The 267871-nt window shown below is 39.2% G+C and overlaps 1 protein-coding gene across 11 annotated transcripts; it reads right to left on the reverse strand.

Moving 5' to 3' along the window:
* Positions 1-33634: 33634 nt before the first annotated feature.
* On the reverse strand, positions 33635-223935 carry RAPGEF2 (Rap guanine nucleotide exchange factor 2). Of its 11 annotated transcripts, none has more exons than XM_064449781.1 (30): positions 223533-223934; positions 163118-163188; positions 159478-159534; positions 145332-145415; positions 125612-125687; positions 123190-123357; positions 120484-120501; positions 82290-82421; positions 72959-73136; positions 70464-70600; positions 69735-69893; positions 67943-68095; positions 67428-67592; positions 64323-64430; positions 64032-64235; positions 63836-63944; positions 61394-61640; positions 56659-56816; positions 51705-51945; positions 51067-51450; positions 49223-49434; positions 49012-49135; positions 48374-48397; positions 47108-47331; positions 46077-46265; positions 44299-44451; positions 41687-41912; positions 39542-40101; positions 36796-37101; positions 33635-34298 (listed from the first exon to the last, which is right to left on the reverse strand). In XM_064449781.1, the coding sequence occupies exons 1-30, from the start codon at positions 223599-223601 to the stop codon at positions 34252-34254; spliced, it is 4983 nt and encodes a 1660-aa protein (XP_064305851.1). In that variant the 5' UTR covers positions 223602-223934; the 3' UTR covers positions 33635-34251. The 11 variants fall into 11 exon arrangements, with proteins under 11 accessions (XP_064305851.1, XP_064305854.1, XP_064305858.1 ...); XM_064449784.1 differs by having other exon boundaries at positions 33635-35636; XM_064449788.1 differs by lacking the exon at positions 44299-44451 and having other exon boundaries at positions 223533-223935.
* Positions 223936-267871: the final 43936 nt, after the last annotated feature.

Here is a 267871-nt window from a genome sequence, read left to right on the forward strand (position 1 = left end):
TAGCAGCTTTTTCTAGTATCTAAACCTGAAAATGACAGCTTTCAAACAAATCCCTCCTATAAAATTGTATATGTGAAAAAGAAGACAATGACATGTACTTTTATGCCTATGCTTTCGCCACAATTCAAAGATTGATTAATTAGCAGAGCAAACCCTGTGAGAAAGGCAAGGAACTGTTATCAAAACACAGGATTCATTCAGGCTCTGCTCTAGTCCCCGTCTTGCGATCTGGAGATTTTAACCTGGAATAGAGAAAAAGATAGAAGACGACAAATGCAAGATCTGACATAGGAAACAGTATACTGACTTATTTAAGACTTTTAAAACGCTGTCTGATTCAGCACTTGCCAGTCCAACTTATTAAATCATTTCTAGCGAAAACCTAATCTATTCATCTACCACTCCAGAGTGCAAAATGTCTGATTCATAAAGGTGTGAATCTTTTGAAAAGCCTGCTTTAAAAAAAAATATACTTACATTTTCTTATGGAAGCATTCAAAATGTTTGAATAATTGAAGCAGCCTTCTAAAAAGAAATCAAGTTTGGGTTTAAAGATGTGAGTATACTGGCTAAGTCAAGCTTCAGATTTTACATGTTTTCATGTTATTATGTGTGACATTACACCACTATAATCTAATATTCTGTTATGATGTCACAACACAGTAAAAAAAAATTGGAGCAATGTGACTATAGATCAGCAGGAGCACAGGAGCTGAAAAGGCTTTAAAGCATATATACATAAGTAATATTTTGGGAACTGAAAATGCTGGAGTCCTGAATTTGCTTAAAAATGGGAACAAGCATTACACAGATGTCTCAGTCCAACGTATAAAGATGAAGATATTCCAAAGCAGGCAAGCATACCAATACGAAGAAAAAAGAGAGATTTTCAGTTTTAATGTTAATGTATCTTTAGCAGCAGCTAGTCAAACTGGACTTGCAGAGCAACAAGATGGAACTAATGGTAAATATTTTAAATGGGAAATTGGGAGTGATTCATTCTTTTAGCAATAACAGAAATGAAAGTCACAGTGCTTTGATGCTTGGAGAGTAAAACACTGGTATCCAACTTGATGAAGTGCACATTTTGGAAGAACCACTGGAGAGCAATAAAGATCTGGAACAGAAGCACTATTTAAAGAAAGAAGATAGCAAGGCCCCAGAGCACCCGAGCATGGGCTTGGCATTCTCCACTTCTAACCACAATTTTGCCTGCAGTGCAGGTATTTATATTCTTGACAGTGCCTTTTAGCACTGCGATGACAGAAGTTTGGTGCTTCTGTGGATGGCGAGATGGGCATTGTCTTTGAAATAACTTAACTTACATTAACTAGGTTCCCTAAACCAAGCCCATCAGTATAACATATACAACCATTACCTGTCCCATCTGAAGGTGAACAAGGCTATATACACTAGAAAGACACCCTTCACCTTCCTCACACTACATTGAGACGCCTGTTTTGAAGACCCATCATAAAGTTGGCCTAGTAATAAGCAAATAAATACGTGCCCTCTTCCTTCTCAACAGTATGAGTATTAATGGGTATTTCTGCCCATCATATATATTAAAGGCGTACATTTATTCCGTAGGTGGCAAAATTTGATCCAATATGTGGTTACCCAGTTGAAGTACTTTAATGATACCCAAAGTAAATACTGAACACAGTACTGAAACACAATTTTGTCATCTGGGGTATAAGATTCTGTTATTCTGCAATGTTTGTATTACAATTTTAGATTAGCATTAGTAAAAACAGTATTACAGAGCAGGACATTTGCTGCACAAAAAAAGTACTTAGAAACAGAATATGCAAGAAAATATACTGACTTGTAGACTAGAAACAAACTCTAAGGGACTATCAGTATTACACAGCCATGGGAATAAAAGTCCATTCATATTCCTACTTGGCTAGTTTTGGACGACTTGAACAACTGTATGTCTATATTTGTAAACTGTTTGACATCAGTGCTTCATGTTAGCACATATTATTTATAAATAAGGATGTACATGACTGCATTCATTTTACCATTTTAGTGTGTGCTTTTTTCAATATTGTTCTGTTTACTAGGGATGTACAAAATCACAAGATATTATGAAACTATTTTGACCCTAGCAGAACAGGCTGTTCAGCTCAAAGAAAAGCGTAAATGAAAAGTAGCAGGTAAATTTTTAAAAAAAGTTAAAAAATTAAAATCTAAGTTCAACAACTTATAATAAAGAGCATGATAGGGAGCCACCAGAGCACTCTGTGTCCAAGTCCTAAGGAAACAAAGAATGCTTACCACCAGCTCTCCCTAAATTGCAGAAAGGATCACGTAGATGCTCTGCAATAGCAAGTGTGCATATTTGGACTATGACCTAAATTCCCTGTTTTCTTTCCCTCCCCCATGCCCCCCGCCCATTTTTTTTTCTAGGCTGAGAGTACCAAATATTCTTTCTGAAATTCACCATCCCTCTCTGTCCCCTCCATGCAGCAAGCAACTATTTATCACCCTTCTCCTCCACCTCTGTGGCCTAGTTCTCCCACCCTGCTCACAGAGCCAGCAAGATCTGCTGACTGCTTTACTTGACAGTTAGATTCAATTTACACCATTTATTTTTTAAAAAAGTTTAATATCTTTGTATCAAGTCAGCAGTGTTTCTGAATGTGAGAGAACCTCACAGCTTTGGAGGGTTCTGAAATAGTGCAGAGGAGCAATAAACCAAACTGGAAATATTACAGAGGAACGATAAACTAGACTGAGCAATTTTCTAAATTTCCTGTGACACTGTTAATGTTGGGGGGGGCAGAGAAGCAGAAGTTACACCTCTGTCTCAAAGCTCATATTGATAGATATCTATCACAACCTGTTTGACAGGAATGTGCGCTCGAATAGAGTAAAGGTACAGGAGTGATTTGAAAGCCAGGAATAGGCAAGTACTGAGGAAATCAAGCACATTTCCTCCCTTTATGTAACTCGTTCCCTCCCACCTTTAAAAAAAACAAACTAAACCAAAAAAAACCCCGCCCAAAGCACAAACCAAAAATCCCTGGTAAACCAAAACCAAACCTTCCCAGTTCTCCTAAACAGTGAAATAGCAGTCACTGGGGTTTCTGAAAGCAATCTGACACTCCCAAGTTATCCCTTCCTTTGTCCCCACAGTTCTTCCTTGCAACAGCAGAAGATAGCAGGGTGCACTTTTTTCAGTCTGGGAATCTTCCAGGTGTTTCCAAAACCATTGCCTGCTTCATTAATTTTTATGAAAAACTCATTGTGGTAATTGAAGCCAAACTAGTTTCTTTCACAATGGCTCAAGGAAGAGAAAGGAGCATAGCACCAACACCTGTATTATCTCCAGCACAACTCCAATAGATTTCCCTTCACTGGTGTTTGGTTCTACCACTACCTGTAACACTTATTATAATCTTCAAACCATCCTGTACAAATCCTGGCTCCATGCTTAGGTCACCAGCGATAACACAATCTGATCAAAAGCAGGAGTCTTGTGATGGCACTGCCTGCCTCAGACTGCCCTCCTTTGCATTTCCATGAACACTTTCCTCTTTCTCCCATGCTCCATTCAGAACAGAGCAGTGTGCTGCCAACCTCACGAACGAGTAGAGAGGGAGCTGGAAGGCTGTGTGTGGCACTGTGCAAACATTGACCAATATACCCACAGCCTGGCTGGAAAGAGGATGAAGAAGGCAACGCTCAAGGAAATTAACTCAGTCTGCCCAGCTGTGTAAGTGCCTGTCGATCAGGGTATGCTCCTCTACATGAATCACATTCTGTCCTTTCATTTTTGCTACTAACACTGATTAAAGTTCCTTTCCAACTCTTCTTCGCCCTTCCTCCAAATCAAAGTCATCTCATAATAACCTAAGCAAATGATACCACCACACTGCAGCTATTTTTTCTTCAGACAGAGCTATTTGCCCATTTCATTCCAAGTAGTTTCACAGTAATGGAAACGCCATTCAGAGATGAATAACTTAATCCTTCCTCTTAACAGCCATCCCTATCTCTTCCATTTGATTTGGTGTCTTTGCTGGCTCAGTATCTGTTTAACTGATATTTCTTGGAGCAAAGACCCTATTTTCTAAAATATTTGTACAGTGGCTAGGCAAACTCATGAATATGCTTTTATAACTGCCTTCATCTCAAAGGGACTGCTGTGGTCAAGATGCTAATTTAAGTCATTACAGCCTGTCAACAAAGATCAGTTAACTTTGACTTTTCAGGTAATTACCCTTTTTAATATTTATAATGTAAAATATATAAAGTAGTAAATGGAATTAACAGCACAATGCAATTGCTGATTTTCTAAGCTCTACAGCAAGGAGTACAGAGGACAAGGATGAGATTAGATTATTTGAAGAAAGACTGTCCAATTTCATTCTTTAAAATATAATAAGTATATTGCAAATTATTGGACAACCTCATTTAAATCACATTAAGCTTTTTAAGGAGCAATTTCTATGTTGGAATTCAGTCTCTCTGAAAAAAGGACTGTCTGGTATGATACTTTTTTTCAGTTGCATATGCATCTGTCTTGTGCACACTGTAGAATTTAGAAATCCAAGGCAGGGAGAGATCAGCTTCATTTAGTGTCGGACCTCTAACACAATGTTATTCAACATAAGTAGTCACACAACAACCAGCAGCTCGTTTGAGCACCTCCTAAGGGGACAGTTCACCATGTCTTACCTTCCCATGCAAATATAAAGGCAATTAACCACCAGCTTATATGTAATTCAGAAGGCCAGAAATATACATATATATGTAAACTTAATAGCAATGTTTAAGGGTCTTTGTGTATCCTTTCATTTTCTTGTGATCTCCCCATCACATGGGCATCATAGTTACCAGGTGATACTAAGATAATTAATTCCACAGATTAAAACTGCGCTCTCTGTTGTCTATCCCTTGGTCATGTCTGTCCCCTATCTTGTTTCCTTCTGGAACCTGTAGAAAATGTAACTTTAGAGTATGGGACTGTCTGGAATGACAACCTCGCTCATTCCAATGGCCATCTCTTGAGACAGTCCTGCTTCTCGTAGCCTTTATTTTCTATTGCAGGCACTTTCTATTCCAGCCTCACCATCTTTACAGGTTAAGGGTAGTTCCCAAGATCGCAGAGCATAACAAGGTTTGGTTTCATTTGCCTTAGTTGCCTCCATACACATCTGCCATTTGCTGCTGACACAGACATTGGGTTTTAATTCTGGAGCCCTTTTTTGTTTTCAGTTCCTATTTGAACAAACTGCCAAAGATGACAAACCACACTCACTGTCTCCATTATGTAATTTAGCAGAGCTAAGACGAGATCACAGGCTGAACCTACATACCCCTCCAGTAGACACTCAAGTATTGTGACATCCTTTTCTGCCAAATTATTATATATAAACTCATTATTTCACATGCCACACTAATACTTCACTGCAACCTCATAGCCACTTGACTAGTGCATTCTCTGATACTACTATAGCTCTTTCCCATCAGGGGCCTGATCTTTTGGAAACTACTTGCCCAACTTTAAAAGCTTCCTTAATGTCGTTCTTTAGCTGAAGAAAACATACAGCATCTATGATCCTTCTTTCATATTTTTTTCAGTCTTAAGGGTCCTTCTGCATTCTTTTTCACCTATTATTCTAATCCCTCAACATTACCAGATTTAGCAGTCATGAATACATTTTTCACATCAACACACTTTTTTGCTCACTTCTTAAACATTTCTGTCACGTGTTTCTTTTTATCATAGAGAAGCAGCTTCCATTAACACATTTGTACAGCTATTACTGCCAGAGTACATTAAGTGCTCCAAAACTAGTCACACATAAGACTACTGCCAGACAATCTTGTTTTTTCTTGGAATAGAATGTTTGCAGATATGTCAGAAAACAAAACACCACTTAAACTCTGTCCTCATTATTTTCCAGAGAGCTTTAACTCTGAATGGGGCTCTTCTTGCCTTCTTTCTCCTTCTCAGATTATTTTCTTAGTTTGTTTTATCCCTTTTCTGTGTATGGGCCAATAACCACTCAGTCAGAAACTGGCAGAGGGGGTCTATTTCATTCAGTATCTGATTTTAACCTCTTAGCTTTTCACCACCAGGTCCTTTGAAAGTCTATCCAGCTGGCTTATGGCAGAATGTCTTTATGGTACAGCTCTCAGTCACCTCAACCTGATTCACTAGCACCTGTCCCCTGCTGTCGCAGGTCTTTATGCACTGCTGTACCCAGTAGAAATAATGGATTAGCACTACTTCTGGTGACTTTTGGATCAGTTTAATCAGGCTAACCACCTGGGCCATTTCAGCTCTCTTTCCAAACCTGTAATAATTACCACTTTTGAATCAGTCATTGCCAGCCAGCTGCACTGAACTAGAGCTCTATGACTGGTTCATAATTAATTCTCTTTAAAATAATTGTCATTTCTGTGTAAATAACAACCAGGATCAGATGGATGAAAAGAATTTTCCCTTCCACCCCCAATTACCAGTACAGAAAATAACCCCTGGGTGTATCCTTGGCACATCTTGCTCAGAACAAATCAAGTTGGAACACATTATAACATCTATAAAAAATGGCACTTGTTTATATAGAGCAAAGCTTTCTGAACCCAGGACTGTGACTTGCTCTTGAGCAATAGCTACCTCCTGCACATCAATTAGCACAGGGTAATTTAATTTATGTTCATCCACATAACACACGGTCTTTTTACGAAGAGGAGGAGGAGAATCAGAAGGAAAAGCATTCTGAAGGCAATGCACTCTTGAGCATGCAAAGGTTGCAGGCAGGTTTTGAGACATCTTTGGTTTGCATCTTGCAGCATGTTCCTATTTCATTTAAAAAATACAAAAATCCACACAAAGCCCAAGAATGCTCATCAGCCTCTAAAGTAGTAGCTTATCTCTGCCAACAGTTGTCGTAAATTGTATAAAGTTTTATACTGAGGTTTGTCAGCTAGCCCCTTCCTGTTAGGTCCCAACTACCGCAATGTGTGGCATCTCCCGCACGGAGAGGCTGGGGCTGGGGTCCCCAGGCTGGGGTGGCTCTGCAGCACCCTGGCTGCAGCGGCACCCACCGCTCCCCTGCTCCCAGTCCCTGCACCCAGATTATACCCTCTGTGCTAAATTAACTTAAGGCAGAGCAGGGATTTGATTTCTTGTGGCGGGGGGGGGGGGGGGGGGCGGGGAATGGAACCCAATGAATTATATAATAAAAAACATTTTGAGCCATTTAAAAAAAAAAAAAGTCTATGTATATCTATGGTTTGATCCAGGTGCCCCAAGCAGCACCCCCAAACTGCGGGGAGGAGGGGCTACCTCGGCGATCCCTGCGGGCGGGGGCCACTGCTGAGGCCTTGCCAGGCCAGAGCTGAGGCCCCTTCCCCGCACCACCGCAGCCGCCTTTCCTGAAGGCACATTGCCACCTAGCAACGGCACAGCGTAATCTACAGCGCACCAGCAAAGCCTCCAAGAGAGGGTTTTTAAAAACAAATCCATCGAAACACAAGCACCCTGCCCCTCAGAAGGGCGACAGGCTATCTGCAGGCCCAGGCCGGGCAGAGGCAGGAGGAAGGCCAAGGTGGCGTGGGGCAGGCGGCTGCCCCCTTCAGATGGGGACACAGCCCTGTGTCTCACCTGACAGCAAACTGACTGTGCCTGAGATACCTCCACTGCTCAGAGAGGTCAGCACTGGCCCCATGGCACCCTCCTGGCTGGCACCTCTGGAGCAGGGAAGGCCCTGGGAGGTGTCAGGGCAGCGTCTTGTTTCCTGCCGGCCTTTGCCAAGTGCTCGGTGGCTCCCAGTCCATTGCTGCTGCTGCCTCCACCTCAGGGACAGATGCTTCCCTGAGACACCTCAGTGCCTGGGACTGACTGCCAGGGAAGGAGAAGAACAGACAAAAATAAACGTGAACAGTCTCAATTCATTTACCACAAATATAAATGTGGGTGAGTTGGTGGCATCAGGCTCCCTTTTTCACCACAACCCAGTTAGCACGCTCTCTCTGAAGTAATTTGGTGGCAACTCTTCTCCTGGACAAATCTCACTAATTCAAAATTCTTCTGATTCCTTTGTTGGTTTCTTCCTCATGCAGCTCACAGCGTAATGTCCTCGTGCATCAATCTTCTTGACACCACCTCAAACACCAGCCAGTCACTCCCCACAGAAAGACTCTGTCAGGGATATACATCTTCGGAGCAACACCCGTCTTGCGCCCATCTGCAAGGAGGGAGGGAGGGAGTTTGGGTGTTTGCATCCCATCTGATTGCAGTAGGTGCAGCAGGGACGGTGCAAAGCCACGAACTTGGGAAAGGGGGATGAAGGAATGAGCAGGAACTCAGCAGGCAGAGAAGAGAGACATTTTAAATGGCACATCAAGGTGAAATTATTATTTAACCCCTTTTACCGTCCTTTGTGGTCATCTTTTCCTATGAGCACGCAGGCAAGAGAGAAACTCACAAGAAGATTTTAAGAAGTGTCTTTGAGGTGGGATTAGGAATATTTTCTTCATGCACTTCCAGAGCAAAGAGTTTGGAGTTTTGCTATACAAATTACTTCTTATCTTTATCTTATACCTCGCAACGGGGTTTTTCCCATATTATGCACTATTAGTTTTAAATAGGAAGTGGGGACTTTTTGGGAGATCAGTACCACATTTGGTATTGCTGAAGGTAACTTGAGTTTAACTTTAACCTGCTAAAACTGCTACAAGTTTTCAGAACCAAACAATGATTTTACTAAGTAATAGTGTCATCTCTCATTACAAGAAGATACTAGATAAAGAAACGGGTTGTAATATGTTGAACCAACTGTATTTTCTCATAAAGCACACTGGAACTATTTGAAGGTTTTCAGTGGGGACACCGGCTCAGTAATTTATCCCGACAACACTGGAAGAAAGAAAAAAAATCAATAATATTGATGTTTTAATCAATAGCATCCTCTGTTGGCAAGGCATCTAGAGGTCCTAGAACAAAAAAACCCAATGAGAATGCATTCACCAGGAGACTAACACATCTCACAGCTGAGTGCTGAGACTGAAGTGAACAAATTCTTTTGTGAACCTGTGCAATCCTGAAGTCAAAATCACCTCTCATTGATTTAGTGCACAGCACGGTACATTGATACTAGCCATTGTTTGCCCTATAAACTACCTTGCAATAACACATGCTCTTACAGAGGCCTTACACACTGAACATTTTGATGAGTGATATGGTGGTGTTCAGAATTACCAGGCTGGATTGCAAATATTTATTTCAGTGTCTCCTCAGAAATACATTACAGAAAGAACCTCTATTTGAAATTGCACAGTGGCTTCATTGACCTTTCTCTAATATATTTCTGGAAAGGGTGACACTCAGCTAAAAATAAAATACCTTCAAATTACAGCTGTGGTTTTGCCCCAAAACTGTAGTTACAGTAGTCTAATCTCTTCCAACTCTAGAGAAAGTTATTTCATACCACATACAAATCCATTGCAGGTAATACTCTGGGGCTTTGTCTTTATGGTGCTATCTCACATTTTGGTACCACTTCACACTTCTTTAAATATATGGCCCAGAAAGCCGGAGTAAAGTATATTAATACGGTTGAGACAATTGCATGTCCATATGCAGATGAGAACACAAATGGATGGATACATGCAGCTATTTCAAAGATGGTATTAGAAGAAAGATAACTGTGAGACTAAACATATCTACAAATCTAAAAGGTAACTGTTGATAGACAAACCCCACTGGTCCAAAACTACATCATAGCTATAGCATTGCCTAAGGTTAAATTAATGCTTGCTGAATGTGACCAACAATTCAGCAGTCCTTACACAGGAGTTTTTGAATTATCCGAGAGATACATATCACCTCAAAATACAAATATACAGCAGGTTCAGCTGTCACAGCAGGGGTGGCTCCCCCAGACCTTGGCTGCAGCGTTCTCTGGTTCAGCAACTGAACCAGCTCTAATCTGTCCCTGTCAATGCTGCCCAGACAAAGGTGATGCCCTTCCAGGCAAAATGCCCAAGTCTGACCCACTTCCCGCCCTCCCTTCTTAAGTTTGATAAGCATTGCTTATTTCTCCAAAGCATGTAGCTATTTGGGATGGCAAAGTCATACAACTTGGAAGGTTATTTCTAGTGACAGCCCTGGCCTTTCTTCCCCAGCAGTTATGCAAAAGGCACGTCTATGCTGCACAAAACAGAGCAATGCACGCATTCCTGAACCAGCCCCAGCATCAGAAGCAATGCAGTATCATCCTCACAGCATGCTCCCGGACTAACTAGCTTTGTTGTGATGGATAAGTAGCACAGGAACTGCCACCATAATGCCACAGTTCCAGAAAATCAAGCAGGCATCTTTGCGTCATCAAGTAGACAATAGTTTACTCGGAGCTAGTTTAAGTCTTTCCAGATCCAGCCTGGCTGCAGAGAGGATGGGGTTGCAGACAGCCTCTGCAGTAACTGCTCCTTTCTCAGATAAATAGAGGACTCATAACCCTTTATTCTTACCTCTTTCTGGGAGGGTCAGTGAGAACACTGCATATTTCTCACCTGGGGATGCAAACTTTCGTAATTATGGGAGATTGTCTCTCTACAACTGTCCTGGTAATTACACAGTCCTTCATTGCACAGCATAGATTCATTCATATCATTATTTTCATGAAATGGGGAGAATTCCCTGCATACTAAATCATACAAAGCTCTGTTAGGTTCATGGGGCAAGGGGTTTTGGGGATATTTTTTCTCCTTATCTGGGTCTTCAAAGGTCTGCAAATCCCAACAGACATCCTTCTAAATAGCAACCAAATTATTAGCACATAACAACTTATGCTTCATTAACATTACTCTGCAATTTAACAATGTTAAATGTGGATCAGAGTGATTCTCTTGTCTCTTCTGGCATGACCTTAATTATCCTGAAACCGTTTCCCAGTACCCTGTTTTACTGGAGATAATTGGCTCTAGCAACCTCATGTCTAAACCTTCGCTCTTCCACCAATTTACTAAATTTACTACATCTAGTCTCAGCAAACTCTGTCCCATTGTCTAAAGATTGTTGCATCTGAAAAATAGGTAACATATGACAAGGGGGGAAAAAAAAATAAAGAACCACCCAAACACTTTACTAAGCATGATCACTTATTTAGCTATAACAGTCTCTGGTGAGTTCATCTAAAGGAAATAAAGACAGTATCAAAGCAAGTAAGTTATGTGTGGTCTTTTTTCCCTTCAGTGCAAAAAACAAATCCCTGCCTACCTCATTGCTGGCAACATTTTTTTCCTGTAGCATCAAACACGATGTATACTGCTTGATTTAGTTTGTATTTTTAGCCTGTGTGAAAGCCTTAAGAATTTTTACAATGCCATAGTTAGCTTGAGACTAATAGAATTCTGGCCTTTTGATTAGATTTTCTAAACCCCAGATAACCTTTCTGTACCATTCACCACGCTTTCCTTGGCAGGGGCAGACAGGCTGTACAGACACATGGCTGCCTCCTGCCAAACATGCAAGCAGGAACACATACATTCAACATTGTTTGATAGTAAAAACATGATGCCTTTACTGTCACTTGTAAATACATGCCTTATCTTGTGTTTCCCTAATAATTTCATGTAATTCCTCAGCTATCACAGGCCACCTGTGTGGGGGGGTTTTTTTGGTCAGATTCATAGGTACCTAATGGAGCTCTGAACCTTGTTCCAGTGGCCTTTCCTTAAGTCCTTGCAATGACCTACAAATCATATCCTCTAACTGGAGAAAATAATGTCTCTACACTGAGGGAAGTAAAGGTCACTTGCTCTTCAAAACATTTCTTATTCCTTCCTTTTTACATAACAAACAGGACTTTGGAGCCTTTGTAATTCACAGCTTCTTCTGACTAAATTTGATTGTTAACAGTTGGAAAGACTAAATGGCTTAAAACCAGCTGTTGTTAAAATAAAGCTATCTAACAATCTCCCTTTTTTTGCAGCTGCAACTACTTACAACTCTTCCTCCCATTGTCCCTCACCAGATTCTAGTGAATCTCAATAACAGCAGAAGTTTTGGCTGCCCCATTTTCCCATCCTTGGACTTGCCTTGTTTGTTCTCTTTATGTTCCAGTGCCACTCAGTGCTCGGGCAGTGGATATCAGCTTTCTCTGGTGATGTTAGAGAAACACTCCATGTCAGTGAGGGAGCTATGGGAAATAAAGTGAAAAAAAAAGTATGACTATAGGAAAATATGACGTTGATTAGTAAATATATGAAATAATTAACTTGAATGCAGCATTATCAGCAGAGACAATAGTCAATATTACCTCAGCTAAACTTTTAGTTTAGCTGATCTAAAGTCTTTCTGTAGTCAAGAGAAAGAAAGTCCTTCCTTGTGCAATTCAGAGCATTTAAATGAGGCACCATAAATCACCCACCAAATTAGCCTTTTTCTCCTCAGCGAAGGCAGAGAGAACAGTATTAGTCGCTGGTTAATTTAGCTGTCAACAGCTGGTAACAGTGAGACATCCTTCATTTCAACTCTAAGGATACGTGCTGAAGAGAAGGTGGATTATGGAACTTAATGGTGCAACAGGATTCACAGACTAAACGTGCTTGAGGTGATGCTACTGGATACTTAAAAGAATTCCTCATGGACATGTCTGTGAAGTATAGAGTCACAGCCTCATTAGTGGCACATACAGGGAACAGTCCCTAGCATTACTGTATTTTCGTATTATATGGGAGAACCCAAATGTATATGGCTGGTCTCTACTGATTTTGCAAGCACTGAAAGGTTGAGAACAGTTCTGGGTGTATTCCAGGTAGGTCCAGGGACCACAGAATAGCAGCAGCATTTAGGTACAATGAGTAATTGTTGACTTGCCTACCCGCATATCAACAAAGTACTGCTGTTCCCTGTCATCACTATAAGGTCCAAGAGCTGGATTTCACAGCAAATACAGATATCTAACATTTGATCTCATTGTCACTGTTATTGCAGAATTTGACAGCAGTAGCTCTTGTAAGCTTTCACTCTTATTTTTCTAGAATTGCAGCATGTTGGTCCTTCATTTTAGGCATCGGTGGAAATAAGTATTACACACTATACTGAAACACTGCAGGAAACCTTATGGTACTGTGAAGCTATGTGTCCTTACATTGTCATTTTATGTCAGTAACAACTATTAACCAAGAAGAAATAAAAAAGAATAGTCATCTTCCTTTTAATAAATGTCTTGTGAGCAGAAAATTTACACGGTAAGACCATGAAGTCTTCTCTAATATTACTGTTATTTTTGATGCAACATTAAACTTTAATAAGTGTAACATCTCTCAGATATTAATTTTTCCTATGATAACCAAACCCTTAGTAGATGTATGCCTTCAGTCTTAACTACAATTTCCTATTACACTAATTACATTCTTGCTAGTAACACAGAAGATACTATAATGCATTGTAATTGTGTCACAGAACATCATTCACATGCAAATCAACTCACTTGAACCCAGTGAAAATAGATTTAGGATTAGAATGTCACTAATTTAATGCTGAATGTGTATATAAGATTTCCCCCCCCCCAAAAAAATCAATGTCTAATTTGCTTGTGGAAAGAGCAGAGGCTGATTAACTGCAGACACTTGTTTCCTGAAAATATATTGCTCTAGCTCAGGAGAAAGAGTTCTTTTTTTCTTGCAGGCACTATTTCGGTTATTTATAAACTTCTTTTAGCTAACATGAGCTCCTGAGGGAAAGGTTCTGTCCAACTTGTATACACTACTTTGAACCCATGACACTGTTTTCACTTGGGATGAAAAGGCATTGCTGAATTAGAAAAGAGTTTTTGAAAAGGGTCCCCTCTCCCACTGTCTGTACCTCCCTGCCTTGCAGTCCAACTTCAAGCTTCAGGCTACTTACCCAAAACTAGTTTCAGATGAGTTCACACCTTACCAAGCATTGCTGTAATTCTCTATCAGCCATGACAACATTTTGTGGAGTTGCACCCTACCAATGGAGCGTGACAGCATGTGGCAGCACGACATCGTAGACTACCAGTAGGCACTGTGGAAAAATAGGAGCAGATTTATAATGAAAGCTATTTGACCCTGAGGACCCGACATCCAGACCAGACGTGGTTAGGGCTTGCCTGTTTATTCACTTTGGACTAGCTCTCTTCTTTGCCCCATGAACATAATGCTCATCTGTGGCTGGTGAATATTAGGTGACTCCTGGAGGCTTGTTGCCAACGATTCATCCAAGAGGAATCCAGTTCATTAACTTTGAGTCTGCTCCAGGATGCAAACCAACGTACAGTAGGTGGGAATAGTCAGCAGATTGACTTAAAAAGCACACCTGGGTACGCACTAACACACTAAAGTCAGCTTGGCCCTTGAGCACTGACCTCCCTCCTACTCAGATGCATTCATGCTTCTGCCCACTAACTTTTGTTTAAATCCAGAGCTTTAGCATGAGAATCCCTTTTAGTCAAGCATTGTCTTTTTATGTGTACATTTTTATAACAATAGAAGCTACTAAGGAGTCCGTTACGAATTGGATCTTTTGGATGCTGCCACGCAATAAATACTAAATAATAAGCATTTGGCAGTTTCACGCTAGAGATCCTTTTTCAAAAGGTAGTTCTTTTGGATGGAAAAATTTTAAGAACTTGGTTTAGTTGCCCCTACCTTGCATCCAAGAATAGTCTACATATGCTCACTGCAGTGCCTGCCCTTTTGGTGACCAATAAATACTGAGGGATGCACAACTGAACTGAGCTCCAGGAGTAAGAGCTCTTCCGGACAGAGGTCCTGAATATAGGTGTCTAAAAGCTAGTTGTCTAAGCTTACATCACAGAAAACTGGGGTTTGAATCAGATGTCTGAATGGAGAGCACACCCAGGCAATTACTCAGTAAACAAAAATGTTAATATTGAATAACCTAATCTCACTGGCTAACTATTTGGAGTTTCGTTATGTCATTATTTTTCAGTAAAACTGCACAATACATAGAAACCCCCTCTGTGTAGGGTGTGAACCTGTTATCACCCCATTAGATAATACAGATCGCAAAGAATCCAAAACTATATAAGGTTAGTTTTGAACTAGATGCAAAGGAGCTAGAGGTGGTACTAGCCACTATACCATGTTATCTAGAGCAGTTTACAGGTGTAAGCTTTTTAATCCGTGACTTTTCTATATTAACCGTGTGTCTGAAGTCTTACAGAAAGAGGTGAAGTTTAGACTGCATAAGAGTAATCTATAAAACAGTGCACTCCTTGAACATGCGTCCTTAAACTACACTTGGATGGTAGTGTTCTCTGCATGGGAATCTCTCAGATGTACCCGACTCCTAATGTAAGGAGCTAAGCTGCAGTTGCGGCAAGTCACCACTCCGGGGAGACTGTCAACCACCTGCAAGCTCAGGACGAAGCAGCTGTTTAACAGAGCAGCTAAAGAAAATTACTAAAGCCTTAGAGAAACTGAAACAAAAATAAACCAGCTTTCTAAATGATCATCGCATTACTATAACGTCATTATGCTTCAAATTCTGAAAGCAAAAAGCCACCCTCCCCGCCTTGGGATAGTAAAAAACAATAGAAAGCAATGAGCCAGAATTGTTTCCCAATAGAATTATTTTCAGACTTGCATTCTAGCTCTATGCTTATACTACAAACATTATTAAGCTTCATATTCCAAGAAGAATTGTTAACACTATATTAACGGGTTTTAAAAGTGAGCTTGTGTGTTGTGGTTCATTTGTGTTGCAGTAAAACAAAGCCTCATTCTGCCTAAAAGTATGTGTACTTATATAAAGATTAAAAAACCCAAACATCTTAGGGCTGAATGGATTTACCTGTAACATTAGAGAAGATGTGTTAAGATCAAACCTGGAACTCAGGCATGCGTATGTATGTATATACGTGTCTGCGCACACAAGCGAATGCAGACACAAAAAAGCGATTGCTACTTCAGCTTTTGAAAACTCAAAGGCCCCAGTGAAGGAGAATAAGTTTCAACCGTATACAACCCTAGCTTAAAAGCATTAAATTCTTCACCTCTCCTAGTTGAGGCAACCACTGTTATGTGTTAGAAAAGTAAAGTACCCTATTCTCACCACCGCACTTCTGTAAACTATTGAATCTAGTCACCACCTGCCTCTCTCTAGCATAACTGCAATACCATCCTCCAGCTGAACCTCCTTAGGTCCAACAAAAGAAAACACAGATTCTCCACTGCGGACTTGAAGGTACATAGGTGGCTGTCACCGCTGCGGCTTTCTGTGCAGGGCTAGATGGGCACCGACAACTACTGCATTTGTAATCAATCTGCTTGCAGAGCCGTCTTTAATATCTCCTATAAGACACACACAAAAAACCCCATGATCTCAGAAGGTATGAACTTGCCTTTGCAATTATCCCAAAAAATATTTACTTTCAGATAGGCACTGAGAAAACCCTATCGACCCCCTTGCCAGGTACCTACAGAATATTGCGTGCTAACTCTGCCCAAATGCAGCTCTCCTGAGCGAGGGGCAAAAAGCAAGTAGCATGGCTGTTGTACCGCCATTTCAGACCCTAGGTGGACGCTCTCTATGAACTATCCTGTAAAGACAAATAGTAACATATTACGTTAATATGCCCTGTTTGACAATAAGCATAATTTCACCTGAGTTAACTTCTTGCAATATCAAGTTTAGAAAGTCTGATGCAGAGCAGCAAATGTTTAAATGCCAGTGTCCCCTTTCACATTTCAGGGTCTTCACTAAAGATAGCCTTCACAGACCCCCATGTCCTTAGACTACATTTTATTTCTTTGCATTTCCTCATAACACTTTACTGATAAAAACTTGGGGTTTTATGTTATGTTGTGATTGTTGTGAATGTTATGATTGACTGCATGCTTCTACCTCCTTGGAAATCAGGATTTAACTCTTAATATCTGAGAAACTAAAGTGAAGTTAACCATTAAGAAACCAGCTACCTGAAACTGAGAACTGAATTACGCTGTAAACAGTTCAGAGTTCAAAGAAATCTTTAAACTCTCCAACCAGCACACTTCATCTCTAAATCAAGGGGGGAACAGGAGAATTTTACAACGTATTTCCTCTGTTAAAAATAAACCTGATCATTTTAATACACAGATCACAAACTTATTTAGACAACGGGTTGGGGTTTTTTTTTTGTTTTCTTTTGTTATTGTTTGGGGATTTTTTTGTGATAGACCAAGGAATCACTGGAGTTTGAGTTTTTTGGGTTTGGGGTTGGTTTTGTTGTTTCTTTGCGGGCTTTTCTGTGGTTTTGGTTGGGGTTTTTTTGGGGGTGTTAATTAAATTTGGCATTATTTTAATCACACAATCTGTATTGGAACTGTATCTTATTTTAAAGTGTAGAGAGTCACTTTTATGAGCCATTTGCTTAACCCCTTCAGATTCTTATGTAAGTTCTATCAGGAATTCCACTCTGCTGAAAGGAAGCTGAGCCACTTACCTTTGTATCAACAACATAACTTCAGTTTATGCCTAGAACAAACACCATAGACAGAATCATAAATTTGCTGAGGCTTTCTTGCTAAATACATACACAGAGTACAGATATGTTGTCCTGTGCACACACAGCTTAACTAAAATACAAGCAAGGAGCACAGCTAAAATATTAGGAAAATACCTAGACCAGTGTTAGCATACATCCTCTGAATTTGGATTTAATGTCGAAATGGAGAACATAAACATCCTGTTTAATCTTCTGGAGCCTCTGGCACCAAGTTATTCCCTCCCTTTCTCACTCTTCTTTGAAGATCCACTTGCATGTCACACCATTTACAGAAAAACTATTGTAATCAATGGTTTAGCTCCAGTATGAGAGTGGCATCATTGTCTAAAGCAGCATTTGACAAGACTTGGGAGCAAACATACAGACAGAAACCCTACACTCCCTGCAAACCTGGCTGCACTGACTGCCTCGGCCTGGGGACAGGGCAGAAGACTGCATGAGGTGGCAGGACCAGCAAAGTGCTGCACACTTCAATACATCAAGGAATCAGCCAGCAACATACACAGGTAACAGAGGCTGGGATGATAAAGAATTACAGGATGCGTGAAGGCTGCAGTTGCCAAAATGGGCTCATTCTGCTCCACGCCACTCCGCTTCCTGGCCACATGTTGCTTTTTCTTCTGTCACCACTCGCTGTGGGAAACTGATCCAGCTACATTTTTTTCCCCCTGAAGTTGTTTCCAGCCGTATCAGTTTCTGTATCTGGCATATCTAGTGTCTGTGTTAATGCAAAGTAGGAACAGCTTGCCAAAGATGGGGCTGCCTGTTTCAAAGGCAGCTGATGCTTGGATTGGCTTAAGTAACACTGTGAAGCTGCCCATTGCGGGGTGGGAAGGGGGACGCAGAGAGAAACAAGCAGAAAAAGATAATTTTGCTGATGAAAAAGAAAATCCGACTCCAGTGTTTTCCATTTAAAATGTCTAATAACTCTGCAGAAAGGGTGCACTCCATTAAGCCCTATTATGGATGTGTGAAACTTGAAATCTGAGATGTCTTTTCTTCTTAAAATAGACCACTTTAATTATTTAATACCCTCATATCTGAGGATTGAAAATGTAATATTACACTATCCAACATTAAGATGATGACTATAGGAAGAAATTTGTTTGAAGACAGAAGCTTTTTCAGGCTTGTGAATGAATCTCCTAATACGCATTACTTTGAAACAGAACTACAGCATGTTTTTTAAACCTTCATGTGACAGTTTTACTACTGCACACATTCTCAGCTTGCATGTATACATCACAAACTGTGCACATGAGGAGACGTACAATATGTACTGAAGGCACGTGAAATCTGGCTGATGTCATTCCACACATCTATTCCTTGGATATATTTCCAAACAATTATCAGATCACAACTCAAAGAAAAAAGTATGATAATAAAAATCTTGAATAAATTTCTGGGAATACCAACGAGGAGAAAAACCCAGGTTAAAGAATAAAACAAACAACCAAGTCTCATTTTCTTAGAACATTTTTTTATTGTCTTATTTTAGTAGATAGCTATCCCACTAAAAGGGACTATATTTTTCTATTCTTAAAGTAGGTTATAGTCAACTGATACAAGTACGTGAAGTTTCCTATTATACAATGAATCTGTTCAGATAATAAATACCAGCTGGATCTATCCCCAACAGCAATAACAGCATGTAGAGCATGATTATAATGTAACAGATTGTGCAACAGAAGAGATGGTTTCACTTGTAATAAGGCCCTTATGTTAATACAGTAACCGGAGAGAGAGTTTTGCTTGTACAGAATGCTTGTAGCAAGGCCCTTATGTTAATAAAGTAAATTATTTCAAAGGTAAATTATCTGAAAATATTGCCTATGAACATTTTTTAGGAGCTTGATTACACATGTACATATGGGAAAATGCGGGTCCACTGCTGAATGAAGCAGGGCCCCAGCTGACACAGGACATGGAAAAGGCTGAGGTACCAAATGCTTTCTTCATGTCAGCCTTTTCTAGCAAGTCTGGCCTTCAGGAACCCGAGATCCTAGAGACCAAGAGGAAAATCTGAAACAAAGATGTATCCTTGGTAGAAGAGGGTCAGGGAATAATTAGGCAAAATGGGTTTACATAAATCCCTGGGCCCTGACGGGATACACCCACTAAGTGCTGAGGTAGCAGGCAGATGTCATCGCAAGGCTACTTTTGATAATCTTCGATTGATCATAGCGATTGGGAGAAATGCCCAAAGACTGGAGGGGAGCAAACATCCCTCCTGTCTTCAGGAAGGACTCGGGGAACTACAGGCTACTCAGCCTCACATCAGTCTCTGGGAAGGCGATGGAGCAGCTATTCCGGGAAAACATTTCCAGGCACATGAAAGGCAAGAAAGTGAATGGGAGTAGTCAGCATGGCTTCACCCAGGGGAAATAATGCTTGAACAACTTTATAGACTTCTACAATAAAAATGACTAGTCTGATAGATGAGAAGAGAGCAGTGGATATTGTTTACCTGAACTTCAGTAAGGCTTTTGATGCCATCTTACATAAGATCTTCACAGGGAAGCTGCTGAAGCACGTCCTGGACAAGCAGTGAGGTGGATTGAAAACCTTTCTGAACAGCCTGGTGCAGAGGGTGGAAATCAGTGGATGTCTAGTTGAAGAGCAGTGTACCCCAGGGGTGAACACTGGGTCCAGTCCTGTTCACCATTTTCATTAATGGTCTGGATGATGAGGCAGGGTGTACCCTCAGCAAGTTTGCTGATGGCACAGAACTGGAAGGAGCGGCTGATACGTCAGCAGGTTGCACTGCCAATCAGAGCGACCTCAACAGGCTGGACAAATGGGCTGCCAGGAACCTCATGAAGTTCAATAAGGGTAAGTGCAAAGTCCTGCACCTGGGGAGGAACAACCCCATGCAGCAATGTGTGCTGGTGGCTACCCAGGTGGGAAGCAGCTTCACAGAAAAGGGCCTGGGGGTCCTGGTGGCCCCAAAGTTCATCATGAGGCAGCAATGTGCATTCACAGTGAAGAAGGATAACGGATCCCTGGGCTGTGCTAGAAGGAATGTTACCAGCAGGTTGAGGGACCTGATTCTTCCCATCTGCTCAGCACTGGTGAGGCCACATCTGGAGTGATCTGTCCAGCTCTGGGTTCCCTAGTACAAGAGAAAAATGGACGTAATGGAGAGAGTCCAGTGAAGGGCCACTAAGATGATTAAGGGGCTGGAGCATCTTTCCCATGAGGGAGGGCCGAAAGAGCTGTGGCTGTTTCTTTTTTGATTCTATGTTCAGCCTAGAGAAGAGAAGGTTCAGGGTGGCTCTTATTCATGCATAAACATACCTGGAGAGAGGGTGTAAAGATGGCAAAGCCAGGCTGTCTTCAGCGGTGCCCAGTGACAGGACCAGAGGCAACGGGCACAAACTGAAATGCAGGAGGCTACATCTGAACACGAGGAAATATTTTTTTACTTTAAGGGTGACTGAGCAGAGGTCACCCAGAGAGGTGGTAGAGTCTGTTTCCTTGGAGATATTCAAAAGCCATCCAGGCATGGTCCTGGACAACCTGCTGTAGGTGGCCCTGCTTGAGCAGGCAGATTTGACCAGATGACCTCCAAAAGTCACTTCCAACCTCAAGCATTCTGTGATTCTGAGAAAACTTAGACAAGCTACACCTTGCAAGTGCTACATACTTTTAGCAGGCAAGAGCGTGTATACATGCAAAACTAAACACCATGCACAAGGAGCTGGCAAGCAGAGCTGCAGAAAACCATTCCAAATGTCAAGTAGCTTACAGGCAGATCTATGTTCAGCAACGAGCGTAAATTCAAACAGTTTAAATTATTTGACAAGGAAAGTTTTTTAATAAATCCCTCATGAACTGAATTTGTTCCCTCTCTAGGCTTTCCAAAAGCCATTCTGCTGAGCAGCATTTAGACTTTATTTTAAGATCCTTAGAGTTATTCTAATTTTCTGACAATTTTGAAGCTATCTGTTTAGTCATAGCTGTTGGTACCTTCCAGAGCAAGGTATTTTTTGTCTTGCTATTGGCAACATTTAACAGGTCACCGTTCCTATGTGTCTCCCACTACTGAAAAGTATTTGCAAATTAAGTTTTTTCTTCTAAAGGCAATGAGTGAGTAGTCAAGTGGAAGACCAGCTTGGGAGGAAAGCTAGTGGGAACATTGGCCTCTCTGCCAAATGCCTGCATACCAGCCTTCATCCAAGATGGCCTGCTGACCGCCAAGAAACATTCAGTGGCACACTTGTTGCTGATAGAGCAAGTTGAAAACAGCCACCTGCTGTCAGCTTGCATGATTTTGTTTTTCTAAACAAGGCTCAGAGCATTTGGTGCATGTTTTTTCCAAAAAGCTCCAGTGCCCAGATTTTTGCTTCCCAGATCTGATATTATAATAAAGCAGCTTGAAACATGCTTCTTAATAGCATGTTTTGCAGGAGGCAACCCCTCCCCCAAGCATTTAGTTATTACTGAAGAAAATCCACAAATTTTGTAACTCGGGCAATGTGTTTAAGACGCTACTCTACATTCCTGGACAACCAAAAGTTTCTACACTATATTGGACTCACTTACAGCTCCCGTCTCTTTGAAACATGACAACATCCCTGGGATGTGTAGCAAGTGTTCTTCTGGTGCATAGGAAACTGTAGCAGAAAGGTTACTGGGCTTCAAATGTCAGAAAATCCGTGCAGGAAACAAGGATAAAAATCAAGTGCTGTTGTTTCCCACTCTTCAGTTGCTGTCCCATTTTTAGATTGTATCTTTTGATACTGGTGCATTAACAGCACCCAACATAGGTCCCTGACATGACCAAAAAATTCAAACTGCGCATAGCCTGCAGTTACTCATTAATGAATTTATGTCAGTTATATTGACTTTCCATTATAAGTTTGGAAAGACCAATATTCCATTCCAGAAGAAAGACCTCAGTTCTAGAGATTACTTGTTTGCTAGTGACTATCTTTTCCTGTGATACGAGTACATTTTCGATGCAATAAGGCTTGGATACACACACGGGTTCCTGTAAACCATCTCAAAGAGCAATTTCACTCACTCTTCTCAGGTCACAGGCTTCATCTTCAGAGTAACATTCTCCAAATGTAAACAAGATACATGCGCTTGCAGAACTTGGGCTTGAAAGCAGATTACTCAAAATGGAATAATAAAGATGTTGAAGCTGGACTCTCTATTTATAACAGCTTAAGGGGGATTACACAGTTTAGATCACCACATTCTCAGCTCTTCCATTCTCCTTGGACATGTTAACCATTGCCAACTCAGGGCTGGCTCACGATCGCCACATATTTTAAAAAAACAACCCAACAAGAGCAAATAAAAAACCCAAAACACCCAAACAAAAAAATCCCTGCAATCCCAGCATCTCTGAAATTTACAGTAAATGGCCCCTGTTCAATATACAAGTGGTTGCCATGTGTGGATAGCATACCAGTTTCTAAAATCCAGCTGCTCTTCTAGTCTTGTTCCTACCTTAGGAAGAGATTCAATTTTCTTTACAAAACTATTACATTAAAATCGAAGGATTTTGCAGCAGCATCTTTAGGGGGAAAAAAAGAAAATGAAAAAAAAGCTAAGAAATCATCTCAGGATTTCTAGGCTGAGACGTGCAACACCTTCACAAGCAAAACAAGCTTTCCGGGCACCCCCAGAAGTAGTGCAGTACCTCACAGTCAGCACACGAGGTCAGCACACGCAGAGACGAATTCCGCCGCGTTTCCTCATACATAGTTCACTAAAAATAGCATTTCACAGGTTAGCTTTGAAATCTGGGACCTCTCCCCGAAACAGCTAGGCTCACATAAGCATGGTGCCAAGCCCTTAAGCTGCAAGGTTTTATAGAAAAGAAATGGAGAGATTATATTTTTGTCAGTATAAAAACATGTGGGAAGTACCGCTGCACTTCAGCTGCAGGCACACAGGGACATCCTCACAGCAGTCATAGCCCTTGAGCTGCCTTCTTCCTCATCCTGCGTTTCCCTTACTTATTTCTACTCTGTACACAACTATACCACCTATTTGTAATACACTATTAGCGTGCTCCTCTCGCAGCACATTGCAACACTCAGGCACAAGCCAGTATTAGGAATTTTAGGACTACAGCCTTGATTTTCCCGCTCCTCTTTGACTTGTTCAAATACAATTTCTCTATGCTTTGTTATCCCATCCCTATTTTTCTCCAGATGTTTTCTAGATGTCTTTAAAAGGCAGCATACGTTTTGCATACAGTAAAAAACCTGATCTTCTGTCTCCATGTAGATTACAGTCAAAGGAAGCATCAAACATGCCAAACATACTGAGCTTGCCTTGAGCCTTGCTTGCCCCAGCACTTTACTCACCTGTAAATATGTTGTAGGCAGTAAGTAATAAAACATCTATGCATCTTAGACGAAAGGGAGACCCCAAGAGAGCTCAAAGTAATGATCAGCAAGCAGAATCAGCCTTATGAACAGAATTCATCTTTATAAACACAGATAATTTGATTTTAAAGCACAAAATTTCAGAATTGTTAACTTCAGGTATTAATTCCCATGACACATTTTAAGCTGTAATTCTCTCATATTGTTTTTGTACCTTATTCCTTGAGTTGTACTTTGTTCTTTGTACTAGGCTGGATTACTTTTATCAGTCATTTACGACAAGAAATGAGATCAGCAAACACAGACGTCTAATCTCATTTGATTGACATTTCTAACACTAAATGGCCACTGAAGGAACTGCTGCCACTCTGTCTTGCAGAACTAAGTGCATTCAAGATTTTTTTTGTGTGTATTACCCATGCTCTGCATGCTTGTGATTTGAGTTTACCTAAAAGATTACTGAAAGAAGGTCGGTTCAGCATGATGCCAGTTCTGTGGTTTTGACTAATTACCTTCCTTGTACATTTTTCTCCTTGGAATGAAACATGCCATTTTGTAGTGAAAAGTTACAAGCGCTAATGTCTTTGCTTGCAACAAGTAACAGGTGAAGACTGAAATTACTGTTTTATTTGTTCACATTCTCCAGACCATTATAATAGTAGCAGTCTAAGTCATTCCATCACTATTTTTCTTCCTTAAGTATGGATTAAGAGGTCAATAAATTTAACTGAACTCTCATCTTTGAAAAACCCAATTTATCGTAATAAGAATAAATGCTATGTCATCAACATGCAGTATTCTATTAAGTACATATTTTTAGCAGATTTGTGAAAGGTATTGATTGGGTACACCTGGCCAACTCCATGTTTCTACAATCCCAACACATTTCATTTATAAAATAATATTTCAGGTGAAAGAAGGTGACCTTCACTAAGGAAGCAGTGTTTTTTAAACTATTTATGTCTCCATCTATAATTGAAGAAATCTGCAGAGAAATAGGCGTTTGTGTTGTGTGGGTTTTTTTTTTAACCTTGGCAATGCAGAGCTAGCCTCAAGAAAGAAAAAAAATTTTGTTAGGGAAATCAGAGTTATCCACAGATATTATTTTATAAATGCATACTGCCCTTCTCAACAGGCCTCTAGTCTAAATTAAACATCCATATTTGATGTAGTAAGTGAAGGTAAACAGTGGGGAGGGACTGGAAGGAAGGGCAAATTGTGCTGTTACAATGCAGTGAAAGCTCATATGTTAAATAAATATTGGTATAGGATAAATTTACAAAGATTGCATGATATACAGCTGAAGGGAGAAAGAAAGCAGTAAAATAATATATAAAACATTAACCTACAACCCCTAAACTCCCGAACAGCAGCAACAAGGATTTATTTGGCAGTCCTAGGTGAATAATCAAAAGAACACCACAGATCACTGGGCCAAGTCAGCTTTATGCCCTTGTCTCCACAAGGACACAAAGTAGGCAAGGATCCCCAGTGCACTCAGAGTGGAACGGCCCACAAGAGAGCCTTCAGCCCATCATGCCACAGGAACCTGAACTACTGTCAAGCAGCTCATTCAGCATGAAGGGGGCACATGACTGCTTTCAGCAGGCCAGCGATTTGCATTTTTCCCCCATTTATGTACGTGTACCTTTTGTTCATGCACGCTTTCAGAGCATCAGAAATCTTCAGAAGCTCATGCTTCAACCACGATGCTGTTTTGTAGTGACCCACACCAGCAGGCAACCTTCATAAACGCCCACAGGGCCTGAGGGCAGGAACTTCTCAGAGCACAGATCACTCCAGAGTGAACTAAACTGGGACTTTCTGCTGCGGAAAAAGTATGTAGGAAATCGTGTAGCCATTGGGATGGCTCACTAGAATGAAATATGATTCAGGTCTTCATCCTAATGAAAGAGTGTTAGAACTGAAACATTGGATAATATAGCCACAACATTGGGCAGCAGGAGGGAGGAATTAAAGGCAGACCAACTAATTGAAAGAAGTATAAATTTTGCTTATAGAATTCTTGTTAAAAACAAGCATTATTGGTTTTCCACTGATAACAAATAAGCATGTTTCTTCACTCCACAATATAAGGTGTTGAGAACGCCAACTACATCCCTAGATAGTTACATACTTCTCCATTTGGCAAAGACTGGAAGTAAGGACTAAGGAAAACCTAGTAGCTATCTGCAGCAGAATCTGTGCTACTCTGCTTCCCATCCATAAAAATGATTCCTTTAGGAACATCTTGTCAGGACAACCAGTTTCATTATGCAGTAAAGAAGATAGTTTTAAGGAAATAATAGAAAACAAGACATTACAGTACAGGCTGCCATGAGAAACCGTAAGTTCCTTCAGGCATCTGTGAATTGCATGAAGAATTAAGAATTATAACAGTACAAGCCAGAACTTCTCAGGACACGGGACAAACAACATTTTCTTTCATAGCCATCTGTCTGCATGCTGAGATGCATCCTCAAGAGAAACTGTCCTGCTTGTTGGCCAAAGACACTAACTACTGCAAATGAAAGTATGCCCAGGAAAAGCTCATCTTAAGTGTCAAGTGTAGCTCGTGCACATAGCATTAGTGCACCTCAAAGCAAGAAAAGGAAATTGTTTGTGACACTTGGACTAGCACCAGATGCAAAGAGGAACAGAATATCAGCACATCAGCAGGCAGCAAATGCGTTCAGCTGCAATGCTTTCTTTAACAATATGCAAATGAAGAAAGCGAAAATTCAGCCAAAGTTATTCAAATTACGAGGGCACAACCATCAGGACAACTCTACAACCAAGGACAAGTTTATAACTAAGAACTGAATAAAGGCTGACACTGCAGGTACTACAAAACCACCACATGCTCCTGATTTCAGTTAAAACATGCAAATTCAGAAACCTCAATGACCCTAGGTCTGAAAAAAGAAATCATCCAAGAGTTAGGCAAGTAAAAAAAGCAAAACCCAAACCAAAAAAGTGCAAAGAGCAAAACAATGTAGTGTGACATCCCAGCAGCTTAGAGGTCTGCAAAGATTTAAAAAGATGCAGAGCATGCAACACCTACCTCAGGAAGAGCCCATTGCACTGAAATAAAAAACAAATCCTGGAAAACAAAGGCAAAATTGCTGAAATCAGACACTTAAACCCCAGACCAGTAGTTGTAACGACACCAAAACAATGTCTGCATCAGATCCAAGCAATTTAAAAACACTAAACCAACTCATCCCCAGTTAGTGATAATTATAGACAATATCACTTGACTGAATAAATGAGTAACTCCACTTTCTGCAAGCGAACAGAGATTTTGAAAATTGTATTTGTGCTCAGTGTATCAACCAGATGTGCAAATAGGCCTTTAAGGGAGCCTTGACCACAAGTGATGACATTTTTATGTCCCTAATGCAAAGATAACATAAAAGGAAGCTAGAGCCACAACCTTCAAATGCCTGCCAAAGTGAAATTAAAATTGGCTGCAATAGTACCTACAGGACACTTGCTGACCTCTGCAAGCCTTAGTCCAACCCCCTAAAGGAAAAGAGTGATACTAATTGCCTGAAGACCTGACTTCAGCTATTCGGAAATTATCAGAATTGTAAACTACTCCATACTGACTGAAAAGCCTGCATTTCATCCCACTTACACGTCACAAGAAAAGAATTAGGAAGTATTTGATTGGCTCCTTAACCCCAGTAGCCCTGCAGCATAAGCAACCAGGAACTGGAAATAATCTTCAATGAATTACAGAAGACAAAGGGAGGCTTCAAAAACATTAAATAAACCTGTGACATGCCAGTTTCCATAAAGAGAACGGAGAAGATCCAAACGTAAGGCTACACCAAATAACAGTGCCTATGCTCATCACTCCGGAAAGCCGGCCATTTGAAGAGCAAGCGCCAGAATGGAGACATCCCAACCAACCAAATATTGTAACACCCAGAGTGGAGGTAGCTCAGCCCTGGCCAGGTCACTAACAACGGGAGTTATTCAACGAAAATTTGGATAGAATCACGTTTTTTCTGGAGAGAACGTATATTGGTCAAACATGATTCAAAGCAGCAGCAATGTAATTAGTCAGATAGACTAGACCCCTGGAATTACACAGTCTCTTGTACATTGTAAGATGACTGAATTTAAGAAGTCTTGCCAGAAACACCACCTCCTCCCTTGTTTCCCTTCCTCCCCAGCTCCCTCCGCTGGTCCTAAGCCACACTCGAGTTGTACCCAAAGACTTCAGCAAATAAAAAAAAAGTTCAGTAGTCATCAGATCGTAACTATTTCAAGTGCAACAAAGTAAGCGTTATGCCACGAATATACATCGGGTACTACAGAGAAACCTGAACAAACCAGCTTTCAGCAAACAATTGAGAAAAGGGCTATGTATATGCAGACAAAGAACCGAGGTCTGAATTTGCCCTGCATGGGTACACGCCTTTCAAGCTTTTTGAGCACTGAAGTGCTGCCTCCTTCCATTGTTTCTGAAGGCTGCATACAAAACACACTTTGGGAGGAAGGAAATGGGTGGTACTATGTTCTACAAAGGAGCAAAGAGAAGCTGTGTGAGAAAGCAGCTAATACAAGCAACAGGAAGAGGTTAATAGGGAGGGAGAATTGTGCATTTAAAGAACAAGGAAGGCATGAGAAGGAGGAAAAGCATGTATGCACTGGGAAGAGAAGCAGCTAAGTACGCCCTTTCTTAGTCAACAAAGCAAAGCACTTAAAACATGAATGTTTTCTTGAATCATATTCAAGTGCAATAAATATATAAACCTTATGAATGTGAATTTCAGTGAAGTCTTTGATAGGACCTTTTCACAGATGTACCTGATTTGCCAAATGAACTTCATGTGGACCCTGACACCATTCAAAATTTCAGCAATCTTGGTGATTTTTTCAACATTATTATTTGAACATAAAATTCAAAATCCTTTAGAAACTTTTATGTTCAGCCTTAATCACAGAGGGACCTCCATCACTGTTCAGCTCAAACAGCTGCACTGTGCTAATACCTCCGTTCACAACATACAGCCTCAAAGGCATTAAAACCTGGGTAAAATTCTTCAGCCAATGTCTCAACTAACAATACACGGAGCGAAAGACTCACTTATTTTGTAGGTTACCCAAGATACAAAAGCTATGCAGAACGTGTGTCATCAGCAAGAGGAAGAAAAATGTAGGGCAAGACTCCGGGATAATAAAAAAAAAAACCAACCAACCAACCAGGTTTTTAGTGTAACCAGAAAAAAGACCCGATTCCTATCCTCTAACCCAAACCAAAATCAGCAAACAAAGATTAACAAGCTAGTGTTTTGGAGGATGGAGATGAAAAATGAAAATTGACAGAAGTCAAGCCAAATTACACTTTTTGTGTCAATGAAAGTGTAAGATTCTTCAACTGAATAAATACCTCAAAACCAAAATGAGTCACCAGGGCCAATATATGGCCAGGAAAGAACAGAGCTCAGGAATAATCCATCTATAGCTACCGAACAAAGTGAAGTATTCTTCAATATGGAAACTGTCGTTAAATACAGGAGCTAATGAAAACAGCGATGGTATCGAGCCCAGAGTTCTGAAAGAACTGGTATCAGATATCACAGTATGAGTAACAAAACTTGATGAAGCCCCGCCTATTACATGGGGGGCTATACCGGGTGACTGAAGAATAACGAACATATGAGAGAAGTGGGGGAACAAACAATCCACCAACCTGACCATAAAACCTTGAGAACAAGTCTAAAAAAAAGAAAATTGTTTCTAGTTCCTGAACTAAACACAGAAAGGAGGAAAATGCAAGGTAGAGATGAGGTCAAGCAAAAGAAACTACCGACCTGCATGGGAGGTGGGTATAAGCTGTGCTTAAGCTGTGCTGTAAGAAGAGAAAGTATCAGTTTGGAGAGGGACTACTGCTGGAGTTCTCGATGATCAGGTTGGGACGAAATTTAATAATTGATAATAATCACCATAGCATAAATAGAGCTGGCTGAGAACACAGTGTTGGAAGGCACTGACGACAGACAGATCTGAATGAGTAGGATGTGATAACATGATAACCACAGTGACAGAAATAGGATAAAATTCAGATCATGATGCAGATCACATTTCATTTCAAGCAGTAGTTTTGGACATCTACATTTTAAAAAAAAATCAAACTGCACAAGATGCAGAGTGGCTACGCAAGTTTCCACCTGTCCTACTTAAGTTTGGCTTATTCTGACAAGACAGAAAGGAAGAACGTACGACCATTGTAAGACGTAGATACAAGAAAAGAGAAAGGAAGAGAGCTTAAAGAATGCTTAATGCAAGAATTGTGCACTCGTAATCCAGCACATGGAGGCTCATTACCATTTGACTACTGGGGCTGTGAATCAGCCTTCCAATTAAGAAATACAGCAACGAAGGCTATCTCTTAAGAAGAGCGAGACACATGCATCAAGAAGGTTATATGAGGGTTCCCTGCACTGCCCAGTCAGAACAGCTCTTCCAGTTCTACACTGATGTTGAAAAGCGGGGCCTTGGTCTGGAAGGTTGCTTTTTATCAGTGCAATTCCCTATGTTTTACTTGGACTTTGACCACAGACACCAAGGAAGCAAAGCCATCCTGGGCCACATGGACTGCCTTCTGTTAGAAAAAGCCACGGTTCAGATGATCTTATTTGTTACAGAAAACTCAACATAAACTAGTTTTAAAAAACCCTCATATTTCTCTAGTGATGAGAAAAGCCTCAAAAAATATCGAGCACGCCACCTACGCAATTTATCTCTGCCACAGCTACTGACCCTGGGGCAAGGGGCAATTTTTCTTCTGGAACTGTATCAGAAGATAACAACTGCATGTCAAAATACTTTGGCAATGACTGAGAGGTATTTTAAACATCACTGCTCTGGTGGGAGTTTCAGGGAAAAAAAAAAAAAAAGATTTACAAACTTCACCCCTCAAATACCTTTACATAATGCTGTACTGGCTCCTTTTCCAGTGCACACAACCTAGCTAAAAAAAGTGAATGCTGCATGAGTATACCATGGTTTTTTTACACATATATATATGTACACAGTTCTCTTGCCAGCAAGGGCAAAAGTTCTGCAATGAAAGTGGTCCTACTTTCAGAGGCGAGACTACCTAGGATGAAACTACCCATTTAAGGATCCACCAAAAAAAAATAATATCCAAACAAATTCTCCAAACTGAAGGAAAAGAGTAAGCATGCCAAGCCATGACAGTGTCACCACATAAACAGCCAAGGTAGACAAGTCTACACTTAAGCAGAAGCGAGCACTTCTAATTAACACAAACTGAGTCTTGACACAGAGAGCAATTCACCCCCTGACAGTGCAGTTGTGAGTGTTGAATGTCACCGTACAGATTTAATCCCAGGCAAACCAAATAGGAATAATTTATATTATGCAGTTGACGGTTGCTAGTAGAGGAGTGCCTTCAAGGTTTATAGCTTCCAGTCTTGTTCCTGTGATAAAATTATGTCAATTTATTAATCTGAAGAACAGCTAATATCCTGGTACCTGGGACATATCTACTCATTCCTAAATAATCACTTCATATAAGCAAGATAGAGCTTTGAAGATTTTTGGATTCTAGTAAAAACTACGAATTTTCATTTATCATTTATTCAGTGTCGTGGAAAACAAAGAAATTTATTCTATTTTAGGTGAGTAATAAACCTACTTTCACTCCCAGCCTTCTCTCAAAGCACACCATTTTTAGATGCAAGACTGTAAAGCTTGCTTACAGCATGGCCTGGGAATAGGTGACCAAAATATACTAAACGTCTCAGATGGTTGCTTTCTCCTGAGTTGGTCAATTTTCAGAGTACTTTTAAGAATGTTCATATCTTCCTCAGGAGATCCGTGTTACTTAATGACCGTTTGGCTGTTGCTGCCAGATAAGCTTTGCCCACAAAAGTATTTTTGATGTTTTGTCACATACCAAGTAATACCACCAGTATTAATTACTTGCAATTAAGTCATCGCTTGCATTCCCCAAACCTGATTTTGTCTCAACTATTGCACAGTCCAAATGATACAGCAAATCTGGAACTTCGTTGCGCTTCCTACTAGTTTTGAAGCAACGAGTTTGTTTTAAAGTAGCAACACTGTTCCCCACTTCAGGTGGACCAAATATTTTAGTCTCAGATTTTAGATGTGAAACATGCATACTTCTCCAAATGAGCAAGGTTAATCCATTAAAGCAGTACCTGCAATACCTCACCTTTAAGACTTTTTATGGCTGACTGAGTGTGTAATGTACTGCATAAAGAAGTTGTCTCTGCCTCAATGACTTTCAGCAAAAAAAGTTATGAGAGCAGAGATAATTGAATGACATTTCTGCAGACAGGAAAATTTTCCTTAGATTTCAGTGTTCAGTGTGATTTTTTGTTGATGCAACACCAAAACCCAGCAATCAGCAGTTTCCTTGTCCGCATCGTGCTGCATCCATGCCGTAAGTGCAACATTCATATTGCACGGACTAGAACAACTATCATATCCATTTCATAAGGAGTCATACCATAGCAAGGGTTTTACTTCTACTGAATCGGTTGCTGCGTTAAGTGTTCTTTATCTCCCAGTCCATAATGAATTAAGCTATGTGTACAGGATGATGAGTATCAAGGACGTCTCTACATACTGTGTTCTTAAAATATTCATTACAAAAGGGAAGCACAAACAGGAGCATAGGGAATGCTGCCTAATTCAATACTATACCAAGCATATAGGAAAAAATTGACAAGCGTGCAAAATGGTTCACATACCTCACAAGGCCATAAGAGGAATTATTTCTCCAGCAATGTACCTCTTGTATTTACAAAAGACAAATTCACAGGTAAAATATGTAAAACCGTGCTTTCATTCTACTAATGTCAGAATCAACAGTAGTTCTCCAGCTTGTTGAAACATACCCAACAAGTATTAGCCACAAATTAGCAGAGCCTAGTTCCACCCACCCCCCACAAATCTAATAGTCTCCATAAATTATTTCCTTACAGTGCTAAAGACCCAGTGATAAAAAGAGAATGTTTACATGAGTCCTATATTTTCAATGACTTTTAACTTGCTTAAGTGTAGAATGTTTTTAGAGTTATGTTAGGAAGAATTAAGTCTATACAGACCATTTGGTTGCTTCTCTTTGCAATGAGCTCATTTGAGATTTGGAGGCAATGCCTGTCAAACATTTCAAAGCTAAATGGGATATAGCTGATAATGGCATTAGCAGTGACATTTTAACCCAGTCTTCCGCATACTACTGAAAATAATGGGAAAATCTAACGTCTGGAAAAGAACAAATCTACAGATTTGACATTGAATTAACATCAACTTTCATTACTGGGGATGCTATTGCTTTATTACTTGAAATATCTGCTTCGGTAAAAACTCAAATGGATCACTTTGCATACTTTTCCCTGCCCAAATGTTAAAACATGCATTCCTTATTTTTACAGCATACAGAATATCAAATCAACACGATCCCTCCTTTAAAACTCTTTACATGCTATATGTACCTAAGACCATACCGACAGGAACTTCTCGTTTTGGCATCTCAAATGCTTCAACTGGGGACACGCAACATCAGTCCTTCTCATTCAGCAGTACACACACCAGACTTTTCAAAAATTGTCAGCAACACAACTACACATTAAGAAAAACTCCACACCGATGGTTTGCCCACATCACTTGGCAATGTCCCTTTAATATTAATACACAGAGAAGTAAAATTTTTTCATAAATTTGTTCAAGTATGTGGAACATGTAAAATGCATAAGAATCAATATGGACTTCATTAATGTTATATTTATTTATTTTCCAGCTTCATACAAACTGGATGTAGAAGCATAAACATAGTACATTTCTACCATTTTCAACAAAAATATAACCAATATGTACAATTATTGTATTAAAAATACAAAAGGGATACAGACTCCACCAATGTCTTTCTAAAAGACATACAGGTACAAGTAGTATCAAAAGTATGAGGAAATCACCAGTTAATTGTACATTCTGCACTTGACATCACAGAGCGAACTGAGATTAGCAGTCCTATGGTCTACAATTACTTAATGCTTATATAACATTTGTGCAACTTGTGATAGCGCTAGGATTTTGTATTTCTATATGCACATGAGGTCCATAGCCTTGAGAATAAAACTGGCAAATAATGCATATTACGTGTAAAATTACAAATGCATAATTGACAATGTGATATATAAGCAAATAGACAAAAGCTATGATTACAGGAGAGAGAATTAAATAAAGCACTGACATTTGCTTGATACAGTGAAAAAACACTGCAATTTGATCTTTAAAAGTTGAAGCTATTTACGTTTATCTACTGATCAATATGATCAGCTGAGTTCAATGGAAAAAAAAAAAAATCCAAGACCAGCAGTTCCTCACATTTGAGTACTACTCGGATTGGCAGCCTTCACTTCTCCGGAGTCTGTGCAAAAACAACACAAAAATAGAGGGGAGGGTCATTTCAGTCATTATAGGGTTAATAGCAGCTGTGAGCAGGTGGTTGCTACACATTGGCCTTCTCTACACATGCAGTGTTCCATGAAGCCATTAACAGTTGTGACTATTTCTGCATTGCAAAGGCTGGCAAATCTAAACGTGTTATTTTTCATTACTTAAAGGCTCGTTTATCCCCTAATGCCGAAGTCAATAGATGGAGGTTATTAGATCAGTGTTAACAGCTGACACAAGCTGTGACATCCCAACTTGCCTTCACTGCAATGTTATCCAGTTAATTTTTCTTTTAATGTAACTACTGTAGTAAAAAAAAAAAAATAATAACTTAAAGGTGGGGTTGCCGTCTGTCTCATTAGAATGGGACACTTCCTTGTGTAGTATGCCATCCTGTATTCCACAAGGCACAGGTATGAGACACACAGTGTCCTCTTCCATCACCGGCCAGTTGTAAGCGCCTGTTTCTGCATTTACACTAGACCCGGCTGAGGATGCCAATAATGCTAACATTTGCACACTTTTGAAGATTCCAGGGTGGGGCACATTAAAAGTGAAGCGAGAAGGTCAAGGAAAGGCTGCATCCCCGTAATCTCTGCCTTCCCTTCTGCCCTGCTCAGCCACGTGACAGCAATATTCTTTCCAGGAGCTCAGGCTGGCAACCCTACTTACAGGTACGAAATAATACTGTAATTACTATGCAGATGCAGTATTTGCTTTCCAAAACGCAAACGTACAAAATCATAACAAAGGCATTGTAAACAAGCAAATAAGCACTGCCTCCTTGAAGGATTTCAATGCGTTTTTCTCTTTGTAGGTTAAAAGGCCAAATGTAATTTGACAACTAGCTTATCTCATTATCCCAATGAGACTAAGTGCTAGGACTGTGATTAAAATCTAAAAGGAAGATTTAAAAAAAACCCTTCCAGGCATTGGGAAGTGCAGCCAGAGTTAATCATCCTGATGTGATGATCTTGGAATTTGGAATGATACTGTGTGATGTGGCAGACAGCGACAGTGGTAGCTTGGAGATTGCTGCACTGTGCATTTCAAGCAACACAGTTTGAAAAGTGCCAGGGCGATTTCTTCACAGTATTTCACATGCAAGGGGAGAGGGGACAGAAGGGGGAGGGGCGGAGGAAGAAGCCCCATGCTGCTTTAAGGCAGGAAAGGAGGCAAATAGGTCCACCATCCTTTAACTATAGTTCCAAGGCTCCTATTCTAGGGACGTCTTCTTGTGCTCTCCTTTAAGGTGGCTCACTCTGGATCCAGAAAAGCCCCGAGTCTTAGACAGCAGAGACTTGTTCATCTTCTGCGAACACAACAGGATAGGGGAAAATAGAATTTAGTTCATATAGAACAAGACTGCTACTGAATGAAACAACCTGTACTGTGCTCATGTGTTTTCTGTTTTGTTGTACTAGGTACATATTATAAAACAATCCAAATATCTGTACATTTCAGGTCTCATGAGTAGTTTTCCTTTGTAATTCTGTTCTTGAAGACAATAACACAATTGCTGTAACTGAGCTAGGTGCAATCCTCAGCCTGAGGAACACAACAGCTACTCCTAGATATCCAAGAGCTATGTAAAGGTATCTTATATTTTTCCTTGAATACATCTGTGATTTATTTAACTTAAAATAGCATAAAAATTGAGGGCAGCTTTAGTCATCATTGGTAGAAAAAATTAAAATTCTCTGTCATGGTAATACTCAAAGTTTGAGGCAATTCAATTAAGGAAGACTTAATTTTTTTCCATCGTATTCAACTGCAGACTTCCTCCTGCACATAAAACCTTAGTAAGGAGTTAAGCCTTAAGGGTTAAACCACAGCAGCTAGGGAACACCTAGCCCTAAAGAGGCAATCCAGCTACACTTGCACTGTACAGAGAAACAGCTATGATTATAGTTGAGCTAAAGCATAAAGATACAGACACGCTTGGCCAAGCGAGGTAGCAAAAGCGTGGGCTTGTTATGTTAAGCAGTTGGTGTGGAAGACCCAGTATCCACAGTGTAAGTTTTAAGTAGAATGTGAGTGACTATCCAAATAAATCTGACCAACGATGCTCTAGGGAGCAGATGAGCAGCTATTCTATAGACCAGGATATTTTTTTCGACCATTAAATACATCGTAAGTGCCAAACACTAGGTATGCTGGAAACTTTCAGGGCAGTCAGGGCTGTACCTGGTGAACACAGGCACCTCCAGAGAAGTTGCCTAAGCCAACTGCTTTGTTTTCAAAGATTCAGGTGGACCTACATTACAAATTTAAAAATTTTATTTAGGATGACCTGAATTCCTCCCCTTCCAAAGAGTTAACAAACAGCAAGTTTTGAAAGATGGAAGAGAGCTCAAATTATGGCAAGAATTTCTATGGCAGAACAAATTTGTGTAATTTGCTTTGTGTCTGTGAAAGCATTAACCATTTTTGTATGCAGCACACTCAAAATCTAACAATTAGAAATTTACCGTCTTCCTCTGTGGAAAACCCTTGAGACGGGTAGTGAGCAAGTCGTGGATCTGACTCATTTGGTTTATGCCACTGAGGTTTGTTCACGGGCCTGCTAGCTGAATGGCCATGCGACTGCTGCTGAGGAGCTGATGTCCCATGGGTCTCACATGTCCGTGCCACCATTCTAGACCTCTGAAGTGCTATGTTGTAATCTGGAGGCTTTCTGGTTGGATGGGAACCACCTTCTGCAAACTCGGCAATAGGTATTCCTACGTAACCAGGAGGAGTTGGAGGTGGTTCCCGATATCGACCCTCTTTTCGTGCTGTAGGAAAAACAACAGATTATTATAAGAGATAGTGTTAGGAAAACTGCTCAAAGGAAAATAAACAGTGAAAGTTGAATGAACATCAGCAACTCCACATCGCAGGTCTGAAGGACAGTCGTTTACTACTGTATGGTAGACAACGAGGTCTTGAAAAATAAGCCATGCAAGAAAGTACAGAATACGCAACCTACACAGGATATAGCTATTACCACCACAGTGAAGTATTACCCTGATAAAATTTGCCACATTACATGGGGATTTTGTTCAAACTTAGCAACTGAAGCTCATCCATCTATTGTATAGAAGAAAACGTACAGTGATCAAAGTAACGTGGAAGACTTAAGAGTCCACAGAAGTGGCAACCATCATTAATATTGGCATCTCCCCAAACGCATGACTATCTATCTAAATCCTGAAGATGGGCATTCGAAAAGTTAAGGAAGAGAAGTAGGCTTCATCTTCATACTTTCTGTATGCATTACTGCCTGCTGCTTTTACAGTTGTATTAGCTGCAAAATTAAAACTTGAAAGTATGTCCGTAAGAACAATGATTGGATATGATTTTATATAGGAGATGGAAAGACCACCACACTTAGTTTGTGGATCTCATTGAGGTGCAACTGTTTACCTGAACAGGACTTAACTCTGGGCATACTTAGAAGTTGTCTCTTGCAGAGACTTCACAGGAAGAAACAGCAATTAAGAATTCTAAGCATCTGCAGGGACACACAGCAGATAGTCATGCCTATCTGTTTTGGAGTTATGTACTTAAAGAAGTCAGCTGGGCCTTTGATACTGAATGCTTTTTTTGGCTCCAGCCCTTTGTACTATAAGTGACGACGTGTTAAAGGCAAACGTGGCAGGAAAACACACTGACACAGACAATTTACTCCCTGTAGCTTGTCATACACTGTATATTCTTGCACAAGTGGAAATGACAACATCACCCCGCATTATGCGGCATGGAACTGACTGAAAGGGCAGTACAAGCTTAAAATGGACTGGTGCTACTTGGATGTGAGGTTTTATAGACTAAAAATAAAGTCTTCATATTTTAACAAAACCAAATAGTTGCCAGTATAATCTAAGTAATTTCTTGAACAAATTGTTTTAACTGAGCAAAGCAGCATGATGAAGTTTCTGAGAAATTTTGTTCAAAGATTTCTGAAAGTAACTCTGATGCAGAAGAAATTCTATAGAAAAACTCTATTGAAATACTGCAAGAAATCAATGCTTATTCAGTGCAGAACCACCATGTAAAAATTGTGGCTTCTGTTGGACAGTGATATGCAGAGTTACATTTGCAGCCTAATTAGGTAAGAGTACTGAGGTGTATCGAAATGTGTGGCTTGAATTTTCAGATCTCTTTCACGTTCTCTCAAGTCTCTCAATGTAGTAGAAAGCACTGCCTTGACAGGCAAGTTTGGACCTGCTTGTTCCACATTCTGGTGGAAACCAAGGGCATCAAAGAGTAAAATTAGAGAGTGGCATGAATCAGAACCTGGAGTCCTAAACTGAACAGCTTCTTCCTCTTTATAGGTCAGGGATTCTGATCTGCACCCAAGCTTTGAGGCAATGGGCCATTGCTAAGCAATATACTTGGGCAGAGAATGGAAAGACAGTTTATCACAGTGGTCTCAGCACGACCTCAATCTGGCAGACTTTTTCAGCTGTGTCAGTGCAAAATGGCTTTTAGATAGTCCTTCATATTAAACTGAAGAAAGGCAAGGCAAAGGGGAATGAAAGGCATGAAAGACAAGAATGCAGATGTCTTGGATGGCCCAAAGGCTGGGATGCGTTGAAGGAACAGTATGAGAAAAATGTAAAGCACTGCCAAAGACACCTCCATATTAATTTATATATTATCTGATCTTTCTTTTGTTGAATGATTACAAATGTATTTCAGCTCTAATTTCTTAGGAACCTCTTCAGTTTCTGCAGTCCAAAGAAACTTCTCAGTTGGTATTTAAGCACAAAGTGATTCCATTTTCAGAAGTAAGGAATATTGACAATTATCGGACAAGTCATACAGATGTACAAAGTAAAAGGCTTCTAAAAAAATCAGGCCACATTTATTAAGATATCTAAATATAGAAAGTGGAGCCTTACTGTGAAGAGAAATTCACTTTTCAGAACAGACACCTAAATACATCAACCTCTCAAAACACTGTCCAGCAGTTGAGCTAGTTTTTTTGATGTATGGCAGGCTCTCCTGAAACACAAAGGCACTGCCAGAGCTGAGAATCAACAATAAGTGATATCTTCCCTAGCAATGAATGCACAGTTAAAGGGGAAAATTTGAGAGAGACTGCAAAATGTTCTGTTTTGCTTTTAAAAAAAAAATCAGACCAGACAAAAAAAATGCAGTTTTAGAACAATACAAAGAACCATAAGCAAATGAACTAAAACACTTCATGGTAAACAAAACTTAACTTACCAATAAGCCCCTTTGTACTACTTGATGATACTGCTATATGAGCAGGCACGGGAGCTGGCTTTGACTCCTCTGCTGGTACAGATGTTATGCTACTGGTTTCAGCTTCAATTGAAACATCCTTCCCACCCCTCCGCTTAATGGTACCTGTATCGCCTTCTGAGTCCTCTCCCCAGCAACCTGTTGAGGATGCCCAGCTTGCTCTGGACTGTGCTTGATCAAGGCCCTCCCTACCTTGACTTTGCCTGCCATACTTTGTGCCATGATCGGGAAACATCAGCTGGTCCATATGACTGCTTGAGGCCCACAGTCCTGCCCCATCGCCTGAACTATCAAAATGAGCATGTCCAAAAGGCAGAGTCTCCCAGCTTCTCTGGTGCTGTATGGTTTGTATGTTGTCATGAGAACCACTCGAACAAGAAGTCCAGCTACCACGGCCGCTGTCAGCTGCATCAAGCGAAGCTCTGTCCCCCTGATCCTGTGACAGTTCTTCTGTACTAGGAGAAGAAAGCACAGTTGCTCCAGCATACAGGCCTCTGGTCTCTGACAGTGGTGCATATGAGCTAGATGCACATTGAAGAGGGGGGGAAAAAAAAAAATCATGTGTTGGAATTGAAGATCATTTACAAGACCCATGAAGAATTCAACAGTCAAGAGAAAACCAAGCATATTGGGGGATTGGACTAGATGACCTTTAAAAGGTCCCTTCCAACCCAAACCATTCTATGATTCTATTATTGAAGGTTTTGATGCCATTTATATTAAGAATTATTTGCATTAATGACTAATTCACTTTTGAGAACACGTTCAAATTCATCCTCAATAAAACAAACAAAAAAATTACTGGATAGATATCCTGACAAAACTTCAGTGGAGTAATTTCAAAAGGTAAAAATCTTAACTTTGCAGCAGCCTTTTAAGACAGGCAAACCACATTGACATATACAAAGGGCAACAGACTGACAGATAGTGTTTCTGCTGCTTTTCCAGCCATGCGAAGCAAAGGATCAGAAGTTAGAAACAGAGTTTTAACAGGAGGCGGCCGATACTCAGGTTTAGGTTTCAGCTTTTCGGATTTATTTTTCTGCTTAGGATACTCTACAAGCCAACTTTTCAACATTTCTTGCAAATGGAAACATATTTTAACCTTAATTTTGGAAAGTCATGGTACTTCATAGAGCAAGTGAGCTCTCTGTAGCCTTTCAGTGATTTAGTCTGACGCTATCAGTTGCATAGCAGCAGAGAAAACCAACAAAGTGTCGCTTTTGTTTAGCGGCTATCCAGGCCCCTGGGATTCATCCTTCTAGGACAGCTTGCTATGCAGACTGGAACTCTGCTCTTCCAAATATTTAAGATCTCTCATTAAAGAGTTCGCACAGCCTGGGATTTCCAAAGCTGAAGTTCACCAGTTTTGGAACAGGCCTGCCATCCACAGACCCCACCTGATTAAAAACCCCGAAACCATTCAGAGGACTGAAGCATCCAAATAATGGCTCAGGAAAGTAGAGAACAAATAGGAGCCAGAGTTCCAATTATTTTCAGAACAAGGCTCACTGCTAGAGATTTAGAGAAGTCCTCATAACACCAGCTTCCCCACCATTACAGAAGTTAATTACCTAGAAAATTACCTAGAAAACCAGCAGCCTAATGTGAATTTTAGCTTCCAATTATTGTTGACTAGAAGAGATATTTGGGGGAAAATATTTTTGAGTTAGATAAATATGCACTTTTCTATGAAACAGACTGGAAAATTATTAGCTACTTCTGTTTTCAGCTTGATCACTGAATAATTGTATGAATAATCTCTCATCTAACTCTACTAATTCCCCATCTAGAAAACAGGCTAGGATACTACTCTGCCATAAAGAGGATAATCTACAGCACTACGAAATGCTCAGGTGATAAAATCTACTGAGGTAAAGTCTTACTGCTGTAGACCTCATCACACACTCAGGAGTGCAAAACCTTTTCCTGTCAGAAACTGAAGCATTATCACAAAATGCAGCACTGAAATAGTTTTTAAGAGCAGGGGAGAAAAAGTGTATTTCAGAGAGATACAGGGGAAGTTACATGAACACATATACAAATACATGCCACATACATTATACTTTCATATAGATTGTAAGTAAGCACAAATAAAATTCCTACCCTAAGCTGTATTGATCTGGTTCAATCATGATTCTTCTATCAATCCTTCCCACACCGAGATTTGTCTCCACGATGCTGACAGAATGCCTCTGTCTCCTCTCATCATGCAGGGAGACTGGCATAGAGTCAAAAGATGAATTGCTGACAATACTAGATCTGGAAGAAATTTCGCTGTGACCAGAATCTGAAAAGTTATCCACCGTGCCACTAGGAGCCAAAGTATAGCCTGCAAAGGGAACATCACGTTAATCAGGCTCTCCGAGAAGCCTGCTCAGTTATTGCCAGGCAGCCGGCGATACTACTACCATAGTAAATCAAAACTACGATTACATTTACACAGCAGCAGCACTGCAAAAAGGTAAAGATACACAGCAGAACTGTGTAACACTGTGTATTCTGTCTCTTAATAAGAGGTCTAAGATTGTGGGAACATGCACTACTCATTCAGAAAGCAACCGCTCACCTTCCTCCTCCTCTGCCCTCCTCCCCCAAATTATTTTCAAATGCATTATTGTACTTGTCTCCCCGCATTATGAAACATCACTTCTCAAAAAAACTGCCTGTACATAAGCAATGTCTCCAAGATTGGACTGAAAGAGATGCCCTGGACTTCTTAAAGTAATCCAAGAGACCCTCTCAAACAGTTTTCCTGTTCTGCAAAGCTACACTTGAGAGATGAACAGCAGAAACAACGTGAAGCCCAGATGTCTGAGCTGACTGCTTATTGCGTATCTTGGCTGAGAGAGGGCCAGATTTTCAAGCTTTCTTTGTGGTACTTGGCTAACTAATTACATTTCAAACAGCATATATTACCAAAATTATGCTGTAATTTGGAGGTAGCATTGACACTGCCAGGCTGAGAAAAATTTGCAAACCATGTCACAGAGGCAAATTCATCAAATTCAGCTTTTGTTTTAGTATTAAACGAAATTGTGCTGAATGGTCTTGCCAGCTAAGATCATTAAACAACATACATCCACAAGTAACTGCAGTTTTCGTTTTTTGCTTTCGGTCTACACCTGCCAAGATGACTTCAACTGATCTAACCTAATTCACTTGCTGAGCGCACAGAATTAATGCTGCCATTTTTGTCTGAAAGAACATAGCATTAGCTTAATGTCACCACCAAACCAAGGTTTTTTCTTTCAAATTTATAATCATGTTTATTATTTGCTTTTTGCCCACTATGAGCCAAATACAAAATCCCAATTTCTTTTTCAAGAAATGCACAGGCCTGACCATGTTTACATAAATTCACTCTTTGCTATTGTAGTTTTTTTGAGAAATCTTGATGATAGCTTCCAAGGATTCAAGGTGATCATCTAAGTCTTCTCTGCTTAACATCCTCCTCCATCTGACCTTAGTAAATATCACTTCAATATATTTTGGACAGGCATTTGTACTTTCTTGCCATATTCACCTCTCCCCTTTTCAGATCTCTGCTGATCAACTTGGATTTATTTTTTCCCCTTTTGTTTCCATAAACCCCACCTATCCCAGAGGTCCTTGGTGAACTGTTAATCTTGTTACTGCTCTTGCTTCTGAGAGGAGGAACTGGTTAGGTCCATTAGTCTGGAGACATAAAGCCTCAACTGATGGGCACTGCCACCTACCACGTTAAGAAAATGGCCTAGCTATTCATTTGATAAGAAAGTAGAAAATGTGATAGTCCCACAAGTTTCAAATCCTTACCATCCCTGTGCAGTTTAGGGAAAGTTATTGCTGCAGAGAAGTCTCCAACACACTCATCTTATTAGCATTTTGAACTCCTATTATGAGGACCCAACCTCAGTATATGTTACCATAATGTTATATCATGTAACTGTTAAACTGAACTTTTATAATACTCTGAAAAGATAACAACTTAGAAGTTATGGTAGCCTGCTTGTATTGCCGATACTTCCAAAGGGATTTTTATTTGTTTAAACTGCAGGAAAATACCTCCATTCTCTGTTTTGTCAATTCATAACCAGAACTTGTACAATAAAAAAAAAAAAAAAGGCTTTAAAACAAATCCCTTTAACGTCCTAAATCCACTTTAAAAAAAACTCTGTGAAATCACTTAAAAAGAATTTAGTCAAGAAAGCTCCAATCTGTATACCATTCCTCAAATATCCATATTCATTGTTTGAATAATCAGGCTGCTAGTAAAACATTGTTTATTAGTGATTTGAATCCCAAATATCTTAAGCCTGCCTGCCTGTCATGCATAGGTCACATCGCATCCAGATGCGATTGGTATGCTCAATGTTGTACAAAGATTTTAAGTTTCAGTCTGCACATCCTTCCACTGGCAGGAAACACTGACAATGGGAATATTTTTGTCAGAAGCAGCTGCAGTGAGAGTGACCTACTGCATCAAATCCTGTATCAGACCAGGCTGCCTTTCCTGGGTTTTGCTAACCAATGGGCTTTCAGGCATCCCGAAATCAGTTTCCCAGGTATTCTTTCATGTATCCCACTCTGCACTACACTTCCTGCCCTCTTGCTGACCATTTGTGACAAAAATAGGAGCAGCAGTAGCTTATCCTCACTGTCCAAATTCTCTCTCTGAAGTTTCCAAAGTCTGCGAGCTTCAGGAAACAGGATGAGAAATACTGCACGCCTAATACCTTTCCTTGGAGAGCTCTGTGGTGAAGTGGGAGGAGAAGACAGCTGTGAAGATGCACTTGAGACTGTGTCTTCAGATTGTTTCTTGTGACGATCCAAACTTCCTTCTTCAGATAATGAAAGAATTTTCTTTAAAGCTTGTGGGGAGTTAATGCCTTTAAATAAGAATTAATGTAGGCAGATGTAAAGTTCAGTATAAATACATCTTTCTGTTTCACAATGCATTTACTGAGCAGACACCATAGGGGAAAAACCCTAAATTTTTTTCCTGTATATTTGTGAGTTTCTGACACCAGCTTAAATGAAAAAATGTTTAAACCTACTCTTGTTTAATATATAGTGCTTTATTTCTGCATATTAGTGCAGCCAATCTTTCATTCCGGCCACCATAAAAAGAAATACTTTGTCACAGAAAACTCAACGCAGATTTGGTGTTGCAGAATACTGCCTATATAAATCAAGGATATGCATAGTAATGGTTACTGAGAAACTTGAAATAAAATTACATTGAACACAAACATACACAAATCTCCCTGGCTAGTGAAAGGATATATAGTAAGAATTGAAACTATTCTGTTTCTTTTCTATTAAGAGTAGCCTAGAAGGTCAAAGAAAGGTGGAAAGGAGGTTAATAAGATTAGGTTTACAAAACAAGGTTATCCTGCAGCTGCCTTTCTCCCTTTCATTTCTGAGAACTATCTCTGCAGCAGCTTATTTTGGGAAACTAAAGAGTAAAAACATCCTGAAGATGATGTATGATGCAAAGATCTAGGGCATCAAGAATTCCTCTCTCAGGCAACATTTACCCACGTTTCTCTTCCCCTCCCCTCAAAAATCCACCCTGGGACAGTCTTAAAAGTGAAGACGGAGCTTCTCTGACAGTTTTGCCAACGTTTGACGTAGAGGTTATTTTCCAGCATTATATAGAATTTATCTTTGATCTGTTGATCACAATGCTGCTATCAATAATTTACAGCTGTTTCATCAACATAACCTAGTCAGTTTTCAGAAACTTTCCCTCCATGAGCAAAAATGCAGTCTATGACACCTCAAAGTTATTTTAAGATTAAAATTTAATGGTAAAAATCAACAAGAACAGGATGAATACTGAATTGTTTCTTACTCATTTTGCTGCTTCTAATGTTTCGCTAGCAGCTTAAGCAGTGCACAAATAAAATTAATATAAAGTGAAATCAGAATTAAGCTCTTGCTGGGGCACAAATTTGGAAATCAGATTAGAAGAATATGGTCCAGTATCTTCCTAAGCGACATGGCAGGCAGCAATGACTGAAGAACAACAATAAAAAAGCGCTAGGGAACAGAAGCCAAAGGGACAATTCTCAATGTGAAACTTCAGGCCTACATTTCTAACAGGACCACCAGTTTCAGCAGGCCTGAATTTCACATTAAATGTTCAGCCTTTGAAAAAACACCAAAACTTCTGAGGCATCTCAGATGGAGTTTTTGAGTGACCTAAGTCACTAATCCCTTTGGAGAAGTTAAGCCAAGATCCCGGGGCAGATAGTCAGAAACATTCATTCTTTCCAGCTACTAGTAACAGGTAAATACCTATACTGATTAAATTGACAGAATGTTTTCCTAGATTTCTTCCCTTCCATTTCTAGAGAAGAGAATTATGCATACACACTGCATGAGCTGGCAGAGCCTGCATTTAATACTACCAGAAATAAGTGTCTGAACCTTATTTGATTAATAATATCTCCCTGACATAAGCAAACAAACAAGAGTATTAAACGGAACTCTTTGTCATTCCACTTACCAAATGGTGGGAGGTCTTTGACTGGCACTTTCTTGCGAGAAGGATAGAGGGATACGGCAGGGACCTGCAATGCTTGGTTTACTTTATGTTGCTGCTGCTGCTGCTGCACCTTCTGCTGGATGCCTGCTCGGGGAGCCACTGGTGACGTTTCAGATTTTCCAGATCGTTTGTCTCCTGTATTCTTCGGCACTTTGCAAGAAATGGGAAAAAGCACAGAATGACTACTCGCTAAAAATATTGTGGGAGTTTTAATCTGAGCAGTGCAAAGCCATCTAATTAATAATTGAAAGGTGCTCAAATACTTGTACAATAAATTCAGGAGGATAAAAAGAAAGGATCAAGAGGAAAAGAGGGGGAGATTTAACTCAGTTTAAAATATGTACATTATCAAAGAACATTTATTCTCTTTCTCAAAATAAAACTCTCATAAGACTACTCCTACAGATATCAAAAACATGACCAGAAGTTATACTGGGCTATCATAAGGACTACAACTGGTTTAGAATGGATATATAATTTCTACTTTTTGCTACCCTGAAGGAAGGGAAGGGTGTAAGATACAGCATTCCCGCAGATAAAAATAAAACCAACATCCAGCATAATGTCTCCCTCTGCTGCAGCCGGGCACAGCCCTCCAGGCATCTCTGAAACACCTGGATGTTAAGGAAATCCCCTTTTCCCTCTCAGTGCCAAGATATCCAGGATGACCAACCCTATTCACACCAATAGTCTGAGTATAACAGAACTGTAGAGAAACTTCTGGCTCCTCCATATCCTCTGTACGGACAAATCTAAAGAACCCTTGTGCACTTCAGCATGACATCATCTGAAAGCCTTATGCCCCTACATAAACGCTATGTCTCTATATTGTCAATCCGTAAGATGATTTCCTTAAGATTCATACATATTCAGTACTTAGAAACTCATCGTTTTCCACCTCATTGTTTACTGTTCCCAATTACTTCCTTGGAGAAGAAGCAGAGGTATATTTAACAGTTTCTTTGAAATCCATAACAAATGACAACGCTCACATGTGTTGGTGGCTGGCTCACACTGCAGAGACAGTGTCTGAAGGCTCTCTTCATCCATTTCCAGATCCAAGTTTGAGAGATACTGCTTTACTTTCCGTGCCATCTGAGCATCTTCATACAGTTTTTTAGCATTAAGGAAGGAGCTCCGCCGGACCCGCTTTTTATGACCCCCCGTTTGCGCGACATCCAGCACGGCTGCATTCGTACTACCCTGGCTGAGAGACCTGGAGTGAAGGAGGGGCATGACGGGGAGGAAAGAGGGGAAAAGTATGACTTAGTCCAACACGATATCAGTTGATAAACATGAAACGTGCGAAAGATTGCATGAATGTCAGTCTACGGTCAAAGCTTACATGCCTCATTCCAGTAAGTCAAACAGCTATAAAAGATAGAAAGATGAGGGTCAGGAAATATTTTTACTTGCTCACAGGCACTATTTTAATTACACAAATATTTTAACCTATTCTGCTCCAACTAGGCAATATCACTTCACACATCTAGAAAAGCATTCAAGCTAGCTCTCTCACATAAGCCAGCTACTGAGAAGGCTGGAGCATTAGGAAAAGCTCATGCAGTAAGGCAATGCTGACAGAAGACTATAGTTGAAGTTCAAATTTCAATACATATACAGAAGGCATTTTGAAAGCTCTCTAATACTTTTTAAATCAGTCCATATACAAAATGTAGAGCTCAGCTTCACAGAATAGATCTTCCTTGTAACTTGCTAGGTTGAAGACAGCTTTACGTTAAATAAAATGATCAGCTAGTTTGTGATGAAATGTCATGCACGTTTCAATGTATGTGTGTCTATATGAAAGCTATGCATTGCTCCTGAATTGTTAGAGGTAAAAATGATGGCTGAATTATAATATGAAAATAAGTTAGTTTAGCAGATACTGTAGGTTTTAACTTTTGTATTTGATTGTGATAATTGCTTATTAGGCATTAAAAAGTTAACAGCAATTTTCAGCTTTTGCAACCTTGCCATTTTATAATTTCTCTTTTACTGAAAGTCACTTTCTTTGACAATTTAAATTGGAGGCGGGGGGGAAGAACACCCCATTCCTATCTACAACCACTTATAAATAATTCACAACTTTTGGGTTTTAACCTCAAAAGCACTCCTGGATTAAAAAGTATTGTCAGTATAAAAGGGTTAAAAGAAAAAAATGTCAAAGCACCAGAAAATTAAAGATAGCAAGTAAGAAACAATGCAAATGGTAAGGGAAGAATGAATGCCTGTGTGCGTTGTCTCCAGCCACTTACCCCAAACTCCTCCATTTCTTCTTCCTGCAAGTGAGAGCCAGGAAGAGTAAAGCATGGGTTTAAGAAGAGACAGAGAAAGATCACAAGCTCAGAAAGAAAAAGACCAGACCTCAGGACAAGCAGTTCTGGAAGCCCAAACACATTAAAGAGAGCCTTGACTCGGGCATACAGTCAGATATTACAAACTCTTCTCATTCAAATTAAGAAAAAGAGTATGCAATAAGCTGATCTAACATGAAGCCAAAGATCATTCACTCCACGTTTTCTAACACTACTAGCTGACACTATTTCAGATACATTCCCACTTCTACTAAATCAAAACGTTAAGGCTGGCACGCAACGCCGTTTCAGACAGAATAATGCATAGGTGTTCAAGACAGTATCTCCCCTCCCGCCCACTGATGGAATCTTATTTTTATGAGGAAACTGGCAGCTAAGGAATAATATAGAACATTCTAACACATACTGATAAACACAAAACGTAATGATTTCTCCAGAAACCACATAATTTTGCTAAATTGTTAACAACAAAGAACTCGTACTGCTCCAATTCAACAAGGGGCACTTGAAAAAGCACTTCTTGCTGATATCTAGCGTACTCTCAGCTGGGAAAGCTCTGTCTAATACAACACACTTACCTTGTTCTAAACATTAGAGCAGGATCCATGTTCACAGATGCCATGCGACCAACATGGCGTATCTCCTTCGCAATCATTCTCAGCTTCTCAAAATTGACCAAGCCCTCCACTTTTGAATCATTTCCTACAGTCAACAATTTACAACATCAGTTATTAGGTAGCAAAGTTAGTTTTCCCTAGCTGGTAAAAGATTACATACTTCTGCTTTTACCTTCGTGAAGGAATGTAAGGTCTTTTTTGATAACAGGAAACAGGGGGATAATGGGGGGCTGTAGGTTTTGGCTGTTAAGGACATTACGATATTTTGCCATATTCCTAGATGGATCAAACAAGTCCTGTAGATCTTGAAATAGTTTTTCATACTTGCTTGGAAGCTTTTCCCAAGTAGTTCGGAGCCTTGCAACTGGTGCCAAATTCAGGCCACTGGAAAAAAACCAAAAGTGTGAAAAAAAGTTCAAGAACAATAGAAAGAAACAAAAAGAACCCTAGAAAAAACCAAGTTAATTTTGTATAGGAGAAATACCATGTAGCCAGAATAGCATAGCACGACAATGTCAATAAAGAAACAGAAAGTGAAAACTCCTTTTGCCAGTGTATATTACAGAACAATTAAGATAATTTTTATAAAAGCTGTAAAAACTGGACATATCTGCGTGATGTAACCATAAACAGATAAAAGTTACACTTGGATAAGTAATTAAACCTTATTTGTATTACTTGGAACAGTGTCCAAATTTGATAACAATATCATAATCTAAGAGTACCTCAGGATCACCGCTTATTTCCAGATTACCAGACTGGAGGAAAAACCGTCTTCCGCTTACATAACGTTTAGGTGGTGACAGCACAGTGACCCACGTTCTTGCTGCAATAATCCACCTGACTGCGTTTAGATCAAATTGTTATAGCAGACTCTGTATATCTGAGGTTATTCTGAAGCTGTAGCTGGTACAAAACCCAGGGTTTTTTTCCCTTAATGGCATTTCCTGTCTTGCTATTAATTTTTACCTGTGGACCTATGGGAAAGTTTGGTATCTAGAACCTGTCCTTCACTCAAGTTTTTGCTAGCAGGCAGGCTGCTTTTATTTCTCATTGAGATCATCTGAAATAGCAGAGTTAAATCTTGAGATTTTCATGTGTCAGAGATGGAGACTGATTATTAGCATGGATCCTTGACTTTGGAACTTGACGCGTTTGATTGAATAGTATTCAAAACCAGTGATCTTCAGAAAAAGTGTCACATTCAATCTGTTGCTTGGATGTGACATGGGCTTTTGCCAAAGACACTGGTAAAACTGTCATTTTAATACATCTTACTCAAGCGTTTTTATGAAAGACAATATTTAGGGTTTGTGGGGTTTTTTTTTTGTCGTCATTGTTAGGTTCTTTCTGCCTAACTTGGGAGACTCTAAAGAAAATGTGAATGTTTTAAAAAAAGTGTATAAACACACACATTGGCGTTTCCTCTCCTCCTTTTCATTCCAAAACTAAGAAATGTTTTCTATCTGAGATTTTCAGTGCTTTTTTGAATTCTTATTAAAAGATCTTTATTTACGGCTTATTATATGGCATCGTAGTCTGCTACTGACTATTATCAGAGTTCCATCCAAGAAACCACTGATACAAAGAAAACCAAAGGCAACATATCATGGCTCAATGAATTCAAGCTACTGGGAACTATGTATAAAATGATGAGCTCCTTTTGGGAAATTAACCCATTCATTTAGGACAATGGTATAATTTTTCTTTATATAACTGCTGTTTCTTTTGGTCTTTGTTTTTAGCGAAAGGCAGTAGTTTCTCTAGTGCCATGCTCCCCAATGACTCCTGCCTCACTGTCTTGAGCAATAAGTACATAATATTATTTGGAATGCTACTATTTCAGCAAACGATTCAATGCCAAGTTCAGAATACTGGAAAATGCCCTCCTTATTGGATTGCCAAGTGTTGCTGTTAGCAGTATTAACTGGTTTACTCTGTTAAATACATTTTTTCAGACTGACATAAGTACGACTTTGCTTTTTACTTATAAGCAAGATTATTAAGGGGCAATACCTAATGATGGCAAACATCGAGTTGAAGTTCTTGCATTCTCTGCAGTGTAGTGCTATCTTAATGAAATGCTTAATGATCTTCATCCTTTTCAGCTGGTTGGTCTCTCTCAGAATCTCAGAAGCCACCCAGAATGTTTCTTGATTTATCACCTCTTCAAACTTTTTTAGATTAGTGCAACCTGTTTTTGATTTGAGTTTAAACAAGTCATCTATGTATTCCGTGGGTTCAATATTACGGAATAGCTCAAAGTTTCTCATAGAGAGTTGCGTAGCCACCTCAACAGTACTGAGCTGCAGTAGGGATATTTGACTTTCCCTTAGTAACTCTTGAGCATCTTCATCTGAACAAAGAGTTTCTGTTTCCATGTTGTTCTTCAGGTAATACCTGCAAAAACAAAAGTTAAAAAGACACTAGGTACAATATACTCAAATGCTAGTTGAAGTTACAGTAATGATCCAGTTGAAATCTTAGAATAAATCAAATTTCCCCAGGCCTACATATTAAGTAGAAGTTGCATAAGGAGAACTTTCTTGTAAAGAAACACAACATTAATAATTAAATAATACTCCTATTAACAGGATTTTTTTTTACTTAATAAACTGGCATCTTCAGCTTCAGCTCACAGTCTCCAATCTCACCTGCCGCTCAGCTGTATCCTGTCAGCAAGCTTGGATAACTGATCAGGAAGCCTCCTTTGCTTGATTACACCCTCAGGTGTGACAGAGACTTCGCATAGAGAATATGCATCAGGGGTTGCCGTGAGAGCAAATTCCCTGATAGCCTGGATGACCACTTCTTTTGCTGTTGTGTCCTTACTGATCATGATGTAGCGACTTTGCTGATCTGCCTTGAAGACCCTCAGAACTTGATCTGGTAAGTCTGGAAAAAAGTTACATGCAAGGTATGCAACTTATTAAAGCAAACAAAAAATTAATGGTACAAAACCAAGCAACAATATCAGTTACACCGAGTCTAATTACTAGTGCTACCAGTTTTTACTTAAGTATCATTGTTTCACCTCTCTCCTTCTTATAAAACAGCTGGGGTTTGTTGTTTGTTTGGTTTTGTTTGTTTGTTTGTTTGTTTGTTTGTTTGGGGGGGGGGGGGGGAGTTTTGGTGGTGTTTTTTTTTTGTTTGGGTTTGTGTTTGTTTTTAATGAAAGACTAGTTTTATTAACTACCAGAAAAAGAAGTTGGTTAGGCTATTGCTGGGGCAAGCCACAAAAATAGGTTAACTTTTCCAAAGTTTGGACAGACAAACTAATGAGCAGTCTGATTTTTACAGGTGTTGAGTCCTGGTAAATTCCATTTAAGTCTAACAAAAATCAATTACACTCAACAATACTATCCTATACACTGACATACAAATATAGTTAAAGCAAATTAGGTGATAGGAGTGTCAATCTTCCTACAGATATTTTTAAGAAAACAGATTAATTTACCCAAGTCTGACACTCAAACATAGTGCCACACGCAAAGATATGTCATGTCCATAGAGGTAGCTAGGAAGATGCATGTATAATGGCCAGCATGCATGTATACACAAATAAACTGCGGTAGTACTAATGCATCCGATTACTTAATTATGCAAAATACTCTATCCCTGACACATTTAAATCACAATAAATGTGTAAGTAACAGACTGAAAATTTGCTCTTTATTTCTCTGTGCCAATGTTTTAGTAATTAAGAACTAAAGCAGCCAGAGATAGAAAAACACTTCACAAATATTTGTGTTCTAAATATATTATTGTTTCAAGTGACTGATGACAGAAAACTTACAGTGAACACCTACAAGGCAGCTGTTTTCAGGAAATCTGCAAAATAACCAGCCTAACTCTGAATTTTGTATTTTGTATTTCCATAAGCTATATAGAAATACCAAATCCATATATATTTCCATATTTTCATTAATATATGAAATCTAGACCCGTTAATCAACTGAAGTTTGACTGTTACCATTGTATTATAAAAAGTTTAAAAAAAAAAAGCCAAAATTGTGGGGCTATCCACCTCTGGATATTTTTTAACATAAGGTATTTTTAACTGACAAATACTTTCAATTATTTTCATTTCTTCCCTCTGTTACGAATAATCTTTTCTAGTGTTGTGTGGCAGGGCATCTTGTCATTATACTTTCTTTAATGAACATGTTTTCCAAAAAATTTGGTGGTTTTTTTTTTATCATAAAGGTCATATGAACAAGAAAGCAGAAAAATAATAGAAAGCTTTCTGGATCTACAGCCAAAAAAATTATCATTATTTTAAAAACTGATAAAACAGCTGCCAGATGGAAACATTCACCTTCACACAACCACAATCTTTTTTGACAAGTACTGAGTGTGCATAACATGCATTTAAGTTACTACAGGAAGATCTATTCAGCAATAGAAATCTTGTGATGAAAGAACAAAAATTAACATCTTCCCACTGCTGCTGTATGTCTCCAAAATAATAATTCAGAAAGCATTGAGATAGTTCTCTCTGATATGATTGATTTACATGCCACAAAGGCTGTTTAGGCTTAAATATATTAGTTTACAAATTTCATGCAACTAAGCCCATAACTTTTAAGCTCACGGTGCTATTTCTGAAGCTTGAGAAACATTAATACTGAAACACATTGGAACCGAGTCATTACATCATCAGTTACACATAACAGGTGTCACTACATGCCAGTTTTTAGCCTTTTCTAAGTACTTGAGTCAAATGTACAAATACCTTATAACCAGCAAGCCAATTTTGCCTTTTTTCACCAACTCTGAAGGAGCTGTCTTCCTTCAGTAATTGTTTGAGGAGGGATACAGAGCAGTGCCCAAAATAATTTTTACATTTTTTGACATCTCGAGGAAGGTACATGCTAAGAGACAGCCTTCCAGAGATGTTATTAAAAACCAGACCATTCTCTAGATCTTGCTGCCTCTTGTTACAGAAATACTTGCCACTTGGAAAAATGCTATGAAGATGGGAAGCTACTGTAAACAATACCAAGGTGGGAACTTGCTTAACACTCCCGAGAAACAAGTGCTTTCTCCAAGGAGAAACTAACCTGCTCTGCTGGATCACTGAAGTCAATATGAAGAAATGCGGAGAACAGCAAATAGAATAGTATCATCTTTGCACTGTATTTTACCATGCAATTTCTCAGGCTCTACCTATCAGAGCAGGTAGCAAAAGAACTACACAAAATACAGAGAAGTCTGCCAGAAACCAAAATGATAACAGCTACAGCAATAGTAGCAAGTAATTCAGCACAATAATTTTTAAATACACAGCACTTGAAGAGAATTGCTATTGTATTTTCCCTTCACTCCTTTTCAAAAAAGGAAACTGGAGTGGCAGACTGAAGGATGCAATGCTATATGATAGGAATCTAGTGCCTTAAAAAGCTTGCATGGGAAAAATAAAATAGTACCAGTGATTGGCAGCTAATCATTGCTATATTATTTTGATTTCCAATCAAATAGCAAAGACAGCACAAGAGAAGATAAACCAAAGTCGTATTCACTATTTGAACATTTAAAAATAAATCTTAAAACGTATATTTGAAAAAGCCTGAGCAAATCAGCAGAGAAACTAAAATGTCTCCTTGCAGATTTCAAGCTGCTCTCATTTTCTCCTCGAAGACTACACTTCCAAAACAGCAAGTTGTTTTATTTTCTGTCCTGAGGGATATTCTCCAAAGCCTCAAAGGATGGCTGTTCTACCACTTTTCTCTTTCTTCTCCAGTGCATTCAATTTCTTGCAAGCTGCCTCCCTTTCCATGTTTAATTTAGTCCAAGGTAATAAAAGGAATTAAAATTGCAGGCTTTAATTTTTTTCAAAGTCTTAAAGTATAAGGAAGTATAATTCAACTCTTCAATATACAATGCAACCAATTGCAATTGAATCCCTAAAGCCCTTAAGGTATGTGTTTTTTATTTCAGTCCCCCTTTCCCCTTCTTTCCACACAGGGAAAAATTACACCTGCCAATTACTTAAAAAATATACAGTGTGTGGATGTCTGGGCAAATTTTAAGGAAAGGAAAAGAAAAAAAATAATTTTTATTTTGTTTTTTAAATGAGAAAGCCCTAATTACTTTATAGAAAAAGTATTAAGATAATGGAAATTTTCTAGAAAGGTAATGGAAAAGCTGCTATAACGCTGAAGCAATGGCATTACATCATTATTTATCTCCTTGCCTCAAAGCAAAAGGCAAGCAGTAGAACATTATTCATTTATTAAACTTCTTCAAACTCCATCTGTGATTGAAGGATCTTCAGATCTGTAATGGTTTTCCTTCTCAATTAATGGAGTTTGTTCGAGCTGTGTGAGACAGTGATGCCCACAGCGCTGGAAGTTAGCCAGTCACTCTGCCCAGCATTAGGAGCACAACAATTACCTAGAACCATCTGGTCTAGGTAAATGGCAAGCTGAAGAATGGAATCTTCACCCATTTATGATGAAGTGCTGATTAAAAGTTTGGCTTTTATTGATAAAGAATATCTTCAAAGTGTTGGGCACTAGTTGTTAGATACAATAAAATAAAAAAATCTTCCCACTCTCTCAGGAGCAATCCTAGACGCTGGGGGTGGGGGGCAGAAAATCACACACCACCTTCTTGTAGCCTTCTCTAGCCCTAAAAAACCTGAGATGAGATGATGCTCAGTATCACAGTTGCACCAAGTTGGCCAGTATGTAGGCTGATGTTTAAGAACTGTCCCTTTAGGTAAGGTTTGAAATCCCTCAGGCTTAGGAGGGCACTGAATTTTCAATTCTACTTTTGATAAATACAAGTTTAGACTAATATAACCAAGCGCCTGCTCAGCTACCATCACCATATTCTCCTCCAGCAGCAAAGATTTAGATACTTAACTCAGAGAAGGTTTCCCACTAGGAACCATCCTTCAGCCAGGTAAGAGCTCAAATCCCAACCTTGCCAGGAGCTCCAGCTAAACCCTTCGCATAAGGTAAGGCTCTCAAGCTTCTCATATCCTCACCTTTTCTCTCCCTCACTTGCCCTCATGCTTTGTTCCTCTCCGCTAAATGTGTTCATTTTTTATCTATTCCAGAATGGGATTTTAAATCACTTTTATATACAAAGAACTCAGCATACAGCTCTAGGGCAGGGTGACTAACAGGGAACTTTGAAACTCTGTCCCTTACCGATGTAGTACAAGATTATATAAGTCTGTTCCAAAAAAGACCGAAAAGCATGTCCTGTGTCCTAGTCCAATGCCCTTTTGCTTTACTGTAAGTTAATGATCTACTGTGCTATTTGAAAGTACTGCAGTCTTGTAAAGACTGACCTATTGGGGCAAATTATAAAATACCAAACAAAATATGTTCTCACTGGCCCAGAGCATTCAATCAGTAAGAGGCACTCTGTATACTACATACTTGAAAAATAGACATCTGATACATTCGGGTAAAGTATGTTGGATCAGATGTAATAAATCCTAATGAATTAATATGTGGCTAATGTGCAGGTGACAGCATACAGTTAATAAAAATTCACACGCATCTTCAGACCCTGGGAGTCCACAAAAACAAAAGAGAGATAAATGAAAGGAAATTATAAGGTCAAGAACAACAACAACAAAAGGTTCCTTACCTGGAGTAGTATTGAAGTCTAAGATGCGGTGATGAGACTGCAGTAGATCAGGATTACTGGATGACAGGGTTCCGCTGACAGGTAAAGCAGGAGGAATGTGCTTTGTTTGCCTCAGTCCCACAATGCTGTCATCCTGAGACTGGCCAATTCCAATGTCACTGCATCCAGAAAGAAATAAAATCAGGACTCTCAGACATTCAGAGCTTGGACTACACTAGAGGGATGCAGGGACATCTATATTGTTACATTTTCACATGTTCAATTGTTAGTACAGCGATCACCATTTAGAAGTTAAAATTCTCCCAACAACAGTGCTTGCTGTCTAGCTTTGTCAACAGCACCCAAACGGCCACTCAAAGTGATTAGATCTGCCTGCTCACACTGCCAGAAGATCCTCGTGTTCAGCACTAAGCTCTGAGGAGTTGCTAGGCTCGTTATTTTTTGACGAATTCTCACAGCAGCCAAGATCTTCATTCAAAAGGTGGCATCATACCTCATCATTCTTGCACCCACCATCACCCAGACTTTGACTAATACTGCTGTCCCCTCAGTGCTTTTATAAAACCTGAATTTCATAGATCTTTCAGGCCATCACAGATAGGATTTGCAATTGTACTCTGGCCTTATTCTAGCCATACAGTCTAAGACCTTTCAACAGACAGATAAGTGAGGATCGCTGAGATCATCCATTTCCCTACCCTGTATCACCTTCTCTGAGTTTCTCTTCACTTAATGTGACTGAAGCGATGCCAGCTAACTCGGAAGGCTAAAGTAAGCATCCGCACTTGGTGACATCAGTATCCCCTCCAAAGTGCCTGACAGGCGTAAATAAAGTGTTCTGTGATAAAGGTGAAGGATTTTGTGTTATTAAATTGTGAAAGGCAGGGTCCCAAAGGAGGTCAGTAGTGCTAGATGGATCAGAGACAGAGCTATCATCATAATATAGCAGGCACTAATTTGCTTATTGCTTTTGCATTCATAATAAGCAAGTGAAGCAGAAAAACTGCTACAGGATGTAGAGTTGGAGCAAGGCATTGAACTTTTCTATTAATATATAGGTGCAAATCCGTAATAAAACACTCTGAGGTGCAAAATGTTGCATATCAGCCATTACAGGAAATGAAAATAAATAAAAAATTTAGCTACCACAGACACAGCCTTTTTAAAAGCCAAGCACATCTACATCTGTATCTACACATGTAAATAAAGCATAAACCGGAACGTAGGTTTCATTGCAAACTGCTGCACCTCTAAAAAGTCAAGCTACTAAATTAAATGATGCCACACAAATGACCCTTTGTACTCTAATTTTGGGCACTTAAGCTTTTGTCTAGTGTTCTATCCCTCCTCAGAAAACCTAAACAAAGGTCATTAAGGGCCTGATAATTGCCCCCGTTGAGCTGTTAAGAGCACAAGCATCCTTTTGTGCTTACCATTGAATTATTTTACCCAGTACAGTCTTGTACCACTTCTTTAAGTGCTATGAATTGAACAGTACTCTGGGAAGCTAGGACAGTATCTCCGGGCATTTCAGACACGTTTTTAATTACACGGACACAGCAACTGCTTTTTAGAAGGCAAATCAACTCGGAGAAGGTTGAAGGGGTCTCTCTATACGATGTGTTTGGGTTTCCTCATTGTTTTGTTTTCACAAAACACCATAACCCTGTGTTACCAAAATATTTTACAAAGTAAACCCCAAGCCATGAGAGTGACAGAAATGCTCAAGGCCACTGAAAAAGAAGTGCTTGGATTATCTCTCAATCAGAAGTTAAGATGAATCTGAATGCCTGTATTTCTCTACCTCCACATAAAGCACAATATACTGTGACAAGCAGTGATGATCACCTCAGCACAGAGGACTTTTATGGTGAGCCACAAGCAAGAATGACTTTCACTACAACTAAAAGCAATCCCAGCAATCGACATCTTGTCTTTCAAGTAGGAACCACTACACAGACATAAAAAAAACACCACAATGCAAACAAGAAACCCCAAATCCCCCAAAACTCAAGAGTGCTTTCTGGTGGTTCTAAACAACCACGGAGTGTTTTTCATAAATGTGCCAACACCAGTATTTTCTCTAAATTCAACTCAAATTAAGTCAATGTGACCCTCCTAATATTAATAATTTCACTTGCATTATGTATTCCTTTTGTTGTTTGTCAGTTTTATACAATCTTACATCTATCCTGTACATCATGACCGAAGCAGCTTCAGTAAAGCGGATTAATTGACAAATGTTAGGTTTAAAAAAAAAAAACATAAGTAAAGTTCCTAAAATTCTTCTCAATTCTAAGTATTCATATACTAAACTGGAAAGTACTTACTCTGCACTCAGTTTACTCTGTTTTTAAAACTTAAATCAGAATCTGAGTGAGTTCTAATGTATGCAAACAAGAAATGAGCCCCAGAAATTTCAGATACAAATAGCAACACTAGAAAACTCCAGGTCCCATGAAGATCAACTGCCCCTGCTGTTAGATAAAATATTTTATTATGCTGGTGAAAAAAGATTGTGGTTTTAAAGGAAAGGCATTTCTATTGCTTTCTATATGCATTTGCCACGCAGGGAGATAGCATTAACTAAGAAATAACTTTCCTGCTGAATGTCAAATAGGGTAGAAGGGATAATGGAATGGCAGAGCCGTCTGAGTGCTTCTTCCTTCAAAGCACAGTATCCTGTACATCCCACTGCAGAGATGCAAACAGAGAGAGGAGAGAGGGGGGCTGCTTCTTTGTCTGGGATGCTGCACTATGGACTAGCAGAACTTTGCTAGAGATGGAGGTGGGGGTTGTGTTTAGTCCTTATTTGGACAATTGCGCCTACCGACCACAAAACCGCTCTGGATTAGAAGAGTAAAGAAAGCAAAATGCTTAAGCGGAGGCTGTAGCCAAAAGCACACTTCAAGAGATGCCTCATAGCTGGCGGAGAGAAGATTTCCCAGTAGATGCAGAGGAAATGGTGCTGTTTGCTCAGTTTGGGAAGTTACTTGACATTATTGGACTAAAAAGCAAGACTGAAGGAAGGCATTATCTCCTGCTGAAACTGATTCATCTTTAGTACTGATTCAATGTCTCACGAAGCAGACAAGCTCCCTCTGAGAGTGACCTCATTCTAGTTTAAAGATTAGTTTTATCTGGATACATTCTGGAGACACTGGAGACCTCGGCAGCACTCATGTTCCAAAAAGATGGACAGTTTCATGCCATAAGCTAGCTGACTCACGAAGTCTTTAAATACCTGCTTTAATTAATGAGTAAATCAGCTTTTTTTCATCCCTCTTGATTTTTGGTATTTAAAAACATGTCAGAATAGGTAAAGTCCCTTAATATATGCAACACGATTACTTATTAGGGAGAATGAGATAGAAGTTTCTATCCAACGGGGGAGGGGGAAAAAAGCACAAACAGGAAAGTCTACAGCTACACATCTCTATGCAGAAACCGTGCAGCCACAAACAACTGAATGTCAACAGGCTCTGCAGACAAATTGCTATATATAACACACGAAGTAAAGCTAGCAAAAGGAAAAGAAAATAGGTCAAGTGTACTGTTTTTCTGAGTCTTACCCAAAGAGGTCCCTGCACAGAAGTGCAAAAATGAAAGGAATCAAACAAAAAAAGAAAACCAAGAAGAAAAATTTATGGAAAAGCTCTGAATAATAGTGAACAATGCAAAATATCATGCCTAACAGTACGCATGGCTCACCAGAGGAACAAACATACAAGACCTGTGAAATAAAAGAAAGCCTTCTAAAGACATACAACATAGAAAGAGGATTTACAGATTCTCCTCTGCTGAGATGTATCTGTGTCTATTTAAGAAATATCCAGTATTTGGGTAAAATATTTTATATTCATTTAATCTTTACATTACTAACATTCTATTTGTAATGTTTCGGAACAGTATTCATTTAGTAGGAAATACCTAGCACTACTTAAGCAAACTTTGTTTTTAAAGTAACAGCAGGGAAAAAATCCTGGATTTTCAGCACAAGTGTCTTTTTCATGAATTTACATAGAATAGATTTATTCCTCAGTGGGACACAGAAAAGAAGAACGCAAGAGAAAACAGTGATTACACATCAACTACCCTCTACAATTCATTTTTCCCATCGATGCCATCTGTCTTGGCCAAGAACCACATTCCCATAAAAATCATATAAACCTCATTCTCCTATTGTTTCCAACAGTCCTTATCAGAACTCTATTTCTAAAATCTGTTCATAGAATAGAACCTATCTGATACCATATTTAGCTTTCGTTAAAAGAAATACTCATTTCTATCAAAGAATCCAAGTTAAAATTTTCACCTCTGTCTCCCTTATGGCAGTACACAGAAATTCTTGTAGACCACTGGAACGTGGATGAATTGAAATAATTGCTTCTATCAACCATTTGGAAGCAAACCTGTTTGCAGAGTTATTCTGAAATTAATTGCCTGGGATACTTCCAGTTAACAGTCCTCTTAAAAGAAATGAGTTAATGACATGAAAAAGTATTTGTGCCATCACTTCATCTATAAGAAATATGATACATCCATATTGATGTCAGGAGTGCATTGTTAGTAGTCTATGATCATTCAAATATTCAAACTACGATTTTCCAGTATAGTTTTTCAGATATAAGTGTGATTTGCATTAATAAGTTAAAAAGCATCATGAAAAATTGTAAGAATCATGAGAAATTATTAAAATTCAATACAAAGCAAATATTTAAGAGGAAATACTCACTTGTATGGTTTCTGAGGCAGAATACTGATTCGAGTCTTGTCAAGTATCTTCTTTAACTTATTTCTTCCCCCAACTGTGTTGGCTTTACTTTTCTTATTTACTTTTTCTAATCCTATTACCTGCTCCACATCAACAGCAAGGTCTGGGATGGAATAACGACTCGCCTTTTTAATATCACCAATTTTAGGCAGGTGGGGAGCACCGTTTCTTTTTTCCTCTGACAACCGTGTTAACAATTCTTTAAAAACTGCACAAGACAAGAAAAGGGAGGAAAGAAAAAGAACAAAAATGTAAAAGAAAGCCCTGTGCACCAGATCAATTTAATATTAATCATCACAAAAAACTGATTAGGATGTTCTGTCAATTCAAGTATTAAATTAGAGATACGACTTTAAAAAATTTTTAAATTTTTTAAAGGACATTCAATTTTCTGTAGGCGAATCAAAAAATCAGTAAATTGGCCCAGCTCACAATAGAAATACACTCAATGACCACATGTTTGCACAGATGGCGTCAACGGGACGACTTTGACTTTTCCACCTAAGGACACAGGCTTCTGCAGAACAGTAACACGCATAAAAAGAGCCCACTAGGCAAAAATGAGATAGGAAAACTAAAAAATGAGAAAGAAAGTTTTAGCCAGCAACAAAAGCTCTCATATGGACAAGAAAGTATTAGCAACAGGATCAGAAAATCAGAAATCAGAGGGGAAACTGCAAAGTCATAAGGAAAATGCAAGAAAGTATGAGACTACTGAGACACCTTCGATGTTTGATAGGGGTGTTGCATCCATCTGCCAGATATACACAAAAAACATCAGAAATACCTGACGAATTTGTGAATTAGTTCTTCTACTGCAACTTTTAGCTTCACAAAAATGTTGATAGACTTAAATAAATCAAACAAAACTGATCTGGAGATGAGGTCACATATTCTAAGCATGAGAGGAAGTCTCCATATATAACTGGAAAAGTCATCTGATGAGTTGATTTGTAATAATGAATTGAAATGAATGAAAACTAAATTAAAAGTGTTAATTAAAACCAAGGAACTGTAGAAAAAGTGGGACCAATTGTAGAAGTAGTAGAAATAAGCGCAAAAAGCTAAGGATGAGTATTATGGGCTAGGTTTTACTATTACATAATAATTTTGTCGTCCTTAATATTCATCCTTATCTCCAGAGGTACACAACAAATCACCAAGAGACTTCAAAAGCTTCAAGTAAGAAACACAAAGAAAAGCGGAGGGAGGTAATCCAAGCCAATAAGCATATTGTTGAAAAGGAGCTGGGGGCTGGAGAGACAAATTGGATACAGACAAAATGATGCTGTTTAAAAAAAGGAAACTCTCCTTTTGGGATTTGTTGACATGAAATACTGCATGCAATACACCAGAAAGTAACCATTCTGAGACTCTTCTGTGACGTGATTTCAGTATTTGCAGTGGAGCAACAAGATTAAAAACTCAGAGAAACACAACTTCTGAAGAAATTAAGAAATCGGGTTTAATCTTAAACATACTAAAGCAACATGAGATCCAAAAACCTAGTCTGTGAAGGATTGTTACACAGAACTTACACATAGAGAAACAAGCACATACTGCTAAACAAGCATATACAGATATATGAAGAAATGCCTTAATTATTAGGAACAAAATATTAGAATCTGTACTGCAAAACAAAAAAAAAATCCTCCCCCAGAAATAGATTTGACAAATTACTTCTGGAGATAACCTAAGCATATTTAATCAATTGTTTAGTGCAGTGACATCCTGTGGTAATATTCTGCCCTACTTATTTGCAACAAAGAACCTGATCCTGAAAAAAATATTTGGGGAACACATCACTAAATTATATAAATAATCCAAGTATCCAGTAGTAAAAATCAGACAAACACCACAAACTATTAATAACTTATGATGCTAGCTGAGGTCTTGAGCTGCTTAAGCTTCGTGACTGCTTTAGTACTTTTTAGAGGGAGAAATGAAGAGAATAGATTCGGAGGGCAGCAAGATTGTTTTCACGCAGCTGGCAAGAAAGTTTCTATTAACCTTGTTGCACTCATTGTGGGCACCGACCGGAAAACTATGAGCAAATTCAGCAGACAGATTAAGATCACTAATCAGATGAAATTCCAGAAGAGGCTTGCTTCTTGAAAAAGGACTAACGTTGCCTGTACAAACAAGTTTTATAAATTCAAGCTAAATGGTTGCAATAGTTCCTCTTAATCGAGAAACATGGACTTGTGAGAGTGAAGCCACTTAATGTAAGACCCTATTCATAAATTTTTCTCTGCAATTATGAACAAAAGTATTTTAGGACCTGCAAGCTTCCTTTTTCTATTCTCCCCAGCAAAAAAAGCATTTCAAACAAAAAATTTTAAACCATTAAAATAAAAATGAAGACTCCATATAAATTAGAACAGAAAGTGTACACAAACTTACCAAATAAATTGGTTTTCACAGTGATAGACAGATGAGTGTTATTTCTAAGGATTTCCATGGCTTTTGACAGCTGAATGTTTTCAAAGTTTTGACCATTCACTTCCAGTATCTAAAATTACAAACAGGTGGTGTTATTTTTATTTAGCAAAGAGAAAGGAAACAAAAGGGGGGGGGGAGACATTTTAAAATTACATACCTGGTCTCCACGTTTCAAGCCTGCTTCTGTAGCTTTGCTACCAAAATCTACACTGTCAACAAAGATTCCAAATCCCTTTTCTGACCCTCCCAGCAAGATAAAAGGCAAAGGGGCTTCTCGAGATGGCTTTGTTAAGGTTATCAATCTTCGTTTAGCTTTAGCAGCACAAGCAATATTTAACAGCCTCAAATGTCCACCCATTTTCTACAAAAGAAAAGCATAATGAGTTATACATAACAGCCTGACTACTCCCCGACATCCCAAACTGTCAGAAAAAACCCTCACTCTTACCTCCCTCTCCAAATTGTTCTCAAATTCTTCCAAAAATCGAGTCATAGCAGGATCTCCTTCAAAATCATTGAAGTGATTGTTCACCCACAACAATACTACCCGTGTAACCTGAAAATCAATCAATAATATAAATATTCTCCAGGAATATCTAGAACAGCACTACTGGTAAGTCCTTTAAAAATACCGCTCCTTAAAGCCCCTGTAAATTTCCATTGGGATCCTAAATATTATATTCTATATACACATCCAAACCTAACCTTACTAATACACAATCATTTACCAGGAGGATAGAAAGAATTAAGTATTAAAATTGCTTTCTTTTGTATAAGCTATTTTATGTTGTATCTCAGAAAGAATACCGTGAGTTAGAAAATTAACACTGGCCGTATCAAATTTGATTGAGTAGGGAATAGAGCACACAGGTATGAGGCAACAATTTCCTGTTCATGTACATTTCCAAATCTGCTTACTTCAAGCACATGATCATAAAGCTTCTGAAACTGCTTTATATTGGTTCTTGAATCTCACAAATTTTTAGATAAGCTACCATTAACTTCATTAGGCATTTACCTGTGTAAAAGAACTATTGTATGTTTAGAGAGGCAGGAAAAAAGGAGCTATTGTGAGAAGCAGGAAAGAGGTTTTAACAGCAAATACAGGCAATTCTTTCTCTTAGAGTCAATCTTTCAGTCTACTACTACTCCTTTCTCTCCACCCCTACTACCCTCAAGCAACTATGATTATCAAGTTCAGAAGGATCTTAGGTGGTATTTTACACTTTGTTAGGAAAAACCCTTAAAGAAATACTATCAGTTAATGTTATTGAAGGTAAAGCCACAAAATTAGAGCTGCATTTTTTAAAACTATATGCTTCCACTACATAATTTTATCTCAGTGCGCGATTTGACCTGGAACATCAGCAGCACTTGTTCTTACAAAATAAGAGAGTTTTGATGTCTTGAATTAATATTCATTGACACTATTTTTAAAAAGCTCCTGAACCCAAAATGGTTGTGCCACTCAAAGTTATCTCTAAAAATACTGCTGTGTTTCTTCTGTTATGTTGGGAAAGTAATTTAGTAGAGAAAAACCTCTAAACATTTCAAAAACTAGAGCTTAAGAACAAAATCTCATACAAATTTTCATCAGCTGAAGCTAACCCCTGTACATTCTTTGCATCTGCACAAAATCTAAACCTCTGCAGCCTCTTATGCTAAAGGTCTGACACCAGGCATCCAAAACCAAACCCTGCCACCCTCACATACAGTTTCCAAGCAGTTTGCCTTTTACCCCAGAAAAGCCAGTGAATTCAGAATAATTGCCAAAATTAATCACCAAACTAATCAAGTACTTCAGAACTCCTCAAGAGTTCAGATTTCTAACAGCAGGCAACTGCACAGCACTATGTGCTGCAGCCACAGGGGTGTAGGCTAGGGGTACCATTTCCAACATATTTGAGATTTTTCCACCTTTGAAATCCAAGATGAACTTCCTTTCTGTTAAACATCTGTGGTGTTTCTCGTTAATGTGGATGACATTGGAAGATCCAGACAATGTCTGGTTAAACTTAGGCTAATTGTAGATTTTCAAAATTGGCTGGGAAGTTGTAAGCCATACCACATAATATATTTCCAGTCACTGCAGTGATAGTTTCAATATCAACGCTGCTTTCAAAGCTGGGACTTACTAATGTACACGCAAACAACACTGTGCTGGAAAGGGTTGGACGGTGACTTCCAGAGGAATGCTATTACTTGTGTCACAACCAGGAACAGCGTTAAAAGAAGATTAAAGCTGTAAAGTCAAGTACCCTGCTCCTGGGCAAAATCACCAGCAAATGATCACCTCAAATGTCCCAGTGTGATTACTACTGAGTACTGATCATCCTCAGGAAGTTCTGCTCACCCCTTTCCCTCTCCTCACTGCCTATCAGCCCCTAACACAAAACAGCCAAAATCTTCCAGATCCCTTGTTCCCCACTTGCTTATCTCCACTTGTCCCAAGCTGTTCTCTGACTCCTGCCTTTCTGTCAGTGCTACTGGATGTCAGAAAGGGCTGGTTATTGAGACGGCAGAACAAAGAGCTGCTCTGTTTTCAGACCTGATACCACAAACTGTGCTGGCTCACGCTTTTACAGAGGCTGAGGGGATTATCCATTGGAGGACAAGAAAAATAAGTTTAAAGATTAACTCCAATATTATAGCTCTGAATCTGTAACAAGCCTATGCTAAACAATATTAGCTGCAAAGCCTATTGTCTCTCCCAAATGGAAGATCCTTCCTCCAATACACAGGCATAGTAGCATTTCTCAAAGCAATACCCAGATCTAAATAAGAGTTGAAAACCAAATTTCTTTTTAACCTTATTGATACAATTCCCTTGGTTTCATATTTGCAAAAAACATTTGGAAATTTTTACTAGGTTTTTTTTACCTATAAGAAATTTGTATACAAGTGAAAATAAAGCACTACAGTGTGAAGCACAGCATAGCCTCAACAGACAGTGTGCCAAAACTGGATATACAGGGCCTTACTCTTCCATCATGGTAGTTTTGTTTAGGGAAGATGATGTTTGATTGCTTTCTTGTATTTGGGTTGGGTATTTCTAAATGCTGTGTAAGGCTCATCAGATTCTTAACAATGGCTATATTTCTAGTCTCTTGATATAAAAAGAAATTATCACAAAATGTTTGCCAAGTTGTGTTAAGTAGTATTATGTATGTATGTATTATGTATGGAGAACACAGAACTTAGTTATATGCTCAAATTTCCAGACACAATTGAATTCTATTGAATTATATTAAATAAAAATACTAATTATTGGAAAAAAACTTTCCCTATACTTGCAAGCAACTCAGTTATGCAGTAAAACCACAGCAAGGTAAAACATGGCTAATTTGCCTTGCCTGAGCACATTAATACTTAAATAAAAGAAAATAAGGAAAAAATATTTTGTTAGTGTTATCCACATATTCTGCCATTAAAATGTAGCACCAGCTATTTCTGTCTTATTCAGTTTAGTCATTCTCTCTAAAATACATTTTATTCTTAATAGCTTATATTTCAATGGAAATGGTAACAGGTATGTAATTCAGGGGATTTTAACCTTATCCCTGAGGCTGGGGTCATTGAACCACTCCAACAACTTCTTGCCCACTTCCATTGGGCTGGAAAGAAAGGTCCGATATGTCAAGAGGAAGTCTTCTATAAATGTTGGGTCTACCACAGAGTGTTCTTCCACCAAATGCATTGTTAACCTTTCAGCTGTTCCCTATTAAAAAGAAAAAAAAATCTTAGTTATTAAACCAGATTTTTTAAAAAATGCAAAATTGTTGTCTTGTAACATACTGCAGATTTGTTAAACTAGAAAGAATACTGGCATCTACTGACTAATGAGCTAAGCAAACGCAACAGTATAACCACTGTGATTAGAAATGTAAAAAATTTATGTAATTTTTTATAGAAATCACCTGCACATAATAATAAAGAGAAAAACTAGAATTATTCTCTATTTTCAAATATATATTTTTATAATATATATCTCAACTAATCCTGGACCTAACTTGCCAAGTTGTTTATAGAACACAGACTTTTGCAAGGCACTCCCTCTTTTGCTTTTACCTTGATGACAATGTGACCTTTTCTTGTTCCAGTGCGATCAAGCTCCCTGTGCTCCTTCACCATCACAATCTCCCCTTCCTCTTCCACCTTCTGCATGTTCTTTTCCACTTGATTGAGGATGCGGCAGTAATCTTGCTGGGCTATGCAAACAAACTGGAAAGAATCGTTGTGCACCAGTATTAAAACATAAAAATCTTCAGAAAAGCAGACTTAAGATGCAAGTACTCTATTAATAGAAAAGATAAAGTAGCTTCTCAGCCTGCAGTGAGCCAAAGTTTCTCAACCTGCAGCGAGCCAAATTCGTCTTTCCAGCCGTTCAGCTGCAGTAAGCAGATGAATACACAAGGACAGTACTTCCACTACAATCTTGCAGTTAGAGGAGGCCAAGATTCGTCAGAGCAAGAAGATTTAGCATTATCAGCCATTTTTGTTTAGTTGCTTTCACCTCCCCTCTGCTGGAGATGAAGCTCAGTATCCTAGGTAGTATTTTTTCTCCCATGCAAGTTTTTGTGTGGTGTTTAGAGGGTTAAGAGATTGAAGGGAAAACCAAGCTTTTAGGTTTTTGTGCCTACTGCTGCCGTAAATAATTTTCATTTTTCATATTTATTATTAATGAAGTCAATCATAAAGAAAACTAACTTTTATTCAATTACACGAGTGTGGGCACACAGAAACAAATTACTTCTGGATTAAAGCATACAGCAGGAAAAAATATTTTCTACAGTCTTCTGCTCAGCCAAGAAAAAATGCAAGAATAAATATCTGAAGAATATTCCTAGCACCAACACTATGCAAACGTAATTAAGACCACCTACTACAACTTAGTAAAAAAAATACTGTATAGACTATGAATTGTTTTCTATAACTTGTTAACAGTTTCATACTTCTGTATCTTTTTGGGGGCAAATACTCAGAAATAAATTGTCATCTTATATTAACTTGGGTATTTAACTGAAAGGACGTGATACTGTCTTCTGATTGAAAAGTTGATAAATAAGCATGAGATCCAAAGAGACAGTCTTTTCTCCTGCATTCTTCAGAATTTATTTACATATCTTTTTTATTTCTAGCAGCTAATAGCAGCTGAAACAGAACTCCCACAGTTTAGATTTGTTGAAAAACATTATCCTAACAAGATACCATTTATGCACTTTTTGGAAGTTAGATGGGCAAACTAAACCAGGTGACTAACTTAAGATACATTTACACCTATTTCAAATGGCATCTACTAGAAGCTAATTAGCCATCAGGACCAAGCAAAATGCTTAATTCACCCAGAGTTTGGGTATTATCTTCTGGATGGGAATAAGTAAATAGCAACCACAGGTTAGTAGTTTTATGCTACAGCAAACATCAAGGCATTTTTCCTGAAAGGCTGGATTGGCTGAAACTAGAATGTCTACTCAAACTGTGGGACAAAGAGCTTGTACTACTTCAAGATTCAGTAGCTGAATTAAGGAAGAAGGTTATCACCTGTAGAAGTAAGAGCCTGTAATGGCCAATAGATCTTGAGATCCTAAGGGAAAGTTTGAAGCAATGGATTTATGCAACAGGCTGCTGGACCCCAAGTTCTGGAGGAAGCATGTAAACAAACCTCTTCACCCAAAATGATGATGCGAATTCAATTTCCCAGACTGTGGGTATGCAGGAACTGTATTTCCCAACCATTGTACAGGGTTACATGCTGGAGATTTTACATATATTCAGTGTAAAATAAAACCACGTCTGGTTATTAAGTTGCATTAAGCCTATATGTACATGATTTTGCGTGTATTACAGTCCAACACACTACCTGGCAGTCATCCACTTTGGTTCTCATCACTCCTTTCATATATTCCTTTTCCATGGTAGGGGAAACACCAAAACTGTTCCCCATGCAGAGTATCTCTGTTCTTCCATCAGGGTACGTCACCTCCACAGAGCCATTCAAAATGACTGACCAGGAATCCAGCTATAAATCAAATGTTGCAGGATACGTGAAAACAGAATCACTTGAAATTCTAATATCATACTCTATAGGTAAAACCCTTACCATTTTTCCAAAGAAAAAGTTATTTTTTAGCACCTATTGAAAACATTTATGAATGTTTTGAAAACATTTATGAAAACACGTGTAGCTATTTCCAGCTTAAGAAAACTGGAATCCTTCGTTTAATTATAATGTTAAGAATTTATGTAAGACTGTAAAAATAAACATATATTTTTTATTAAAAAAGGAAAAAATAAAAATAAAAATGGTGGTTTTAAACCACCACTTAAACACTGAAATAAACTCCCAAAATCCGCTCCAATAGGCAGGAAGCATTTTGTACATTATGAAGAGTATTCTCATATGCTTTTATTGCATAAATGTTGTGTGAGTGCTTAAACAAAAAACGGAATGCAGAACAAAAAGAGACATAATTTAACTGATCGATGTTACTTTTTCTTTTTTAATTTTTAAGCAACAAAAGAGGACCTTAACCCTGTTGAATCTGGGATGTCTGGTATAATAGGAGAGTCCAAAGTAACTTCTACTGACCTCTTCCCCATCGTTTAGTACAATAGTTCCTGCTCTCTCCACAACTGCAAACACCATTACAGCACAGAGCTCTCTCCTCACTGACATTGTCATGTTGGCAAAAGCAGGCAATTGATGCATGAATTCCAGTAGTTGTTCTGAAGGAGAAAAAGCCCACTGAATCGTGCATGTCAAAACAATAAAGCACAGCAAAGGCAGTTCTTCAGCAAGATGCCTAAGGCTACTTAAGCTAAAATGCTGCACAATCGTTTCTGTATACTAATAAATCATGTACAGTGGCCTGTTGTAATTACTGGGTATTTTGTAGACACAGACTGGCTGGTCATATCATCAATAGAAGCCCTGCAAAGTAAAAGTCAGTATAATGGAAGAATTGTAACGTAACCCGAGAGCTCTGAACACAACCGATGAAATTCTAATTCTCCAGCTAGACAGGGCAATAAGTCCATGAAGACTACGATAGGCCTACATAAAACACAGTCTCGTGGTTTAACTCTAGTCAGCAACCAAGCACCACACAGGACCTCGCTCACCCTCCCACCTGGTGGGATGGAATAGAGAATCTGAAGAACAAAAGAAAGAAAAATCATGGGTTGGGGTAAGAACAGTTTAATAACTGAAATAAAATGCAATAATAATAGTATTAATGAAAAGGAAAACAATAAGAGAGAGAGAGAGAGAAGAACAAAAAACAGGAAAAACAAGTGAGGCAACCACTCACCACCCATCAACCAATACCCAGCCAGTCCCCAAGCAGTGGATCGCTGCCCCCCAGCCAACTCCCCCCAGTTAATATGCTGAGCATGATACCATATGGTATGGAATATCCCTTTGGTCAGTCGGGGCCAGCTGCCCCGGCTGTGTCCCCTCCAAACTCCTTGTGCACCCGGCAGAGCATGGGAACTGAAAAGTCCTTGACCAGTGTAAGCACTACTGAGCAACAACTAAAACATCAGTGTGTCGTTGACATTATTCTCATACTAAATCCCAAACACAGCACTATACCAGCTACTAGGAAGAAAATTAACTCTATTCCAGCTGAAACCAGGACACACAGCAAGACATTAAGAACAGAAATTTCAAAAATTGAGCTAGGGCATTAGTAAAGCCATCCCTTCCTAGGCTAGGCCTAACAGTAAATTGTACATGATCACCACCTGGCATGTTCACAAAATTCCAGACAGAACAGTATTACTATCTCAAAGGTGACTATTGCTGGTCTGTCTTCTGTAGGCCCTGGAGTTATACTTGTACTCAGCTGTTAACTTCTCCCATATTTTCACTTTTTACATTGTTCATAACTAGAGTTCAATTTTTCTTAGTAGTCCTGCTGAGGAATTATGTAACCTAAATGCTAGACATTTTTTGCATTCAGTTTGATCTAAAAAACCTACTGAAAGTAGTCAGTAGGACCTCATCTTTTTCCTATATTTATATTCACCCTGAAACACAGAATGGTTGAGATTGGAAGGGACCTCTGGAGGCTGTCCAGTCAAGCCCTCCTGCTCAAGCAGGGCCACCTACAGCCAATTGCCCAGGACCAATTCCAGCTGGCTTCTGAATACCTCCAAGGAAGGGGACCTCTGTACCACCTCTCTGGGCAACCTATGCAGTGCTCAGTCACCCTCACAGGAAACAAACAAACAAAGCGTTTCCTGGTCATCAGACAGACCCTTCTGGATTTCAGTTTGTGCTCACTGCCTCTGGTCCTGTCACCAGGCACCACTAAGAAGAGCCTGGCTCTGTCATCTTTACACCCTCCCTCCAGGTATTTGCATGCATGAATAAGATCCACCCTGAGACTTTTCTTCTCCAGGCTGAACAGTCCCAGTTCTCTTAGACCTTCCTCATATGAGAGATGCTTCAGTCCCTTAATCATCTGATAATCAACCTTAATCATCATTTAGTCATACTTTGACAAAAGAAAAAAATTAAAACTCAGGCAGTGAAACAGATTAGATTAGAAATTTTAAGAATTTGAATCCTAGTTCTGCTTTGCTTTCAATGCATTAGCCTGTACACTAACATAGCAAATCAGTTTGATTAGATGCACATTTATGTAGAGGTCTTAAAGGCTCCAATGTTTAACACAGAACTGTATCTGTAGTTTAAAACAGACACATCACAACCTACAATTAAAAACTTTAATGTGATAAGCATCCAGTGCTGACATTAATGTTGACTTTCCCAAGGTTTTCCAGTACACAATGGTGTTTACTTTATAAACCAGTTCTGATGTCAATTAAAAGTTGATGTTCGAGATCTAAAGGGCCAGTAACTAATAGTTTTCACCCATGTGTGTTTTCCTCTTCTTCTTTGGTTGTACTCATTCAGTGGCTGAATTTATGACATTTCTGAATCACCTTACAGAATAAACACTAAACTTACCAACTACAAAAATGAATGATTAACATAAAACCTCAAGCTCAAAAGTTAATCCTTTTTTGGTGGACAAGAAGAAATTTGATAGTATTTTACTACATTGCAATACTTACCAATATCATCATCTGTCCTGTCTATTGGGTCTTTCTCCAAGCAGTCTCTAACAATATCCCTACTCATCAAAGGATCTGATGCCCTTTCAATGTCTTCTTCATCATCATCATCCTCAGAATCCACTGCTGTCTCTGGCAACCCACTGAGATCCATATCACCAGCCTCACTTTCTGTAGCCTAAATTCAGGTATAAACAATTAAAAAAAACAAAACAACCAACATTTAAATATGTTCTTCGCTTCTACAGTTTTCTAGGTAAATATACAGAAATTAATTCTGTCACCTAACAGATCATTCAAATTCACTCAATATGTTTTATATTGATTTTTTCTTTACATATCTTTTTAAAAGAACCAACCATTAATCAACACCAAACCATTTTTAAACAGGGCTTTTAACACTTTTTTCTATCAGCCACACAAACAGGATTCAACATACATTAAACAGTAGGTCTTGGGGAAATCAAAGGCAATTATATTTCAAGGAACAATTTCTTGGAATATTAGCTTAATATATATATTTTTTAAATAAACAGTTCATTTAAAACAGTTTGTTTCTGTTCCCACCCCAACTTCACATCTCCAGACACTTAGAAATGCAATGTAATTTTAAGTAGTCAGCTTTGGGAAATAAGTACAGCATCAAAACGCTACAGGAATTTTGCTATCTCCCAGTAATCTAGGACTTTTTACAATTCCAGTTGAACATAGTTAAATATGGCTTTCATTTGCTGATAAACAGTATAAGAATTTACAGATGCATAAAAAATGTGTAGTCACTGCTTAAACACCACAGATGGACTACATAGAATATCTGCCAAACTTAACCTCCATTAAATTGTATTAAAATGAAGGAAAACATAGTCCATATATATAGCCTGAGGTCATCAGTATAGCACCTAAAGTTAAAAACATTTTAATGATTCAGTTTTAAGACCAAACACTTAATAAATCCCACAAACCTTTGTCTGTCACAGCTGATAAAGCTGCTTTTTCCCAGAATCTGATTTAATACCATGGCAGCTGCCAAGGCTCAGCTATGACAATTTTTAAAGAAATGCAAGCTTCTAATGAGCAAGTTTTAAGCTATAGCTTGAGAAATCAAGCTTCACATGCCTTATAGGGATGGTTTGTTTCTGAGACTCTGGAAGCACACAGTGCATTCATGTCTACTTTAAAAACACTACATGGGGCAAACACATCTATACTAAAGCCTGCTTTATCGATCTGTCTCTCACACTGGTAAAAAAACCCACCCTAAAGTAGGTCAACCTCCAAACACAGAGAAGGTAAGACAAATTACGTTGGTATTTTTGTAGAATCATCTTCCCTATTCCTGCCTCACTAGCTGCAGCTGACATCTGTTACTTTAATGCCATTATATTCAGCCACCTTATGAATGATAGCATATGGCTGAAGACAGATCAGCGCAGCTAGTGTCATTCTTAAACACTTCTGTCCTACAGCACAACACAAGCTTTGTAACAGGGTTTGGTTAATATAAAAAGCACGATAACACCACCTATACAATATCCAAATTATTCTCACTTTGTGGTTTTTGGTTGTTTTCTTGGGGTTTTTTGGTTGGTTGGTTGGTTGGTTTAGGTTTTTTGGTTACTTTTAAGAAAAAAAATTGCTGACCATTTCTTAAGCAGGATAAAGAAGGATGTTATACCAGCATACAAACAAAAAAATGATAGCACTGATAGCAGTATTTTCATTAGCATTCCTACTGCGCTTAACATGCATGTTCCCTATGATATAGTTGAAACAGTTGCTCTAACTACTCTTACAAAATAGCCTTCATCAAAAGCGACTGGTGGAAAATTAGTGATGATGAGTCAGTAGATACACAGCTTATGACACCGATCTGTCAGAATCAGAAGTCTCCAACAGTGACAATCCCAGTGACAGTGGGACTGACTAATGCAGTCAATTTTGCAAACCTTCCCATTACTAACAAGCGCCCCTCCTCCCTGCCTAGATTAAGCTCTCTTAAAAGCATGTTAATAGAATGAATGCAGAACTAAATTTAGTCACGCAATGCTAACATACATGACAGAATTCCACATATTGTCTTTTAATAATCAGATTCTGTACAAGTTATTTGACTGTCTTAAAACAATAAACCAAAACTGGATAGAAGTTGAAGCTCTATTACCAAGAAAAGTTGATGCTATTTTAAAAAAATTCTCACGCTGAAATGAAATGTAACTTTGCATTCAGAAAATACATTAAAAATACTACTGAAGGCTACAAGCAATTCCCAAAGATCGTCACGTTCTACAGAGCTAATTAAATCTTTTTGACAACTTAAGTTATTGGTAGAAACCTGAATGATAAAGCGACTATTACTAATTATCAAAAAATACAAACCACTGCAATAAAGCAGCTCAGAATTGAATGCAACAATCCACAGAGTCATAAGAAAATGTATTATTTTACCTTAGGACACCTTTAAAAATAAACCTTATCTTTTGAGGAAAAAAAAAATACATTTTTTCAAGCAACTTTCTGAAAACGTTATGATTACACAAAAGTGTGCAAAAGAACACAAATGTAGCCTTTCCACATAGGCAATATACATTCATTCTAGTAAAGAATCAAACAACTCATCCCGCAAGAACTCTGTTTAAATATGCAAGAAGTTTTGTATGAGTTTTGTTACGTTATAAAGAATACTTGGATCTGTCTTCTTGTTAAAAGCATGCACCAATTTATCTAAAAAGAAACCATTGCAAACAGCTTCTTGAGGCTTAGTAGCATCAAGTCCGACATTAAAGATTCAAGGTCCTCTTGCTGACACGTTAAACTTCATAACCCACCTACTTTGAGGTCTTTTGTACTCCCTCGTATTAGAAAAATCAAGCACATCCACACAAGAACCCTTAGTTACGGAACAATAGCCATGCATTTGTATAAGACTAAAGAGAAAACCTTGATTAGCTCCTTTGAGGACTGAGGCTTCCTTATAAGACTCGGCAGTGGCAAATCCAGAACACAAGTTGAATACCATACAGAATTGGTGCTATGGTCAATCATGAGGCTTAGAGCTTCCCAGGACATTTAATCAAGGATGAAATGCACCTCAGAAGTCGGTGCTTTCATAGGTGCATACTGCCCTTTGCTTCTGGGGTAATAAGAGAAAGTAGCTTCACTTAAATAAATCTAAAGAGATTTCATGTAAGAAAAATGCTGCTTGCAGCTTAAAGTACAAAACAATGTCTCCTGGAAGTCTGAGCACCAGTTGCAGTAAAAATTTTCTTCACAGTTGGAAAGGTGGCATGAAAAATTTGATGAAGCTTCAAAGTAATCCCATGATGACAGCGTAATATTTTATTTGTCACACCACCAACAAGAAAGTCAGTAAACTTAAGACAGATATTTTCAAGCCTGAGGTGAAGAGTTATTTCACATTTGATACCTAAGGAGACCTGCTCAATTTTAAGCAGTTTCCGTAAAGGCTAACATTGTAGTAATGCAAAAATGGTTGTTCTAACTGCTAAGGACCTCCAAGACCAAAGTCACTTCTAGATTTGAGTAATAACAGCTAATTAAACAAATACCATGAAACAACTAGGAAAAGATGGAAAGTAAAGGAGCCTTGTGTAAGTTCTCAGTTAAACTTTGGTTCCTTGACTGATTCGAACAGGGAGAAAGAAAAAGAACTATCATTTATTCCCATTAGGTCAAACTGGGCAGACTGGGGAAATGGAAGACCCTGTTGGTCCCTTCAGACTGGTATGAGAGGAAATGGATTACGCCCAACTCTACTGGCCTTTCATCATTTGGAAGCATCATGAACATGGACATCACGAGAGAGATGATGGACTACATGAACATCTAAAGAAGATGACCTCCTTTACTGCCTCATTTCCTTCTCCACCCAATTTTTGTGTGTCTGTTGAGAAAAAGATCAGAAGAGGCCAAGAGGAATGCTGGCTTATCCAACAGATCTATACCTTTACTATCAAGTAACCCTCCCTCCCGTATTACAACTTCTTCATCACACATGCCTGCACACACATACCAGCTTTACTATGGGAGAAAAGTGGGAAGACTTGGGAAAACTGCTTACAATATGACTGTCTGTTTTACCTGGCCTTCACAGCTTTCTACACTGGTTTGGGGAAAATGCCTCCAGCGATGTTAACAATATAAAAAGAAAAAACTAGAAAATCATTAACCACACTATCATTTTCTTATTATTTTAAACAGAATATTTTAGCCTAGGCTTTTCTTTATTTTTATTTTAACCACTTACTTTAGGAAATGTTAAGAAAAAATGCACCATCTTGAATAACAAATCCCCTTTGTGATTAATGTCACCACCTAAATCGTCAATCCAAAATTTCCAAACATGCAAGAGAAAAGTACTGGGGGGGGGGGGAATTAAAAATGAAACAAGCGTAGAAGACACTTGTTCAAACCAGAAATATGTGCATTGTCTGCTGCAGTCCTACAAGACCATGAAGCTATCAAAGAAAGCAGTCAAGCTTAGCTTGCAAAAAACACCCCCACCTTATTTTTCTACCATTGTAGTTTAAGGGCTAAAAAATAAACTAAAAAATTAAATTAAGAATGTTTATTTCTGAAAACATTCAATTTTTACTTTAATTTATAAGCCGATACTGATAAAACATCAAGAACACCTTTTGTGAAATCACTTGCAAAAGTTCCATTATCTTGAAAGATTTCCTCCTGTCATTATATATGCACACTGGATCTAGCTTTTCCACAGAGAGAAAACATGGCTGGTGTTTTGTTTTGTATTAGGTTTTGACTCAATGGACAAAAGTTTATACTGTAAACTTCTGTGAAATTTCAGCCATGTAATTATAATATGTATTTGTTAAACAATTATCATATATATATAGCAATCAATTGTAACTATTACATACACACGAAACATACATAAATCTAAGGTAGTAAAATTATTTTTTCATACTCTACTAACATGAGTGCAAATGGCCATGAAATACCTTAGAACTCCTTCAGTCTAAGATTTTTACTGCTCTCTCTTTATATTTATTCTTTCATTATCTATTACAAAATTTACAGCACAGCAGCCCACATCTGTCACAGGAGTCAGCCTGAGCGCTATTCCTCCCTAGAGATGGAAAAATGTAATAATCCAGACATCGCACACCAGGAACGGCACCCTCCCCTATCACCAACTAATTGCCGTTTTTTTCAAAATGGAGCAACGTTTGCTGAGACCACAGACATGCAGAATTAGGACTCTGAAAGTTACTCCTAGGCTATCAATTGCAGAATAGATTGGAGGACCCAAACTCAAAAGAAGTGATAAGGTACTGCATAGGACTTAGCTGAAACTGGGTGGGGGAGTTCAGCAAGACTTAGTTTACCTGAGCCGTTTCAGCCATCCTTGCATTACCCAGAGCCCTGCACTGCAGAGGCTGACACAGTCAGAAAGACTGACAATCTTAAGGTAAGATCTTTTTATTTTGCATACAGCTACTTCGGGGCACGTTGCATGGACTCTCTGGTTTGAGAGATAAAGGTTTGGGCTCTCTCAGTGAGATGTTCTGGAGGGTGGACCTTTCTTCTAAGAGTTACTGTATCAGTCTCGTGAGAAAACAAAGTTGACATCTTGAAGATTTCCAAGCAATACACACATCCTGGGAGGGTCTCAGAAAGGATGTTCCTGGTTTCCTTTATGGCTGGGAGTATGTGGGCAGACACCAGAGGGCACGTAGGGCCGGCAGGAAGCCACCGGGCTGAGGACAGGATAAGGCAAAAAAAGGCTGGCAAAGGAAAGAGCTGAGGCAACACAACACCGCGTGCCTAAAACAGAGAGTGGGAATAACACGTATTCACAGGCTTAAATCTCCTCGCGCTCAAACCCGGCTCATCATCTGGTAATATACATGACAGCAATAGGAAGCGTTTAGGACCATGTAGGAACAGGTATACGCATCCATACAGGAAGCATTAACTAAGCATGAGCAACATGAGTGAGCGGCCATACATGAGAAGCGGCAGGGAACGATTTGCTTTGCCAGATCAACACAAGTATTGTTCTTGGCAAAGAGAAGCCAGCACACAATCTATTGACATTCAGCATCCCCTTCCTCTCCAGTCACATTGCAGTTAGTCACTGTATGAACTTACTTCCTAAAATAAAAGTAATAACATTTAAGGACCTTACTGATTGGCACCTGAAATATTTTTGACACTTGGGTGGGGTAAACACAAAGGATTAGTTATTTTATTTGGGTAAGTACTTCTTATCCTAAAAGAAGTTCTTTCATGTGCAACATTTGACAAACAAATTGAGTTACAGCATTAATATTTAAAAGGAAATAGTCTCAGCTCAGTGCTGAAAGCATCTGAAGATTCAGCTTCATGATTTATTAAAAAAAAATCTTAAAAGGCCATGAATGTATTTTCACTGCAAACAGCTGCTCTTAAGGCTACAGAACTAAAACTTACTAGGATGCAAAACTTGACAAATCATTAACTCGGATTTCAACAGTACAGATCTAATTAATAGAATAATTGAAAAAAGAAAGCATTTCTCTTGTTTATATACTGAAAGATAACATGGCAATCTTTCTAAATTATTCCTTTCTACTTAGACATAATGAACAGCAGTCCATTCTACTGAACAGAAAAATGACATTATATACAAAACATCAGAATCAGAGGAACAATGATACTGAGTAAAATTGAAGTAAAAAACCCAACATGTAGATGATTTGGTTTTGATTTATTGGTTTTGAATAAACACTTGGGAGAGAATTAAAAGGCAAATAATTGAGAGGAGTTTTAAAAAAGTATTTCTGTTTATTTAATTTTTGACTTGACCCCAGAGAACTGAAATTGCAGCCACTTTATTTTGCTGTGGCTTTTTCTTTTGGCAGTATTTTAACTGAACTTAACTTGCTAAATTACATTCCTTTACAACTGAAATTGAGGTAAGAAATTAAATCAAACAATACTTGGTATCCTAAATTCAATAATTTAAGAACCATATCAGTTTCCTCACCTGAACTTATCAATTCTTTTTTTTTTTTAAATAAATGTTTCTTCAAGTATGTGTATTAACACAAACACAGGGCTACAATCCACAACACATGCTTATATTTCTTGATGTTGATAAAGACATAGGTCATTTTAATAATTACTGTGACACTGTACAATTACACAGGTCAATAAATCTGTTCCAAGACATCTTTAAATGAGGTATTAACTGTAGATTTATTTAAGAAATGAGATAATATTTTTTAACATCACCAGGAATGACAAGGTATCCTCAATTATATTTTAATTAAATTGGAGAGAATATTAAAAAGTAAATGTTCCTCATATAAATACTTCACAAAACCATTAACTCTCTTCAAACACCAGCCATCCCATTGATTCCATTATTGCAAACTTATTATGGGACTCACACAACAGGTTGGTGAGTACAGAAAGATGTATTCCTCTGAAGCTTATGTACAGTATTTTTTTAGTTTCCCAGTTTAGTATTTTTTTAGTTTCCCAGAAATTCAGTGATCCTTTTCAGTTATAAAAGTTTTGCTGAAACTCTGCAAAAATTGACTTCCACTTTATCTAGAGAGTAACTGTACAACTATAACTAAAAGCCAACTATAACTAAAAGCCACCTACAACTCCGTCTCTAGAGGTACTTGTTCTTTTTATGTTAAATTGTAAAATATTTGGAATGAAAGGTATGAAAATCTACAGAGGAGTTGAAAATAAAAGCTGATTTCACATCTTCTTCACCCTCAAAGTATAAATCTAAATCCTGCCTCGAAGTACTCCTCTCTCAGAAGAAATTCTGACAAACATACTTGACTGGCATATGCTATGCCTAAAGTGTTCAGTTACTTTGACATTTTTCACAAAAATAAACATTTGCATTATTGCAATGACTGCCTAAATTGAACTGGGACCTTTTTATAGCCTATCTTCTCCCACAGAAAAAGCCAACAAGCTTATTCACCTGAAGCAGACTACATGCTACAACTATGCTCACAACGGAACTTGTATGTATTGGTATAGATTGTGCTTTTCCCATTGTTTAAAATGGCGACATGATGCCTTTTAAAATGCATCCCAAACAAACATTATTCCTCTTCTAGTAAACAGTACTTCATATAGAACTGGTCTCGTTAAATATTTTACAATTGCTTTGGTAGGACAACATTAATTAGATTTCATTCTCTTTTTTTTCAGAATAAGAAAATGCTATAGTTTCTGATCAGAAGGACAAATCCTCCTCTCTGACACCGCAAGAGCTGTAAAAATCAAATTAAGGATATAGACCTTTATTTCAATTTTTTTTTTCCTAATTTTTATTTAATGGAAGCATGCATAGCCCAAAGTGTTCTAGGGACCCTCTGGAGCAGTTTAACAGTAAATCTCCCCAAACTCAAGCTGCTCCAAACAAAGAGCATAGATCTTTATGACAAGAAGCACCCCTAGAAGTACAACAACTTAAAAAAATCTCACCAGTTCAACCTCTCCATGTTTCCCAGGACAGCCAGAAGAGAAAGCACCACCAAGATGCTGGCAGCAGGTCTCTACAGGGTGGGGAAACTGGAATATATCCCTCAAATCATGCCAGCACAGGCTGCTCGCTGCATATTTCTTTCTCCCTAACACTGAATATGTTCTAGATTTTGAAGCCAATACCTTTAAGAACTGCAAAACAGCATCCAGAAGAAGAAAAATCCCTCACTTTACAACATCCTTAATCTATAGTTTTGAAATTCTGATCCAGTTTTTAATCATAACACCCATCTCACATGCACTTTTCATCAGCAGATCTCAAAGTCTAGTCTTGTAGCACTGAACATCACAGCTGTTGTTTTTATGCATGGCAAATTGGACAGACAGAAAGACGAAGTGAAGCGCTGGAATCAGGAACAAAACCCCTTTACCTCCGAGGTCTCACCAGGGACCTCTGCTGGAGCGGTCACACTTGTTCCTGAACTTGAGCAAGGAGAACGTTTCCTCCCACAAAATCACAAATTACAAATAAAATTAGTGAAGCACAATCCTGAAATGTTGCCAAACACCACACCTCTACATTGTTGACTCGGATCCTGACAAGCTAAGGCAACACCTCATGGCACCGTGCTGCAGATTACTTGCCGAGTTTTCCCAAATATCAAATTTAGTACGCAGCAGATAAAACCCTGAAATTATTACGATTCAAACAGAAATACATTTTTTTGAAATCTATTGAGTGCTGCTTCAGACAAAAACTGACAAAGTGTGATAGTACAGGCGTTCAGCTATTAACGTCAAAACTGTTGGCAGTTGCACCTCCCGTCAGCATCCATTCCAGTCTTACCTGGTAGATATCAGAAAGGCTGCTGCTTCCTGAATCACTAGTGATGCTACATCCTGAGTGACTAGATGAAACGTGGGTCACCTGTGGGTGGAGACTGTCAGTAAGGTGCAGCTTTGTGAAATCTGCAGGAAGCTATAGGTGGAGCAGAAAAAGCATCATTACAATTTGAGGTAGATACAGAGCAAAATGAATTCAAATCATTTATGTCACACTTTACTCTCTGCCAGTACCAAGTATATTAAGAGAACCACTGGGGCTTGAGAATGCAGCATAGAAGTTTGAGTTTTGCCTTTTTGGTTTTTTATTCATGCAGAGGTCAGCAAAATACCACCAAATTGCTGCAAACGAGATTTTTAAAAAACCTGTATTTGAGGCTGAACACCAGCGAGCAATAACCCTTATGCCAAAAGCCTTCCATATGTTGCTATGGGGTTTGGGTGGAATTAAAGCGCATATGAATATTGTGCTAGTTTCAGTATTAACGGTTTCCTGTGGAATGGGGATTAACAGTGAGTAAAGTCACATACTTAAAAAAGCATTGCTCTGGATGTGGCTAGCTCTTTTGCTTCTGAAGTTGACAAAGTACATTAGGGACAAGTAAAATCCAAGCCACTGAGCTATCTGTTATATTTTGAGTCAAATAATATGATGGCAAATTGGAAATGTGGGAAGACCCACACAACTGAAAAGAGCTACAAGCCTGAAATTAGTTTGCTCACACACGGTGCTGAAGAACAATCGAGACAGTGTATTTGACAGTTTAACAATCATCCTGTCTCCTTCACTAGAAATATTCAAACCCTGCCTGGACACGTTCCTGTGCCCCCTGCTCTAGGTGTCCCTGCTCAAGCAGGGGGTTGGACGAGATGATCTTAAGAGGTCCCTTCCGATCCCTGTCATTCTGTGATCCACCAGGATTTGTGATGTATATTTTTAATATTGCTTTATGTGCATACTTTCCATGAAAATCTAAGAACTGTAAACACTGCCATACTGCAGAAAGAGAACTTTGATAAGGAAAATATATGTTGTCTGAAGAAATACTTAAATGCTATTTTGGGTGCAAATTACTCATCTCCCTAAGAAGCTTGCATCTTACTACTAAGTTAATAAAAGTATGTTAATATATCAATTTTGGTATGCAATAAATGCTTCAGTAATTTAAAAAACTTTGCCCACTTTTTCTTTTTGTGTGTGTGGTGTTGGTTTTTTTTCAAATCAGGCAAGGCAGGTACTGTCTATGGAGGTGTGTTTGTTCCAAGAACGTGTCCATCCATGTCAGTTATGAACGCTACCTTGGCGCTATTACCATTCTCCCTGGATGGAACTGAAAATAAGAGCTCACTAAGATATGTTAGGTCAAGCAGTATAAAAGGTTATGAAAAAAGTCATCTGCAAGTCACAAGAGTGTGATTGAGAAAATTATTAGCTCTATATAGTTAAAGGTACTGAATGGTTTTACTCCTGCTTGCCTGGTTTAAGTCTGTTCATGGAACATGCCCTGAAAGAACCTCAGCTTTAGGATTTGTGGTGAAAGCACACACAACTGGAAACCTTAGTCTTATTTAGACTGACTGGCATTTCCTATTCTAATACACCTGAAAAGGATTTCTTCCTTATTCCAGCATGACTGCATTGCTGATAGCAAAAAAGGCTACATTTTCCAGGTAAAATATTAAGGAAGTATTGTTTAAGAGGGGCTAAAAAACAGGAACCAGGCATTAATAATCCTAGAAAGCTTCAATAAAGCCTAGAGCTAGAGTTGATCTTCATATACCAATCAACAAAGAAAGGGCAATTACAAAAGCAATACTCTAATATATACAGACATGGATGCTGCCTCCAGAAAAATCTAATTATGCTCACCACTTTTGATAATATACCAGAAGGAGAAAATACAGTATGAAGGAGTGCATTAGTTATAGTATCTCTTGTCTCTGCCGCTTCCCTTTTTGATCTCTAAGTTTGAATTAGCACAAAACTGAACCGTATTTACTGACATCCAGGCCACTATATACATTTTTTAATCATGATTCAAGTCATTCCACAAGTATACATTCCATAGATAGAACGTAAACGAACCACCACAGCTTTTGCAATGTGTTGATAAATACTCCTAAAGGTACAATCTCTTAGAATTCAGGTAGTAGTCCAGGCTTATTTCCAAGTACAAATCTTATATATTTTTTTGAGGCACATGCACAAATCATCTAAGATTTGCACATTTGATAACTCACAAAGATACAATAGTGTGAGAGCTTTATATTTTATAAAGTAATAACTATTTCAATCACAAATAAATATTAACCCCACAGGGAGGTGCATATCCACACAGTCTTGAGCCCACCTAAACGAGTTCAATTTTTCATACTGCCCTTCAAATATCTCCATGCCATTAATGCTTGAATTTATTTTGTAACAATGCAATAAAAATTCTTAAGAACCTTACATCAAAGGAAATCCAGTTAGTATGTTAAAAAATTAAATCCAGCTATATTTAATATAATGCCTTCATTTGAAGTTTTAAATGAACAGTAAGGATTTAGGTTTTGTTACTACACAGGCAATAGGAAGAGGCAGGGAATTCCACAATAACTGATGATACACATTGCAAATAAAAGCAAGCCTTCTGACATTTTTTGACTGCAGACGATCAGCTGAATGTTTGGTGATTACTGGTTTCAGAATAACTCTTCAAGTCAAAGCCATGCTGGATGAGCTGGACTTGCCAAGTGGCGACAGCAGAAGATCAGAAGCGGGCATTTTACTTACGTCAACCTAACCATTCACTTTGATCCTACTCAAATAGGACTATTCACAAGCATAAAGCACATGCTCACATCTTTGCAGAATACTACATCTCTGTGCTACATGCCTGAAAGCAGCATCCACTTTGACTGCCCTACCCCCGATAAGTTAGGGTGAGAAGTTGTGTGAGGGAAAAAATACAAAAATTAAATAAGCTGAAACATTTAAATTGTGAGATGAATGAACAGTGTGTGTGAGAAATACATGCATTTCTACCTTAGTCATACACTGCGATTTAAGATATTTAATGTACAGAGTTGTACACAATGGGGGAAAAAACGTAAGGCACTGATGACAATGAAAAACCACATGTGCTTAAGTCTTCCATGTAAGAGGCGACGCCTGTCACTCCTGGAGCACGGTGTCTGGTAAATGGTTTTTGATAAGCAGAGCAGGAATAAAATGCAATGTTCAACAACCTTGGTAGTGCCGGCAACCAGCACAAAGTTGTCTGACCCACACCAGGGTATTTACATCTAATTTCTTACTTGCAGTAGAACATGATTAGAAAATAACATCATGAAACCATGCTATTATATCCAGTGGAGAAAATGGCTAGGAATATCAACCTCTGCTTTTGGGAAACACAACAGAACATCACTACAAAAGGTATCTTTGCTGTGCTACTGAATATCGCCTCATTATGAAATTTTTAAGCACTCTGTGCTTGTATTCAGCTATCATTCCGTTCAACAGTTTAGAACTGGCTTTATTATTTAGTATCCCAGTAAAAATTAAGGTTTTCTTGGAATGTTTTAAAGCAGGTACAGGCTATATCTAGCACATGCTTTATCTTCCAGACCATGCAACAATATGAGAACGTCTAAGGACATTCGCTTTGCCTCAGTAACATCATCTATCACAGACTGAAGACACCACAAATAGCAACGTAACTGAAGAGTAATTTTTATCTTGTTTTCCATTTTCATTAAACAATGGCTAGTTTAAGGAGTCATGCAAAGTAATAAGGATCAAAAGCAACTTGTATGTTTTGCATAACAAGCACTTATTTTTCTGCAACAGCCCTAAACTACAGCTTTGCTGAAGCCAGCAACTACAATGTTTCTTAACTGAACACTTGGAGTTGCAGCATCAGAAGGAACTAGCAGACAGTAAAAACATAGCAGGGTAATTTAGTGAGAAACATTTAAGCTGCATATGCATAGACCTAATGAAGTATAACAGGGGTACAAATTTTTTTTAATACAAAACATGAACTGCTAAAACAGCTAACACCAAAGCCCTAATCTTAATTTGACAGAGGTCAAAATAGCATTTTATAAATATACATGTAGCTTTTAATAAGTGAGCATGCGTGCGTACATATATACATTTAAACAGTCTACACACATGTTCAGAAACCAGAGGAAAAACAGTATATCTGGGAACTCCAAGCTTTTACTTCTTAAAAACCCTAAAACAAATGAAAACTTAAACAATTATGTGAAACTATCTTAAGGACAAAAAGGCATCTCCATTTTGAACTGTATAACAGCTCAAAGCCTATCACATCTTCCAATCTTAAAAGCAGCGTTTTATTACTTCCACCCTCAAAGTGAGTCACCACTTTATGTATGCAAAGCTAACAATTACTTTGCTCTGAATATGTTCCTCCTATTTTAAGAGCATAATGATTTTCTCCTACCCTACAGCGTGCCATTCTGTATAACAAAAGGCAACTTCTGTTGCAGTTTCTACTCAAGTGATCATTGGGTTCATCCTACTAATCCAGTATTTTAAAAAAAGAATATATTTTCAGATTATTTACTGGACAAGAAATTAAAATCTTTGGATATAGCAAAAAAGTATGAAAACAGCAAAACATGAGTGAAATGGTACCAAAACCTTTTCTTCATTTAAATAGTATTCCTCTATAGTTTTTTGTTGTGAGGGTTTTGTTTTGTTTTTTAAATGCAGTTGTATGTGAAAACAAGTATAAACGCAACAATGGGACAGACAGCCACAAGAACGAAATGTTAAAATACAAGAGGAATTCTGGGTGGAGAGCTCCAATACACTACTCATTTTAGAGCAAACATATCAGTAAGCATTTTATGCTTCGGCCAGTCAGCACTTTATGAAAGATTTATAAAGCCTGCAAAGTGGCTGAAGTACATCTGCAGGAAGACGGAGGAGAGCAAAGGTGTCACATTGTTATGCAATTCCCAGTGAACGGTTCTATAGGTAATTCGGTGCCACTGAGACAGGACAAGCAAGTACAGTAGACATAAGACAACACAAAATACCACCTTTAGACCCTCTATTTCCTCTTTCTAAAATTAGAGAAACACAAGCAAACACCGATTCTTCAGCCTCTAAGCACATGCACCTGAGTGCGTATTCTGTAGTATCTCTTTACTAATAAAGCAATAAAAGCCACCCTAATTAAAAATGTGGTTTATTTCTTTTATAGATGATGTACTTAGTCCCACAAATCTAAATACGGAAATCAAAAAGTTATTTTGGTGTTCTGTATCTTTTCTTAAGGGAAGAACAACAGCAGCCAAATAAAATAAACACTATGCCTTAGTGTTCCCCCTTTTTTCCCCACCAAGACAGAAATTTTAAAATGTTTATTGTGCTACAAGAGTGTAGATCACCAACCCAGTACTCTACAGTATCCTATGACTAACATTTTATTTCACTATTTTATGTAAATGTTCCTTTTTATATTAAATGTTTGTAAGTCTGTTTTATGTGTTTTAAGGATACACCCAGATTTATAATATTTAATGACTGAAGGAAGAAATGCTTCTAATAATGGTGGGTATTCATCAACATGCTATTTCAACATAATTTTTTCACTAACAGAGACATCAAGGAAAACATTTTTATGGTTCAGTGATTTAAAACACAGCAGTCAATGTAAGTAATTACAGAATAATAAAGTAATCTCTATCGATTCTGTCTACAGACATGATGCAGGCTGACATGTCCAGTGCAGAGTTAGATTTAAAATAAAAGTTTAAACCATATACAGGACATTAGGATACAATTCCCATAGAAGCAGTACTGCCTTGTACTTAGGGGTGGGATGGAAAACATTAAGAAGTTTCTCCACATTTTCTCTGAAAACTTCAGTAAGAGTTAAAAAAAATCTTCTGATTTGAATTATGTCTTCTGTATATCATTCACTTTATACAATAGTATCTCATGTATTTTGAATCTCCAAATTTTCCTCAAAAAAGCATCTTTATATGAAACTGTGGCTTAAACTTCATAAGGACCTACTCTTAAAAATGTTCTTAATTTTTGAGTACAACACAAGACACAACCCGTGTTCCAAAAATATTGCAGTTGGGTACTGTCCCTGTTAAGCAGGTTTTTTTTAATATAGACAGCCTACAGCAGAACGCATCTAACAACAACAAAAAACCATTATAAGGATCTTTTCTGGCAAGTTCTTCATATTTTCTTGCACTGACATTTTCCTATAGGTAGCCCCACAAAAAACTTTTCAGAGGTTTAAGCTAATGCAGTGTGACCTGCTGGTCTCGGGGAGACAGCAAGACAGAGCAAGTACATGGGAACTTCGTTTCACTTAGAAAACACACAATGACTACCACTTACTGTACATCTCATAGCTCTCAGCAGCTTAATCCTATGGGCATTTAACGTACTGAACATATTTATCCTTTGCCTGAAGGATTATTGACTTCTGCAGAGGGACAGAGGTGGTAAAATGTAAATGGGTATCTGGGGAGTGGAGAAAAGCTCTCAGGGACAACTCTTTTCAAAGGAAAGGTATGAAATGCATCATTGACACACGCCCATTCCTATTTAACGTAACTACCTTAACTGTTGTAGGACCAGATCTGTTAGCATTTGCTTTTTGTTCTGACAGCATTCGTGTCACAGATTCAATGCAGCACTTTATATTCCAGAGTGTCTTCTTCAGGAAATCTGGCATAAAAAATTTTCTTTCCACAAACACAAATGTCAATTTACTGGCAACAGGTCAAATTATTTTTTTTTTTTTAATTGTATCATACAGGTATTTACAGCGACTGTGAACCAAGAATAAAGAAAAAAATGTAGAATGGATTTGAACTAAATCATACTACACTAAATCGTGTTAAACAATTTTCCAAAGCTCTTCTCATGTTTTTCAAATTTTGAAATCAAACCATTACACTGTCATTTACAATGAACAACAACAGATCTGCAAGAGCAGAATATTTTTATTTAGAACCTTACTCAGAAGTCTGTCTCAGTCAGAAAATACCTGGTAAAAGCGTAACTTCTCCACTGGGCAATAAAGGATAATTTAGTACTTTTAAAATACGGAATCTGAGATGGAGCAGTTGGAGCAGTTCTGCTCCAGGGATCAAACTAAAAAGACCATTCTACAACAGTTTCGACTGTGGTTATACATTTCAGTACCAACAATTGTGACAACCTCAACCACACGGGGAAACATGGTCTGCTAGACTTTTTCCCAAACAGTGCAGTGGAAGTAAAACCCCTGTGGGGTAAGTACATTGGATTTTCAGGTCTTCCTCCTCTTTTTTGATTAAGTATCTGCTATTACGTTGATCAGTTTGTTTTGTTTCATAAGGTGTTTACAGTTAGGTCAGATCCCATTAGTAGTCACTTTGGACTACTGTGAAAAGCAGAATATTACGGCTGCACACGTACAAGGACATAACACATAACTCTCAGCAGCACCCCACCGCCTCACCAAGCACTCGCATTTAGAGCCCTAACAGCCCACACCAGCGTACAAACTAACAGCTTCCCAAAAACACTGAATAAAATTGGGAAGGGAATTCATATTGTGGAAATCTATTTAATGAGAACTGACAACTAGGGCCAGGCACTCAATGACGACTGCAGTTTAGGCTGAAGGAGTGACTGTTCTGAGGCATTTGAATTGACTTCTGAAAGTAGGAGCATAGGAAACTGAGCTTAACCACTCAACTTCAGGAAAAGTTCCCCATTATTAATAGCAATAGACGTGGAGGACAAAAAATGAATAAAGCCTGGCTTTGCAGAGACCTCTCTCTTGGGAATAACTGATTTTCATCTTAATATAATACATGTTCCAGTGGATGTTTTTCCCACAGTGAGATATTTCCAAATACTTCCTCTGTGGCTGTTTTAATATGCTGATAACTACTGCTGGACTGGAAACTAAATGGCCTACTTTCAGGATTTTTGGGGACCTGTAAGGTTAAATTTTGAACTCCCACAAGTAACTGTGGGAAAGGAAGGAACAGAGAACCTGGTCAAACTTTGCTTCCACAGGAAATCAGACAAAAGATTTATGCCTAAGGATGTAAAAGCAAAAAAAAAGTTCAAGAACACTTTATGCGGGCACATATGTTTTCAGGAAATGTGAATTCAAACTTTTCAAGCAAGATATTTTAAATCCTGCTGAACATTTTAAGTGAGGGGATGCTCATGTATACCTCGTATGCAGACTCATTTGGGGTTTCTTATACAGCAGTCTAACAAGTGGACATGGGGGATGCTAAAGAGCAATTACATCAGCAGGGGCAAAACTGGTGGCACCTGCAGCCAGAGTTTATCTTCAGCTTTAAAGCAGCACTCAGGATTGAAAACCCCTACAGACAAGTGGAGTCTAGCCCAAAGGTGAAAGCATCTATCCTGGGCACATTTTAAATGCTAAAGCAAAGACCTATGATATATATACAATTCCAAGTGTTGAAAGCCTCCATCAGCAAGGCACTCTTATACCACATGTTGCTTTCTTTTTTGGTGTATACCTGATCATGGAATATTTCGTTTCACCATTACAGCACTCTAGCCAATCTAACCAAGCTTGGTTAAGTTTTTCAAACACTCATGAGGGGACTTCTCCGTTTTGAACTGCAGCTGTTTAATCTGAACTACTGCAGTTTACTACTGAACTACGGCACTGAATTTTATTGCCCTGAACTAATTTATAATAGTAAAATAAATAAAAGTTAATTGATTCTAGAATAAAGAAAAATTAAATTAAGGGCTACCCAAGTAATTTTTAGTTTGTTTTTTTTTTAAAGGTAAGATATAAAAAAATCACAGATATGGGAAAGATCTTAGAATTCCCCTCTTTCCAAGTGGGGGGAAAAACAAACATGCTGGCAAAACCTGTTGGTAACACAGTGCAAAGAGACACCCCTGGTACAAGGGATGAACAGGACACTCTTCTGTGACAGTAGGATGACTCCTGCTTGGAGTAAGAGAAATAAAATGCAGTATGAGAAGATGCAAGATCATGCACTCAGAGTAAAAAAACCAAGAATCTAGGAACTTATCTGTGAGAAATGACTGTGAAGAGTTTCAGTGTATTCACTAATCAGAAGGTGACTGAACTGTTCAGGTGATGCAGCAGCAGAAAAACCCAGTGAGATCACAGCACACATCATCCAGAAATACAGAAGTTCTGGGCTCTCCTCCATGGTCCCAGCAGAGACCTTATTTGGAAATGCAGCACACATTCCCAGCTATATGTTTTCAATAAAGATGGACTTAAAGCTGTACACATACACAGATTCAGAGAAGAGCTATCAGAAGAAAAACTAGTATTTGAGAAAGCACAAAAGGAGCAGCGCAAGGTGAGAGAGGTATGATCACTATCTAGAAATAGGAAAGAAGAAAAAGAAATATTTCCAGTACAAGGCAATGCAGGTGCAAAGCCTAACGAGCAGGAAGTTTAAAGAAGGTTGCTATCTAATGAACCACAGAGATTCTCAAAACCAGGCTCAACAGGAGCTGTGGTAGAGAAGGCTTTCAAACTGAAGCTAGACAAAGTTATGAATGTGCTGTGCAACAGTGTATAATAGCAGTGACCCAGAAAATCCCTTCCAGATCTATGTCACTCCTCCAAGCAGAAAAATCTGAAGCAAGCTTGGTTTTTTTTATATACATATCATTCAGAAACACACTAACCAACAGAGGAAAATAGACAAAATCAATATGATTAACATCATAACATTTTACGTTTTCTTACTGGTAGCTTCTTAGTAGAGACTTAAGTATTTAGTACACTTCCAAAGAAAATATTTTTAAAAGATATAGATACATAGGAAATTGCTGTGCACAGATTCAAAATCTGGCAATTTCCATTTGTACACTGAGTCTTACCCCTATAAAATACCAAATTAACTGAAAATAATTTGATGAAAATTTACATAGAAACATGAGAATTCACAAAAAATTAAATGGAAATTTTTTTGTTTGATGGCTGCAGCCCGTCAATGCTACTGTTAAGAGTTTTAACTAAAGGATTATCTTTGCATTATAGTATTAAGGAATAGTTCATGAGAAAAGTGGGTTGGATTTTTATTTCCTAATGCAATGACTTTGCTTCTCAATAACTTAAGAAATAGGAGAGGAACATGCATCATTTCTTCTGCTAATGCCTGGCTCCAAATAAGAAATCATGCACTGCAACTGCTTGTTTTCCATGTGCTTGCTCTACAGTGGAAGCTTCCTCTATTTCCCTTGTCTGACAATGAAAGATGCACATTTTTGTTTCATCTCAAGCAAAAAAGTGAAGAAATGCAATACTGCAGGATGCATATTCTCAACACACAAGAGGCTATCAAAGTACTTGCTCAACCTTGGTTTTAAGAATATTCTGATTGTGGCATTCTTCCATATAAAGCAAAAAGGTGTATAAACAAAGTTTTGAGATTCTTAATTGAATAATATGCATATTGCATATGCACTGCTATGAATAGTGAGCATTTCAAAATGATGATATAAAAATTTAAAGAATAGCCAGTAAAAAGGCAAATTATTTTGCTTAAAAATGGAGATATTTTTAAAATAAGGTGATTTTTGAAAGAGGTTATAGATAATACTTCTGAGACTGATACACAGAGAGCAGAAAGGTTTCATATTTGCATTATAAAGTAATATACGTAATGTCTCGCTGTTTTTCTGGATAACAAAAATAGGACAGCAACAAGATAACACTCGAAATATTTTTAAACTACAAGCATTTCCCTTTATACATGACTAATGTTGCAAAATCTTAAAATAGTATGATTTTACCTTAACTATGATTTTTTAATGCTATACTACCATGCCTACTAGTTAAACAGCTTTATTACTGATGAGTTTTGAAAATGCAACTGTACTAATGCCACAGCAATATAACAGCAGTCAATGTTGCTATAACATCCCCAGCTTTGCTTGCTACATTATTTTATTTACATTGTCCTCATATGGTAGCTAAAGAAAATTAATGAAAATTTTTCACACTGACACAAACTCTTAAAACTATGCGTGGTATATGCATTCCCGATACACCCAGACCTTCCACGTTGTTGCACAGAACAAGATCCTGACTTCTTTGAACTACTACAAAAATATGCTAGTTTGGGCAAAAGACCTACTTGTGTGTGCTCACTGTGATCACAGGCAGGGAAAAAGTAAAGGACCATTTTTTCTTCTTTTCATCAGAGAGTCTTCAGGTAAGTGCAAAGATGTTCCCTAAATTCTGGAGCACCGTACAGCAACAACCATGCAGAGCCATTCAAAATTAGTTACACAAATCAACGAAGAACTATCTTTTACATTAGCAATATTTCCACTGAATTTTCAAACAACCTGCAGAGCTTTTCTTTGTAGTCTAAGTGTCAGTTATTCAAAACTGTAATATCAAATGCTAAGTTCAATTAGCTTTTTTTTTTTTAAATCACCTAGCTTTTCCAAATGTCCACAACAACATATTCAGAAGGTAATGATTTCCCATCTTTCTTCAACGACGAAGCAAAACAAGATGCCCCTACATGGTGCCTAATAAAACCAAGGCTGCTTTAGAGCAAGGACACATTGTGAGTCGAATTGAAGCACCATATTATTCTGCTTAAAATACTGACATTCAGATGTGACTTCCAGAAATTTATTTATGCATGTGCAGGTGTGTACACAGAGTTTAAATCATCCCTTATATTCCTGCCGTAGGTCAACGGCATACTAAAAAAACGTAATTCATGTAGCAACTTAAATATTCTCCTGACATCATGAAATATTTCAGCAATGCCTATTTAGGAAAACATTTTAACCCAGAGATTGCCAAGCTGCAGAAAAAATAAGTAGCACAGAAACCAATGGAAATACTAGGACCAATAAATGAAGCCCATTGTACAAATACAATTAGTGAAGTTCATCTTTTTTTCCTCCCACCTACCAGAAGACAAGTTCCAGAGACCCAGGGTGAGTGCAGGTACATTACCTACTGCATTAGGTCACCTTACAATAACCAGGAAATCTGAAAGTCTGATTTGCGGCGATGCTAGAATGGTCTTTGCTATAACACCCCATGGTGCAAGAGATAATTAACATTAGTTTCTTTCATAACAGTTGTAGACATTTTACTAATTTCCTACATCAAACATGTTATCTCTGCATGCTTAACTGAGTAAAACCCCAGCTGGAACACTGAACCTCCACTTAAAAAAAAATCATATTACTCTAACTCAGGAATTCCTAAATTTAGTTTTCCCTGGGTACCATCATCACAGAAAGAACAGTAATGTACAATGCTAATGGAAGTGGCAGGTGTAGGAGTGACATTTAACTGCCTAAACAACCTCTTCCTTCAACAGGAAAGAGGTAGATAACTAGATTTTTTGTATACTACTGCAGACATGCACGCCACTGTTTGTGAAACTACACTTTTGTACCCATTTATTTAGGAATAGCAGCTGTATTCAGGGACCTTGGAAACTCTCTACTAAACAGAAATCTCTGAAATCCTTTGCTCTGAAGTGCAAGAGATCTCTCATCTTCTCACAAAACGAAAAAATAATATATTAGCAACTAAAAGAATGACCTGTTTTGGAAAAGAGCAAGACTGAACAGGACAGAAACTCCTAGATTCAGATAACAGAAAAATGTTTGCAGAAGTCATATACCAACACCGAGGATAGGTACATCTAGCACACAGGCTTCTACAGTTATTAACAGAAACTAACACTGTTTACAGTTTATTCTGAACAGCTTCACTTTTTAAAGAATTAGTATAAGTCTTGTCTGTTGCCTTAAAAAATTCAGTGGACCACCATTTCCAGATGTGGTGTTAATTATTTAAATAAGACACTTTAGAAAGGCTCCAAAATCCATAAATTAATGCATTTTCCTTTTCCTTGTGGTTCCTAAAGTGAGGACAAGAAAAGAAAGATGCTTCTCCATTATTTATGGGTATTAAAAAGAAAAGCCCCCTATGGTCAACTTCTTAATCAAAGGCCAAAAAATCTAGCTAAAAATCCACTGGTGATGTGGGTCAAAACTGAAAAGGCAAGCGCGCCAGGGAGACACAACATCCAAGTCTGACATCTGGCTTTTTGCTGAGCAATCTATAAGAGTGAAGAGCTACTGCCTGCCAAGTAATTGGAAGGTTTTTTTTTCCTAGCTCATTATCAGGAATACATTAAGATTTAGAGGTCAAGCTGTATACTGATCAGTGAAGCAACAGAGGCAGACAGTGTACAATGCAAGGTTTGAAGTACCTTTAACTGCGTATGTATAAGAAAAAAGAATCAAGATCACAAAAATATGTAGTTGGGTTAAAATGAGAGCAGAGCTGATGGTTCAGCAAATCTAGGATATAGCTAGCTAAGAAGTAATTCCCACAATTCAGTTTAGATTTCCCAAAATTTAAACTATATTTTTTTTCCACCACAACCGAATACATCCAGTGTTCAGGTACAATATCCTTCATCACCCCATTTTCAAACCACTGAACCCACTACCAATATTAAATTTAATGGACCAGTTCTGCAGCCATAGTCTCTTTTTCAGGCTTTACCACACCCTTTCAAATCATCCCACGTTAGACTTTCCTGACACTCATGTAACTCCTACAGCACTCGGCAGGCTGGCAGGTGTGCAGCAGCAGATAGGCTTTTAGGGAACAATGGATGGATGGGAGTCCTAACAGCACAGCCCAGCTCCCATTCTCCGAGCTCTGCAGGACTAACAGCAGCACAGAACAGTAAAGGCCTATTTTTAACTATAAAGCAAGCCAACACAACTAAATACACAAAGGGAGCAGACCTACAAAATAGCACGTCATTTTAATGAAATCATTCTTCAGAGGAGGAGAAAAAACCTTTAATCCTTTTTTCTTACTTGCAAAGTCACAGTTTGGAGTCAAGCTATAAACTAATAAATCCTACCCAGTCAGTGTGTCCAAATGACCCAGCGCACAGCACCTACACTTGTAAGCAAGCAAGCTGAAAGGCTGCAGTTGGATAAAACAAGGCAATATATAGACTGAGTTAAAGAAATTACAGGTTGAGGAATTTGGACCACTGGATTATTGTCTGGCTTTACAGTGTGGTTCCTGGCTATCCATGTACCTCTGAAGATCAGGTAACTGCGGTTACCAAGAGGATGCGTTACTACGACCAAAAATAAGCATTCGGTCACTAGCCAACCCTAGAACAGTTGAAATAATTATCTACAGGTAGAAAGTTAAAAGTGCTACATGGAGATATATTTTACCATTGCTGTAGCATTTTTTAGCTTATTAACAGATACTAAATGCAGCTCTAATGTAATACTTTGCACTTCTTTGCAACCTAACTCACGAGCCTGCTTTTCCTCTGTTTTGAAAAGCAATTGGCTCTCAATTCAAGTCAAGAAGCTAGGGGTGAAAGAGAGTGTTGGTATTAAATCAGTTTTCATATTCCCAGTCCAAAGGAGAAAGGTCACCTCCATTACAGGCAGAAAATGCCACGGAGGTATGCATATATTTGAGCAGAGAGAGTTAAAACCATCATCATATTCACGTTTTGTCAAGCAGCTATGTGAGCAATAGGCTCACCTCCACCCCTATGTCTCAGATGTACTAGGGACTTAGTAGCAGCACTATTTGGGTCAGGTTCTATGTTAACATAAGGCTATTTACCTTCAACATCACCCACATAAATGCATTACAATCTGTTGTCCTTCATCTGTCCTTCTAGTATCCCCATACAAACACAGAGTTTAGGAAGGAATGACACACACTCCTATGAATTCCAGCTCCTGGGCACTGCATCAGCTTTCACAAGCAACCCACTGAGCAGAGACTCCCTTCAGTAGTTTATTCTTCCTGTGGTTCCCAGCTGAATCATCACCATCTCAAAATGAACAGCAAAAAAGACTACTGGCAAGCTGACAAAGTTGGAAGAACCACCGACCATCCACTACTGGGATACCACATGAGTCCCAGTGACAGTTCAGTAACAGATTGATGGGTTAAGCATGCAGAGGTTAGAACCCTAAAAAGCCTGCAGACCTGCTGGGGTCATCCCGCACTTCTCTTACACTACAGCTACCAGACTCCTTTAAATATAATATTGAAAATGAAGTGTGGCAGGTATGAGGTTCTTTGGTCAAGGGTAAATCTTGAAACATTAGTATTTCATTTTTCTCAAATCCTTAACATTAACTATACTTATTATGTAGGGTCTTCACAGTCACTAGTACTTCTCATCCGTTGGCAATGAAGAACACTGGAAATACTGCTTCAGTATTACCCTCACCTGCAAGAATTCCTGAAAAAGCCCACTATCAAGTCTTTTCTTCTTTCTAGTAGTATTAATTGAAGTAACTTTTAAATTTAGAGAATGTTAACAAGAATGCATCAATAATAGTGAAAAGAATAGCCTGGTTATACATCTGCTGTTCCAACTGAGATATCAAAAATCAAAATCAGACTTTAATAAAATAATCCTGAGATCCTGCCAATCTTGTATTTATTTCAGTCAGAGAAAAATCACACCACTGTGTATTCATGAAAGGGTTAGTAAAATTAGTTCAGCTTTTCAAAGATCAAGGATGCTGTTAAGGACTAATTTGTAGCAATCTAAAGCCTAGAATACACCAAGGAGTAAAAAAAATAGCTAAGACAGTTGAAGAAAAACAAACTTTAAATAAGCTTTAAAAAAATTATACTTAAAAAAATTATATATCCAACATCATTCATTATCCCAGAGAGCTGATGGTCTGAACACAGTTTAAATGTTTATCCAATTCTAGCTCAGAAATTAAAAATCATGGTTCCTAATGCTAGTAATGTTAAATCACATGCAGTTATCTTATGATATTTCATTGATTTTGCAGACAATCTGTAAAGCTGTCAAGTACAGAAGTATTTTGCAGATGAGCTTCAGGTCATATGAGACACCATTTTTGCACACTGGAGTAGTACCAGCAGCAGCAGCAATCACAAGTGCAAAAACAAGCAATGCAACTGTCAGCAGTTTCTAATCACTTTATAAGCTATGTATTTCTTTGCATCTGAGATTCCCTGGCTTAGATAACTAAAAATGAAATTTCCAAAAATCTAATTTAATTCATCTTGCTGGTATATTTTTAGATGTCCATTTGCTGAACTGGTAAGTTTACATCACTTGGAAATTGTATAAGTGCAAGCATAAGTACCACTGTTTAAAACTCCTGAGCCAGTATTCTGCAATGGAGTGCAAATATTTTGCAGGTGGAAGAATCAGCTTGAAATACTGAGGCACAGGATTTCCTTAGTTGACTGTGGCTGCTTCTAGTTAAAATGCACTTCATGCTATTCTATGTGCATATTGCTAATTTCCTGATATTTTTAACCTATGCTACTTAACATAACGCAGTCCATTATCTTTTGCTTTTTAGAGCTTCTATTAATTCCTGTGTCTTTGTTAACTTGTAGAATCAGGAGCAAATCAACAGTATCTTAAGGGATTTAGGATTTTTTTTTTCTTTTGACATTTTGCTTTTTGGCTGCTTGGGTTGTGGGTTGTTTTTGGTTTGTTTTTTTTTTAATTGTTGAGTATCAGCAACTCTCAAATTTCAACTGGATTTTCAGCATGGCTGAAGATCAGGCAGGATTGCCTACAATTCAGCAATGATAAACAGTATTAGTCTGTTGGTCTCCATATAGCATTTTGGAAGAAGCTGACTTGCCTTTTCAGGTTCACGTCTGTATTGTGACTATAAATGACACATTTCAGTGTGCGCCATCATAAATGTCACTTTGTAAGCACTCCAACACCACCACTAGATTTGGCCACTTTGGAATGTAAACCAGAACCAGTACTATTGATTAGGTCAGCTTCCCAATTCTCATCATGACGCCTGAACCTTTCCTACTTCATAAACTTGCTAAAAAAATGCCCTGCCGTGAGGTATTCTACACCAGCCATCCATGTTGATCTGAAGAAATTTCAGCGACTTCTTAGGAAGGTAGGGAAAGATTTGTGCACAAATGCACAATATACATATAGATGGTGGCTTTTTGGTATGGTTTTCTTTTTTTTTCCTTCTCTCAAATATGTCGTGCAATCCCCAGGCCTTGAAACAGTAACAGAAAGGTGGCAGGACATCTCATATGTGCCAAGGATCCTTTCGTTGCCATCTCTACAGGTCACTAATGCGTTCACCGTCATTCCTATGAAATGACCCAAATTTCACCATTTATAAGCTTTTGTGAAAATCTGCAGTTAAATACTGTCCTGGAGAACAAGAATTCAGTGAAACTCTACCACAGATCTCTGGCAGGATGCCAGGTGAATCACTTAAGCTCAACCTTTCAGATGATCATTAGGCCATGGGTACCTGAACTGGGCCAATACACAGAAAACCCAAATAAAAAATTCCATCCTTTGAGCACTTACTTAGGCCCAGCTATGCTGAGTTCTCAAAATTCTGTCCTTACTTTTTGCCAAAGATTTGCTTCAGCAGAGCTACCTGAAAAATTAAGCTAATCCCACCCCCCCATTACTTTAAGGAATCGCATGAACACTGTAGTTACACACACTTTTGAAAGCCACAGAAGGAAAAATAATTAATGCTTTCATCTTCTGAGCAGGACTTGAATAGTACGCCATAAACACAACATTGCCATTTGAGCAATGAAACTAGCCCAAAATATCCAACAGCTGCTCATTAAACCAGAGCTATCCATCTTGAGATGAATCTTGTGGAAGATATATGGTCATGTAATTAAAGACTGTACCATAATGCATCTATGAAGAGGTGAAACACTATTCTTAATCACATGAAAAATCCACAAATCCTTTATTGATCTTGAGAGAGGATTTTTTTCAAAATATACAAATTAAAAGGAAAGGAATCATGAGAAGGGGCCAAACCAGAAATCTATTTTTGTCACTTATTGAAACCAAAGGTGCCTAACATCCACAGAAAAAAGTCTGTATCAAGTCCCAGTGCAATCTAATTCATTAAGATGAACAAAATCACAACCAGCAGCAGCTACAGTAGCTAATAGGTTACTACCTAGTTGGAGTTCTTTTTCATACATCTATTTTTCGAGAGATATATATATCTGGAATATGTATATATATGGAATATATATCTCAAAAAAATCCGGGTATGATGCCACCTCAGATGGTTCAGCTTACCAAGTGCCACTGATCACATCATCACACCTCTCTCTCCCATGTCTTATTAGTACTGCGTGATGCTCACTCTAAAGACAAATAACTATCCCAGATTACTTTCATTGTTTAAGTTATAAAGCAATACTGATTATCTTTTCCAGAAAATTATGCTTCTTCTGTATAGTTCTGGCTTTCTTAGGAAAACATGCCAACCAACACCCTTACTACACACCAAACTAAACTAACTGTATTTGAACAATTACCACTCAGGTCTCCTCCTCAAAATACCACTCATTTCCTTCTCATTGCTGGGAGTGAGGGGGCCCCTGGCACAGGGCCACATATCTTTGTGAACTAAAATATGGCCAAAGGTTTGACTTACTGCTTTCAGTATTTTTCAGTAATTCAACACAGGTCAAACACATCAAAAGACTGCAGTACCTACATGATCACTAAAGGAGAGTCACAAATAAATATCCTTTATTAGTAGACTTTACTTCAGTAATACCCAAAGTAAAAATGTAACTTATCCTTTCTTACAGGTTGTGTATAAGTCACTCTAACGTACCCTGCAATTCGTGAGTTGTAAATCATTACACAGTCACGAAAGAACCATGCACCTCAAGTCACATTTTTAAAAGCCATTATTTTAAAAATTTAAAAACTTACAGGTATAAAGTTCCTACAAACAACACATACAAAAGAAAAGAAGAAATGAGATAGATAACATTTTAGAAGGCCCAAGTCTAACTTCATATGGGAACCTTCATATGCTAGATCTTCACGTGATTTTTCCACATAATAAAGCAGGTATATGCTACAATGTGTGAAACTTTTCAGGAGATGTTTCAACATCCACAAAATGACCATTTTTGGAAACACCACTCATCCTCCTAACATTTAAAATTAGGAAAATTATAATGAAAATACTACTAAGTTAGTTGAGAGGACTCTTAAAACCAGCAAGGATACAGCCAAATAGAATGAACCTACTGAACTACACAAAATCTGGTTAAGTACTTCAAATACAATAACTAAGCAGAATGCCTTTCAACAATTCAGCTTTCATTTCTCTGCTGTCTTTCACTCAGAGCATAATTTTACTCCCTGTTCAGCAAATTACAACAGTTGTGTATCAAGGATCAACACCTTCAGATAGGTGTCCATAGCACTATATCAAACTCTTGAGACTGATGAAATATGAGGCATGGAGGACCAGTACACTTGATTGATACTGCTGCTTTTATTTTTTATATAAGTAATCTAGGAAACAACACAATTTTTCACTTTTTCCTCCTTCCATTCCCACGATGATGAATGTAACAGTTGGTTTGCAAACCATTTTCACAGAACAGTAGTTTTAACCCATATCCCTCATTCCCTAACTAAACTAGTGTGAAATTAAGATTTAACAGCATTAACTAAAATTAATTCACATAATTTTGTGAAACCTTGCACAGGAGATTTTTGCATTCAACTCCGGATTGTCCCAGCAAATCAAGCAGTGAGACTCTAGGCAGGGATGTCACAGAAGCAGTTGTGGCACTCTCCTTGAAAATCAAGTCAGATATCAGTAAGAGATTTAGGATTCTGGGAACATACTAGCATGAAAATAACTCATCACCAGAAATTATTAATTCAGTAAGTTTTACTATTAAGGAAAGCAAGTCAAAGTTTGTATACTTTGAAACTCCAAGCTTGCCTTCCCTTTCTACCAAGAATCCACATCTTTCAGTCCCATTTTCCAAGCAAAATAACCTCTGCCTGGAGAGCAACCATGGACAACTTTCATTGCCGAAGTGGCATTTTTTGCTGAGCTACATTGTGTCCGAACAGTTTCATTTTAAACTTCTACATAAATGCTAAACTACGGCTTTTCTTAATGCAAAATCTGCAATTGCATGCCAGCCCTATGTCAAAGTATGATTTTTTTTCTCTTACATATATGTGGACATTCCTTAAGGTAAACTAATTTTCTTGTAAATCAATACCTCAACCTTCTCTGTTTTATTATTCCTTCATTTTGGTCCACAGTGTGAAACTTAACCCTGAGTTTTAATTACCTCGAAGTAATACAACTGTAATATGACAGAGCTTGTAACAGAGTCTCTAAAATGCCAGGTTATTTTTTTCCTTTATCTATAAGGAATTATTTTATATTACTTAGGCTTGCTGTGTTACCAGAATCAACCTAGAACTTTTCATCAACATTCTCTGGAGAGTAGGAAGAGCAGGAAAAACTAATATATATGCAGCTTTCTTATTTTATTCCTATTTGCAAATTCAAGGTATCCTATTCTATTTCAGCTTCTTCAGTACTCGAGTTTCAGGAGGAGAGGAGAATTTTTTTTAGATTAAGTTCTACATATTTCATGAACACCAAATGATTTGGTAACATGAACTCCTTTATACTTAGAATGTAATTAAGAAGAAGGGAAAGAAACAAAACAGTCTACAACAAGAAACTGTGATATGTCTGCTACATGCATAAGAAAAATCCACTAGTCACATTCTGAAATGTTTCTAGATTAGTTTCCGTATTTCTACACTATCAAAACTAAATTCCTGGAGAAAATGTTCTTCCTTTAAAAAGTTCCTATCTCATCTTCCCAATGTTTACGATTCTTAGCTGTGTATGCTGAGTATATGGTCCACATTCCCATGCAAATTCTAACATACACTGTGCACAGAACATATATATATATAAATATCTTTTCAAGAAACAAATTTTAAGATTGAAAATTATATTGAACCATGTAACATCTAGCATGAAAATTTAAATGTGTTAGCTGAGTAATAAGAATCTGTACCTCTAGGATCTTTTTGTCATGTAAAGCCTAAATTTCTAATTCCTGACACCTGAGGCCTTGTTAAATAATGTTTGCTCTTCTGCTTATGAATGCATTTTTCCCAAACAATAAACATAGGCAGCCTATGGGATTAAAGCATGACAAAGGTGTAGCTGACTCATGGGATCAATTAGAAAGCATCAGTACTTACACCTTTTGTTCATTCCATGTTTTACTAACAGTTTCTGCATTTTCAGCGTAAGTGTATCACAGATGTTAAACGCCATGCTACAAGGCAACAGCATGCTAGTACCATACACTAGACAGAATAAATCTATTCTTATCACCACCTACAATTCTATCACTTGTTATACAGCTTGAATATTTCTTTAAAGTTTTAACAAATGCATAACAGTTTTAACTGAATGCTCATAGCTTCTTGCCCAATGAAAATACGTCAGCATTTTTTCGGTAAATTTTTAACATTCAAAAAGAACCTACAGAGTTGCCTTTTCTAAGCTAAAAATGACCTTAAATACAGCCACTGACTCTAATGCCACCTCAGGTACAGCTTTCCCTCGAAACCCGCTATTAAATTCACAAGCAGGAAAGCCCGCGAGCAGGACGACAAGCAGTTTCAATCTCCATGCAGTTTGCCCGTGACAGGTTATTCATAGAACAAACAATTTGCAGTACTTACTGAGTGTTTCTCCTGCTGGCCCATAACTCCATGGTTAGCTGGGATTGCAAGTGGTTTCATAATGAAGAAACATAAGCCGAACTGAATTTACACATCATGTACCAATTTCTTATGGATGGCAAGTCACCCTCTACAGCATTAAATTAAAAAGAGGAGGAGGGGGGGAAGCCAAGCTGGAGCTGAAAGTGTCACTACTGGTAAGCTCAAAACCCCCCTCGCACTTGTAGTGCAGAGCAGCAATCCAAACGACAGTGTTAGTCTCCATTTTTGTAACACTGAAAGTCTAAGCATGTCAGGACGCACGGAGCCTGATGAAACCCTACATATCCAGCATTCATCCAAGGGAACAAAACCATTCCCTGAGCCTGAGGAATGGGAGGAAAAGAAAAAGGAGGAAAAAAAGCTAAAATGGCTGACTGCACAGAGACTCCCTCAAAACAGCTTAATACAGTATTATATTAGTCAGGGTGCAGGGAACCAGCCTCCAGCATTCAGCCAAGCATTGTTAATACTCCTGTTTCATTTGCCATCACACACACTCACACACGCAGCCTCCCCCCCTCCACCACTACCCTCCACTCCCCCAAAATCAGGGCAGAGCACACGAATAGGGACCTCCTCCCCTGGCTGCTAATGATGCTGACAGAGTAGTGACCAGTGATCTCTGTTCCACTCAGCTAACCAAGTTTGCACAATTAATCTTAGCAGCATGACATTGACGGACATTTAATTTTATGATGCCTGTTCCTCGCAATCAAGACAAGCATGTCTACTGCCCAAAGAGTCAGCAACAGAAATACAACACAGTTACACACACACAAAAACCCAGAGAATCATGAGTCTGAATGCAATACGCCAATATAATTACGTTATTGTGCTTACTTTGGAAGACCATGGCTGCAGGCAGTTGGCATAGCAACGCACAAGGAAAGCCATTTCCTGGGTAGAAAGAATGCTTCCTTTTCTAAATAAAAAATTCCTCTTAGGATACAAACGGCATTGCTGCTTCCTGCAGAAAGCAAAGACACTGTAGTCTGTCTCTTAACCTGCACACAGGCACACACTCAATGCAGTTCGAGTGATGTAAGTGGATTTCTCTCTCTCCTCTCCCTCCCTCTCCCTTTATCCACCGAAATATTCAAGTCAAATGGAAGACACGTTCCTTGAGGCTCGCCCCCTTGGATACTTAACCATTTCACTCATTAAGGTAGAGATGGACAATGCAGATAAAACAGCAAGCTCTTGCCTGTATCTGGTATCAGCCTCTGAAGATCAAGGCAGCCCCAGAGGGGGGGGAGATCCGTTCGCTGCTGGCTCCTAAGAATATCACTGAAGTCAGGGCGGGAATAAGGACCCACGTTTACCTCGCCAAATCCTGAACTGAACTCGACTTTTCATGAAGAGGAGGATAAAGCAGAGGGTTTGACATCACCTCCCTTTTTCCCCCCACCAAAAAGAGTGCTGCTGCAGAGCCGTAAACACTGTTATCAAGTATTTATAAACAGTGCACTTGACGAGCTCTCTCTCGGATTTTCAGCAGTTTCGCTGCTACGCAGGCCACAGATCTGCAGGGGCTGTGGCAGGTAAACGTCCAGAACCCTTCAACACATCACTTAAAGTCCTTCTGAATACAGCTCCTGCTTCTCCACACACACTGAAATCACAAGTTCCACTAAAAACAAAAGGGGATGCAAGATCTGGAAGAGATTCACATACATATGGCTTCTATAATTCTCTTCTCTGACTGCAATTATATCTTAAACTAAGAAATTTCCCCAGTCACTCCCATTTACGCTGTACCACTTCTCATGTTATACTAGCAACACCATACTGCAGAGGAGCTGAAATGCAATGGGGAACGTGCTCAAGCAATAAACTAATTGTCAGCCCTATGTGACATATATCTCAAGTGCCACAAATTCACACCACTTGACACAGGGGAGACCAAGCCAGGGCAAACAGGAACATGCCACTCTTCCATTAGGCTTCAAGTTTAGGACAGTTCTCTATAACACATTTACAACACATTCTTTAAAAATCAGAGAACATCTGTGCTTAAAGTAACTTCAAAGTTGGTGGTGTGGTTTTTTTTTTTAAAAAGAACAATAGAAAAAAGACTTAGCAGTTGTTACACAGGCGTAAACACACAGGAAAAAAATGAATATGACAGAATACTACATCATACAATCTGCAGCTGCCTTCCACCAAAATAGTATGTCCACTGAGAATGACTTGTTTGTTTCACAGTGATTTCTTTCGGTACTGACAAAGACTGCTAGTCAATGCAGCTATAAAATTAGTGGAAATTAATTCTAGTAAAGCAAGATCCTGAAATATCTGGGGTTTGTTCTTTTGGTGGGTTGTGTTTGGTTTTTTGTTTGGGGTTTTTTTGGGGTTTTGGTTGTTTTGGGGGTTGTGTTTGGTTTTTTTTTTTTTTACAGAGTTATTCTAAGGACACCATTTCATACAGAGCACATTTATTTTAAATGGAATATATTTACATTTATGAGAGTTTAATGACACTTGTGCCCTTGGTCTTCTAGTATATGCTAAAAGATAAGTTATTATTTAAATGATTGAATTACAGAAATTAGTTTAGAATTTTTAAAAGTCTTTGTAATGTGAGACAGAGCAACCAATAGATGATTTTAAAATGTCAAAATACGCTTAAGCCTTGTAAAACAGTCTAATGCTGAGCACAAACAATTTTATGATGAAGTGCTGACCAGAAAGAGCGGAAGTTATTCATTCTATGAAGTCTAGCACAAAATTAAAAATTACTACTTGTTGACAAAGCAATTAAAATCTTCTTCAGTCTGATTCGGTGGCCTTGCGGTTAACACCATAAGCAGAATTTGAGCACGGTGTGTTACACTCGTGTCAGGAAAAAATGAAGTTCTGCCAAGACAGAAATGCCTCCCCAGCTCAGGAAGGGAGGACACCACTTTCTGAACTCCTATTACATACATAACTATCAACACGCATCTTACTCTGCATTAGTTGTTATTTTCAGCCAAAATCTAGCCTAGGTTTCTGTGGCATAAGCCTTGAAGAGTAACATAAAAACATCAATAAAACCCATTAAAACAGTAGTGAAAGTCAAAACTTCCAGATGACCATGCCACTACTACGCACCTCTACTCACCTGTTAGAAAATTAAGTCTGCACTTCATACAGTAATAGAAAATTTAAGTCAGCCTAACAAAGTCTAACTGATGTTCCTGTGCATCTGACAGATAAAAACTTGGTTGTTTCCAAAGCAGAAAAAAAGACTCTTTATATTCAAAATGTGAAAAGTGATACTTATGTAATTAGGTGAATAAAACACCACTCTCAGGGAACTTGTAAGACAAAACAATTTCAAGAAATTTCATGGCATGGTCATCTGGAAGTTTAGGCTTAAGTAATAACCCTTTGCTTTATGTAAAAAATGGAGATAAATCAGTTAAACATCACAAAGTGACTTCACAAACATACAAACTAATAAATGGTAGATTCCATTTCCCTATTCCTTCCTCCTCAACTGCCACCACTTTCAAGGTACAGTGGTGCAGTGTAATCATATGTACTGTCCATTATCAGTTAATAATTACATATAAATTATATTTTATAAAAAATTAAAGCAGAAGTTCAGTGAATCAATATATGTTTCAGTGAAGAATGAATGAACAAGTATGAACAGTTCATCCAAAACCTAACTGCAACGTTGTGTTCACTTTGTGTTCGCTTTTAGGTGATTAAAGTAAGATGTTAATAAACGTGATGTGCAATAATCGGACATGACGGGCTATCCCCAGCTGCTTCCAAAATATTGTATAAGCAAGGTGGCATCTCTTTAGGAGTCACAGAAACCCTTTCAAAAGTAACTACAACCATTAGGACATCCTTAGACTACCCACAGGATTCAAGATTCATAAACACTAGTTCTGAATTCAAGGTAAAGATTGGCAGAGATCTCAGCAGCACGTACCATCTGACTGTAATGCCTCTCAACTATTTTACATTCTCGAATTTAATCTCACACGGATATTATTCTCCTAAGCAGTGTCAACAAGTGCTTGGACTATTAAACCGTTGTAGGTTAATGACAATTGCTGCAGCAACAGATCACCTCAAATCTTCAATTTCAAGCAGTCACCTTAACTCACAACTATTTACAGGAGTACTTAGAATTTTATACAGATTACGTATGCAGAAACCATTCTTCTGAAGTACCTCAAAAACAGAAGTTATCAGCACATTTTCCCCTTCCCTTTAAACACAATGTAAAGTATCATTTCCTTCATGTTCAAAAACTTAGGCAAAAAACAAAAGCACACTGTAAGGTCACCAAATCTTACTGCCGCTTCAGGACTGCAGTAGCTAGAAAACCAGCGGGGGAGTGGGGGGGGTGGGGGGAAGGAAGTCAAAGAAATAGAAAAAAAGACCAAGGAATAAGGCAAAAAACCCTACAATCACTGTGTCCCAAAAACGTTCACAGTGAAGGGACTATTACACAGATATTACACAGTTGTGTAGGTGGAATATAGACAGCTAAATTGAAGAGTGCAGGAATGGAGTACATAATTTCAAGGAAAATAAGGCAGAGGTACGTTCACTTCCCCCTGCCCTCCTCACTTGGAAAGAAATGGAGGTTTAAAACTTAAAGCTCAGGGCTATTGGACACAAAACTGTTAAACTCCCAGGAGCATGCTTCTGAATCTTATAATGCTGATGCTCTCTCCCTCCCACTAGCCTCATGAGAGAGATTGCTAAGTAACAATCTGATTCTCCCATCAGATTTAAGAACACCAACTGAAAACACTAAAACCACAGAACAATCATTCACTCCAAATGCTGCAACACATTTAAATGCCCCATACAACATGAAAGTCTTATTTGAATGTTTTTAGGCAAATATACTGCCAGTAATTTAAATCTCTGGCCATATGACCCAATTTCATGCAAGCAAATTCCTGTTTATCAGAATAACGCAGGCATGGGATGGTCCAGGCATACCTGTCCTACTTGCGTTTTCTCAAGAACTTTAAGAACTTCAAATAAAACTCTGTCGAACAAAGAAAATTGACAAATCTGTTCTCCAAGGTGAGTTTGTATGACTAAAATACCGCCTCGACCAAAACATATGGATAAAGTAATAGTATTTGCCAAATTAATTTTTTTATTCGTTAACTTCATTACAATGATGTTCCCCGCACCACTGGCAACACCAAAGCAACAGTTACAATGGAGCTATGCGTGCTGTTTCGATAACACATTTACTAATGTTACAGACCATTTGAACAAATGCTCTCCTGTTGAGCTGCTGCTGCAGATGAATCTATAATCCTATCTTTAAAATAATGACAAGCCCAGTGCAGTCAGGCTGGTGCCTCAGCTGGGTGGATGTGCTGTAGACTGCCAATCTTCCCTTTGACAGCAGAAGCATTTGCCACCACCTGTGCACAGCTTTGTTTTCAGCATAGCAAACTTTCTGTTTGCATGCCATCTTAAAATGGGAGCAAGTTACACTATTCATTTAAAATACTTGCCATTGAAAACTCTTACATATGACAATTACATTAGAACAGACATGAAGAAAATCTATAACTGATGGATACTCATCCCAAATGTGACAAGATGTCCCATTTCCAGAGTACCTACTTTAGCTTACAAAAGGCTTGTAAGCTTGAGGTTTGACTTGAGCAAAGGTTACCACAGTAAAAGAGCCACAAACTTTTTTCTAGGCACTATATTTATTTATGCGTTAAATCTAACAATGCTTTTAACAAAAAAAATTTTAAAATCAGCATATCTTTTGTGTTCCTCCAACACTTGTAAGGTCAGTCTTTTACTTGCAAGATCAAAATAATATTTAGTTTGTATGTTTGTGAAGTCACTTTATGTGATGTTTAACTGATTTATCTCCATTTTTTGCATAAAGCAAAGGGTTATTACTTAAGCCTAAACTTTAGTGCACATAACATGGATTTTAAAGTATATATTATAATTATTAAATGTTAAACATCAAAATTTAACATATTAATGACTTCAACTGTCAGAATGGTCACAGATTACCTTAATTTCCTTTTCAGGAGTGGAAAAAAATGCAGTCTGTCAGCAAAGACAAGTTTTTCCCAATGTTTGTAAAATTTTTCTCACTTTGGTGTAAGGACAAGAGTTTAGGATAACGTGTTAATTAAATCAGAGAACATGAGAATGTGCTTTCTGCTTTTAAACTGTGAAAAAAGCACGAAAGCAAAAAAGCAAACACTCTTTTAAGGTCAAGAGTTATGATATCGGGCATCTAGGACCAAGCAAGGCCTCTTTACCAGATCTAAACAATACCTTGACATCCATATCTGCTGGGGATGAGGTTCACTACCGAGATACAAATCGCCTTACTATCTTGGAGGAAAACAAGACAACAACAAAACAAACCACAAAACCCCATATCATTGTGTCTGTACCAATTTAACAACAGGAATCCAGGGACACAAGTTCTTCACTTACATGAGGCACCCCCAATAGTTCATGTTCTTCACTGTGTAATAATGCAGGAAAACTTTACAAAAGCTGGATAACTGCATACCTCTTTCATGCGTATTCTACTGCTGCACTGTTAAAAGGTGAGAACAAAAATCAGGGATTTTTCCAAGGTCAGTCAACTTCCCAAATTCTAGACCATTATTTGCCAGCCCCTTTGAATCCTGTTATCTGAAATACACTGACCACTGACACGTTTGGATCACAAGGATTGTTCCGGCCACGGAACCGAATGTGTCTGAGACCATCCAAGACAGGGGAACAATTATGTAAAGTTTCAGTATAAAATATGAATGGATTAAAAACAAATGAAAACCAGATTTTCCAATCTTCTCTAAATGCTAGCTGGTTTTCTGTCGGGTTTTGTTGTTGTTTATTCATTGGGACATTTTGGCAGTAGTGGAGGGGGAGTATTTTTGTTTTAGGCAAATATGACATGCTTTCTAACAGTTTTCCTTCAACTTACTGAGCAGCTTTAAGGGAGAAGCTGAAACTCTCATCGCTACGTTCAAGGTGCAGACGTAGAGGGGACTGACAGAAAAACTCCAGTCTGCTGTTAGGTTTCCAGGTTCCCCAAATAATGGTGGAAATTGTGTGTCATTTTTCCTACCATATGTGATGTTGAGTCCTTTCTGTCCATCTTCTTGAATGTTTATTTGGGTATCACCTGGGGTAACTAACTACTTATCTCTGGTATTTTGAGGAAGTTTAACTTTGAAAGGGCCGGTTGCTCTTACAGTAGAGTCCCATTCACTTCAGCTGGCTGTTGGAAGGACATAACTTTTGGTTTTGTCTCCAGTCTTATCCAAGGAGGCTCTCCAAAGAGCCTACTCCAGGGGTTCCCAATTAAAATCAACACTACAAAAACAGTTTACCAGCATAAGATAATTTTCCTTTTTGGAAAACTCTCTCCTTGTGCCGCTGCATATCCTCCCTTGTGTAATGCACCATGCGCTAACATATCTCGAGAGCTTTGTGCCCCGGCTCTAGCAACTGCACAGAAGTCATTTACCCAGACCTTTTGCTTTTATCAGTACTAAACTTATGCAACTTCAGTTGTCCCTTACTTTTAAAAATAGGTATCAAGCAAAATGAGCCAAATTGTTTTTCGACAGGAAAAAGTCAACAACAAAACAACCTTCAAATACAGAGACCTTAACATAAATTCTAAGAAATGCCCTTTCCTTCTCTTCTTCCCCAGCCAAATCAATCAGGGAGCCAACTACCATCAACTGATGGATGTCCCATTTTGCAAATTTAACGCTACATCTTTCCCTTGCAATTACAAGATTAGTTACCTAGATATAGAAGCGCTAAATAAAGTTAAGTAGAAGTGCACTCACCAGACTGAGTATCCCTAATAATTTGTTTCTACACTGTTTTGTATTCCAAAGTTACTATCAGAAAAGCTGTCAGCTGCTTACTTTTAAGACTCTTTTGTGCACCATGGATCATTTGCAGACTTTAAAACCAGCTCACTGCAGGCCTTTGTACTCACTACATTACAGCGATGAAGAGTCACATAGAGAATATAATTTAGTCAAGTGAAAGGAAGAAAAGGTAAAGTATTTTACAGTTTTGCACATGCATACGCACACACAAATAATGCAAAACAGAGCAAGAGCACAATCTTTGTAGTTTTTATGCCAGCCACATCAATACACATAGCACCTGCCAGCTGTGCCAGGTGCAGGCCAAAACTTTACTACCTGAAAATTAAAAGATAATTAATACTAGCCACTCAAAAATAAAGCCCAGCTCTTCCTACCCATTACTGATACAACAGACTACTAAGATTTGACTACACCTTACCTAAAACAAAATAAGTTTTCTTCATCATACACACACACAAAAAAAACACCCCACCCAAAACCAGAACACCAAACCTCTTTCCATCAGAGATGTGAAAATACCAGGAATTTAACAAGTCCTCAAGGGTGCTCAACCTCACATCTAAGCACAACTTTGTTTCACAGTGACCTGAGTATGGCTACATAACCATGTTAGCAAGGTGGTGAAGGAAAGGGAAAGAATTAACACACAAGCCTTGTGGTATACTCGGAGTAACCACCTTTCTTTACTACGGACTTCTTAGCTCCCCTGAACTGAGCTGTCACCTACCAGAAGACGCAAGCATGGGCAACAGCACTTTAGCAGGACTGCCAGGGCTCTGTAATATACGCATCTACCCAGTAAAGTAAAAAGGGTTTCCACATCAGAAAATTTTATCTCAGATTCATTAGTGTTTAAATAAAGCAACTTATTCCACCCTTTTTTTCCTAACCAGCACCTTTGGCCAAGACAAATCGTTACTTGAATTTTAGGATTAAGACTACCTGGAAAGTACGATGAGGACTGCTGCATCTTCATTAGCAGCTGTGACAGCACTTTGAGAGAAGCCTGCTATCTGTAACTTGGGCTACTGAGTCTCAACTAAAAGCTTAGAATTCTGTTGAATGGGCAATTGGCATTTTAACAACTGGATTTCCTTCACTTGAAACAAACACAGCTTTTAAATAAACCAAAGCACCACGATCTCTTTCACCCCAGAAAACTCACCAGCACTAAACTACCACTACAGACAACCTCAAAGATCTATCCTGAGACCTTGGTCAACTCCTTTAATCCTTAAGCATGTTGTCAATCTCTGACTCTGAAATATTTCATTTTAAAGGATTTTTGGCACTTTTTTTATATCTTGAAATAATTCACAAATAGAAATTACAGCATTCTTTCCACATAGCAGAAGTTACAAGTAGCACAAAGCTGCAAATACAGGAAAATCCAAGTTACATTAAACTAAATATATACAATTTACTTCTAATTTATTATCACCATTCTAATATATTTCCACAAATTACTGTAAGATCGTGACTCCAGACTAGAAGCCAGGAGTTGCAGGTTACAGTTCTTGGTTTATTACTAAATTATTGCATTGCCTTTAATTTCCTCCTTTCTCATCTCAAACTTGTTTGATACTCATGTACCAGAACTCGTCATGGAAGGCTCATGTGTAATGTGTTGGAATAGGTTCCAGTCTTTGGTGAAGCCGTTAGGCATGACTATAACATCAATATTTCAATATATGGAGAAACAGTCTTGTGCGTTTTTTATCCCCTCCCCTTCACAGTTGACAACTACAAGTCCAGTGAGGAACTAACATATGCCAGTTGTCCAAGAATAAAGAAATATTTGCAAATCCAAAACAGAAAGTGAAATAAAAACTCACCTTCTGGACTTAGAATCATTTAGGTTGGAAATGACCTTTAAGATCATGAAGTACAACCATTAACCCAACACTGCCAAGTCCACCACTAAACCATGTCCCTAAGCACCATGTCTACAACACCTCTTAAACACCTCCAGGGATGGAGACTCCACCACTTCCCTGGACTGCCTGTTTCAATACCTGACAAATCTTTCAGTGAAGAAACTTTTCCTAATATCCAATCTAAACCTCCCCTGATGTTAACTTGAAGCCATTTCCTCTCGTTCTGTCGCTAGTGACCTAGGAGAAGAGACCAACACCCACCTCACTACAGCCTCCTTTCAGGTAGTTGTAGAGAGCGATAAGGTCTCCCTCAGCCTCCTCTTCTCCACACTAAACCACCCCAGCTCCCTCAGGTGATCCTTGTAAGACTTGTCCTCCGGACCCTTCACCAACTTCGTTGCCCTTCTCTGGACACGCTCCAGCACCTCAATGTCCTTTGTGTAGTGAGAGGCCCAAAACTGAACACAGTACTCGAGGTGCGGCCTCACCAGTGCCGAGTACAGGGGGATGGATCACCTCCCTAGTCCTGCTGGCCACACTGTTCCTGATACAAACCAGGTTGCCATTGGCCTTCTTCAAATACCAATTCAATCCTTCCCATGTTTCAATTCTATACATATTTCCTTAGTTGCTCAGGATATGTAGACTACTACTTTTATTGGTTTTTTAGAGCTTTGAAATTCACTCAAAGTGATAGTTTTAAATTATTCAAATCAAATACAAAAGCACTATTAAAAGTGCTCAGAAACAGAAGCTTTTGTAGAAAGATTGATACCAAATACTAATAATTTTATCTTTAAGTCACTATGACCAGCACAGGTCATGTAACAGTGTCTCGGATGCCTGGGAAAAAATGAACTGACAGCTTCCTTCCATGCTTTAGTGGACATATGTCCACATTAGGACTATCACTCATGATGTTCATCTGTATAGAGATGCTTGTGTCGAAACAATCTGTACTGGTATTCTACAAATATAATGCATAGGCAGATCTCCCCTTTCCCCATGTGTTTCATACTTTGTATGAAAATGCTGTTTCTAAATGAACAACCTCACACTAATGGGGATATCCTATTTAAAAAATACTTAAGAACACATATATATGTTTGGATTTTTAATCTTCCTCAGCTCTAATCAAGTTTAAATACAAATATTGAATTTCCACCACTTAGTTACATTACGCAATGACCAGTTTAGAAAAGAGTTATGAAAAATCCTTTTTTTTCTGCTGCACAAACATCTTTCTGCTTTGAATACAAACCTCATATTTATTTAGTTTTATACCCTACATCCCAGAAAAGCAATCTTTTATGTAATATAAAAGACCACATCACAAGTCAGTAAAAGCAAAAACTCCTGCTACTCTGGAAAATCTGTGCTATTACTAACCAAGGTTTCACATATGTGTAGCCATAAAGTAGTGGCAACTCTACAAGCTGTAAACAGGACCCAGTGTCAGTAATATAACTAAAAAAAGGAAACTCAGTAATATTACTGACACTTCAGTTGCAGAAAATACTGCATAGCTTCAATGTTTCTCTTTGAATTTCCAAATCTAATCACAATTACAAATCCAGTTATGACATCAATGTGAGCCCTTCCAAAGGGAATGGAAGAACAGTAAATCCCAATGGATATACGAGTTCTGCAGCAAGGGTGATGTAATATATAAAAATAGACATCCTTTGACAGAAGCTGCAAGTTGAGTAAACAACACACTGCGTGTCATTAATTTTGCATTAGCTTGCCAGTAGACATTACTAAAAGGATGATGAACAAACAATTTTGTTTTGCTTCGGGTGCTACACGAAATGAGATGATAGCACTGCTCATATATTAACAATAATACATAACATAACGCAGAGCTTCTAACAGTAATAGTCCCTTACAACATGGATGAAGGAAGCCGTATGGCTAAAAAGGTTTTGTTTTGCTACAAAACACAGAACATAGGGATAGGAATTACGTATTGTCATTGTAACATTACCAGTGGATGTTCCCATGAAGAAACATCCGACTTCTATACAAAAAATGGCTAACAGGAACTGCCAAAATCATCTCAGGATTTTCGTATTTCAGATAAAGTTACCCTACAGTTTTTGTAGCATATCACTTCAAAAATACACCTGCATATATAACACAGTCACACACTTCAGGAATTAGCATTACTGCATGCGTTCAACCATTACATATACAGACTGTATATCAGTTTAGTATTTGATACTAAGCCCTAGTATGATGCACACATCAGTCGCATTCCACATCATGATTAGATTATAACCACCATGGAATAATAAAAACAGTTGCTTTTGAAATAGCACACTGAATTTTGTAAATGAACAAAAGCAACTAAATAAGTATCCTTCCTGGTAAAAGGACACTTGCACTTGGCAATGTTAAGAACTAGCCCCTTTATTAATGGATCAATACAGTATATTTTATTTTAAATATAAACACTAGAAATTTTAAATAAATTATTTTAAACTGAATATGTTATCACTAGAGAAATTCATTTATGCAAACATGTTTAATCACATGTGCAAACATGTGATCAAAACACCCTCACATACCATGCCACCTCCCATCAGCAATACACTGCAAATTTAGGTGTGTGTACAATTATGTTTTGAATACCGTTTCTGTGCTTACATTACTTAAATGAATTAGTTTCATAACCAAGAACAGAATGAGTCCAGTTCAATTTCTATTTATTTTAAGTGAAGTGACCTTTAGCTTTCATTTTGCATATGGCACATGACAGGACCGTCTCAGCTTCCTTTCTCCTTGCTCTTCCCATTTTTCCTCTATCTGGGGGAAAACTAAGTTAGCATGAAGTTCAAAAATTAAATCTATTTGAATAGGTTCAGCTGCAATAATTCATACAACTCTCTAAACCCTCAAACATCCTGCTTCCCTAAATATTTTTGACTACCAAGCATACCTGACACTAGAACCGCCAGCAGTTTTTTCTGTGCCTTTTCTCCTTTGTAAATAGACTTGTTTAACACTTCCAAGGTCAAGGATGTTTAAAAAATGTTTTTTCCCCACGATGTCTTCATATGCTTTATCTCTTTGCATAAAGCCAAACTTTCAGTGTCCACAGCTTGTCCGCTGCCCCCTCAAGCAATTTTCCTAGACTTGGCAAATTAATTCAGATGTGGTTCGTTCTTCTTAATGTGAATACTCACAACTGATTCTGTGGTTTGTTTTTTTTGTTTTATTAAGTGAACTTGTATTAAAATGAAAGTGCTAAATAATCCAAAAATCACAAGGAACATGAAAATCTACAGCTGTTTACAGGCTTGAAAGATTGACAGCATTCAACCAATTTCTTGTAGTTTTGGTATCTGATAATTGTTCCTTTTGATTTAAACAGAAATGACTGAAATTCTGTATGTAATACAGATGGCTAAATACACTACTATATTGGCATCTATTTACTGTTAGAACACAATGCACTAACAAGAATACATTATAGCAAGGTATATCACAATACTGTAGAAGTCCAAACTGTTGAGAAGCAAGCAGATACCAGGTATTTCATGATCATTTGTAGTGGCCCATAGAAAGACAACCATAATATGTATTTTACAACATAAACATAAATATACATGCAGAGAAACAATTGTATTATGCTGTTTTTTAACCTTAATTCTCATCCCAAATTATACTGGACATCTGTAAGAAAGTCCTAAAATAAAGCCAGCTTTTTTGAATTCTCATCTACTGTATTAACCACAAGAAAACACTGCTTGTCATCTTGTAAACTTCCACATTACTTCAGTAGCCACACGCACTGAAGAGAAGAAAACTACTATGATTTTGCATTAAGTTCAGGCAAAAAATTTTAATATTCATATTCTTTAAACCCTTGCTAAATATAGAAATATGTCAAACAGCAGCTTTGTTGATTTTTAAACTGTAATTTCGCAAACACATGAAAAGGTAAATTTGTTTCATAAAACAGAGCAATCTGAACGTGCATTTTTTTCAATCCAGGACTTTTTAGACTCTCAGCAGACAACGTGAATGCAAATGGTATCAGGGAAAAAGGCTACTTTCCCAATGCTTTGCAATAATTATTAATTACAAGAGAAGACAAGGGCAGGGAGCAAGGTTTCTGAAATTTGTTACTGACTTTCAAGGTGAGCAAATTCAAATACTTAAAAACCTATTTTAAATGCTAGAAAAAACCCTCATACTTTTTTTTTTTTCCAGGAAGTTGTGGCTGCAGATGAGACTTGACTCAGCCACATTAGACATGCTTTCATTTCCAACCCTCACTCAAATTTTCAGTCACCTCCTTCAAATAAAATCCAGAAGGACAATGCTTGTCTGCCCTTATCACATCAGCGTGATGCCTGCCTCCATAGCACAGTGTGCGAGGATAAAATTGTTACATGCTTGTAATTTGGGGAAGAAGCTGGGGTTATTGACGGCTCCATGCCCACCGCAATTTTCCTTCCAACACCGGGTAAACGGATTGTCACCTCACGTGAATCTCAAGCTAAATGGGATAAGAAAGGCTACTAAAGGCAGAGACCCCCTTTGCAGGGATTTCAGCAGCTAGCTTTAAAAAGCCTGGATGAGGATGCACTAGCTGCAGTTTTCATAAGCCTGTTAACTAATTCAAATCTGGACAGGTTCTCACAGCATAAAAAAAAAAAATCACACACCATAGTTTCTGTCTAGGGGTATTCACAGGTTCTTCAGCGTTTTATTTACAGGCCTACCTGCATCTCTCTAAATATTCCCCAGTAAGCCTTAATATATTGCCTTTAGCAAAGTAAAAACATAGTAACCACCGCAGCAACATCCAGATCAGGCATGACCAATTCTTCACAGATGCACTATAGCAGCCACAAAGTTTGCTGGTAATAAGGTATTTTAAGAAAAGTCTACACTTCTTAAAATTCACTCCATAGGTGACTATTCTACTTTAAAATTAAAGAAAAAAAATCCGCCTAAAGCAGAAGAAAGGCCATGTCAGTTCTCAGGAGAAAGGGTCCACACTCTTTCAGTCCAGTCTCTCAAAACAAGGGCTTTTCACAGAAAACATTAAGTAGCCTTAAGAATAGATACACACAAAAGAAAAACCCACTCTCAGAAGTTAAAATCCAATTTCTATTATTAAGTAAGAAGATGTTACACTAATCTAGCTAAAGACAGTTTCTGACACCTTAAAAGTACAAGCACAAATTTTCTATTACAAAAAAATCTGAACAAGGTTTTCCAGATTCAAGTAAGAAAAGCTCAGCCTGAACTTATCAGGATTTTTTTTCTTCCCTGAAAAAGAACAGATCCATTTTACCAAACTACAAATGGTGGCAAAAAGGAAACCATTTTATCAGTCTGATAAAACACATTCACTTTATCACCATTCACTCTGAAGTTTCTATTTTCCTCATCCTAGAAATCAGCAACACTTTCTCCAAAAGTAACATGCCTAAGTACGATATGCAAGATTAGATTTTACTTCAAATCATCTTTCAAGCATTAGGGTAAGTTATCAAAATATTATGAAGTATTTCAAATTCCTATCATAATCTGAGGAACACATTACCACTCTTAGCCATAATATTTTAGTAACCGTAGGTTTACTTGGGGCTCATTCCACTGAAGAACTGGTGAGCACTGACCTCAAGATAAGGAACTGGGTTCCTAAAAGAAACATAGGATATTTCTTGAAGAAAGAGAATTTCAGCACAGAAATAATTTGCCATACCGGAATTTAAAGAAATGAATTGAACAACGAGATTCAGAAGGAACTTCTAAAATAAATACATTTCCTGATACAAATATCAGAAGAATCGACCAAAGTAATATTTGAGGAAAGGAAGAATTTTGACTAAAGGAAAATACTTTTAAATTCTTTTCAGCTCTAACACAAGAGATTTCTCCATCATAAGAGTGGAGACATTTAGCAGTTTGACAAAACACATTCTTATCAATCAAATGTTGTATTTGCTGGATGCTCAGTATTTACTCACTTTGACATCTACAAAAGCAATTACAAATGCAATTTAACTTTAAAAGATGTCACTCAGATCTTCAGATTACTTTGACTGTATTTGAGACCCGATGTCAATCAAAACTTCTATGTCTTGTTTGGTTTGGTGCCGTTCCAAGATACTAGACCCACTCGGGCACGCTTTTCTCCCTAGCTTGACAAGCCTGTGTCCAACCCTTCAGCCTTTCAAATAACAGCCATTTACACATACTTTGATAAGAGTCTTTAAAACGCAACTGCTTTACACCTAATCAGTACACATCGTCAGAACGGAAAACAAGTAAGAAGCACTGCTACAAGTTTTCAGCTAACAGAAAACTTTCTGTTACATCTTTGGTGCTAACCTTGCCATATTCTATTTAGTGACTTACAGGTACTGAATAGCTACAGAGGGGCTACTTTTTAAATCAAAATCAAAGATGTACTCCTCTGTGTCATGGAAGAAATACTTGAGTAAAGCATCTGTCAAACACTAGACATTTTATAGATATCCTTTACTTATTGTTCTCCATTTTCTCTAAATTTCAGGACATCAGAGCAAGGAAGAAAAGTCAATCAAGCTGGGCAAGAGACATTGTGCTGTCACCAAATTCCACATTTACATTAGTATTTTAACATCATAATGAGATTTCTCAAGTACTAAAGCAAAGGCTAGGAGGCAGTTTTAGTCATAGCATTGCGTCAGTATTATGGTATCACACTGCAAACGCGCAAGTAAATTGTTAGTGGACCATACACAGTAAGTTACGATACCTGAGGTTTAGTGCATTCCTGTGAGCCAAAATGAAATGAATGCCATATAGGAGGAAAGGAAAAGATGAACATTATCAGACATGCCATAGTACATTCCACCACTATGAAGATAATGTTAAAATTATGTTAATGAGGGTCCACCATCCCCTACAAGTTGACTCTATTGCAGAATGCCATGCCACAACTGAGACCACTGCATTTAATTTTTAATTCTTGAAAAGCACAGCCATGCATCTTCATTTAAGCTCTGTATTTTGCTCTACATTTTCACAAAGATAGAGAAAACTTTCTTCAGAAAATACTATTTGAACTTTCTGAAGAATAGTATTCAGAGACTACTGCAAATAAAGTATTAATAATTTAACAAAAAATAATCATTCAACATGGTAACTACAGATTTAGAGTAAAACAAAATATAAGCAAATTACACATTCTGTGAAGATTGAGGATGCTATCAAAGCAGCTTTATTACTTTGAATCTCATGTACCTAACACCTAAACCAGAACACATCCACAAGGAAGAGCAAACTTGAAAACAAATGCATCATATTAATTTTTTCAGTTTGACTTGAAGACATCATTTGCTGCAATATCTGAACATCTGCATTTTTAATTTTGAATAAGTGAAAAAAAGCATTAAGAGTAGAACCAAAGATAAGACCCTGACAGACGCTGACAAAAGAATGGATATGTGCTATAAAATGCTTTTAATTCCTATGTGTTTAAAAAAAAAAAAAAAGAAAAAACCCCACCTGCTTTCTTCAGTCAATTTTTCCAGAAATTAAGACTAAAAAATTAGGTCAAGGGACATAAAATAGGAAGGGAGAAAAGACAATGCAGCCTTTAACATGTATGGTTAAAGCAATAGAAATAATATAAATAGAAGTGAATGAGAGAACAATGTATACAAGATCACCAAATACTGTAAAAATAGGAGGGAATGGTTCAGCATGGAGAGTCTTGACTACATTGTAAATCTCATTTGCGCTTAGCTGACTATTTGCTTGGGGCAGCAGGGAACACCCAACAACCAAAAAAACCCCACCAGTCATATGCCTCATGTTATACTTTTTAAAGCAACATTTGACTGTAATTATTGTAGATTTTACAGTTTATTTGGCAATCTCTTCCAACTCAATATGAAATCTTCCTTGCAATGAAGTTCCCAACACATATACAAAATCGTTATGAACTCGCACAACGGAATGACACACAATGGGCTTTTGCTCTTAGCAACAGTTAAGCTTACAAAAACTCATTAGGCATACCTAAAGTGAAATTTATACAACAGGCAAGGACCTACAAATGCAAATAGCACTGTAATCTAAATATTGCCCTTCTAGAGTTAGGCAAAAATCACAACAGAACTGTTTGCTAAGCACAACGTACACATCTAAATGATACGAACAGAAGTAATTCTTCCTGTAATTCCTACAAAGTACAATACCACACATTTAGTTTTTCCAAAAAGACTAGTAAAATGTTTCATCTTCAAACCAAGTGAACTGGCTCAATCCATATTAAATTTAGAGGCAATTAAAACTGCACTGAAAATTAAACCATTAAAAGCTGTTGTATAAACAAAAACAAATTGTTGGCATAAAATGTAATTATTCAACTCATGAGGAAAAGCCTGTATAATTAACAGATGTAATCAAACATCTACACTTACAGACACACACTGGGTATACAGGGAACTGGCAAACAAGTCAAGGAATAATGATAAAGAAGGAAAAATGGAAAAAACGTACAACTGCATTGGATCAAAGACATAATTTCAAAAACACTGAAGCTCTAATCCTGAAAATTTATATGCATGTGGCTTACATTGTGCAAAATTCAGCCCAAATAACTCAATGAGATTAAATATGCACAAAGTTATTTATGCCCATGCCTTTATAGCTCTAGCAGATTTGGGGGTTAAATAAATGAGAGCCAAAGACAAACAGAATTTCCAGTGTTTTGCTTATAGCTGAAATCAATACCAAGCAAACACATTAATAAAGCTTTTCTCAATTTAGAAGCCATATAAATATTTTGCAGAATAAGTTTTAATTATTAGTTTATTTTCATCTCAAGAGAATGCCTGGAAACTTTCAACATGTAAGATTACACACACACACACACCCCCACCCCAAAAAAAGAAATCAAGTGAAATGACCAAATTATCTCCCTGATGATGGGCAGGCTATGTAGCTCAAGTATAAAGGGCTCTTGAGGCAGACACCAGTAACAGTTAATTCGACATTTAAGTTCTGGATACCAAAAAATAATGACAGATTTAATCCAAGAATTTGGCCAACTGTAATACAGCACAAGCCTTTTCAGGCAATAACTGTTATCATATACGTGAACAAGTGCTTCACTAACTGACCTTTTAACGCTGTACACTAAACTATTTGTACTGTAATTTAATATCAAAAGGAAATGAAACACAGTTTCTTTCACAATTTCAAATAATCACTGGAACACTAAGACATAATACATGCCATTCACAGTTATAAGAAATAGGCTTTCAACTCTGAACCAAGACGCAAGCTGCATACATGTTCACATACTGATGGAGCCAATTTCACAGTATTCTAAGGGGAAGCCTCCCTACAGAAGCATGCTGCTTTAAAGATACCAGCAAGTCTTTTTTGATTGTTTTATTTTCATTAATTTTCCTGCTTATGTTTTTGTGAACCAAAAATACAGACAGCTTACCGTATGGTAGCCTCTAGGGAGAGGTGGCTTCCCCACAGGATAAGGGTCAACAGTATCAATAATGGTTTGTCGCTCCCCTTTTTGGTTGATTTTCCTAAATCTTCTTCGAGATTGCCTATGAGAAGCTTGACGCTGAAAATACTCCTCATTTTCATCCATGTAATCAACCTATGATAGATACAAGCAAGTGTCATTTCCCACAAGAAATAAAAATATTTCTTATTATTAGAAACACAACAAATTCTATCAAAAAACAGCAGTTAGCTGCGAATTTCCTGCCTTTTCAGCACTGAGTGAAGCCACTACTAAAAAAAAAAAAAACACCAACATTGGTATGAACAGCATCACTAAATATGACCAATATTCAAAAATGACAGGAGAAAAATTCTCCCTTCCTCCCCCCTTCTTACTCTTGTACAAATACAAATATTTCACCACTCAATACATTACAGAAAACTGGTGAGAGAGCACTTGATAGTTTTCCGTCTGACCTCTATTTGTTACTTGGTATCTTCTCTAACCAACCTATGGCAAAGGCTTCACTCTTCAATAGGCAGCACTGGTTTTATGATTTACTTCAAATATTTTGAGGGCATAAAAGAAGGATTTCTAATAGACTGGATTTACATAAAAACAAATCACTTCAAAACAACAACTGGGGGAATAAAAAATACCTATTTGGTATTTTTTCAGTTTCAGAGTCTTCAAAGAAATAGTCCTAAATTACTACACAACAGTATACTGCAATGAAAATATTTGAACTAGGAATTCTGGTTTTCCTGAAAGAGCATAATCTCCTTAGAGTAATTTGGCTGAAAATCAACATCTCTTCTGTGTTCACCCTACTAATAGAAGCCTTACTCAAGACTAACAGGGAAATGAGAAAAAAACCCCACCTTTCATGATTGGCTATTTATGGGGATTCAGTTAACTCATTCCATTCAATTCCACCCCCAGGGATAAGCAGTATTTCTGAAGATGTAGAGAAGAGCTTATGAGGCACCTTGCAAAGTTCCTCCGTATTTTTCAACAATGGAAAGAAATATTAGACAAAATACACCTGTCAGAAGTGTCACATACTAGTCAGCTCATGTCACTATGTACAACTTTCAGTGTACTTACACAAGGGGATGAGCACAGTTCCTGGTTCACCAGAAGAGCTGGTACCGCTTACCCCCTCACCGCAGGGTATCTATTTCACATGTGACACAGTCATACTCGTGCTCCACACCTCTCCCGCTTCTCCTCCCCATAAAGTGACCCCATCAGCCCTGAGACTGAAAGTTACTGTGCCTGACTAACTCTGGGGATGGCAGTCTTTCTTTTCAAGGCAAAATGATTCCTTTGAAAGGCTGGATTCAAGTTGAATGTTCAATTTCAGCTTTCCCAAAACTCTAGAGGCCGGGTTTTTTGGACTAAGACGATACATGTGGGAGCACCTGCCCCTGACCCAACACTGTCCATCAGTCCAGAAGATTTCTTCTGGATAAGATTTCTTCTGGACTCTTGTTGTTTAGTCATCTCCTTCCCTTATGCCTATCGTTGCATCACTCTTCCTTATAACTTATCAAGGAATTTACATGACGGTAAGTTAAAAAGCTACTTTTTTTTTTTTTTAAACGAATCAACTTTAAACAAGTAACCTAATCTCTCCTACAAGCCTAAAGCTATACCACAATTTCATGAGCTTCTGCAAGTTTTACAGAAACTGTCACTTTTTAGTAAAAACATGTTTAGTGTCAAAACCTATATTTGAACTATCATCTATATATGGCTTAGATAATTGTCATGCCTGTATTATGAACCTATCGCTATCTCAGTGACAGAGAAGAAAAAAATTTAGCCCGTTGATTGTGTATTTGTTCAGGTGATGCACTCTAAGGTGGCAACTAAAAACTTTTGAGCCTGTGACCCCTCAGAGACAATGCTGTTCTGCCACTAGAACATAGATACTAGGTACCAGCCTGTAGCAGATACTGCTGACGAAACAGCCTACACCCAGAAAAGCTGGTAGAATTTTTAAATGTTCAAATTGCTTCTTAAAACCTCAGACAGCTGCAAATAAATTTAATTCAAACAAACATTAATTACTGAAGCTAACCTGAGATTAATACTGTAAAGCATCTGTGCTTACCTATAATAATAAAGCAGCTTTAAAAAAACCCAAACTGTTCCACTATTCTGCTAGCACAAGAAAACTTCAATTTTACAAGAAATCTGCAAAAGCAAATGTAGCAACAATATATAAGACTCCTTTATCATTCAAACAATGCAAGTATGTGTGCAAAGAATGGCAAGAAAGTTATGTATGATATTAGATTTATAAAAAGATCATGTGCAAAACAGAAAAACCCTTCGAAGCTGAAGCGTTACCAAAGCTGATCTGTAAAACATGAAAGCAACTGAATGAAAATATTCTTACCACAATCATTTCAGATGGCTCTAAAACAATGCATTCACAGCCACGCCTGAAGCTTCCTGCAGAACGCTTGCCAAAACTGAAGAACAAAAATAATTCAATCAGAACTAAAATCAGAACTATTCTATAAGCACATTTACATCTTCTCCAGATATTATAAAGCATTAAAAAAATGTACATACCTCTGCACAATACAAGTTTCATGCATGTGTCCTTTGACAAGTAACTGATACCCAAGGACATCAAGAGCTGTATATTTTGTATTTACATAGTTTACTAAGAGTATTTGCTAAATAATGCTATCAACACTAAAATAAGTGTCAATCAAGTGCTACCTACTGAAGCTGCACGGCTGATTCTGAACTACGTTACAGAGTTTGATCTAGTATCTTCTGACATTACAGTACTACATTACCTGCGCTATCTGCATTTCTATGAAGAAAGCTAACTAACATACCAAGGAAAGAATGAAAAGGCTGATCAACTTCAGTTAGCTCTTTCTTTACTTAAATTAATAGAATAAGGACGCTGAACATGAGGGTATTCCCAGATTGAACAGATGAGGACAAAAGTTTGTTCTGCCTTTCATGACACGTTCCCACCTTAGTGCAATAATTATGCATGATACTATTTTGCTTCCTGTAGGATAAAATAGAAAGCTGTCTTTGTTTCAGTTTCTGAAGTGCTCTGCCTGTAGTAAATGAATGTGTGTGTCTGTGGGCTTAACTGCGAAGAATCCTCAAAATGCAGGGGTAAAGGTGGAGGGCAGGGAACCAGGACATAATCCAGTGAAATACAAGACCTTAACCATATGCTGTCAGGCTAGAGAGACAACCAGCTAAAGTTTGTTTCTGGGGTGTGTGCTTCCCCCACTGCATAGTTCATATTTAAGCCTGCCAGGTCAATGCCAGACCCTTCCCGTTGCAGAGAGGAAGGCAGGACAGATGACCAAATGGCTGGAACTTCAGGACCCTCCTTGCAGCCTGCTGTAACAAACCTGCCCTAAAATTTGCCAAGAGCCAACATGACTATTTAGCCTTTCCCTTTCTGCAACCCATCGCTGTGCAACAGGCATGGGAAATCTTCGTATCTGAAGCTCACAGGGCAATAGCTATTAAATAAGTTTCTGAAAAAACAAACCAGACTCAATGAAACTGTAACATCTGAATTTTAACCAATCCTGTAATACACAGTCACGGTGACTAAGTTTGTGGAAAGTAAGTTTTTAAAGCTTTATTTCATAACAAGCAAACTGAAGCAGCTCATATACCATTCGGAACAGCATATCTAACCAGTCTATACCTATTCTCCTGTCCCGCCTGGTGATTGGTAGAAATGAACAATTTAACTTGCTACCCCAAAGGCTAATCTCTTGACAACAGCGTGTTTATAGCTCAAAAAGAAGGCAGACAAATATTGAAAAGAAATGCCAGCTGTGCTTATTCATCAAAATAATAATCGCATTTAATGGTACATGGGACTTCTACAATAAAAAATTTTCCAGAATACTAAGCCTCTTGAAAAGAAACATTCAATAAAGAAGCCTTTTGACAAAATGCATATTTTCCTAGAGGCAAACACATGCTTCCTCCTATAGTCCAGCAACAAATCACAGGATTCTTTACTCTACAATGTCATCTTGAATTTTATACCATTTCAACTACTCTTAAAGATACCAGAAAATGAAGCCATTATCTTGATTCATTAGACTGTTGCAAAAGTGACAAACTTATTTTCTCGGTCATTAACCTGATCCACACACAGAGTTTCTCCTTAAAAAAAGGATAGAAGAGGGAGAGAAAGGAGAAAGTCAGTCAACTCATTGATTGCAAACAACAATGCAAAAATGGTGATTAGGAAGTCAACTTATTTGATATTCTAACTGAAAACAAACACAGAAACATTCCCTTTCCCCTTGCAGATCCTTGTCCCCCTCTTTGTAACCAATGGTTTTGGTCTAGCATACACTATTGCTGTTTTTTTGCCAGCCCATTTTCTAGCCTCACAGCAAACACTAATTTCAGCAGAAAACGCATATACACTTTTCCACTCCACCATGTTTTCTTCCTCTATTGCTGTCTGTAAGGATCAACTTTAAACTTCTGCCCATTGCTAATCAGTGCTGACATCCGAAAGTTTCAAGCTTTAGCAAACACAGTAAATAAATAAATAAATAAGAAGGGCTGTATTTTGGATGTCCTTTTCTATTCTTTAATAACTTGTTTGATTTTAGCCTTTAGCTCAAGGGAACAGGTAGTCAACATATTAAGACAGAAGGCATGCACTGAATTACTGCAAAGAAAATTCATGGTTTCTGTCCCCAGTAACACACTGGTTCTCACAGCAAAAAAACACGTCATTGCTGTACTGCTCAGATTCCTATGACAGCACAAAAATTATCAGAGCAGACAGTGCATCACACGTACATGTTATCTTTGACCAAAGATCACAAGGCATTTCAGGCTCCCAACTCTCTAATCTTTCTGAAATTTTGTAGGCAAGAAGACAAGTAAATCAAAGCAGGAGAAAGTTAAATGACCTTTCAAGTATTGCAGTTCTCAGATATTGCCATGCTAGCTAAACCTCCTGATTTCCAATCTGCTGCTGAAAATTCATCATCAGTGAGGGATTCACATCATCAGTGACAATTAGAAAACTCCCTTGTCACTTTCCACCACAACTTCAGAGGTTTCCAACTCTGTAGTAGAACACCCATTACTGTATTGCATATTATCTGTTGCAGTCACTTTGATACCTACATAGTCATGCAAATACCTGTGACATGCAACTTTGAGAAACAACTGGGATCTTATGGAACCACCAATCCCACCATTTCAGTTCAGAAGACTAGTATCAAAATGAGTAAGTCTTATCAGAATTAATTTCTCAGAGCTTCACACAAGGGTGAAGAGCAAAGACCAACAAAAAAGGACTTTGGTGACACTTCTTCACTCCAAATCCCTAGCGGCAGTAACCAGCCACTAGGCAGATGAAACCACCAAACAAGCTTGATTTAGCTGAAAGTAACTTACTTAAAATATCAGTAAGCAGTAAAAAGAAGCAAATACCCAACACATAATACAGTCTGTTTACTAAGCTGATCAAAAAGCCCAAGCTTTAAAGCCTTTTATAAAATACCAGAACAGCTTCATAGAAGGGACCACAAGCTGGCATGCAAGCTGGCTTGAGGGATCCCAGGTATCACAAAGAAACAGTAGCAGCAAATAAAGTTTCAGTGGAAGGGTTGACAGATTATCTTCATAATACCAGCTCTACTTTAGTACCTTCTGCTAGACACTGTTCTTCCCAAATTTGGATGCCAGACCAGACCTACCATAAAAAGTGAGTTTGGCTACCCAGATTTATCACAAACTATGCAGCCTACATGAGCACTGGCTAAAGTGAAATGTAAAAAACCTTTGGACCAGGGATTTGACAAATGTATTTCTTCCCTTATGAAGTGCAAAATAAGCATGTGGATATATGACTTCACCACTACGGAGTTTAAGGTTAAACCACAATTTTGTGTTTAAAACGCAGTAGCGAGTTTTACATCATATACACCTCACATTTGGTTATATCATATTATTCCTTAATAATTTCAATTGAAATTGTCTTATTACATAAAGATAAAATTCTTTCCTACCCAAGCCTTATTAATTTCAACCTCTAAAAATAGCAACTATTAAGTCAGTGATGTAGCTCAGACAATCCCAGCTTTGCAAGTATTTTCTCCAAATCAGTGATGTGCACGAGAGAATTTCACCAAAGGAAGCTCAAGCAGCTTAAAGTTATCTTCGTGATGGTGGCTGTCAATATGGGATCTAGAGGTTATAACAGTAATTTAGATAGCCAGAAGGCTGCCTGGTTAGGATATTGCTGCCTCATCTAAATTCCCCAAAGAACCTTGTTTTCCAGCAGTTTTTCCAACACTTTTCTTCTTGCTACCCCATAAGCTCTGACTTGAGGTTCCCCAAATATTAAACTTCAAAGATGCTCTCCTCAGTACCTGTCCTAGAGGCAATTTCACTTCTGGAGTCCTTTTCTATCCCAGTTAACTTTTACTCCCCACAAAGCTACTGAATGCATGATGTGAATACAAATCTACTTTAAAAAAAAACCCTTAAAGATATAAAAAAAAAATTTATTTGCAGGAATCACCTTACAGTAGCAATTTTGAAAGCAGATGGTAAAAAAACCCCACAAACCCAACTCTTACAAGGTTAAGTATTCTCCCCAAGCAACTGCTCCCTAACTATACTATTCCCTGAAGTAACTGACAAAAAGTTTAATTTCCTGCCTGACTATTCAAAAGCATTATTTCCAAATAAATTAATACTTTAAAAAAAAAACCCACACAAAAAAAAAAAAACAAACACCACAAAAAAAACCCCAAACAAACAACACCACACCTTTTGGTCACTATGTATTGAAAGCAGGTATTTCAATCCAAGTAATTTACAACTTCATTTCCATTCTAATGCTTTCTAAGATTGAGTTTACACTGACCATACATGACAGTTCCCTTCTCCGAAAGCGTACATTATCAGATATATATCTCATAACTTGTTATACTCAAAACATACACAGCTGGCTAAAGAACAGATGTATTACAGTTTACAATACGCTGGTCAATAGAAGTCAAGTTTTAAGTGAAAGCTGAGGGTTTCCATGTTTTCCAAGTTTATGCTTTGTTTTTGTTAAAAACACCCTTACAATTATAAAACTACAATTAGTGTAGTGGCTAACAAACAGCAACATGAGAATAATTTAAGACCACTGTCTGCACTTCTTTCCTTTCAAATTTATTACATTTACTAATAAACCAAAACAACAAAGTACCTCCATTAACTGAAACACCTAAGGATACAAGCAACACATTAGTTTTTATAAGCACTTACGCACAGAGACAGCAAAAAACTTCCAGGTACTGAGAGTGACTCGTTCTATCCTTTCTACTATCACCATGACACTGGGGGACAGAGCACTTTTCTCCCGACGTGACCCATCCATCTCCCCAGGTCCCCAGACATACTCATACACACACAGAGATGCTCTTTTCAAAGCTCACAGGAAAGGCGGCAGCTACTGAAGAGGGAACATTTCCCTATCAGCATTCAGGCCTGTCCCCTTGCCCGGGGCCTCCACATTCCTGTTTTCACGTCAGCCCAGCTCCCAAATGGAAAGTTATTTCTCAGCACTGGAATGTAAACGCATTCATCAAAAGTCATGCAGAATCTGAAGAAAACTCCACTGACAACGAACACCAAGGAAAGGTTTTTCAGTGAGAAGCCCTTTTCTTCCTCCCTCTTAAAGATCAAAGATCTCTCACAGAAAATTTCACTGGTGACAACTATTTTTTCAGAAGGACATATAAAACTTTAGTTTTTCCTCCTATCATGTAATCTTAACCTTTATTTCTTTTGATATTCACCACCTTGCACTAGCTTAAAGTAATAATTAATGCACACATGAATCACAAGTCTTAGTGAAATTAGCCTCACAAAAACACTCCACAAAGTATGCTCATCTACATCATACACATTCTTCAGCACATTTTAAAGTGCAAAATGTTGTTAGTTTTATATATTTGCAAATGCAGTATTTTGAATTAAGCTGCTGATTTAGGATAAAGGCTATTTAATTGGCATTTCCTTTAATTCAGAAAGTACACTCCATTTAGACGTATTCTAGAGCAAGGAAAAATACAAATAACACATTTTCTTGTTTCTCAATGTCTAAGTATTTTCTGTAGTATATTTATGCAAGCAAATAAATTCCACATAGAGTTTGCTTTTTTAAAAAAAGTTCTACCAGATACTAAAACTAGAAATCTAATGCATTATTGTTGAAATTATTTATGCCAAAACTCTAGCAATCAGATATTCAAAATCTTTCCTCTGAAGTTTTCAAATGGGATGTACAAATAAAAAAGCTTAAGATCACTACTGTGCAATATTTGCTAATACAGGATGTCTAAATATATGTGGAGGTTAAAGTAAATGTTTTCCCTCCCCCACTGTCCCTGAAATGAATCTTTTCTTTCTTCTAGACCGTACCTGTAAGCACAATCTGTAAGCACAAGGCTTGAGTTGAGTTCCATTCCCCAAGCTTTTAACATATTAATGATTAAAAAAGCAGATCTTAAGTTACATAAACCAAGTCCCTCCTAACTCTCTTCCTGAAAATTACATTGCTCCAGTTGACATCTACATTTGGGAGAATCACAGAAAACTACCAAAATTAAGTACAGATGTATTGTCTCAAGCATATTTAGAATTTGAAGTTGTGCAAGGCACAGTCTCCGTTTGCTTTTGGGTAGTACCCACCCTGCAAGTGCTACCACCATCGCTATTTAGATTCAAATGCTCTACTGCATTTCCCATCTCCCCTCTACCCTTGACTTCTCAAGCTCGGGGCAGAGAAGAGCCACCGTTCCTCTCGATGGATCACTTGCTGCAGGTCCCGCCTGCACATGTTGCATGGCACTGCTTCCTCATACCAGCGCCATGACCTCAGCCACGACCAGCAGCTGCTTTCCATCACTGCATCCATTATTCTCTGATGATACAGAAGCAAACATGAGCAGAATGTCTGGTCTCTGACAAATCCCAAAGTCAAGTCTTGATGTAATAATCAACATTAACTTGCAACAACGCCAAACCGCGTTAGATTTAGTTCTAAAGCAAACCAGTCACACCGAATTCCTGCACGAAATAGTGGTACAGCAGTAGTTACTTGAAGTCTAGATGGAAAAAAAAAGGAGGACTATTTTCTATCTGCCGCTTAGGAATATAGTAAAGGATTCAGTCACGTTCCTCCTGCTGTATCTTTTTTTAATTAAAAACACCACATTTCACTTTGGTATGTCCAGATTAGCATTAAAACATCAGCCCTGTTCATGGTCTATTCTAACCAAGGTTGGTTTCACATGAATGTGCTGTGAAACAGAGACTGTTCCTCAACTCAACTTGCCCTTTCCAGGGATGAAAAAAAGGAAAGTTACAATTTAGAAGTGTGTATACATGCGCAAGCCATCCCTAGGGGAACGCTTAAGTGTTCTGATGAAAACTAAATTTGGCATGGCCGTTTTCTGACCCCTCAGAAAAAAAAAAGACAGAGCCCTTCATGCATGCAGAGCAGCCCTAACGTGAAGAGCCCTCCACCGGGGATGATGCAAGGAGGGAAAGCAGCAGTGGGTTTCCCCATACTTAAGCTGCGCACTGGAAACTATGAAAGCAAGGGTTTGTCAGCTAAAAGACAGAGGATTGTTCTAATTCCATCTTCTGTGTAATACAGGCTGACTTTTCCGATTCTCGTTCGAATTAGTGCCTGCCTTTTAGAAAAAGTAAGCAAGTATGCGAGCGAATCCCCAAGCTGTTTGTGTTAAATACTATTTTTAATTAAAATGTGGCAGTCACTACATATCAAAATAATCAGTTGATTCACCTTTTTTGTTTTCCTTTAACTTCTTCAATTCTCACAATGTTATTATATTTACAGCACTTTTTCCAGCAAGAGAGATAGCTGCTTTACAGAAATGCTTTTCAGCTGAAAGGAAAAGAGAGATGCTAGCAACTGGAAGATGAGTTGAAGAGGCATTTGCAGACCTGTCACTGTTTGCAAATCCTGGAGACATGAGCTCACTACATAGCATGGATAAGGATGATTAGACTTATCCAGTGTCATATGATAGCTTAGATGTTTACAGCCTCTGATACAACAGCTCATGTGTCAGGGAAGGGACTTGCAACATCACAGCTAAGTACATGCCACTTAAAAATACTTTTCGGGGCTGTTTCACAAGAGGAAAAAGCCTCAAACATCAGTGCAGCTCCTTTGCTTGTTCTGGGACCCAAACCACCCACTGCCTGTGGGGGAAGAGGAATCGTCGTGTCAAGGGCAATAACCCCGGTGCTGCAGAAGGAAGGTGTAAAGAAGGGAAGAACCCAGACAGACAGAGAACACCTGACTACTAACCTGTCTGTGTGAAGGACACTAAAATTATAGGATAAGCACATTTATAGTATATTAATACTTTACATAATTCCTGCTACAAGTGTGTGAAAGTTAATTTGAACTCCAGCTGAAAGCTTTAGTAACCTTCTTCAGTATTTTGAACACGTTTAGTTAGCATCCTTACAGATGACAGACTATAGTACTTTACCTACATAATACTCATGAGGATCTATTTATTTCTTATGCAAATACAATCCAGATCAGAGGTTGTGTTAATCTGGGAATTTATAGCTGACTACTGAAAGCATGTCAAAAGATGCTTCAGAAAACCCACGGTAAATAATTTGGAATGAGCCAGCTTCGGGAGGTTTGCTTCCAGAGACTTTAGCCAACCCCTGAAACATGCCTTATAATCTTCACATAGTTTTTCTTTTAGTACAGACTATTGTTTTGAAAAGCGTGGTTAATGTTAAAATTTTACCTAGTTACAAGACTGAGTACGGTACCGACTTTGACTAGTTTATGTAGAAAAAAAAAAGCACATTTTCGCATTTATTGCTTATTTTAGATTTTTATAATGTTACTTTGAAACTAAAGTTAAGCTGAAAAATGGTTTAAAACCCGATCTGAAAAAGTGTTGTAAAGAATAACCAATTGTTTTGCAAATGAGGGTAGATGCTCAGGGCCTTCATAGCAGTAAGTGACCCTGAATACTTTTCAGACTAGAATACCACTCAAGGTTCTTTATGACACTTTCATATATACTAAACAAGAGAAACATGTTTATGAAAATTTTCCTGTGAAATTCAAGATCTGTATTTATAAACTAGATACACAAATATATAGGTAAACAAAACCGGAACAGAGTAGCAGTGGCAACAACAAAGTTCAGCTTGTTGCAGCAGTTGAACTTTGCAGTGTCTCTAGCAGAGAAAGTTAGAAGGCAGGTACCTCATCAGAACATCTGACAGAAAGATTGTTATTTGGAAAAAATCACCCTCATTTTGTTTTTAAATTTGTCCTTAAAGTTCTCATTTCATCTTGGAAAACATTCAAAGATGAAAGCTTTTTTCCTAACCTGCCTTTTTATTATTATTCCTTTTTTAAAAGAAAATATTTTAATAAATGGTTTGAATAAAGACAGCTTTGCTTATGCTTCATCTTAATGACATCTGTGTTGCCATGGAGATGACTGTGACATCATGAGATCTACATAATGGTCTCAAAGAATACGAAGTAGTAGGAAAACATTACTTAAGAGGCAAGACCTCGTCTGAACAGAGTTTGGCTTATTAACATTCATGAAATTCATTAAAACAGAGAAGTATTTTTCCAACCTCATACAAAGCCTTTAGATGTCAGATCCTAAATGAAGACTTTTTTTTACCTTGAAAAATATATAGTAAGCTTTTTTTAAGTCCCCCATAGACTTCAATAATTAACATATTGGAAATTTTCACCTTTTTAAAAAACTAAAACAAAAATTAATAATTTGATGTGTCATCTAGGTTTCTAGTAGCAAAATAAGACTATACATATTGGCAATTTCCGCTCCCACTTATATGCCTAACTCATCCAATATAACCATTCACATGGAGGGCTAAACACATGACCTCAATAACTCATTTCCATAAATTGTATTAGTATATTAGTGCAACATAGATGTATTCAAGATATCTTTGAAATAAGTGCCCTATAATTGTAGATGAATAAACAAACTGAAACAGTGAAGTAATAGTGAAAATTTTGTTTTAGCTGTTTAGATAATTTGAAAATAGATTATCCCTCACTTAGCATGTTATACTACGTCTAGTGTCCCTGAATTTATTTTTCAGAAACATTTGAAAATTTTAGCATCACCTGAATAAAAACTCTCAGACATTTTAAAGTCGCCTACATTATGGAATCACATTTTTTTAAAAACCTCATTTGTAGAAGAATTATAGTAGCTTTAGTAGATTATGCTAATAATCAAAACAATACTTTTGATTCCTTCCACCTTTCTACAGTCCTGCAAATACCTAGGTAAGTAAAAGTCATTACTTCAGCTTATCAAGATTGTCCTTCACCAAAGATAAATCTATAGAAGTTTAGATCACCTGAGTTCCATATAAGGCAAAGAAAAGGCTCTTCCCCACATATACCCCAAACCTAAATGCAGGGACAGCCATTCCATAACACATATATATACACTGAACTTCCCTCAAGAGTCTTCTCAGACATTGTGTAGTAAAAAGTACAAATATCAAGAGACACTTGCACTTGTAACCACAGAATGGACTCTAAGGTACCTTCTGACTTTTCTGTCAAGCATACAGATTTTGGTGAGCATGATCTTCCACTCTGTATATTCTTCTTTTAAATATAATTATTCAGCAGTAATAAATCATCTCCAATTTCAGGATTTGAGATGGACCTCTCTCTCTAGTTAATGTTGCTCCCCAGGCTGCATTCCACCACCCTGCTGAAGATGGTCTTTTTCCCCAGCATATCATACCTAGCCCAGCATCCTCACCTTCTTGCTCTGCAGTACACTCTGTCCCCTCTCCTGACACGGGTATAATTCTCCCTCTTTGCTTTTCTTTATGCTATTTTTGCACATAGTTCATTCTGTTGCTATTTGGGGGTAAGCAATGACCAGATCACTCATCAGTTCATTACACTTATAAAACTTGCCAAGAGACCTGAGAGCCTGTAAAACACACACTGCCTTTCTTTTGCCCTCAGCAGGAATCTCGTAATGCAGTTTTCCCAAGTGAGTGAGGGTTTTTTTTATGTTTGGCAGGTTTGTACTAAAACTCAAAACCTTAAATGCTAGAGTACTGAATCACAAGGAACCTTAAATCAGGAGAAACAGATTTCAGAACAGGTCATCTCACCAGCTGCAATATCAATTGTGAAAAAGCAACAGTTTTCTCCTGACAGACATCTTTAATTAGCAACTTAGGAAGTAGTGAATATCCAGGTATAACAGGTCTCACATTTAACTTTAATAGCCACATACTTTATTACACACAAAAAGTTCTCCCCCTCAACTTCTCAGAAAGAGCTCTCAATTTTTTCCACATCCCCATTTGTATGCAAGCAGTTTATTATAATTTCAGATAACAGCTTTTTAATATTACAATCAAGCCTGAAGTCTTACAAAGAAGATACCAGTGTAAGTGAGAACTGTTGAAATTAAATGAATATCACAATTATATTGTATGGAAGAACAATAAAAGTGAAAGCAAAGATGAACAACGTTTCCAAGATCAGTTAGATGTTGTTCTCAATTACTTCAAATTGTGACATGGTCCATTAGAAACCCTAATGTTGGGATTAAAAAGGTCTCTCTAACCAATGAGACACAAAATAAGCTAAAGAGTCAGCAATAAAAACCACACTGTTTCATGACCAGTTTTCACTGCAGCACATTTTAGAAACCAGGTATCAACTAAAAAGCACCAAAATTTTCAGCAATGAGAATGCATCAACATTTTCAGGAAAAAAAGTCTCCAGTGGAATTAATGTTTTTCCCCGCCCATCCTAGGGAACATTCTAAAACGTTCCCAGCAAAAACAAAAAGCCCACAATTTCAGCACATTTTCCAAACACTAAATAGCCATAATTTTAATCGTTTTCTAATATTCAGAAAAATGTTAGAAAGATGTCCAAGTTCATTCATAGATATCCAATTTTATATTTCCTTTATCTGCCACCTTCAAGGATTCTCTTCTTTCGTCTGCTTTCTTTCTGCTAAAAGATTATCCCCCATGAATCTAGTCTGTTAAACCCCTCTGCCTGCTTAATTTTAATTTTTCCTTTAGGTCCTTTCCAGTTACATTGAGCTATTAAGATTCATTCATGCTTACACAGAAAATTTCTGCTCTCCACGTTACCTCAGATTTTGCGGTTTTCCTTAGCATTGGCTATATCCCATACTATATTATACTGAAAAAATTCCATTATACTTATTCTATATAGCAAATGCAATTGGTTCACAGGCAGGACTTGCTATAAAAGCAGTGGTTTAGATTTGTATTGTTATACACTTTTTCTATGTTCCATATTACAGATTCCTAAGCATAATTCTGACATTAAAAAAGATACATTTAACTTTTCAGTATTTTTACATAATTGTGGTTTCAGTGGGGGAGATTAACACCATTGACCTGAATAAAGCACAACATAAGAAAAGACTACTTTTTTTTTTTAATTTATTTTTGATATAGCAGCAGTGGCAGGAAGCGCCATCTTGACTTACAATTACTGTGTGTGAAGCGATGAAAAACTGGATCAGAATGAGGACTCGAATCTACAAGCTCTAAGCCATCAGTTAATGGTGTCTCTCCTATAGAAAGTGCATGAAGTTGTTCTGACATTCCACCGATGCACCTGAGCATCAGCAGGTGATCCAGACTCTCTTGAGTCCATCATAGGGTCTTTCGTATGGAGAGAGACAAAAGCCTGTAGCTCTAGAATTTAAACCTAGAAACTAGTATAAGGCTTGCATTTGTCAGCTCGCGAGGGCTTCTTGGCTTCTCTCCTAGGATGAAGGATTTCCATCCCTGAAAACCTCCCCTGCCTTAAGAGGAATCAGAAATAATCAGGCTCACTTAAAAGTTACTCACATCATGTGACACTTTCTGCTTCTTTGCTACCTTCTCATCTCCTCACTTCAAACTTGGAAGAAAGCCTGGTAGCACTAGCCCCACTACGTTCGATTTCTATTTTTATTTTCAAAGGATGCCAGTGTAATAGATTAAGTCCCTTAACATTTCATCAGATGTGCAAGAACACAATTCCAGTAGCGCTGAAATAATTGTTTTGACAGGAACAACACCAGTCACCACCCAATCTCATCATTTAGGAACTGTGTCCTCTTCTATTTCCCAACACCTCAGATACTGGCAGCACACTTGGCAAATGACCAATTTCAAACCTCAATGAACTCTTAAATTATTCAGCAGAATACGAGATGGGTGGAATAAAGCAAAATGTATACAACATCAAATTCGCTTAGCTGTAAAAAACATTTTAAAGTATTAGCATTTAAAAAACTGTACACCAATTTCTACAAACAGTAAGGACAGTTTCAGATGATGTTACTCGTCCAAGTAGCATGTGCTCTGCATCATGAACTTTGCTTTAAGAGCAGGTGATATGACAAGAAAAGGCCCCCTTAATTTATGGCTCAGCTAATTCAGCTACATCTGGAGTTGACTGTGACTGCGTCTAAGTGAGGAAGCCAGATTCAGAGATCTTGAAACCCTAATGGCCAGCCCTCAGGGAGCTGAGCTCGGGGACAAACCCTGGCAGCTCTTGCAGTGCCAGCTTCTCCAGCACCTCGCACGAAAGAAGGTAAACGCTGCACATCAGCGAGCTCCAGGCTTCCCTGATCACACTGGCCATGATTCCAGATTCAAGGTAGATGGCCAGACCAGGCACTCCCAATAAAACGTTCCCTCTTGTAAGCAAGCTTTTATTTTCCCCAGGAGTTTGAGTCTCAACAAATAGTTATAGTCGCATGCACTGTGATAGTCTAATTTTGTGCTTGCGGGTCACAGTAAGCGTCTCCATCCAAAACGACATAGTGTCTTTTAGGTAGATGAAGATGGTACAAAGCAATTAGCATTACTTTCTTGATGTCTATTTGAAATCCATTGTGAAGAATTCATGGTAGACATATGGTCAGGCATAAATGGACTGACATCTCCACTACTTCTTCCAACTGTTCTTCAGCCTGTGATCTCAGTCTTTCCTAGATTAAATGGTAGGATCACTCTCCTCCATGCCTCAGTTTCAGCCGATGGACCGAAATGCTGAACCAAGGCATTAAAACCAGACAGAAGAATAGATGGCACTGGGAGTCAGCCCACAACACCATAATCTATACCTTCCCACCAGCCATGAGAGACAGTCCTGAGCGTGGCTTCAGAACGGCACTAGCCAGATACAGAAATAAGGAAGCAGCAAACAAGTTACGGGAAAATCCAGCCGCAGCAACTAGCCGCAAAAAAAATAAAGTTTAGTATTCAAGAGAGTTCTGGGGCAAACTAAATCCAAAGCACACATTTTCAAGTAATTTCTTAAATAGACTTGAAGCCATAACCTGGGGAGTTATTTTTCTTTACAAAGACCCAATGGATGGTCTTCGTGTTTCCACCATGACGCTGTAAATCCTTAGCCATGAGCAAAGCTGAGAAACAGAACAGCTCAATAAGCTCAGCACAGCTCTTGATCAACTCCCTCTGCAGCTTAAATAACTAAACCAGTAGCTCCCAAAAGTACAACCCTGAGCCTTCTGCAAATCCATTGCTCAGGGAAAAAATATCCCTTTTAAATCAAATTCAAAATTTATCTTGGTTTAAATATTTGTGTACATTGGTCACTCACTTTCAGTTAAAACACCAGTTTCGTTCTGTTATCTCATAAGTTTCAACCAGCATTAGCCATTGTTAATAAATGCTAGGTTCAAATAGAGTAGGGTCATATAGTAAGAGAAGGATTTTATCATTGTTACTAAAGCTATCAATGTAATTTTATTCACTGAAAGGATTAATCAAACAGTTCTCTATGCAAAATGTAAATGTATCATCAGACAAATATACACAAACCATACCAGAGAGCATACCCCAGGCATCAGAAGAATTAGAATGTATGTTTCAGGATACAAACAGCTCTGTAAATGCATGCACATAGCCAAGAGCTCTGCTCCAGCACTGTTATACTCACATGCCATTACCTGACAAAATTTTAAAAAACGGCCAAAACCCCTAACAAATTTTCTTCTGAGAGAGGTGACTAACTTAATCAGGACAGACTTGGATGAGGACAAATAATTTCTGCACAAATAGAGTTTTGTTATTGCTGTAAAAATATCCAAAACAAGTCCATAATTTCTTCAGTGGCTCTCCAGTAGAATTAGATATTCCGCTCTGTTTTTAAAGTTGTTTTAGTATAGGAAAAACCAGAGGGCTAAATCATCAATATTTAAATAGATAGATCCCTTTTCATTTTGAAGAAAGAAAAACACAGATGTTCTCTCAACTTCAAAACTTAATCTTTTAATTAGAGGGAAAATCTTAAATAATTGCTCTTGTATGTAAAATTTGTGAACTTGCCAAAAAGAGCACAGCTCTCCTTCACCATATGAAGTGGCGAGAGGAGACCTGGCTGTGCGTGGCAGTAAGGAAGGCAAAGAAGAGCCCACAGCAAGGAAAGACTGAGTGGTTTAAGACAAGAGCAAAGCCAGGTTTGCGCATGGCAAGTCGGCACCACAGCGTGCCGGAGCAGTGCAGCACACACCACACAGATGGCCAGAAGAATTCTAGGAGAAAGGCAGACAAACCCAAGGACTGGAGCTTACCAGTCCCATAAAAACTGCCCAGCAATTCCATACTTTGTTGCAGTTAAGAGTTAGTCATGTCCTCCGGTCACGGAGGCCATGTGCAAGCACGAGGTTAGCTGTGAGAGATCTAGGAGACGTTTTCGTAGTGCAGCTCCAAGTCAAATAAGATAAAAGACCATGGTAAAATTTACACTAGAAGCAAAGTCCTGGAAGAAAAACCACACAGGAAGTCTGAACAGCTGAGTAAATGTGATGGAGCACGGAGCAGACCTAGGGATGCTGGAGGCCATTCCAGAAGATATTTTGAGGGACTGTCAAATTACTGCTGTCAGTGACCACGTGAAAACATAGGAGAGCCAGGACAACCTTCAGGGATTGTATTTTCTGCTCATTTATCATAAACCTCATTCTACCATGCGAACTGCTTCAGGGTACAGATGTTCAAGGGCAGTGGTGAGGGGAAGTGTTAATTTGATCTAGTTTGGTGGTCATGATGGGAAGGAGGAATTAAGGTACATTTATTTTGACTATAACATGTGCTTGATGTTGAATTAAAGCAGTAAGTATGAAAATTTTTAACAGTAAAGTATGGGAGGGAATCTTCCTCACATTAAACTGTCAAAATAAATTATTGCAATTTACAGAAATTAAATAGGAGAACAAGATTAAGCTTTACTTTATTTCACACACAAAAAATATGGCAGCTTTAATTGTTTAGGTGAAAATTCTTTAAAACTCTGAATTTTAAGTTTTCCCAAAATAATCAATTAACTGAATAAAATCCAGCTTATGAACACTATTTGCTAGCTGATGGCTTGGCATTTCAACAAATACAAGCTTGACTATATTATAATATGCAAATAAAGTTATACTAATACTATTTTCACAAAATAGACATGGTTTAGAAGTTAGTTTCCAAAATGTTACTCTATTCCAATATTCCATCTTGAACTTTTTGTATTATTTTGAATTAAAGACTTGTCAAGTGGCTAGTTGCAAGTAGTTTTACAAGTCGCACAGTAAATTTCATAACTTTGGCAGTTACGCCACTCATCTCAAATTATTTCAAGTCACAGCTATTTGACCATATCTATTACATTAGAAAGCTGCTTATTTTTGAACTGCTATACTATTATTTATTTGTGGTTTGACTGGGAAAGCAGGGGGTGGTCATTTCCTATGCATTTAGACAGCTTGATTATTTTTTTATTATCATTCTTTAAGACATTCTTCTTCCCAACTCTATATTATCTGACTGCCAACTCTAGTTATCACTCCCTCTCCCCAAAGAATTTTAAATTGTATTTAATAGTAGGAATGAAAGACATGGAAAAAATTATTTCCATCCAGGAAAAAGAAAAAATATTACCTGACAGTACACAATAATACAGCATTTCCAGTGTTACCCACCAACCAGCCTGAGGACGCGACATCTGAAAATAATGCAACTAAATTAGCTAATAGAGGCCCCAAACAATATGCTGAGTATATTCAGTCAAATGCACTAAGGTGCTCCCAAGTTTCAGCTATAAATATGATAGCTCTCCATCCTATTTCTTATAGGCTCAAATGCCAACAGCCATGAAGTTAAGAGTAGGATGGAATCCACCACAGGACTGAGAAAACACCTCCAAGACTGCAAGCAGGTTGATTCAGTGGGGCTAGCTGAACTACCCTAACTATGTACTACTTTTACCCTGGTTTGTACAGACATGCATTTTAAAAGACTGGAATCCAATAAAGAATAGCAAATGCTCTTGAAACTCTCGGGGAAAACATGTATTTTACTTTAAATTTGGCCAGCTACTGTTCAGCCATCATTCGGTGAAGCCCAGCTTGATAAAGCCAGCAGGAGGGACAAGGGGAAGCCCGCAGTCTGAGCAGCACCAGCAGCTCCTGGTGTCCTGCTGGGAGGGCTGGATGCAAGCCAGGGAACCTGTGCAAGGGGATTTACTGCAGGTGCATGAGACACGCTGGGTTAAGATGTCAAAGGAGAGGGGATAATTTTCAGGTAGGGAAAAACGTGATGCTTTTGGATAGTAAGATTGGGGGGAACTAGGGGATAGCATGTACTGATCACACTGAGCTCTGGGAAAAAGAAAGTTAGGGAAACGTGAACTTTCTACATCACTCGGATTTGAGGACAGCAACATACTTCTTGCTTTCTGCTCCTACACAGACTTCTCAGCTCCATCATGCTCTCTTACACACAAGCTTCACATGTTGCAAAGGTATTTCCTAGTGGCTTTCTAGATAGGCAAAGATAAAATGGATGAAACTTGAAAACACCCACTAAAATAGTCTAAATATGAATTTACAATAAGTTTGCTCAAACAAGATCAAAAGTAGATGATCTCTACCTGGCAATGTTTAGGTCTCTTTCCATTACCTGACATCGGTGATGCATCAGGACATGCTCCATTTGCGAAAGCATAGCAAATTCATCTTAACAGCAATAAGGCATCAAGACTCCCAAATTATGCAATGCTCAAAAGGGCTCTTGAAATTACTCCCTGTGTGTGTAAATAGTCAGTTTACGCAGTTATCCAGTAACTGCCTTTTGCCCACTTTTGACACTACTCTTTAGATTTCAAACCACCGCCTTATCAATTCTTTTTAGATAGCAACCTTTTGATAAGGTCTCACTCCCCTTTTTCTAGAGCGCTGTAAAATTTTACTTTAGTATTGCTGGTAATCAGTCTCTTCCACCCAGTCTGTATATCTGAGCAGTTTACTATTTCCTTGTGAGCAATTTACTGGCAGCATAAGTAAAGATTAAAAACTTAGTTGTCTTCTCAAGTCTTTGCTTGAAATTAAAAAAAATTTTTTTTAAAAATCCCGTATTATCCACAGGTATTCCAATCAGAAGTTCAACCTGGGTGTCCTCTTACTTTTCCCAAGCTTCTTATTCAAGCCCAAGCAGCTTACACATTTAGAAAGTAAACATCCTGATTATCCTTGTCCTAAATTTAAATAAGGCCCTCCTCTGTCCTCCTAATAACTATAGCTTCTGAGGACAAAGCCTCTCACTAGAATGACTCTGGGTTTGCTCTCCTGAAATACTTTGTCTTATTAAAGTTTTTTCATTTTGCTTTCATGAACTTATGTTATCTTTGTTAATTAACAAACCATCTCTCTTGCATTTGCTTCCCAAGATACCAGCTTTGGCAGCTATTTGACTCTATCCAGAACTATGAAGCTTTTTCTGATTCCAAATTCCACACTTGAAATTCACCAAGATCTCAGACACTGTCCCAGATGTCATTTTTTATTTTCTCCAGGCGAACAGCCCTTAAATGTTCTACTTAGTCACAGGTCCTGTAATTTTCTGTTCATTCTTCCATTCTTCTTTATCCTATTAAATCTCACCTCTCATCAAGCACAAGCATTGCTGTAATTCAGAGGAACAGAAGATTCTTGCCACAGACTATATACAACCAGCCTACATTAATTCAGATATCATATATGCCTTCTCCTGGCATTTAGAGGTAGCACTTTCTGCCAGAATTTTTCTGGCATTGCCTGTTCATGGATGACATATGGGACAATTTTCTTCCATCTGCCAGCAGCAGGGATCCTATAATCTGTTGTTGTGTTACTTTTTACAATAACCAGTTTTGAACCTTTATCATAGACGGTACCGTTTGATGGCACATCAGATATATCACTTTATCAGCAGTGCCTGTCCTCTTACATATGCAAGACACTTGCTTACACCAAGAACATGCCACCGTCATCAAATGGAAGTCCCAAGCCCAGCATTGCTCTCCCACTGAAGGACAGCCCTGAACATCTAATTGTTTAAATGCCAACCAACACTAGCTTTCAACTAGTTCCCCACTGTTTAAAACTGTAAGGAAGTTTCTAGTGCTTTCATTCTCATCATACCATAGAGATAGGTCATTCTTTCATTGTGCCTTTCACAAATTTTATTACGTGCTATTTACTTCAAAGGAGCCTTTTATAATAGCATGAATTAATATGCATATAACCAGCATTTTAGAGTGATTCTGCTCTGCTTCCACTAAATAATCAAGCTCAGCCGCCTTAGTCTAAAATCCTTGCAGTCATTTGCATTTTTTCCATAGCTCAAAATAATTTAATTTTTACTGTAGCGATGTATATTTTGAGTGTCTCACACTCAAACTTATCTTTTTCCATGCAAAATATCACTTTTTATTGCAAATTCATTTACATGAAGCCCAGCTGACAGCATTTGCATGACACTTTGGCTGCTTACACTGTTCACGATGGGCTTTCAATTCTCTCTATGGGTATAAAACTACCACCACAGCTAGCAGAGGTAGGAAGAGTGTGCTTATGTGTGTACGTTTGTGTTTCAATAAGCATAAAACTTTGCCTTTTAATTCTGAACATTCTCTACGTCTCATGATTTCTGTTTGAAATACAGGACATTTATAACTGACATACCTGCTCCTTGGAAGAAACATAGATTCTTTAATGAAGACTGAACCAGACAGCAGGATATACCAACAGGTACCAATATCATCAGGGCTGGAATAAAAAAAAAAAAAAAGACATAGTTTAAGACACTTGATTTAAATTACTCATAGCACTATCAAATTTGCAGTAGAAAAAACATTGAAGAGGCAAAAATGCTCAAAATTAGGGAAGAAAGCCACAGTTCAATCATTTACAGGAGAATTCTGTCAAACTATTCTCATCTCCACCTGCAAATATATACATTATTAGAAGGCCCCATTTCATTTACTTCTTTTAAAAAACCCTATATTGATCCATTTGGTAACAGCACAAATCCAATTAAATATAATTAAAGTGATTAAAATTAAGTCAAGCTACAGTAAATATATTGTATTGTATTCTGTCAAATCCCTTAATTTCTTCTTGCTGAAGCTAACTGTAGTATCTTCCCCTCTATAAATAAGGCTTGCTTTCCCAATTCTAGACATCTTCTCCCTTTCTTCAAGACAGAAATTTGCCTTTCAGCAACAGTCTGCCCTCCCACAAGGTAAGACAGCATTGGATACATTTGCAGATGGTAAACCTACATCAGATTTGTTAATCAACTTTATCTACTGCTACTACTCATTGCCCCTTTCATGCCTCTTCCTGGCATGAGAATAAATTCTCAATAAAAGGGACAAAGAGGGCTTTTTTTCCCCTCTCTCTTCATCCTGTAGAGGAACTGGATGACTTTGTCATCCAGGCCCAGTTCATTCTACCATAGATTCAGATCTTCCTCCTTGAGTAATACAAAAATATTTCATAGGCTTACACTCTTCTTAGATAAGTTCAAATAATGCTTAGACTGGAAATAAAATAGTTTAAGGTTACTAAAAGTAGCTGCAGCAGAAGTCTTGTGCCCTTTTGACAAGTAACACAGAGTATCTGTACTTCAGTTTTTACCACTCCTGCGTCTTCCAAAGAAACTCATTAATTGGATTCAAGTACACCGTTAGGAACTGCACGAGTATTCTTATCTGAAAACCACATCCCTAGTGACACTAAGAGATGCAGATTACTTAATTAATCTGTAGCACCTTCACTTTTTAAAATTACATACCTCAAGTCTTTAGCAACATTTAGTTTTAACTTCAAGCAAGAACAGCCCACATCCTTTAATGACAATGACAGCATAGTATTAAAACCCTGTCTTAAATCTAAGTAAGCTACGTGCATGTTAGCAGCATGTTTTTCATTTGAAGAGCTTCAATTTAAGAAGTACCTACACAGCAGGGTCCTCAAGAGCGCCGTTTCCTTGGCACTCACACTCTATTATGCTTTCTAAAAGGAAAGCTGAGGTTAGAAAGAGGGAGGGAACTGGCCTAAAACAGCTGAGAGAAAAACAGCAAAGTATCAAATCTAGAAGTGTGCTCATTTTGCACTTAATAATGTAACAATGAGAGAAAGGACAAACATTGGAAACATGGAGAATTAACAGAGGAAGTTGAGGGCATGACCTATGACCAAGAACACAAGAACCAACTAAGCTGAAGCAGCCTGTATTTCTTTTCTACCAGCCTATGACCTGATCACTGAAGACACACTCACCAGTGAAGACCTAACATCTTCAAAGTGAACACTTCAGAAAATACTTCTTTATACTGATAGGCAATGGAAATGAAGCCATAGCATGGTGTCACAGCTAAAACAACAAACCATTTTGATTTACATAGTTGAACTGCACCAAGCTCCCTTTTCTGAAGCGTGTTTCACATGCTTGCTTCTCACAGGGACCTGTATTGCCCTCAAAGTTGTTAGTCTAGGAAAATCAATGTTGTACTTAAGTACAGAGAACCAGGTTAAAGCAGATAAACTCAAGAAAACCACTACTTCAAAAGAAAGTATTGTTCTCAAAAGCATAAACATGCACCTGAGTTAAGTCACACATCTTCAAACACTCCTCCCCCCAAATGAGTCCTACGCTTACAGGCATATAGCCAACATTGCTGCTGAACTGCGTATCTCGGGATTTTTTGTTGTTTCTGGTTTCTAATAGATGCCAGTCTAAATACAAATAATCTGCACTAATTAGTATAGTTGAAACTTTCTAACAGTCATTTTCAGCAATGGCTGTTAGTAGAGTTACTTCCCAGAAACTTGGGAAATCACTCAGTCTAGGATGGAAATGATAATTTTTCCATGTGGAATATAGTGTGTTATATTATCACATAAGAATTTTTGTGAGGTTTTTTTTCCCCTTTTCCTAAGAATTGGCAGTTTGCCTATGCATAAAAGGGAAGTCTGACAGAAAAGAACCTCACCTGGGGCCACAGGCTTTATGACTCTAAAGCAAAAGTAACCTAGGAGATCTGTTTATACTTTTACAGAAAGCCACTTCCAAGCATAAATTAATAGAAGAATTTTAGAAAAAGTGTTTAAACCAATAGTAAAATATTTTAACTTTTGTGAATCTAGTAACACACAAGTTCTCCCCCCGCCCTTAAGAGTTGATGAACTATTTTAAATCCCTCTGTCAAATCACCTGTTTGTAAGGGACTTTAGCTATCTTCTCTCATTGGAGATCTTTATCTCCAAAGACAAAGGCAGCCACTGGCTTTCAAAAAGCATCAGTTGATATGTTCAATATTCAAATTCATCTTAATGCTACTTTTGAATCACCCTTTCAATCATTTAACAAACAGCTGAGATTATACATTTAACTGCAGCAGTTTACATTTTTCTTACTTGATCACTCACAGCGTGACTTTTCGCTCAGTTAATCATCCAACTCAGTTTTATCTTTTTTTTGCCAGTTCAAAGGTTTATCCACTTTCTCTCCAAGTTACCTCTTCAACAGTTGTTGCTCCTTCTCACTTACCTGTCATGAACATCATACTTTATCTATATATAAAAATAAGCACCTGTTCATTTGACAGCTGAAAGTGTTAATTAAAAAAAATAAATCAAGCTTCAGGATTACCATCTGATTCGGTCGGTTCCCCTTTTGCTTTACGCATACTTTGATAACTTTTTATTCTTACAGTCATGTTAGATTTCTAAGGTATTTGCATCATGTTGTGCAAAACGATTCTATTGGACTCAATTCCTTAATTATCTAAGTTAAAAAATAAATTGTCAATATTGCTGTGTCACAGTAGCAGAAGGTTGCTACAGGACAAGCCTGTATTCAAGGTATCTTCAAAATACTCTGCGTATTCTTTTAAACTTCCATTGCCATCCAGAACATCATAAATATTTCCAAGACAGTCTTCAAGAGCAAAGAATGCTGAAGGATTTTCATTCTCTTCATTCTTACGGCTACTAGTCTCTTACTAGTCTTGAACAAAACATCTGAAAAAAGCCTATGCATATAGCAAATACATTCCTTCCTCCAGAACACACATGCTCCCCTCCAAAAAAAAAAAACCACAGACAAATGAAAGACTGATCTATTTCTTTCATATGAAAATATATTTAACTCCCGCACTTCTCAACACTTGCTACACTTTAAGTTGTTCAGAATTAAGCCTCAAAGCAGCCATATGGCAGACAGCTTTTGCTAGACAATGCTGTTACAAAACACACATGCAATTCTTTCATTTTAAGGATCCCGGGCTTTCCACAGTTCTATTCAAACTTCAGATGGCTTTCAATCAAGTTTCCATGTTTTCTGTACTACGCTTGACATTTGTTCAACAATGCATTTTGCATTCTTCCGGACTTTTTGCCTGTAATGAATGACAGAAGGAACTGTCAAAGAAGCCCATGCTGAACTACAAAAGCACTTTTTCAAGCCACACGAGGTCTCGTGCAAATACCATTTTATCCTATGTAGAGTACCCATATTTGAAAGGTTTTCTTTGCAATCACATTTTACACGTTGATTTTAAACATCAAAATTGAATTCTAAAGAATAAATCTAAACCTAATTATGGAGTTTTGTTCCACTGCTAGAGAACTGCCTAGCACTGGTAGTCCACAACAGTATCTAGAAACTGTATTTGTCCTCCTAGATATTTCTTCTGTCAAAGGGATGACAACAAATTGTGCTAAAAAGGGTTCTTTTGTGGACAGGACACATCCCTGATCAGATTTGCAGAAGGGTATTAAGTGTAAGCACTTCACCCAGAATTAGCTGAAGCAAAATAGATGCTGATGATGTCCCCTCAAAGGTATCCTTAAGAGTGAGATTTGGGTTTTTTTGGTCTGGGGACACTTGAGGGGAGGGTCCAGTAGCACCTCTCAGTCAAGCTGACATTTACTTAGGCAAGATCTTTATAGTTTTGTAAGGGTGCCACTGCTGTCCCTCATCACCACCACCACCACCGCAGCAGCAGCAGCTGTCAAGACACTAGGGGACGGTAAGTACAGTGAACAATCCACACCAGGCTGAAAGCAAAGCCCACCCAGGCAAGGCAAACCACACTTCTACCTAGTTTTGAGTTCCTCTCCCTACCCTCCCTCCAGTCTTGTAAGGCTGCATGCACAGGAGTGAAAACACTTGAAATCAGAAGTTATTGGAACATGTTGCACGTTTCCAAGCAGGCATTCACAGATCATCTTTGCAGGCAAGAAATTACTTGTTAGCCTCAATCAATGGAGCACATTGCTTCAAATATGTAAGACTGGTGGGGGCTTGTTTGTTTTGGTTTTTTTTTTTTTTTTTCAGCTCATCTACTGTTCTGCATATTCATCTGATGAAACTCAGGACTGTTAAAGTCATATTGCCTACCGAATGCAGCACAGCCATCCACTTCCAAGTTACAGAAAACAAGATTACCAAGAAAGTAGGATGACACATGCAATTTATCCTGCAGAGAATAAGAACTAAGTCAACCCAGAAGTCACACATTAAGAGGCAGTCAGAAGAACAAAATCAATACATGTAGTCATTCTGTCCTAGCTATATTAAAGGCAACAAAAACCCCAGTGAAACGCTGGAGACACAAACTTCCATCCATTCCTTACCTAACCAACAGGACCTAGAGCCAGATTCAAGACATCGGCTGCACTACAACTTTAACTCGTGTTAGCACACTAGGGTTAGACAGATGCCCATATGTCTACATGCACTCGACTCATTTGATTGTCGTGCAGAGGAAAGAGCCTAAATCTTAAGATAAGAAGCAGAAGAACAAGAAATCTTTAGCCAAATATAAAATTTGTATTCCGTGAAGACAACAACAAAAGGACTCAGGTACCAAGATATAATGTTCTTCTCTTATAACTGCTATGACAGAGCTACCTACTGACAAGGTTTTCAGAATATGCAACTTCTAGCAGCAACTTTAAAGTGGTGCAAAACTGAAAGCCAATACCAAAACAGTCACCAAAAGGCAGGCTTTATTCATAATCTGCACTTGTTAGTTGTACAGAACTTAAACAGAGCTACTTTAAATCTTTACTATTATAGGACCTTTGACAGCAGGGGATTTCCTGGGGAATCTCCATTTAATTTCCCAGAATGCAGAGAGCTTGATTTACAGGAATTCAGGAGCTAGAAACGGAAACGCAGAGACTGGACTGCAATGCCTTCCCATTGCATTTTGCTCCACAGCTTCCTTGATGTAGCCCTTTTACACAACACGACCTGCAGCCAGACAGCACACTTCTCTGCTTTGAAAATGACACAAAAAACTGAAGACAGAACTTTGCAAAGTAACTTCATAGCTGTTATTCTAACTGTTCTGTTTGGAAACTTCAGTTACATAATTATGCATTAGCCTATGATTGCATCACCAGGCCATCACCACTGATAAGGTGAGACAGTATTTTCAGACTGAAGCCTTCACATTTTTCCAGCACATGACTACTCTTTGCAACCTCAGAGGTACTCAAAGTTCAAAAATCAGGAAGCATTTATAAATGTCCAGACTGCCAAGATCCAAGAAGTTTGCAGGCTCTCTCAAAGTCTTCAGCACTTGTATCAAACCCTTCACGCTGTGAGCTATTTATTCTACTGGAAGAGGCAGCTTCTTATTCCCAGATCCCCAACTAACTACATATAGACTACTTAAAACTGAAATTTTATTTTCTAATTATATATCATAAATATTTTGTTATCCTAACAAATCCTGATGTATCACTTTCCTTTAAAACTTCTTTCGAAACAGCTACATTTTAACAAGAGCAATCCATTTAATTCTTATTCTCCATCATGATGAGATGCAGCACTATTAAAACCTCTGGAATAAACAATTGTATTCACCACATTCTTACTTGTGTGCATTTGGTTCAACTGAGGTAACAAGTATGTGCAGTGGCAAGAATTTGCAGGTCTTTGTGATGACTGTTGTCAAACATGCTTTAATTCTGTCAAATAAGACACCACTTCAGTGCAAAATTCAGCACCTGGACTTGAAAGTACATGCCGAACACAAGTCTCTGCTGCTCTCACCACCTTCTGGTCATCGGTTTCTCAGGCAACCCCTTTAGAACAGCACTTGAAAAAAGCTAAGCAGTATGCAGGTCTCAAGGGAAACAAGCATGGAAATGGCTTCCATATAATTACTGCTTAGTATTTCTTTTACAGGAGATGTGTCTATCCAGAGACCTAAAAATAACAGTGTCATTCTCCCTCCAACACTGGACTGAATGGCCCAGCAACACCAGTTGCTGGCAGGACCCCTAACATAAGTCAAACATCATAATCCAGAAATACTTTTCAATTCAGAGGTATTTTCCAAGCTACTTCATAAAAAGGTCATGAAATCAGCAAGAACAATTTCTTGGTTGTGAAAGAGCTAGTTAGAATTATTCTCTCCATAAATCATTAAAATTCCAACCACTAAATGATTCATTGAAGACTTACATTTAGACTGGATATAGTACCATGCCGGCAAGTTAACATTTATACCTGTTTTGATAAAAGAACTTATATTACAAACCAAGACGTACCTAGCAGATTACTTTTTCATAAAATCATGCTCAATGTTGTTGAAAATTGAATAAATTTCAGTAAGTAAACACAGAGTAATTCAGAACAGACACTGTTCATGCTCCCAGATTGCCACTTGAAAGGAACAGAAACAATGAAAATTTGACATGTCAGAACTGGGACCTCTTTCAGGCATTTAAGCTCTACACAAGAAGAAATTAGAAAGAACATTGCTCTGCAAGCTTATGCTCCATAGGATATTGTTTCAGTAGATTAATCTGTCTGTTTCTCTTTGCTCATTTCTGTTATCCTCTGTCTGCTGAAAGCTATAGGTAGTTTATTGTTTAACTGAATAACCATCGCCACAATTAGACATTAGCCCTGAAGTGCCTAGGGATGTCAAACGTCTTCAAGTGCAATGATTCTCTCAGGTAGACATCTCATTGCCTGAAGATCCTGCCCACTGGCACTGTATTGTTGTAACACTCAGAATAATCAGAAAACCATTTACTCACATTGTCAGCACTGTCTATAACCTTCCTTAATGAGCTAGTTAAGCAGTTACCTAACATCTGCCACAGCATTTTAGATGCTCTTCATGACATTAAGAGGTACATCCCAAACACAGAAGTAAAACAGATTGAGTACTTAACGCATCAGCCACAGAAATTTCCAAATACTTTTTTTTTTTTTAAGATTAACATATTAAACTTATGTTTGTTCTTATAACTAATCTTTACTCTAAATGTAAGAAAAACTCTTATACATATCCAGTCGTAACACTGGTAGCTCAGAATTCAGAACTTCTAATATGTACTTTAAGATCACTTTTCAGTGTAAATTTCAACTGATGTCCCTGGTTATCTTTTACTAATGGACACAAGACCAAAACTGATGTCTTGTCTCCTGGTCACAAGAGTGGGAAATAAGAAAGGGACCACAGGAAACAATTCTTCAGTACACAGGAAAACAAATAATAAGAAGCATGTTTACTTCATTTATTTGTATTCTTTTCCATTTTTGAAATAAAATCGGTAAAAAAATTCAGTCAAATCAGACATTATTGAAGAGTGCTAGTCTAAGACAGCTGATTAAACAGGCAATCAATACATACATTATGCAAATATACATACCCAAGCTAACTGACCTATTGTCATTGAAGTCTTGGTGTTAAACTTATTCAGCGAATTAGGCCTTGATATCAGAAGATAAATTCCTAAATCATCAAGAAAACAATGACACAAGTAGTAAAATAAAGTGATCTTCCATCCAAAATAATCTGAGGTCAATCAAGACAATTTTACTATTAAATCTTATACCCTTCTAAAATTTCTCCAAAAACCGAAGTTTTTATTCTCAAAATTACAACAACAAAAACATGATAGCCCTCAGTGAAACATTTACAGTAAGAAAAGTACAAAACAAAATCTCTACAAAAACCTTAGTCTGCATTCAAAGCAGTCTCAAAATCACGGCAAACTAACACAGAAATTTGGAACGGGCTATGCAAAGCCAACAGAGTAACATTTATCACTGACACTATTAAGAAGCCTTGATTCAGTCTCTGCTTACACGGAGCCAACTGCCAAGTCCTTGGATGTATTTGTTTTAATGATACATATTGCCTGAGAAATTCCCCACAGAAAACGTATCCACAACACAATGTATAAATTCAGGTTCCTGATTTACTGCAGTGCAGAACTGGCACCATCCCAACGCTACTTTGGCAACTGCCCGACTATCAGAAGGTGCAATACACATTTAGGAATACTTTAAGGAAAAAAAAAAACAAAACCACCACACACAGCAACAACACAGGAGAGACCAGCCCTGCTGCAGCAGTGTTAAACACGCTGCTGCATGACTTCCACAGAAACCTATGGATGCACAAGCAGAATAAATGTATATTGCCAGCAGAGGTCTACCTGAAAATTAGGATGCTGACCCAGAAAAGAGGCTTCAAACACCTATTCTGAGTTTACTGTTTATTCAGAGCATTTTAAATAATTTCCCAAGTATCTCATTTCTACAAAGCCAAGGAAGAAATCTTTTATAGGGGTTTTCTGAAGTCAAGAGCATTCAGTGAAACATGGAGGCTTGGGTCACATTTCTGCACTTACTGATCAGATGCATCCTGTCCAAAAATCAGAAATTCTGATTAGAAGTAAAGTATTGAAGAATACAAGAGAATCATTTTACTGATAACTCAGAATATCACTAGTGGAAACATCAGCTTGATCCTCATACGCTTCTCTAGTAATTCCTCTCCGTAACGTTTTAGGTTTTAAGTTTTATACCTGTAAGATATAGACGTATATAGCTATTGATTACATGTACCTTATCTATACAGAACAATTTGGGTTTATGATACCACCATCATAAAACTTCTTGAATGTGCACAGAACATAAGAGCACTCCTTCTTAATACAAATGGATGCATCAGAACACAAGTTTCAGTGAGGTGGTCTCTGCAGAGCTGTTTTATTTAAAAATCACGCACCAATAGCTACAGCAGCAGCTTTTAGCTCATTTTTGTCACACATCATTGCACAATTAAGTCAGGCTATGCAGAAACAGAAGGCAACTTTGGCATCACTTTTTGCTGTTTTGTACACACTGCCTCTATCCTCCTGAGGGTCTTCAGGGCAATACACTACTGTGAACAAAACATGAATTTGCTAAATGTCACTTTTATTGTAGGGCTTAAAGTTTAACTCTCGTATTTCCAGTCGTAAAAACTACTCATAGATCTATTTCTCACCTGTCCTTGCGCAGAACTACTGTATATTAACTACATAGACCTACAGCTGCAATTAAAACTACAGCTTAGCCATCGAGCTAAGGCACACCCAGACACTTTACAGCTACATCCAAAATCCCACTTGACTTTTTGTGTAATGCATGATACCTGCGCAGAAGACAGCACATCTCTTCCCTGGGAAGAGCATCTGTAAGTTCCCTGCCAATTGCTGCCCCCAGCCCATCTTCCTGGTGCCTTCAGGCAAGCCTCTTCTAACACAACCTGTCCCAAAGCTATGCAGAGCCAATGCCCTCCAGCATTTTTTAAACATTTCGCTCTACCCCATGAAAAATGCTAACATTTTCATCTAATAAAAACCATAAGTATTTCAGTAGCAACCAGAGAGTCATGCTTTTCTATTTCCTTTCCAGAAATCATTCATTCCAGGCTTCAACAGCTGGGCCAAGCCAGCTCTGGAGAAGGCCACATGGCGAAGCCAAAACAAGTATTCTGGATCTTGTGATTTGCCACAGTGATGTAACTCAGAGAACTTGGCTAAGACTGGATGGTGGTATAACGGCTACTGGGCCTGAGAATTTGGTACCAAACATGGAAATATCCAAAAAGAGTAGCTGAAGTTATGTATCTTTATCCTTTTTGTAGCCTTCTCTGCTTCTCATCCCCTTTTCCCTTCCCCTGCACTCCTCCCCCAGTATAAGCACCACAGTCTTAACACAGCTGGAGGTTTTCATATCAGATTGTTTGTCAAGTGGTGAAGGCGGCAAAAAGCAAGACAAAACATAATTGTACAAATACGGCTATTTATTACAGGCCCTGCCTACCACAGTCAGTAATTTAGAAAGAGATTGCTATTTCTCATTTCAGTGGACATTCTCTGTAGTAATAACTCAGTTTTACATGTAATTTTTTCTCTCTCTCATCTACAGTTTATATGTATGCCTTCTCCTTTTGTTTCACAATGCATACCTCTGAAAACACTGAATTTCATTAAAGCACACAAGTCTGCACAACTGAATGACATAAAAGCAAACACACTGACATTAGACAAGAACTTTTTCCAGCTGTAGACATTAACACTAAAATTCAGTTCAAAATGTCCAAGACAACTACTACTCTTTAACCACTTGTCCTTTTCTAAGAATCAGTGCAATCAAAACCACTAGCATACAACTAAAATTGCTACAGACTGAGAAATCTGTTACTGATTAAAGCTTAATTCCAAAATAAACATCTTGCAATCTTCTCAAAAGGGACATGTGGGAGGTAGGAGCACATACCCTACCAGGTTTTGAGTGGAAGGTTCTCTAAAAAACAAACTCACTTTACGTGAATATGACTTGGGCTTTTCTTAGTAATTTTTAAAAACATTATAAGCACAGCTAAGTTAGCACCAAGTTCAACTGCACAGAAACTAAAGAGTTGCGACCACAAGAACAAGTTTTGCTACAGCATAGCAACTGAGAAACACATGAGGCTTTATTATCAAGTGACTTCAGACATCAGGTCATCAAAACTTAAGATACTGGATTGGCAGGAAATATCTTTAGAGAAGAAAATACAGAAAACTTAAACACTTCTTTACAGAAAGGGTAAGCCACACACCATTGATGCATACATACAGAAATACCAAACAGCGTGGCTGAAAACCACATACAGCCCCTCTGTGACGGGGGACAGGGGGAGCTTCTTTTATTACAGACACATTCGTTTATAAGCAAAACTTTCATTGCCAAAGATTCCTCTCTGCTGTCATAACAAACATTTAAATTTTGATCTGAAAACTTTTGTTCAGCTGTCAAGAGGTATACACACCCCCTACAAATCTGCTAAAACTTTGGTTTCCAGAGAAAATGCTAACTGGAAATTTACTGTTGGAAACGTCAAGAATGGCTATTGTGCAGATATAAAAAAACCCTTTTTTTATTTTGAACGACTTATCAAGTGACCAAAGTAAAAATTTTTTTCCAATTGGATCTTTAAGTAAACTTGAATAAAGGTAGCAGGTTTAAAAAAAAAAATCAGGTATATGTGTCAAGTAAACCTCAATTGTGAAATTTTGCCTTGTAGGTTTTAAGCCCTTTTATCATTAACTTCCCATCAAACAAATGTAGCAGGATGACTGGCAAACGAAGACTAACTCGAGCTGAACTGCCACTTTTAATAACCCAGTTTCCATTTAAACAGGGAGATGGCCGTAGGGTTTGAGAATTTGTCACTACCATGCACACCCGCTGATAGTAAAGTAAATGCAGATGAGGTGAGCCAATTTTAAACAACGTGCTCCATTTTATCCCTTTGGCTAAAAACAACAACAAAAAAACCCCACCTATAAAGATACTATGAAAATTAACAACTTTTTTTAAATGGTGGGAAAAAATTTACCATGTTTGTACTGAATGCAGATAATTATTTTCAGCATTGCATACATGCAATAGAAATTCACCTTTTCAAAAGTACAGCTGACAATGCAGATATGACCAAAATTTTCACAATTAAAAAGTTTTAATCAAATAAACAGAGCAACTATATTAGTTTTCACCTTAGCATTTAGGGATAAGGATTTAGCTTATCTGCACTGAGACATTAAGTTGTGCCTCCAGGAGGTCACACACACAGGTCAATTAACAGCTCCAACAGTTGTAGCTATTTGAATAGATTTTTTTAATGAACACAGAAGATTAGCACCCAATTTCAGATTTCAATGCAAGTCATACCATCACTGAGGAAAAAAAAGTAGTTGTAACTAGGGGCTCAAATTTAATGCTTTTTTTAAAGCCTTAGCCTTCATGACCAAAGTTCCAAGCGATAAATTCTGGCACGTTCAATAAAAAATGACTAGGCTGTATGCTCCAGTCTCATTTCCTATAGCTCATAACTGAGTGGAATGATTCTAACCTGGCTCTCACATGGTTTATCTCCTGTAGTACTCAAAAGAATTTTTCCAAACATGTATATTGTAAAACTGGAGGACGTACCCTTCTAAAATACAGAATTCAATATATATGCTGAATTTGTGAAACAAAAAAAGGATTCCTCCAAGTTCATTAACCTAAAAATAGAACACTGAAATTAGACTGCACGTTCCATGGGAATTTCTTACCAAGTGGATCTCAAATTGTTCACTAAAATAAAATGTAAAGCTACAACTCAGAGTAACAGAACATATATTTCTGGCTTGAAAATACTGAATTTTAAATTTATTTTTTTTAACAGAAAATTATTCCATGTTAACTTTCAGGTTTAGCCCATTAAACATGAAATCAGAGATGTGAAATGCTAGAGCAAGCACATTTTGCATTAGCATCTGTATCCAGAAACTGCCAAACTGCCCATCAAATCTACTGAATAAATCATGGGGAAAAAAAATGTCAAGAAGCGAGTAAATAGAAATGACAGGCAAACAATCAAAGTGAAGATGAAGTCTCATGAAAGGAGTGGCAAAGGAAATCAGTGCAGAAGAATTGCAAAAAGCACTTCAAGTTAACCCAGATTTCACAATTTTCTGTTTGTAGATTGTATTCACTCAGGCACATATTTCCTGGTAACTTTTGCCTGAGTATACGCATAACTAGCAGCCTTGATTCATTCAACATATAATTCAAATTCAAACCAAGAGTTAGAATGAGCCAAGATATTGGCTGGGTCTACACAAAAACTCTAGCACACATAACGGACACAAACAACTGCCTAGAAAAGGACAAATAAAGACACCAGTCACTAGCAAATTAGTCTGTAAGATGAATAAAGATTAAATTGGTCTAATTAAAATTACCTATCCACCTATAGATTTTGACCTTGTGCATTTCCCATACGTAACTGATTACTGGGTTTCATTAGACATTAATTTAACTTTGCTGAATGGTCAAGGCTTAGCATTAAAGTTCATTCAATCACATCTTCCTCTTGATGATGAATATAGGAAAAATCACACATGTATAAAAGAAGGCGTACAGGTGCATTCTTTGTATGCTTAAATATCCAAATAACAACCCAGAAAAATCTGTATTTAGAGTCTGGTTTAGGGGCGTAAGTGAAAACCTGATAAACCTTTTGTTTCAATAAATTGCTTGCATAAACAAAGCAACTGTAATCCTCAGATCTCTACTGTAAACCTGAGTTGACATTAGATCACATCCCTGATAATTATAAGCTGTGTTAGATATGTCAGTTTGGCACCTCTGGTACGAGAAGCTGGTCACTACTAATTTGACAAAATTAAAGTGAGACTAAATGACAATTTACTCTAACGAGAAGACATCCTACATCCCCTAATTCTATATAATCTCACTGGTTACAAAAATTAATACAACACACATCACCAAGCAAGAGTCACTGTTAGCTCCCTCCCTGGCACCAGCAAATTTCTCCACTATTTGAAGATGAAAATGAAGTGGCTCGTTTATGTTTACAGACTGTGGGCTGGGTGAGGGAGTTGGCATTAAACACTGTCCTTAACACACTTTAAAACGAATTAATTATTTGAACATCACACAAAAGGAAGCAGAAATACTTACTAGTACAGCACTTCATTTGCCTCATGCCTTTCATATCTAACAGTTTCACACATCAGTCTGAAAGAGAAGGAAAGAAGTAATTTTTAATTACGATTTGTATCGGTGTCAAAGACTTCACTTTCTAAAGTTAGTCAGCATTTCCACGTTTGCCTCCAGCACTTGCAGAAACTAACCATCAATTTAAAGCTAAGCTGATTTTAAATTAAAGTGAACAAATTGTTGAATCTAAGCATTAAAGTTATTAGTTCATCCAAGATCAGATTTGATTTAGGACACTAGATGTAATTGCTCCCATAAAAAAGATTTCTATAAGATTGGTAAAAATGATACTGATCTTATTTTATAAAGTGATCTGATAAAAGTTGTTTTAAGGAAACAATTCAGAATTTCAGAAATGGATGGACATTTGAGATTGCAACACTAATCAGAGATACCACGTTATAAAAATGGATCCCTTTTTCAAGTCAGGCCCAATAGATAAAACAAGAAATTATGTTGCATGGTAAATCAATGCTTCTCATTTTGCTGAAATTCAGCAACTTAAAAATTACCATAAGATTTTAATGCTTAAATCCCAGAGGGCTCAAAGTGGAGAAAATTTCCTGCAGGAAAATCCTCTGACTAGAAGGGAGGATTAAAGCACTTTTGCATTCACTGTCTTCCTGACAAATGTGGCATAGAGAGCAATTATAATAGAACTTGCCACGTATTAGGAAATGCAATGTTAACTTGGTGTAAAAAAAAAATTAACAGGTTATCTCTGCCTATTTTCTTAAGGAAATGGACCCTGTAAATTACTGGGGGGGGGGAGGCGGGGGTGGAAAGGAAGGAAGGAGAAGGAAACAAACCCCACCGCCTCCCTTGGACTTTCTATGGCTCTGAAGCAGACTGCGAACACCAAGACTATTTGACAGTTAGTCAGACAGAGATTTGCCTAAGAGGCTCATGTGAACATTCAAATGAGGAACTATATTTAAATTTGGGAAAAAAACCCTCTCATTCCTTGCAGGATCAATCATCAGAACCTCAGCACACCAATGACTGGCTGCCTGAAAGGGTATATCCTAAGCAGACAGAAGTGCTCAAGAATTCTTGCTCAGGCAAGACATCTCAAAAAAGTTGATCTGAGGCCTGGAAGAGTTTATATCCAGGTTTTACGTGACATTCAAAAGGCTTATTGCCATTTCCCATTATTTCCTAGATCTTTTCAACAGCCAACAGGCTGCTACAACAGTTACCTCAGCACTCATCTCTCAAGATTTTACTTACTAGTTCAGCCCACTAAGAAACAATGCTTTTCCTGTCCAGAAGTGGCAGGCTTATAGTGGTATTTTGGTAATTCCTGAACTGAATAAAAAATTGAGAATTTAATCTGTTTGCTAAAAAAAAAAAAAAAGAGTCAAGTTTTACTACCACAGCCTTCGCCCCACTGTGGTATTTGAGATCCACTCTTTGGAGCACCTTTGAGAGCTTTTCTCATAAACAATTTCTGTATTGTATATAATTATTACATATTGTATACAACTTTCAGCTAATGAAAAAATCTTGCTTCCTAGCACAGCTAAAAACTTTCTGAATGACAGAACCTTCTCTTTTTCAGACACCATTGCCCACCATAAAATCAGGTCTTGCCAAAATCCTTTACAAACACCAAAAAGCTACTGTCTGCTTCTGCGTCCTGGGTCCTCACCTTTTCTCTCTGATCCTCTGTTTTGAGAGGGAAGGGGAGAGTGGACATCAGATTACTGGTGAGAAGACACCAGAAGAAGAGTCATTGCTAGCAGTCAGATTTAAAATCTAAAATACTGCTCAAGGATAGTCTGTGCCCTACTGGTCTGAAACGATGCTGGGCAATGGGCCATCTAAGAGTAGGAGTTACAGGAAACAGAATCACTTTAACAATCAACTGTTGTTCCCCTCTGAATTGGGAGCGAAGGAAGTACATTCTTGTCAAAGTCACGCAAGTTCACCACTGGCACTGTCTGAGTTTGACAGCATTTTGGTCCTGTTATTAGAAATAGGGGACCAAATGCCTCTTACAGAAGGGAGCCAAGTGTTTCAATTCTTGTGTTAAACTGGAAGCGTTAGAAATTACAGTGTCCAAGTAATAAACTAGATTGCTTCCTCAAATATTTAAAAAATTGAATTAGTTCTGGTCAACACTGGCTTTTAATTAACAGTTAAAAAAACAACTGTAATAAATTCAGGATGAGATTGTCGGCAAGCCATAAGGTAAGTTATTCATTACTAGAAGCTGTATTTCATACTCTAGTTTTTAATGCATCTCAGAGGTTTTTGTGGCATCTCACCACCACAAGAAGTGTTGTATCTAAAGGTTACTATAAAAGCTTTCTGTCCCACATCTGCTGGGAGCCCAGCCTTTTCCATGTATGGTACTGTAAACAGAAGCTCTCTTCTAGGAATTCACTGTGCTGGGAGAGCAAGCCTGAGTTCCACACATTCCTCAGCAAGAACCTCATTCTGCACAGGAAGCCAAGAAGCACACATCAACATACCACACAACCATATGTGCACACTTTGATCTTTGTAAACAAGTTAACATCAGTTCAAGTCCAGCTATGCAAAACTTGACGTGCTAAAAGTCTTGCATATAATAGCACAACACAAAATACTTTAACTGAATGTGATCATGGCCTCCTTCCAAAGCAGAAGTCATTACAGAGACTACTTTGAAGTCAACATTCACATTGCAAAATGTGTCTTGGGCACTCTGGGAGAAAGAAAACGCCGCCTGTTATTTTCTCCAAACCCCAGAATATTGGCTTAGGAATGTGGACTCTGACAGAATGACAAAGCAAGAGGCCAGAAATTAGAAGCTAAACCAGCATTAATCAAGTCAAAGTTGCTTCAGCATCTTCAGATGCGGCAAATGTTGGCAAACCCCAGGATGCAAAATAACAGTAATTCACCCTCTCCTCCCATAAAGCATACAGGAGATGTGCCGGCCTCCTCCTGTACCTGGCAGCCTCACACCGATGTCCAAATACCCTTAGAAACCTCCGCTGTAAGATGTTTATGAGAGGACAACTGAAATAATTACTTCAAAAAAAAAAAATCAAATAAACACAAGTCTCTACAAAAAGTAGGAAGTTCATCTGGAATTTTTTACTTGTATTTGTTTGCTTAATGAAGCATTTTAATAATAAAATATGTGGATGACATTTATTAGTCGTTTTTTACTAAGTATCATATGCATGTGTAGTACATAATTTATCTAAATCTCCCACAAGAAAGCAAGCACAAACTGAAACAGAAGCTGAAAAACAGACTCTGCTCTCATAATTATTATATTAAATAAATTATTTGGACTATATATGGACTTTCTTTGAGGACTGGAACTGGTACTCTGTAAATAAAGCATTTACTTCTAGTCTGAAAGTTTGAAAAGAAAACAAACAAACATCCATAATAGAAATCAGAAGGAACAAATAGGGATACACATATGCAGACATACAAGGTCAAAGTGTTACGACAAAGAAGGGAAGAAAAGGATGCAGTGATAGCCAGCTTTTAGTTTGAGGTAGGGTACATAACAGTAGTGTACAGTTACCAAACTTACTGTTCCTTTGCTTTATTGGTGCATTAACATACATGTGTTTTTAATGGTAAAGTATCATACCTTAGCTGATGCTCTCTCAGATTAGACAAGGCTTCCATTCCATGTAAATAGGAATACACAATCTCCAAATCCTACAAACATAAAGGAGAACATTATTAGGATTCTCAGTTTGGTACAAACTGTCAAAATACTGTTTGTGCAAAGCATCCAGAGCTCCCCTAATAGGGGCAGCAGGGACGTTTGAAATAATACGTTTACAAGACATTCAAGGCAAGTTGCAGTAATACCTTTGATTATACACTGGAACCCAACATACGAAAGGAATGATGATATGTCCACATTGGAAAATACAAACAGAAACCTTTCTGCTTGTGCTGTCGTTAGTCATGCCCAGGAAACATGCCTGGTCCAGAATCCCAGTGAGCTACTTTGCAACTACCCATGTCCTGCTTCCCAACGCCAATGTACCCAAAACCCTTGATTTATTCCATAAAGCAAGCTCATGGAAATTGGTATTTTCATGTTCAGGGGAAAAGACAAAATAGTCTGACAAAATACCCCACTGTACATAAATATTTATAGAATTGAATCATCTTCAAATGGAAGGAAAATCACAAGCTTAAACGAGAAAAAAGCAGGAACAGGAAATTATTGGCATTAGATAATAAAAAATCCTAAATACATGGAGAAGTGTTACATTCAACCATTGTCGACCTCCAATATCCACCTCACAAAACAACATTAAGAGATATGAAAACAACATCCAAGACTAAAACTTACTAAGATGCACCTATGGAAATACTCATGTCAGCCTAGAGGCTTTGCTATTGTTATACTTAAAATCACTACAGCACTTAAGAGAAAACTCCAGTTCAGCCCACAACCTCTAGGATGGTTTAACTTTGCCTTATGGGTTTGATGCTGTTTCATTAACTAGCCTGTTTAAAAAATGGATAAGAGATGACATATTATCCACAACTGATTGAAAAATCAGAGCAGTGGCTCTCAACCACTAGCTGAGGCTGACAAAGTTGAGAACAAACTAACACCAATATCAGTCGGTCTCATAACTTGCTGTAAGAAAATGTTTTCAAGTAATGGAATATATCAATGCTATAAATTTATGAAAGATTTGGTCACTAAGAAGTATTTGTTTATTTAGAATTAATGGTGAAGTAGAGAAATACTTCCGTTTTCAGACATAATGAAAGAATTCTACATGTGGTATTTGGGCAAAGGCGTTAGAACTGAAGTCACACAGTGAGCTTGAATTTAAGAAAAATAAAAATAAAATCTAGCTAAATGCATTAAGCATAGAAATGTTACTGTATTTGTTTTAACCATGCTACAGATCAGAAAAGATACCAGGAGTACACTCAATGGTTAAGACTAAATAGATGTCTGTCTTTCACTATCTAAAAGGACATATTTTTCTCATAATGAAAAAAGCAAAATAATCACTTTGAAGAAGTGAAAGAAATGCACAAGCCAAAATGCTGCGATTTTGCTTCTATTCTAGTCCTTCTGCTCCCTTGCCCTCTAGAGGCTTTGGTCCTCCTGCAAGGAGCAGAGGACACATCAAGGACACAAATAATTATGCATAGTTTAGTATGGAGGGACCTTACACATAGAAGGCTTTGAAGGGAAAATACAGTAGTCACTTGCTTTTATGCCCCATTTTTTAAAATACTAATAAAAGCATGTGAAAGCACATGTCTGCTGCAGTCAATCACCTGCTCACTTGGCAGACAGGCTGGGGGCGACCAGAGGCTCCTGGGAGCCCTGTGCCAGTGGCAGGGTAAGCTCTACAGGCCCCGTGGCACCACTGCCACTCATCCAGACATGCCAGCCTCTGCTGCACAAGCCACCGGTTGCAGTGGGAAGCTGGGAGTGGACCACTGGGGATCAGATGCCCACAGCAGTGGCTTAAACGGAGAAGAGCCTGGCCTGAAGGTGCACCTGTAATTTGTTTCCCACAAGCCTGTCTAACAGCAAGCAGACACAGAACAGAAGGAGAATAACCCTCTGCTACCAGCTTGCACTGAGGTTTCTTTCGAGTGGCACAGATTTTGTGGGCAGTAAAGGATTCACAGAGGAATAAAGAACCATTAAAGATTCTGGCTTACAAGAATCCACAGATCTAAAAAGTGGAAGTGCATGGTAAAAGGATCTGTGGACATTTGGTTTCCATAACTGCTAGGTGACACAAACTTAGTGACAAAGCAGTAGAGAACAGAGGTTACGCTCCTTGAGAAATGCAGCTGAGATGACTCAAAGCAGGGGGAATGCATTTAAGGTCACCAAAGGGTGTCATTCTGACCAGTTTCACAAGCAACAGACAAGATAAGTTTAGTGAACACTTTTTAAAAAATAAATAATCCCTCTTCAAAATATAAGCATACTTGTCAAATATTTGCAAATACAACATCCCATAGGACCCCACAACAGGAACGGCATATGGTGGAGCTCCTGGCCTCTCAAATCTGCACCTGGAGATCTAAAAAAGGGGAGTGGAAGGAAAAAAAAAAACACACACAAAAAAAAATCCCAAACCTAAACAAATCTTTACTTGTGTTTCCATCATGGCTGCTAACTGCAAAGGGGAGAAATTTCATCAGGGATAACTAAAGGGTTTCTTTTGATTTGCAAAAAAAAAAAAACGGTAGCAAGAAAACAGACCAGTGGTGCAGGCAGTGGGGTCCTGTCAAAGCAAGCAGTCGTTATAACATTGCAGCTGATGTGCATCGGCATTAAATCAGACAACTGTTTGAGAAGCATGCTGCAGCCAGTTCTTCAAGCTGTACCTTTCCAGTGGGTGTCTAGCAGGAAAGAGCTCCCTCTAGCACCAGAAGTTTGGCATTGAAATTTAAGTAACAAATAACCAGCATCACCGCTGTCAGTTAAATTCTCCATAATGGTGCAAGGTACAAAAAAGCACCGCAGAGTTAAAAGAGCTGAATATATTTTCCTATGTTGTCAGTAGACACTGCACACTTCCAGTCGGGCAGTATTAAAGAGTCAGAAAACAATTTTAAAAAAAAATAAAATCAGAATATCAGGTTATGGCCATTAGGTCACCTCAGTTTTCCATTTTTCTCAGGAAAAAACCACGCTCTGCTTACTTACAAACATACTCATATTGAACATAAATAGTTGTTTCAACTTCTTAATTAAAAGTGAATTAATGGAATACAAGAGTCCTTCAAAAATATTTTTGCCGAGTACTGTAAAATCCTAAATAGATTCCAAATGCTTGAAACGGTGGTGAACTAAAAGCCATTTCACAAAAAAAAAACCACACACACACACTCAGGCGTGTAAGCTATGAAAGTTTTCAGTTTTGACATACTAAAAAAAAAAAATCTCCAAAAAGCTAAGGTTTTCAAATTATCATGAAAAGAACTTGGTCTGTCAAGGACATAACCTGCCTTTGTGATTCATGCCAGCTTGTGGAACAAAACCCGAAAGCAGCAGCTGAATTCAACCCCACTGATTTACACGAACATTTCTGCTAGCTTGCAGCGTCCCTGAAAGCTGCCTCTAACTAATGCACAGAATATATAAAAACATGCAGGTGACAGCAGCAGCCTGGTGCTTTTTTCGGTTGTGGCTGTTTTCACAACACATATACTCAAAATTACCACCAGGTGGCAGACGGAGCCGCCAAAACTTCAGAGACGGCCATTCTTTACAGGTTTGGGGGTTTTTTTAAATATACCTTTATAACAGTTTATAAAAGTCAATAGAAGCAAAGCTAATCACCACCAATACAACTGGTTAAATATGCTGCTACAGTAAGAACTATTTATACAAAAGCAGAGAGGAACCACCAACCTTCTGCTTTCTAGTTTTATCCAGCCAGCAGAATTGTATAAAGACCACTCGCTGCAAAAGCAATGCAAAGGCTCAGCTGATCTTGCTACAAGAATCAAGTTCCACTTAAAGATTGTGGCAACAGCTTGAAAAAACATCTCAACGGAAACTCCAAAACCAAAAATTAAATGCAAAGCACAAGTTAGGGCAGTTTTTAAAGCACGTTTTTATTCAAATGAAGGCTTAACAACTGAAATGTAACCTAAGCTTAAATTTGTACTGCAGCCAAAGTCGTATGCTTGGGTTGCTGTGTGTGGAGCAGCCCAAAATTTGTTTAATTCAGTGTTATTTCTTAATTTGTTTGTTTCTGTGGTGTCAGCTGGCTCAGTTTAAAGTTCTGACTGTACTTTGAAACAAAACGGGGGCTCAAGTCTTAACATAGCTCCACTTCAATTATATGTGTAGAGACACATTGGGGTGCAACCTTACCCCTGCTCTCCATTCTAATAAAAATCTGCGTATGTTTATGCCCAGGCATTTCTATCCATTTCATTTGTGTTTCAAACATATTTGGCAATACCAGATACGCAAACAAGACAACCCCAAATCAGAATGCTGGACCCAAATTCATGCTAACTTGATGAAGAAATTTTTACTTTAGCTAAGTGATAGACAGAAAAATTTGCTACTTTGGACCGAAAAGGTTAAACCTCTCTAAAAAAATCGCAAACTTACACTGTTTTCAGTCCTGGTTTGTACTAAGGTGTGAAACTACAGGCCTAACTCAACTATTCCTCCTCGCCATAGTTAAAAAGCAAAATGCTGAGCTGAGAAATTGCTCTCAATGAAGAATTCACTTATTTCTGTGAAATGGCAAACCAGCTGAGAGAAGCTTTCATCTTATAATAGTTTGCTTTACTTTAAATTAAAGGGTAAAAATAAAATGCAAGATAATTCCTTAACTCACTCACTTGGATGAATTAAAAAAAAAGGATCTTTTCAAAGCACCTGATATTCACCTGAGGCTGAAAAAGATCTGCCTACTGAGCATAAAACAGGTTTTGAAAGGCTGATCTTTATTGAAATAACCCATCTTCAGCTCACATTCAGCCAACCACCCCGTAGCACACAGGGGAACACCAGGCTCGGAGGATGAGGGGGCAGGTGGGTGGGTGCACCCACTCCCCATCACACCTGGCAGCTCCAGACTCCACCCCAAGCCCAGGTTTTGCTGTTGTGAAAACGGGAGGTCCCACCCAGTCCCTCCCCACTGCACCCCTGCCACCTCCCTGGCCCCAGGACAAGCACCCACTCACAGGGACCCAACTTCAAGCCTCTCTGTCAGCAGCATGAGACCCACGAGGTCTGGTGTTGGGGTCACGGAGGCAACAGCTTGTGTGGCAGGGAGACGGTGGGACCTCAGGGAGTCTTCGGCGGGGTTAACAGACTACGAAAGCGCTGGCAGGAAGGGAGGCATTTGTCATTTCTGTATGACTGACTAAACAGTTATTTTAGCCTGAAGTGGAATCTCCCTTTTCTCTTTAAGTATTCTTAAGCTTTTTTCCCCCAAAATTACAATAGATTAATAAAAGCAGCAATGCCAAGTTTTTCTTCCTAGCAAGCAATGAAGCCACAATCCAAACCCAGGCTGAACTCCTGCCTCATTTTCTTTATAGAAGCACAATCCTGTCTTTTTCCTTTCTTGCATCCAGCACCTGAAATCATTTGACCCTCAGACACTCAGGTAGCTATACCAAGTATTTATATTTTGTTTTTCCCCTAGCACTGATATAGCACCTGCCTGCCTGGCTGTACTGGCTCTCCAAGACCAAAGCAGTGCCGCATCACTAAAGGAAACAGACTGGACTACAGCAACATCAATCCCGCCTGGCTTAAACAGAAATTTCCGTGTCCACAGAGGAGACATGTCTGCTCCTAAGCAGGTTTGTTCACATCTGGTTCACACCAACATGCCAGGCTCTCACCAACAGCAGCTCAGGAGACCATACAAGTCACTGCCTTCAGAGACAGCTGCCTCTGAAGAAAAGGCAGGGCAGGCGGCGGGGGAAGCTACGCCAGTTGTCCCAGCCAAACCTATCTCCAAAGGCAAGACCCCTAAGGGTGACCTTAGACCTTGCAAATATTAAGCTGCCAAAATACAGGAGCAAAGCCACAAAAACCAACTTATACCAGGACAAAAAAATCCAGTATTACTGATACCAAAATCCCCACCACGCACACATGAAGATGAAGTATTCATCTTTACCACCAGCTTGCCAGCAGTGGAAAAAACCTAAAACCCTCATAGCTGCTGTGCAGGAGCATGCCCAGGTATGCATGGACTTACTAGTGAGCCATACCACAATTCATTTGTTGAAGAGATTAAAATGAAGTATCTGTCATGTACTATTAATTTTTTACATCCTTTTTCTTACATCAGAACCTTCGTATCCGGGGTAGGGGGCTCCCACGTGGGAAGCCTGCCAGAATCCAAACTATCACACTACATTTTAAGATAAATTATTCTTTTTAACTTCACTGTAAGCTACCACAGCAGATTTCTGCAAGCCATTCTTACTAGTGTACGGCATGCTACATAAAGATCCACGGCTTAAAAAAACCTAAAGCCAAAGCTATAGAAAACAACTTATTGACTCGATACTGAGTTGGCAGCTACAGTTATAAATTAAATATTCAAGTGAATTTACTTATGTCAAGTCGTCCAAATTGGTACTTCTGTGAATGAAATCCCATGGGCAATATTTTAAGGATGAATATAGATTATGTTATTTACCTTTGTAAATTTACCTGAAACAACTATTTCCTTTACATCAGTCTGTTTTGAAGTATATAAGAAAACTGTAAGCTGAGACTAAAAGTTCATTCATGAACATAGAATAAAACTGCTAGTTCTTAATACATTCAGTTTCTAAGTACAGTCTAGGATGCAAAGCTTGGCCTATCAGTTTTGCATATGAAACAATTAGCATTTCCTTTAGCCAAACTTGACATTTTTAATATTAAAGTCTGATTTTTCAAAGACAAAGCCTACAGAATCAGGTGATGCTACTGTCTTCAACAATCTCACAGCAGAGTTGAAGTTCCTACCCTGTTCATCAACCACATTTAGCACCATTTTGGAATCCATTTGCCCTTCTCTTCTCTTGTGGGACTCCTGTTTCCCTGCCAAGAGCAAGCCAGACTTATCCAGTCACAATGCAGCCCAACACAGCCCTCCCCAAGGAGCAGCGCCATCAGCTCCTAGACAACCTGCAAGCCTGGAAACTCAACATTCATGACACAGATTCAAGGGGACTGAGCTCAGCAGAGTTGCTCTGATAAGCACCATCCCTCACACCACATTGCCATTATCATTTCTCCCTTTTCTTTTGCTTGGCATAAGGAAAATGTAAAGAGTGGAGGGGTGGGAAGCAAGTTGTGTTGAAGACGGGGGGGACCAAAGCCAGCTACATGGGTAGGAAAACAACTGATTGTAGCACAGTAAATTCACTGTCTCCAGTTTACCACCCACCAGCCTAGTCTACCTTTTCTAAAACTGCCTGTTCAAGGCAATAGTTCGGCTTACCTCAAAACCACGGCTCTCCAAGACAACGATGAGACAATTTGAAACACAGGAGTTTCTAAAAACAAATACCTTCTTACTCATACTCCAAACAGGTGACTGGGATTTAAAGGCAACTTTTGAATTTAAAGGTCATTAGAGCCATCAAATGCCAAATCAGTGACTTGAACTTCAGCCAAATGTGTTAGTGGCCACTAAAGTTCTGAAAAAATTTACCATCTTAAACCTGTATGAATTTGTCTCAACTAATATGCATTATATTTCAGGAAATTTATGACAAAACATTACTCCACAGTAACGAGGCCTGACTAAGCTTGGGAATCAGCCTTCATCAGAAGGGCAGTTTATAGGCCATCAAGGCAACCCAAGTCTTCACTTCCTCTGCTTCAGCTAGGCAGCCAGGAAGGAATATGGAAATTGTATTGATGTTGTTACTACCTGTTGACACACAAAAATCATTATTTTTAGCTCCACTGTGGGGAGAGTGGGGACATGCGTTCTGGGTTACGAGTGGAATTTTTTAAACTGGATTAGAAACAGGAGGAACAGGCAATTTTAATCTGGAACTGAAGTATCCGCACATGAAGCTAATCAGGAACAACTCCAAAAACTCATAAAAAGAAAGGAGAAATCCCATTTTCCTGGTTTGTCTTAACTGGAAGTTGTCCCAGTACAGAACAAAAATAAGCTTCTCCAAAGACTTCAACTGCATTACTGCCTCAGAGTCAGAGGCTGGAGAAACACCACAGGATCGCACTCAAATAGTTGTAGAAAAACAAGGTGTTTCAATGGGATACTTAAATCAGCCTTCCTGTCTTTCAAATATGTTTTGTTTGTTTTGTGAATTATTGTCTTTTTAAATGAGCTTCCCTCAAAGGACAATTTAGTTACATGTTTATTTTTGCATTTTAGATTATTTTTTTTTCCCAATGGCGAGTAGGTTTAAAACCTCACTTCCATGTAGTGACTCACAGATTTACATATAATAATATGAACAGGTTTTGGTTTTCAATCATGCCAGCAGAACCTGCTCAAATGTATAAAAATGAGTCAGCAGGTTCAATGACTCACCCACACTAACAGAATTTTAACACCAGCTCAAGATTAGTACAATTGATTCAACATATCCCGCTGGTCATAAAGCTTTTAGCAGAATAAAGTAAAGAAATTAAGACATTCATAATTATAATCATCCCATAAGATGGGGATAAACGTGGAAAGGGTAGATGAGAAATTAAAGCCTGCCATCTCATAGAAGTCAGTGAACAAACTAATGAGCATAGGAAATTACAGGGTAGTGCCATGCATTTCTTTTCTGCTTTCCAGACTCTCCGAAGTCAGACAATTAAACGCTTAACAAAAGCCTACATTCTGTAGTCAAAAATCCAAACGTTGGTCACATGTCCAAACGCAAACAAAATGGTTTCACTACAAAAGATCTCTCCCACTGACTGCACAGTCTATAATTATAAAAGGCACTTAAGTTATTCACAATTAAAAATATATATAATTGCCTTTTTTGCACCTTATCAATATTTATAGCCAACAGTTGGAAGCTTGCATTAAATCTGTTCTCTCCTTTTTCACACTCACATCTTTTGTTGCAGAGATATGCCAGTTCCTAGGGTGGGGTGGTTTTTTTGGTAATGTTAAGGAGAGTCTTAAATTGTGTTAAGACAGTCTGTTATTTGCCCCATGTTTTTCATTAGCTATATAGAATAAGATTCAATATTCTGCTAAATGAAAATCAATCTTATGCTAACAAATGTATCACCTACTAAAAACAGTGGGGCTTATCTTTAAGCAACTACTTGTATCAGAGATTATTTTTGTGTAAGTTTATCCAAATACAGAGGACTATGATTGGCAGTTTTTAAATAACAAAATTTGTTTTAAAAAAATTAGGAACAAAGACCCAAATGGGGAAAATTAAGTGATACACATGCATCCTGGATTGAACAGCCAAAAAGTAACTCCTACTTGGCACCTAGTTCTGATGATAGAAGCATTGTAAAGGACCTCAGCCTACAGAGCCCCATCAAGAAGAGCAACTGAGGTGGCCAGGAAAAGGAAACCACAGTATATCAGGTAGGGTTACCTACTAAAAATAGGGTTAGTGGTTAGCTGTGCTTAGAGGATTCCCCAAGAGCTGTCAGAGCAAGATTACGATATGACAATTCTCACACTTTTGGTGGTGGCGAGTTTTTTTAGGGTGTTTAATTAGTCTAGTTAATTAGTTTCAAAGCATCTAGGGTTAATATCCATGATACCAGTTTATGAACAAGGACTGTAGTCCAGACAATCTAAGCATAACCAAGCCAGTCAAACAAATTGCCATGAAGGAAGCACACCACTCGACTTGGCCTAGATGAAGTCTTCATAGAGTTTTCCTTGTAATGAGCAACAGCAATCTATTTTCTGAGAAACCTTAATTTCTGTAAAGCTTAGGTCATAGTACTTCGACATCACAGCCAAGCGGTAACCACAGCCACACAGTATTCCTTCTTCAAATGCATCATTAGAAAGACTGATTTTTAATGATCACAACAACATACGCTTTCTAGCTACTGGTATTCGTAGCATACCAGATCTTAAATGGTATTCCAAATCACAAGGAAATAAGTTACAGTGATATTAAAGAGCTCTCATTTGTCAGCTTATCTACAATAACATTTTAAGCTTCCCATTGCAAACAAGCTTTGTAAATTCAGTAAGATGCTAAGGCAGCAATGTTGTTTGGCCAATGAAAGGGTAATCCAGTAAGGCTACCTCCACATAATCACATGTGATCTGTCTGTGTCTGAAGCTGTAATGGTCCCAACTTCTCAGGTTCCATCTAACTTCCTGGGAATAATGGCATTTTACCTTTATTTTAAAACAGGCCTTGGAATAAACCTCCTTGTGCCTTTGGGACAGAAAATCTCAGCCATGAACCAGGGGTTTCAGCACTGTCCCAAGTGCTGAATATCATCATGCTCCACCCTCTGCTTATTGCATTTCCCCCTTGCCAAGCAATAAAACCAAAACCAACCCAGAAACACAAACCTCACACTCTGTTTGAGAAAAATCAGTTCCCAAGTACAACCGAATCCCAACCCAGCCAGCAACAGCTCCTTTCCGGAATCACCCAGAGCGCCATGACCTCCTCCCACTTGGTAAACTGGGATTCTCTAGAAGGCCCCAATGCCAGGGGAGACACCAACAACCCCCTCCAAATGTCACTTTTTGTAAAAGGCCACCACCAGCCTGGGGTTGAGCCGGTGAGGAGCTCTGCGCTGCAGCTCGCTGCCTTATTACCATGACAACTCACATCCAGAAACAAAAGAATCAGCACGCGTTGGAAACTGCACTCTGCCAGAACTTGCAACAGAAATATCTCGGTAGTACTATAATCAACAGAAAATACAGTGAGTTATTTTCTGTGGCTGGCCTACAACCATTTTATACTGTTGGCTTACAACCAACCAAAGCAAAAACACAAAACAAAAATAAAGTTCGCCTTTCCAACCACCGAGGCTACAGCGGGTACTAGCTGAAGTCAAACTGCACCATTCCCTTTTGCTTGAGACAGTTTTGTTTTTATTTAAGAAACAGTGTTGCTCAGTTTCTTTATCTTTGTGAATCAAAAAAAAAAAGCAGATAAAATAAAAGCACGAGGAAAGGGGAGAAAAGATTATACCACAGGTAATTTCGAAGGCTTATACCCCAATATACATCATCTATATTCCTGTGTTTAAACAAAGTATTAACATTAATATAGACTGATAAAATTTTCCCAACTTTCAAACATACAACTCCTCTTAGTTCAGCTTACACTTTAAACAAAAGCTCTGTCACTTTATTTTGTGTTTTAAAAGAAGATAGCGAAGAATCATGGTCACTTATTCTTTTGGAGCACCTGACTTTACAGCATCCTATTTCAGAGCATTTCTTCTGACAGATGTTGATCATACTGGAAGCACCAACAGTATGTCACATGAAAATTATTCCCAGACTATCAGGCAAATGATCCCACTGAAGTATTTGCATGTCAAATCAACCCTCACCCAAAAATTCATCTCAAAAGATGCTGGTGGTCACATCCTCCCAGAGCTGAGATTACTCTGCAAAGGAGGCAAACAGTAGAAAAAGGCTGAAGTACTGTCAACAGAATAGTCTCCATGCCTGAATTTGTTAGCTCAGGTATATCCTGAAACAGAGGCTGCATTTAATAGCTCCAAATGTTTATCTTTTGGGGTTTTTTTTCCCTTCCTACGAGCAATGGTAGGATTCTGAAAGGGACTTGAGTTTTGGGGTTGGGGGGGTCAGGGGGTGGGTTGGGTGGGTGGGGGTGTGTGCGTTGTAGTTGGTTTGGGTTGTGGGTTTTTTTGGTTTTGCTTTGTTGAGGGTTATTTTTGTTTGTTTTTAAGTATCACTTGGGGATTAATCAATTTCCATATCTCAGATGGATGGGCTTACTGGGGATGCTGCTCTGATCCAACTGGAGCAGATTTTTGCACTCTTAGAAGCAAAAAACCAATCACCTAAGAAATTTTCAAGGTCAAATGGGGAAACACCCATAAAGGTCAAGCATCTGTAGGGTTATGGTGGTCATGAAGTACGGCCCCTCTCAGGTCACCACCCTGCAACCTAAATGCAGCTACCATGAAACAAGATAGAAAAACCAAACTAACAGCCTTCCATGGCTGAACAGTTGGACTTTCTCTTGGGCACTAGGAGAGCATCTGATACCTCAGTGAGCCAACCCTGCTTGCCAAAGCCACCTCCTCTTTAACTCGGACCAATGCTTTAACCCTTTAATGGTCCAAGCCCAACGAGCAGAGGTCACAAGCCTACCCACATGAGGCTGCCCCAGCATGAAAGGCACATGGGACCACCCTGGCTTTGTGGCAAAGCAGGCAGATGAGCTGGGTTCAGCCCATCTGTTCTGCCTCTGCCTATTAAGATGAAGTGACACAGAGCAGCTTCAGATGATGTAATGGATCACTGCCCTTACAGGGAAGGGCTTGACTTTCTTGATTCAGTCTTACCTAGCACTGCACCCACGAGGGAAAACCATTAGGAACAGCTCTGAAGCTTAATGAACATAAGAAGTCACACAGTGAAACTTCACTGGAACACTCCACCAGCCCCTAAAAAAATCCCTTCCGAGGGAACAAGCCATTCAAACTGATTCGGCTGTACTGTTAAACCGTACTCTGAGGGAATCTGGAAACCCCCTTCTCTAACATCCCCCATTAGCAGCTCTAGATAGCTTTTTCTCACCACTCTGAAATCCCTTTCATCTCATCACACCTGCAGAAGAAAGGATCCATCGTATCTACATCCACTTCTATGTATCAGACAGGCTCAACACCAAGACCTAAAATCTATATGGTTTGTCAAATCTCCTACTCTATGCCTTAAAACACTGCATTTGTACCACAGACTCTATACCAGCCGAAACCAGGACACACAGGTTAGAGATGGTCATACCAACATGATTTTCACTCAATCACACAGATACAAGATCCTGAAAAGGCTAGAAGTTGTGCACAAACCTTACTCTGTTCCCTGACATGGCTGCCTCTGTATTTTTTGTTCAATAACTTCAGCAACACTGTAAAAAGAGAGATGCTGCCAGCTGTTTCTTTGTGACCAGGGGCTGCGTAGTTAAGAACACAAGGCAAACCCAATAGCAGTGACTGCTTACAGCTGGTCTACAAACTGCCAACTGGAGTTTAATTTCTAATGACTGCTAATGAGATATCTGGCTGTCATGTCACAGCTGATTTTTTTAAGTTCAAGAATGTCCCTCCATTTGTTATACTAGCTTCTCCCCCCCACCGGCCCCAACAAAGACAAACATTTACAAGTTGGCGGGTGGTGCAGCTGCCAAAGGACCAACAGCAAGTGTTGTGGGATGGAGAAACCAAACACACTGACACATGAAAACCCCATCCACAGGACAGCAGCAGGCAGTCTCTCAGAATCTTAATCCAACCCATATTAAAGGGAAACAGGTTTTTCAGCCTCCATAGTCTTTCCAGAGCGGTACCATATGTCACATGCTTTGCTTAAGTTGTAAATTATAAAAGAGTTAGAGATATAACACTGAATTCTGCATGTATAATAAAATGCATACCCTTGGTTTCATAACAAGAGTATTTTAGCCCAGATCTTAAGCATCATTATTTACAAACTTTTAAAACAAGTCTTGTTATGGAAAAGCTTACTGGTTGTTTTGCAAACTAAATTTAGACTGAGCATATGACAGCCATAAATTTACCAAGTCTTAAACAAGATTCTGCTTATCAGCTGATGAGAAAGCGACATTTGTTCTTAAACACTGAATGCCTACCTTCACAGCAGCTTAAAATCACGTGTTTGAACTCCAAAACTGGACATTAAAAGTATGCACATTCCTCGTTAGAGATTACTTCTTATCTCCTTATGTAATTTACCACTGAGTCTGACGACTCACTTTTAACCCTAAAAGCAAGTCCAAGCAGAGCTCAGCTAACGCCCCTCCCAACCCACTCGCATGGACAATAGGTGTGATCTCTCCCATCCGTGACCCGCAGAAGCCCTTGCAATGCTAATAGAAAGCCAACTCCAAACAGGTTTGAGGACCGTGTCAGTATCTAAGCATTCCTAAGAACATACTAAGAAATATGACCAACATGAATTACCTGCTTGTACAGCCCTAGAATGTCCTGAAACATGGAAAAGAGACAAACACCCTTCCACTCCTTTTCCTGAGTCTGACACAAGAACATAGGAATGACAAACATTATTTTAAACAGCTGCAAACATCTCCTAAAGACACAATGGCCTAGCACGATGCTGAATGACAAGAAATGGGAGGCCCACGCAGAAGCACTGCCGTCTCCTCCAGGAGCCAGGTGGTAGCCAGGAGGCTTATTCCAGGAGCATCTGGTGGGACTTGTGGCTGCACCATGCTCAGCAGCACTCCTGAGCTTTAAGCACCGAGGAAGGGGGATGATTAGTGACGGTGTGACTAAAAGCAGAGGACTCCTACAAAGGCTGTGCACAGTGACTGAGGTAAATTGGCTCCCGGGCCACAGAGGGCTGGGAGGGTGAAGCAAGAGGACACCACGCCTGTGGTGTTCGGCACAAGGAACCAAGATCCAGGCAGCCTTGTTATTAGCTTTGGTCTCCACTGGCCTTTTGCTGGTACCAGTAGAGCTAATTACTGTTTCTGCTCTCTGCTCCCCAACCCCACTGGGAAGAGCTCATTAAGGCAGGAGCCTCGCAGTACCCACAACAGTCTCCATACATTTAGGCAGGGCTTCTCAGCTGGCGAAATAAGCCACAAAAACCTTGGAGCGTGAGGTACAGAAGGTAGATCCACACGGAATCAGCTCAAGAGCAACAGAGCTGGATCGAAACTAGCTCTGTGGAAATCCAAAGTGTCTTGCATCCTGCTCACTGCCCCAGGTCTAGAAACATAGCCCAGGAGTTACTCACACCATTCCTGCGTCATCACAAGCTTTCCTCAGAGCGTGCTTGCTGCCTCCACGCAGTGCTGCATCTCAACTAAAGCATCCGGCGGGACCTGACCTCTCTTTGAAAGATCATCACAGCACGTGTAATCCAGATAACAACCGACAGGGAAGCCTGTAAGGGTTGAGACTTTCTCCTCTTAAAACAACATCCTCAGTTACGTTTAACACACATCATGATTATTATTTCTAGTGTCCAACATAAAGGGTGGCTTGTCTGTCAGATCTTATCTATTTAATCTGCAAATGGTTAGTAGCCCCAAGCAAATTGTCTAGTTCAAGAAACAGCAGTCAGACTGTAAACTTTTCATCTGCAATGGGTGATACACAACTACAGTGGTTTCGGGTTATAAAGTCCTTGTTTCTACATACAGAACCCATGCATTACATCTAAGCACTTCTGCCAAGACACTAGCCCCTCTGCCTCCCCTCCCTCATCAGCATTTTTAACCTATTTCACCAGCTCCACTTCTCAAAGATCTGATGCTTTTTGCTCATGAACCTAGCAATTTATATAGACTGGCAAATACGTCTACCATTTGCATTTTCCTCATCCTTGATTCAAATAAATCAGTTCATTACATTTCTACTACATTCCTAATACTAGCATTCAGCCACAACAGGCAGACATGTGGTTGATGGCCAGCATAAAAATTATTTAGAGGCCTCAAAGCAGCTGCTACAGGGCAAACAGCCCTAAAGAACTACCAGGGAAGGAAAGAAATTGTCACCTCTCTTGGCAGTCTCAGATACCAGACCAAGACTGAATGAATGCAGCAGCAGCTCCAAGGCCCCACATATTTTATGACCAGCCAAATCCTGCAAAATCTGGTAAAAGTTCTATGTAGGTTCCAGCTGTACTTTTAACAATTCTTTTTGGCATTTGTGAAGGTACGGGAAGCAGCCAGGAGCTAGAACAAGTACATCAGCTGGATATGTCTTCACGTAACACCTTGACTCCACTCTGGCCAAATGTTAGTTGCCTGCTTCCAATTAGTACGTACAGTGGCCCAAAACTTGCCTTGAAAAAGCATGCAGTTTGGGGGAATCTGTACCCACTAGCATCCTTGGCTTCCCCCACCCAGTAGAAATTTTGCCCTGGAGGACTGGGAAGGCCTTTGCAACCTCCCGAAGATCACTTTACAATCACAAGCCATATACTGACGCAGCACATGTACTATGTGCTCTCTTCTGCCAGCTCTGCTTGGGTGGGTACTGTATAGATGAAAGACCATGCTGACAGACAGAGACAGTTGCTCCTCAAGTTTCCACAGCAAGTTTTACCAGAGAAGATTATCCAATGTTACAGTTATGATTTAGCTGACTCTGTACAGTTGTCTCACCCAGAGGTCAGTTTTGCCTTTTTTGTGCCATTGACTTGCACTCCTTTGTGCCTTTTTTTTGGAAGACTTATGAATGTATTTATAAGTCAAGAACAGCAAATGCCTTGTTTTGTGTTTTTGGTGGTTTGTTTGGAGTTTTTCAAAAAATTGAAATACTACATTTTCATTTTAGTATATCAAGAAGTCATGGATTTCTACCCACATAACCTGAAAATACAGAGCAGTTTCTTCCAAGGACATCTTGATTTTCTTTCCAAAAGCACGTGAAAAAGTTTAAACTCAAGATTGAATGCAAGAACGCATACTCTCTGAAATTATTAACTTGCACTATGAACTAACAGAATGTACAAGCTGAGTAAGAAGTAAGAGGTTGGCTATTAGAGGTTAGCTATTTACTAGGTTACGGTTACAGTCACACACAGTGCGCAAAGGCAGCACAGTTGGCCAAAGAACTATATTGCAAAGACTATTTGCCCTTCAGTGAACCAGCTGATAACTCCAGGTAGTTTAGGGTCAACAACGTATCCTTAACTATATCTCAGGGATAGTGGGGGTGTTGGGCAGGGGGCTCCTTTGGCATTTGTGGGAATGGTTACAATTGTAAGGGTGCAGGCAGATGACAGGCAACGCTTCCATAAGAAAGTCTACAGGTCAACTTTGCACTGTGCTATGTAATAGAGCCTTCTGGAGTTACTTCAAAAATATTCAGTGCTTTGGTAATAAATTACATCATTTTTATATTTTAAACAGTGGACTAAAGGATTGTTTTTGAGCAGCGATATTGTACAGTAGAGCATTAGGTCTTTCTCCTTTTTAGGCTTTGGCAATAGCTGAGCACCTTGTAGCATCGGCATGGTCTCACTTGATAACTACGGGAGTTTATGTAAGGCCAACCTATCTTATTTTTGCTGGGAGTGATTTAGAATTCCCAAGGGACAGGGAAAGGGGAACAAATACTGTATTCAACACTGACACTGATCCATAGACATACCCAAAGAAGAAAGCACAAGTCCCAGTAATAAACTAATTGACTTGCAGCAGGCCTGATTTCATAGAGACTTTTCAAAAGTTACTTATAATTCCCTTTTTCATTCAATTAAGCCTAGGAAGTAAAAAAAAACACACAGAAAAAAATCCCAACCAAACAAAAAGCAACACAAAAAACCACCAACAACCTTTTACAGAAGTAATCTGAATGCAATTATAAAGGTTTATCAGCAACGAAAACTTGTGGTTTGGTTTTTTGCTAGGGCATAAAATAAAGCTTAAAAACACCACTCACCACTCAGTACTATGCTAACAGCTTTACAGGAACTGATTAAACTTGCAAACCTGATCTAAAAAAGTCAAAAGACAATTCAGAGAACAGAGATAGTACGCAAAGGACTAGTTTTTTCCAAAGGTACATATCAAAACAAGCGAATAAAGGACCCCATCTTTAATTTTAATATATTTAGTCTTTTGAATAAAGAAGGCTTTTGTATACAACCTGTCTATGTCTTACTTTTCATCACTTATGAGCCTGCTAGCTAGCTTTAAACCTCTTTGACAGCATGGAAGATTTACAACAGGAAGGGAAGAAATCAAGAAAGGCAAAGAAACTGGAAGCAATGAGCTAAAGGGCTGGGAAGCACACAGAAGACAAGTTGGGAACATTAAACACTTGAAAGCACAAATATTTACACACTTTTTTTATGCTTACAGAATAACTTTTTAAAAATTAAAAAACCTGTCAAGTACTTCATACCAACACAAGTGACCTGAAACAGAAGTTCAGCTTTTCCAGGCTTCCTAAATTTAAGTTAATATTTAATACCAAGTGTTTCCCTTAGTACAGTTACTAAAAGTGAATTATGTGTTAGCAAATTAGAGCATCCTACTTGCTTTCAAGTAATAAATACACTTTTATATCGCTTCCAAATAAAAGGTGACTTCAAGAAAAACAGAGCTTTTTCAATTTTTAAGTAAACATTGCTTACCCAAATTCTCACATCTTGTAGAAAATAACGCTTAAATTTCTGGTGGGTAACATTTTGCCCAGCAAACAAGGAAAGGACTAGCCCAAGCTTTCACTCTTGGCTCTCACAGCAAGCTGGCAGAGGGTTCAGGGGGGTGAGCTGGAGAAGCTTGAGCATTTGGCAATGGAAGACCAAGAAGTCAATATCTGGCTGTCTGACAAGACAATTTTCTGGCTGTAATCTCATTCTCTTAAGCAAATTAAAACAAAAAAAGCAAGCTCTTTTTGCCCTTCTGGTTAATGGCATTTCATTCACTTGAACAGCCTGCTGTTTAAGTGCTTAATACGACTATTACCATGAATAAGTTTTATTTCTGACCTCAAGCCAGCAGAGGAAAGTCTCAGAGGCCTAGAATGCAGTCACAACACCAAGATGGCTCACACGCGTCCAGATTAACTCCTGGAGTGTGTTTTGTTGGTGAGCGCATGCTTTACTAACAACAACATATATCACATATGGAAGAAGGTTTATGGGTCAACAATTCATCCAAAGAACAAAAACTCCTGACCATGCAGCATCATGTAAAACAAAGGCTTCTTGTATTCACTATTCACTTGATACTAAAAAGCATACTAAAATAGTTTGAAACAGTAAAATTTTGAAAACTGAGTAATTGGAAGAAATATGCTAAAACAGACTTGCAACAAACATACACTCAATAGCTTTCATTTCTTCACAATATTCCACTGCCTCTTTGTACCTGGCTCTGGCATCACCATTTTTATTCAGAATGCCATATTAATGAAACGCATGAGGAAGCAGATCAAACAAGCTCTTTTGGTAAGTACAAATCGTTCAGCAAGAAGTGATACCATATGATTGTCCAAAGTCCTGGAGGCCATTAAAGAACTGTGTTACTGTAGAAATACATTTTGACATGATTAAAATGCTTGATTTAGCCTAGCAGTAGTTCACAGTTTACAGGCACCCATGGTGAAGTATCAGAAGACGCAATAAAATGCCCGGACTTTTTAAAAAGAAAAAAACAAACTTCTTTATCTCTTACATGAACATACCAACCCCAAATCCCACAGTAGTTGTGTTTTTAGAAGGTTCTGTTTCAGGTCAGTATCTTACAAAAACTACTTAAATATTTATAAGCTTTTTACACAACACACAAAGCAAAAGTAAGCAAACAACCTCTTACTGCTAATACATCTGGTTGTCTCCCCTGTTACCTACTTTACCATTAGACTCCCGGGAAAAAAAAAGTTACTGTTTTGAGACCAAGCACAAAGGCGTCCTAATTATTAGAAATCCCTCAACAAACCTAAGCAGCAGAGCAAGATTAATACAGTCACAAGACCCAGAGATTAATCTATTTACCAAAGAATCCGTGCAACAAAGCAGTCTAATACTAAAAGATTATTGAAGCTAGATTTGCAACAAGATAAGAAGGGTCAAGAGACCTAAACAGTGCAAAACATCTCCCTAATAATGGCTTCTTTTAAAACTAAAAATACGTTCCAAAGGAAAAAGATATTACCCTGCTGACTTCTAATAAAAATATCTCATTTAAAAAACCCGAACTCTCCAAATGGGTTAAATCAAGACCCAAAATTACTATAAACACATTATACCATAAGGCAACTAACAAGCTGACCAGTTAAATAAGTCCTGTGTTTTTAATTACATTTAAAGATCCAGAATAGATGCCAAAGAAAAAAACAACCCACAAAAAACATCCCGTAGCTGGGAACAGCATAATGTTTCAAAGCAGCAATAAAGCCTAATCTTAGTTGAAATTCGAAAGAGAGTCTAAAACTAATTGTAAAAACATCATCTGTTCAGTATACTCCACAATTCATATATAGGATTCTCTTCCAAAAACTGTTATAATTACTTTAAACAGAAGGAAAAGCAACCAATGTCAGATCTAGAACAGAGACATTTTACTAAGCTCAAAAAACCCAACTGATGAGCTCATCCTCACTGAACTAAAAGAAGGCTCTGAGGTACCCAGACTTGATAACCACCTGCAAGCAAGCATCACAGGCCAGACTTCCAAATCCCAGTTCAACAGGAGATGGTACAGTGAAATTCAATAACCCAGAACCTGGAACAAAGCAATTCAGACTAGAAATTTGAGGGGCTATTGGAGGCTGTTTTTCTTGTAGATTGTGAAAAACAAGCATTCAGTCTGCTTACCCAAAGGATTTAGCAAATCCTATCACTTTCCACCAGGACAAGGTAGCTTTCAAAAGATGCATTCGCTATAAACTGCAAGTATGCTACAGAAGACACCAGAAGAGCTCCCTTATGTTGTAGAGAAACTCAGATTGATCTTAACACATTCTTGATTTAGTCAGAGACTTCCACTTGCACAAATTTTAAAGGTATTTTCTTAACAAAGAGCATTTCACATGAAAACTTTAAACCAACCCAGCACTGTTGTCGCTTGAGTTTGCACTGAAAAAAAGATGCTCGCTCTTAACGCCTCTATCGCCCAATATTTTCCATTTAGTAATTTTATTTTTATTAACACAGCATGAACTAGATGGCAAACACCTCACAGCTCCTAAGAGCAAGTGCCTCACAAGGGGAGCACACACTGGACTAAGCTGTATTCCCTGCTTCACAGTCTACGGTCTTTAAACTGACCAAAACAGGACAGGGAAAAGAGGTCTCGGCTGCTCATCTGCCAACTTTCAGGGACCCTTAACAAAGGGTCAAGATGCTCTCCAAAAGCCTGGGAGAGCACTCTCATGAAGACATAAATCCTTCCTTCCATCTAGGGCATCCAACAGAGGGGAAAAAAATGAGGACTTCAACAGAGGGATTAACAACCTATTACAGCTCCCCAACTCCATGCTCCAGTCTAAAAGGCCAGCCAGCTGGTCACAGATCCCAGAGGAGCATTTCCTAGCTGAAGAAACCGTACCACCAGACAGCGCCGCCCACTCCCTGCTGTGCCCTCAGCAATGCCCTATCCCAGTGACCTGGTCAGGATGGGACAGAAGTATCTGCTGACAAACCATGCTGCGCCAACAGATAACCCACCTGAGGGGAGCATATGGCTAGAAAGCATTCAGCAGTGGAATTCGGTAGTGGAAAAGGAGTGTAACGGGGCAGGGAGTTTTCCCTGAACACTGAACTTATTTAATGTTCAACCCTCAGTCATCAGAAACCGCAGGCTTGTGGAAACAGGTGTTTTTGATGCAGCCAAACATAAGTGTGATATAAGAATCCACAAGTAAACTCAGGCCTATGCTATAGCTTAAACTGTCAGCGCTGATAACTTCTACATTTACACCACACCTAACTCAGCTTCAGGAGCAAGTTTTACCAGCCACATCCTCCCTTCCTTGTTGTGTTAAATAATTATCTTCAATAATGCTTTTATAACAGGCCTTTGTTTTCGCACAGTCTCATTAACCTGGTAACTTGAAAACAATAGGGCTTCTTGCATGCAAAGACGGAGGATGCAGCTGCTTCCATCTATAAAAAAAGATGTTGTTGTATCAGATGTGACTGCTATTGTTTCAGCAGTCCAGCACTTACATGAGAAGATCAGAAGCAAGGGTCAAGGTGCATTTTTTTCCTTTCTTTGAAATGAGGGGACCACTATCTTAAAAAAAAGAAAAAGACCAAAAGTGTGAACAGAAGAGAAATACAACAGCTTATGCAAGTCACCTCCCATACAATCTAGCTTCTTCGCATAAGATAAACCTGAACAGTAATGACAGAAACCACTAACAGAGGAACTGATTTTGTATTTTAACATTCATTTATCAGATTAGAAAGCATCAAATTCTGTACACCCAGCAATATTTTAAAACACCTGAGGAAAGAGTAAATCTGAGTTTTCTTTGAGATTTTTGTAGCTGGAAGGTCTATCAGTACATATTTACTTGTATTTTAATCACACCTCAAATTTTCAAGGAGGACATAGAAGAAATACACTATAAAGGCCTGTATTACTAGCCAACCAAGACAGGAGTGCATTTTATTAGGAACATGAGTTTAGGAAGCATTTAACATGTCTCACACTCCAAACCAATCTGTAGGTACCCAGTACTTTGAACTCACCCCCGAGTGACCAAAAGAACAAGGGGAGGATGGGGAAATCCAAGTGCCTTTGCAACAGGTCTGTGAAACTGCATCTCAAGGAGACAAGGATGGACCCCAGTGCCATGAGCAGCAGAGGATCCACCAATGAGGGGCAAAAGGAGAAAGCCACTACCTACCCTCATCAGATACTGAAACTTCACTGATCCATGTCAAAGATTTCCTCTCTGATGTATTTCTTTTTCCCCCTGATGACACCAATTACATTAAGTTATACCATCCACTAATCCAAATTAGTATTATTATCAGTTAAATTACATTAGAAAGACTTAGATACTTTCATCATCACCTTTAGTTCATAAAAGTATCATTTAAGTTTTTCTTGAGAAAGCCTATTAAGACAACAGTACTGCACTGGCTACATAGCAAGCCCACCATTGGTATCTGGCTGCTCTGCACGATCCTCAGGAGCTGCTGGTGGCAGAGGAACTTTTTTTGGCTGTTGTGCTTAGGGAGAAGAACAACTTCCTTCTCCAAAGAGTCGGAGACCCTGTGCTGAAGCGTCTTGTAGCTCACACTTCCCAGCAGCTCCTAGGGTAGGGGTGCACCCCGAGCCCCACCACCGGTAGCCACAGAGAAACAGCACCCTGCAGAAAAAAAAATGTTTCCATCTTTTGAGGTGCATCTGCAACACACAGCCTGACAGGCAGACAAGTATATCCCAGCAGGCTCCAGACTCAGGAACACCTGAGTTGACCAAGACTGTACCTGTCCTACACAGCCTAAAAATAAAACATATAGTACATATTTTTATATAGGTATATAAGGAAGATAGACTGATAGACCATATCCTGGGCTACATCAAAAGAAGTGTGACCAGCAGGTCAAGGGAGGTGATTCTGCCCCTCTGCTCCGCTCTGGTGAGACCCCACCTGCCATGCTGCGTCCAGCTCTGGAGCCCTCAGCACAGGATGCACATGGAATTGTTGCAGAGAGTCCAGAGGAGGGCAACAAAAATGATCCAAGGGCTGGAGGACCTCTCCTTTGAGGACAGGCTGAGAGAGTTGTGGTTGTTCAGCCTGAAGAAGAGAAGGCTGTGGGGAGACCTTATTGTGGCCTTCCAGTACTTAAAGGGGGACTATAGGAAAGATGGGGACAACCTCTTTAGCAAGGCCTGTTGTGACAGGACAAGGGGTAATGGTTTTAGACTAAAGGAAGGTAGATGTTTTACAATGAGGGTGGTGAAACACTGGAACAGGTTGCCCAGAGAGGTTGTGGATGCCCCATCCCTGGAAATATTCAAGGCCAGGTTGGCCAGGGCTCTGAGCAACCTGATGTAGTTGAAGATGTCCCTGCTCACTGCAGGGGGGTTGGACTAGGTGACCTCTAAAGGTCCCTTCCAACCTAAACCATTCTGTGATTCTATATTCCTGACAAGGTATATACAGTCTTTGGTGGTTTGTAGCCTCATGCTACTGTGGCAGAGTAAGAGTTTAGTTTTGTGTTGTCTACATGGTCTTGAAAGGTAGGCATGCCCGCAGAAAAAGGTGGGGGGAGAAACTAAAAATGGGGGCAGGGAAAACAGTCAGAAACACTTCTGAAGGAAACAAGTGGCAGTCAGAATGAAAACATTAAGTATCACTGACAGAGTAAAAGCACAACCCAACAGAAAATAGAATGTGCTTAAAATTTAGTGGAGTTATACATACAACTCTGCTTCGCTTTTTAATCTCAAAAGTTTACACGCATTATGTTGGAGGAAACTTTCTTTTTTGTGTTTGCTAGCAGAAAAACCCTGTTTTTACACTCAATACTGCCACAAGCTTCCAGCGTCAGTTAGTGACTCTCTTTGCCCAGCAGAAGAATGTGACTTCCATCAAGAGTAAAAGTGAAATGCAGTATTCACCAAGTACCTTATGCTGTTCTTCGGATAACTAACTTGCATGTTTTCACTAAAGAAAAGATTAGAGGCTGTTTACCGCAAATTGCGCTGCCTCCACACACATTCATCCCTCTGACAAATATTCAAATTGAGGAACAAGTCTAGGTTCAAAATTAAATAAACTCTGCACTAATTCACACGGCCCCAGACTACTGATGATCTAGTTCCCTTTTAGTCATGGCCAAAACCATTTGAAAATCATTTGTGTCAAATCACAAAAGTCTACAAACATCTGGAACTATAATAAAAAAATCCCATCTGAAGACAGGCTAAGTCACTTATTAGCTGGTAAGAGGGCACGCTATATACACTTACATGATACAACATAGATTATTTAAGTTCTCAAACCATTTTTCAGAAAGGACTGTATTTTTCCAATCCTTAAAAAAATAACATTTGAGTATCAATCAAATAAAGAATTTCAATACTTGAAATAGCTTCCAGATATATTAAAAAATAGCATACAGCTGCTATACAAGCTCATCAGACAGACAACTGTAGTCAAACACATTAACTTTTACAGCAATGTGTCAAGAGTCTTGACATTACAAAGTCATCTTTATGTAATATTTATCTGCTACTTACCTTTTTCCTGAAAAACATATTGTCTTATTTTTGGAAAAAAACCCTGGACAAAGTTTCAAAACTGCTTTCTTTAAGTCTAATAATGGGGTTTTTTCCCCAACTGCCCGTTGCACATTTCACCAATTAAAAAAAGGTGTCACAGTAAAAAAGGAACACTACAAAGTTTATGAAGCATCATACACTATACAATATCAAAGAGGTATTTTTATAATTTCAAATCAAGTTGACAGAAGTTGTATTAGACCATAGGAAAAAAAACATCATTTCTTTAGCATATGCTCAAAGCACAGTAATAATATACTAGGTCTACTTAAACCGAATACCAGCTAAGCTATAGCAGCACTCAATTTATCATCTGTATTAGGTACCATACATAACATGACTGAGTTAAATATTTAGAATCTTTTTGTATGACTGTTCCCTCTAACAAGGCCATGCACAACATTCTCATTAGAAAGAAACATTTCCAGCTGTCCAAATCTAAAGCTGCCAGGTGATTTCAGGACAGAAGGTTTTAATGTAGGTATTTCTTGTGTCCCAGTACAAAGCAACTCCTCTTTTCTAGTTTTGATTGCCTATTTTATGTACATATTGGTTGGAGTAGGGAAAAAACCAAAACCATACACCATATGCATTGAGGTTGCACTGTTAAGTATGAGCTATTGACAACAGAAAGCATCACCATATTTACAGAAAAAGAGCTACTAAAATACAAGAATTTGAGCAAGTCGGTTGCAGCACAAACACAAACATGCGGGGCTAAAAGGAAGCACCTTCCTTATTGCATAAGGAAATATCCCCTTCTTCTCAGCAAAACAAACTCTTCAGAAAAACAGATATAGTGGTACAACTCATCTGAGCATTTCCGCCACGGCAAAGATATGATCAGGAAAGATCATGACCTATACAGTTCTCCTTACTTTTTATTTCCCAGTGGTAACACAGTACCAGCAAATTAAGGCAGGCCACAGCTTTCCTTCCTTTTCTCCTCTGCATGACTCCCAAACCCCAGGCACTTGCTATACAAATGTTTATGTACAACAAGCCTTTTACATTTATATATTTTTATTGAGTCTGCTTTTAAAAAAGGGCTACATACCACTTCCTATTCTTTCAAACAGCACCAACATTTAAGGTGAAATTTACTTTGTACTTGCATCTGAGATTTGAATGCCGAACAGTGCGCAAAATACACAGATTATTACTAGCCCTCCAACCTTTCATTGGATTTGAGGTGAATGAACAAGCATTTACAATTTCTATTTTTTTTTTGTACAGTTATTTAACAACAGCTGCACACTGAATAATTATGGCCCCTTAAGATGAAAAAGAAGACTTGTTACTCCAGAATGAAAACAAAACTTGCTTCTTTCATTCCTTGCCCATAAAAAGACATTTTTCTTTATTTTTGAGTAGAAGATACTACCTCCTGAACAGACTTTTGTAGATCTTCAGATTTTACTCTTCCCATTCATCTTCTAGAACATGGATTTGCAAAGTGCGGAATGTAGGATTTAACTTTTGCTATTATTTTGCAGGAGCACACTTTGAGGAAAGGTGGTTGGTGAAAGGTGATCAATATCCTCCATAGAAAGGAAATCTGCCTGCTCAAATAATTCAAGGTTTTGCACTGAGCCTGGAACCATAAGAATTACAGTTGCATTGCATTCATCTTGTTAACTGAAATACGGTTAATTATCTTTTTTCAACATGAAGCATTTGAAAGTTTTTCAATTTCTTCAAGGATAATCATCACTTTAACAAGCAACTGTCATATTGTTGCTCTTTTCACCTGCCCAGACAGAAGCTGGACAGTTACCAGATGAACTAGAAAAAGTAGATCACAAATCATTTTAGACAAAAATGAATATTGGCGTGAATAAGTCTGCACTTTTCTCCTGATCTGCCATCACCAATGCTTAGCCTACAGTATTTGTTATGTGACACTGGCATCAATTTGCCTATACGTTCTCGATAACAATAGTTTAAAAAACACACTGATGCAATCAATGCAGCCTGTTCAAAAATTTGATCTGCAATCACCCAAGGCATACACAGATGTAGTCTGATCATTTATTTATCTCAAACGAAACAAATGAGTTTGTTGGATGCCAAGAACAAAATGAGAAACATTGGATTTACTCCTCTCTTTTGGCAAAATTGCTCTACTTTCAGACTGCACGTGTTTATATCAATTTGCAGATGTTTTGCTGTTCAGACATTACCAATGCAGCTTAAGAACTCATTTTGCCACAGCAATGTCTTAAAACAGTGACAACAAAGCTGGAGAGGCATTTTTGTAAACTATGCATCTTTACTACCTCACCACGCTTTCAAGCACCCATCTCCTCTCCTTTTTTTGCAGCAGCCTGTATGTATTCTCTATACTGTGTTATTTGGTCCGTAACAACAGCCAGAGTTTGACACCACGATGTGCAGTGGTAGAAAGTTGAGTCATAAATCAGAGCCAAAGCTTGCAAGGCAAATTAAACATCCAAAGCTTCTTCAAGCACCTTAGTAAAGAGCAAAGAAAGAAGAAGGGGCTATTCTGAAATGTGTAATTGAAGATTAGGTATCGTGCCTTCAAAATTAACTACATCTTTACAAATAGCCAAGAAAAAAACATAACACTGGATCTAAGAGGCAAAACAACAATCATTAACAAAAAAAAAACCCCAAAGGGTATGGAAGTGTAAACTACCACACACAAAATACAAGCAAAAGGCAGAAAGGCTGATGCACTAAATCAGAGGCTTGGTTCATTTTCATCCCATAAACGCAACAGCTCACCCCTGCCAGGATTTCTGGTGTGTCTGTCAAGTGATGGGCACATACAGAGCAGAACACCTGTAGTAGCTTCATTTAAACAGGGCATGTAAGAAACCAGACTTGTCCACACAGAGGGTTTTTGAACAAATTTAAATGTCGCAAATCCAGAAATATAAGTCATTACAACACACAGGCACCAGTATAACCAAAACCACGTTTTTGGTTACATTTGGTTATGTTGGTTTTGCTTTCTAAGACAGGATCCAGAAAGATTAGATGGTTTTAATAAACACCACATTGAATACAGCGCCACATAGAAAACTTTTAAAGCTGGAGAACGTAACTATTTGTAAAGAAACACAAAACCCAAGGATTTAGTTAAAAAGGAATACAGCAAGGTATTATAGGAAGGTATTACTGGAGTATCTTTGTGGCTTGATTTTAAAGCCAATCTTTTCATTATTAAGCTTTCCCTAAAATTTATGCTTATGACAAAAAAAAAAGAATCTGCTAAAAGTACCCAATTGGGAGGGTGCATCATGGGACAAAGAAAGCATGCGTAAACAAGTGGATTTTAATCACATTTAAAAAAAAAAAAAATCAGTCATACACAATGCAAAAAACATATGAAGTAATAAAAAAACTTGCATACTACTTGGTAACATGACACTTTTGAGGGCCCATTAACATAGCCATAAGAAAAGTAAATCCTATAAGAGCAGAAATATTTAAGCCTTTCTATAAACTGCTCGAGACCCCACCTAGTCATTTCCTTCAAATTAATTCAAAACCAGAAGAGCTGCAGAAAAGTGTTTTGCGAGAGGATACCCAAAAAGCTGGCCATGTTAAGACAACACCAGAGGTCATAGGCAATTTCAGGTGTCTAGAAATAAAGTTAAAAAGAATACACAGACTATTGGAATAAAAACTGGCTTAATAACATGAGCACCACTGCTAAGGAAATTTGAGAGGGAATACAAACAGTTTAGGAAGTGCTGTGCTGCATAACAGTCTGACTGCAAAAGATGGATTTAGTCACCCAGGGGGCTCTTCTATTTCAGTCCTAAAACAAGGCTCAAGTGTATTATGTTAGAAAAACAAACTGTCTTCTCATTTCTTTAAAAAGCCAGTTTCATAGTTGAAGCCCAACATGTGATTGTTTTTTTTTTTACTGCTTAGATTTGGTAATACTTATATTACAAATTATATATACAAACTATTACAATTTACACATGCTCACCCACACAAACAATTCCTGAACACCTGTAACTTCAATCAAACAGCAAAATCAAAACTCTGTATTCTTTCTTAATTTTGCTTTTAATAAAAGCTACATAAACCTTTTAAAGTTTCTAGCAAGGACAGAAACAAATAGAAGATTTTAAAAGAATGAAATTACATGGAGTTAAATTTATTTTATAGAAGCAGTAAACTATAGCCACCTGCTCCTAACTTGCTGTCCCCAAGGAGCCCATAACATATCAGCCATCTGCCCACACCTGTAGGAGATGGTACAAAGACTCTGCATCATTGGACTACAGCTACTTCAACCATTTATTACCTAGATAATTAGGCCATTTAGCATTTAAGATGATGGTTATTCTCACCATAGAATAAAAAGGAATAGAGAGAGCATGTGCACATCTACCCAATCAAAGAGTAGTAAGCACAGCAAGTTCAACTCCTGTGGTTACCAAGAGGTGTCATTAAACTATCTGTAGTATTGGGGAGAGTTACTTAAAAGCTTACAGAAACAAAAAAACACCACGACTGAAGTACTAGCAAGGGTTTTTTTCACTCAAACTGGGTGGCCCAGCCTACTTTAGAACTGAACTTTGGTGGGGAGGGAATCAATTCATTTGTTTCCTACTATTAGTAGGCAGACTAGTACCCTGCTTTGCATAGGGAGGTTTAACAGGTAAGGGTTTATAGTTGCATACTTTACTGTTTGGAACACTAATCATAATTTAACAGATTAGCTAGGAAGTTTGTATAACTCAGCAAGGGCAATACCGCCTACTCGTGAGTGATTCTGCTCGCTTTTCACAAGTCCCTGCCCACCGTCTTTCCCAAACTAAGCTAGTTGTTTTCAGCTTAAGAAATAGGACACGCAGATGATGAGTGACAGACACTTGGGATTACATTCAAGTGTCAGTTTGACACTTATGAAGTTAATATTACTAAGGAGAGTGGTATCCCCAGTTCCTCATTCTTTAGTACCAGCCCAAGCATAGTAATTGGTTTCCTAACTCTCAAACCAGTATGTTGAGTTCCCTTGAATCTATCTTTGATACTCATCTCAGCTCTGGCACACATTCTTCCCTATTATCCTTCCTACCTTATGGCATGTGAATTATGAGAAGAAAGGCAACAAGATTAAGTGTAGATCATTTTCTTCCAGAAGCTGAATCAGAGAAATCATAGTTCTTTTGTACCTCCGAGACAAAGCCCTTTTTCAGCCTTCACCTACACCGAGAGCCATGAGTTACATAGCCAAATGATCTCTTCTTGCCATTAAAGCTTTCAAAATGCCCATTTTAAATACCTGTGCCTACCTGATACTGTCAGCAAAGAGAGTTGCATTGACTACACTAATTACCAAATTAAAACAGTTGAAAGAGAAGCAAAAACTTCACTGCGTGAAGTAGAGCTATCAACACTGAACCTAAAGCCTATACGTGTTTTTTTCCACTTCAGAGTACCTATCAAAAGATTCTTCTAATGAGCACAGTTTTATGTTTAAAATGCCCTTTTTTGTTTTTTTAACTACTCATCAACTGCCAGTGTCAAGATTCACTCTGTCTGGGTGCCAAGCATTTTATTTTCCTTTTCCTGCAACTCTGAACTGACACCAATGCTGTAAGACATTTAATATAAAAGTTCACTCACATTTGTGAAAGGAGAGCTTGTTCTTTTAGTTCAAAAGTTGGAACAAGGCTGGACAGAAAAGCGTGAGCAGAATTTTGAAAAGAAATATGGGCAAGTAATATTTCAGAAGGTATAATTAAAACTCTGTCTTCTGGAGACCAACATGATTTTGACTTCTCAGAAACCGCGTGCAGCGATAACTTGTAGTTCAATTTGGGTGGTACAAACTATTGTTTCTCCTGCTTTCTCTCCTCTTCCCACCAGCACTGAGCTTATTCAAGGTGACTCAGAAGAATTTAGAACTGGTCACAGTTGTATTAAACTCACGTTTCCTAGCTTAATGCACGCTGAAGACACTCAGCTATGTTAAGGAAAATGAAAGTCAGAGGAATGACGGGAAGAAACTAAGTATCTGGGCAGGCCTCCCCTACTGAGAAAAACTTAAGCTGCCCACATAACAATTAACTGCCTGAACACAGGCACAGAAGAATAGTACTTAGTATCAACTGTTCATAAACTTGAGTTTAAACATTCCTTAGCAGCATTTGTTCAAACAAAACAAACTTACATCTTTAGCTACATCCTTTCTGATCAGCAGGGGTAGCTGGGTGGCCTCACAAGTAACTCCAGCACAGTTCAGCATTCAGTAAGCCCATCTCAATCAAGAAGACAGGAAAGTCCTCAATATTTTCTTTGAAGATGAAAAATTACTTCCCCATTTCACCCTTTAATATTTTTTCCAATTGAATATATTTACTGTAAATGAAGATTTCAATCTAGTCCTCTCATTCATAAGAAGGGAGTGAGATGGGCAAAACCAATTAAAGTTAGGAGATTAGCAACTTCAAGTATTTCCTCAGTACTTCAGTTCTCATGCTTCTCAGCAGTTACACGGCTCGAAAAAAATCAATGTTGGCAAGTTGTTTGCTTTGTTGAATTATAAACAGATTCCTTTGAGAGAAGGGGAGATGGAGCTGCAGATTCATAGTTCTGTGCCTATAAACGAGGCTAGGCACACAATAATAAACTTAGAAAAGCTAGTATAGCTAAATAAAGTTATATTTAAAATACTAAGCTGCTAATAAAAACTCTGATATGTTATAAGCACTGAGTCTATTGATCCAATGTGAGAAATTTAGAAGGAATGTAATTTAGAGTCAGTCACTAAATCCAGACGTTAGCTGATCCAGGCAAGTAGAGACCGTACCAGTTTATGAGATTCTTTAAACTACAGAACATCAAGATAACCTACACCAAGTACAGTTGCCCATCTTCATTAACCATCTTAATGGCAAAAAGCTGGATGCCAACTAAATCATGCCAAATACCTCAAAATGTTCCAGAAAACAAGTAATAGCTGGAATTCAATGTGCCATTCATCAGCTTTAAATGCAGAAGCACCAGTCTGATCTCCCATAGGCAGCAGATCACATACTACCACACACAGAACCATACCTGCCTTCTACATCCTCTGTTACAGAACAGTACTCCATCAATGATTTCAAGCAAGAGAATCTGCTCAGACCCCAACAGTCCCTGCCTCAAGCACTTACTGACAATTAAAATTTTCCTAGTTATTCAGATTACTAATTTTTTTGGTTTCACTTGTGGTCTCCCCATACTCAGGCTTCTGCTAATCAAGGATCTCCCCCCAGAAGTAAAGGCCTGGGTCAAAAGCAGCAAAATCCAAGTCTCTAACAGAGTTCAAATCATGCAGGTGGTTCCCTTGAATGCCTTCTGGGTGGTCCTTTTTAGACCTATGTAACAGACATGTAGCATCATTTCAACAGAACTTCAGCCTTCTCCATTGTTTATTTCATATGTCCCAATAATGCACCCAACAATGGCACCCTGGCATGAGTACAGAAAGGAAAATGCCAGATCAAAATTGTCTGATAACATTATTCAGATTTTGTCTCTGATCTGGAATGTAAAGGGGCAATTCCATAATTGTGGAGTACCAATTAAAAGTGGTATTCAAAAAGAAGAAAGCCAATACAAGAAAGGTAACAGGAAAACAGCAGCCTCAACAAGACAAAACCCCACGCAGTCAGAGCTATCAACGTCTGCCAACAGGGCTCAAAACCAGCTGTTGGTTCTGCCAAATAAGTTTGTTTCTGAAATACATTCCTCTGTCATCCTCCCAGTGGTACCCAAACAGGATTTCCTGTATTAAACTCATTTTTCAGCATTAAGCAGTGTGCACAGTGAATCCGGCTTTAAAAATATTGACATTAAGAGCATAATGTTTATCCTTTGCATAGGTATTGAGTGGTGAGTTCCACTACCCAGAATCAGTACTTCTAAAAGAAATGTATTATCCCATTTTTTTCCCCAAGTTTCACTACGATCTGAAAAATCCCAAAAGTTTTTGTTTGGTTCATTTAAAAGTAACAACTCCTGCTACAGGCAAAAGCTTCAAGAGGTGCAGGCAGGGAGAAACCTGCATCACTGCACTTTCTGGGAGGCCAGTACTCTGTGGTATCCCACTTCCCAACTTCACAGCTGCTGCTTTAGGTAAGGAGAAAACCCATTTAGGGAACTGAATGAGATCATACTTGAACAGATTTATTCAGTGTTAGGATAATTTCTGTACACCATCTTTTTCTGTTATGTAAAAGTTGTCATTTGCTGTAGCAAACAAAAGACTACAATTGCTTAGAAGAAAAGTGTAGCTTAAGCTCATTCGGGAAGTGACACCTCTCTCATTACCAAACAATTACCATTTATTATCTCTAACCTGCCTTGCCTTGCCGCAAACAAAGACAAATGCTATTCATTCGCACTTCATAAATACTGCAGCAGTCACACACAGGAGCTGGTCCCACACAGCAGCTGTGCTGTAAAACTGATTCAGAGAAATTAAGAGCCAAAAAGATTACCACCACATCAACTGGCACATCCTCCACGAGCACATGCACACCAGTTTCTTCTACAGCACATCCCTGGCCACCTTGTGCAACCAAGCAGCAAGCGAGTCAGCGTGGTTTCTGATGCCCTCCTGCAGGAAACTTTCTGTGCAGTATCTCATTAGAAGCATGCTTTCTGAATATTCTGATTCCATTTCATCCTCCTTCCCCCCTTTTTCATTAATTCTATAAACACTTTCTTTTCCACCACTCCTCTTCTCCAGGACTTTCTGAATTCCAGGCCAGAAACTTGGACAAGGACACCTGCAAGTCAGCCATCACAGCCATCTTTTCTCTTCTTTCCTTCCCCCCCAAGTTACACAAACATAACAGCTAAGCATCCAAATGGTGATCCTTGCCGTGCCTACCTCCTTTAATTTCAAACCCAAAAGGAGGCATTTAAGAACACCTTTCAAGGACCATCACCGAGGTTACAGCAAACGTTACGTTACTGAGTCAAAGCCGGTAAATGATCACGGTGAGAAGTGAAATAGTTGCAAGAGAAGCTAGGCAAGTAAGAGCTAGACAAACCCTTGAAGGCTACCTTTAGGAAGCGTTACAGATCAGCAGGACTACCTTTGATAGCAACTTATTCAAGTGAGACAAGAATCAGTGGTCATTTTTTGTTTACTCCATAGAAATTTGTATCTCTCCATGCATACCATTCCAACAGGGGTGTCAAATTCACATACTGTAATAGGTATGGTTTGATATGCTAAAATGAGTTGTTAGAACTGCTCATTTCACCTTCCTTCCTACTCTACAACACATACCAACAGTTTCCCAAGACTGAGATTCCAGTGCAACTCTTAACACCTCATCACAAGCTTGTGCCCATACTGAAGGTATGGTCAACCCCCCACAGTATGATTCAGGCTTACATCTTTTGCTCACTGCCACCACTCATGTCCCAGTTTTCCTCAATCACGATGCATATTTCAGAGTCAATTCTTGACAATTTTGTTATTCGGATTACATACTTTTGGGAAAATAAAAAAATCAATCCATGATCCTACACTTTCTGTAGGACTCTGTTACCAACTACAATGAGTTAACTATTTTTATTCTTATAAAATGAAGCCATACAAGAAGTCAGGACTTCAAAAAATTGCGGGGGGGGGGGGGGGGGGGGGGGGGGGGGGATATCAAAAATACCTACCTTAATAAACTTGGAATTTTGTTTTTTATTTTTGGAAGCAAACACACACACATGATTTGGGCAAAGATGGAGCCCTAGGTATAAAATTGAACATAAACATACCCTAAAGCAAGTTACAGCTTCTATAATATCCACGCTCCTGTAATGAGCTATGCCTGGTCTAAGCACGTTAGGCTCCCAGACTTTTGGGTTTCTCCCCTGGAAAGAACAAGCATGCATCATCCCCATCTGTTTTCAGGTCAAAAATACTATGAGAAAATGGCTTCCATTACATTATTTTCCCATTTGGATTATGTGGTACTCTGGCTCATATAAACTTAAACAGAATAAAAGAATTCATTATTATTGAAAGACAGATCTTTGTTTCAAAAAACTTAGAGAGTTCCTGTCTGCAAACATCTCTCTTCCTGTTCAGTGACCCCACCCTTAATCTTCCAAGAAAGCAAATCAGCTTTTTTTAAAAATATATATTCATTAAATATTTTTTACATGATCAACAGGATGTATTTTTATTTGGAACTGCACAAAAATATGGGAATACGGTGACTAATTTTAGACACGTCAGAGTGACATGAAAATATTTTCATGACAAGGAAAGCCAAAAGTTAGGCATTTGACCAATGACCTTTAATGAACTCTACATTCCCTGGACAGCATAAATTACTTACGTATTTTGTTTGGAGCAAAATATCTCACTTTCTCTTTCAGTGTAAATCAAGTCTTTATTATTACAACATTTTGTATAAAGCAAGACCCTGAAAACAAGCTACAGGCTTTAAGCACCTTGCAGGTCACAGCCCACAATATCCACAACAGACTATGGAAGCAGAGGGAAAACACACTCCTTAAAAGACAGTTTTTGTGAACAGAGGGGCTCAGAGATTAAGGTGATAGATGGTAGATGCCAACCAATACAAATATACTCAGAACTACTAGTTTACTGTTGGAAAGTATCTGAGTAAGGCATGTAGTTCATATCACCAAGCTCAAGCATTACAAAAATCTCCTAACTAAAATAACAAGACTGCAAACTAAATCAATTCACAGGGTCAGGACTGAAGAGGGTTGTGGTTGTCTTCTAAGGCCTCATTTAACTTCCCCGTAAAAACTGTATACACATCCTTTTTCTTACAACATTGTGTTTAACAGATTGGTGTCATCACGCCATAGACCTGAAGAATCCTTATTACAAGTACTTACAAGAAATCCTTGCGTATCTTTCCAAATACTAAAGGTTTTTAGTCAACCTGACCCTTGTATATAGAGAAATTGCAAGGGAGTCTGTTCTTTGTACTTCAATGTATTTAAAATATATCTGAACATATGCATAAGTATCCAGATTGTGCACATCGAAAATGCACTCATGGGATATAGTACAGTCTTTCCAGTGGAGAGAGACACGGGCATTTCAAGAGCTCAGTTTACCCAAGTGGTTCACCTTAGGAAGTCCTGCACCTGGGAGAATGATGGAAGTAAGAAACACATACAACAAAATATTTCAATACTATAGAAATTTTGGCCAAGGCCTCTAAACCTATCAAATATAGGGAGGTTGCCATAAGAAAGGCCTTTATCGTCGGGTCAGTATCAGCAAGGACAGCGCAGTCTTCGAACGTGGCAGGCAAATAGTACTTTGTCTTCCACTGAGGCATGTATTAACTTGGTATTTAATTACAGTGTAATATTAAACTTTTACTAATTTTTCTCCCACAATATCATTACTCTCTAGCTTCTTTATGAGTTGAGACAATGGAAGAATCACAAAATAAAATCCATTTCAACATGATCACTAGGATTGATAACTTTGCTATTACTAGGCAATACCGTAAAGACATTATAGCAAGTTAACAAGCCTAGAAAACAATAATATATCTGCATATTTATTTTACAATGTTTACTTCCTATTTGCTACACAAGTGAGCTGGCATTACTTCTTTCAATTAAATCCTGCATTTTAAATAACAGCATAATATGCATATATTCCACGCAACACAAATCAGGCCTCTCATAGCCACAAAGACCTGTTTTTTCCGTCATTCACTTGTCCAATATGCAAAGCAGAGCTGTCAGTCAGTTAGCATTCCTGACAGCATAATTGCTGAACAGAACATGAAAAACGTGAGGAGGGTCAGGACTAAAAGATACCGGCAACATTCCTCCTTGCACACTTTGGTACTAATTTAGGGTTCTCCTTCGTTAAGATTCCCCTCTAGTCACTGATGCAGCAAAATACAGAATACATAGAAGAAGGTTGAGAAGGCCGTGAAAGCCTGTATTGTCAAACAAGTTAGTTTTGTACCATTCCTACTCACTCTGAAAACAAGGAGTAACATCATTCACTAATACTGGCCTCTTCCTTTCCTGAGCAGGTTTATTTTCTCCACTAGCTTTTTCTAACTTCTTACCTCGTCCACATTCCCCTCCCTCAGTCTGAGCATATGTACAAATTTTCTGCTGTGGATGCCTAATGAAACTACTTCTCATAGGAAGAATACAGTCTGTCTTCTCATTTTGCTGCTGCCAAGTCATTTTTCTCTTATAGTATGAGAAAGTTATATGCAGCAGCAGAAATGCTGAGCCTGTGACAACACAGAATAATAAAAAATACCCTTTAACTTGTCAAACGTCCCTAGTTATTTTAAACATGAGCCAGAAGTTTCCTTTTTGTAGACATCTTTTGAGATACTATAGTAATAACTAGGAAACTCTGACTTGTCCCCTTCCAAAATAATAGAAATATGCAAATACCTGTAATCAGGTTTATTTTCATATTAAGAGTACATTTTAGAATAAGTTTAGGTAGAAAAACAGAAGCATCAGTATTCTATCTGCAAAATCTATTTGAAAAATTTAAAGGTGTCTATCTCGTGAAATATTACCACCCCTTGTAACACTCGAGCAAATACATAAGTTCCTGTAAGCAATTCAACAGCTACACACCACTGCAAAATGGGGAGTGGGGGTGGGGTGTTGGAGTTGTGATCTGTATTAGAAGGTTTTTTTAAAATCACAATGCAACAGAAGTGACATTCTGACTACTGACAGGCAGACATTCCTTACATGACCCAAGATCAGCTTTAATTTTCAGTCTGTGCAGCACAGTTTCATGAGAAAAATCCAGCTTTTACCAATTCAAGTATAAATCAGAAATACTGGTGCATATTAGGCCTTTTATTAACTTCTTAATAGCCCCTCATCCCCTGTTCCAAATCCCAAATTTACAACTTTAAAGAAGCAAATCAAAACAGAGACTCACTATAGCTATATCCATCTCCAATCTCTGCAACTATTTTAACATTACTGATCTAGAAGAACATAAACAAAATTTTCTTTTGAAAGCTGCACAACTACTATTGACTCCACTTGTTTAATTCTGGGCCTTGAAAATATCAGCAATCTAATAACTACTATTAAAATTTTATGTTAACTGAAGTTCTATATTAGCTAAAGAATTTTAGGTCTTCTTACAGAGGGTTATTTATATTCGACTTCCTGAAATGGAAATTCAAAGTTTCCTGAGAAAAAAAATTGTGTGACTCACTGTGGGGGTTTTGCCAGATACATCTCTTTAAATCTGAGCAAGTCAGGCAGTATGGGTAGCTTATATAAATCTGAAAGAAAACATTTTCCTCAGGTTCCACCGACTGGAGTTCTACTTCCAATCCAGCAAAACTTATACTTCTGACAAACACCACACAAGTAAAGGATGTCTCAGTCATTTTCAGTGATGCACAATTTGTAACTTAGAAATACTACAGCATTATCTTCTTGGGATTCAGAAAAGGTATTTCAGATGGGAATATGGGGAAAGAGAACTTCCAATACCTGAAAGAAACAGCAGAAGTAATTTTGGTTCACATCCTCCTTTCTCTGTTCTGAGAAAACAGCGAAAGAAAAATTCATAGATTAAACTTTTGCAGCTTTGTTTAAAAGATAATAAATTAATCCTGATAGCCTCAGTTACGTTTTCAGAAAAAAACCCTTTTTATTAGCCTATCTGCAACAAGTGAAATTCACTGAAGTGAAACATGGTTTAAAGGCACTCCACTAGCTCAGACACTTTAAGAAGCTGCTGGATGACTAAATAAAGTATATTTTCCTGTTTAGTAGAGTGAAGGAATTTCCCCTCCCAACACCCCACAGGGCTTTTGATGCCTGTTTTTTTTTTATTCCTATTCATAGCAGAACTGATTAGCAGCTATAGCTTAAATCCAGTGCACAGTTTTGGCAGCTGCTGATGGACCACTCCATCTACTTGCTGCTCCCTCTATTTGCTACACAGAACACGTGCTGTTAAATGTATGCTGTCAAAAGCACTAAAATGATTCACTTTTAAATCTGGTAAATCTAGATTATGACTACTTAAAAGAAGTTCCTTCTTAATTTCAGGTGTGGAAGACAAGCAAACATAAAACACACTGTCAGTTTTCCTGTCAGATTCAGCATGCCAGTTTTCAAAGGATATAAAAAGAATCATCAAGTAAAAAAGTGGCACCTTTTTCCACTGTTTACAGATCAAGCTTTAATTAAACAAATTGTGAACCTTCCTATGAGCAACAATGCAGCTACGAAAAATAAGCAAGTCTTACGACTACTGTAAGTCTATTTTTTGCCTCTATAGTTTACACAAGCAGTATTGTCTCTAAAATTACTGTTTAGCTATGATGGAAACAAATCTGTTTTCAGATTACCAAAATATAAACTCTCTCTCCATTACAGTTTGGAACCAAAAATTAAAAAAGAAAACTTTAAGGTATTTATTAACATTATGCCATGATTGTTAATTTAACCCCTCACATACAATACAGTCTTTGAGAAAACAAGGGCATTCCAAACAAATCTCACCCTTACACTTCCAGATCATTTGAAGTCACAGAAATGCTTGGCTGTCTTAGATACCAAGGAGTGCATATATTTCACTTCTAATGGCAACAAAAGGTTGAGCTTGGTCAGCTTTTAGACTGTGTTGCTGTATGGAAATAAGAGAGTCTATAAGCTTTACTGTAAAAAAAAGAAATTGGGAGTTAATGGAGATCTTGAAGTGTTATTTACTTACTTCATGCTTGCAAGTTAAACTTTGTTTCATGTATTAATTTTGGATGTTGCTTCTGTTCTGAAGCAGTGCTAGCACTGTATCTACCAATGCCAGCACAGATACCTTCCTTCAGTTTTCTTTTGGTTTGCCTGTTCTTAAAGAAGAATGTAGGTGTCTTAGGTGTTGCTTCCGTGAGACCTGCTAGAAGCTTCTTCCACTGTGTCCAAGGCCAGATCCCAGAGAGATCCAAGATGGGCCCACCACTGGCCAAGGCAGGGACCATCAGCAATGGTGGTAGTGCCTCTGAGATAACATGTTTAAGAGAGAACAAAAAAACATGCAGCTAGAGAGAGGAGCAAGAATATGCGAGAGGAACAACCCTGCAGACACCAAGGTCAGAGAAGAAGGAGGGGGAGGAGGTGCTCCAGGTGCTGGAGCAGAGATTCCCCTGCAGCCCTTGGTGAAGACCCTGGTGAGGCAGGCTGTTTCCCTGCAGCCCAGGGAGGTTAATGGTGCAGCAGGTATCCATCCACCTGCAGCCTGGGGAGGACCCCACACCAGAGCAGGTGGATGTGCCCAAAGGAGGCTGTGACCCCATGGGAAGCCCACACTGGAACAGGCTCCTGGCAGGACCTGTGGCCCCATGGAGGGAAGAGCCCACGCTGGAGCAGTTTGTGAAGAACTGCAGCCTGTGGGAAGGACCCACATTGGAGAAGTTCATGGAGGATTGTCTCCTGTAGGAGGGAGGAGGGTAAGAGGAGGAGTCCTCCCCCTGAGGAGGAAGGAGCAGCAGAGACTGTGTGATGAACTGGCCACAACCCCCATTCCCCGTCCCCCTCTGCCACTGGAGGGGAGGAGGTAGAGAAATCAGGAATGAAGTTGAACGCAGGAAGAAGGAAGGGGAGGGGGCAAAAGGTGTTTGAAGATTTGGGGGGGTTTTGTCTCATTATCCTACACTGATTTGATTGGTAATAAATTAATTTTTTTCCCCAAATCAAGTCTGTTTTGCCCAGTATGGTAATTGATGAATGATCTCTCCCTGTCCTTGTCTTGACACATGAGCTTTTTGTTACATTTTTCTCTTCCCTGTCCAACTGAGGAGGGGGAGTGATAGAGCGACTTTGGTGCGCGCCTGGTGTCCAGCCAGGGTCAACCCACCACAGCAAGTTTTGCATGTAAGGATGCTTCAAATTTGAAGTTCTTGCCTGTTTTATTTTACATTTGCATTGTTGCTATCAATTCCAAATTGTTGCAACCAATTTTTAAGCAACAAAAACTTCAGGTATCAGACCTGTATTTACAGATACTATATTGTCAATGAAACAGGGACAAGAGGTTAACTAGCTCCCAATTTTCCTCCTACAAGCACTGTTTTGTAGCCAAGCATAGAAGTACAGAAAGGTTGTTTATCTTACTAATTTACTATATCTGGTCCCTCCACAGGAAGAGTTTATCCTCCCCCTATAACCATACAGTCACAAATCTATGTATTTCCCTCCTCCCTTTTACAATAGCAGCACTTTCTTTTCAAAAGACATGCCAAACTAGTAAGATCATAAATACTACTATAAAAGAGCCAGTCATCCCATGCCCCTGCTCACCCTCCCGAAATATGAAATAGTCAGTAGCCCAACCTTTACTTTAAAGTCAGCCTGCCCAGTGGTTTCATACAGTGATATCTATCATCTCTCTTTTTCCTCTCCAAATAGGGTTTGTAATGAGTTGTGTTATGTTTTTGTAATCTATTGGAAAAAGAGGACTGTTTCAGTTTCTCTTACTAATAGCAGCCTAGTGAGATGAGGCACACCTATCAACATCACAGACATCCAAAAACTTAAGACCACCTGCAGATCAGTTAGCTTAACAGTCATTTAATTCATTGGTGAAGTAATCCTTGTACAGGAAGATATCAAGGAGACTGCAAACACTTCACCAAATTTCGTTAAAATGAAAGCTGTTATTATCACTCCTACACTCCCTCTTCTCTCCAGACAGGTCTATAAAAAGAACAGCCTGCGAAGGCAGTCAAACCTAGCTGACATGAGCAGAGACATCTGCAAAAGCTGCTTTGCCAGTACAGTTTATGTCGCTTCTCAGAACAAAATGAGTATTTGGTGATATGACATGATTAAAAGCATTTTTGTTGGTGTAAAAACTGATCAGACCGTAAGTTAGGCTGGTACCACTGTACAGATAAGCATCACCAACATTTCTCTTCCTTCTGAGAGCCCCGATCCAGACACAAGAAACTCCCACAGCTACAACACTGTATGCAATTTAGGTATGACACTATAGTCTCTTAAGTCAGTGGATGAACAGCTTCGCCAATACAATTCATTTAAATCAAGGAGTTCCTAAAATCCGATTCCAGTTAAAGCATACTTCTGCCTGGATCTGAATGAAAGCAATAGTGGGTGGAAAAAAAAAAAAAATCAAACCAGAAATAAGAAGCTGGTCATACTTTAAAAGCCCTTCACACAATTTTGTAATAGAAGATGTTCACGTACTTCCTTCTGTAAATTCAAATTACAGACAGTTACAGTTGTCTGTAAGCAAAAAAAAAAAGGGCCGAGTCACTAGAAACTCAAGTCCAACGCTTTCTCCTTACCTAACCTTCCTCCGAACATTACTTTCTTGTGCCACTACAGTAAATGAAACAATCTGTCTTTCTAAAGAGGCACAAATCAAGTGCTAAGTGGCTGGAGGGGACAGTTAACAGCGGGGGAAAAAGGAGCTACCTGGAAACATGCACCACGTACTCTGACCGCCTATTTCACTTCTATTTCACTCCTTTTCCTACATTACCCATCTGGGGTTTAGCTTTTAAAAGCCACCAAACTCTTAGAAAGATATCATTCTGGTAAAGTGGTTAATATTCACCTACTACATGTCAGAACGTCTCACAAAGTAGTACCAACTCTGTTGGCTGTTAGGCTGCTTCTGGTGAACATCACCGCACTTCATTATTTAACAGCTTCCTCAGCCTTCAGAAACTGTCTGGACTAGTGGGCTGAAGGTTATTAACATTTTAAAATGCCTGCAGCTAATATTTCCAAGTTGTGCGAGACAGTAATTATTGCCCATATTATTCTTAAATATTAGCACCCGTTCACAAGACACAACGTACACTTTCAAGCTGGCCATTACATGCCTTTTGCATATGAACACTCTCCCCCACCCCCCCAGGTAAGCTACACCAAGTTCCTCTTAAGAGAAACAGGGCAAAATATCGGTACCAAATTATCTTTCTTGGGTTTGGATAATGGAGGATGTTCCATTAGGAAGAAAAGGTAATATTAACATGGAAAAATACTACTTGTATACAAAATGCATTCTAGAGTTACAGGATGCTCTCTTCATTCTGAAGGACAAAAAAAATTACAGATGGTTATTTCAATAAAAGCCTTCGACAGCAGCAGAGCAGTGCTCAGGTTGACGCAGCGCATCTCATCTAGGCAAGCCCCACAGGGAAGAAAGGAGAAAAAAAGCATCCAAAGACAGTTTCACTAATAATCTTTTCTTGTTGCTATTAAGTTTGAGTGGTGAAAGCTTTCACCTCATCCGCACAATTTTGAATATTTTTATAGGCTAACCACGGAGATCCAAGAATCCATGTAAGGATGTGGTGTAACTGCATTAGCTACTGAAGACTACATGATCCTTCCACATTCGTGTAGCAAGTCAAACTGCAGGGCACCAGAAACATCTTTTGTCATCCTTAAAGAACTGGAAGATACACAAAAATAATTTTCTCTTGGCAGTGCTGACAGTAAGTGCACACGGGTGGCAGGAAGACAGCATCAGATAACGTGATTGTGGTGTTTTAAAATTAACTTTTTACTGACTCAGCCAATTTAAATGGCTTTAAGGTCCCTCCAAACAGCAGCCTACCAACAACAGTCCCATCAACAGCAAAGCCTTAAAATCTTGTGAAACAGGCAATGGCTTTCAGCTGTCCACAGAATTACAGAAGAGCAGCACAGTCATAATGCAGGAACACCAGAAAGGTTTTTTTCTCTACATTGCTGTCATTGGAAGTACCATAACTTCCAGTGATGCTCAAAGGAGCTGGACACAAGGATACACACACCAGAGGGTTTATTTATAAGAATTCAAACTGGATGGAAAAAAGAGCACTCAAGTCCTCTACTCGCTCTCCCAGCTCTAGTGACAATAGAGAGCAAAACAGTCTGCCATTAAAATATTTGCTTACATATGTAAAAATATACCTTTTATTCTCAGTCTAAGTTTACACTGACAATAAAAGCATTTCTTAGCATCCATATCCACAATTTTTCCCACCAACACTTTGTGAAGTGCCAAACAATCAGCAGCTACCAGAAAATGCACAAGAAAAAGCGTATTCCTCAAACTACATAGAAATCCAGTTAAACTTCAGCATTCCACTAAAATTTATTAATTAGTACTTCTGGATACCATCTATATTTTTAAAGCTAGCATAATGTTTCAATAATTTATTTGCTAGCTGATTTTCTAGATTACAGCCTTAACAGGCCAGGGGTAAGACTGACAAACTACTACCCAAAACCCCAACTATGTAATACCAATTAGGAAAGTACATCCTCATTCTTACACTTCTGAATGGTATTTTATAATCCTCCTACACAAAGTGGAGAAGTTTTGTTTCTTTTTAAAAGAACATACTTTTTGTTGAAACTGAGAATAATTATGAAATGTTACATCTATATTAATAGCAACTGTAACCCACAATAACTGAAGACAGACATCATAATGAGAACAAAATAACAAAAAACACTCCACAACTGAACATTCAGAGCATATTCCTGTTGTTTCAAACATTTCATGCTACCAATCAATACAATTTCAGTGCAGCTAAGTTAGTTTCAGTTGCCATAACACATTTATTCTTAATGCAAAATAAAACAAAACCAAAGAAACCGCACACACCCCGCAGGACAGCAAGGACATTTTCTTGATTTTATCCAAGTGTAAACAGATGTTTGAATAGCATTTTTTAAATATAAACACAGAAACCATTTCTAATGTGTGTCATTTCAGTATCATGTTGTTATTACTGGGATCTCTATTTTTTAATAAAAAGCAAATGTAAACCAGACTATTGGTTAAATAGAAATTTCATAAGTAACAAGCAAAAAAAAAACTAGGGTTTTGTTTTGTTTTGTTTTTTTTTTTTTTTTTAATTTCAGCACACTAAGATGTCAGTGCAATCACTATCTTATCCTTCAGATTTTGATGGTATATGGGATTTATAAAAAGGGGTGTTTTTAGAGTTGGGGAGGACTCCGTCCATAAGCAGCAAGTAGACTTCAGTCATTATGACAAACTGAATTCCCATTTACCCCTAAAGAACTTTTTCCTCGTATTTTTCATTAATCAAAATGAATAATTTGGGAATTTCAGAAAGCTGAATTCCGGCAGCACAAACCAATCAGAAATAAAGATCCACACACAGAAATGCCTGTAATTATGAAGCAAATGAGAAAAGAAGCGAGAATGAACCGTAAAGCTAGAAGAGTAGACAGGAAAAGAAAAAAAAAAAATCACAGTTGATACTAACTAAGAGATTCTCAATCCGATAGAGAAAAAAAGCCTTCTGCTCATCCAAGAAACAGAATTAGGTGATGGTAGTATAATATGCAAGTTGACACACACAGAAGACTACCCACTATGTGGGTGATGCTGTACTAAGTAGTCCATAATTTTTTCAGTATCTGGCTTTTTTAAGAAGCCACTATCTTGCCCCTACCTGGAAGCTTCTCACTCTTTTCTTTACCTATCTTGGATCAAAACACAATCTTTGGGTTAGCAGGCGGTCTCATGCATCACTTACTTCCCCCACCCCCGTTTTTTGTTTGGTTTGGGTTTAGTATTTTTGTTATCTTTTAGGGGTTTGGGGGGGGTTGGGTTTTGGTTTTGGGGGTTTGTTTCTTTTTATTTATTTTTTAATAGCAGGAAAAACCTTTACCAAGTTCTTCAAAGATTAACTAAAATGGTGAATGAATTCCCTAGGAATAACTTTCCTTTAATATTCTCAAAGTAAAGAATTTGTAAGAGAATTAAGTCAAAATCTATTTGAACAGCTACTGTTTGTAAATGTATGTTCCTTCCAGCGCAGCCTCCTAATTAAAATTTTCTTACTCATGACTGCAGCATCTTCAAGTTTTGCAAGTGTACTCCAAGCAGGTTATCCTTCCAGAGCAGCTGCAATGCAGGCATCACAGGGACCATACTATCCATAGAGCTGGAATTTGCTGAAATGCCTCAACATCAACAACCCGCTGCTGAACACCCTTGCATTACCTGCAGACCACCATGTGTGATGGTCTGTTGCTGGATGCAGTCATAGCTCATCTACAGAACAATTAGATCTTGCTTTTACAACTACTTACAGCCACTAATTTGTCATTTTCTTCTGAAAAAAAAAAAACCACACCCAAAACATCCATCTCAAAAAGTAAATATTTATTCTGACATTTTAGAGAGCATTGAGACACTAGAAACAGAGTAGCTGATGCAAAAAGGATCATCTTCAGCACTTAACATGTGGTCTCTCGCCTTATTTTACAGCACTACCACTTCTACTCCTTAAATTGAATACAAATTTAGCCATTTTGACATGCAACCTGCTTTCAGTGGTTTCAAGGCCAGCTTTAAACAGACAGCAAAGCACCAAAAAGATGCTTACTATCCCTCTACGTTTTACAACTAGAAGACCTGACACAGAGGTTAGATGTTAAGGATTTTTTTTGTCTTCACTGTAGGTCCCTGTTATTTTACAGGGTTGGCAATTTGGAACACAAGAAAAACGGGAAAGCAGCCTAATTATTATGGTGACTATCTGAAAGCAAAAGAAAAGTTGTGAAAATGCAGAAGTTACTCTCCCTCTGCAGAGTCTATGGAGGATCTTGGCCAAGAAAAAAGGACCAGGTCCGCTTCACAAGCCTGCTGAGCACTGGGACTCACATTAAAATGACACTTGCTTTTTTTATCCCATCTTAGTTAAATACAGAATTAAAAACTGATATCCCAATCATCACGGCAGCAAGAAGGTTAGAAGCAGCGTAAATGCAGAAAAAGATTTTATTTGTTATTGTTTCTTAACAAATGCCACACTAACTTTTGGAATAAACTTAAAGAAGTCTGGTCCATACTTTGAATTTCAACAGCTAAAATAGCTTTGAGACATACAGAGCTGGTTTCATAAGCCTCTTTCAACTGGCACTGCACACTGAGGATGAGATTGTTAAACAGTGACAATTACATTCACAACTTGTTTTCTTGAAACATGTTCAAGACAACAGATTGCAGAGTCTCTTAAAAGTAAATGCAAAGTACAAAACACAAGTCAGGTCCATTACATAAAGTTATACCATAGCCAGATACAGGAATCTGAAGTTAAACAAAATATTCAACTACTGTTGACAGTCCTAGTTCTAAATGTAGTTTGTTGTATATGAAAATATAAAACAATGTAAGACAAAGTCAAATGACAAAATAGTCATTATAGACTACATAACATACTGCCAAATCTGTATTCCAAAAAGGAGGAGTTACTGGTCATCAGTAGTTTCAGTAAGTGCATAGATTTAAATAAATTTTTAAAAGGAGAACCTCACAACAAGACCTGGGGGCAGGGCCTTTGTTTAGTTAAAGATTTTAATCATGCCTTCAAATATAGCTTCATTTTCAACTCCTTATAGCAATAGCTATTCCTCAAAAGTACTTTAAGGTACATGCTTGCTCTAAGTGGTCATACCACAAGCATCCGAGTTCAGTTGCTCTGCTGCATAAACAACTGCACAAGCTTTAATCACTACGCAGGGCTGCTCATGAGAACTCAGTCCCGAATTTAAGACCTTGCACCGAAACATGACTACAACAAAACCAGTTATTTTGCCAAAAACATTCATTGTACTCCCACGTCTTTGCTGCCCTGAAAACTGTCATACTGTCTCATAGGACTGGTTTAAGTAATTGCCTTTTGTTTACTAGTTGGGGAGAACCTCTTCTGTACCCCAGAACTTGCTGAAAACTTCATGTTTCATGGCCATGAGATTCTTATTATTGCCTCCAAGGGGGGAGACACCATTCACATTTAAGGTCCTCCATGGCCTTAAATGGTTGGTAGAAGCATAGTGAATGGATGAGCACGGGGATGTTGGGGGGACAACAAATATATACGCTTCTGTCTGAAACAAAGTCATTAAGGTCTGAAAATCCACACAGGAAATAAGTCCTCCAAGTAGGATACACCCTATATTCCCCTGCCTCCACATCACAACCAACGTGTAGACTCTATTCAAAACAGTAATAATTCAAAATAAAGTTGTTACTGCCTTTTGCATTTCAATCAGTCACATAACTGAGGTGGACACCAAGAGATGATTTTAAAAGTTTCATTTTTGGAGGTGAAGCAGTATATGCCACAGAGCATGAAATCTGCAGAGCTGAGGTTCTGTGTTTCATTGTGGAAAAATACTTTCTGTACAATTCCTTTTGGGAAGGAGAGAGGAGAGGACATGCCAGAAAACCACAACAAGTAGCGTTTTTGGAGGAAGGCACTTCCTGACCTTAGCTTTCAGATAAATCCCCAAAGTCAAGACATCTATAAATAGAAAAAACAGGAAAAGAAATCAAGATATCATATGTCACTTGTATAAAGCAGAAATTTCATTTTTCCTTAAAAGAAATTCTGATATAATTTTCTTAAAGCACAGTGTGTAAGTAGCCATGTCTTACCAACCTAGAGACTGGCCCTGCTATTTCTTCGTTATCTCCTGGCTCATTTTAAAACTGATTTAGAAATATTCTTCACTACTGTTCATAAATAACATTCAAGCCTTTCAACACACTCAGGCAACTTACCACAGACTCTCAAAACCATTTTAGCACGTTAATTGAGTTTAACACATTATGGTATGGTCACAATACTCGGCAAGATTATTTAACTTCTTCCTAGCACTTTATGGGTTTTGTCAAGTTGACAAGTTCTACCTGCGTTATTTCCTACCAAAACTAAGATTACCCTGGAACATCCAGGGCAGGTATTAATTCATTATGTGTAGTTTAAAAAAGTCATCTTGGGAACAGCATTTCAGCAGCTATGTAACAGCAGAGGTGACAGGCCAATATTTGGCTGACAAATTGTGACAAGCACACTCTAAAAATAAACAGCAACGTATGAGGCATGAAGCAGTAAACATCATGAAGCTATAGCCAACATGTTGGACTGCCTTTTTTTTTTCTAAATAGAAACCTCATGCAATAAACCAAGATGCCTTGTGAAGTTACCCACAGTTAACAAAAGTAATACTTCACCTAAAAGCTATTTATAAAGGCCGGGGTAACCATTAGAGCACCTGTTTCAAACAAACCTCCTTTGTTCAAAAGAAATGTAAGGTAACTCATATGCTGGAACATGGGCCAATGTCAACAGCAAATCCAACTGGATTTATGTAGGTTGTGTCACTATAAAACGTGTTACTGTGGTCATGGCTAAATGTTCATTTACTATCAAGCTATAATGGACTGTAAGAAAGTGCCATTATTTTCTCTTTACTTTTAAATTCACAAAGAATATTTGTTCACAAAAGAACATTAGACCTTAAAGAGCAATGCTAGTTTATCGACCCAGTAAAGTTAGAAATCTGACATACGCCAATTCCAATGAAGACATACTCAGGGTATTTGTACTTTTTGTTTTAAAACTGTACAACAACTTGTCTAATGTACACTGCATCGCAATTCGTAAATAAAGAGTTTACTTCCCACTCGGAAATTAATACATGTGAATGAAAGCATTAGCCAAAACCACCCTGCTGTTTCTTTCTAAGTGCTCTACTAATAAGAAAAAAATATATGAAGTGGTGACTTTAAGGTACAAAATTTAAAAATACCAGCAAGAGAGGTTAGGAAAGGGAGAAAACAACACATCAAATTAATAAGACAGAAGTTAAATCATTGTACAGGGCTAGGTACAAAGAACAAATAAGAGAAGGTAGAAATGAAAAAAAGATTAATAATTCACCTGGGGATTCAGAAACATACCATCTTCTCATGTGGATCAAAAAAGAAGTATTCTTCCACAAATCTCAAATTTCTTTGCTCAAGGTACTTAGAATTGCTTTACAAAGCTAACAAGGCCTTTATACACCACCATGTCACACACAATTGTATTTTCCAGCAATATTCAGTAGTCCAGGAATTTTTCAGCTACTAAAGCTGTATGTCTCTAAAAGGTGCCTTAAATAAGAGAGTCTTACAAGCTTCTTAAAGAGGATTTAGGAATAGTGGAGACCAGCTATCCACCAATACTCAGTCTGGTAAAGTAAGAGCTAGGAGCACTAAAATAGACAGCTACCTAAAATATAGCGGAGATAGAATATACTCTTCCACATCGGCACACAACTATTATCCTTCCCTTGGCGCTGTTACCTCAAATTATTCTTAATAGCTGACCTGGAATTGTGTTGCCATCTGATAGTCGTTCAGTGGCCTACAACCAAGGAGTTGGCATTTTCAAACTAAATCATCACACATTGAAATACGGCATCGGCACCAATTAGCAGCTTTCAGCAGTAACAGAGAAGCAGTGACAAGGATGGAAACTCAATTACCCTCATTCCAGCAAGCGCCTGTTCCCGGTCAGCATGTAGCTGGCAGGGCCACTTGTGCTTCCACACCTACAGCGCGTGTGAAATACTTCAGTTCTCAGATCGGACCACTGCATGCCATTCACGCAGGGGTCCGATTTTTTTATGCTTTTTGTAACGAATACATTATAGACCCCCCAACAAATCTGTTGTACCATCTAGAAATGTGTACACCAGATCAACAGAGACCACAAAATGCAAGCCAGACTGTGACCCTCACAACTACCTTTCCATAATTCAGAGTGGAAACTGCCTCACTGGGAGTGTTTACCATCTGCTCATGACCTCCTTAGCAGGGAATATATTCAAACTACTTAGCTACTGCACTAATAAAGAAGAGTTTAGAGCGAGAGAGAGAGAGACCACCTGACCAGCAGTCATTAACCAATGCAAAATCTTATTTCTTCATACTCTGGTGGAGCATCCTCCATTAACTATATCCCCACTTATTGTTTTTCTTAAGCTACTTGTCCTTTGAGACTAGAACCAAAAAGGAATCTATACAAACCATATTCTCCATGTTCTCAAGACATATTTCATCCATGAGCTAAATTAATATTTTACAAAGAACAGTACTAATGTAATTTCAATCGATGGGCCGCTTACTGCTTTCACTGGAAAAGCTGCCAGTCTCTAAACACCTTCAACAGGAAATCACAACATGCGTCAAGATCAGCTACATCACTTCAGCATCTTGTTATGACTTTAGTAACTGGCACAAAAAGCCCAACCACACAAAACACCTTTGCCACGCACTCTGCTTCAGCAGCACCCGGCACCCACATTTTTCTTCTCATTTTTGAATCTTTTTGGGGACTCTGGTTCCTCCAGGGTCAAAGAACAATTCCACAGGCAGAGCTCTGCAGCAGGACCGTCAGGGCAGGCACAGCCAGCTCCCTTCCTCTTGCTTTTTAATAGCAATGTTTTCTTGCCAGCTATCACAGAATGCAGCGATACTTTAACATCGCTTGTCTGCTGTGGGGCCTGCTCTTCTTCAATGATACAACTTAATGCAATTTAACTACATTTTAATTTAATTTATGAAGTTCAAACCTATTTCAACACTAGTATCGTCTTCATAAATGTAGTAAAATGCCACAACTTGACTTCAAAATATTGAGGTAGCTATTTAAACAAAAGTGTGTCTTTTTTTACTATAGCTGTGCTGTAGGTCGTTCAGTTTTTTCACCCGTAAAAGTACGTGATCAGGCACCGTGTCTGCTTCAGCAGCACGTCCCTGCGCCGCTGTGCAGATTGGGGAGGACACTTCTGACACCCACAGCAACACTGTCAACGGACTCAAAGAAATCTGGAAGACTGCACAGCCAAGTCTCTCAGTTCGAAGTGTATCTAACTATCTACTAGTGCGTACGTTGCGTATTCTGACATGTCTTTCATCAAATAGAGGAAATCCACACAACCATTCAAATGAGTGCTGGCTACTCCCACAGTTGCAACATACTATTGATTTCAGCAAGGCTACATATTTTGAGAAAGTGTTCCGTGCAGGTGAGGGAATGGTTCCCTGGCAAGATTAAGCACTTAAAGTCAAAGTAAAAACATCATAGGGTACATATTTTAGGTATGTCCCAATAGATTTCAGACACCAAACAGAAAGGTGTACGTGTCTTGACTTGCATACCAATAGAATTGTTTCACCCCACGTACTTGCTTCCCCCCAGGAAGAGAGCCCACCAGCATCCATTTTTCAGCTACCATACAACAAAGCAACACAAATATAGACAAGTTTAGTTTCAGTCTTTGCAATACAACACAAAAAACAGGCTTTAGCATCTCTTATCGATCCAATTCAAGGCACGCAATGGTAGTATTACTACCCAGGTTTCTTGCCATTGCTATATTTTAATGGGGAAAAACCTTAGAGCTAGGGACTTACTACAAAAGTTTCCTTTAATGTTAATTTTCAGAGGAAACAAAAATGGAAGACTTCTCTCTCAAGAAGCATCTTGCACAAATGCCTCATAAGTAAAAAAAAAAAGAGTCATTTTAGAAAATGCATCAAGGACAAAATCTCACAATATTCCATCCAGTTTAATTTTTCTGATATTTCAAGACAGTGTGTGAAAATGGAGCACTGTACACTCTCTGGGGGAGGTTAAGCTGTTTCAGACATACCTACACACAGCCAAAGTATTTATTCTCAATCTTGTAGCATAAGTCTTCACACCTTCAGCTGCATCAACACTGACATTTGGAGCCATAATCTAAACCATAGCAAGTCACTTAGATTTTAGAAAAAAAACCCTCACACACCACCTCTCAAAAATAAGTCACTTCTGTTTGGCTAACAAGATTGTATCACTTATCCTGTTTATATTGTAGCCTCACAAACAGTTGGATCAACACAAATGAGGCAGCAGAGAACATCAGCATGGGAAACAAAGCTCTTAAACAAGCTTTGCTGCTAGAAAAATACAATGTACCACGAAAGATTTAGACTCTGGCTTCAGCAAGTCAAATCTCAGGCAGAAGCTTCTTCCAACTGTATTGGTGGTACAGCCTTGTTTTCCCATCAACTGCTTACAAACCACACGTGCGTAACATCCTATCTCACCCCTCTAAGATTTAGTTTATTTTTTGCTTACCAGAACAAGTCTGAGTGACTAATTTCAAACAGAAAAGGCTGTACCAATATTTTTTTCCCCAACTACAGAAAAATTAAAATAAAGATGGGAGGGGCAGGAGTATCCTTAAAAATACAGAACTGCAAATACAAACCAAAAAAAGGAAAAAAAGCAGAATCAAAAATTTTAAAGCATCATCCCACAGGGAACAGGATCCATCTTCCCCTTTAGAAATAACAATGAAATAAGTGTTTTTATTTATTAAGCCAAGTTTATTTTAGCTTTAAGATATACAAAAAGCAAGCAAACAAAAACAGTCTGGTAAAGACAGTCAACAACAGGCATGCTGGATCAACATGACTTCCATGAAACTTAATACCCTTTCCCAGGTAATTTACACTGATACCAAATGCATCTTCATTGTGTTGCTTGTGTTTATCACAATACATAAAAGAAAAATTGAAAAATCTTGCTATCCACAGAAATATTTATACAAGAAAAAAGTGAAGGATTCAATTTTTATCAGTCCTGAGAAGTAAACTCATGCTTTTTCTTTTTTGTAAGAACATTTAAATATTTTAACCATATCTTATTCCTTCAGTGTTTTGATCAGGTAATGATATACATGCTGCTCATTATTGTTGGCCAGAATTCTTTAGAACTATCAACTATTAAATCACTTTTATTCAGGTCAGACAAGGCAGACATACACAAAGAATACGTCTACAGATATAAGGGCATAACACAGAGATACCCAGAGAGAACAAATAGCTATTTTTAACTCCAAAACAAAGCTGTAAGAAAAGCACTGCAGTAGGGCTCCTCTCCCTCCCTTTTCAAGAAAAGCGGTCAGCCTCACCAAGTTCAGAAAAAAGGGAAGCGGAGCACCACTTCCATTTCGAGACTTATTCAAATACATCCCTTCACGCAAAATACATCCAGCAAATTAAATCTGCAACACTGGCTGCAGCAAACAAGGCGCGCAGGCTCAGCTGCCCTTCACAAAGCATCTTTGTAGAGCTATCTTTCTGCCAGCGCTCCTTTTGAATTCCCAAACAATACCTCGCAAAAATTAGATCTCCTACTGTGGGAAAGTTCCCAAAACACAAGCCAAAATATATTTTCTCATGAGGATACAAAACCCTCAACGAGGAAGTCAAAGTTCTTACAATGACTGTTCAGTATACTTATGGTTATTCCTGAAACATGCTAGCAAATTGAGTAGCAGCTTTCTGACTTAGGGGAAAAAAAGCTATCAAAATCAGATCAGTAATTCATCAGAACGAATTGGTAGCTACCACTGAATAATTCGCATAAACATACAGACTTGTAAAGACTTTTAAGCATACAGATTTTTAAAAACAATGGAACTCACAAAACAGTAACTGTTTTCACAAAACCTTCACTAACTCCTATTGTAATAAGCATAAAATAAATGAAGCGTCTTCAGAGATTGCATTTAAACCCTTTTTTTTCAGGTGCAAAGTGTTTCCATAAATAACCCACGGAACACTATCTTCCTATTAAGGAAAAACATGATTTTGGGAAAATGCTTGTGTGCCATTTACTTTTGCTGATCTACACTTTCACACCCAAGACAAGAACAAACTGTCAGTCTTTTTTGTCTCTCAAGTTCAACAGATGATTTTGCTTATTACTAGTTTTAGCAGAAGGGCAAGCCTAGCCACAGCAGTTGGTATTGCCTTGTGATAACCCTCCTCTACCGCAGCCTCCCCAGCAGCACAGGCGGCTACCCCCTGACCCACCAGAGGGGTGAATGAGGACAGGTGGGACGGTGCTGTCGTTGGCATGACCAAGGGTACAGACACACGCTCTTACATCTCAGCAGCACGTTAAGAGGCAAGTAGACAAAAAAAAAAAAAATACAAACTTGGGCTGAGCAGCAGATTCCTGGGCTTCAGGCACAGCAACTTTCCTAGGCAAGCTTGCCATGGAAAGGCAAGGCACTATCATTACGTTCCCAGCTTTTACGTGCAGGAGAGTATGTCCACAAGGCTGTCAAAAACATGCTCGCAGGAACGTATCCTGCCTGAACCCAGTGCAAACACTTCTGCAGCCACAGCAGGGCAGAAATCAAAAGCAAACTCTAACAAACAATTAATCAAGTAGGAAACTACACAGAGCTTATCAGTGCTACAGTTAAACCTCAATTTCCAAGTTACCCAGTTTCCAGTTGGCTTGGATATGTACAGCTAACCGAGCTGCAATCTTCTGACATAATGACAAAGCAGACAAGCGTTTAGGGCAAGGCTTCAAACTGGCGAAGGCTCCCTGATCACACCGAGGTCCTTGTAAGCATTGGTGAAACTCATATTACCACAGGATACAGAAATTTACAAATGCAGAAAGTACCAGCCCTATGACAGGGGAGAACTACTGCAAAAGAAATTAAAAATGCAATTTTCTCACTGTTCTCAAAACTCTTAGCAACAAAGATATGAACAGCTATGGGAAAATGCACCCTCTGTCAGAAAGACTGGGAAATAAACATATTTTCTTTCAAAACAAACAGGATACTGAGCAGCTTGTTGCAGTGCATGCCCTTAGGTTTGGGAAGGACACGAAAATTGTCAGTGGAAGTTCAGAATCAGACATTCCAGGGCTGCTTCGACAGACTGAGATTAGAGAGGTTGCAAGAAAACTTGAACTACACAAGGGGTTTTGGTTTTAGCTATCAGCCACAAAGAGACATTCATACAATTAAGTTTGTTGGGCATAAAATTATCCTGCATAGTAATCCTGGCTCAACAGAAAAAAATTAAAAACAAAAACAAGTATACTTACTGCAAAAATACATTCTCTAATATTATTTCGGCACTAAACAAATACATTACTTGCTTTGTCAGGTAAAGGTCTCACTTTTTCCAAATAGTTACTTTGGGTTTTTATCCTCCCAGTTAAATGGTGAACGCAGCCAGAAAACCTTCTATGACCAAAGGTCTCTATATAAATGTCTATTATAACTTCTTCTGTTTTATCTGTATCCATTTCCCACTTACAGCCCAAGAGACACCAAAAGACACCACTTAACTTACAGCTCGTCAGCCACATTCTGGGGATGTTAACTATTTTGAACAAGTTTCCAAAACTGTGCAACATCTGGAAGGCTTTTTTTGCTCAGACCAGCTACCCTTACTTTGTGATGGTACCTTTACCTAAAGCCGACTGCCAAGCAAGAGGCAAGTGCATGGACCAAGACCTTGCAACTGCCTTTCTTCATTAAGCTGCGTCGTTAACCACGCTCACAATGTTAACACCAAATGTAAGAGGCTCGTGCCCTCACTTCTGAATTAGTTACTGGAGACAGCAGCAAGCCTAAACACCACCATGGGAAGTGCAGTTAGGAATCTCATTTTGTTGGCCAAACGGGCTCCCTCCCAAAAAAACCAGAATGCCAAATCTTGCAAACTCAAGCTACTCCTGAATTACTACAACGCCCTGAGATGCGTGATGGCAAGACCATTTTAACGATGTAATGCAGCCAAATATCAAGCATCAGGTGTCGCAGTCCTACACTTTTTCAAAGCCACTGAGAACCAGCAGGAGAGTTTAGCAACAGAACCGGTTCTCAGCATTTTACTGCTGTTAGCAGCATGACAACAGGGGTTATCTTTCTCTTTAAATACTAGCATCAAAAAGATGGTAATGTAGCATGTTGACAGTGAAAAAAAAAAAACTGAAACCAAAACTCAAGCTCCAAAATACTTGTTTTCCAAATGAAAGAAATCCCAAATAAGCTCCTTTGAAAATGATAATTTTAGTCTTCTGCTGTGTTTGATATAAATACACACAATAAGCCTGAATTTAAAGACTAAGTATAATCCTTTATGCTAGACTCCTACATAAAACACTTATTTTGTATGATCCCACGAAACCAGGCTGCCTCATACCTATTTGCTAAGAGATCACTATAGCAAGAATGAAACGTTCGTTTCTGGCTTATCTGAAGATTGCACGCAATCACACTATCAGTGGTAACAAGCATAAAAATAACACAGCTGGGGAACAAGCTGAAAGTTTATTTAGAAAAAGAACAGGTACATCCTATAATTAAACCATTGTTCCTCTCGAGTGCTCAAGAAGGGAGTATCTGCGCAGTAGCGGCATCCTGTTTAGATGTCTTCTGACATTAAATGGCGCGCTAGTATCAAACTAAGACCTACTGCACAGTTCTCCCCTCTCCCCTTAAGACACGGTCTGATGCTGTCTGTTACTTCTCTGCTATTCATTACTACTGTACTGAATTGCCTCCATGTACCACACTGGCAGTGTCCATAAGAAAACCTTAGGCACCTAACATATAAGGCATACATTAAAAAAAAATTCTTCCTGTAGACGTCACTACATGGCATGAAAACAGTGAACTAGTATGCAGAGTTTCTGAGGCAACTAGTTATTCACATACCATGCCATGCAAATGAGTCGTGAGGATAAAGAAAGAGATTAGAGCTTGGTTTCTCTTGTTTGAAAACAAAAGCAGCCCTATTTTTTCAGATTAAGTTACACCAGTATAAAACTGCACACTACCTAAGATGGCCTATGATGCCAATAAGAATTTGGTTTGAAAAAACAAAGCTATAACAGCTCATATAAGACGATGTTTGGAGAGAAAAAAAATAGATCGCTATTACTCACAGCTTAAGGGCATAAAGCCATTTGTAATTCATGAACATTTAGAAGTTAGATTCCCCAAAGTAGTTAAATTAACTTCCTAGTTCACGTCTTCAAAGAGAAAATGAATAGTTTAATAAAGCAATTAAAGAAGAGAGCTCTGTTACACAACAGGCATGTTAAAGTACAGGCCATGTACGTATTCTATTTTTGAGCTTCTTTAGTCAATGGAGTGTTGAGCTGTAATTCACACAATTCAGAAAAACTCTGTGAGGATACACCAGAGATACGTAGCTAAGAATTTTCCAAAGTGATTGCAGAGTACACTGCTTAGCTCCCTCAAAAAAAAACCCCAAGAGTCCCATCCAAAATTACCGAAAGACTTTTGAACTACAGAAGTTCATGCAAAGTTAAGTTTGCTTTCTCTGACAATGTGTATCAGATCTAGCAGTTCTCAAAGCTGTACATAGATACGAGCTGGTTATCCCACTGTCACTCCTCTCTTCTGAGCCTGCAGTGCAGTCATTTTGCCAAACTCACACCATGACAGTCCAGGGCAAATAGTAATGTCAAACGCATTATCTACCTCCTCATGATTTAAGAGGAGCTGAGCCCCAATGAATTTAAGGCAAGTAAGCAGCAAGTATGCTACTAACATACTTCTCTTGTTATTTCCTGTACTGACATGAATATGATAAATATATTTTTCTCTTTTCAACCCTCTCTCAGCTTTAAAGAAAGATACCTCATGACTTCTCAAAAGCCAAAATTAACTATCTTTATGAGACAGTGTAGCAAGGAAAGGAAAATACAAGTAAACAGACAATAAGAAGTTACTTTAACGGAGGAAGAAAAAACAAGGTCTTTGTGTGTTTCTACATAAACATCTTTTTAATTTTACTTAGTGGCTGAAAGAAGATGCGCATAAGCATATTCCTTTCAAATTCCAGTACGGCTGTAAAATAAAACTAAATTTCCATAACAAAGACCTAACATTAGAAAACTCCTCAACACACACAATTAGACAGAGCCGTTCACAAAAATGCCAACCAAGTTTTCTGCTGCAAGCCCTGCTCTCCCCAGCAGCAACAGGAGGGCACGCCTGATCACTGGTTTCAAGTATTTCCAGTGCTAACAACACATTATGTTTTCCACAAATTTGGTCTTATTTGTGGATTATTTTGGCCAGTGTCAGCTTCGTGGATTTAAGGGTGGGTTTCTTTTCCTGTGGCGATTGCCACAGCAGGCCTCCGGTCTGCTGATTCGGGAAGTTTTACAGCATTAACGCAGCCCTGGTGTTCCTGATTTAGCTCTCTGCTCCATGCCCTTCACACCGGCTTTATCCCTGCATTCGGGCCGATTTCTTCACTGCGCCATTTCTTACTTTCTGTCCTTTTTTTTTTTTTGGTTATCCCTTCTAGAGGAGAGAGCCGACCGGCAAGGACAGGAGAAGCTTTAACAGTTCACACGGCACAGATCATGTCACGGGGGAAGCATCGTCCCCCAAGCCCAGGCTGGTGGCCCCACTACCTGACCAACTGGTTTCTGAGCATCTGCTGGTGTCGCTCCTCCTGAACAACCGCCAATCCTTCGATAGCCATCTCCTGAGGCCGGACGCCACCGGCAGGCTCCCCTGGCTGGAATTTATGTCTCTACCAATGCAGGGAACCTTGCTACCAGTTTGCAGAGAGTGTCCTCCCCAGGGGAGAGCACTCGGCCTCCTTCAGCTTTCACAACGCACTGAAGGGCTGGGTCCAGCACTGAAGGCAAACAGACATTTGGAAAAGGTCAAACAAGGACAGAGAAACAACTTTAGCACCATGAAAACACATTCCAGAAGCAGTCTGGGGTTTGGTGTTTTTTTTTAAAAAAAAAGAAAAGACAAAATAAAAAATATTTGCAAAAAAGACACACTAAATACAATGCCTATGCAGTCAGTATGTTTTTCCATGGGAGTTTTTATTTTCTCACACATATTCCATGAGCATGAGGATAAAAATAACATTACCACAATGACGTATCTATAGTAGGAGGAATGACTTATGGGTGCCGACCGAAAGTCAAGGTTTCCTCTTTGCCCCCAATTTGAAAACGTCACCAGCCAATCAGCCGCCTGCCAAAATAATCAGTAATACCATCTCTTCCCCAAAACCAGAACACAGGGACTGCTCAGAGAGCAAGGCGAGCCTTCAGAAAATAGGACAGATGGCATTACAACTCCAAGCAAAGTAACTCCTTGTATCATTAGCTACTGAACCGCGGCTTGATGTGGGGATCAGTGTAAAGCTTATTAGTCTTTAGACAGTTGGCAGCAACAGCCACTGCAGCAACCCTTCGGGAGCAGAAAGAACTCATTCAGTTTAGTTGTTTTTCAGGTCATGTTAAGTCAAAATGTTTCTCTACGTACTCCAGCCCCCGATGTAACCTTTCTTAGCCTCTCCAAGTGCAATTATGCTCACAAACAGCTTCGACTCGCCTACTCCTCCGACAAAGAGGGCTCCAGGAGCCCGGCGCAGGTATCTAAAACATTCCTGCCTGGTGCCATTGTGTAAGGATTTCACCCTACTTTGGAGAGCCAGGGCTTGCCAAGAATACCACTGACCTCAGCCCCAACATTATGAAACAGCGCTGCCAGCTCCAGCCAGCTATGTAAAAGTAGGGATTGAATTCAAATCCCGAGCCACAGCGTACTGCGGGATAACAACAAAATGAAACAAAACAAAAAGAAAACAATAAAATTATACTCCAAGTGCATTTTTTCTGTTTACCGGAAGCAACCTTCAAAATAAACTCAGCTGGCGTTTCTGCCCCCCCCCCCAAAAAAAAAAAAAATAATAAAATAATTAGGGAGAAGGGGGAAAGTTGTCGGCGTTAACGCGTTTCTTCCCTGCCCGGGAGTCGCCGCCCGGGAACGCCGCGCTGGGGGGCTCGGGGGTGGGGGCGAAGCCCGCGCCGAGCCGCTCCGCTCGGCTCCCCCGGGAGCGGGGCCGCGGGGCTCCGGCCTCCCCCCGGCCGGGCTGGGCGGGAGGGAGGGCGCCGGGGGGTGCGGGGGAAGGGGCCGCCTACCTGGGGGCTCCTCTCCGCCGGGTTCTTCATCACCGCCTGGCGGAAGCTGTTATCCACGTAGGACGCCATCGCGCCCCTCCCGCCTCCCGCCGCCGCCGCCGCCGCCGCCGCCCGGGGAGGGGATGGGGGAAGGCCGGCCGCGGCCTGGCGCTGCGCGGCCGGAGCGCTGGGAGCCGAGGAGGTGGGAGGCGGCGCGGCGCGGAGGCACCGCGGGCTCAGCAGCGCCGCCGCCCGGAGCAGGAGGCGGCGGCCGAGCCCCGCCGGTAACGGCGGCGACAACGGCTCGGCGCTCCCTCTCCAACCGGCGCTACGCCTCCCGCCGGCCCGCTCCGCCGCATCCCCCCGGGCACCGCCGCCGTCGCCGCCTCTCGCCTCCTCCTCCTCCCCCTCCTCCCATCCGGGCTGACGGGGGGCTCCGCGCCCGCCCCGGCGACTGGGAAGTTGCTGGCTCGGGGAGGCGGAGCGGCGGGGGGCGGGCCGGGGCGGGCCGGCGGGGGGCGGGGGGCTGCCTTAGCATCCTTCCCCCGCAGCCGCCCTGGGAAAGCCGTCCCTGCCGGTTGTAACGCACACACCCACCCACCCCCCCAAAAAAAAAGACGGCTGACGGGCCGTCGCCTTGGTCCCGAGGGGCGCGCGTCCCCGCAGCCTCGGCGGTGCGACCCGCGGGTACTGGCGGCGGGCAAGCCGGGCGTGAGTGAGGAAAGGCTTGAGCTGCTGCATTCAGTGGGTCCCTGGGCTGGGGAGGCCACCTGTTGCCCCTCCTCTCGAGAGGAATCCGCCCCGGCCGGCTGTCCCCTCCGTCATTGCTACCTGGGACAAAAGCGAGGAGGGGAAGCGGGTGAAACCTTAAACCGAACACTTTCCTGGGGGTTACCTAGCGGCTTCTCCCCACGTGAGCTTAAGTTTTTAAAGAATAAAGGTCTTGCAACATGGCTGATTTTCTTTGTTTACCACGACACCGAGCACGTCTCAGCAGCGGCTTGACAAATAGGAACCATGAAAGTATTATTAATGTGCCATTAGCGGCGGGGTAATACTATTAAATGTATTTGCTTTCACAAGCGGCGTATACCCTTTGCTGATATGGATCACGCAGCGTAAATAACGTGAACATTAAGAAATACGTTTAATTTCCAGTCGCTGGCAGGGGTTTACGCATTTTAATCACGACTACGGTGGTGTAATTTTTATTTGTATTTTTCATTTGCAAAAAATTCACAGGGGTAACCATTTTTTCCCCTCACACAAGATACGCTGTCGGTCTCGGGAGACAAAAATCTTACGCCTTTAGGCATACATGGCTCTCACACAGGCTGTGTCTTCAGACAGTAATCTACTAAATCAACCGATTTTCTACAGATGGTTCATTAACACAGATAACTCTCTGGGTTAATCCCGCTCATATGTGTCAGCAAAATATTTTTGCACCTAATACCAATAATTCTGGGCAGACCATGGGAAAAGGCTAGGGAGGGCTCCACATCCTGACTCATTGGTGGTTATTAGTAGTCTTTATGGGGGATTTTTTTTTTTTTTAACTAACAGATTGAAAATGTAATGTCCTTTGCCCTGAAAAAATAAGAGTTTTAAATATGCCTCGCATTCGTCATCCAGAGAGTATCATTTCTTCAAATTAATCAAGCCTGCAGCTACAGGAAAGTGCCAGCTCTTCTGAAGCTCAATTTACCAACCCGGAGTGCTAAGATTCCCCTTTTTTGTGGGGCATATGTATAGGGCGAGTGCCACAGGAATGCAAGGAATGCTCTCCTGGGCTCCGCTCCTCAATCACTTCAGGGCACCTATTCCCTTCTGCTACAGACTAGCTTGCCTGACATCTTCATATCTCTACATCAAAACAGAGCTACCCACTCTATTTTAATATGCAATTATCCTTCATTTCAGACCTATTGGCTCTAACAGCATCAAGTGAAGTTTTTTGCTCTGATTAAATTTTGTTGTATTGCCTGGTAACACAATAATACCTGTGATTCACAGTGATATTTAACTTCGGCCAATGGGATTCTGGGGGCTCCGATTGTACTCTGATCAGCGTAACAAGTCTCTCGACAGTTACAGACGTATGTCAAAGGCCTATCACACGCCACAGGAATTGTTAGACACAGGAACAAATGAAAGCTACAGAATTACATACAAATATTTAAGGATATGTTGCACTTACGCCTCTTTTAGTGTCTGTAAACAACATATTTGTATAACACAGGTGCTTCTGATTGTTTATATTCTCCATAGTGGATCCCAGTCTGTGTTCCGTGCTGTTTTTTTCTAGCTGAAATTAGAATAGTTCTTACATCTGGACAGAAAAAAAAACAGCAAATAATCATCAAGATACAGAGTAAGGACAATAATTATAAGAGAACACATGCGATTATCACTGGAAACCTAGGGGTTTTTTCCATGCAAATATTCAACAAAATAAAATTTGTAGCATCAAACATTTTTGCAAATTTCACATTCTCTTAGTCTCACTGTCTTTCCTGCTTTCTAACTTCAACAGTAGATCAGTATATTTTAGAATACGCACACATATGAGAATCTACCATTCATTTTGCATGTCTTTTGATTATTCCTCAATCTACATTATACTGCCTGATTTACAATGGACTGGGGGTGGGGTGGGTGGGTGTTGCACTGGTCATGTTATTACATTACAAAGGTTTCCTGCCCCATATTACACTAGGAAACCAAGAGTTAACCATGTACTTTACATGCAGTACATACAGTATTGATATTTCAGCAAAATGCAAAAGCTGCAGCTCAAAATATGACAGCTCAGCATAATACCCTTTTGGATAGCTATATCTAAGCACTATGTTAAAGTATTTTAGAAAAGTACTTTGCCTTAGCAGTACAGAGTTTCTGCCTTCCTGAACATCTCTGTTTCTTTTAAGGGATAAATTGAAATGGTCAGGTCAAACAGTTACTAAAATGCCAAGGAAACAAATTCAGCATTTCTGTGAGCTCTTTGTTCATTTGCTAACCCTCATTTTTAAAAAGATACTCTCACTTTCAAAGGCTTGCACTTGACTTAGACACACAGCATTTAATTAATGGCAGCAGTTATCGGTCACCCACAGTTAAACACTTGGTTTGCTCAGGAGAAGCCAGTCTGCCCTGGGAGGGAGGGAAACAGGACATTGCCTCTTTGGGGAGTTTAGTAAGTTATATACAGCTGGTATGGATATAAACCCGTGGATGTCCTTTTCTTTGGATAAACACTCGTTTTCATCTATCTTCTGGAGATGGCGCAGCAGCTGAAGCAGATTCCTGCAGCCGAGCTCCAGCCCTCAAGAACTGCCCGACTCCTTCCCAGCTCTCTCCCGGCACCTTCTCAGCAACCATAGAAATTTACTTTCATAACCATTCATGGAGGTGGACAGTAAAGGGGAATGGAGCTGTTGGCCTGATGAACCACTCCATAGCTGACCTTGAGAGCTAGCTGTCCCCATTGGGCTGGGGAGAAGCCAGTTTTACTGGATTTTAAGTCACAGATGAGTGATTTCAGGTACAAGGAAGGCCACTGCCAAGGGGGAACTATCTCCTTTGAACAAGATTAGCCTCTATGCTCTATCTTTTGGGGTGGCAATGTTTTTCCAAGAATGCCGTCTCTCATCTTTTGGAATTTATACATGGATGGGATTATTACCATTTGCAACTCCAGTTTTTATCATCCTTTACAACATGATGAAGGGCATGTAGGTGGTTCTGTTTGGTTGGGGGTTTTAATTGATAAGTTTTTTACACAACATCCCCCAGTTTTGTGGCGATTTGTTACCTAGCGCTCGCTAGTGTACAGCCACAGTATGTAACCGCCCCCCTTTGCCCCTGAAGTGGAGGGCAGGATAGAAAGCTATCAGTGAGTTAACATGGTCCATGCTAAAATAATTCTTGAATGCTTACCGTTGGTTTATGGTCCTTTTGTACTTGTAAGGCAACACAAAATTCAAAATATTATAAAAGAGAGCCTGGCCTGTAACATAAAGCAAAATTTGTCTTTTGTTTTTTTTCTTAAAAGGAAAAAGAGAAGAATTTGTGACTACTACAATGCATTTCATACATTTATCCTGAATTTGCCACTATTTGCATAGCTACATTTGGGAATATTTATCATTCGACTTCTGCTGCAGCTGCAAATGTATGCAAATCGGCTTTAACTAGTTAGTTTAATACTAGCAGTGGCAGCTCAGGGACCAGCATGAGCTGACTGCCCAAGTATTTGCATGGTCATCTGAGAGGAATTCACAGCCCACGAGGTGTTTCCTTCAGCTGGGCTGATAAAGGTGCCCAAGACAGAGGAAGAGTGGCTGAAACCCCTATTGCAGCAGCACCCAGGAGGCATAGTAACAGGCGGTGGCCCCCTATGCTACATACTCTATGAACACTGAACAAACTAGCAGGAACTCTTGAAGGTCAAACCTGTATTTCTGAAGTATGCGCAGGTACATCTACACAAGCTTCATTGGTGCTTGTGGCCACAATACAAGTGTGCCCTTTATCTCTCAGGAGCAGAAGTGATGATGGGAGATGACTGTGAGTCTCCTATCCGGTACCTCCTCTGGGAAAGGGGTGCTCAGGACCTCACTTCAACATCATCTGCTTCAGCTTTTCCTTCTGTCAAGTGAGGCACAGAAGTATCAACTCAACTTCTTAGGTAAAGTGTTCTGAGACATAAGGAAAGCACTGCAAAGTGCTGTTACTAATAGGATTAACAGCACTTTGAGGTTTTTTAAACAGAAAATTAACCACAGACATAGAAACAGTGAAATAGCATCTTTTGTCATTATCAGGACCTGTAGTGAAAGAGATTATTTCAGTGGGATGGCACAAAGCACACAGTAGCAAGTCGGTGCTTTGGTGCTGATGTGCTCCGGGGCAGGCTGCCAGCAAGGAGAGGTGCCCTGTGCTAGTTCTTGAACTGTACCTGCTACACAGTGGCAAAGGTGTCTGACAGACTAAAACCAGGGTCCTTTTAGACAGATGACACTTTCTGAATGATATAGAGGTTAAAAAATGCACTCTGCTCCTTTCCAAATAGTCATCCACAATCTAATACAGGCAGGATACACATAGGAGCAATTTCACCTGTTGAAAGTATATTATAACACAGTTATACACAGTATATTATAACACTGTTCTGTGAACTATATATTTGGTGTCACATATATCTCAAATATTATATATCAGTAAATAGCATCCCAAATACAGAAAAAAAATTTCATTCTTATTCACTGCCTTTGAAGTTTTCATTACTGGACAAATTAAACCCCAAACTTACATTTTGGTGTTTTGTTTCTAAACTAGCATATTTCCTAAAAGAAAATACACACTTACTATTTCTGAAGAGTAAGGCACTGGAACAGGCTGCCCAGAGAGGTGGTGGAGTCACTATCCCTGGAGGTATTCAAAAAACCTGTAGATGTGGCACTTCAGGGCATGGTTTAGGAGGCGTGGTGGTGTTGGGTTGATGGTTGGATTTGATGATCCTAGAGGTCTTTTCCAACCTTAATGATACTATGATTGTATGATTAAAATAACTGTAATTGAGTTGTTTAATAATTTGAAGTTTCTACAATCCAAATATTACGTAATTGTGCTGAAGTGTGAAAAGGGGAAATTGTCTGGAAATCAATCTAGACAGGATTACTATTTATTCAAAGCTAGCCAAGTCATTAGAAGTCATTTGACTCGTAGGTATTAACAGCAGATAGCTGGATGATCATTAATACCCAACAGTACCGCTTTTCGTAAAACACTAGAAGATGATAAAGTTATCTAATAGATCGTGTGGAATGATAAATAAAACATGTAAAGCTCTGCAAGGAAAATGAAACATATAGCAGGTAGGAATTTTATTCCTGCTTAAAGACGTGAAATATTTATAAGAGTAAAATTTGGTTTTATTATTAGGACCTTTCACTCCAAATGTCTTATTTTCAGTGTTAGGATTCTACACTGATTGCCTCATTTTCACTGTCTACCATCATAGAACAATAGAATCATAGGATCATTTAGGTTGGAAAAGACCATTAAGATCATCAAGTCAGACCGTTAACCCAACACTGCCAAGTCCACCAATAAACCATGTCCCTAAGCACCACGTCTACAACACATCCTAAATACCTCGAGGGATGGAGACCCAATCACCTCTCTGGGCAGCCTGTTCCAATGCCTGACAACACTTTCAGAGAAGAAACTTTTCCTAATATCCAATCGAAATCTCCTCTGGCTCAACTAGAGGACATTTCCTCTTGTTCTATTGCTTCTTACTTGGGAGAAGAGACTGACCCCCACCTCGCTACAACCTCCTTTCAGGTAGTTGTAGAGAGTGATAAGGTCTCCCCTCAGCCTCCTCTTCTCCAGACTAAATAACCCCAGTTCCCTCAGCCACCCCTCATAAGACCTGTTTTCTAGACCTTTCACCAGCTTCATTGCCCTTCTCTGGACACGCTCCAGCAGCTCAATGCCTTCCCTGTATTGAGGGGCCCAAAACTGAACACAGTATTCAAGGTGCAGCCTCACCAGTGCTGAGTACGGGGGATGGATCACCTCCCTAGTCCTGCTGGCCACACTGTTCCTGATACAAGCCAGGAAGCTTTTGACCTTCTTGCCCACCTGGGCACACTGCTGCCTCCTGTTCAGCCAGCTGTCAACCAACACCCCCAGGTCCTTCTCTGCCAGGCAGCCCCCCGGCCACTCCTCCCCAAGCCTGTTGCATTTCATGGGTTTGCTGTAACCAAAGTGCAGGACTGGGCACTTGGCCTTGTTAAACCTCATACAACTGACCCTGGCCCATTGATCCAGACTCTCCAGATCCTTCTGCAGAATCTTCCTACCCTCAAGCAGATCAATACTCCCACCCAACTTGGTGTCATCTGCAAACTGACTGAGGGCACACTTAGTCCCCTCAACCAGATCATTGATAAAGATATTAAACAGAACTGGCCCCAAAACTGAACCTCAGGGAACACCGCTTGTGACTGGCCGCCAACAGGATTTAACTCCTTTTACCACCACTGTTTGGACCCAGCTGCAACCTTTTTTTTAAAAAGTCAGCTTTATTATATATGATTGAAGTGTTTGGCTTCAGTCTGCCCTAGCTGTTTCAAAAAAATATGAATGTATTTATAACTTTTGGCATTACCGTAGGACCTTATTCTACAAATTAAGTTTACAGCTGGTAGCATTTTTCCATAATGAATTATTGATTAATTATTCCAGATATTGCCTGTCCTCACTCAGCCACCAAACACTGCTTACTGCACTGCTAAGTCAGCCCATGCTAGAACTATTCCTTGGACTGAGTCCCTGAACGCTGCATTCCCATCGCCTTTCACCTCTTTAATCTTGTCACCATCTTCCACAGAAACCATCCGTGCTCTTCCCCGCTCACTTTGACACGCTTTTTTGCACCACAAACATGTTCCAACATGATACTACCGGTGCTTATTAGAAGAGCATTTGCATTTACATTGCTTCCTAACAACCTTTATAGATTATTCCATTGCTTTGAAATTAATAGTCATTGTGTATAATGTTTATGCGGTTCAGCCTTCTTCATCCTTCAGTCACCGTTTAAATCTGTTCAAAGCATATGGGGATGTGTGGGTGTGAACTTAAGTGAATGTTTCCGTGCTGTGCATATATAGCCTGGCAAAGCACATTCACACCTATATCATAATGTGACAAGTACTAGGTACCAATTTAAATGGATAGAATCAACTTTAAGTTCAGTAAATGCTAGGAAAGTTAATATTTTTGTTACTTACAAAGCAGTGATACCACACACTCCATCAATTTATGTTCCATTTATTTTTCCAGGAAGAAACCACTAGTACCCGGAATAAAATGGCATTAAAACCTAATTTTACCTTATCCCAAGAAAGCATATTCCAGATAGATCAATACTGACGTAAGCTACCAAGGTGATCTAAGCTTACTGTGGAACTGTCCTGATCATTCCTGACTATTTAATGACAATATGCCTAACCCTGTGTATGCGGAGCTCCTCGCTGCATAGTCCAAGAATACCCTTATTAGACAGATTATAGAAGAACATAGTCTGTGGTCAAAACATTGTTACAATCAAGTTTGTTTCCCACAGACACCAGTAATGTCAGGAGTGAAAATGAGACTTTCCATTGTTTTCTGTTTGTAGAGAACTTAATGCAAAAGGATCCTAATTTCCACCGGGACCTCCAGCTGCTTCTGTGCAAATACACAATGACAAATTCAAGCACTGAATTGAGCTGGAGGAAGAAACCCTTGACTAACACAAAAATAGTGACACGAACAAACTGACAAAAACAAGCAGCACTGCACAGGTATGCAGTCACTAACTGTGGGGTAAAAGTCTACACAACGTATTCCTTGTGTTACCTGGATCTATATTTAAGACAGACAGCAATAAATTACCGCTTTCCCTCAGTTTTTCTATGTTAATTTTGCTGTTTGTTTCATTTATGAAGCAGATACTTGTAATACTCTTCAAACATTCAGCAGCTGGCTGTGATAAACACTATCTTCCTACTCCTGTAACAACCGATTTGTGCCGGGAACATCCACCATTGCCTTGTGGTACCACTGCTGGAAAATGTGGGAACCTGCTGCCTGGTTCACTTTTGATTTCCAGAACAAATTAAAAAAAATAAATTAGTAAAAATTTGCCTCTCATTGTTGCTGTGCTTAGCAGAGCAAGTAGCACAGGGAAGCTGCCAAAGAAGATCTGTAGCCAACCAAGTATATCTTGTAAATGTGTTTTCTAAGTCAGGAAGAGAAACTGAAATGTGGGAAGCAATCGTATAAAAAGAGGTAGTTGAGATCAGCGTTTTGTAGGAAATCAAGTAACTCTTTGGAAGATGTACGTTTTTGAAAAGCACATGAACACTTAAAGATTTTGTCACAGGGAAGCTCTTTGCTAGGCATTTTCCCTTTTTTATGCTATTAACAACTTAAAAGACTGCTGACATATGCTGGCATCTGACTGGCATGACAGGAGCTCTGTACACTGCCACAGTAAAACACACTCCTGTTATCCATATTTAATTTCTGTTTCTCCTCCTTCAGCTCGAGCTAGCTGGAATGCAGACAGCTCAGTGTATTTAGTCCTTGGGATAAGAAAGTCTTGAAATACTTCAGAATTATCCTCCTGCAAATATGTTGGAAGGTGGGGATTGGCATCCGCATGCTCTTGTTCGTGTGCAATTAGGATCCACATGAGGAAGCAGATTCTTCAGTGGGAGAAGAGCCAGCTAAGGTGGGTCATTGCTCCTGCTTTGGTGTATCTTCGTATTACAGTCCAGGTCTTCATCTGATTAAAATCCATGTATTTCAGCAAGATGATCAAAATCCTGCTGGTTTAAATCAACTCAGGACCTGCTCCTTGGCTCTCATCTCCATTGGGGCTGCAGGGAGTCCTCACAGTGTCACAACAGAAGATGGATATGCCCCTTTTGGTCTCTTGCTAAAAAAGAAAAAAAAAACAAAACAAACAAAAAAAACCCATTGTTTTAAACCCCCAGAAATACAGACCTCTCTAACTTACAGTCAGCTGTGCCCATGGGAAGGGGTGCCTGGCAAATAATAAAACAGTCTTGCCCCTGTTTGCCCAATGGCAACATCTGTGCCTTGTTAGCACCACAAATATTTTTAAAATGGTTGTTCTCTCAGGTGGAATTGAGCTGTATAACTTCATTCCATTGATGTGAAGAGCTAACAATTTTGCCTCAAGCCTTTGCGTTACTATAGTGTTCAGGTATGAAGGCAGATTCCTCTTGCTGTGGAGGCTGAAGTACAAAAGAAAATGTCACCTTTAATGAATTTGTATTGGTCCCTCATGCTCCAGAAGTTAAGTATTTGCATGGTTATTTTGTTACAATCAGATAGACTTTCTGAAGTTTTATTTGAAGTACCTGTAATTCTTAACCCACCTTCAACACTAAAACACTTTTAGGACAGGTCCCACTCACTTTAGATGTAAATCTCTGAGCCAGATAGCGGGTTGATAGTCCTGGGCAATGTAACCACAACTGATTAAAAACACACATCAGCACAACTTCAAAGTGCAAAGAGGGGCCTTCCAAGCAAAAATATCACATATTTTTGTGAAACCAGCAATAATGGTACAGATATTCAATTGATTGGAACTTGGAGGCCAACACTGAAGCTAGGGGAAGTATTTTCCTACTGTAGTTAGTTCTTAAAAGATCTGTACCTGTGGGAGTCCAGTTGCACTTCACTTTGTGGAAGCTTCAAACCTGACACGTCCAAGGGTAGTCTTGGGGGAAATAAGGAAGGGATTTGTAGGTGGATGGAGATGTGATGGCATTTGAAAAAAACTGCTCCATAGGTGGCCTGAACCCATTCTACAGTGCTTGCAGATCTTTGCCCTTGTAAATTTGAAACAGGAATAAAAGTACCGAACATATCCAAAGCATTACATAGCGTTGAGATATTAACTTAAACACCTTATAGTTTTGCAATGAGCATACGTATGTTTTTTCATCAAAACCACACAGGTACATCGTAGCCCAGGTAGAGCATCTCTTTGCCCCAAATGTTTAAGGTTAAACCGTACAATATCATCAACATCTAGAAGGCATTTGCAACTCTTTTGAAGGCAACTGAAAATGCTTAGTTGGCCCAGATGTACTCACTCACACATTATAAAGTGAAATAGGGTAGCTGACATTAAAGGCTGTGGATGCAGAGTTCATAAAAATGTGATAGCTTGTTCCAGCTGTAATTTCCCATTAACTAATTTTCATTAATTTATCTGCCCATCATTTCCCTGAATTCATCTGAAACATTGTATAGTGGTTAGAAAACCAGGAAAGAACTCACAGCTTCCTTTTCTCCAGAGTAATTTCTGGGACCTTTCCCAGAGCAGCAAGAGGGAGGTAAGAACCGAACATAGAATTATTCTGGAAAACAAGTAAGAATCCCTTTTTGGGTGAAAAAAGAATGACTAGTTTATTGCCTTCCACTCCTGCACCCTACCGTATTCCGTGTGAGAAGACAGCCCTCTCAGCTGTACCAAAGAGTTCCGTAACTAATTCTCAACGTCCTTCCTGAGATGCTGCAGGGTCCTTTTATCACTGAACATAACTATGCAATTATTTACTTAGTGGGGAAAAAAAATTCTTAAAGAAAACAAAGCTTAGTCAAAATAGGAAAGATGGAGCGGAATTAAAATAAATACTAGCTTTAAGCTGTCTAGCTTTCCCCTTCTCATGACTTGAGCTAGACAGGCTATTCTCAACCTATTTACCCAGAAAGTATAAGGAAGGTGTATGTCTTTAAAGCAAACCCGGGTACTTACAGTCTCCTAGCCAGCCCGGCTGGCTTATTTAGGCTGGTTTAGTTAGGACAAATGCCTCACCTTCTCATAGCCTTATTAACTATGCCTTATGGGGCAAAGGTGACTACTGTTTTCCCAGCCAGTTTCCTCCAGCTACCTATGCAGGCGCCAGGGCTCACTGAGGATACAAAGACCCTTAATGCTGATTATTAGACACCCTTCAAGGGCTTACTGACCTAGTTTAGAAACTACATCTCTCAGACTGATCTTGGCCCTAGCCAGATTATGTATGCTGGTCGACACTTGAAACTTTTATTGGCTTCTCTGTGCAAGGTAAAGTGTGCCAACGTAGTCATGCCAGTAAAAGCTCAGTGAGAATACATAATTATAAAGATGCCTTTCATAGCTACAGCTATTTTCAGCCCCTCACTAAGATGAGATACAGCGTTACAATAACTTTCAGGAGAAGGGAGTTCGTATTGGGACTGTTGCTGTTACTGCAGCTGTTTTAATTATAATCATGCAGTTAAAGCAGAAAAAAAAAAAATCCTGCACTGCCCTTTCAACTGAGAAGACAGGCATTTTTCATCACTCCTCCGAAAATCATTTCCCTCTGTTTTGAAGTATGGTTTGAGGCAAGCTCTCCAAATCTTCTATCAAAATTGGGTCTCTCTGATGATCCCCTTAGGCTTCCGTTCTGCTGTATTAATTGAAGCTTAGTGCAGCAGGAAATTTGTCCTCATAAATTTTAGAAATGCTGCATATTTATCTAGTAGTACTACAACCTGAGATACATTTTCATTTTTGATGTCACTAATCACTTCTTTCATATGGAAAAACAAGCTGCCATGGTGAAATCTTATTACTTTTTTTGGCAGGAAAACATCACAGAAGAACATTAGGAAAGTGTAAAGATTTCCTTCCTTTATAATGCTTGCTGTGTGATACTTCTTTGAACAAGTCACTAACATGTGTCCCTCCTTGTTATAAAGCATATAACAAAACGTATGCGTCTACCTCGCAGGGGCGTTCTGAGGGCTGGCACTTGTAAAGCCTTTTTGAGGATGAAAAGCATTATATGAGTATTGAGCACTAATCTCAGGCATGTGGACAAGCCGCGCACATTCAAAGTAAAAACCTTTCTAATAACATCCGTCTGCATCTTGAATACAAGAAAGAAATTGTAAGACAGCCTGTCAATGATCAAGGCTTTTTCATGCAGCTCACCCTACTGTTTGGCAGCTGGCCAGCTCAGAGATCCTACAGAGGAAAATGGCTCCGAAGGAAAAAATGTGCATGTTAAGCAGAGGACAGCCTTTGTGAAGGGTGAGAAAAAACAAGACAAATACCCTCAACTGCCAGAGTGCTCTCTGGTACATGGAGGAATGAAGTGAGACGAAAGGGAAGGAAGAAACTGCAGTAGGTGAGCCTCCTCACCAAAGATAACTCTAGCCTGTGTGTACTGTAATGCTGAAATAAAACATGTTTCTACTTCAGGACCAGGCCTGCTTTACATTAGGGATGTTTTGCTGTTGAGAGGCTGGGAGAAGCCAGGGAAGAATTTATTTGGAAATGTGGCACCTAAGCCAACGAAGAAGGTGTGCTGACCTTCAAAACTGTATTAACAATACCACAGAGTCCTTCAAAAAAGTTTGTGGGGCAATGCAGTACAACCAGAGCACGCTGAGGAGGTCTGAGTGGCTCTTCTTCGGATGGAGTGATGCTGAGCTTTTTATTCAACAGGACTTATCTGGCTGCCAAAGGCACTTTAACTGGTGCTGCTGACAAGCAGGACACCGGCTCCCTGAGTCCTCCTGTACTATTACAAGCCCCCATGCAGAATCATCAGCAAATTCTTTTGCCTGATATATATACACATGTATATATATCTCCAATGTCAGAACTAGTCCCCTTGCTTCCTCTCACCAGTCATCTACGGATTCATTTCACTCAAGCTGTGCTCCAGCTGTACAGTGTTGCAATGCTGCAGCAAACATATGGAGTTTCAGCCAATAGTCCTCCTTCACTTCCTCCAGGCTTTCAGTTTTTCTGTCTCCCTACAGTGCCTCGTGCACTGTCTTGGATGCAGCAAGGTTTAATTAGAGTGAAATATGCGGGACTTGAACTAATAACAAGAAAATTTCCATCTATCATCATATATTTAGAAAATTTCATCTGGAAAGCTTTCCAGGCCTCCATTAAAATGTTTACATGCAAGAGATTTCTCCTCTAATAAATCATAATTTACGTTTAGATAGTACCTTTTATTCTGATAGTTGATTCCAATCATGACTCGTGTAGTCTTTCATTCAAATTCCTGCCATATAGAAAGAGCCCGGAATTAAATATTTAAGCGGCTTTTAATTCACGTTATCTTGCCACAGATCAATTTAGCACAACTCATCAACTGCTAACATGATCAATAATTAATGCAGCTGCAGGTCATCTACATCAGAGTTCTGTTAGTCCTCTTAACGTCTTCCTGTGGTTTGCTCCACAAGCTCAGGGAGGACAGGCCAGCTCTGCCATGGCTCACTGGAGCCTAACTCATAGAGAAGCTCAGACCACTGAAAACAAACAAACAAAAAAGCCCAAACACAAAAAAACCCCAACCTCCCCCACCGAAAAAAGCCCCAAAGCAAAAGACTTTGAATACACTCTCAGAAGTGTTCAGGATCCAACAGATGAGCTCTGGTAAATTTTCCTACCATGGTATATTGTGTTACTAATCCCAGCATTCGATTTCCTGACCACCCCACCTCTGTAGCAGGGATGGTAGAAGAGCACGTGTCCATGCCTCAGCTGTACCAGTCCAGAGCCTTGCATCTTAACCCAAAATCTTTGCAGCTGAAGCTGAGCTGTCTCGCTGTAGACTGAAGACTGTAGACTATTCACCTAGGTGGGGAGGTATGGCTTCCAGTCAGTCACTACAGGGATGGCACCCCACAGCAGGGAGACTGGCAAGTGGAAACAGTGGCGTTAGAGATCTGTGGCATGCAAAATGAACTAGCATTCATTTGGCTGTTATTTTGGACACATTTTGCAGTGTAGCTGCCCTAACCTGAGCTTGAGAGAAGTGATTCAAATGTAGACAAAGCCAATAAATACTCTAATAAAACAATAACTTGCCTGAGATCTCCAGGGCTTTTTTAAATCAAATTCAGACCTGCCAGAAGTACTGACAAACATATTCAGTCTCATAGCAAAAAAAGAGAACCAAAACAAAACCAGACTAGGTAGCAACAGACAAAGCACAATCCTCAGAGTCAAACCTTGGGAAGCATGAAAATCATGTATTAAGGGTAAAGCCTTTAACATGTCTTACCATCTTCACACCATGTACAATGGCATTGCTACTACATAAATAGCATCGTCAATATATGCTACCAATAAATTTGAGTAAGCAAAACATAAGGGTTTTTTTCCCCCAGCCTTTCAGCAAAAACCTTGGCAGCAAGTTCATACATTCTTGTATTCAGAGACTGCTGCACACAGCTATCACAGCTGTCATTTAGAAACTCTGTTTTAGAATAAAACAAACTACCAAGTCTAAGCAGGTATAAAAAGCAGAATGTGCTGCAGCTGCAGTGTTGCCTCATATCTCCCTCCATCTCAGAAACAGACCCCTCCAGCAAGACAACTCGTTCGTAAGGCCTGAGGAAGTCCTGATGTCCACTATGTGGCTGCTTCATAACTTTTGCAACCCTTCTTAATGACATTACTGTCCTTCTTGCTGCTGAAAATTTTGAATTCATGCTATTTAATCTGTAGTCCATCAACACAGCAGTCCTATTTTCCCATCTTTTATCCCTCTGTGACTTATTAGGCTTTTTCTATACAAAATATAACCATGCCAATTAGAAGGGTGGTCTTTTACTTTCATAATTAGACACGTACCTTCAACTGTGGGAGAAGTTTTCACAGCATAAGGAGAGACAAGAAAAATAAAGGTTATCACCCTTCCTGCATGAAAATCAATACCAACATTAGCACACCTAAAAAGTGTAGCACCACTTGTGTAAGTATTACACCTCTCAACTGCGCTGGTATTTTAACCAGCTACACTATTCCTGAAGATGAGGGCTTGAGGATGCAGCCAGCCTCTGGCATGCCACCTCCCAGTTGCAAAGCAGTGTGGCACACCATTGCAGGTGACAGCAGGAGGCTGGACCCAGGCCTTGGAGATGGCGGGCAGAGGTCGGGTGCGCTCCCACACTGGCATGACAAAGCACAAAACAATTTGGCTGAAAGGTTTGGGGAAAAGGCTATTGGGAAAGTAAAGGGAGGAGGCATGAGAAATGGGAGAGACCAGACTGGGAAGAGGAGGAGAGATCAAGACAAGTCACACTGGGAGGAGTAGCTGGAGGGTCAAGAGGAGGAGCCAGGACCAAAATGTTGTTGAACGAGTAACACTTGGTGATTCAGAGCCAGTGTCCACCAGCTCAGTTCTTACACAGAAGATCAGCATTTGCCAGTGAGCGTGCACAGACAAGTATTGCCAATCAACTGCTCAGATACTGCCCTTTAGAGACAGCTGGAAAAAAGAAAACTATTAAAGCGACGATAAAAAAAAGCCTTAATACACAAATCAGTGCTGCCACATATGTTTAACTAGAGTGTTAAACACTGTGCTATCCTTGATTACTTCTTAATTAGGAGACTTATTTCAAACGTGGTGGAAATATACTAGAAATCTCTGCTGAGCATTTTTAATATTGTACATATTGCTGAAGCACTGAGGATTTGTACTGCACCATACCTGTCCCTTTGGATTTGCACACGTAGAAATGGCTCATGCCCTAAGGTGTTTGCAAGTGAAAGAAAATGTAGGAGACAACAGATGGAACCAGCAGCTGGAGGATCAGCAGAAATCAAGGCAGCTCCAACGTGCACGCCAGCCAGACTTTTGTCTGGGGCTCTCTAGTTCCATATCTTTTGCCAGCACAAAAAAAAAATAATCAACAAAATCAGTGGGTGAACCAGAGAAAATAAATAACTCTAGAAAAAGCCCTGCATGTCCTCATTTAGATCACTTTCATGGAGTGGAGGATCCTGAAGAGCCACCAGTGCTGCCCAGGAACCATCTTTTTGGATAAAGGCACCGAATAGCAGCTGAAACCCAAAAAGTCAGGGTCTCTACAACTCTAGTTTCCTAAAGACAAATCATCTTACTTGCCAACAGGCAGTCTCCAGCAGACTTATTGCACCCATGGAAACAGATGTGGGCCTCACTTGGAGTCAGCTCTCCAAGGACGCCAGGGCAGGGGGGTGGGGATCAGGCCAGGCCAACACCAGGGACACTCACAGAGCCAAGCGGATGATATGTCACAGTGCGTCAGTCCTCAGCACCTGCGCCATCATGGTGGCGGGCAAGGAGCCCAGATGCTGCAGCGGCTGGGCCCTCCCCGGGCAGGGAGAGCCCACACCATGGCCTCCTCCCCCCGCAGAGCCTCGGCGGGGGAGGCACTCGGTGGAGGCAACGGTGATATTCTCGGGTAGGTGACGATGTGGAGTCTTGGAGCCCTTCGCATGGTGGGGATGCTGCTTTGACCTGGAGCAGAACTGCAGGTCCCACAGGGACAGGGGAAGGGCAGCGCTACACACCACGTATGGACAACTGCATATCTGCATTGCCGGTGTTTGTTCAGTGAACCCTTGTTTAACATGATAGATCGGTGATTAAAATACAAACAGCACAGATAGGAAAGGTTAATTAGTGGCAAAAACTGGATGTTAAAAGGCACCACAGGTTTTTTTTCCGTTGGACAGCTTGATACCAAGATCGAAAGAACCCTAATTTCATTGTTTACATTTTTCACATCAAGTAAGCATCTGTGTATTTTTCAACCATAAGGGATTATTTATTGTGTGCTAGGTGCACACATGCAGGCACACCCTGAGACAGTAGCATGAACTGGATACTTTTCAGTTTGGGAGCTTTTGTGCCCAGCTCAGCAGTTCTCATTCATTACTTAAAAAGTGTGCCCCGCACCTGCACATTGAAGTAAAAACCCTGGCAATATTCGAGGAGAGAACGAGGTTCTAGTCTGAGGGGCTGAATGAAAACCCCCCGCTGAGTGCTAGCAAGGATTTCTCAGTGTTTCTAGTTAACAGCAGTTACAGAGATGTTTTCCTAGCACAGCTCCATTTGAATTTCAAATGCACCAGTATAGAAGAGCAGGCTGAAGAATAAAACTGATGGACTAAAAAATATGTACCTTTATGAAATGAATCTGAATTTGTCTTGGAGCCTGCTTTTAAATTATAGTGATGGTCTGTGTGTAGAGTCACATTAATAACGATTTTTAATAGTACAAATTTAGAGATGGATACAAATCAGTGCACTTGTGTCTTGTAGTAATTAAACAATAACTACTAACTGTACTTTGATATTCTTTTCTTTAAATGCCAAGATACTAGAAATGGTATCTGGATGCTATAAGTTGTATTACAGTATGTATTTCAGTAGCACTGAATATATGAGTGTGTGCTCTTCAAATTACACACAGCGGCAGTTCCTGCTCTTAGGGTACAAGTCACAGAAACATAAAAACTGCGGTTTGGGGTCAGATTAAGAATTCATATAATCTAATATCCTTGCAAGAATCGCTTTTAAATCTCATTCACAGTTTCTGCCTTGCAACTTCTTTGCGGCAAAAGGTGACTCAATTTAGCTATGAACTGCATGAAAAAGAATTTCCTTTGATGTTTTAAATCCATTCCTAACAATTTAATTCTAGGCTTTGGCTTTTGAAATGTTGCAATTGCTCCTTATTCACCTTCTTCAGAAAGGTCATTATTTAACAGCTCTCTACTACAGCCTCTTCGGTCATTTCTGAGAGAGAAAGAACACACAAAATTTATTTAGAATTCCTGAAAAAGTGGAGACAAATACATTGTCTTTAATTCCGGGTTACTGCTTATTTTCAGATGTTAAGATTAACAGAAATGCACAGCCAGATAAGTACGTCCCCATCAACCACTTCCAGTACCTTTTCCCATTTTAACAGATCGTTTCATTAAATTTTTAAGAATGGGGAAAGAGAACAGCACACAATATTCAAGCTACATGTGCAGCACCAATATATTCAGTGGCATAATAGCTGGAGGTCATGCCGAGTTCCTTGTTCGCTATGAGCCAGCCTGGTACGATCCCCACTCCTTGTCAGAAGGGGCACGTCGTGGTAAAACTACATGGTCTAAGTTGTATAAACAGCACCCAGTGACAAAAGCAGCCTGTCAGTTTACCTACTCAACTCTTCTGCAGCATTGTTAATACCATTAAAAGTAGAGCAAGTTGCAGAAAAATGTCAAGATGGATAAACCTATTTCAGTCCAACTACTGTGCTACATGCCGTCCTAAGAGGTTTTTCTACCGAAGAGCTTTTTATCCAACATCATGGTAAGATTGTTATTACTCTCAGTAGATGGTGGATTACACTCTCTTAGCAGCATAAATTTTCCGGGGAAAGCACTTTTCCTGAGAAACTAATCTTGGAAAGTGCTTTGGACTCTTCTTGCTGACTGTCCTTAATCCAATAACGTCGCAATGGTATTGTGTGACACAGGCGTTGCTCCTGTGAATGATTTCTGCCAGGCAATTCTGAGGCAAGAGGAATAGTCAAGGTTATTTTTAAAGCACCAGAAGTAACTTAATCACAGCAACATAATCGCTAATTAAGAATGCACAGCTTGCTATTAGTGACACTGATGTCTTCTAAAGGGAAAAGTAAATTTCACCTGATTATTTATAGAGTTCTGTTGCATGTAATGGAGCAAGTGTGTTATTGCAGATTTACAAGTTAGCAGATTGGTTCATAATTAGCATATTATTCATATGTGTTCTAGGACTTTTAAGATAAAGAGCCAAGCATCTATGTTTCAAGTTCCTAATATTACAGATAGCTCTATGATTGCTCTTCCTTTTCCAGTGGTTTAAAGATTAGAAGATTAATTTTGTAAAAAAATCCCTTAAATAATTCCTTAAAAATAAAATAGGGTTTATTTATGTAATAGTATCTGTAAGCTTCTCGGTTCAGGTTTCAGCAAAATATACAACTCTCTTGTTGTATTCCAATTTTTTAAAAAATAGTGCACTCACATACCTCCACAGCTGTGTCCTAGAATTTCTACCGGTCTCCTGTCCCAACTGGCAACCCTAAGGTCAAATAGGGCTTGACCTTCTCATATAGCTTCAGAAACCATATTCTCAAGGAAGAAAAGATAATAAACTGAACAATAAATCTGACCAAGCAGGACTTCTTCACTATATCATTTCAGTCATTCTCATAGAGGATCCTGATTAACTGCTTGAATGACTGTTAGCGGGAGAGAGGAGGGTAGAGCTTGCTTTTATTTCTTCTGCTGTCTTCAAATTTAGGAGAAAAAGCTAAGCAAATAAAAGTAGAGTTAAATACTACTTGAGGTATGGCACAGGTGATACATGGTAACTTTTGAAGATATCTAACTGGGGTATTAAAATGACACTTCTTGTGTCTAGGGGCCCCATTATCTCTGTCTTCATATATATATAAAGAAGGAAAGCACTAAAGAAGAGCCATGACTATACAAGAGCCTGAACTTCCATACTCTACGCAAGAGCTGCAACTGATTGGCTATTTGTAATTTCAGAACCTGCAGGAGGATTAGATTGAAAGACTTAGACCTTCCTTCTGCACCAGCCTTCATCTGCTGATTGCTGTAGCCCCTGGTTTGCACGCAGTCCCCCCAGGGACCCAAAGGCATTTACATCTGTGTGCGTGCCAGGGTGGGAGCACTGCTCTGGGTGCCGTCCTCCTTGGGACGATGCCGGCTCAGCAGTTCTGACCTTCAGCCACTTGTTCCCATCTGGCACTGTTTATTTTGGCACAACTGTTTCTCCCCAAGCTACCCCCCAAGGCCACATGGAAAATGAGATCAGTGAACTGATATGTGCTAAAAATAACAAGGGAAACAACCAAAGCATTTTACCATGCAGTTGAGAAGCAGTTGTTTCAGCGCCATGGGCAGCCCTGGGTAGGCAGGCAGAGGGCCCGAAGCTCGCAGTGCTGCAAAGAAACGGCATGTGGCATCCTACCCAGCACTGGTGGCTCATATTAGATGGTGATTTCAGGGAAGTTCTCAGAGGGTGGATTCCTACACCGAGCAGGTGAATGTTGTGACTGCCATTTGCATGGGTATACCCAGGAGGTTGAGATACCCAAGATACCTTTTTTTCTAAAGATAGGCGGAAAAAAGGACAAAAAATCAACAATGAGATGCAGGAACTGATGATGTCTGTGCTGTCCCTGATGAGTGGTTGCTGCCGTTTGGTGCTTTTCAAGTAGAGATGTATTTAATGGGTGAAAGATGGAAAGCAGTTTATGATGCTGAAACTCTGCCTCCATCTTTTGAAGAAAATAATGGAAGTAAAATAAGCCAGACACACATATTTGCAGTTGGATTAATGCTTGAAATTATGGTCTGTAACAGAGCTTAAGCTTTTCATTATTTCTCCATTTCTCATTCACAAATTAATATTTAGCACTTGGTCTGCCTTGACTTATCAGTTTTAAAACAGAACAGAAAACGTTCTTATCACTGATTTAGAATCATTGGCCCTGGGGCTCTGTTTTCCGAGCAGCTCACTCCTGCAAATCAAAGAGTACCTTCAGCTCGTGTGGAAATTAATAGGTTCTGTTGTAAACACATGCCTTGGGCCTGCTTATGCTTTGCATTAAGTCATCATGAAATAACTATTCCTAGATAACGCCAGCTGTGGCATACATTGGAAAGCAACTGGGAAGTTCCAGTTAAACTGGAAACAGGAACTCTTACTCCAGACAAAGAAAGTCCATGCATGGAATTAATTTTAAAAGAATTAACTAGAGTAATACCAAGCACAACTCACGGTAGTTCCTATATGTTTATATGGTTTAGGTCAGGTTAAAGATGTTCCTCGCAGGGTGACAAGGCCATTTTTCACCTTGATTCTCTGAAACCTTACACAAAATATATTTAACTGTATCCACCACAAGTAGTAACCCTAACCACCAGCTTCAGCCGATAAAACTAGTGCCATCTGGAAGTTATTGTTTGGCCAGTAGGATGAACTATTTCTGTTGTTGTCAAGAGAGCGGGAAGACACTAATTCCCTAAAGGGCACTGTAAATTTGAGCAATGGTTCCATATTTAGCAATGATTTGGTCCTCTGTGATTTAAATATACCCTATTAGCATATGTGTGTGCTGGGAATAAGACTGCTAGGGTTTAGATTACTTATTTACATTAATATAAATAAAATTAAAAACCCTAGCTTATAATTAATATTTCAGCAGTAACAGTGAAAGAAAAGGAAAACCGATCTCAGCTTTATTTGAATAATTGTAATTCTTACTATCCTCTCTTCCCCCATCCATCACTCTGGGAATATACCCACAGCTTTCTCCAAAACCTTGATCAAATAAATATGTCTTTCACTGTGCCTAGAGATTCAGTGCATCTGGACCAAGCTGGGGAGCATACTGCAGAGATTTTAAGTCTCCACAGAGTGCGCGCTGCCAGCAGCGCCTCTCTTTATCTGACCAAGAATAGCCTGTTCAAACGCCTTTGCTAAGCCAAAACTGTTGAGAGGCAGTCCCTCGGGAATCAAGCCAGGGTTTTTCCCAGTGACAGATATATTCCATCTTCATCCTTATTAATGGGACATTTATAATTGATTTTCTTTGTTTACCCTTTCCCTTTTTCTGCAAGGAAGAAGGAAAGTCTAAACTTTTCTTTCTGTATGACAAACATGAAGGCATTCCTTACAGAGTATTAATCACTCAATGGGAAGCATGGAGAGACTGCCTGACTTTGTATTAAATTACAACTCAATTTCTACTGATTATTCAAATACATTGTTTCTTCTGAAGCCCAGACAGAACAATAACACATGTAATTAGTGAAGATTCTTCTCCAGAAAGGGGAATGTACAGTTACATGAGATTCTAGACTGTAGAGTTGAAGAATAATAAACTGATGGAAAAGTCAGGGCATAGTTCCAAGTTCTGGCAGCAAAGTAGATTTAAGAGGTTCCTGCTTTTTAGTTTTGCACCTATGACACAGTCCACTGCCTCTGCACTTGTGCTGATGTGACTGCTTTGGGGATATGCTGTAAACTGGATTAGTGAAACAGTCTTAGGAAGAATTCCTCATCACTTTAAATTAACAGTAAAAAAATGTTATAAATTAGCAGGACCCCATCATGCAGAGGCCCTGGAACCACACTGTGCATCAGCTCTTAGGTTAGAGAAGCAGACTCTGAACCTACTCCTCAGAGCTCAGCTGCTGATTACAGGGTGCTGGAAATATGGATACGATGTTAAAGGAAGCACTGCTTGGACTACCAACACTTAAAATTTAGCCCCATGCTGAATAGGACTGAATCTGGTTTTAAAAGATGCCCTTCCATGTTTATGCAATACAGTCAAAACAAAAATCATTAGCCTTTGCTGAGAGGATAACCTGACTTTGAACTGAACTGGAGTCATCTTTGTTTCAACTGTCTCTGCACATAGTGATCTATTTTCAGTTAATATGGATCCTGAAAAAACGTATGTCTTGGAAACGAATCCCTTGCCTAGGAATAGGAGTCAAGTATTATCTGCACTTGAAAGTTCAGTTGGATTAACATATAATTATATAAACTATTCTGGAATAACTCCCCAAGTGTTTCACAAAGAGTTCCTTTCTCTTCCTGTTTTGCTTCATCTGCTTTCAACAGCTGCTCCGTGTGAAAACTCACCCTCCTGTTTTGCACCTTTGGGTTTTTTTTCTGATAACTGTGATAGTTTGGAGGATGATTTTTTGTTTTCATCCTCAGCTTGGATCAATACAGCTCTACTAGTCAAAGCAATAGCATAAATATCAGTAGACCAGCAGGGAATTGATTTAAATCTATACCAGCAATGAAGTCGTCTGGCATCATCAGCTGCTGCTCCAGTAGGAGACTTTGTCAGCACGCTTCTGATGGTTTGTCCTTTTAACTAAAAACATGGCTTGTGGCTTTTCCAGAGGCCTGAACTCACACTATGCTTTATAATCTCTCTGTGTGATGAAGCTTCAGGGCTGAGCCTGGTGCAAAAGGAGCTCTGGTTGATGCCCAAAGACTTGTCTTCCACTATAATTATGAAACATTTATAGACCTTTACGTCTTTTTTTTTTTTTTTCCTCACAAACATGGATGACACAGATTCCCTCCTCAGCTGAAAATCTGTGTGGCATTTGTCTGGCTAAAGGATATTCGATGTCTGAGTCTTTATAAAGTCCCAGTTACAGAGGTGTTGATGGAAATGGTAGCAAGACTGTCCCTCTCAGGCAGCTGTGATCTTAACAACAAAATTTAGGTTATCTTTTTTGAAGCGATTATTCAAGTGCTTTGTAATAACCATTAAGGCAGAATCTGCTTTCAGGTGACGTCAAGCTCTAACAACCCTCAGTTTTGGCAGTAAAAATATCAATACTAATCTCAGGCTGTAAATTGATGCTACAGGGACTTTGGTGATTTATGAGTTCCTGTAACACTCTTTCGCCCTGTCTGCACAGGTGAGAGACGCGGCTTGCAATCACTAGCCCTGAGATTAAGTTTCTAGCTATCTGTGTTGCTAAAGCAGTTTTCTAAATGTTGGATTTACTTGATTTACTCTATTTATATTTAGTCCATACAGCCTGTAACAGCAGCTTATGAAGTTCACAATGCCCCTTACAAAAAGCACTATTGCCTCCGATTTACGGAACACAAAAGAGTGGTGTGGAGGTTACTGGTGAACCTCAGCGTGACTGAAACTCTGCGGTCAGCTCTGTGCCTTAGTCTCCACCCTCCCATGCCTTGAGTTTGAGGAAAAGAAAACTCAGGTACTCAGGCTGGGTGGGAGCTGTGATGCTTCCCAGCCACATGTCCCACCTGAAGGCTCAGTGGACCAGCAACGCGGAGTATGGCTTCGCTTTGCTGTTCTTGTACTGTGCCTTCTGGACTTGCTCCTGAGCAGCTGGAACAGCACCTCATTCCATAATTTCAGACCTTTTGTTAACACTGTACTAAAATTCCTCGTAGACACATCGCTGAATGACCTGAAGGAAATATCTTAAAATCATTGGGCTCTGCTATTCAAAGTGACTTTGCATTCAATGACATTTTAACTTGACAATGAAATAAACTAAAATTAATTAAAGCTACTTTAATTCTTGATTAGAATACATATATTGACTTAATGTAGTAAATCAAAGCCAGTTTAAATTAATATCTTCTGCTAATATGTATTCGTTGCCTGGGCATATTTATATAAATAAAACTGAAAGCACCATTTTAACAGGAAGGTACCTAATAAAAAATTACAAAAATTTGCTTTCTACCAGAAGAAGGAGGCTAATTTTTTTCAGTGTCATGCCCCTTTTTCAATAGCCAGATTTTCAGAGCGGGAAAAAGGAACGTTTCAGTGACAAAAACCCATACGTGACCCCCACTCCAGGAGACACACTCTAAAAAGTACAAGTACAGTGCTCTTGCAAAGTGGAACAGCTATATAAAATTGTCACATTATAAGTAAGATAAAAGAAAATAAAGCATACTGAAATAGGTTAGTAGCAAAAAAAAAAAAATTAAATTAGGAGCTCCTCTGTCTCTTCTGTCTGTAAGGCCCAGATGCTCTACGTGATTAGAGAATACTGAACGTACTCACTACATGTACACGAGTGACATCTCCAACAATAGAGGGTATCAGTGATGTCCTCTACTTGTGGCGCCTGGCCCACGTCCCTCATATGTATCACCTCAGAGACCTCACTACCCTGGCAAAACTGGGTGGGGTGTGAGGGAGCTCAGCCATTTCACTGAGAAACATCTCCAGAGTGGAGTGCAGATTAAGGTAAGGAAGACTTCGTATATGAAATTACCTGAGCCACAGAGGTAGAAGAAAGTTGTGCTCTGCTTTGCAGTTGCATTCCGATCTATCAGGGCTGAGATTAATCACGGACTCAGCAAGGAACAGGAGAGAATACAGCTGTTAGATTAAAAACTGTGCTAAGCAAAATATCAGCCCAGGCTTTCAGAAGCTTCAGGAAATATTTTTGCGACAGTTTGCCCAAAGCCAGGCTCCCAGGTGGATGAAGCTGCCTGAAAAATAACCTGACTAGAGCATCCTACTTAACATAATACAACAGCTGCTTTTAAGGCCTAAGTGGCTGTGGGCTGGATTTTCCCACATGACTTGAGTAGACGGAGAGGAGCAGTTTGACGGAGCGAGGTCTAACACAACATGAGCCATCAAGTGATCCCACCTGACTGCTTCCCAAATGCTGCAGAGAGACTTGCAAGCATCAGGCTCACAATCTCTGTGTGACCAGAATCCTGCAGGGTTTGCGTGCTCACAGATGCTTAAAAAGCCCCGGTAACTCTGCAAACCTCCATGTTACTTGGTATCATGCAGAGCGTGGAGTGAAGTAGCAGATAACCAGCTTCAGACTCCTGATTTTTTTCCTGATTCCACTTGTTCTAGGTCCTCATTTTGAACCTCTTACACATCTAGTTACAGCTGAATTCGTATTGCTTTAGGTTATAAAGAAAAATGTTCTACAGCTTGATTCCTGAAACAATTTAATTGTATAGATGTTATACATCATATTGTTCTTATACGTACACGTGCAAATTCACATGTAATGATATGGGTATATTTAACATTGCTACGTTTATTGCATAGTAGTTTTAGAAGCCCAAAATAGGCTAGGGTTTTGACTTTTTAGGGCTGTATGAAAAAAATACTACTTCTTTTTTTTCCTAAACCAAGCTTTTCAAATAGTTGAGGTGCTCTCACATTGTATTGCAGTGGGTTTACGCTGAACACTGTGTATCCCTCCAAGCATACCCTTCTTAAAAACTAAAAATAGAGAAAGTATGTAAGTTTTTCATTGGTTTTGCCTATGTTGAAAATAGGCATAATTTATTAAGTGGACACAGTGAGGGGAAGAGAAATTGGTCCCTCCTGGGAGCAAAGGAGCCTGCTTGGCGGGGAGGAAGCTTCCCAAGGACAGAGTGAGACAGCTAGGAAAAGCAAGTAGAAATGAGAAACCTGGGGAACTGGAAAACTGTGGCATATTTGAGATTACAAAACTGCTGGGATTAGCAGATGCACAGGCTCCTGAAATGGTGGAAAGAAAAATAATTTTGGGGAGTGAAAGGAGAGCATGTAGCATTTGCTGTACTCCAAGAAGCTGGTGAAAGGTTATTAGAGTGGGAGTGAACCTGGAAGAGAGGACCCGTGCCACATGGACTGAGTGAGCAGAGTTAGGGGGGTGTTACAAACCTTTCAGAGTCTGGTTTCAATCAGTTTTCTGCAGTTATAAAATTTGCCTTATCTGCTCATGTGAAACCAACTTTTGAGCTTAAGTGGTCTTCAGTGCTTCTTAAGGACCTTTGAGGAAAAGTTGTAGGGCTTTCTTGAATCTGTACGTGACTTGGAGTCCCCTCAAGTAGAAACGCTGGGTTATCAGCTCTGAACGGATGCTGGTTTTGGTCCTCGTGGGGATCTGGTGGTGTCTTCCCAAGCACACAAGAGACTGTCCCCCACTCCTCAGGGGGAAGAAAAGCAAGGCAGAGGGGTAGATTTTCCTTTTTGACCCTCCCACCTGGATGCAAAGAAAAGGAGAGAAGGAACTCACCTAATTCGTTTTCCCCTATTTACAGCTACTGACAAACAAAGGAATATATTCAGTAGCACAGCCTGAAAGTAGCTGCAGGTGGAAGTGTATTAAGTGCACAAAGCTATTTGTCTGAGCTAACTAGCCATTGAAATTAAGAAGCCTAACTGTATCAGATCTAGCTGAAAGGAAGTGATATCTGGTATGAAACTGATAAATCTTTAGTTTCTAGGCGTTGGTTCTTTGTGACTTAATGTGGTGCAGGGAGATAGAAGTCAGCAGCATTCAGACACTCTGAAAGCCTCATTTGATCACCAAAGACACCATTTTTGCATTCCTGCTGTACACCACCTTTCTAGGTCAAGCCCTGAATCTTCATAGATCATTTCTCTGCAAAGTCTGAAGAGGTGTACAGTCCTGGCAAGAACTGTTGTATTGACTAAAATCTCCTGCCATTACTCAAAAAGCATTTCCCGCTGAAACAAATCTGGTGTGAGTCCAAACTTGTGAAAACACAAATAAGGGTGCGCATGTATCTTACACATATCCATAACCTCCATGTATAGGTATAAGTGTGTGTTATACCCATACGCTAGGTTTGTGGCATTGCTTTTCTGAATTTAACAAGGTACACCTGAATTCTCTTCCTTCTTAATACAAAAAGCAACAACGTGCAGTACTAAGGGGTGCTTTGGCACGTTTGTGCAGACCTGTGTGTTCTTAGGAAGAAGCAGTCATTTAGGAAAGACTTGTCTGATGTGAGTAGGTACATCCCAGGGGCACTGTCATGAGCCAACACGCAGTCTGGATTTTAATAGTAGAGAAGAGGGGTGTTAGGTCTTTCTGAGTTATGGAACAAGCTGCTGTGTAAAATGTGCTTTCACAGCCCGACACATTCTGCATCTCTGGCCATGAGAGAGGCCAGCAAAAGCTGAGCTCTGCAAAGGTGACCAGAGGTCCTCCTGCCTTGCCCCCTGGTCCCCGCTCTGGCAAAGGGCAGTTAAATTTAGCATAATATGACAGGGTTTTTTCCATTATCAGCTATCTATTCATAAATGAACTCTCCAATATAGAATGAACTCTCAGTATTCAATGGGGTTTCTTTTTTATAGTCTATAGATTTTATGGTCTACTTTGTATTTCCAATTGAGCTTTTTCGAGTACTAAAATGGATCTGAACCATTTTCTTCATGTAAAATCAATAGCAGACATGGATTCCAAGTCTCTCTCTTAAACATCTAAGCATCAACAAATGATTTCACTACTCTAATTTCTGATCTGCAGATATTGCTCTCAACACAGATTAAAATAAAAACAATTTAAGCTGTTTAGTGAAGTTAAAATAAATAGCTTTTAGAACAATTTATTAGAAAAATAAAGCTTTTAGCTCATTATCTTTATAAGATCTTTAATGAATTTTAAGCTAAAATACAGTGCTTATATTTACTTTCCTTTACACCACAGATACGCTGTTGAGATATTCTAACTAGGCGTGTTTAAGACACCCAGCCTTATCAGAATAATCCTTTCAAACATATTGAACAAAGCAGTAATTCTTAACTCACAGTGCTTCTGCCAGTGTTAACACCCCCAAATTTCTGAAAGTGAAAACACATTGCATGCTGAACAAGGGCCTTAATGCTGTCACCATAGCGATGACACTTCGCAACCCTTATTTATGTCTCCTTGATTGCACCAAACAAACGCACTCTCTTTATAGACAAAGCTTTTGGTTTCTTGAGGATGATTTCTCTGGTTGGTGTTTTAAGCAATCTCTTTGTAGAGACATAAATATTATTTGGTAATATGGTGAATTTTTCAAGATAAAGAATGCACTAACCCTTCAGATAGAAGAAAGACGACAATCAGTTTGAGTAAATGCAAAGGAAATTCCTTAGTTAAAATGACAAACAGACAGAACACCACTCTCTCTGTCTCCATGGAAGAAGATGAAGGAACCTGTTATTTGTATTTGGCCAATGAACTTGAAAACACAGGGGAGAGAATATTTTGGGTAAACCAAAACAAAAATATTTTTCTAGGATTGGAAAACCAAAGCCACTTATCTTTTCTTCAAAATCGAAAAGAAAAAAAGACATTTTGAAACTGTTTTTACAATATTTTTCTTTATTTCCCGGTAGAAAGTTTTGCAAAGTTGAACTCAAAATCATAACTATTGTTAGCTGCTTTCCAGTAAATAAAATAATTACAAAAATAACCACCCAGCCCTATTTCATAATAGCTAGAGAGTGAAAATCAACACAGTGCAGAAGCGCTATGCACTTCCATCCCCAAAGCTAGCTGCTTTTCGTGCTATGCAATCTTACCACAGAGAGCCCTTGCCCCCAACCCCCGTTGAGCAATTGCTGCAGGGAAGCAATTTCTCTGGTCGGTGAAGTACCATGCACACTCATAGTTCTGCATAAGCGCTAACAGCAAGGAAAATCATGTATGATAGCAAAAGTCATTCTTTATTTTAATACAAGAAAGGACTTCAGCACAAAGTTCGTATCTCTGGACTGAGCGTATTAAGTCCGACCATGTCGTTCAGTGTGGGATGCTTCTGCCGGTCAGCGTGCGGAGTTTGGTTTGCTGCGTGTAATTGCAGTTGGCTTCCCCAGTCTTAGTCCTGACAAACCCCACACTAGACTCAAGGAGCAGCATTCTCTGAGTTACTGATCAAAATATTTGCTTTGCTTCTTTTTTCTGACTTTTTCTCTAGTTTATTCTTTCTTAACTGTGCTCGTTTCCATGACAGCTAGGGCCATAAAAACAAAACTCCTTGAAATACCAATTTGATTAAGCTTATATCAAATGATAACAATCTAAATGCTTCTGCAGTGATCAGCCCTCTTCTAACACAGAAAGCTCTGCACTGTGACCCACAAGCCAAATCCAACTCCACCTGCCCTGCCGCCCCTAATGGCTACGGCAGGGGGAGAGGGATTGGAGGCAGATCACCGCTCTTCCCAAATACTGCCTGTATTTGGAGCAAGGAGCTTCTGGTTCAGCTGACAGGCCCTCGGTATCAACACTGCTACGTGCCAATCACCATGATGTCTGGGCTATATATGTTTAATAGCCACTGATTTCAGAAGCTGATTATCTAATTGTTCTGTCATGTCAGCTTTGACCTCACACTTGGCCTAAATCCCCCAGTCCTTGCTTGTTGTTGCTTGCACTTTCTAGAAATAGCCAGGCTGCTTCTCCAGACAAGGAAAACCAAGTGCAGGGTAGGTGGTGTCAGGGACTTATGCTTTTGACCCTGAAGGCTATATGGATTCAACTGATTTGAGGCACTTGACTCTGTGATCTTGAGCCTGAACACACACAGCTGGTACAGCGGGGTAGATACAGCTGGTGGAGCTCTGTTTCTCAAGCTGTAGCAGGCAAAAGTGATCTGAGAGCTTAAACCTCCCCAAAGCGGGAATCATGTCCCTTTTGTACAAACAGTACAGTGGCGCCAAACCCAATTAAGGTTTTTAAGAGTAATTTGCTGCTGCTCCTTTTACTAGAGTTTGTACACTGAATTGGTCACGTCTGCCAGACAAAACCACAGAAAAACTTTGGTTTATCTCCAGTAACATCTCTGAGAAACAGTGCTGCTATATGCTCCCCTTATCTCTCAACATGCCTTATCAGGGAAAAAAAATAATGTAACTCCCAGGGACTGCTGTGGTGGATGTCCCCACGCAGGCTGCCTTGCCATCCCCCAGGATATCAGCCAAGACAGCTCAGGGGCTGCTGTGGGGGAAGCTGCCTGCAGCCTGCCCCGGCCCAGCCTGCAGCCCCCAGGGCAGGAAGGAGGGTCTGCATCCCTCTCCGTGCTGTGGGTTGCTGTGACAGCCACAGGAGTACTGGCAAGTCCCTCTCCATTTGAGCAAAGGGCATAAACCTGCGTGCCTGAGTCCAAGCACCCATGTGTACCCAACTGCCTCCTCGTAATGTCTCTAACTGGACTACGACACCCACACAAGAGAAATACAATTTTCTCTTGGAGCGGTTGTTCCCCGATGCTCAGACTCACTAGTACTGCAACTGTGGCCCTGGTTCACACATAAAATGGGATCTCTTTTCAGCCTTTGCTGGGGAATGGGAATGCTTATTGTTTCAAGTGCATGTCTACATTCTTCAGCAGTTGAAGGAGGCACCAGACAGACAGCATTGTTTTAGTACAGTCCCATGGAAAACAAAGAGAAAGAGAACAGGGTAGCAAGGATGAAGAGAAGGACAGTGGTGAGTGTGGAGACAAACTGGGGGACATGAGCCAGTTTGTAACCTTTGTCTGGCTACTGGTCTAAGTACAGCTTTGTCAAATCAGGAGCTACAAATTCAACACTACTTGAATTCTGTGGGTTAAAAAAAAAGAAATTGCCTAAGCAGTTGTTAGTGCTTTTTCTATGTCTGATGTTTCTACTCCTCAGTTGCACAGGACCTGAACAATTGCATCAGGCAAATAAGACCAAGAAGCAGAGAAGTCAGGGAGGACAATTAAGCCACACTGTTTTCTTGAGGTTCAGAGGAGCTCTGATTCAGATATTTGTACCCATTCCTTTCCCCAGCATATGGTCCAAGTCCTGCCCACAGATAAGCATGACAGGAATTCAAATAAAGACTACTCGGGGCGTAGGTGTTGCTGACAAACACATACGCTGCGCTGTGTTGCTTCTTTCCCCAAGACAAATGTAATACACGTGGTTATCTCACTCAAGCAAGTTACGTTTAAAAACCAGCTTCTTGCTGAAGATTGAACCTTGACTTACAGTGATATTTGCTCTCCTGGCTGACATTCGTGTCCTGTGATCTCAGCGGTAGAGTCTGTCATGGACTTTGGGTTTTATCCCTTTTCTGTTTTCCATTTGTGACCTTTAGATGCATTTTAAATAATCCCTTAACTTTCCAACAATTCTTCCTCTGCTTAAAAACTCTGCAGAAAGGCATTTCTCCAAGTGACACTTTATTACCTCTTTAGATAATTTTTTTCAAAATTTGAGAGGAGTCAAACCACTGCGAAGCTCACTGTCTCTGCAACCCTTGCACAACGTGGAAACAAGTAACAATTGTTATTTTTCACATTCTTTAGTTTCATTGTCATGTTTCCACCTAATTTTTAGGTGGACCTAAATTTTAGGAAGACCTAATATAGTCTTCCTTCCCAGTACTACTGGAGAGGGGAACGTATACCTTAAGGTTAACATTGTACTATGTTTTATTTCTGTTTCTCTTTGACCGAGAGGACCGATTTGACAGGCTGCTGAAGATAAAGCAACACATCGGTACCAAAGTCCATGGTAACCTCTTATTCATTTGTTAAAATTTGCTCTAATAGCTGCCCTATGAGGACTTTCTCTTAGAATTTCTGGAATAGGCAAATTATTGTCATACTTGACTTTGAAGCCTAACATCTAATGAAAGCCTACCGCTAGTACCTGCTGCTGCAGAAAACCGTTGGGAATAGAGAATTTAACTGATATTTTGTCATAAATCAATAGAAGTATTCCAGAGCTAAACTACAATACATTTCAAGCAGCTAGAAGAGCTCTCTGGGGAATATTTAATCCCCTTTGAAGAGAGAGGCTTATTTCACAAAACCCCATTAATTTTTCCAGTTACTTTGATTAATGCATCTTGAAAGAAATCTCAGGTTTATAAAGCAATAATTAGCCATAATCATCTTCAGCTATGAACGTGCTACATAAATTGGAGAGTGACAGTAGAAAAAACCTTATGAGGCTGGCAGAGCTCTTCCAGCAAAGCGACGCATGTGAAAAGAACTTACACCATGCCAGCAGTATATAAGACTTTAAGAGGTTCACCACAACCAGGAGCTTTGACTGCTGAGGCATTCATAATGGAGACCTAGATAAAACACAGAGCAGTGAAAAGGACTACGGGCATTTTTGGAGAAGGACCGAAGGACCGCCCAAGGAGTTTTGTTGTACCTCCTCTCCCTCCCCCAAGAATAACCCATTGGGAAATACAGTCTATTAACGAGTGCAAAGCAGTGATCTCCACTGGAAAATGGGAAATGCCTAAACTCCCTAGAACTCGCCTGGGAAGCAGCAGGTGATGACTGAAATGCATTCACAGCCACAGCGGGTCTCCAAACCTGCCCACCTGCTCCCACGGCCATAGAAATCTGTCCTGCCCCTGCTCAGCAGATGTAACTGCATCTCTGCATTGCCTCAGATGCACTGAGCGGCATGGTGCTGCAGGGGGGCAAGGTCACGCAGACAGACCCACAGACACGGCTCTGCTCATCCTCTTCCTCCCTCCCCTTTGCTCTCACCTGTGCACGCTGCAAACAGGAGCTGCTGCCTTCAGTACACTGCTTCCCTGCACAGTGCCCCATAGCAGAAGGAGCTCTCACAGCATATTAAGCAGTTTCTGGTTTTCCTTGCCTGTTTGTACAACCTGGAGCAGCAGTGGTGCTGCCACATCTGCCAGGGGCTCAACTGGGTGTGATAGATATGCCCAGGAAACGCCTGAGCAGCTCCTCCAAGCTGAACTCCGTGTTGCTGGTAGTAGCAGCAGTGCTGGGAACAGATGGGCCAGCTGGTCCTCAAAAGCTATAATCGCTCTCTAAACTACGGCATGGGTACGCTTCCTAGTGTGCCGGGAGTAGGAGGTCATTATCAACTTACTGCCTATTTTGGTTATTACAGTAGCGTGTTGTTGAGACTCCTGTAGCCTGGTGACAATCTACAACATAAAAATCGCTTCCACAAAATCTGTGATCCCGAGGTGTCTTCAGTCCATTGCTGGAAGGCAGCCAGCGCCGCCAGGCAGCATTGCGGCTTTGCCATTTTTGTAAAGCATTCATAAAACATGCGCCTTATTAAGCGCTTTGAAAGTAACCTTAGTTTAAATTGATTGTTGAACAAAGAAACAGCAATCTGCTGTTGGGGTATGTTTTATTTGCTTTTCACCATAGGAAGGTGGATAGGGAAACAAAGTCACCCAAGTCAGAACTAAATAAATTAAATGCATTCAATTAGCTAATGGAGTGTCTCACAAAAGGTTGCACTATTAGGAAATTAAATTAGTTCTTCCTAATATGCTGAGATTCTTTAGTCATTAACACTTTTTTTTTTTAAGAAACTGTCTGAAATATTCAGGGGATTATTTTTCACCGTAGGTTTTCTGCTTTCCCTGCCATACCTTTCAGTCCTGATTCTCTTCAGTCTTATAATCAGTGCTAATTTGTGAAAAGCATTTCTAAGCTAAATAACTTTGGTGCAATTCGTGAGTACAAGGAACATATTTCAGATTTTTCTAACGGAACGTGGTGTTCTCAGAGATCAGTTTCATGAGCTATTATATGATTTAGTACCACTGCTTACAAAAAGACTCGACACAAGCATGTTCGCTGGTGGCTTCTTGTGCCTTTTTACAGCAAAACAACTGAAAATGGAAGATAGTATTTTGAATTTGCGGTCCTACCCTTGCAACGTTATTGTGGATGAGCTCCATCCAACTTACATTAGGTTAATTAACAGCAGCCTGGCATTTGCTGGGGACAGCTACAGAGTGGCCAGACGTACCTCTTCGGTGCACTACCACAGCGGTGTGCTCTGTGTGGTGTGGAGGCAGAGACTTCCCGTTCCCTTCACCCATCCCTGTTGGGATGCTGCAGGGTCTGTGGTTAGGAAGTGCAGTGCACAATCAGTCATGTCTTTGTGACTCCATCTATTCCTTGCTGAGGAGATGGGAGGAGATGGGATGAGGATATTTCCTGCAAGTACATGCCTATTCACTACACGTGTTTTCAGAGCATGCTCCTTCCTCTTTGCAAGCACGTCTGATCTCACCTGAATCATGAGGTGGTGGATCCAAGGTGCCCCAGCTGAGCTAGAGGGGATGCTGGAGGAAGGAGCGGTGCCTCAGCCCTGCCTCTCATTCTTGGAAGGGAGGAACTGATCTGTCCCATGGAAAAACTCAAAGTCTGCATTAAAGATAGCTCGACAGCAGGATGCACAGGCAAAGGTCCTGGGCAAGGGAGTCAGGGTTGAAAAAGAGCTAGCTAAGGATATAAAGGCACTTTTCACCAACAGAGTTCCTTTCCCAGGCAAGGTATGTATGTCAGGTATATACGGAGATCCATTATGTTGATACTCATGTGCTTAAAATCGATCACTTTGCTGGATGAAATCTGGCATGCTTTTATGTAAGCAAATTATTTTTAACTGCTTCTAGCCTAATAGAGACTTGAATATTTTGTGAACTCATAGGTCTCATTGCTATGGAAACTAACTCTGTATCTTTAGGTCAGTTTTGCTACTTCTGATTTGCAGAGTCAGCATCTAATCTTAAATTAAAAAAAAAAAGCCTAGCTGTGATTGCTGCTTCAGTCTCACTCCCCGCTACCCTTTGTTTCACTTCTGTGGCCAAAAACAGAGTCCAACAGCCTTTACAGGGGAGAGAGGTTGTGACAACAGCAATCCAATGTCAGATTATTGGTTTCAGTGCCAACAAGAAGTGAGGGGATTTATGCTGATAGCATGGACAATTGTCACAGGAGCGTCAGCAGGCAAACCGACCTCATCCAGGGGAAGACATCCCCGTAGGGAAACCCGGCCTCATACAACTGTGCTCTCGTCGTTTCTCTCTTGCTTGGGTGAGCAAGCCAAAATGCTTAACAAGGCTCTGCACTGCTGAATGACTCTTTTCCAATCCCTAGCTTGATAGTGGGAGGATTCACCGCCGCATGGACAGGAACTGCTGCCACAGGAGTGATTGAGCTGGTACCATCTTAATAAAACAGATTGGCCCCATCTTGTGCCAGGACATCAGCCTTATTGCGAAATTTGGGGTTTTCCCTCTCCCTCCCAACCTTTCTCCTTCTGCACCACTTCAGCTACCCGCATCTTACAGTTTAACTTGGACCAGTGACAAGATAGAAGAGAGGTAAACACCCCTACAGGGAAACTGGTACTCGACGCACCTCCATTCCTTTATAGCACTGATGGAGCTATAAAAGAGCTTTGGTTTCATTGGTTTGCTTTTTCTCAGTCACTTTTTACGTTGGGAAAGAAAAATCTGACTTTTGCAGAGGTAGTTCAAGGACCAATATATGCCTGTTTTTCATGGCCTCCAAAGACTTCCGAAGCCACAGAGGATTCACATCCAGAACTTTTAGAAGTTGCTGGAATTCTACTGCTCTAGTAACAGAAAAGGTTTTTCTTTGTTTTACTTATTCTAACAGAAAATTGGCTCTTCACCAATAGAAAGGAAAGTTGTTTTCACACACACAAAAAAGAACTTTGTCAGTTGTGATATGCCCACACTTTTGCTCAGAAGTGGGATGCATTGTAAATTCTGCTGTGAAAAAAATGAGTCTTTTTGCAAAAATGGTAAATCTACCAAGAAGGCAGTGCTTCTCAATAAACATGAAAATTCTTTCTCCAAACTGCAAACATATTTACCTGTTTAATATATTACTTTCTATTTCGGCACATATAATCTATATACCTTAATACAGGACAAATGTGCCTTGTCTGGGTGGCCTCAGCATCTGTGGCTTTAGGGGGAGTTCTGTCCACATTCTGCTTCGCTATTGTTTGCTTTTTTCAGTGTTAAGTAATTTACTGATTTTTTTTCCCTTTGAGGAACAAGGCTAATCTCCTCTACTGGCTCAAAGATTTTTTTTTCCCAGAAAATTAAGCTTGTATTCCTATTAGACTGGTGCAGCTCTGTTTTCTGAAATTTTCCCCCAATATCAGTGAAATCACCATCTCACCATGCTCCCTTTTTATCCAAGCCAAATATTAAATATATAAGATCATAGCCAAGCACTCAAACTTTTGGAGAATCAGGATTATGCAATGATGGAAAATGAGAAGAAAGTGTTTTCGAAAAGTTGAAGGGAATTCAACTTCAATAGACAGGGACAATCCCACAAGTTTAATTCTCGTAATGGATGGCAGTGACACACGCTCTGCTTTCTGGGATGAGTATTATTCCATAAAGGAATGAAACATGAACCAGTAGTTAAACTAGGACAGATGTTGCTGGAAATATTTTAAAGATGTTTACTTTATATTATTAGAGATCAAATATGCAATGTTCTTGGGTATGTCATCCTCATGACTTCCCACAAGACATAATATTTTCCTTGTTGGAAAAAGCAAATAACTAAGTTGTAGGCAGCTTTTAGTAACTGAGATATTTTGGACTGGTGATGTAGCTGCTTAAATATTCACCAGCACCACCATCCCCCAGCTCAACTTCTTCCCTGGGCTTGCTCCCCTTATTCCCTCTATACCTTAAAAATGCTTCCACCATCTCCCAGTCACCGTCTCCCAGCCCAGCACTGGTACTTTCCCTGGTAGTTTTCCAGTGAGGAACTTCTACCCTCAACTCCCTGGGGCAAGCTGCCCCTTCCGCCCATGGCCACCACTCAGAATAACCTGTTTCTTCCTGTCATTTACTGGGTCGACCTCTCTGGCCTTGGTTTAAGAAATGAAAAGGGATTTTTCTGACTGGGATGTGAAACCAGCAAACATGGAGCTTTCTTTCACAAAACTCACAAAGGTTTCAGTTATTGCAGTAAAACTGCTTCAATATTCTCTGCAGAAAGGCTTGTAATGATTTTAAAAAAATAAAAGTCGCTGTAGTTAATATGGTCCTGTGAAGTTAAAGCTGATTTAAGGCTGCCTACACTCAAAGTTGTTTTAATATAATCCCCTTTAACTAATCAGGTGCGAGTTGTGTGGAACGTACCCAAATCCTCTGTTATAGATGAAAAAGACTGATCAGCTGCAAAGAAATGGAGGTGAGAACACTGCCTTCCTTTTTTCTCTCTCTCAAGCCTCCCACTCCTTCAGAACCAAAGCAGACCCTATTGCACCAAAGCAGGGACAGCACGGAAGAAAAAACTTTTCTTCATGATCTCCTTTGCTGCTTCCCGCGGCTGCCTGCCCTGTCCTTCATCACCTGCCTGACACAAGCATCACCCTGGCTGCTCCCAGCGGCCTGTGGGTTCTGCGCGCGCCCTCCCTCCCCAATTCCCCTGAAAAACTGCAGCCGTGTCACCCTGGGGAGGCCGGATCAAATGCCTTTTTGATTTTTAAGGAATAATGACTCATATCACATTATTGAAGCCAAAAAAGCAGCACACTTCTCTTCCCTGTTTCCTCCTTATTATGTACCCCCATGTTGTTGAACTCCTCCCTGGTTTCTTAGCTTCCATCTACGCTCCTTTTTTGGTCCCCTACCCATTGCTCAATCACCTCCAGCCACCGGGGTGCTGAGGCCAGCATCACGGAGCAGAGGAGGTGCGTGGTGAGAGGTCACTGTGCAGGGCTGCGGCTGCAGGGAGGGGAAGGTCATGGGCCATGGCTGGGATTCACTCTCTGAGTTTGCCATACAAGGGGGTTACCCTCTGCTGCAGCAGGAGTTTTTGTTGCCTCGGTTCCTCAGCCTCCTTCCTCTTTTTCCTCCTGCTTTTGGTCTGCCTTCCTGCACTAAGCATAAAACTGAAGTAGCCAGAAGGATGACTGCTGCCATTTTCCAACTCCCTTTCCTCCACGTCCATCTTTTACGGGGATCAAACATTTTTGCCTTATTGTGAACTTTTTTGGCCCATTGGCGATGGCCGTTGAAGGAGGCTTGCTTCTAGAAGAGCTGAAGCTCTGTGCTGAGGTAGGAAGGCAAAATACTGGGGACAGCTCTGCATACTGGCCAGACAGCAAGCTTTCCTCAGGCTTCTACTTTTTAAATGCTCGTCTGCTAAATGTGTTGCTTTTATATCAGTTACAGAATGCTTCCCTGACCTGAGGCCTTTTCTGTATGTTTGCTACAGTATGGTCACATATTATTTTTCTCGTCAGCCTGAGGGCACAGAAATTGATAAAGCTCTTACACCACTGCAATCCCATTGACTTCAGGGGAATTACTATTACTTCCCATTACAGCAAGTGAAATCAGAATGAATAAATACGCCATTTCTCTGCTATTCGCCATTAATGCTGTAAAGCCCACTGGAGTAGAGAAAGCCGGAGAATGACAAGAATGACTCTTGCTCAGTGTTGCTCCTGAGCGTATGAAAGGGTAAACTACTTGTTCATGAACACCTACAGAGTGAGGTAAGATTATAAACTCTTACACATATAACACTTTCTGACTCAGATCTCACTGGCACGTAGATCAGCACCTGCATGTCTCGCCGTGCAGACCAGCTGTGGCAAACAGGCTGCGGGACGGGTAGCACAGGGCATCATTTTTCTCACTGAGAACCAGAACTGCTCTGAGAGAGTGGAGAAGAGCCAGTGACAGAATAATTATCTGCCATCTATTTTTACTATCAGTTTGGACATCCTTTTTTTATTTTCTCTGCCTCTTTCTGTTGGGAATCAAAGCACTCAAGCCATTTGGTCACCCACAGAGCGCTTTCATCCTCATCTTATAAATGGGAAAACCCTGAGACCCAGAGATCTTAAATTATTTATCCCTGGCCATAGATGTGGCAGAGCCAGAAAGAGTTCCCAGTGCCACTTGACTACATTTAACCACAAGACCATCCTCCTTCTTCATTAATCCTTAGCGTTTAATTTAGACGCAAGCATAAGATGGCAACAAAACAAAAGAAAGAAAACCTCAGGCCCAGATCCACCGTGAGTCAGAGACACATGGTTGCTGTAGGAAATGCTGGCAGCTGCCTCCCTATGCAGAGGTCAGTTACAATTGCTTACCATGGAGATACTTCCCAGATGGGCTGTGAGTTATTCTGGAAGAGGAAGAGAAAGGATCTGTCAAAGCCAGACACGTTCTGGAGACACGTCCTCATGAACAGACCCAGGAACCACCAACCCAAGCTACGTCCTAAGTCAACCTCAACTCACACGCACCTTAGGCAGCCCCTGGTGGGTCTGTCTGGCCTTCAGTTTCCCTCCACAGGTAACAATAGAATAGTTTTGTAATCCAGAGGTTACTAATGACAGTCTTTCTCTTCCCAGCGTTAATACATTTTTCCTGGTATCTTCCTTTTAGACAAAAAGGAATAATGACTATCTCCATAATTAACATATCGCAGTTCTTTGTAATGAAGAGCTCACGTACTTTCTCAGCAGCTTCTATCTCCATGAGTACAACCAAGGCAAGTGATAAGACTATGGTGGTATTCTTGTGAGCTTTGCCTATGTACTTCTGTTGAAGTGAGCAGAGCAAAATGGTTCAAAACATGGACACGTTCAGAGATGAAGGCAGTAGTTCCAGCTCATAGCTGTCATTTCCCACTGTACACAGCATTGTTCCCAACAGAGAATTTAGTTTTCCTACCTCCATACTGTCAGCTGCACACTGATTCAAATCTTGAAGGTTTTCTTTATGTACAAGACCTAGAATATATTTTTGTTTTAAGAAATGAACAACAAAAAACTATTTTCTTGTCTCTGCCCTCTGCTGATACATTCTCAGTCATGAACATTTCTTCCATTTTCTCTAAAATAAATAGATTTCCTCTACCCTTCTCACTCCCCTCCCCCAAGTTAGAAATGTCAGGAATTACAATTGCTGACGCTGTGCTTGCTGCAGGACTAACGAGAAGTGGGGCTTTGGTATAAGCAGAAATTTGACCTGCCATTTTCTCAGCCTTCAGCTGAGGGACAGAGGATGTTGCCTCTTGCATAAAGGCGTTTCACAAAGAACTCACATAACCTGTTCTCAGCCACTGCCGGTTTACAGTTTGAGTTAAAACTGCAAGCAAATAAGTAAGGGTTTACTTGGCTTGACTAAATGCTTCTACTTTAAAAAAAACCAAACAAACAAAAACATTGCAGTTCAAGTTTCTCTCATTTCTCATGTCACTAACTCATGACTTCAGGCTACCCTGTAGCAAAACTGTGGAAGTTGAGTTCTAATATTTGCAGCAGCTGATTTGCACAGGCTACAACAAATCCTTCTGCAGATTTGCAGAAGAGAATAAAGAGTCAAAACCAGCTCAGTCCCTTTGTTCCCACTGTAGTTTTCACTGTTGCAAAAGGCAGTTCAATTTCATATAATCACAACAGCAAACAGCTATAACAGAATACATTAAAACCACATTTGTTCAATAGAAGAATGCCATTTCACAAAAGGTCATGCTTTCAGTTTTGAGAAGGCTGCTAGTCGCAAGCAAAATGCCAATATATCATATCACAAAGCATTGACTTGTCTATTCCCTAGCCACCTTAGCTACAAAAATGAGACAAAGAGTATTTACCTACCTTTTCAGATGCTGAAATATTTGCTCATAAAATAAAAAGGCATAGTACTGAATATTTAAAGCAAGGCACATGTGAAATAAGATGTAAAGTGGATCACATATGGGAAATGCACTGCTAAAAGTCTCATCGGGTAAAACAATAATCTTGGAAAAGACAGTAACCATCAGTTTTAGCAGTTTACATAATTGTGCACAACATGCCACAGCATTTATTTAGAAGACAGCTACTTGATACTAAACTTTAAATATTTAGAGACAAACTGCCGTTTCATGGAGTTTCTCCTCTCCGCCTAAATGATTGCAGCCACAGTAGCCTGTTTCCAGCGATGGTGTAAAGGACACTGCCATATACATCACTGCTGCATTATCTCATCCATTGCTCTAAAGTGCTAGTTCCTATAATTTTAGCCTGCATCCTGTAAAGTTTCCAACATCTCTGAAAAGTGATTTTTATGCTAGAATAAAATTCACCTTTAACGCAGGGGTAAATTTATTGCATCATTTGATCTGCAACCTCCTCTTGAATAGAAGAGCCTAGCTCTTTGTCCATTTGTCTCTTGGGCACTTAGTTAATGAAAGAGGAGAATTTTGCTGATTGTATTGGGTATATTTTTGTCTTTTTAATACGTTGCCCAAGCCAAAAGATTAATACTGGTGAGTATTCATCGTGATATTCATTCTTCTCTTTTTTTGTCCTAAGTGATATTTTAAAGTAAGTCAGGTTTCTGTATGTCAAGTATTAGAGGCAGTAGCACCTGTAATTGCGTTTCCTTTTTAAGGAACTACTTTTTGGTGATGTATATATTTTCCAAAGAAACCGTTCAATTAGAATGGCTGACGGTGGATAGGCAGTCTCATTTTTTAAAAGATTCAGCTATAATGGACCACCTTTATCTCAGAATTTGGGGAATGGAAAAGTACATTGCTTTCCCCTTATAAAAAAAAACAAGTAAAAGGAATGGGGTTTGTTAGCTCTCACACCTAGTAACTCCAGAAAGGACACCTGAAATTCCTCAAGTTTGTCAGCATGATGAGGTTGTGCTTTTGCAGCTTCCACCTGCCCGAGCCCTACAGCTCAGGGCAAGTAGTTCATCATTCTCAGAAGCAATCTACAAGAGTTTGTTACCTAAGTTCAGTGAATATCCCCAGTACGGCATGCGTTCCATGTCCTTTGAAGAGGGAGAAGACAGAACAGGTCTAAAGAGGAGAAGGTATGAAAATAACTTGAAGTGAGAGAAGGTGGCTGTGAAGATGGAGGAGGCCAAACCCAACAGCAGGAGCAGAGGATGGGGCAAAAGGCTGCAAGCCAGGAGGAGACAAAGGCAGAAGCTGGAGAGGTAGAGGTGGGAACTGAAGAGGTCTTTAATTATTCCTCTCTCACACTTTGTTTCAGAATTTGACAATGAACAGACAGCTCTTGAACCTCAACATCTCTCTGCTGTCTAGCAAACAGCTACAAAACCCAACAGGGAGAAACACGCTTTCTCATTCCCCTCACATCCTACCTTTAAATGTTGCCTTCTGCAACCTTAATTTCCTTTTTCTCAATGTAATAAAAATCCCTACTCTAGCAGCATTAAAAGACAACCAGATTTGACTGTCGGTCAAAGCACAGGAGGAATGCAAATAATCAACAGAGTTGACAACCTAGAAATTCTGGTCCCCTTTTAGAATAACCGCTGTGTGGATGTAAATTCTTCCTCCTAACAGTTACATACGGGCTTTTTTGCCATGTACATCTTAAACATCAATTATCCCTGCAACTTAGAAAAAAAATCATAATGGATGCTCTTTCACTCAAGGCAAGCTTTGAGAGAAAATTAGCGCTTTAAATGGCGAAATATTCAAAGAAAAGTACTGATTATAACTCTGTTATTGATATGAGCTTTTAAATGGCATATGACACATCCAGACTGGTTCAGTAAAAAAAAAAACAGGTTTAGGGTTGGATAGTGGCTGAGATTTTTTTTTGTTGGTTTTATGGCTAAGGATAGCCAGATGGGTAAGGATTTTATTATAGGTATTGGCAAGTTAATGCTGCTGAAAGCCTGACACATGATGCACTGACTCAACGTTGGAACATCATATTTTCATCAACATTAAATTCAAGCAATTTTTCTGAAACTTCAGCCTGGATGTGCCACCACGGTTTGTGTGTTACCTGCCTCAAAAGAAGAAGAAACACAAACATCAGGAATTTTTCTGTCTGAAGTGAAGAAGAAGAAAGAAGAGCATTCACCACAAGAGAAGAGCCAGAATTCTTGAAAACTTGTGTGTGCAAACATGTATGCTAAGCTCTGCTCACCCGCACACCCCGCTCACAGGCAGGTCACGGAGCTCACCGTCCTCTTCACACCACCCGGCCTGGAAAACTGGCCTTCACTGTTGGTGCTCTGCTTTCCAGTCCGGCCTCCAGACTGGGGAGAACTCCTCCAGTAATCCCTGAACCTTGTACTGTAGATGAACCCCTAAAACATATGTGATTTGTTGAAAATACATGCCTCATCTTAATCAGTTAAATCCCTGATTTCCTAATCCAGGTACGAAAACAGCGTTGGCTTGGAATGCCTGAACCAAAGCAATCTGGCTGGACTTGAGTAATCTCCAAAGGAGTCACCCATGGGTGACATTTATCTTTGTTTCTTCATTGGTAGCATAGACAAAGGGAGCCGTTTACATTCCTGAAAGATCTTGTCTCAGCAGTTTCCCTTTTGAGACCGTACAGTAAGGGAAAGAGCTAACTAATCTATTTGTGGCCTTCAAGTAGTACACCAGAAACTTTATAAACATGGACAGGTGCCCGCCTGGGAAAGCTGGTCATCTAATTTTAGATATGCCAAGATGAACAGGAGGTAAAAATATTATAGAGAGTGTAGGGTTAGCAAAGAAAGCATTCTGGCCAGTAAGAGAACAGAGTAACTTGATCAGTGGACGTCCATGCAGCACGACATTTCGTTATTAACATGAAGAATAAAAAAAAACTTTCACTGCAGATCAAGTGATATTAACAGTATTAAACACCTTCCTGGAGTTTCTCCTCTCATCAGAACAGGAATTCTTCCTAAATTTGGCCCCTATCTCTTCGCCAGCCTCACATCAGACCTTCTCCAAGAGTACAGATTTCAATTGCAATACTAGACACCGACTACCTGAGTCACCACAGAAAGGTTA

The sequence above is a fragment of the Phalacrocorax carbo genome, chromosome 4, assembly GCF_963921805.1.
Source record: "Phalacrocorax carbo chromosome 4, bPhaCar2.1, whole genome shotgun sequence".
Lineage (NCBI taxonomy): Eukaryota > Metazoa > Chordata > Aves > Suliformes > Phalacrocoracidae > Phalacrocorax > Phalacrocorax carbo.

What these genes read in the sequence shown, in the direction of transcription:
- RAPGEF2 (XM_064449781.1), bottom strand. Translation starts at nt 223,601, where the DNA reads ATGGCGTCCTACGTGGATAACAGCTTCCGCCAGGCGGTGATGAAGAAC. An exon ending in AGGATACAGCTGAGCGGCAG is followed by an intron (nt 51,451 to 51,704) that starts GTGAGATTGGAG and finishes TTGTTTTTGCAG; the next exon opens with GTATTACCTGAAGAACAACA. An exon ending in ACAGAGCTCTCCAAGGAAAG is followed by an intron (nt 41,913 to 44,298) that starts GTATTAGGCGTG and finishes TTCCCTTTGCAG; the next exon opens with GCTATACTTTGGCTCCTAGT.